Genomic DNA, 240,000 nt, shown 5'->3' with positions numbered 1-240,000 from the left:
GGAATTGACTATTTTTTCGCTTTGAAATAACTCCTTTGTTGCTTTAGCAGTAGGTTTGGGATCGTTGTCTTGCTGTAGAATGAACTGCCTACCAATGAATTTTGAGGCATTTGTTTGAACTTGAGCAGATAGGATGTGTCTATACATTTCAGATTTCATTATGCTACTACCATCAGCAATTGAATCATCAATGAAGATAAGTGAGCCAGTACCTTCAGCAGCCATACATACCCAGGCCATAACACCCCCACCACCATGTTTCACAGATGAGGCGGTATGCTTTGGATCTTGGGCAGCTCTTTCTCTCCTCCATACTTTGCTCTTGCCATCACTCTATATAAGTTAATCTTCATCTCATCTGTTCACAAGACCTTTTTCCAGAACTGTGGTTGCTCTTTTAAGTACTTTTTGGCAAACTGTAACCTGGTCATCCTATTTTTGCAGCTAGCCAGTGGTTTGCATCTTGCAGTGTAGCCTCTGTATTTCTGGTCATTAAGTCTTCTGCGGACAGTGGTCATTGACAAATCCACACCTGACTTCTGAAGAGTGTTACTGATCTGTCGGACAGGTATTTGTGGATTTTGCATTATTATAGAGAGGCGTGGAGGTCTTCCTTGGCCTGCCAGTCCCTTTGTGATTTGTAAGCTCACCAATGCTCTCTTTCTTCTTAATGATGTTCCAAACAGTTGATTTTGGCACGCCTAAGGTTTGGCTGATGTCTCTAACAGTGTTTTTCTTATTTCTCAGCCTCATAATGGCTTCTTTGACTTTCATTGGCACAACTTTGGTCCTCATGTTGATAAACAGCAATAAAAGTTTCCAAAGCTGATGGAAAGACTAGGTGCTGAGAGCTCTCTTATACCTGCATTAAGGAAGCAATTAAACACACCTGAGCAATTACAAACACCTGTGAAGCCATGTGTCCCAAACATTATGGTGCCCTGAAATGGGGGGGGGACTATGTATAAACACAGCTGTAATTTCTACATGGTGAAACCAAATTGTATAAAAATACCTTTTAATAAAATCTGACAATGTGCTCTTTAACCACTTATGATTTTTTTCTATTATAAATCTCAAATTGTGGAGTACAGAGGCAAATAAATAAATGATGGGGTTTTTTTGTCCCAAACATTATGGAGATCACTGTAGGTGTTGCAAGATTGAGAACGACAGCTAATTATTGCCCGGTTAGTTTGTATGAGGAGCAGTGAGTTCACGATCTAGTGGTCTGTTGGCCTGCAGTTAGCTGAGGCATTGGTTACAGGCAAGGCAGGCCTCTCTGTACCTTTGTGTTATGGAGTTTTTGCACTCTCGGGATGGGGAGGTGTGGCATTCGGTTTAATGTCTTATCTGATAATCAGCTCATCTGAGTGAGAGCAGCCTGGATTGTGTATTCAACCTCTGACACCGTGCCATATGTTTGGATAAGTGTTTGCACCACACAACACAAATAATATGTTAGCATTAAACCGAGCTGGAGAATTGCAGTTATAATTGGAGGCTGGCGAAGTTGGAGCTGCTTTTAGGAGGGGAAAAGACAATGAAGTGCCTAAAGATGAGAAGCCGGTAACTGAACAGGAAGAACCTTTCATTTGGAAAGCAGTGCAATTGAATTGGAAGGAGGTTCAGAGAGGAGTTGAGGACATATGTTTTCGCCTACAGAATAAGGATTGGAGCTCAAAGGTTGAAGTATGATAGATAAGAAAGAACAAATTACTTATAAGTAACTGGATAGAGGACCTGAAGAAGCATTACTTACGAGTCTTGATTTTGATTATTTTATTGTCATATACACCAGGTGGCAATGGAATTGTTTGCTTGCATGGAGCTGGGATGTAAACTTTAAACTTTAGAGATACAGCACGGAAACAGGCCCTTCGGCCCATTGAGTCCGTGCCGACCAGTGATCACCCCATGCACTAGCAACAGGTACAACCTCACAATCTTTTACCAAAGCCAATTAATCTACAAACCTGTAACCTGGGCCCTCTCTCAAGACCGCAACTGAATCTGGCCTCAAAGTTCAGCAGTAATGCAAGAATTTGATCACCTTTTTTCTTGGGGGCGAATGATCTGTTTGTTCTTCAGGGAGAGAAGCATCTGTAAGGGATTGTTGGAAATCACAAGCTGAGAGGAAACCGATACTGGACATGTCAGGTGAATGGTCCGGTGATGCCGGTGTAACCTTGGACAACGTTAGGCTGAGTGTTGCATTGGCTCTTTCTCTGCCACATATTTATGTTCCCATCAGCTTTTCGCTGTTTGTCCCAGGAACATTTTAGCTACGTTGTTTCCTCAGTTTTAATCACTGAAGTGAAATGTTGATGTATTCATAAAATCTCTTCTTGGGGTCCTAAAGCACAGTTGGACAGCACGGAAACAGGCCCTTCAGCCCAATGCATCCATGCCAACCAAGGTGCCCACCTCAGCTAGTCCCAGCTGCTTGCATTTGGCTCGTATTTCCCTAAATCGTTCCTATCCATGTACTTGGTCAAGTGGCTTTTAAATGTTGTTATCGTGCCTGCCTCAACTACCTCCTCCATACACCCACCACCCTCTGTGTGAGAACGTTCCCCCTCGGGTTTCTATTCTATACTTTACATCCATCAGTCTCACGCCGTCCAATGTCCTCATAAACCTTCCTACACATGTTCCAGATCCTACCTGGTCCACTGAGTTACTCCAGCACTTTGTGTCCTTTTGTGTAAACTAGCATCTGCAGTTTGTTTTTAACTTCTAAACTAAAAATCATTATGATAGCCGTATCCTTTGGTGAGATCTGTCCAGAGTAAAGGAATGGCAATTGGCATGGTACTCATTAGATACATGACTCAGTCATGACCGAGGGGGCCCTACTACATAGATACATGATAAACACAAGTTGAATTGATACAGTAAATTAAAAACTCCAATTTTGTTGCAAAAGCCTAAAGTCCTTGGTGAAGACATGACAGTTTGTGGTTCATTGTTTAGTTGGTGTTGTGCAGTGTTCACAAGCCTAATGGTGGCTGGAAGAAACTGTTCCTCAACTTGGATGTCACGGTTTTCAGACGCTTGTACCGTCTGAAGTTTGATAGATACAGCGCAGAAACAGGCCCACTGAGTCAGTCATCCCCGCACACTAACACTATCTTACACACACTAGGGACGATTTACAGTTGTACCATGCCAATTAACCGATACACCTGTACATATTTGGAGTGTGGGAGGAAACCGGAGATCCCGGAGAAAACTCATGCAGTCACGGGGACAACATACAAACTCTGTACAGACAGCACCCGTAGTCGGAATCAAACTCGGGTCTCTTGAGCTGTGAGGCAGCAACTCTACCGCTGCGCCACCGTGCTATCCCTGTGTAGTGTGCTGCTTTTACCTTTCTATTTATCATACTTGCACTCCGAGATCCCTCTTCTCTGTAACATGGTCCTGCCATTCACTATAAAGGTCCTATCAGCCCTGCTATAGGAAGGATATTGATAGGCTGGAAAGGTGTGCAGAGATGTTCAAGGATGTTGCCAGGACTTGAGGGCCTGAAGTAAAGGGAGAGGTTGAGCAGACTAGGACTATAGGACAGGCTGGGGTTGTGTTCATCGGAGCAGAGGAGGATTGAGGGGAGAACCTGATTGAGATGGTAAGAAACATGTCCTTTTGACAGAGGTGTCAAAAGCTAGAAGGGTGGTGCAGCGGTAGAGTTGCTGCCTTACACCGTATGCAGCGCCAGAGACCCAGGTTCCATCCTGACGGTGGATGCTGCCTGTACGGAGTTTGTACGTGCTCTCAGTGACATACGTGGGTTTTCTCCGAGATCTTCGGTTACCTCCCACACTTCAAAGTCGTGCAGGTTTGTAGGTTAATTGACTGTGGTGTAAATGTAAATTGTCCCTAGTGTGTGTAGGATAGTGTTAATCCACGATAGCTGGGATCGCTGGTCGGCGTGGGTCAAAGGGCCTGTTTCCGCACTGCATCTCTAAAAATAAAACTAAAAACGATAACTAGATGATGTGGGTTTAAGGCAGGAGGTTGGAGGAGTTCTGAAGGATTTTGTTCACCCAGGTTGGCTGGAATCTGGAAAACGTTGTCTGAGAACCAGCTGGTGGAACTCGGGTGCGGGAAGGAACTGCAGATGCTGGTTTATACCGAAGATAGACACAAAATGCTGGAGTAACTCAGCGGGACAGGCAGCATCTCCAGAGAGAAGGAATGGGTCTAGACCCTTCTTCAGACTGAAGTCTGCAGAAGGGTCTCAACCCAAACCGTTACCTGGTCCTTCTCTCCAGGGATGCTTCCTGAGTTACTCCAGCATTTTGTGTCATTCTTCAGAGGAACTAGGGGTCAGGCAACATGTGCAGAGGAATGAGTCTGAGAAGCGTTGTCTGCCCATTCTCTCCACAGGTGCTGCCTGACCCACTATATTCCTTGAGTGGTTTGTTTTATGCATATAATCTGGGATGACAAGTCAGGGCTGCAGGGTCAAAGAACAGTCTGCAGGATCAGATGTTAAACTGTCACCCATTTTACTACTTGGGAGGATGCCACTCATTGAAGGATTTGCTAGTCTCCCAATCTTTCTGTAGTATTTATTCCCTTGTCAATGGGTCCCTTATCTCTCATTGTTTGTAGGTCTCTGTTGCATGTTTTCACTGAGAGTAAGCAGAGAGATTCAGAAATATATTGTCAGTTGTGAACTAGTGTGGGGCATGCTACTTTGTTGGAAAGCTGAACCTCATAATGAAAGCAAACCCCTGCAATCCTTTAGAACCAGGTGGGTAACTGCAATTGGTTGAGGAATGTTAGAAGCAATCAGTAGAGAGAGCATAAATGTGAGATCTGCATGTTCGTTATATGTGATTAATCAACTGCAAAGAAGATTGGATTCACTCAACACTGCTATAATCTGAGAGGTAACATTTTCACACAAAGGGTGGTGGGTGATTGCCAGAGGAGGTAGTTGAGGCTGGGACTATCCCAACATTTAAGAAACAGTTAGACGGATCCATGGATAGGGCAGGTTTGGAGGGATTTGGAACAAACGTGGGCAGGTGGGACTAATGTAGCTGGGACATGTTGTCTGGTGTGGGCAAATTGGGCCGAAGGGCCTGTTTCCACCCTGTATCACTCTATAATCAATGAGGGAATTTTGGGGGAACATGGATTTCTGAAAGCAAAATTCAACTTCATGTTTATTTAGTATAGTTTGTAAAGTTGCTCGTCATTGCTTTGTTTCCACATGTAGACCTACGGAAACAGGCTCGACAGCTGGAAAATGAACTGGATTTGAAGTTGGTTTCGTTCAGCAAGCTGTGCACAAGTTACAGTGGAACGGCAATACGAGATGGCCGCCGCGACAGGTATAGGTACTACGCTGCAGTCTATATCACTTGACTCTCCTTCCCTCAACCTTCACACTATCTTTGTTCTCTGACTACTGAGATATTTGCAACTGTGAGCAATTGCAAATATTGTATTTTAAGCAATTCGTTGTAATATTGTGAGCAATTTTGGGCCCCATATCTGAGGAAGGATATGCTGGTTCTGGAGAGGGTCCAGAGGAGGTTTACGATCCCAGGAATATGTGGGTTAATGTAGGATGAGCTTTGACTGCACTGGGCCTGTACTCGCTGGAGTTTACCGAATAGTGAAAGGCCTGGATAGAGTAGATGTGGAGAGGATGTTTCCACTAGTGGGAGAGTCTAGGACTAGAGGTCACAGCCTCAGAATTAAAGAACGTTTCTTTAGGAAGGAGATAGGAATTACTTTAGTCAAATGGTGTGAATCTGTGGAATTCATTGCCACATAAGGCTGTGGAGGCCAATGGATATTTTTAAGGCAGCGATAGATTCTTGATTAGTACGGGGGTCAGCAGTTATGGGGAGAAGGCAGGAGAATGGGGTTGAGAGAGACAGATAGATCAGCCTTGATTGAATGGTGGAGTAGGCTTGAAGAGCTGAATGGCCAAATTCTGCTCTTATCACTGATGACCTTATGATGGATGTTCTGAAATGATACAACTGTTAAAGTTTAACATTGTTCTACCAGAGAACCAGAATATAAGTTTAAGGTTTGATACATTTCTATTGCTGTAAATCGAAAGTTGTTATAAGAAAACCAAGAGATAGTGGAAAAGTATTTTTTTCCCTACTGATGTTTATTTGTTTTTAATGATACAACTTCAGCTGAACTGAAGTGTTCTTGTATTACACATTATGTGTATAAATCAGTCAGACAAAGGAAGTAGGAGTTTTGAACATTGGACTTTAGGTACCAACAAGATTCACGACAAAGATGCCCAAGTTTTAATTTGCAGCCTCTCTGAACCATTGGAGCCACCATTGTGCTCCATAACTGCCACCAACTGCAACCATTTTGGGATTCTCAAAATCCTTGCGCGCCACCTGCCCAAATGGGGCAGACCCTTTAGTTTTCACAGTGCTAGAGTAACTCAGCGGGTCAGGCAGCATCTCTGGAGATCATTGATAGGTGAGTTTTCAGAGTGCTGGAGTAATTCAGCGGGTCAGGCAGCATCTCTGTAGATAAGGGATAGGAGACTTTTCGGGTCGAGACCCTCCTTCAGTGTGAGTTGAAACATCACCTATTCCTTTCCTGCAGATATGCTGCCTGACCCGATGAGTTACTCCTGCACTTTGTGTCTGTCTTAAGTGATAGGTGAGGAGCTACTAATTAATCCAACCTCATCCATATCCACCTATCACATGCCTGCTCTTGCCCCTCTCCATCTCGTTGCATCTTTTTGCTGGCTATGTCTCCTCTCTTTCTTCAGACCAGATGAAGAATCTCGACCTGAAACAAAGACTGCTTATTTCCCTCCACAGATGCTGCCTGATTTACTGAGTTCTTCCAGCAATTAGTTTTTTTGTTCCAGATCCCAGCATCTGCAGTTCCTCGTGTCCCCATTGTCCTGTTTCAAGCCCGGCTTACAAAACGTCTGACTATTTTGAAGCTGTTCCTTATTTTTAGCAGCATAAGTTGAAAATAATTATTAATTTCTTGGCAAGTATCCAATTGGCTACGGCTGGGCTGCCAAAGAATATGTATATGTTGTTTGATTATTTTGAAATGTTCAAGCGGGCCTCTTTACCAGAACCTCTAGCCTTACTCTTTATATTTCTGGACCAAATACATGACATTCATTTTTGCTTAATTCAGCCATTCATCACAATAAATATAAAGTTGATGATAGGATATTAATGTTAAAAACCAGAAAAATTATTTGATATAATTAACATTAAATGTTTCATTTAATATCCTTAAAATATGCATTCAATGCAAAACAGCTTTAAAATCGATAAAAGAAGCTTTGACCCAAGATGGACATTAAACAGGTGATTTTGGCTATTCATATATTTATGTTTTTTAGTCAAATTATGTACTTGCACAGAAAAACAATAATTATATGTAATTGTGGTGCAAATCAATCGTTATATGGTCAACATTATTCTGCTGGTTTATTGTCCTTTTCTTTCCAATTTTCTAGCTCTGATACAACGCCGCTTCTTAATGGATCGAGTCAAGATAGGATGTTTGATACGATGGCTGTGGAAATTGAACAACTATTAGCCAAGGTGAAATTGGAGCTACCACAGTTATTGCTATGATAGTGTTTGTTACAATAATGTTTCCCAATCAGCCACCAGCTAATACCCTGAGCTCCAGGCTGTGCCTGAATCATGCCACCTTGTGTTTGTCCTTCCACCTGTTCTGAAGCTTCTGCTGTCCTCTAGTTGCCGTTAACTTCACTCCCATTCTCGTTTACTGCTTTGATTTTTCATCTCTTGTTTCTATACCCTTTTTCTTACCAAGTCCACACATGGTTTCCTCTCAGGCCTCTTACTTTCTTCTTCCCGCCCCCCCCCCCCCCCCCCCCCCCCCCCCCCACATTAGACCCCCCTCCCCCCGAAACGTCACCCCCCCCCCCCTCCCCCCCCCTGCCTCACCCCCCTGAGTTTCTCCGGCATTTTTGTCCACCTTCAGATTTTTCCAACATCTGGGTCTCCTTCCGAAACGTCACCTATCCTTCGCTCCATAGAAGCTGCCTCACCCGCTGAGTTTCTCCGGCATTTTTGTCTACCTTTGATTTTTCCAACATCTGCAGTTCCTTCTTAAACATTGAGTCCACAAACAAGATTGGTGAACGCTCTTTCCTTGACCCCGTTTCTACACCTCAAACCACATGATCTGCTGCAACAGAAATGAAGATTTTTATGTAATATTCAACATTCTTGCAGCAGTCTTCATTTTGCAAGAAAAAAAGCTTTTCATTGTACCTCGGTACTCGTGACCAAAAAACCTAAACTAAACTAATCATTCCACTGCTGCTTCACATGTTTTCAACCTGCACATTAATGCCTGCCAACTTGCACCATTAAGATGCACCACATCAAACAATAAGCAACTTGCTACAGGAACTCAGTGAGCCGTGCAAGATCAGGGCTGGTGCAAGGTTTCGACCCGAAATGCCGCCCGTTCCTTCCCATCCACTGGTGCTGCTCAGCCCACTGACGTCCTCCAGGAGATCGTTCCTTGCTCCATATTTCAACATCTACAGTCTCTTTTGTCTCCCAAGTTACAGCATGTGACCATTGTCAATCCTAAATTCTGGGGTCTTATTTCAATTTCAAAAATCTGAAATGGCTCACAAATCTTTCAATAGTTAGACCAGGGATATCATGCCAACATTTGTTCAAATAATGAAAGTATTGACCAAGTGTAGTTCTTTATTGTTGCACAGTATCCATATAATCCCACAAATGATTGCAGCGAATTGTGGATGCAGTCCCGACCATCACACAAACCTAACTCCTCTTGACTCCATCTACACCTCACGTTGACTCCGCAAGGCCAGCAGCATCATCAAGGACCAGTCTCACCCCGGCCACTCCCTCTTCTCCCCTCTCCCATCGGGCAAGAGGTACAGAAGCGTGAAAACAAACGCACACCTACAGATTCAGGGACAGTTTCTTCCCGGCTGTTATCAGGCAACTGAATCATCCTACCACAAGCAGAGAGCGGTCCTGAACTACTATCTACCTCATTGGTGGCCATCAGACTATCTTTGATTTAACTTAACTGGCTTTTTCTTGCGTTTTCTTCTAAACGTTTTCCCTTAGCGTAACGCTCAATTGTAATCATGCATTGTCTTTCCGCTGACTGGTTACCACACAACAAATGCTTTTCACTGTACCCGTGACAATAAACTAAACTGATTGCCAGTAATTAAGATGACAAGCCATGTAACTGCACTGTGGACTGTGCAGCTGTGTTGCTCCACATCCTCTGGAGTGTCAAAGCATTGCAGAAATACAAATCTAATTGTATTCCTTGTGCACCATTGTATAAACAAGAAGCTCACACAGTTCCTGCCCCCACCCTAGCGCACGTATCTCCAACCTGCATCCTGCTCTTTTCCCTCCTGTGCACGCTCATCTCCCATCCCTGAGCCTCTCATAGCGGAGATTGTAGATGTGGCCCAGTCCATCACACAAACCACACTCCCCACCATTGTAGATGTGGCCCAGTCCATCACACAGACCACACTCCCCACCATTGTAGATGTAGCCCAGTCCATCACACAGACCACACTCCCCACCATTGTAGATGTAGCCCAGTCCATCACACAGACCACACTCCCCACCATTGTAGATGTAGCCCAGTCCATCACACAGACCACACTCCCCACCACTGTAGATGTGGCCCAGTCCATCACACAGACCACACTCCCCACCATTGTAGATGTAGCCCAGTCCCACCACACACACCACACTCCCCACCATTGTAGATGTAGCCCAGTCCATCACACAGACCACACTCCCCACCACTGACTCCATCTACACTTCACGCTGCCTTGGGGAAAGCAGCCAAACATAATCAAATGCTGGTCCCACCCCCCAGTCCTCCCGCCCCCCCCCCCCCCCCACCCCACTCCTGTCCGGCAGAAGGTGCAGAAGCTTGACAGCGTGCACCACCAAACTCAGGATCAGCTTTTTCCCCTCTGTTATCTGAACGGTCCTTCCATAAGCTAGGGTACGGTCCGATTCACCTCTACCCCATTGTGGACATTGGACTTTGTCTGTTGAACTGCTGTGCTGCGTTGCTGAGAACTATATTCTGCACTCTGTATCTTCCCCTTTACTCTACCCATTGTACTGGAGTTTGGGTTGATTGTATTTATGCATAGTATTATCTGATTGGATAGCATGCAATACAATGCTTTTCCCCTGTATCTCAGTACACCTGACAGTATTACACCTAAACCATTTCTTTTTAAGTTCATAAGTGATAGGAGTAGAATTAGGCCATTCAGCCCATCAAGCCCATCAAGTCTACTCCGCCATTCAATCATGGCTGATCTATCTCTCCCTCTTAACCCCATTCTCCTGCCTTCTCCCCATAACCTCTGACACATGTCTAATCATTTTATACCCTCTTTTCCCTCTCCCCATCCCCTTCCATCCAAATCACCTCTCTCCAGTTTTACATTTCACTCCTCTCCTTATTTGACAACCTTTTATCAACAGCCTTTGACACATTCCACCCATCTGCCAATTACCCCTCCCCCACCTGTACCCACCTTGCCAGGCCTTGTCCCGCCCCCACCTCTCATCCACCCCCCCCCCCCCCCCCCCCCCCCCTTCATGCCCCCTCAATCCCATCAGTCTGAAGAGGGAACCTGAACCATCTGTCCATTCCCTCCACAGATGCTGCCTGACCCGCTGAGTTCCTCCAGCACTTTGTGTTTTCCTCAAGATGCCACCATCTGCAGTTTGTTGTGTCTCCACACCCTCCTATTTGTTTTGTGTATGAAATGAAACCACTATCCCCAGTCTAACTAAGATGACGGGGAATTTTGCTGTGGATCATGCCTGGAGATAACACTGCTGTAAATGACTGGAATTGATTTCATCCAATGTAATTTGGCTGGTATATTGATTCTGTACATGCTGCTGTGAAAAGCAGGGCCAGAGGACGTGAGAGTAGTGCATTATCAGTCGTTTAAAATTACTTGGTGTGGTCTGGTAGCTCTCACAATATCTTGTTGGCCCTTCGACCCAACTTGCCCACACCGGCCAACATGTCCCAGCTACACTTGTCACACCTGCCCACGTTTGGTCCATATCCCTCCAAACCTGTCCTATCCATGTACCTGCCTAACCTTTGGGATAGTCCCAGCCTCAACTACCTCCTCTGGCAGCTTGTTCCATACACCCACCACCCCCTGTGTTAAAAGGTCACCCCTCAATCTTAATCTATTAGTTTGTTCAATAAAAAAGGTCAAAGCTTTCTTGTAGAGTTGTAATGATCCAAATAAATAATTACAAAAGATAAAGCATGGGGTCAGAAGGTTTCACAAACTTGTGAAAATGCTGGGCTGTAGAGATTGTATCATTTATGCTCCCTGGTGTTCCCCATCCATTGCCCCAAATACACCGGTCCTGGATTGCATCAGGACCCCCCATCTGAACGCACTTCAGTATTGCTGTAAGCACAGAGAAGATAACTTAATTATATATTTCATATCTGAAAATCAGCCCATTTAAATAATTTAACCTGTGAGAATTTGTATTTGTGTGGTGCCATCTTACCTCAAAAGATCTTGTGCACAGTCTGTGCATGGAGTTTTCTACATGCAGTAAGTAGACCAGTGAGCATGTGATCTGATTTAATTACTGAAATAAAAATGTTCTGCTGTGAATACTGTCATAAGATGCTCGACACGCTGATGGACATCATTTCTCTATCTCTTTGGTGTACTTTAATTTTTTTGTTTAGTTTATTGTCACATGTACCGAGGTACAGGGAAAATCTTTTTGTTGTGTGCTAAGCAGTCAGTGGAAAGACAACACATGATCGAGCCGTCTACAGTGTACAGATACAGGATAAGGGGAATAACGTTTAGTGCAAGGTAAAGTCCATCGAAGATAGTCCGAGGGTCTCCAATGAGGTAGACAGTAGTTCAGGACGGCTCTCTGGTTGTGGTAGGATGGTTCAGTTGCCTGATAACAACCGGGAAGAAACCGTCCCTTGAATCTGGAGGTGTGCGTTTTCACCAGACAACCTGTGATTTTGCAAATGCAGCCTGCTACGTTTTGAGAATCCAGCCTGGTTTTATGGCTAGTTTGGTCTTGAGGACGGTTCTGATTGCATGATATGAAGACCGCCATGTGAGGCAGACTGATGCTGTAGGGTAGTGTTCATTTGAATGTTCATTTAGTTGTGCTACAATCCATTGAGTTAGTGTAGAGTTGCTGAAGGTGAGAGGAATCATAGAGTCTGTATCATTGTGCCCTACATGTGGTTTCAGTGACCATGGACAACATTGATCTGGCCACAAGGAGCTGGCTCCGTCTCATTCATCATGTGATGCACTGATGGGTGTTTCACTGGCAGCTCGCCGCACTATCAAAACAGCCACAGTGAAAGGTCGCACTTGCATCTAGTTATGTAGAGTGCAGTAGCATCCAGATCTATTTACACGGTGACGCAGGAGTGGAGTTGGTGCCTTATAACGATCACAGCGCCAGAGACCCGGGTTCGATCCTGGCTACGGGTGCTGCCTGAACAAAGTTTGTACTTTCTCCCTGTGACCTGCATGAGTTTTCTCCGAGATCATCGGATTCCTACCAAGACATGCAGGCTTGTAGGTTAATTGGCTTGGGTTTGTATGCTTGGTATAAGTGTAAATTGTCCCTAGTGTGTGTGTAGGCATTGTGTTAATGTGCGGGGATCGCAGGTCATTGTGGACTCGGTGGGCCGAAGGGCCTGTTTCCGCGCTGTAACTCTAAACTAACCTGACATTGGCAGGGAGGTTGGAAGAATATTGCTCATTACGGTGCTTTTGTTATTACGATACGTGCCAGTATAACGCACTAACGCCTCGAATCATTTAAAAAACCACATCTTCACATTTTTTGAGTTTTTATTATTACAAAACGATTATTACGGTGACAGGGGCAAAGTTTAAGGAAGATGTACTGGGCAAGTTTTTTACACAGGGTGACTAGTGCCTGGCACACGATGCCAGGGGTGGTGGTGGCGTTTAAGATGCTTTTAGATAGACACTTGGCTATGGAGGGATATGGATCAGGTACAGGCCGATGAGATTAGTTTATCTTGGCCATATTCTCAGCACAAACATGGTGGGCTGAAGAGGCGTGATCTTGTGATTTAACTTTCTATGTTCTATTTTTAAAAATCATTCAATACATTAGGTGGCCAGACCCTTAACCAGTTTAATGGCTTTGAGGAGACGATCCTGCCATCGACACCAACAGCAATGAACATGTGTGTACCAGTACCCTTTGGTCTAAGAAACACAGCCTGTCCATATTCTCAGCTGCAGGGGGAGCGCTGTATTTTAAATGATTATAAAAAAGAGGAAGATGAAAGTAAATATTGAAAATGATATGTTGACAAAGTGCTGCACTATGAGCCTTGTTCATTTTGTGTACACGTTTCAACGTTTGTTTATTGTTTGTAGCTCACAGGAGTCAATGACAAAATGGCAGAATACACGTCAACACCAGGAGTGACGTCATTGAACGCAGCACTCATGCACACACTACAGCGGCACAGGGACATCCTACAGGTAAGGTGCTGTCTATCATGCCTACACCTCCTCCCCATAATACAGTCTTGTGTCTCTGACACCTCCTCCCCATAATACAGTCTTGTGTCTCTGAGCTAGCTAGGAGAACATGATGATACAACCCCCACCCCTCTGTCACCCAACCCCCACCCCTCTGTCACCCAACCCCCACCCCTCTGTCACCCAACCCCCACCCCTCTGTCACCCAACCCCCACCCCTCTGTCACCCAACCCCCACCCCTCTGTCACCCAACCCCCACCCTCTCTCACCCAACCCCCACCCCTCTGTCACCCAACCCCCACCCCTCTGTCACCCAACCCCCCAACCCCCACCCCCTCACCCACCCCCCACCCTCTCCCCAACCCCATCCCTCTGTCACCCAACCCCCACCCCTCTGTCACCCAACCCCCACCCCTCTGTCACCCAACCCCCCCCCCCCTCTGTCACCCCACCCCTCTGTCACCCAACCCCCACCCTCACCCAACCCCCACCCCTCTCACCCAACCCCCACCCCCAACCCCCCCTCTCTGTCACCCAACCCCCACCCCCTCTGTCACCCAACCCCCACCCCTCTCACCCAACCCAACCCCCCTCTGTCACCCAACCAAACCCCACCCCTCTGTCACCCAACCCCCACCCCTCTCACCCAAACCCCCACCCCTCTCACCCAACCCCACCCCTCTCACCCCAACCCCCACCCCTCTCTCACCCAACCCCCACCCCTCTGTCACCCAACCCCCACCCTCTGTCACCCAACCCCCACCCCTCTGTCACCCAACCCCCACCCCTCTGTCACCCAACCCCCACCCCTCTCTCACCCAACCCCCACCCCTCTGTCACCCAACCCCCACCCTCTCTCACCCAACCCCCGCCCCTGTCACCCAACCCCCACCCCTCTGTCACCCAACCCCCACCCCTCTGTCACCCAACCCCCACCCCTCTCACCCAACCCCCACCCCTCTGTCACCCAACCCCCACCCTCTCTCACCCAACCCCCCGCCCCTGTCACCCAACCCCCACCACTCTCACCCAACCCCCACCCCTCTGTCACCCAACCCCCACCCCTCTGTCACATGCTGGTTTACAATCACGTGTATGTGGCCTGCATCCATCTATTTCCTGCTTGTTCATGGCTATATCTACTTGCCATTAGAATGCCTCTATCATAGCATCTACCATCTTCCTAGCATTGTGTTCCAGGTCTCCACCGCTCTGTAAAATAAAACATGCCTCACACCTCATCTGCAGACTATCCCCTTCTCACCTTCAACCTGTGTTTGCCCAGCCAGTCTGAAGAAGCGTTCCCATTACCTCCACAGATGCTGCCTGACCTACAGAGTTCTTCCAGCACTTGGTGTTTTGTTCAAGATGCCATCATCTGCAGTTGTTTGTGTCCCTAGGCTCTGCAGTTCATTTAATGAAAGCTTATTTTAAAAAATATTGCATCACTTTCAATGAAATTGCATAAATGGTAACATTGATAAAAGCTTCTGAATGAAATTCAGAACAAAATGAAGGGAAAGTGGTGGCAGAAATCATCAATTTTCATTAAATATTTGCTAATTATCAAGACTGAAAGTGCGGTTATAATGCTGAAATATCAGATCATCGTGAAATGCAAATGAAGATAAATTGCCGGAGAGATTTATCACCCGATTGTAGATTGCATGTCGATTGTCAACCTCAGCATTAGGTGATTGAAAGCTGTTGAGTAAAAGCTTCCCTGGAAGTGATCGCTTTGTTTTTTAATTAGGGATTGTTGGTGAATATGGTGGCAACAATTAATATAAAGTTGAAAATAATCTGCCTTGTTCTTTTGTAAAACTTTGGGCTGTCTCTTCATTATAAATTCAATTTAATAGGATGACAACTCCAACTAAAATATCACAGATTTTGATGCCTCATTGGGAAAGATAGTCATATTTAGTTATGGTATCTGCAATTCAATTAATAATTATACAAAGATTTAGAAGATTTGGCAGTCAGAATGACTCCTGTGTTTGCAAAGTTAATCATTGAGTCAGAGAGACAGCATGGACAAAGCCTATTCGGCCCATCGAGGTCCCACTGGCCACCATCCGCCCATCTACACTAATCCTACTTAATCTGACTTTATTCTCTGCACATTACAATCAACTCTCCCCCTCACCCTCCCCCACCCCAATCCCATCCTCTGCCTCCCTTCTTGAATTTTATGATTCAAAAAGAATCATATAGTCCGGTTAAGAACTATATACTTTGGCCAAAATTATTGCTGTCTGTACAGAGTTTGTACATTCACCCATGACCTGCGTGGGTTTTCTCCAGGGCTCCTGTTTCCTCCCACATCAGGTTTTAGGTTAGTTGGCTTCGGTAAATAGCGAATTGTCCCCGGTATGTAGGACATTGCTAGTGTACAGGGCGATCGCTGGCCGGCGCAGGCTCGGTGGGCCGAAGGGCCTGTTTCCGTGCTGTATCTCTAAAGCCTAAAGATGAGTAGGCATCCATTTTGACTTATCACATCTCCTTTTTCTGGAAGTACATGTGAAATGATGTTGATAGTTATATGTCTGTGACGTGATATGTACATAGAGTATTTCATTACCTAATCATTACAGTCTCTATTTAATAATACTGCCCCTGTCTGTTGATCTTTTCTCCTGTCACATTGGAATATATGTTTGGTGCAAGTAGATCATTTATTATCTTAGTGCAGCAGTACAGTTTGGCAGAGCCAGCTCTTCCAAAGGGTTTCAGCCCAATACTGTCTACCATTTATTCACACCTGTAGCTATGTCAGAGGGTGGTGAATCTGGAATTTTTTGCCACAGACGGCTGTTGACGCCAAGTCAATGGATATATTTAAGGCAGAGATAGATAGAATCTTGATTAGTACGGGTGTCAGGCCTTATGGGGAGAAGGCAGGAGAATGGGGTTAGGAGGGAGAGATAGATAGATCAGCCACGATTGAATGGTGGAGTAGACTTGATGGGCCGAATGGCCTAATTCTGCTCCTTTCACTTATGACCTGATGACCATGTAGTTTATTAACGAGCACACAAAATAGTCAGCGTCCTAAATGGATAGCCACGGTGGTGCAGCGGGTTGACCTGGGGCTGAGACCCGGGTTTGATCCTGATTGCTGGTGTTGTCTGTACGGAGTTTGTACGTTCTCCCTGTGACCTGCGTGGGTTTTCTCCGGGTGCTCTGGTTTCCTCCCACACTCCAAAGACGTGCAGGTTTGTCCCTAGTGTGTCGGATAGTGTTAGTGTGCAGGGTGATTGCTGGTTGACATGGACTCGGTGGGCCTAGGGGCCTGTTTCCACGCCGTATCTCTAAACTAAACTAAACCAAATGTATATGGGATAGGCACCTCTCAGCTGCAGTGTTATTGAACCACTGACAGACAAGGAAGGGCTGGTGTCAGATATTCATCAAGCTCGGGTGAAAGAGCTGTAGTTCAGGGGCATCTGGTGTAATCGAGGCAGCTTCAAGCATGTGTTGACAATATCCAGGATGTGAGGGCAGGGACAGGCAATGCCAAAGATGAGTCACTTCATTGTTGTCGAAACCCAATACGGGGTATCAATGCTCACGTAACTAATAACTTACAAGCTGCCATATTCACTGTCAGAAGCTGCTGAGTGCAGCATATTGTATTGGAAGAAGGGCCTTGATGCAGGAGGTTTTCTAGGGCTTGCAAAATAACGTGGATCTTCCAATTCCTAAGGTTGACGTGCTCTCTTGTAGAAGTTATGCTGCAAAAGAACATACAGCTACTTAGATTGCTCTAACAGTTTCATACTTTTATTTTCTTTGCAGGATTATACACATGAATTTAATAAAACCAAAGCAAACTTTATTGCAATCCGAGAACGAGAAGACTTGTTGGGATCCGTTCGGAAAGATATTGAGTAAGTGACCAATTGTTGTTCACCGTGGCCATTTCTTGTAATAGTTTTCAAACTTTGTATTTGTTTCATACGCCGCCAAACCGTGGTATTAATAGAAGCTTGATGGATTCAAACTAATATTGTGATTGAATGCTATTTGAAAAATGTATTGATCAAAAGGATACTTTTTGTGTTTCACACTGGTTTAGTTTATTGTCACGTGTACCGAGGTACAGCTTAAAGCTTTTGTTGCGTGCTAACCAGTCAGCGGAAAGACAATATGCGCTTACAATCGAGCCATTTACAGCGTACAGTTACATGATAAGAGAATAACATTTAGTGCACAATAAAGTCCATTAAAGTCTGATTTGAAGATAGCCCGAGGGTCTCCACTGAGGTAGATGGTAGCTCAGGACTACTCTCTATTTGTTGGTAGGATGGTGCTAGTTGAGATCAAAATCATTTAGCAAGCATGGAAGTCGGCTGCTTCAATACATGTCTTTTGTTTTGATGATTTTGTTTTGTTTTAAATTGATCTTAAAATTAATTAGTGCAATGAATCTCACCAAAGTTGCTCACCTATGCTGAGGCCCAACCACTGTCAGGTGCTGTACTTTTCAGCATCAAGATATTTATTTAAAACCTCAATCGAAAGTAGGAATTTTACCTTTGCTTCTTTATATTTGTGCTAGCAGATTAAAAAATTCAAAGATGCGTAGTAATTTAACTAAATTGAGAAGTAGAATTGTTTGGCATGTAAATATTTACAAGATGTGACAATGCATATCTTTGGATGAAGTAATATTCTTGTTATTTAGGAAGGAACTGCAGATAGACACAAAATGCTGGAGTAACTCAGCGGGACGGGCAGCATCTCTGGATTGAAGTAATAGGTGACGTTTCAGGTCGAGTCCCTTCTTCAGACTGATATTTACACTGGTAGTTTTAGTTTAGTTTATTGTCATGTATCAAGGTACAGTGAAAACCTTTTGTTGCGTGTTAACAGTGGACTAAAGTGGACGATTACAATCGAGCCGTCCACAGTGTATAGATACATGATCAAGGGAATAACATCAATAACATTTAGCACAAGATAAAGTCCAGTAAAGTCCGATCAAAGATAGTCCGAGGGTCTCCAATGAGGAAGATAGTAGTTCAGGATAGTAGATCAGTCTAAAGCAGGGTCTCGACCCGAAACGTCCCCTGTTCCTTCTCTCCAGAGATGGTGCCTGACCCGCTGAGTTCTCCAGAGATGCTGCCTGACCCGCTGAGTTACTCCAGCACTCTGCGAAACGTCACCTATCCATGTTCTCCAAAGATACTGCCTGACCCGCTGAGTTGCTCCAGCATCTTCTAGGAGTTTAGGACTGCTCTCTAGTGGTTAAGAAGGAACTGCAGATGCTGGAAATTCGAAGGTAGACAAAAGTGCTGGAGAGGAAACTGAGCAGGTGCAGCAGCATCTGTGGAGCGAAGGAACCTGCTCTCTAGTGGTTGATTGATGTCCGGTGACCATAACAAAATACAATAAAGTCTTTCTATTTTCACCTCAGATCTTACAAAAGTGGATCGGGAGTTAACAACAGAAGAACAGAACTATTCCTAAAAGAACACGATCACCTCCGGAAGTAAGATTCATGTTGCTGTTGTTCCACTGGTTGCGGTGCGGCAGGGATCAAAGTGAGCGTTCAAGTCTAGAACGCCAGAGCAATGTGCTGTGTATCACCTCAATGCCTGTGAATCATTTAGATTGGGTTTTTAAAATGTGTCTGGAGCGTGTAAATGTTGGTCATTTTATTATTCGGATGCCATTTAAATAATGAACATTACTAGTATGTTCACTTTTCACCCACGCTGGCTTCTTGTGATTAATGCTGTTCTTCTTTGTGCAATGTCGTTGATTGTTTCTTGATGTATCGTTACGTGCAGAGGTTAATTTCCAATTGAGCTGGAGTTTGGGAGAAATGGGACCAGTTTCTATTGCAGCTTATGACAGCTGTGCAGTTAATGCTTCAGTAATGAGCACTTGGAAAACAGTGTGTATGCAGCAACTAAGCTATACGTCAGGGAGGAAACCAGAACATGTTTTTATGATTGGGCCAAAGTGATGCCACTTTCTAGCACGTAATTTTGAAACCACTGTTCAATACTTAGACCTTTTAAACAAAAAGCTTTGCAACTTCAGTTGAGTTTATGTCACATGTACCGAGGTACAATGAAAAGCTTTTTGTTGTGTGCTATCCACTCAGCGGATAGACTATACATTATTGATTACAATCAATCCATTTACAGTAAATAGATACATGATAAGTGAGTAACGTTTAGTGCAAAGTAAAGCCAGCAAAGTCTGGTCATGGATAGTTCGAGGGACATCAGAGGTAGATAGTAGTGCAGCACTGCTCTCTGGTTGTGGTAGGATGATTCAGTTGCCTGATAACAGCTTCTTGGAGGAGTAGAGGTATTCTGATTACATAGTGGAATGTTAAAGGAGATACATAGATTCTTGCCGTTTGTTGCATGTATTAGATTGGGTGAAACGTACATAGTAGCGGAGAAAGCCTGAACAATATCCACGTGACCAGTTGCTCAGTGTTTCCGAGCTTGCGGTGTTGTGAGTGACTGAGTGACTGTGATGATTGCCTTTATACTAAGGTGTGAGTGAGGAACACAATAGAAGGATGTGAAGGATCAAGATAGAAGCAAGAATCAGAGGATGAGAAGACTTGTGCGGTCATCAATGGGAAGCAAGAAGAGGTTAGATGTCCATGCCGTGTTAGACTAACCGTGTGGCATGCCTTCAGAGTTAAGGGCACGGGGCATAGAAGCTGGGAAGTCATGTTGGATAAGACTTTGGTGAGGGCTCATTCAGAGTATTTTGTGCAGTTCTGGTTGCAGATTAGAGGAACGATGTGCGGGCTATGGGGGGTTCAGGCTATGGGAGGGGTGCAAGCTATGGGGGGGGGATGCAGGCTATGGGGTGAGGGGGAGGGCTATGGGAGGGGTGCTATGGGAGGGGTGAGGCTATGGGGGGTTCAGGCTATGGGGGGGGGCAGGCTATGGGGGGGAGGGTGCAGGCTATGGGGAGGGTGCAGGCTATGGGGGGGGCAGGGGGGGGGGGGGGGGGCGGCAGGCGAGATTCACCAGGATGTTGCCTAGATTGCAATATATTAGCTACAAGGAGAGGCAATGTTATAAAGCGTATATAATATGAAAGTCATAAATAGGGTAGATGGAGTCGTTCTCCAAGAATGGAAATATTACACACTAGAGGGCACAGGTTTATGACGAGAGGAGGAACGTTTCAAAGAGATGTGTGAGGCAAGTTTGTTGATGCAGAGAGTGGTGGATCCTGGAACACACTGTCGGGGGTCGTGGCGGAAGTGGATAAGACAGTGGCATTTAAGGGGCATTTATACAGACACATGAACAGGTAGCCAATGGAGAGATATGGAGCATGTGCAGACTGATGGGTTTAATTAGTTTGGGATCATGGTCAGTACATACATTGTGGGCCGAAGGGCCTGTTCTGTGTTGTACTTTTCTACGCACCGTGTAAAATGGGCAGGTCAGTCTAGTTTGTGGTAAAATGCCATCTTCTCGTTGCTTTTGGTGCAATTGTCACACAATGGTAGTGTAAACAATAGCTGTGCCCTACCTTGACACAAGTGCCCCAGAGTATTTCTTGTTCTGTAGGTCACATTGAAAAGAGATGCTATAATTAATGAATGTGGATGGTGGAGAAAATGTTCTCCAGATATACTGCTGACCCGCTGAGGAGTGTCTGTCTACAGTAACAGGTCTGCTGTCTGTGATATAGAACATGTGTACCTGTGAATGAATGAAGGATGAAGGTACACAAAAATGCTGGAGAAACTCAGCCGGTGCAGCAGCATCTATGGAGCGAAGGAAATAGGCGACGTTTCGGGCCGAAGCCCTTCTTCAGTCTGAAAAGAAAATGGTGTGTGCGTGGCCGAGTTTCTGAGTGTTAATTTGCTCTTTAATTTACTTCACAGAATGCTTTCGAGTCATATCTACGGAGAGTGTTATTAACACTCACTCTGGACACTAACTTTACACGTTTCATATCAAGCTGTACCAAAACTCTTCCTGCTGTGATTTAGAAGTTTGTTATCGTAATGTAAACGGGGCTCATTTTAACTCAATATTTTTTTGGAATTGAATATTTCTTTGACATTCTGCTCCTGAATGTCAGGCAGAAAAGTTAATGAATAACATTTAGACAATAGACAATAGGTGCAGCAGTAGGCCATTCGGCCCTTCAAGCCTGCACAACGAACTAACATTTTAACAAATTTAAAACTGAAGAAGGGTCTTGGCCTGAATCGTCACCTATCCATGTTCTCCATAGATGCTGCCTGACCCGCTGAGTTACTCCAGCACTCTGTGTCTTTGTAAATCAGCATTTGCAGTTCCTTCTTTCTACAAATGATGCTATTTTCAAGCAATGTATGTGGAGGTTATGCCGACTCATTTATGTATTCACATCAAAATTGTGGATTTTCCATTTTTATTTCAGTTGATGTTCTGGTATGACGGTACAATCAGGGAATAATACAAAAGATTGGAGATAAAGACAAATTGGGATGCAATAACTGTGAACTGTCTCAAGATGGCAGATGTGTTCAACTGGATGAGTGAAAATTTACCACTGCCCCTTTCCTATGCCTGAGAGGAACTCGGGAACTGAACAGAGAACCAGCAGCCTTTACAGTCTCATTGAACCATAGAGTGATACAGTGTGGGAACAGGCCCTTCAGCTCAACTTGCCTACACCGTCCAACATGTCCCACCTGCCTGCGTTTGGCCCAAATCCCTTTAAACCTACCCTATCCATCTACTTGTCTAAATGTTTCTTAAACATTGTGATAGTCCCTGCCTCTACTATCTCATCTAGCAGCTCGTGCCATACACCCACCACAATTTGTGTAAAAAAGTTACCCCCTGGTTGCTTTTAAATCTTTCCCCCTCACCTTAAATCTATGCCCTCTGGTCCTCGATTCCCTACTCTAGACATGAGACTCTGTGTCTGCTCGATCTATTCCTCTCATAATTTTACCTCTATAAGATCACCTCTCATCTTCCTGTGTGCCAAGGAATAGATCCCTAGCCTGCTCAACCTCTTCCTGTAGCAGAGCTTGTTTCTGTGCTCTTGTGCTGCAATGAATTGCACTCAACTTGATCGAAAACTTATCATCTAAATATTACTACAACTATCATCTTGTTTCTATATTTGTTTGTAGGTTGTACCTATATTTGCGCAAAAACGGTACACAATAGTGCTACAGTTTTTTGCCCACCTTACTCACCATTGTCCTGTGATGTAAATGAAACAAGATTGATGGTATATTTTACAAGTTATTGCCATTTAAAACTTAAAACTACTTAAAACAGCACCCCCACTTGCCGCCTGCGCAGTTCGGGGACGGTTCCCGTGCACATCATAACCAGCTGCGCGTGCGCAGATGGGACCTTTCCAGATTTTCTGATTGCCATCTTTTTTCTCGCCTTTACTTGCCTGGCCTCCTACCAGCGACACAATGACTCCACGGGTAAGTTTCCTTCTATTTTACAAACGCCTTCACGGTTCCTTTTAACTTAATTTCTGCCACCCAGGCCCTGGGCTGTTGTTGGAGCCGGTGCGGGATCTGGGGAAATTCAGCGGGTGAGGCAGCATCTATGGAGCGAAGGAATGGGTGATGTTTCGGCACGAGACCCTTCTTCACATCATAGATGCTGCCTCACCAGCTTTATTAAACGTTATCAGTGATCCCAAAGGGCACAGGTTATGGTAATTTTGGACAATGGGGATCTGGCGTGGGGGGGCTGCTGGGGGGTGGGGGGGGGGGGGGGAGGGGGAGACTTTGTAACTTTGTCAGTGCCGTAGGTGGCCGCTATTCGTATACATTGGGAATGGAAGCAAAGAATTTCACTGTGGCTTGTCCAATCCATTCCTTATGTCTGTGTGGTCAACTCAATCATTAAGTTGTGTAGGAATGAACTGCAGATGCTGGTTTACACCGAGGATAGACATTAACTGCTGGAGTAAATCTTTGAGTTCATTGTTTTTGGCTGGGCCAACAACAACCCAGTGACGGGTAAAAGACTGAGAAACTTGTGTCATGATGTCAGGATGATAATTTAGTGTTAGCTTCAGCAAGACAAGAGAGTTGGTTGTTGACCAAGAACAAGCTAGGGATGAACATAACCCTGACCTCATCGACAGACGTGGTTGGTAGAATTAAGTTCCTTGGCATTAATATCACCACATATCTAAGCTGGTCCGGTCACACAGGTGTGGTGATCAGGAAGGTGCCTGCTATCCAAAGTGTATTTACCTTCCACAAGGATTCTCTCTGAAAGTATTCTGACGGGATGCATCTTGGCCTAAGAGGGCGCACCAACATCTGTAGTTCCTGAGGAGATTAAGGATATTCGGCATGTCTCCAGTGAATCTTACAAACTTCTATAGATGGACCATACTGTTGTGATGCAGCACAGGTTGGTTTGGGGACAACTCTGCCCAAGACAGCATGAAATTGCAGACATTCTGAACCCTCCCACTGCTGTGAGCTTTCAAAGTGTTTTGTACATTTTGTTCGGGCGGCAAGGTGATGCAGCGGTAGAGTTGCTGCCTCACAGCGCCAGAGACCCCGGTTCCATCCTGACTATGGGTGCAGTTTGTACATAGTTTGTACGCTCTCCATGAAACGGCGTGGGTTTTTTTCTGGGTGCTGTGGTTTCCTCCCACACTCCAAAGATGTGCGGGTTTGTAGGTTAATTGATTTCTGTAAATTGTCCCAGGTGTGGACAGAACTAGTGTCTGTGATTGTTGGTTGGTGCGGACTCAGTGGGGCATATGGCCCGTTTCCACGCGGTAACTCTGTACCACATGGGTGTGGTATTCCTGTGTATTATGTGTGTGATATTGTGCCAGAGCATGTCTCAGTACCATCACTCTGGAGGTGGTGAGGCCAGTCCAGCAATGTTAATGTCAGCAAATTACTTGCCCTCTTAACTGATTGGTTGTGGTGATAAACCTTCTCACATTTTGCAAAGCACCTGCCCAGACAACAAACCCAGACAAAGGGATGCTTAAACCACTCACACATCAAGTCAACAGCGACGTGGAGAAATACTGCTGAATGTTGTTCCACTCTTGTTGAAATGAACTGATCTGACGTGTGGATTTAAATTATTCATTTCTGCATTCTTGGTTAAAAGGTTTTTTTTTGTATTTGATGAATGAAGTGGCGTGACAGTGTTTGAGCCAAGGATATTACTGCAGTGCCTCTTGTTGGCTGAGCTGCAGCAATTAGTCCATCTCTGCATCGTCTAGATGCAGGAAAGGGGGTGAACTCTTCTGCTGATTAGCCGTGAAATGTAAACTTTTGTCTCTTTCATCAAAGTCCCAAAGGTACCAACTCTTACCTGAGTGTACAACGATTGTGACTCCTGTTTCTAACAGTTGCATTCTATGTGAGGAAAGGCAGTGAGTGTTGAGAATGTTGTTCCATCTGGGTGTTGTCCAGTTGTGGGTGTATGCAGCAGTGAGACTGGCTTCCAAACTGAGCTTGCTTGTCAGGCCAGCGATCAATCTTTCATGTAATAGAAAGGCAAATGGATAGGTGACGTTTCGGGTTGTGACACTCTGGGGTCCTGACCTGAAACGTCACCTACCCATTTTCTCCAGAGAGATACTGCCTGTCCTGCTGATTTACTCAGCATTTTGTGTCCTTCTCCAGAGAGATATTGCCTGACCCACTGAGTTACTCCAGCATTTTGTCTCTAATCAAATTTCCATCTTCCATTTAATTTGCTTTTTCAAAAAAGGCATGATATGTGCACTTTTCATTTGCAGTCTTGCCATATTCAATCCATCTGTTTAATTTATTAACATTTGTAACATTGGCATGCGTTATAAATTGAATGAAAATATCAGTCTTTTACTTTATATAAATAACAATGCATCCATTGAATTATATTTAACATAGTTTCAAAGTTGCATGTGGAGGTAGCTTTTCTACACTGCCTCATGACCAACCTGCCAGAGGGAGTTTCTGTAGTATGGTTCAGACTTTTCTAGTTCAGTGATGTTTGAAAGGTAAGTGTTAGCCACGAGTCCCCGTCACCACCTTGGATCTGCTTCCTTGACTTGAGAGGGCAAATGGGCCTTGATCTTTTAGACTTTAGAGATACAGCGCTGAGAGAAGGTGTCGCTGATAATATTTCCAGGTTTAGTTCCTGAAGAAACCGGCTGGGCCTTGACGGTTCCCATAGTGGACAATATATGTTGGTCGCTGCAGTTCATGGTTTCCTGTTAGTTCCCAACAGTATCTTTCTGGGCGTGCTGCCTCTGATCTCTATTGAAATCAACTGGCTGCCTCTTTGAAAGATCTTTGAAATGGGTAAAACAGCACAAAAATTAAAAGCAGAGCATGTTGAATAGGGCTCATCAACATTTAAAAGACAATTCATATTTTGTATGTCATATTTCACTTTTCTTAATGATTTTCTGACATCAATTCACCAGATTGTCTTAAATGCTAGTTTGTTAGGGGAAATATTTTTGAGATCTTTGAATGCATTGTGGAGCAGTTCTTTGATCCATTTAAAGGTTTGTTGGTCTGTGCTAAATGAAGATCAATAACATGTCGAATACCTGCCAAATAAAAATGGGGCGATAACACTTGTGACATTCCTCTAAAGCTTCAATCCTAGATGCTCCAGGTGCGGAGAGCAGGAGTTGGACAGGACTGATACATCTAAGCACCACGAAGAGTTGACCATGAGGCAGACACCGCCGCTATTCCCATTCCCTGTTGCCTACATTCTGTTCATCCTTCGGGCTGGATGGCTGAGTTTGGGGAGCTGGGGTTGAGCCATGTCTCTGTGAAACCGAGCACACAGCATTCCCTCATCTCCCTTTGAGAAAGCAGCCTTGCCCTTGTCCTCCACTTTATTCTCTTGGGACTGTGTACATGGATAGGATAATTGTAGAAGGATATGGGCCAAACGTTTGGGTCAAACAACTAAGATTGTTAAGGGCTTGGACACGCTAGAGGCTGGAAACATGTTCCCGATGTTGGGGGAGTCCAGAACCAGGGGCCACAGTTTAAGAATAAGGAGTAAGCCATTTAGAACGGAGACGAGGAAACGCTTTTTCTCACAGTGAGTGGTGAGTCTGCGAAATTCTCTTCCTCAGAGGGCGGTGGAGGCAGGTTCTCTGGATGCTTTATAGGTGATATGGGGAGAAGGCCGGAACGGGACCCTGACCGCCCGTGACCCTGCCCGCCCCCAACGCTGACCTCCCGTGACCCCTGCCCGCCCCCAACGCTGACCTCCCGTGACCCTGCCCGCCCCCAACGCTGACCTCCCGTGACCCTGCCCACCCGTGACCCTACCCGCCCCCAACGCTGACCTCCCGTGACCCTGCCCTGCCCCCAACGCTGACCTCCCGTGACCCTGCCCGCCCCAACGCTGACCTCCCGTGACCCTGCCCGCCCCAACGCTGACCCTCCCGCCCCCACGCTGACCCTGCCCGCCCCCAACGACCTCCCGTGACCCTGCCCGCCCCCAACGCTGACCTCCCGTGACCCTACCCGCCTGCCATGGTCCATTATGGCAGGGAAGCTTCACCCCCACAACACAATGCCACAAATGTACAACTGATGCTCTAGGGTTTGTGTCGTGAGATGTAAAATACATTTTCCACCCTTCATTAGTTTTAGTTCAGTTTAGAGATACAGCACGGAAACAGGTCCTTCGGCCCATCGAGTCCGTGCTATCTTACGATCCCCGCACACTATCCTACATACTAGGGACAATTGACAATTTACAATTTTACGAAGCCAATTAACCTACAAACCTGTACGTCTTTGGAGTGTGGGAGGACCCACGCAGGTCAAGGGGAGAACGCACAAACTCGGTACAGACAGCACTCAGTGTCAGGATCGATCCCAGGTCTGTGGCGCTGTGAGGCAGCAACTTTACCGCTGCACCACCGTGCATTGTAACCAACACCATGTACTTGTATTGCAGCCGCTAGTCTGTAGGTCTGTACACCATGGCAGAGACGGAATACTTTTAAAATCTGCCCTTTCATTTCCCCATAAGAGCTTCCATTGCCTTAAATCAAGCTGGGCTGGAGAACATTGTAAACTGAAGGGGTGTTGGGAAAGAAGTTAGGACGAGGAGCCTGATGGAGGTACATTCATCTATCACACTCCAGCTTTGCAAAGTGGCATGCTGCTTTAATGATGACATTTCTCTGGCATTTGGAAAGGTCAGGGACTGGAAAGCAGACCCTGGGGATAAATGCAGATATTGCTTGTTCTTGCTTTTAATCCCTCGAGTTATAATTCCCCATGATTTATTTGGAGGAAGAACAGATGACAGCAGATGCGATGTGTAGCTTGTGATGCGTTTCCCTGATGCCTCAATGAATTGGTAATCGGACAGGTTCACAGTTCACTTTCCATTCCGTGCTGTTAGCTGATGTTTCCCGTCAGGTCAGCAGTGGTGCTCGACTTGGTGTCAATAATTTTAGATTAACGAGTGTGGAATTGCTTAACACGTTTACTGCTGAATTTAAAACAGGAAATGCTAGAAATGCTAAACAGGTCGGGCAGCATCTGCGGAAAGAGAGACTGTCAATGTTTCAAGTCAGAGAGACTGGATCAATGAATTGGTTGAGAATGTGCAAGGTATTATTAGTAATTATTAGTAATTAGTAACTTCCCCAAATTCAGGAACAATCTTCCTGCATCTAGCCTGTCCAACCCCTTAAGAATTGTGTAAGTTTCTATAAGATCCCCCCTCAATCTTCTGAATTCTAGCGAGTACAAGCCAAGTCTATCCAGTCTTTCTTCATATGAAAGCCCTGACATCCCAGGAATCAGTCTGGTGAACCTTCTCTGTACTCCCTCTATGGCAAGAATGTCTTTCCTCAGATTTGGAGACCAAAACTGTACGCAATACTCCAGGTGTGGTCTCACCGAGACCCTGTACAACTGCAGTAGAACCTCCCTGCTCCTATACTCAAATCCTTTTGCTATGAATGCTAACATACCATTCGCTTTCTTCACTGCCTGCTGCACCTGCATGCCTACTTTCAATGACTGGTGTACCATGACACCCAGGTCTCGTTGCATCTCCCTTTTCCTTATCGGCCACCATTTAGATAATAGTCTACTTTCCTGTTTTTGCCACCAAAGTGGATAACCTCACATTTATCCACATTGTACTGCATCTGCCATGCATTTGCCCACTCACCCAGCCTATCCAAGTCACCTTGCAGCCTCCTAGCACCCTCCTCACAGCTAACACTGCCCCCCAGCTTCGTGTCATCCACAAACTTGGAGACTATGACTCATCATCCTTTCACCGATGCCGCCTGACTTGCTGAATGTTTCCAACGTCTTCTGTATATATTTAAGATCATCAACGTCTGCAGCGTTTTTCAATTCATTTGGCTGCTGTTGAAGGCAAGAGTTGATTCCAGGTGTAAATGTAGCAAGGCCCTTGGCTTCAAAGAAGTAGCACCATACAGTTGGCTCAAACCATGTTAACAACATAAAATGCTTATGTAAGTTGAGTATCCTATGAATTGTAGGGAGAAAATAGCTCTCAGTAGTCAGAAATTGATGGGTTGCTGTTGGTCTGTACTTCATATTTAAAATGTCATGAACCATATACTAGTTAATGCCCCACCCACCCCACCAAAATGCTGCTTGCAATGTGATGGTTGTGATCTCACTAGGTCCCCATTCCATGCACTCCCGTTAAACCCACTGCAGCATTGGTTCCCACACTCCACACACGTGGCTTTTCTCCCAGATCTTCGGTTTCCTCCCACACTCCAAAGACGTGCAGGTTTGTAGATTAATTGGCTTGAGTTTGTATGCTTGGTATAAGTGTAAATTGTCCTTAGTGCGTGTAGGCTTGTGTTTATGTGCAGGGATCGCTGGTCGGTGTGGACTTGATGGGCCGAAGGGCCTGTTTCCATGCTGTGTCTCTAAAACTAAAAGTAAATTTTACACAATCCAAGTTTTCAGCAACTTTTCCAATTTGTTTGAGCTGTTAACAATCCAGAGGCTGCATCAGTAAATGCCACTGCTCATCGTTTTATTGGGCTAATTCAGATTACTTGTGCTTGCAATGGTAGAACCTTTGCCATCTGTTGTGAGGAGTATTAAGACTTCCAGTGGGATTTTCATACCTGTTTTGATTAACGGATGATGAATCAGTGTGTTCATTATAAAGATGAAGCTGCTGCAGTTGGAGTTATCAGATATATTCCTGGATCCCTGAGGTGGAAGATGTCTTCCTATTCTAGACTGGCATCAACTTCCTGTATCTGACGTGGAATTGGTTGAGCAAATATTCCAAATTAAGATAGTTTATTAAAACTTGCATCAAAATCGTGTTTATTTACAGGCTTCTGGCATCCAATGGTACAGTTGGGAGTGATATTGGTTTTCCATCTGGGCTCTAAAGGTACCTGTGTGAGGGAGCGAGGAGAAGCTGCAGGGCATTTTCTTGCTACGATTAGGTGGGTAAGAGTTGAAGCAAGCAGGGATGTAAGCCTCGTCTAGAGAAGAGACATATGTGACAAATTGAGGTAGCTCTGAGGGCTAACGGAATCAAGGGACATGGGGAGAAAGCAGGAGCGGGGTTCTAATTCTGGATGATCAGCCATGATCATATTGAATGGCGGTGCAGGCTCGAAGGGCCGAATTGGGCTATTAATGTTCAGAATTTTGCTTGAGTTGAGTTTAATAGCCTGATGGCTGTGGGGAAGCAGCTATTCTTGAACCTGGATGTTGCAGATTTCAGGCTCCTGTACCTTCTAACTGAAGGTAGCGGGGAGATGAGTGTGTGGCCAGGATGGTGTGAGTCCTTCATGATACTGCCAGCCTTTTTGAGGCAGCGACTGTGATAGATCCCTTCGATGGTTAGGAGGTCAGAACCGATGATGGACTGGGCGTTGTTTACAACTTTTTGTAGTCTTTCCCACTCCAGGGCGCTCAAGTTGCCGAACCAAGCCACGATGCAACCAGTCAGCATGCTCTACCGTTCACCTGTAGAGGTTCGAGAGAGTCCTCCTCGACAAACCGACTCTCTGTCTACATCTCTACAAGATTGCCCCTTATCCTCTTACCCTCCACAGAATAAAGAACCAAGATAGACACAAAATGCTGGAGTAACTCAGCGGGACAGGCAGCATCTCTGGAGAGAAGGAATGGGCGAAGTTTCGGGTTGAGACCCTTCTTCAGAATAAAGAAGTAATCTGTCCAATCCCTCCCTTTCACTCAGGCCCTCAAATGCTGGCAACAACCTTGTAAAAATATGTTACTTGGTCTTGATCTCTGCTTGTTCATCCCTGTTACTTTTTACAATCTTATCTTGTGGATAATCTTCAGTGTTTTTCCACGTAGCACTCCCACTGTCAGGTTAATTTGTACCTAATAACACCATCAAGTGTAATAGCAACAGAGCTTTATAAACATTCCCTGTTTTGGTGCCTGACCTTGGTGAGATCAGCAGTGGTTAAAGCAAACTTGCCCAAATATGTTAACACCGTTGAAGAATTTTATGGCTGATCATCAGAGAGCCATCATGCGTCTTCATTAATATCTTGTATAACTACCTTGTTTTTCCTAATACGTCCTTCTGTGAACAAACTCGTTCATCTGCCTGGTCCCTTTTGACCCCTTTATAAATACATTGGTGGAGTTGCAGACATTTTTGAAGCGTCGCCAAGCAGCATTTATTTCTCGTATATCGTCAACAGGCTCACGTTAGAATAAAAAGGTGCACTGGAGAACATCTAGGAGAAAATTAAATAACCATTAGACAGATGAACCCGCCATTTATAGTCCTTTTATCCCTGCTGTTTTTACATTTCTTGGATTGTAAATGCCACAGGGCCTGTCCAGCGACACACACAGAGTGACGCCTGTTTGGTGGTGAATAGTCACCCAAAGAGTCGTACCTTTTTCTGGTCGCCGCTGAATTTTCAACATGTTGAACATTTTCGGCGACCTACTGCGACTATGATGGGGCCGGCAAGTGGCCGAAACAATTGGGTAGTGGGACAGGCCCTTAATGATAGTGTAGTCAATTTTCCAACGTCTGCCTTGTAGCTGATCAATAATCACTCCCACCGTAGCCTGTTACTTTCCAGCAATGCTCAGCAATGCAGTGAGAGAACCTCTCTCAACACATTGCAACTAACTTCTTTAATTTCCTGAACATCACATTTCCATTAGACAGATCAGTAATAGATTTATCCACAGAAAGCAAGTTCATTTCCGGGAGGAGATTCAGTTCCATTTATGTTCCTGTTATCATCTAATTAAATGATTTAATATATTACGCTGCCATATCGTCTTATTCCACTCTCCCCCACTGTGGACATTAAACTTTGTCTGTGGAACTGATGTGTGGCAATGCTGAGAACTATATTCTGCACTCTGTATCTTCCCCGCTGCTCTACCTATTGTACTGGAGTTTGCCTTGATTGTAGTATTACCTGATCTGATTGGGTAACATGCAAAACAAAACCTTTCACTGTACCTCAGTACACACACATGCTGGAGGCAGATACGAAAACTGGGTGGCACGGTGGTGCAGCGGTAGAGTTGCTGCCTCACAGCGCCAGAGACCCGGGTTCCATCCCGACTATGGGTGCTGTCGGCATGGAGTTGGTACGTTCTCCCCGTGACCTGTGGGGTTTCACCAGGTGCTCCGGTTTCCTCCCACACTCCAAAGGCAAACAGGTTTGAAGGTTCATTGGCTTTGGCAAAATTGTAAATTATTGTGCGTACGTGTACAGGGATCACTGGTCGGTACAGACTCGGTGGGCCGAAGGGCCTAATTCCATGCTGTATCTCTAAACTAAACTTAACTAAACGTGACAATAATAAACATAACATTGATGCACATCTAATGTTTACAAACTAAGTGAGAACTTTTGTTAAAACTTGAAATTCAAACAATTTGAAAGATAGTTCTTTCACTTGAACACTTTTTCTTCTTGCCCTACAATCCCATTTAAAAGCAGTGGGCCTGCATATCCCCCTCCCCCCCCCATTGTAAAATCTGATTTCAGTTCCATTTTCAGTGTTGCAAATTTTCAATGGACTGTGTTTGTTTGCATTATGGACGTTGGTTTAGCACGGTTATGGTTGGAGGAATCTCCGCTAGATACAGTGGTGCACTCCATGGGAAGTTAAACACTCACACCAACGCCACCTATTATTTTTTTCTCCAGAGATGTTGCCTGACTTGCTGAGTTACTCCAGCATTTGTGTCTATCTTCAGTATAAACCAGCATCTGCAGTTCCTTCCTACACATCTATTTATTGGCAAGTAGGAACAACAAAAAACATTGTAAATTGATACGGAAATAATTGTATTTGTAACCCAACCATCTACAGTGTGTTCACTGATAGATATACTGTTCCTTTGAATTCACATCCCATTCACTTTCATGTTCATTAACTAACGTAGAACTCCCATGACAAGTGACTGACAAAATCTCCTCTAGAATTAGCGTGATTTCTGTCATGTCCCGTGAAACCTTTTTGTCCCATTTTACTTCCAATGTTAATTGCATTCTCTTTAAATTCTATATAATGCATTTCCAGCATGTTTCCCTCTTTGCATTCTCATTCAAAGTTTTACACTTGGTATAGATCACATGAAATAAGCAATCAGATGTCGTACAAATAGATATCGATGTTATAAATGAGATGCCATTTATAATGACAACAGCATGCCTCCTTTTATTTACTGGGTTTACCAGTGATTAAAAGCAATCTAATGTGGGGAATTCTGTGAAATGTTTCCAATTAGTTATCTATCAATTGAAATAAAGATGTTTTAACATAGTTGCAACGTGTGAGATTTTATCAGAATCTATGAATAAATTTAGGATTGAATGTCACATTGTGTCAATCTAATCATATATTAAATCAAATGGAATTTCTAATATTTGTCACTATTGTAGTCCAGTTACAGAGTTTTACTAATTTACTTCATTGTATTATTGATTATTGAACCTTTATCTTTGTGTTATTGTGTTTACGGGCCTGTTTAACTGCAGCAAGTTAAATAATCATTGTTTGGTCGCTGGTACATATGACAATTAAACACACTTGACTTTTGACATTTTGTAAACAGTTGTAGCCGGCTAATACGATTTTAAATGCTTCTAGTGTTGGGATATGAGAGTTGCAACTCCATATTCTAGCCTGCACAACATTGGAACCAAGCAGGACAGGCAGCTTCAGACTGGAGAAGGGTCTCGACCCGAAACGTCACCCATTCCTTTTCTTCAGAGATGCTGCCTGTTCCGCTGAGTTACTCCAGCATTTTGTGTCTGTCTTCGGTTTAAACCAGCATCTGCAGTTCCTTCCTACTCAACATTGCAACCATATTGGTGTGGGATTCTAAATGCTACTTTGGAGCTCTAATTCCTGTGCTGAAGGAAAATAAAGTGTGGACAAATCAACAGCAGGAGGAGAATACATTTGGCATTTCAGGCCTTGGAACTAACCCCTCTCAAAATGTACCCTCATAGGCTCCCCCTTCCCCAACCAAATAATCATTTAAATTAAAAAGTTATCTTTAAGTACTTCTAAAAATAAAATCAGCCAACTTAATTTTAAGGATATTTTTGTTAACTGGGTTCAGAAGAGGTCTAGTTTGTAACTATCATTTGATGTATCATATTTATATATTTCCTGCTAATTTACATTTCCCAAGTGTCTTGCATTTAGATATGAGTGTGTGCATCAGACATGATGTGCCTTCTTTTCCATCTCTGTGTATAGATTTATACTCCGTAAACTCTAATTTTGTCCACATTTATCTCACCTTCCTGTGGATTTAATTTCCCTCATTTCTTTGTCACTCTGCCCATATCACCTTCTCCAATCAAATATAATATTTGCTGCAGAATTTGACAACGTTGTGTCTATTGGTTTCTATTTTCTGCTGTTCTTATTGATCCATTTTCCCCATCATCCACTGTAATGCTGTAGGGGTTGAGGGGCCAATGGATTAGTGGCCAGATCTTATAGATGCTGCAACTGATCATCTCGAGCAGCAGTTGTGGACACAGAAACAGTCAACATTTTGGGTCAAACAGAATTTATATCACAATTACTGTTACATTTATTGCTGTTTTTCTTCCAGGTACGTTTCTGATCCAATAAAATGTAGTGTTTGTAAAACGCTGTCTGTTTCTCCGTCCACATATGCTGCCTGGACTGCTCTGTGATTGTAATATTTTCCATAGAGTTTATATTAACTCTTCAACGCAGCACAACAACAGAGGGTTGATTCTATTGATGCAATGAATGAATATATTTTTAGGCTTTAGAGATACAGCATGGAAACAGACCATTCGGCCCACCGAGTCCAGGCCGACCAACAATCACCCCATACACCTCTGCCTATCCTTAGCCCCACGTCCCCCTCCCTTTTCATCTGTGCTTGAATTGCCTCATATTGTGTTTTGAATTGAATTCTGTCTTTAATTTGTGTACTAGTCACGTCTCTACTATTTATTTCATTCCGCTTAAATGGTTTTCCTCTACTTGCTAAATTTTTGTAAGGTGTCCTTGAGACTCTTGAAAGGCGCCCATAAATAAAATGTATTATTATTATTATTATTATACACCAACACTATACTACACACATTAGGGACAATTTACAATTTTACCAAAGCCATTTAACCTACAAACCTGTACGTTCTTTGGGTGTGGGAGAAAACTGGATCACTGGGAGAAAACCTATGCGATCATGGGGAAAACGTATACACTGTGTACAGGCGGCAGGCACCCCTAGTCAGGTTCAAAGCCGGGTCTCTGGCGCAACTCTACTGCCTCACCACCGTGTGCTGATGTTCCCAATAGTCTCTGCATTCTGGAACAGGACCTTGGCTAATTATAGTTGATGAATCTTTATCCTGTCTCTGCATTAGCATCCTCGCTATGAATTCATCCGTATAATAACTTGTACATGTCTTGCTACCATTGATTTAGATCAGTAATATTCCATGTCTGGCAGCTACCAACATGCTGCTGTTGCAATCTATTAAAGAGGTGTTTTCAATTTGTATGAAAAGGGGAAATCAGTAGAAAAAGAAACGGTGCAAATATAGAACTGCAGAATTTAGTATGCTAGTTATCTTTCCACACAACATCACAGGTGGAAGCTGTGCATTGGTGATCAGGTGCAGGGCTGTGTCTCTTCGGTAGACAAGAAGCATACATGCAGCTCCATCAAGCCATCGCAGTGTGAATAGTAAGCTCACAACAAAAGCTTTCCACTGTACATCGGTTCACGTGAATGGCCGCATACGCAATGCATGCTTGCAGTGAGGTTCCAGCGCTTTTTCTTGGCCAAAATGGTTTGTCAGCAATGCCAGCAGTACTCTGCAAAGGCCACATCAGAGATGTGCACGCCCAGGAATTTGAAGTTCTTGACCCTTTCAACCATCGACCCGTTGATATAAATGGGGCTGTGGGTCCCCCTCCTACTCCTTCCAAAGTCCACAATCAGTTCCTTGGTTTTGCTGGTGTTGAGGGCCAGGTTATTGCGCTGGCACCATATGGACAGTTGCTCGATCTCTCTTCTGTATTCTGACTCATCCCCATCAGTAATACGTCCCACAATAGTGGTGTCGTCAGCGAACTTGATGATGGAGTTCGCACTGTGGTTCGCTACGCAGTCATGGGTATAGAGTGAGTACAGCAGGGGGCTGAGCACGCAGCCTTGAGATGCTCCCGTGCTGATTGTTATCGAGGCTGACACATTTCCACCAATACGAACAGACTGTGGTCTGTGGATGAGGAAGTCGAGGATCCAGTTGCAGAGGGATGCGCAGAGACCCAGATTTGAAAGCTTGGTAACCAGTTTGGAGGGGATGATTGTGTTGAATGTCGAGCTGTAATCAATGAATAACAGCCTGACATATGAGTTTTTGTTGTCCAAGTGGTCCAATGCGGAGTGGAGGGCCAGCGAGATCGCATCCACCGTTGATCTGTTGTGGTGGTAAGCGAACTGCAGTGGGTCCAGGTTTTTGTCGAGGTAAGAGTTGATTTGCGCCATAATCAACTTCTCAAAGCACTTCATCACCACCAGCGTTAGTGCCACTGGTCGATAGTCATTGAGGCACGTCACCTTACTCTTCTTGGGCACTGGTATAATTGATGCCCTTTTAAAGCAGGTGGGGACCTCAGACCTCAGAAGTGAGAGGTTGAAAATGTCCGTAAAAACTCCCGCCAGTTGGTCCGCACAGGTTTTTAGAACACGACCGGGTACACCATCAGGTCCAGGCGCTTTTCGACGGTTCACCCCTCTGAAGGATTTCCTGACATCGGCCTCTGTGACTGAGACTGAAATGCCATCACAGCGAATGGGGGATCGGGAAGGCACATCAGTATTCTCCCTGTCAAAGCTTTCGTAAAACACATTGAGCTCGTCAGGGAGTGATGTTACACCGACATCCTAGTGAGGAGACGGCTAGAATCGCTGGCGTGAGCAGCAAGATGCACGCCTCATTACAAGAAGCATTCGGTGATCAACGAGCACTGTTGCTTTTTGCCGTGTTCAATAGTGCAAGAGGAATTTAATTTTTGATGTGGAAAATGGACTGCGTCCTTGTGGGTTTTACTTGCCTTATTTGAAAGGCTGGGCAGACAGAGATGCAAGCACGAGCATTTTGTTTCACCCATCTCTCCCTCGGGAAGTTCAACAGCGAACAAAATCTACCACCCCAGCCAGGGAGTTGGATATTCCTGTGAATCTAAACGGCACGTCAATAATTGTCTTGTAAATGTAGACATGAACAAATACCGTCCAAACAAAGTCAGTGATGTATAACTGATGACCATAAACTGGAAGGAAGTGCAATCTCTGCACATCTTTGACCACTTTTTCATCCATTCCAGGCATCCAACTCGTCTAAATTAAAATAATAGATATATGGCTGAAAGCACTCCTGGCTGGCAGTCATTTTATTACACAGAATGCTGGTGAGAAATGGAGTCTTGCCTTCCATCAGTAAATGTCACGCCAGTGTTCAGTCTGTCTGCTGGAAAGTCACCCATCTATGGTGTTATAGAGTCATAGAGTGATACAGCATGGAAACAGGCCCTTCAGCCCAACTTGCCCCAGCTACACTAGTCATAGAGTGATACAGCATGGAAACAGGCCCTTCAGCCCAACTTGCCCACACCGCCCAACTTGACCCAGCTAATACACCGCCCAACTTGACCCAGCTAATACAGCATGGAAACAGGCCCTACAGAAGCTATGTCCTTTGGTCCTCGATTCCCCTACTCTGGGCAAGTGACTCTGTGCATCTACCCTATCTATTCCTCTCACGATGTTATACACTAAACATCGATGCAGGTTTAGTGAGTTGGAGGTTTAGCAGTAATTAGGACAAAACTGCCTATCTTGCAGCAAACAAAATTTGCTGTTAACAGGAGAAGTCTATTTACAGAATTTTTATAAAATGCTTCTGCAGTCAATAGAAGTCATGACAAAACAGCAGCAACCTCCTCCAATAAAAGCAGCACGGTTTCTCTCACAAAAGGTAACGTACTTGTATGTAGGAGTGAGTGCCAGTGACTTACAGCAGTGCCGTGTCCAAATGTGATTTATCAGGGACATTATCCAATCAGCCCCATTCCAGTTGCAAGTCATGTTTGTTATTTAGATGACCAATTCAACCATTTTCTCTTTCATTTTTGGTCCACCATTGTGATTCTTGTATGTTAAGGTTGTCATATTAATGAACTAAAGGCGCTCGTAAGTAATAATCCTGATTGGTGAGTTTGCAGATGATGTCGATAGATACATACGTTATTGTCATATGAACCATGAAGGTACAGTACACAAAAGAATCACCACAAGGTGCAAAATTACAAAGTACCCTAAATATTGTTGCTCCCTTCCTCGTTCCCACCACCACTCACCCAGTTTTGATTGTGATGCTTAGTTTAATGAGGATAGGGATGTAATGACAGTGACACATTGTCTGGGGCTAGCCGGTACCCAGGAGTGGTTTAGGCTGCAGCACAGACACTCTATTTAAAGTCTTTTATCATCTGGGGAAAAGGTTGCAATTCCAATGTCCCCGTTTGTTCACTTTTGTTCGTTAACGTAAGGATGAAAGGTGGAATCGGTCAAAATTAATATTGCAAAGCTGGAGGCCGTTCAGCCGCTGTCTATGCCAGCTGCTGGCATTTTATTATTTATTATTGTCGAACCATGAAAAGCTTTTTTGTTCTGTACCGTCCATCCAGTGAAAAGACTATAGATGATTCCAATCATGCTGTCCACAATGTACAGAAACACGATAAAGGGAATAATGTCCAGTAAAGTCCAATTAAAGACACAAAAAGCTGGAGTAACTAAACGCATCAGACAGCATCTCTGGAGAAAAGGAATGGGTGACGTCACCTATTCCTTCTCTCCAGAGATGCTATCTTCGGCGCCTATGCTGGTTTAAACCAGCATCTGCTGTTCCTTCCCACACAAAGTCCATTTAAAGATAGTCCGAGGGTCTCCAATGCGGTAGATGGAAGGTTGGGACTGCTGTGATGTTGGTGATAGGATGGTTAGTAACAAGCTGTCAGTCCTTATTTTACCGGTAGCTCAGCACCTTATTCCCTCACATACCTTACCCGTAATTCTTTGACCCCCTGCCTACAAGGACGGTTCCCGGAATCCTATTGCCAACGTGTCTGTTGGAAGAAACCAGCATCCTTGAAGCATGCCGGAAACCTGGTGACCATTGTGGAACCTCCATTCTTGCACTTCATTATAATAGTGCTGATGTATGGGAGGATTTTTACTAAATTCTTTGTATGAAAGTAATTACACTATGCCTTGGTACAGGCAACAATAAAGTAGCATTGAACCATTCCTGGTGGAAGGAGATACAAGAGATGGCAGATGCTGGAATCTTGACCAAAACATACCAGCCTGAAGAATGGATGTGGACAGGATATTTCCACTAGTGGGAGAGTCTAGGACTAGAGGTCACAGCCACAGGTCTCTCTCGCATCCCTATCACCCACCCACCCTTCCTTCCTCCTCCCACTCCTCACTCCGCCCCACCCAAACCCCTCCCTCCCTCTTTCCCTCCCACCCTCTCTTTCTCCCACCCCCCCTCCCCCACCCACCCCTCTCTCCACCCACCACCCCCTCACCCCCCCACCCCCCACCCACCCTCCCCCCCACCCATCTCCCCCCCACCCCCACCCACCCCCCCCCCACCTCCCACCCACCCACCCCTCACCCCCCCACCCACCCCCACCCCCCTCTCCCCCCCCACCCTCTCCCCCCCCACCCTCCCCCACCCTCCCCACCCCTCTCCCCCCACCCTCCCACCCCCCCCCCACCTCCCCCCCCCCCACCCCTCCCCCCCCCCCCACCCTCCCCCCTCTTCCCCCCCCCCACCCTCTCCCCCCTCCCCCCTCTCTCCCACCCACCCACCCTCTCCCCCCACCCTCCCTCTCTCCCCCCACCCTCCCCCACCCCCCCCCCCCACCCACTCTCTCCCCCACCCCTCTCTCCCACCCACCCCTCTCCCACCCCCCCTCACCCCCCCCCCCCTCTCCCTCCACCCTACTCGCCCCACCCTCCCTCCCCCACCCACCCTCTCCCCCACCCCCCCCTCTCCTCTCCCACCCACCCTCTCCCCCACCACCCACCCCCACCCCCCACCCACCCTCTCTCCCCACCCATCCACCCTCTCCCCCCACCCACCCTCCCCCCACCCCCACCCCACCCACCCTCTCCCCCCACCCTCCCCCTCTCCCCCCCCCCCCCCCCCCCCCCCCCCCCCCCCCCCCCCCCCCCCCCCCCCCCCCCCCCCCCCCCCCCCCCCCCCCCCTCCCCCCCCCCCCCCACCCCCCCCCCCCCCCCCCCCCCCCCCCCCCCCCCCCCCCCCCCCCCCCTCCCACCCCCCCCACCCCACCCTCTCTCCCCCCACCCACCCTCTCCACCCACCCCCCCCCCCTCACCCCCCACCCCCCCCCCTCCTTCCACCCCCCTCACCCCCACCCCACCCCCCTCCCTCCCCCCCCCCCTCCACACCCCCCCCCCCACCCACCCTCCCCCCCCCCCACCCCCCCCCCCCCCCCCCCCCCCCCCCCCCCCCCCCCCCCCCCCCCCCCCCCCCCCCCTCCTCCCCCCCCCCCCCCCCCCCCCCCCCCCCCCCCCCCCCCCCCCCCCCCCCCTCCCCCCCCCCCCCCCCCCCCCCCCCTCCCCCCCCCCCCCCTCCCCCACCCCCCCCCCCCCCCCCCCCTCTCCTCCCACCCACCCCCCACTCTCCCCCCCACCCCCCTCTCTCCCACCCATCCACCCACCCACCCTCACCCACCCACCCACCCTCTCTCCACCCATCCACCCTCTCCCCCACCCACCCTCTCCCCCACCCACCCTCTCTCCGCCCCGCCCTTGCCTCCCTTTTCACTTTACAGATTTGTTTAATTCTTCAGTTCTCTTTCATTTCTGGCCCACAGTTGGTCCAGCACAGAGTCAGTGCCTGTCAGTTGCTGCTTTCATCTATTTCTGTGCATGCCTTTATTTGCTAGAATGGAATAAAAGACGCCCTGCTCTGTTTTCACTAACAGTGGCAAATCCCAACTATATTTCTTTTTTAATTGTCCTACAAATCCTGTTTTATTTCTCATGTGATTTATGACACACTGACCATTTCTTCCTTCACATTTGTTGCTCGATCTCTTGTGGGCTTACAAATTAAGTAGAATTATTGCTTAAATTAATAAGGTCATAAAGTATTGAATGCGATTAATTTGTAATAGATTGAGGTATGTTTCAAGTTTATGCAATTTTGGAGGTCAAGTCTGGGTGGCGCAGCGGTAGAGTTGCTGCCTCACAGCGCCAGAGACCCGGGTTCCATCCTGACTACGGGTGCTGTTTGTACGGAGTTTGCACGTTCTCCCCATGACCTGCGTGGGTTTCTCCTTCCACACTCCAAAGACATGCAGGTTGTGAGTTAATTGGCTTTGGTCAAAAATTGTAAATTGCCCCTAGTGTGTAGGAACGTGCAGGTGGTCTGTGGGTGGCGCGGATTCGCTTGGCTAAAGCACCTGTTTCCAAGCTGTATCTCTGGTCAACTTTTCAAGTGGGGGGAAAAGGAGAGACATTGATGCCCAGATATGTAAGAATTTGTCCGAGGTGAAACATGCCGCCCAGTGCTGCTATTTCCTAAGTTCCCGCGTTATCACAAGAAAGAACTCAGCACAGCACCGACAGACATCTGGTCCAAGCCTGTGACACTGCACCTGCGTCATTGATATTCTGGAGGGGGTGAGGGAAGGAATGTCGAGCCGTTTGAGAGTGGTGAATCTCTGGAACTCTCTGCTGCAGAGGGTAGTTGAGGCCAGTTCATTGGCTATATTTAAGAGGGAGTTAGATGTGGCCCTTGTGGCTAAGGGGATCAGAGGGTATGGAGAGAAGGCAGGTACGGGATACTGAGTTGGATGATCAGCCATGATCATATTGAATGGCGGTGCAGGCTCGAAGGGCCGAATGGCCTACTCCTGCACCTAATTTCTATATTTCTATGTTTGGTTTTAGCAAAGTAGTTCATCTTGGGTCTTGTGAGAATGGAACCTTCCCCAATCACCAACCACCTCGCTGGTAAATAAAAATAGGCTCTATCTGTATGATTAATATCTTTCCTTTCTCTTGCATTCCACTGGGACACGTCTGCTGTCGTGAATTATGCATGTTGAAAGTACTACGCTGAATATATTTCTCAGGTGTCTGTAACGGAACAACTGAATGATGAAATGGCCATATGAATTGCAGGGCGATATATTTTCATTATTCATTTTTTCTCTCTTTTGCAGCTCAGATCGGCTGATAGAAGACACAATAAGGTAAGACCACGTGAGCCAATTTAGGCTTTTAGACGTTGGAGATACAGCACAGAAACAGGCCCTTCGGCCCACCGAGTCTGCATCGACCAACAATCACCATGTAGAAATTACAGCTGTGTTTATACATAGTACCCCCATTTCAGGGCACCATAATGTTTGGGACACAGCAGTGTAATGTAAATGAAAGTAGTCATGTTTAGTATTTTGTTGCATATCCTTTGCATGCAATGACAGCTTGAAGTCTGCGATTCATGGACATCACCAGTTGCTGGGTGTCTTCTCTGGTGATGCTCTACCAGGCCTGTATTACAGCCATCTTTAGCTTGTGCTTGTTTTGGGGGCTAGTCCCCTTCAGTTTTCTCTTCAGCATATAAAAGGCATGCTCAATTGGGTTCAGATCGGGTGACTGACTTGGCCACTCAAGAAATGACCATTATTTAGCTTTGAAAAACTCCTTTGTTGCTTTAGCAGTGTGTTTGTGACCATTGTCTTGCTGTAGAATTTACCGTCAACCAATGAGTTTTGAAGCATTTGTTTGAACTTGAGCAGATAGGATGTGTCTATACACTTCAGAATTCATTATGTTACTATCATCAGCAGTTGTATCATCAATGAAGATATGTGAGCCAGCACCATCAGCAGCCATACATACCCAGGCCATAACACCCCCACCACTGTGTTTCACAGATGAGGCGGTATGCTTTGGATCTTGGCCAGCTCTTTCTCTCCTCCATACTTTGCTCTTGCCATCGCTCTATATAAGTTAATCTTTGTCTCATCCGTCCACAAGACCTTTTCCAGAACTGTGGTTGCCCTTTTAAGTACTTCTTGGCAAACTGTAACCTGGCCATCCTATTTTTGCAGCTAACTAGTGGTTTGCATCTTGCAGTGTAGCCTCTGTACTTCTGTTCATGAAGGCTACAGCGGACAGTGGTCATTGACAAATCCACACCTGACCTGAAGAGTGTTTCTGATCTGTCGGACAGGTGTTTGGGGATTTTTCTTTATTATAGAGAGAATTCTTCTGTCATCAGCTGTGGAGGTTTTCCTTGGCCTGCCAGTCCCTTTGTGATTAGTTAGCTCACCTGTGCTTTCTTTCTTCTTATGATAACCATATTCCATAAGAGTTGACTTTGGTAAGGCCATCTGGACCCTGAGTCCGTGCCCACATATAAGCCCTAGTCCCATATAGGCGGCTAGGACATAACCCTCCATTCCCTTCCATCCATATAAACATCCAATTTACCGGTAAAAACGAACCTGCTACGTCACCTGGTGACAACACTCTCTGAGTTGACCATGATGTTCCAAAGAGTTGACTTTGGTAAGCCTAATGGGCCTGACCCACTTAAGCGATGTTGTAGGCGGCTGCCAGCGGCTAGAACAATGAAATTCACCGGTCAGCACTGGTGACGACCTTCGTTAACCTGGTGACAACCTTCGTTAACCTGGTGACAACCTACCTGGTGACAACCTTCATTAACCTGGTGACAACCTATGAGAGCATCTACCACAACCTACGATAGCCCAAATTGCCACCATTGTTGCCGAAGATTTTTCAACATGTTGAATATATTTTGGCAGTCGCCTGTAGTCTAAAAAATCGCCGGTGGGATGGGCCCATTAGGTTTGGCTGATGTCTCTAACAGTTTTATTCCTGTTTCTCAGTCTCATGATGGCTTTGTGGACTTTCATTGGTACAACTTTGGTCCTCATGTTGATAAACAGCAATAAAAGTTTCCAAAGATGATGAAAAGACTGGAGGAAAGACTAGGTGCTGAGAGCTCTCTTATACCTGCATTTAAGGAGGCAATTAAACACACCTGAGCAATTACAAACACCTGTGAATTCATGTGTCCCAAACATCATGGTGCCCTGAAATGGGGGGGACTATGTACAAACACAGCTGTAATTTCTACATGGTGAAACTAAAATGTCTACCTTTAAACACCCTTTAATAAAATCTGGCAATATGCACTTTAACCACATGTGATTTTTTTCGGTTACAAATCTTAAATTGTGGAGTACAGAGGCAAATAAATAAATGATGGGTCTTTATCCCAAACATTATGGAGGGCACTGTAAATATTTCACCTAAATTACATATTTTCGAATTAATAGAAGTAGTTATGTTGTTTTAAATGGTTCTTGGTGTTCCTGAATTTTTAATTTGCTTTAAATTTTAAAATGCAAGTTTTAATATTTTAATAGTATGATTAATGTTTAATAGGCTTTGAACATTGTTCAACATTTATGAATGTCAGAGAGACCACTTTGACTTGTTCCTGAGCCTGGAGCTGCAGCCTAGTCGGTGATAAAAATGTTCCTTAGGGACAAACTTGCCTTTGCAGCAACTGGGTCATGTGTTCCAGAAGATGAGATGAGCTTTGTGGAAGACATGTCTGTTGGTCATCTTGGGCAGCATGATGGTCAATGAGGTGGCTCAGACCCATCCAGCCCATGGGCAGCATGATGGTCAATGAGGTGGCCATAGACCCACCCATCGATGGGCAGCACGATGGGTCAATGAGGTGGATCAGACCCATCCAGCCCATGGGCAGCATGATGGTCACTATAATGAACTGGTGCTGAAATTGATCAAAGAATCTGATTCTAAATTTGTAAAATTGAACAGGCGTCCAATTTCACAATGGTTTACAATCTTACAACCCACTGTGTGAACATTGAATTCTCCAATACGTGGTAAACAAGCCTCACCCACTTTCTTCCCTGTTCCCCACCGAGATGTATACCCGTTTCTCCCACCCCTCCCACCTATATTGTTTCCTCTGGCTTCACATTTCACGCCTTATATCTTTACCTCATACTTTCAACCTCCCACCTGTATCCACCTATCACATGCTAGACTTTGTCAGTCAGTCTGAAGAAGGGTCCTGTCCCAAAACGTCACCTATGAGATGCTGCATACCTGACCCGCTGAGTTACTCCAGCACTCTGTGAAACGTCACCTATCCATGTTCTCCACAGATGCTGCCTGACCCGCTGAGTTACTCCAGCACTCTGTGAAACGTCACCTATCCATGTTCTCCACAGGTGCTGCCTGACCCACTGAGTTACTCCAGCAATATGTGAAACGTCACCTATCCATGTTCTCCACAGATGCTGCCTGACCCACTGAGTTACTCCAGCACTCTGTGAAACGTCACCTATCCATGTTCTCCACAGATGCTGCCTGACCCGCTGAGTTACTCCAGCACTCTGTGAAACGTCACCTATCCATGTTCTCCATAGGTGCTGCCTGACCCACTGAGTTACTCCAGCACTTTGTGAAACGTCACCTATCCATGTTCTCCACAGATGCTGCCTGACCCGCTGAGTTACTCCAGCACTCTGTGAAACGTCACCTATCCATGTTCTCCACAGGTGCTGCCTGACCCGCTGAGTTACTCCAGCACTCTGTGAAACGTCACCCATCCATGTTCTCCACAGGTGCTGCCTGACCCGCTGAGTTACTCCAGCACTCTATGTCTTTTAAAAAATGTAAAATAATTTATTTTTCTTCATCTCAACGGTCATCTTTCTCAGTATAGTATGACTTGTCAAAATCTGAGTTGTAGCATAAAGGCTGCTATTCTCAGAGTTACACATGGAGCAGAAATCAAGGCTGGAAAATCTCTGCTGGTCAGACAGCATCTGTGGAAGGAGAAGCATCAACGTTGTAGGTTAGAGCAGAAGGGGATAGGTTTGTGTGCAGCACTGAGAACACCATGCAATGCTTGGTCTAATTTCATTTGCCAAAGGTCTCTGTTTAGTCCTTTTCTCCACCTCGTAATTGAAACCTCTGCAATTCAGTGACTGACGTTGGTGCCTTCCCACACAGTGGGAAACTTTGATTCTGCTGTGTGAGGATGTTTTATGTCAAATTCTATAGTGTGCGTTCTTTATTTTATTTATTGTATGGCTGTATGGGAATTTCATTTCACTGTGCCATCTGACACATGTGACAATTAAATGCATCTTGAATCTTGTCCTCCCACCTATCTCTGTACAGCGAAAACGTTTTACTGCTCTGCAATACAAGGTTTATTGACGTAACGAGGGGGAGCATTCCTTGCCAAGCTGGCGAAGGATCTTGTCCCCAGGCCGCTGAGACAACACTCTACATCATAGCAAACACATATCAAACCGTTAGCATTTACACATTAACTCTGCAAAGAAGTCAACAACAACTCGAGTGTCTTCATCAGTTTTTGGTTTTCTCATTCCAAATATGTCGGAAATCCTAAAGAATGATTGCTAATAAACCTTTAGCAAATTAGCGCTGAAGTAATTGCATTCTCTGGGAGAGAAGTTAGCTAATTATTCCCAGTAGCCATATCCTTGCTGAAACCACCCCTATTAAACCACATGTACTAAAATGGAACAGCAGAGGCTGGTTTATTACATGGATAGGTGACGTTTCACAGGGTGCTGGAGTTTCACAGGGTGCTGGAGTAACTCAGCGGGTCAGGCAGCATCTGTGGAGAACATGGATAGGTGACGTTTCACAGCCACAAAAGCCTACAGTGGCAAAGAATTCCACAAATTCACTGCCCTCTGACTAAAGACACTCTTCCTCATCTCCTTCCTAAAGGAATGTAAAAGTCATTTGATTTCAAAACTTCACCCCATAAATATGTTCCATTTCATCATGTGCAGTCCCACAGGCAAGAGTCAATATTGTACTCAGTGGGTTGGAGAAAGAAGGTATTTTTAAACCAATAATTTGCTCATTAATCATGTCTGATACAGCATTTTCCGTGCAGGAATCTCATTTGGAAAGAGAGACTGATAAACAAGGCTGCATTGAATCATGTCTACAGAGCAACGAGTGCACATTTCACCAGCTTATGGTGGCTATTTTAACACAGGCTATAGTCATTAAGATTAAGATCATTTAGTTAATTTCAAGACAAGATTAGGATTAGTTCCCATTTGTCTACATTTGACCCATTTCCTTCAGATTCTCTTCTGTGCAGATATCTGTCCACTGGCCTTTTAAAAGTTGTATTGTATCCACCTTCATCGCTTCTTTTGGCAGCTCGTTCCAGATACGGACTACCATCTGAGTGAAGAGTTGCCCTTGAGGTCCCTCTTAAATCTCTCCCCTCCCCTTAAACTACATCCTCTAATTTTAGAATCTCCTGGGGAAAAAAGACTGAGTGGTCACTTTATTTCTGCCCCTCATGGTCTTGTACACCAAAAAAGTTCATACTCTAAAGAAAAGATGCCCCAATCTATCCAACTAACTCTCCCTGTAATTCCCCAAACAAGCGATGTAATGCTGAGGCTCGATAAGGGGCTGGTTAGGCCGCATTTGGAATATTGTGAGCAATTTTAGACACCATATCCCAGAAAGGATGTGCTGGTTCTGGAGAGGGTCCAGAGGAGCTTTACAAAAATGATCCCAGGAATGAGTGGGTTAACCTATGATGAGCATTTGTCGGCACTGGGCCTGTACTTGCTGGAGTTTAGAAGAATGAGGGGGGACCTCATTGAAACATACAGATTGAAAGGCTTGGATACAGTGAATGTGGAGAGGATATTTCCACCAGTAGGAGAATCTAGGACTAGAGGTCATAGCCTCAGAATTCAAAGACGTTCTTTAGGAAGGAGATGAAGAGAAATTTCTTGCCACAGACGGCTGTGGAGGCCAAGTCAGTGGATATACTTAAGGCAGAGATAGATAGATTCTTGATTAGTACAGGTGTCAGAGGCTATGGGGAGAAGGCAGGAGAATGGGGTTAGGAGGGAGAGATAGATCAGCCATAATTGAATGGCGGAGTGGACTTGATGGGCCGAATGGCCCAATTCTACTCCAATTCCTTATGACCTGATGAATTCATGGCCACAAGTCCATGAGAGCCTCGCACTGGTCCGGTCCCATTTGACACATATTGCTCTAAACCCTTCATATCCAAATATCCGTCCTAATGTCTTTTAAAAGCCATAATTGTATCTGGATGAAAGGCATGAGGGTGGCATGGCAGTAGAGTTGCTGCCTTACAGCCCCTTTCCTGGGAAAAAAGACTGTGAGTGTCTCTACAGAGTTAATTGGCTTTGGTAAATTGTCCCTAGTGAGTGGGATATTGCTAGTGTGCCGGGGTTGCTGGTCGGCCCGGACTCGATGGTCCGATGTGTCTCTAAACTAAAGTAAACTACCAAGTGGCATGGAATGATTTCTGTTTTACGATGAGCCTTAAAACTCAACACTGAATAGAAATTTGATAAGAGAGGGCAGCTTGCGGCTGACTTTTACCTTCAGGCATTCACTGGGCAGGCCTGCAAATACCTGGAGATTTATGGAGGCTTTCATTTCATGCATCAATCATTGTAGCCTTAAAAGGAAGCAATGTAGAAAGAGTTGCTCATAAAGGCCGCTGTCAGACATGGAAGCTCCATGTAGTTTTAACAAGATAATTGTAGAGTCAGCAACATTGCTTATTGAAGATTTTGTGACTATTGTAATTTTTTGTTGAAGATTTGTCTCATACTAATTGGAATTACATGAGTTCTCCCTCGATATAACACAAAATAAAAATCTTTGGCTGTTATAAAGTCATAGAGTTGTACAGAACGGAAACAAGCCCTTCGGCCCAACTTGCCCAACTTGCCCATGCCAACCAAGATGCCCCATCTACACTGCGTTTGGCCATATCCCTCTAAACCTATCCATAATGCCAATATTGTTACAGGTGCACAACCTTTTATCCGAAAGCCTTGGGACCAGACACTTTTCGTAATTCAGAATTTTTCGGCTTTCGGAATGGAAGATTTTTAGCGTAGATTTTAACGGCTGGCTCAGTGGTAGACTGCTCGGCTCATATCCGCAAGGTCGCGAGTTTGCGCCTCGATCCCGGCAGTTACTCGATCGCGAGTTTGAGTCTTCAATGTAGTTTTTTCTTGCAGAATAGGAGAGAATAGGGAGGGTTAGGCTGGGATCATTCTCTGCGAGATGATCTTAGTGCGGGAGACAAGTGTAGGAGAGGTGTACTGACTGTGTGGGCAGAACTTTGGAAGTGATTGCCCACCATTCTCAAAAGCCGCTGTGTCTCCCTGTCCCTCCAATTCCAGAGGAATCCGCTCCCCGATGGGCCGCTACGGCGACAAGTGGCAGTTCGCCCACAGCCCGAGCTGCGCCCACCTCATCCGCAACCCGGGTTCCTCTGGAGTTGGAGCAGGGCTGGGCTAGAGTTGTTGCTGGCTGTGAGTCTCTGGGATCTCCGTGCTTGCAGTGGGCCTGGGGGTCGGTGTCCCGATGAGGGGGCGCAGCTCGGGCTGTGGGCGAACTGCCACTTGTCGCTGTAGCGGCGCATCGGGGAGCGGCTTCTGGTGGTCCTGATGTCTCTCGGCTCCTGTCCAGGGGGATGGCCGGAGACGTCAGGACCAACAGGAACCCGCTCCCCGATGCGCCGCTACAGCGACAAGTGGCAGTTCACCCACAGCCCGAGCTGCGCCCCCTCATCCGCAACCCGGGTTCCTCTGGAGTTGGAGCGGGGCTGGGCTAGAGTTGCTGCTGGCTGTGAGTCTCTGGGATCTCCGTGCTTGCAGTCGGTGTCCCGTTGGTCCTGACGTCTCCGGTCACCACCCTGGAATGGAGCTGAGACTGGGAACTGTACCGCCCTTGCCTCCTCCCTCTGCAACTGCAAACAACCCCACAGTTCCCAGTCTCAGCTCCTGTACAGGGGGGTGGCCGGAGACGTCACAGCCCGAGCTGCGCCCCCTCATCCGCAACCCCAAGACCAAGACGCACCTTGCACACCATCAGCTTCTGTCCCTACGGGGAGCGTGTTCCTCTGGAATTGGAACGGGGCTGGGCTGCTGCTGGCTGTGGGTTTCTGGGATCTCCGTGCTTGCAGTGGGCCTGGGGGCCGGTGTCCCGTTGGTCCTGACGTCTCCGGTGATTGGCACTAGCTCCGACGTGAAGACAGTGCAAAACCCCCGCGCCGGTGCAATGCGCGGGGAGCTGGAGAGGGGAGGGAAGGGGTCACACACATGGCCGGGAAGCAGAGGGGTGTAGGTGGGGTGAAACTTAAGGGAGCGACAATTTGCTGCTGCCTGCCCGCTGAGTTAAAAAGTTCTCATGCAAGACTCACGATACACTGTGTATCGTGTCTACCGTGGGAACTTTTTAACAGCGGGCAGGCAGCAGCAGATTGTAAATTATTAACCCTCCCGCGCAATATACTCTCACCTTCTCTTTTATGGATGGGGATTTAGTTCCCCTTTCTTCGAGGACCGACCGGAGGTTCCGCTGTCACCTCTGCGGGCCGCCCTCGGTGAACGTTTTCAAGGACCTTTCTTCAAGGACCGAAAAAATGTCGCTATTCGGAGGTTTTCGTTATTTGGATCTTCGGATAAAAGGTTGTGCACCTGTACTGTCCCTGCCTCAACTACCTCCTCTAGCAGCTCGTTCCGTATACCCACCACCCTCTGTATGAAAACGTTGCACCTCAGATTCCTATTCAATCTCTCACCTCTCACCTTAAACCTATATCCTCTGTTCTTGATGCCCCACTAGAAACATAGACAATAGGTGTAGGAGTAGGCCATTCGGCCCCTCGAGCCAGCACCGCCATTCAATATGATCATGGCTGATCATCCAGAATGAGTACCCTGTTCCTGCTTCCTCCCCATTTCCCTTGATTCCGTTAGCCCTAAGAGCGATATCCAACTCTTGAATACTCAGGGTAAATGTTCTGTACATTTGATTCCCTTACTCTGGGTAAGAGTCTGTGTATTTACTGTTGTTCTTCTTTGTGCTAAACACATCTGTCCTGGGATAATGGAGGTTATGCTTGTAATACCGAGCTGGCCATCAGCTCTGCTGTGGGATAATTGAAAACACATACTCACCCAGGGACTATTGACCATATCACAACTACACATTCATAAATTGCTACATCAGCTCATTTTGTTGTTAACAGATTGAGAAACATAAAGTGTCAAGTCTGCACATTTATTAAATTGATGATTATATTCTCAAATTACTGGAGTAACTCAGCACATCAGTCAGTATGTGTGGAGAACATGATAGGCAACGTTTCAGGTCTTCTTCTGAAGAAGCATCTCGACCTGAAACGTCACCCCTCCATGTTCTCCACAGATGCTGCCTGACCCACTGAGTTACTCCAGCACTCTGTGAAACGTCACCTATCCATGTTCTCCACAGATGCTGCCTGACCCGCTGAGTTACTCCAGCACTCTGTGAAATGTCACCTATCCATGTTCTCCACAGATGCTGCCTGACCTGCTGAGTTATGGTGCAGCAGCATCTATGGAGCTAAGGAAATAGGCAACTTTTCGGGCCGAAATCCTTCTGGAAATAGGCAACGTTTCGGGCCGAAACCCTTACGGGTTTCGGCCCGAAACGTTGCCTATTTCCTTAGCTCCATAGATGCTGCCTGACCCACTGAGTTACTCTAGCACTCTGTGAAACGTCACCTATCCATGTTCTCCACAGATGCTGCCTGACCCGCTGGGTTACTCCAGCACTCTGTGCCTTTTTATTGTAAACCAACATCTTTGGTTCCTTGCGTCAGTCTTAATTATTTCCTGTACTTCTGAAGAGGCTGATGAGAAGGACAACAGACAAACACATGCATGGATAAATGAGAAGCAGCCAGCATGTTTAGACACAGAGCAAGTAGACCATGGAGCACTGCAGGCTGTTTAATAGCTATGGCGTTCCAGCTTTGCCGAGCGGAGCCTAACTCAGTACAAGCTCATGGTGTGTGGAGTTTGCTGGTTATTAGTCTCCATGGATATTGTCAGGGTTATATTGAGAAGGAGGAAAAGTGTCCAATCTGCACATTTATTCAATTGATGCGGGACCAAGAGGTAAGTAATGAACAAGATGGATGGAGATTAATTTTGGGAAATGTAACGGTTCTGCTGCCGTGGGAATTCCCGGAGTGCAGGAGCAAGTTGCATTTGTCAGGAGCAGGCTGCTTGAGGGTTTAATTTTCTGCCAATTCAGCTGGGAGATTGTGGCAGAATAAGCAAACTATTCTTAGCAATGATGTGTCTCCTTTCTTATAGCATCGCCATGGCAACGAAAGAAAATGTGACATCACAACGAGGAGTGCTGAAGACAATACAAAGCAAAGTCAACTCCTTGGCCAGTATCCTTTTTACAAGCACTCTCATACAAACAGAAAGTAGGTGCAGGAATAGGCCATTCAGCCCTTCCAGCCAGCACAGCTGATCATCCAAAATCAATACCCCATTCCTGTTTTCTCACCACATCCCTTGATTCCGTTAGCCCCAAGTGCTAAATCTAACTCTTGAAAACATCCAGTGAACTGGCCTTCACTGCCTTCTGTGGCAGAGAATTCCACAGTTTCACAACTTTGGAAAGTGAACAAGGAAGGTATTCCTTGTAGTGTTGAGGCAGGTTAGTGGATGTAAGTCACAGCCGAGTGAAGTAACTCCACTCACTGGCTTAGTGCGGTGTGTCTGGGGTTAGTGTGTGTGTCTGGGGTTAGTGTGTGTGTCTGGGGTTAGTGTGTGTGTCTGGGGTTAGTGTGTGTGTCTGGGGTTAGTGTGTGTGTCTGGGGTTAGTGTGTGTGTGTGGGGTTAGTGTGTGTGTCTGGGGTTAGTGTGTGTGTCTGTGGGGTTAGTGTGTGTGTCTGGGGTTAGTGTGTGTGTCTGGGGTTAGTGTGTGTGTGTGGGGTTAGTGTGTGTCTGGGGGTAGAGTGTGTGTCTGGGGTGGGGGTAGAGTGTGTGTGTGGGGGGAGTGTGTGTGTGTGGGGGTAGTGTGTGTGTCTGGGGTTAGTGTGTGTGTGGGGTAGTGTGTGGGGTTAGTGTGTGTGTCTGGGGTTAGTGTGTGTGTCTGGGGTTAGTGTGTGTGTCTGGGGTTAGGGTGTGTGTGTGTGTGTGGGTTCTGGGTTAGTGTGTGTGTCTGGGGTTAGTGTGTGGGTCTGGGGTTAGTGTGTGTGTCTGGGGTTAGTGTGTGTATCTGGGGTTAGTGTGTGTGTCTGGGGTTAGTGTGTGTGTCTGGGGTTAGTGTGTGTGTCTGGGGTTAGTGTGTGTGTCTGGGGTTAGTGTGTGTGTCTGGGGTTAGTGTGTGTGTCTGGGGTTAGTGTGTGTGTCTGGGGTTAGTGTGTGTGTCTGGGGTTAGTGTGTGTGTCTGGGGTTAGTGGATCCTTGGCTTGAAACCAGAGCAGATGTTTTAACCTTCAGGAGATTGCTTTGCTAGACACTAGCGATGCATCATGTTTAAAACACCTGCTTTGGTTTCAAGCCAACTCTCCAGTGGCTTTTATTACGCTGTGTTTGTGTTAGTTTAGATAAGTGAGGCCTTACTTTCATACATTTCTTTTCCTTAAGTAAGTACTTGGGTATTATCTGTAGGGAACGAATAATTGACACACACACACACCCACGCGCACACACGCTCACGCGCGCGCACACACACACACACACACTTATATGCATTATCTCTGTAAAATGGAGATTCAGTATACACCTGTTGTGTATAATGTGCTGGAGTAATTCAGCGGGACAGGCAGCATCTGTGGAGAGAAGGAATAGGTGATGTTTCAGGTTGAGACCCTTCTTCCGACAGTCAGGGGAGAGGGAATCTAGAGATATGAAAAGGTACAAAAACAATCAGAGCCGGCACCGATGACCAAGCAAAGGTGTTGTGAGTCTGGATTAAAACATGGTCGTAGAGTTTGGGAACAGTGAGAGAGGATGATGCAGAACTCTGGTCAGAGAGAGGAGGAGAACTTCCTCAAAGTACCTCGAGGGTGGGGGGGGGGGGGGGGGGGGGAGAGTTGTGTGTGGGAGGCAGATTGTGCACAAATTGTTTAACAAACCTGCAATAGATACAAGCTCACCTCAGCATGACTAGTTGAATGTGTCTCCCCCACTGAGTGCTGACAGCAGTGTATTGCTTTCTCCAAAGCCCCTGCTGTGATGAGGCATCTTCATCAGCAGAACACTGCAAATCCCATTCCTCGTGCTGAGAAAGTATTTCAAAAACAAACAAATGTAGACAAACCCCTGAAAAAATATTTCCAGGAGCTGTTGACAATTTAATAATGACATCTTACACCTGGTGCATCTTAAAATAAAAACGCACTCACGTATTGAACTAACTTCCAGTTTTACTCTGTTCAATTTGAGGCAAGGTGGTCTGGTCTGTCTTTGAGAAAATTGAAAAGGCTCTCCTTAGAGGGTAATCCAATTTCTGAAATGTTCTTAACTTTTCACTCTGCCTCACTAGCAAACTCAGGCAAGACCAATCCCCTTGTTGGAATCACTATAGTTAAGTTTAGAGATACAGCACAAAAACAGGCCCTATGGCCCACTGTGTCCGCCCCGACCAGCGACCCCCACACATTCGCACCACCCGACACACACCAGGGACAATGTTTACATTTATACCAAGCCAATTAACCTACAGACCTGCACATCTATGGAGTGTTGGAGGAAACCGGAGATCTCTGAGAAAACCCACGCAGGTCACAGGGAGAACGTGCAAACTCCGTACAGACAGCACCCGTAGTCAGGATGGAAACCGGGTCATTGGCGCTGTGAGGCAGCAACTCTACTGCTGTGCCACCGTGCCACCCCTGATAGGATCAAGGGAGGAGCTATGAGATGGTGAGGCCAGGATTACTGTGCGGGGAGCTGATGGCAGGCAGTTTCCCCGATCGTAATGCCACTGCTCTTGTCGGCAGGTTGTTGCTGATACTGCCATTGGCTCATGGTTAGAGGGTTCGACTGTGAGATTGAAATAGAAAGGTCACAATGGTCTCGTGGTTGCCAAACACTTTAATTCTCCCCATTCCCACACTGACCTTGCTGTCCTGGGCCTCCTCCACTGTCAGAGTGAGGCCCAGCGCAAATTGGAGGAACAGCGCATGATATTTCACGAGCAGCTTACAGCCCAGTGGTCTGAATATTGATTTCTCCAACTTCAAGTAACCCTTGCATCCCTTCTCTCTCTGTCTCTCCCCCACTCTCGTCATTGTACTAGTCATCATGTTGAGTCTCATTGTCTGTAACTGGTTTGCACCTAGATCACAGCTAACAATGGCCTGTTTCCTTTATCATCATTACTTTTATGGCATATCTTTCATTCACATGTTCTATATATCTCTACATCATCTCTCATTTCCCTTTCCCCTGACTCTGTCTGAAGAAGGGTCTCGACCCTAAATGTCACCTACGCCTTTTCCCCTGAGATGCTGCTTGTCCCGCTGAGTTACTACAGCTTTTTGTGTCTATCTTTGGTTCAAACCAACGTCCGCAGTTCACACCTTCACAATGGTCAATGTTGCCCTGGCAATTAGCAATGATTCGATCTAGAGGGCAGGGTGCAGGTGTATTAGGTATCTGGAAGTGGAAGACAGCATCCACAGTGCAGAACCAATGGATTCAGACTGACATTAGAAATGTCTTCACTCAGTAAGAGATGAATGTATGGAATTCTTTAACATTGAAGACCAAGTCCCCGAAGGAAATGGTAAATAAATTTCTGAACGCAAAAGTCTTCAAGGGATATGGAGACAGAGTAAGAATATGAGAATGGGATAGACATGTTTGATGGGCTGAATGTCCTGCACCAGCTTCTACGACTTCGCGATCTCTATAAGATTTAAAAAAAATAAGGTTCTTATTTGTGGTCTGTTCTAAAACGATCCACATGAAATGATCCTGTCTGGACCCGAGTGTGATTCATCTTGCAGTCAACTAAAGCTTTTCACTGCACCTCGCTGCACCTGACTGAACGATCGAATAGTTCTGAACACTTAAAATATTCAGCTCCCACTGAAGCAGTGGTACATGTGGGAATGTGTGGGGCCCACAGACCTGTGGTACATGAGAGAATGTGTGATGCCCAGACCTGTGGTACATGTGAGAATGTGTGGGGCCCACAGACTTGTGGTACATGAGAATGTGTGGGGCCCCCAGACCTGTGGTACATGAGAATGTGTGGGGCCCACACACCTGTGGTACATGAGAATGTGTGGGGCCCACACACCTGTGGTACATGAGAATGTGTGGGGCCCACAGACCTGTGGTACATGTGAGAATGTGTGGGCCCACAGACCTGTGGTACATGAGAGAATGTGTGGGGCCACAGACCTGTGGTACATGAGAATGTGTGGGGCCCACAGACCTGTGGTACATGAGAATGTGTGGGGCCCACAGACTTGTGGTACATGAGAATGTGTGGGGCCACAGACCTGTGGTCCAAGGAAGTCACACCTTCAGAAAAGGATGAGAGGACACGAGGCATTTCTTTAAAACTTACTCTTCAATGTAGCAGCATTATTTTAATACATTGGAAATTACTTTTGTTTCTTTAACAACTGTTCCAGATCGATTTCCTGCCATCAACAGTTTGGTTCAAAGGTTAAATTTGCGGAAACGCAGGGATACATTAATTTTGGGCAGTGTTATTGGGGTTTGCACTATTTTATTGCTACTGTATGCTTTTCACTGATGTAATATTCCACCAAGATGCTTCTGCAGCTATAAGGCAGTGGGGCAGGGACATATCAACCCAACCTGTATACAGTGGTGAGGATAAATGGACCGTGATTATCATTGAATGGTTTAGAGCAACATTCCCCTGGGCCACAGTCGTGTGATTAGTTTATGATCAAATCCTCTGATTTTTGTTTAATTGACTCATCTGTTGGAAAGTATAATTGTGATTGACAGCACGCCAGTGTCTGAAGAGTGGTTGAAGGGGGGTCTGTTTCTGCCACCTCTGTCCCCAACTCCAGGCTCCAGCTAGTACATAACTGCTCCATTTAAACTACCCGCAATGTGTCTTTGTCCAATATATGTATTTTCAAGAGCGTGTACTCAAAAACTGGTTCCATGACGAAGGGTGGTGCAATATGTTGTGTGCCTGTGTCACCCAGTAGCAGAGCACCGGTCAACTCCCTGACAGTCTCCTCTCGTCCACTCTCTGCCCTCTTCCCGGAGAACGAGCGAGATTGTCTGTCCAAAGTTTGATCTGAATCGAGCATTATTGCTCAAGGCCCAGGTTCCAGAAACTGACCCAGTGTTTGTTCCAGAAACTGACCCAGTGAAACTGACCCAGGTTTGTTGCCCAGGGGCCCAGGGTCCAGTAACTGACCCAGTGTTTGTTGCCCAGGGACCCAGGCCAGAAACTGACCCAGTGTTTGTTGCCCAGGGGCCCAGGGTCCAGTAACTGACCCAGTGTTTGTTGCCCAGGGACCCAGGCTACAGAAACTGACCCAGTGTTTGTTGCTCGAGGCCCAGGGTCCAGAAACTGACCCAGTGTTTGTTGCCCAGGGGCCCAGGTTCCAGTAACTGACCCAGTGTTTGTTGCCCAGGGGCCCAAGCTACAGAAACTGACTCATCCTCATGCACAGGTGACCAAAGTCTGGAGAGAAGAGAAAGGGAGTTATTTTCCAACATAAATATATATTCAAATGTAACCAGTGAGTTTTGCAGCACCTGTTAAACCCCAAGTGATTGCCACACTCAGCAATGTGTGGTGTGTGTTGGCCCATCACCTTCTATTGAAGGTTTCAGCATGGTTCCTGACACACAGCATCATGGAATAACCGGCTGTGGTCACCAGAGCACCCAGATCAACCCAGTGCTCTCACTTCAAACCTTTTTAGACTTGCGGGGGAAAAACCAACTGGCAAAGCTTCATTTTATTGATGGGAGAAACCCGAAACACCAAGGTCTAACATCATGTTGAATAGATGCAATCTGATTTTAATTTTTACTCCATCAGTAATTTCCCACGGATTTGTGATTTGTCCTTGGCCCAGGTTTTGAGATCGCGGTGCATTCATTCACAAACCCTGACACTGCGGCCCTCGGGCTTGCAGAGTGTGTAACCAATAGTTGTCGGGCCTTGAGAGAGAGAGAGAATCTGTCCCTCAGATGGAGGAAACCAATAGAAATATGGTGGTGATTTCACGCAGACACACGTCTCAATATTCAGAAACATGAATCATTCCAATAGTGTTCAGTAAGAAATTCACTTTTTGTATGTAACACTGTCTTTTGAACTTAGGCTATTATCTATTTCCCTCGGCAGCTTTTATGGATTAACTCGACTACCAGATGTCAAATTGGCTATGTTCAAATTCAAATTCTTTATTTGTATAACTTGATTTTGTTTTTGTTTTCCACTTTGTTGAGTTAATCCATATAAAGTGTCCACTTCTGCCCTTCAATAGTTAATAAAGCTGCTATGTTTTTTTTAAATCTTTTCAAAACTGCCTGCCTGCCCGCCCGCACTCTGCTTCATTAATGCTTCTGGAAATTTTGTTCATGTAGATTTTAATCTTGTAAAATAATTTCTGTTCTCAGCGACTGACTGCATTTTCTGCCTTGTACAGAGGAGCTTTAACTGTATGTAATTTGTTAATAAATTAGAATTCTAAGTGACCATTCTTGGTGTTTTATCCTCTATCGGTGTGGTCTTTGTGCAGCTACTGATTGCAATAACATAATGTTCACAGAATTCATTTTGTTTTTGTTCTACAGCTGTATCAGATTTCACCACACTATCTCTCCAGCATCTATTTTCATGTTCATAAACGATAGGAGTGATTAATGATAGGCCCATCAAGTCTACTCCGCCATTCAATCATGACTGAGCTATCTCTCTCCCCTCACCCCACTCTCCTGCCTCCGTAGCCTTCTGTGGCAAGTCTTGATGTTAGACTAGAAATCATATTTCATCAACTGTGTACCAGACATTGGAGCTGAACGCCAGAATGTGGCAGCTTTTAAGGCCTTTCTGATCACCTAATATTACGTGGGCCCACCTCACCCATGCTGACCAAGGTGCTCTATCTACACCAGTCCCACCTGCCCACGTTTGGCCCGTATCCCCTAAAACCTACCAATATCCATCCTGTCTGGTTGCCTCCATTACAGGAAGGGTGTGGAGGCTTGGAGATGGTGCAGAGAGGTTCACCAGAATGATGCTGGATGTTTCAGTTACAGGGAGAGGGTGCAGAGGGGTTCACCAGAATGATGGGAGGGAGGTTGGATAGATTTGGATTATTTTCTCTTGAACATTGGAGGTTGAGGGGAGACCTGATAGAAGTTTATATAATTAGGAGAGGCACATAGATAGGGTAGACAGTCAGAATCTTTCTGTCAGGGTGCATCTGCATTTCCTTCCTACACATATTGTCTGCTCCACTGCGATCTCTCCTCGAGGTATGTCTACTTTAAGGAAGTTCTCCTCTCTCTGCACCATCCTCTCTCACTGCTTCCCCTCCGTGATGCTTCCTGCTCACCAGCTTCACGCCCCTTTGATCTCTCATTTTCACACCTTGCCCTTGTACATCTCTATGTCTCCCTCTCCCCTGACTCTCAGTGTGAAGAAGGGTCTCCCGTTACTGCTCTCCAGAGATGCTGCCTGTCCCACTGAGTTACTCTGGCATTTTGTGCCTGTGTTGATGACAAGGAAGCAGGGATTTCCAGTGACTTACTTCAGGCAAGTCTAGTAATTATTTAATAATGGGTGTGAACAAAAGCACCATTGCCTACACCCGTGGTTAATGAAGGAAACTAAAATTATTCATAGGATGCAGATCCTTTAACCTCTGAGGCTGGAGCGATTTAAGAAGCAATTATTTTTGCATATTTATGAAGCAACCAAAAGGAGAATGATGCTGAATATCTAAGTCAGCACATTTGGTGCAGCAATAGAAGGGATTACTGATCCCAAGCTAACGCCTGGTGCATTGATTTTCAGAGGTCTGAAGATGTATGCTTAAACACCCTCAATCAGACCAAGATCACAGACATGTCGCCAAATGTAACTAGTGGTGTGTGATATCTGTTCAGTTCAGTTTTGTGATACAGCATGAAAACAGGCCCTTCGGCCCACTGAGTCCGTGCCGACCAATGACCCGTACACTTGTACTATCCTACACACTAGGGACAATTCACAGAAGCCAATTAACCTACAAACCCGCACGTCTTTGCAGTGTGGGAGCACCCGGAGAAAACCCACGCAGGTCACGGGGAGAACGTGCAAACTCCGTACAGACAGCACCTGTAGTCAGGATGGAACCCGGGTCTCTGGCGCTGTGAGGCAGCAGCTCTACCCGCTGCGCCACCGTGCCGCCCTGTCAGTGCAAGTGAGGACGGGGACACGGCCAGGGGGACTCTGGGTGGTGGGTGAATGTGGCGGATTGCCAGGGAGTTGGGTGGCGGTGCTGGGGTGCATCACATTGTTTCTAAAGAACTCACAAGAGTTGGCTTCCCATTCCCTTAGCTTGCCTTCTTTTGCAAGTCTTGTCGTTTGTGGATGTTGGACGTTCACTGACAAACGTCACTCTCTAGGGCCGAACAGCCCCTCATATTCCCCTTACTGTTAGAACGCAACAGTAGGGACATTCCATTTCCCAATTCCAACGTGTCTCTGCTTTCCCCAGCTCACCCACACCAGTGTGCACACATTCCTACCACCATGTCCCACCCATCCAGCCACCCTGCTCCTTTTACACTTCTCCTTACAGTTATTTCCCACCCACCCCAATTCCCTAATTGTAGATTGGTTACTTTACTTACTAACCAAGTAGTGCTTTATTATATAAACTCCACCTACTACCACACCATTCATATTATCGAGACCCAACATGTGCTGTCGGTCAATACTGCTGCATTGTAGAATTAACATGCTGTAGTGTTGTATACGTTACTCAATAAATACTGTTATACCAGATCTGTGAGTATGTGTCGTTTACACAACATGGTGTCAGAAGTGGGATCTGCCAGCACAAGCTTTTGGCATCCAGAACAGAAAACTCAGCGGCAATGCCTAGCTGGGCAGCAACTTCTTCCACCATGCGCATCGGGTAGTGCGGCTGTTTGATCGCTGTGTTCAAGTTTCTGAGATTGACTCAAATTCGGATTTTTTTTCTTTGTTGCGATCACAAGTCGGATGGGTCAGTAACCATGGTAATGACACCCAGGGCCACCATCCGCTGGATGTCATTGTGTACTCGGTAGCTACATCAACACGGTATGAGGATGCGGTCCGGGCCCCACTGATTTAGTCGATGAGTGAGAGTCAGTGAACTGGGCAATGCGACAAGCATGTTACTCCTACCATGCAGCTGGACTAACTAACAGCGCATGTCGGCTTGCGATAATATGAATGGTGTGGTAGTAAGCAGAGCTTATATAATAAAGCACCACATTGGTTAATAAAGTAACCGATCAACACTAATTTCCCTCTTATCTCCCCCCCCCCCCCCCCCCCCTCCCACCCAGATCATTCCCTCTCACATTGCATTTATACATTTCACTCCTCTTTATCTGACTCCTTTTCACCACCAGCCTTTGTCATCACCTCAGCTGTATCCAGCTATCACTTGCCGTTTCTCATTGAAACCTACAAAATAATGAAAGTCTTGGATAGAGTGGATGTGGAGAGGATGTTTCCACCAGTGGGAGAGTCTAGGACCAGAGGGCGCAGCCTCAGAATTAAAGGGCGCTCTTTTAGAAAGGAGGTGGAGGAGGAATTTCTTTAATCAGAGGGTGGTGAATCAGTGGAACTCATTGCCACAGAGGGCTGTGGAGGCCAAGTCTGTGGATATCTTTAATGCAGAGATAGACAAATTCTTGATTAGAGCGGGTGTCAAAGGTTATGGGGAGAAGGCAGAGATCCACCATTATTGAATGACAGAGCGGACTCGATGGGCTGAATGGCCTAATTCTCGTCCTATAACTTGTGCACTTGTTTTGCCCAATCTCTCCCCCCCCCCCCCCCCCCCCCCCAAACTCCATCAGTCCGAAGAAGGGTCCCGACCTGAAATGTCATTTGTCCGTTCCCTCCACAGATGCTGCCTGACCCGCTGAGTTCCTCCAGCACTTTTCCTTTTTCTCAGGATTCCAGCGTCTGCAGTTCGTTGTGTCTGCAGTCTCCAACAACGGGTTTTCTAGATTTCCATCTCCTGGTTTAGGCAACGACACCAACTGAAGCAAAACATCGTCCAGACCAAATGTAGACTCGGCAAACATGTCAGTGAACACTTACATACTTAACCTGAGAGGACACTTGGTCTCACACGGGATGGCAAGTATAGGGATCAAACTAACACAGGAGGTCGGTGAGGCAGGGACTATCACAACATTATAAGAAACATTTGGACAGGTAGATGGATAGGATAGGTTTAGAGGGATATGGGCCAAATGCGAGCAGGTAGGACTAGTGTAGATGGGGCATGTATGTTGGTTGGGCAAGTGGGACCGAAGGGCCTGTTTCCACGCTGTGGAATTCCTTGATCCTTTTTAAAATAGGGTGAGTACGGACTTTCTTGCAACTTGATATTCTCTATAATCTCGTTAGGTTTTCCTTGAATCTCGAAAGCTCTTTATGTCCGATGAATCATAGTTTAAGTGTATCATTCCACAGACAAACGGGACTGTCCATCTTCACATCATGTCCTCCAAAACTCACGGTTGTAATGGTGGGTGAGAGGAGAGTGGTGGTGAGGGCCAGGTGATGTACCAGCCCGTATTAATGTAGTCCCCACTGTCCCATCCACGTGGCAGAGAGACCAGAGTGTGCTTTGGCACTTTTTCCGAAAGGGAGCAAGAAGTGATTCAGCAACACTGTGTACTCAGCCGAGATTACGTGCTCAGGTCTGTCAGATACCCCTGTATCAGCACAATATCTGTTATCCAGTGAGACAAGGTGATACATTAACTGGTGGTAATGAGGCGGCTTTGTGTGGGAATGGTCTCTGGATAGACCAGGCTTGTCAAGTCCCTCGTCTCTCACCCTCACCTTGTTCACAACATGGAGCAAATAAGCCTCTCAGTCTGAAGACCGGTCCCGACCCGAAATGTAACCTATCCATGTTCCCCACAGATGCTGCCTGACCCGCTGAGTTACTCCAGCACTCTGTGAAACGTCACCTATCCATGTTCTCCACAGATGCTGCCTAACCCGCTGAGTTACTCCAGCACTCTGTGAAACTAAGCACCTATCCATGTTCTCCACAATGCTGCCTGACCCGCTGAGTTATGGTGCCGCAGCATCTATGGAGCGAAGGAAATAGGCAACGTTTCAGGGCCGAAATCCTTATGGAAATAGGCAACGTTTCAGGCCGAAACCCTTCCGGGTTTCGGCCCGAAACGTTGCCTATTTCCTTAGCTCCACAGATGCTGCCTGACCCGCTGAGTTACTCCAGCACTCTGTATCTTTCTTTGTAAACCAGCATCGGCCGTTCCTAGTTTCTACCAGGGTGGCACGGTGGCGCAGCGGTAGAGTTGCTGCCTCACAGCGCCAGAGACCCGGGTTCGATCCTGGCCACGGGTGCTGTCTGTACGGAGTTTGCACGTTGTCCCCGTGACCCGAGTGGGTTTTGTCCGAGATCTCCGGTTTCCTCCCACACTCCAAAGACGTGCAGGTTTGTAGATTAATTGGCTTTGGTGTAAATGTACAAATGTCCCCTGGTGTGTGTAGGATAGTGTTAGTGTGCGGGGATCGCTGGTCGGTGCAGACTAGATGGGCCGAAGGGCCTGTTTCTGCGCTGTATCTCTAAAACGAAATCTAAAAAGTACAAAAGAGACAAGATGCTGGAGTAACTCAGCGGGACAGGCAGCATCTCTGGAGAGAAGGAATGGGTGACGTTTCGGGTCGAGACCCTTCTACAGACTGATGTCAGGGGAGAGGGAGACAAATTACAAGCCTCTTCTACATTTTTCTATTGGAAAAACCTTTCGATAAAAATAAAAATCAGTTCAAGTTGGGCCTGCCCCCCGTTAGCTGAGTTTGTGCATTGAGTCAGGCCCAGCCAAGTGTCACATTCACCAGCACGTTACCAGAATACTAAGGCTTGTATTACTGGGAGAGGCTGGGCCTTTATCCATCTGTTTGTGTCTGAGGGGTGACTTAATACAGATTTATTAAATTATAAGTCACAGAGAAGATAATTTGTCACAGTCATATTTGCAGTGTAGAGGAGTGCAGAACATAAAGAAGAGGGGAAAGATTTAAAAGAGAACTGAAGGGCATTTTTTCAGACAGTGGGTGGTTAGTGTATGGAACGAGCTGCCGGTGGAGGCTATAGAGGCAGGTACAAGGATTACAGTGGAAGCCTGCTCAACCTCTCCCTATACCACAGGCCCTCAACTCCTGGCAACATCTAGAATCTTGATGTGGTCGTATCTTAGATGGGTTTGTACGTTCTCCCTGAGACCGCGTTGGTTTTCTCCGGGTGCTCCAGTTTGTAGGTTAATGAGTGCACTGTAAATTGCCCCCTCGTGTGTAGGGAGTGGGTGAGAAAGTGGGATAGCATAGTAGTGATCGATGGTCGGCATGAACTCGATAGGCCGAAGGGCCTGTTTCCATGCTATATCTTTCAACCAATTGATCGATTCAATAGAGTAATTCACCGGCATCTATGGAGAGGTGACCCCAGCAATTGCAAATGAGTGGCACGGTGGCGCAGCGGTAGAGCGCTAGAGACCCGGGTTCGATCCTGACCACGGGCGCTGTCTGTACAGAGTTTGCATGTTCTCCCCGTGACCTGCGTGGGTTTTCTCCGGGTGCTCCAGTTTCCTCCCACATTCCAAAGATGTGCAGGTTTGCAGGCTAATTGGCTTGAATAAAAATTGTAACTTGCCCCCAGTGTGTGTAGGATAGTGTTAGTCAGGCAAAGGGTACAGGGGGGTGGGGGGGGGGGGGGGGGTCGAGGCGCCCTGACACTGTGGACCAGATTGGTCCAGTTTTGTTTCCGAGCTGTATCTCTAAACTAAACTGAACTAAACGGTTCAACCTAAGACATCCAGTATTTGTAGACAGTTAAATGACAAACTGATAAAGTGTCTAATGCGGACTTTAATGAGGAAACCTTTGGTGATAAATTGTCACCGTAGTCCCTGCGTTTTATCCACTAACTCCTACATTTATAAGTAATGCTTGCAGTGAAGTCATGCATTCTATATCGTTCATCACTCTGCAAGCTGGATAAATGTCACGTGTGTTCTTGCAAGTGATAGGTAGATACAGGTGAGGGAGATTGTCATTGGCAGATGGTTTTACAAAGGCAAGTGACAAGGATAGTAGAGGTGCGAATAGTGAAGCCAGAGGAAAGGATGTGGGTGTCAGTGGACGGGACCGCATGGGTTTCCTCTGGGTGCTCCGGTTTCCTCCCACATCCCAAAGATGTACAGGCTTATACGTTAATTGGCTTCTGTAAGTTGCACCTTAGTGTGTAAGGAGTGGATGAGGAAGTGGTATAACGTCGAGCATGTCAAGAGTAATTGCTGGCCGGCATGGACTCGATGGGCCGAAAGGCTGTATCTTTCAATCAATTTTATCAATTAATCCACAAATCACTGAGCACTCGGACAATGCATGATTACAATGGTGACAGATGACATCAGACAGGGAGGTCCAGACTGCATACTAATTCCCGCTCAATAACCTGAATAATGTATAGCTTAGTTTACTGTCACATGTACTGAGATACAAACATAGACAATAGGTGTAGGAGTAGGCTATTCGGCCCTTCGAGCCAGCACCGCCATTCAATATGATCATGGCTGATCATCTAATATCAATACCCCGTTCCTGCCTTCTCCCCATATCCCTTGATTCCGTTAGCCCTAATAGCTAAATCTAACTCTCTCGGGTACAGTGAAAAGCTTTTGTTGTGTGCTATAGAGTCAGCGGAAAGACAATACATGATTACAGTCGAGCCGCCCACAGCACACACTCCTTAATGAGCGTGCAAGTGTCTGAGGTGGAAATATGACCAGGTTCATGGGAAAGGCCTGCCCTGGTTTCAGCTCACACTTACCTACATGGCTCGAAGGACGAATGGCCTACTCCTGAACCTATTGTCTATGTATCTATGTAATGTCCATTAGCTGTTCCTCAGCCTACTTGCCCAGTTAATCTCTCTCCTCTTACCTTAAGCCTATAAAGGGATAGGAAATATTTGGGATACGGACCAAATGCAGGCAAATGGGACACAGAAACATAGAAATATAGGTGCAGGAGGAGGCCATTCGGCCCTTCGAGCTAGCACCGCCATTCAATATGATCATGACTGATCATCCAGAATCAGTACCCCGTTCCTGCTTTCTCCCCATATCCCTCGATTCCGTTAGCCCTAAGAGCTAAATCTAAATCTCTCTTGAAAACATCCAGTGAATTGGCCTCCACTGCCTTCTGTGGCAGAGAATTCCACAGATTCACAACTCTCTGGGTGAAAAGGTTTTTCCTCATCTCAGTCCTAAATGGCCGACCCCTTATTCTTGAACTGTGACCCCTGGTTCTGGACTCCCCCAACATCGGGAACATTTTTCCTGCATCAAGCCTGTCCAATCCTTTAAGAATTTTATATGTTTCTATATGAACCCCTCTCATCCTTCTAAATTCCAGTGAATACAAGCCCAGTTGACCCATTCGTTCAGCATATGTCAGTCCCGCCATCCCAGGAATTAACCTGGTGAACCTACGCTGGGCTCCCTCAATAGCAAGAATGTCCTTCCTCAAATTAGGGGACCAAAACTGCACACAATACTCCAGGTGCGGTCTCACCAGGGCCCTGTACAATTGCAGTAGGACCTCCTTGCTCCTAAACTCAAACCCCCAAGCTAGCCCAGTGTGCAAACTTTAGTTTAGAGATACAGCACGGAAAGAGGCCCTTCGGCCCAGACAGTCCATGCCAACCAGCGATCCTCACACAGTGTCGTCCACTATCCTACACACACTAGGGACAATTTACATTTACTGAAGCCAATTAACCTACAAACTTATACGTCTTTGGAGAGTGGGAACCCAAACAGTCACGGGAAGAACGTGCAAACTCCGTACAAACAGCACCTGTAGTCAGGATGGAACATGGGTCATTGGAGCCGTGAGGCAGCAACTCTACCGCTGCACCACTGTGCCGCTCCTTGTCGGCATTTACTGGGTGGGTTGAAGGGGCTGTTTCCGTGCCCAATGGCTCTCTATTAAATAAGGTTTCGCTCTGTAGGAAATATTTGTCAGTGTCGTTCTTCAATGTTCATCGGCAGCTCGTGGTTAATAAGCTGCCAGGATCTGTTAGCGCTCCTTTGTAGAGACGAGAGGTAATGAAGTGTGCATTCATGCAATGCTCATGCATCAATGGGTCAGAGTGAACGTTACATTCCTGCTGCTCCTTGGTTCATTATTGATGGCCACGGCACAAGTATCATTCAATAATGGACCACTCACCGGCCCCATTCTATCACTATCTGTCCACAGCAATATCATCATAGCTGCCCCAACACCATTAGCCCAAGTGGGGTGTGGAGCACAGCAACCCTCACAGTGGCAAACTCCATCCTACACACCACACTCGGCCCAAAGCTGTCAATGGCTGGTTGAATAGTGAAAGGGCGGGATAGAGTGGATGTGGAGAGGATGTTTACACTAGTGGGAGAGTCTAGGACCAGAGGGCACAGCCTCAGAATTAAAGGATGTTCCTTTAGGAAAGAGATGAGGAGGAATTTCTTTAGTCAGAGGGTGGTGAATCTGTGGGATTCTTTGCCACAGACAGACACAAAATGCCGGAGAAAGCTCCAGTAAACTGTTGTTGTTGTTGTTCTGATCTCAGTACAAGTTGCAGCAATAATGTTTGATCAGTACTTTAGAAGGTTGACATTTTATTAGCATATTGGTGGGATATATCAGCAAAGGTTTTACATTTATTTCTGTTAATGAAAGTCCATTTTATTTCACAAAGAGCATCCATGCACATTGCACTTTATTTCATCCCATGCTCATTTATACAAAATAATCCAATATACAACAGTTCTTTCTTAGCTATCAACAAAGTGGTCAACGGGTGGAATGTAAGATAAAGGGGTTCATGCTTAGAGGGGAGTTCCTGTGTGTCCAGCCTTGCAGAACAGAACTCTCTCAATGGTTCATAGACAAAAATGCTGGAGAAACTCAGCGGGCGAGGCAGCATCTATGGAGCAAAGGAAATGGGTGATGTTTCGGGTCCAGACCCTTCTTCCAAAGGGACGTCACCTATTCCTTCACTCCATAGATGCTGCCTCATCCGCTGAGTTTCTCCAGCATTTTTGTCTACCTTCGATTTTCCCGCATCTGCAGTTCCTTCTTAAACATCTCAACGGTTCAATGATTTGCTCCTGCCCATGTTCTGGAATAAAGCAATACAAAGATGGCGTGGTGGACCCAACACAGAAGGTCAAACCTTCCCCCCACGGCAGCCGACTGCAGGCCATGACCTGACTTGTAGATTGTAGATGGTGTCGCAGCTGGTGACAGCAGCCAGGTTATGTAATGTGGACAAATAACCCAATCTATACAAGAAGCCAGAACAAGTGGCGTTTGTTCCATCAACAAGATCTATTGATTGTGTAGCTGCTGTCAGGTAGGTTTGATGCACGATCTGTGTGTTGCAGATAAACAGGGTGTTGGGAGCAAAGATCTTATAGATCTTTGGTTGGGAGGGCCAGGGAATGATTGTTTATCGTTTATCTTCAACAGCTAAGGTTCAGAAAGCTTCAAAATGAATCCCTGTCGAGGGGCCTGTGAATTATCACCTTGTTTCTGAGCTTTCAGCAAATAGCAACGCTCGGGTAGAGCAGCTCGCTCCAGCCTTGTGGTGTTACAGCGTGGCAGAATAACGGGGTTCTTCACCGATCAACTAATACAGCTGTTCATCTTTCTCCCACACCTCCTCAACCTTGGTTAGCTGAAACAACATGCGGTGATAGGGACAATCACTGACTGGTGATGAGTTGGCTCATGTCTGGCCTTTGATTACAGCCACGACCAGGGAGAGAACCAGAGACTGAGAGATGATGACTGCAGGAGGCAGCACAACAGCCCACATCTTCCCACAGGCATGGACAGATTCTTGATTAGTCCGGGTGTCAGGGGTTACATGGAGAAGGCAGGAGAATGGGGTTGAAAGGGAATGATAGATCAGTCATGAATGAATGGTAAAGTAGACTTGATGGGCCGAATGGCCTTATTCTGCTCCTAGAACTTATGAAGAGAGACAGCAGTGGAGAGTCGCTGAGGATTCTCATATCAGGAGAATCACTCTCTGTCCGAATGTGGATGAATTCAACATGGTTATGAATGTCTGTGGATCTGTGAGCTCCTGTTTGGCCGAAGTACAGTGAAAAGCTTTTGTTGCACGCTAACCAGTCAGCGGAAAGACATGATTGCAATTGAACCGTCCACCGTGTACAGATACAGGATAAAGGAATAATGTTTAGTGCAAGGTAGAGCCAGTAAAGTCCAATCAAGGATAGTCCGAGGGTCACCAATAAGGCAGATAATAGCACAGGACTGCTCGCTAGTTGTGGTAGGATGGTTCAGTTGCCTGATAACAGCCGGGAAGTAAACAGGAGAGAACTCAATCAAGGGCAGGAGGTTTAGGACGGAGATGAGGGGTCATTTGTGAGGGTGGTCAGCATGTGGGACCCGCGGAGGAGGGCAAGGCCTGGTATATAGTTCACATGAGGGGGACATCACCTTAACATCAGGGAGCTAGAGAGACAAAGATACAGAGAGAGACTGAGACAGGGGGAGGCAGCGAGAGGCAGAGATGGGGGGAGATAGCGAAACAGAGACAGACCCGAAACGTCACCCATTCCTTTTCTCCAGAGTTGCTGTCTGACCCACTGAGTTACTCCAGCATTTTGTGTCTCTCTTCAGACAGGGGAAGGTGAGAGAGAGAGAGAGAGAGAGAGAGATAGAGAGATAGAGACAAAAGATAGAGAGAAAGGCACTGAGAGAGATGGTGAGCTATGATTATATTGGATGGCACGGGGCTCTAAAGAGGACCATGCTGTAGGCAGGAATAAGGAAGGTTTCAGTGAAGGCCAACAGTCTGGACTATCTGTTCCACACGTGGAGCGATCTCATAAGAAATAGGAGTAGAATTAGGCCATTCGGCCCAACAAGACTACTCCGCCTTTCAATCATGGCTGATCTATTTGTCCCCATTCTCCTGCCTTCTCCCCATAACCCCTGACACCCGTACTGATCAATAATAAGAAGAAGTCTCCCTAGATGTGGTTCAGATCCAGGTGGACTCAAACCTATGAGACCCTGCAAGCGACCAGCTCACTAACACGTGGTCTCTGAGCCAGATTAGACGGTGACTATTTGTTAGGAATTATTTACAAATGCAGGACCTGGTTCTCCAGCACCTGGGGATCAACTCTGACAATTCATGTGGACTTTATAAACTAATTTGAGGAAATGGGTGGGGCTGTTAGTGGATCATAGTAGAATAAATAAACATTACACTGAGGGAAACAATAACTTTCAAATGTAATAAATAGCTAAGGACACAGAGTGCTGGAGTAACTCAGTGGGTCAGGCAGCATCTGTGGAGACCATGAATAGGTGACGTTTCACAGAGTGCTGGAGTAACTCAGCGGGTCAGGCAGCATCTATGGAGCTAAGGAAATAGGCAACGTTTCGGGCCGAAACCCCATATGGGTTTCGGCCCGAAACGTTGCCTATTTCCATAAGGATTTCGGCCCCGAAACGTTGCCTATTTCCTTCGCTCCATAGATGCTGCTGCACCATAACTCAGCGGGTCAGGCAGCATCTGTGGAGAACATGGATAGGTGACGTTTCACGTCAGGAGAAGGCAGGAGAATGGTGTTGTTAGGAAAATATAGATCAGCGATGATTGAATGGTGAAGTAGACTTGATGGGCCGAATGGCCTAATCCAGCTCCGATCACCTCTGAACCCTTCTTCAGACAGTGTATTGAGCAGCATCAGCAGTTCTTGGTTTCTACACAATAAATAGCTAGTTTGGCTATTACGATTTTAAATTAATTCAAACATATACCTGGGAATTACAGCAGGGTGTTGGGTGGGTGAATGTGAAGCCAAGGTTTACAGGAAGGGCCACACTGACACTGAGCACTGACAGCATTGTGACATTCTGCCCTCAACAAGCAAGCAATACCCGGCCCACCAAACTGGCCTGGATAGAGTGGATGTGGACAGGATGTTTCCACTAGTGGGAGAGTCTAGGACCAGAGGGCACGGCCTCAGAATTAAAGGACGTTCCTTTAGAAAGGAGATGAGGAGGAATTTCTTTAGTCAGAGGGTGGTGAATCTGTGGGATTCATTGCCACAGACGGCTGTCTATGGATATTTATAAGGCGGAGATTGATAGATTCTTGATTAGTGCGGGTGTCGGGGTTTATGGGGCGAATGGGGTTAGGAGGGAGAGATAGATCAGCCATGATTGAATGGCGGAGTAGACTTGATGGGCCGAATGGCCTAATTCTGCTCCTAGAAACTATGAACCGTGCAACGGCCAATACCTACAGCACCAATACAGCGTTATGTCAGTCTCACCGTAGGGCAAACAAGCCTTGTACACGGGGGGGTCTGTGTGGGGATGTAGAAAGGAGCGGGCAGGGTTGTAGCCGAGGCTCTTGAGAGCCCAGAGTAAGTCAGGCAATCTCACTTCTAGCTGCTGACCATCCGGTAGAATGGGTGAGGACATCAGCTCACAATTGGCATCAGTTGCTAGTGAGTGGTCACCCCTCGTCCAGCAGTGGTCATCTGGGTTTGGTGACCCACACTGCAGCGAGAGGCAGCACCACCCTCAACTTCTTCACTCCCTCCCCCACACCCTCCACCACCCCCTCCCCCCTCACCCCCCTCACTCCCTCCCCCTCACTCCCCTCCCCCACACCCTCCACCACTCCCTAACTCCCTCACTCCCTCACTCCCCCCCCACCCCCTCACTCCCTCACTCCCTCTCACTCCCCCCTCCCTCCCTCCCTCCCTCCTCCCTCACTCCCCTCACTCCCTCCTCCCTCCATCCCCCACTCTCTCCTCCACTATCCCCCACCCTATCCCTCCCCCTCCTCCACTACCCCACTACCCTCTCCCCCCCCCCCCCCCCACCCACTGCTCCACACAAGGGGATGGGGACATCACGAATTAATGGACAGGGCAATTTTGCACCGACTTGGAGACCAGTTGTAATACATTACAATAACTAAGGTCCTTCCAAACGTTGCTGCATTTAATATGTCGTCAATGATGGAAAGACACAGATTGTAAACTCCGCGCTCAACTCAACGTATTTGCCTGACGATGGGTTTATGGGAATTTAGTTGGGATTTTACAATTAATGAGGATATATTTAACTTTTTCCTCTCCCGGCTCCTCAACTCTTGCACCAGCCTCTAAGTATCGTGGACTGGGCAGAAACACAGACTCCACTGACAGTCGTTTCTCAGCTTCCAAAAAAAATGCTTCCTTTTAAAATGAGGAAGAATTATTTTTTGATCAATAAGATCCTTGAATTGCAATTATGAATTTAATCAAAATATGAGTTGCCAGGCCAGTTTTGGTGCTGCAATCAGGGATTACTTCCCCAGAACAAGCCGTCATTTTGCAATAATGGAAGGAAAAGGTATGAAATATTTGGACAACATTTGTGTAAGAAGGAACTGCAGATGCTGGTAGAAATCGAAGAAAGACGAAAAATGCTGGAGTAACTCAGCGGGTCAGGCAGCCTCTCCTGACAGAAGGAATGGTAACGTTTCAGGTCGAGATTCTTCTTCATGCTGAGAGTCAGGGGAAAGGGAAACAAGAGATATAGACAATGATGTAGGGAGATATAGAACAGATGAATGAAAGATATGCAGAAATGTAACAATGATAAAGGAGCCAGGCCACTGTTAGCTGTTTGTTGGGTGAGAACGAGAAGCTGGTGTGACTTGGGTGGGGGAGGGATGGAGAGAGGAGGAATGCCGGGGTGTAAGCTGCCCAAGCAATTTGCATTTAGCCTCACTGACAGTGGAGGAGGCCCAGAACAGAAGGGTTAGTGTGGGAATGGGATGGGGACAACATTTGTTAATTTGGTGAACACAGACACATAAACAAGGATAATACAACATCAAATATCACCAACACTACATCCACACGCACAGATATCTCTATAATATTTTCACTCTCCACATGCTTATAGTCACGTTTGTTCATCAAAAGTACAAAATGCTGCAATTTGCCCAACCTCTGGTGCCGTCCTGAGTTGCGTTCTCTGTTTCCTTTCCTTCCCTTGTATCATCGACACGTTACTGCTGGCAGGTCTCAGCTGGACGGACAGTCGCTGTTTGTACAAAGATGACAGGTTTGTGCAGTAACGGTCGGTGCCAGAGGTCTGTGCGTTGAGGAGCATGCAAGTGTACGTCCCAGCACAGGGTCTTGTCACTGGCCTTCTCGCCCAGCCATCTACCTGCAATTGGCCGCTTAGCTTTGACAACGGAAAGTCTCCAGTCCTGGTTACACGGAACTGGATGATGTACATTGTCCTGGTCACACCCGCCATCTTGTCTTGGACTTGGTTAAAAAGGTGACTTCCCTTCATTCAGTCAGTCTAGGAATTCAGCCCATGATCCCCTGTGGTCTGCAGGTCATCTACATGCCCACTGCAAGAAATAAAAGGGCAGGTTAATCAAATATATTCCAACTACACTGTGGACAATCCTTCATTCCAGTGACATTAGCTGTAGTATAATGCCTGCTCTGGGGCATCCTTAATGACACACAGGAAAACCTCGACTAGCCGTAGAGACCAAGGACATTCGGCACATCTCCAATCACCCTTACACCCCTTTACAGATGCATTGTAGAAAGCAGACTGGCGGGATGCATGGTGAAAAAACTGGAGAGAGTTGTAGATGTAGCCCAAACTCCACCATTGTAGATGTAGCCCAGTCCCACACACACCACACTCCCCACCATTGTAGATGTAGCCCAGTCCACCATTGTAGATGTAGCCCAGTCCCACACACACACCACACTCCCCACCATTGTAGATGTGGCCCAGTCCCATCACACACCACACTCCCCACCATTGTAGATGTAGCCCAGTCCCCACACACACAACACTCCCCACCATTGTAGATGTAGCCCAGTCCCACACACACACCACACTCCCCACCATTGTAGATGTAGCCCAGTATGTGGGAGGTCAAGGACACCGCTGGTGCCTCTGGCTGCTACAAATGCGAAAAGTGCATCCAGGTAGAGCTCCTGAAGGGCCGTGTTGGGGAACTGGAGAAGCAAGTGGATGACCTCCGGTTCGTACGAGAAACAGAGTCGTTCCTCGACAAGTCCTACAGTACGATTGTTACACCTGAGGTACTGGAAGAGAGAAGGTGGGAGACAGTGAGTAAGGGAGGGAAGCATGGAATGCCAACGTCCCCGGGTGATGTACCTCTTGTAAACAGGTTCATCCGCTTAGAAGCTGTCGGGACAGAAGACGTGAGCGGCGGACTGGCCTGTGATGCGAATAGGGCTGTTGAGCCAAAACCAAAAAGGCCTAAGGCAGGCAAGGCCATTGTAGTGGGAGACTCCATCGTGAGAGGTACGGACAGGGGTTTCTGCGGCAACAGACGAGATGCGAGGATGGTGTGCTGCCTTCCCGATGCCAGGATCCAGGATGTCACGGACAGAGTGCAGAAAATCCTCAAGGGGGAAGGTGAACATCCGGAAGTGGTAGTGCATGTCGGCACAAACGATGTCGGAAAGAAGGGGATGAATATTCTGCAGCGTGACTTTAGAGAGCTCGGAAAAATGCTGAAAAGCAGGACCTCCAGGGTTGTTATCTCTGGTTTGCTTCCAGTTCCTCGTGCTGGCAAGAGCAGGAACAGGGAGATATGGGACCTGAACGTGTGGCTGAGGAACTGGTGCACGGGGCAGGGATTTAGATTCTTAGATCACTGGGATCTGTTTTGGGGTAAGGGGGAACTGTACAAAAGGGACGGATTGCATCTTAACAGGTGTGGGACCAGCATTCTGGCAGGCAGGTTTGCCACTGCTACACGGGTGGCTTTAAGCTGAATAAGGGGGGTGGGGTGTTGAATGGGACAGTGGAGGATGGAGTTAAAGGGAAAGGGTTTCTTAAATGTGTGAGCGTAGAGACCGAAGGGTGTAAAATGAAGGTAGAAGAAATAGGTAGCAAGGTGAAAAGTAAAAGCGGCAGGCAGACAAAACCAGGGAAAAAATCAAAAAGGGCCACTTTTCAACATAATTGTATAAGGGGTAAGAGTGTTGTAAAAACAAGCCTGAAGGCTTTGTGTCTCAATGCAAGGAGCATTCGTAATAAGGTGGATGAGTTGAATGTGCAGATAGCTATTAATGACTATGATATAGTTGGGATCACGGAGACATGGCTCCAGGGTGACCAAGGCTGGGAGCTGAACATCCAGGGATATTCAATATTCAGGAGGGATAGACAGAAAGGAAAAGGAGGTGGGGTAGCGTTACTGATTAGAGAGGGGATTAATGCAATGGAAAGGAAGGACATTAGTTTGGAGGATGTGGAATCGGTATGGGTAGAGCTGCAAAACACTAAGGGGCAGAAAACGCTGGTGGGTGTTGTGTACAGGCCACCTAACAGTAGTAGTGAAGTTGGAGATGGTATCAAACAGGAAATTAGAAATGCGTGCGACAAAGGCAAAACGGTTATAATGGGTGACTTCAATCTACATATAGATTGGGTGAATCAAATTGGCAGGGGTGCTGAGGAAGAGGATTTCTTGGAATGTATGCGGGATAGTTATCTAAATCAACATGTAGAGGAACCAACGAGAGAGCAGGCTATTTTAGACTGGGTATTGAGTAATGAGGAAGGGTTAGTTAGCAATCTTGTTGTATGTGCCCCCTTGGGCAAGAGTGACCATAATATGGTTGAGTTCTTCATTAGGATGGAGAGTGACATTGTTAATTCAGAAACAATGGTTCTGAACTTAAAGAAAGGTAACTTTGAGGGTATGAGACGTGAATTGGCCAAGATTGACTGGCAATTAATTCTAAAAGGGTTGACGGTGGATATGCAATGGAAGACATTTAAAGACTGCATGGATGAACTACAAAAATTGTTCATCCCAGTTTGGCAAAAGAATAAATCAGGGAAGGTAGTGCATCCTTGGATAACAAGGGAAATCAGGGATAGTATCAAAGCAAAGGATGATGCGTACAAATTAGCCAGAAAAAAGCAGCATACCGGAGGACTGGGAGAAATTCAAAGACCAGCAGAGGAGGACAAAGGGCTTAATTAGGAAAGGAAAAATAGATTATGAAAGAAAACTGGCAGGGAACATAAAAACTGACTGCAAAAGTTTTTATAGATATGTGAAAAGAAAGAGATTAGTTAAAACAAATGTAGGTCCCTTGCAGTCAGAAACAGGGGAGTTGATCATGGGGAACAAGGATATGGCAGACAAATTGAATAACTACTTTGGTTCCGTCTTCACTAAGGAAGACATAAATAATTTGCCGGAAATAGCAGGGGACCGCGGGTCAAAGGAGTTGGAGGAATTGAGTGAAATCCAGGTTAGCCGGGAAGTGGTGTTGCGTAAATTGAATGGATTAAAGACCGATAAATCCCCAGGGCCAGATAGGCTGCATCCCAGAGTACTTAAGGAAGTAGCTCCAGAAATAGTGGATGCATTAGTAATAATCTTTCAAAACTCTTTAGATTCTGGAGTAGTTCCTGAAGATTGGCGGGTAGCAAACGTAACCCCACTTTTTAAGAAGGGAGGGAGAGAGAAAATGGGGAATTACAGACCAGTTAGTCTAACATCGGTAGTGGGGAAACTGCTAGAATCAGTTATTAAAGATGGGATAGCAGCACATTTGGAAAGTGGTGAAATCATTGGACAAAGTCAGCATGGATTTACGAAAGGTAAATCATGTCTGACGAATCTTATAGAATTTTTCGAGGATGTAACTAGTAGCGTGGATAGGGGAGAACCAGTGGATGTGGTGTATCTGGACTTCCAGAAGGCTTTCGACAAGGTCCCACATAAGAAATTAGTATACAAACTTAAAGCACAAGGCATTGGGGGTTCAGTATTGATGTGGATAGAGAACTGGCTGGCAAACAGGAAGCAAAGAGTAGGAGTAAACGGGTCCTTTTCACAATGGCAGGCAGTGACTAGTGGGGTACCCCAAGGCTCAGTACTGGGACCCCAGCTATTTACAATATATATTAATGATCTGGATGAGGGAATTGAAGGCAATATCTCCAAGTTTGCGGATGACACTAAGCTGGGGGGCAGTGTTAGCTGTGAGGAGGATGCTAGGAGACTGCAAGGTGACTTGGATAGGCTGGGTGAGTGGGCAAATGTTTGGCAGATGCAGTATAATGTGGATAAATGTGAGGTTATCCATTTTGGTGGCAAAAACAGGAAAGCAGCCTATTATCTAAATGGTGGCCGATTGGGAAAGGGGGAGATGCAGCGAGACCTGGGTGTCATGGTACACCAGTCATTGAAGGTAGGCATGCAGGTGCAGCAGGCAGTAAAGACAGCGAATGGTATGTTAGCTTTCATTGCAAAAGGATTTGAGTATAGGAGCAGAGAGGTTCTACTGCAGTTGTACAGGGTCTTGGTGAGACCACACCTGGAGTATTGCATACAGTTTTTGGTCTCCAAATCTGAGGAAGGACATTATTGCCATAGAGGGAGTGCAGAGACGGTTCACCAGACTGATTCCTGGGATGTCAGGACTGTCTTATGAAGAAAGACTGGATAGACTTGGTTTATACTCTCTAGAATTTAGAAGATTGAGAGGGGATCTTATAGAAACTTACAAAATTCTTAAGGGGTTGGACAGGCTAGATGCAGGAAGATTGTTCCCGATGTTAGGGAAGTCCAGGACAAGGGGTCACAGCTTAAGGATAAGGGAAATCCTTTAAAACCGAGATGAGAAGAACTTTTTTTTTCACGCAGAGAGTGGTGAATCTCTGGAACTCTCTGCCACAGAGGGTAGTTGAGGCCAGTTCATTGGCTATATTTAAGAGGGAGTTAGATGTGGCCCTTGTGGCTAAGGGGATCAGGGGGTATGGAGAGAAGGCAGGTACGGGATACTGAGTTGGATGATCAGCCATGATCATATTGAATGGCGGTGCAGGCTCGAAGGGCCGAATGGCCTACTCCTGCACCTAATTTCTATGTTTCTATGTTTCTATGTCCCACACACACCACACTCCCCACCATTGTAGATATAGCCCAGTCCATCACACACACCACACTCCCCACCATCCACTCCATCTACACTGCACGCTGCCTTGGGTAAGCGGCCAACATCATCAATGACTTGTCCCTGTCCCACCCCGGTCATTCCCTCTTCTCCCCGCTCCCATCTGGCAGAAGGTGCGGAAGCTTGAAATCGTGCACCACCAGACTCAGGAACAGCTTCTTCCCCTCTGTGATCAGGTTTCTGAACGGCCCTTCCATAAGCTAGGGTACTGTCCGATTCACCTCGACCCCATTGCGGACATTGGACTTTGTCTGTGGAACTGATGCTCTACGTTGGTGAGAACTATATTCTGTAATCTGTGACACAGACTTATTCCCACCCAAGATGTTGTGGAATTTACATTCAGATAACTGAACAAAGAGCTGACTCAGAAAGCCAGCATCAGTCGTGTGTATAACACGATCTCCTTCACTAATAGGGCGGCCACGGTGGCGCAGCGGGTTCGATCCCGACTACGGGCGCTGTCTGTACAGAGTTTGTACATTCTCCCCGTGACCGCGTGGGTTTTCTCCGAGATCTTTGGTTGCAGGTTTGTAGGTTGATTGCCTTCGGTAAACTTGTAAATTGTCCCTAGTGTGTAGGACAGGGCTAGTGTGCGGAGATCGCTGGTTAGTGCGGACCTGGTGGGCCGAAGGGCCTGTTTCAGCGCTGTATCTCTAAAGTATCTGTAGACCCTTCACTGGAGGGGAGGTCAGTTTGGAACCAGCAAAACAATGAAGGCGACAGCATTACTAATTACACACAGGGAACTCGGTGTGATCACAAATAAGATTCATTCTACATCATGGTATCAGACGAGAATAAGAATCTGAAATAGGATCTCGATCCGAAACATCGCCTGACCATTCCCTCCACAGATGCTGTCGGACCCACTGAGTTCCTCCAGCACTTTGTGCTTTGCTCAAGGTCTGCATTCCTTAGTTGATGTTCGAGGGAGTCAGTGAGGGGAGAGACAGAGGGAGGGGAGACACAGGGGGAGGGGAGATAGAGAGAGAGAAAGGGCATGCACTGCTTTCTGTGAAATGCCAGACAAGGTTATTAAAATCTCACTTTGGCCAATTAGCAAAACAGGAAACATTTTGTGCATCTATAGGTAGGTGTTGAATTAGTTCTGGTGCCAAACCAGGTCTCTGGGGTTGGATGTGCCGTCTCCAACATTAGATGCCATTAGTTGAAATATAATTAAAAAATCATCTTAAGTGGAATATGTATGAGGTTATAAAAACGCTAATGGGAGAAACTGCTTTAACGGTTGGCAGCATTCCCTCCTGCAGATGAGATGGGAAGTGGTGGCTCTGAGTCCCTGGGTGGAGGGTTTGACAACGGCTGTCTCTTGTGTGACTGAGCGGTGAAGAGAATCCCAGTCAAGTGTCGGGCGCTTCGGCAGCCGGGCCAGGGCTTGTTGGTCAACACTCCAGTGGGGGTGGGGGGGGAGGAGGGGGGAGGGAGTGAGGGGGGGGGGGGGTGAGTGTAGGGGGGTGGGGGGGGGAGGGAGGGGGGGGGTGAGGGTAGGGGGGTGGGGGGGAGGGGCGACGCGGGGGAAACAACTCTGAGATGTTGACAAAGGACTTGGCAACATTGTGAAAAGCGAGAGGAATGTTGGGCTGACAGGGAAAGTCCGCAGTGTGGGATTAATTGTAATGCTGCTTGGAGCAGCACCAGCTGAGTCAGGGACAGACTGATGCTCTGTTCCATGGCACTGCCTGACGCTATAATTCTCCAGAAAATGGGCAAAATATAAAATGCATTTTATAACTCACCGGCCATAATTAAAAACAAAAGGCATAAAAATCCATCCAAGTAAATTGGTTTCAGGGCCAGGGATGAAGATTTGTCTCCCGGTTGAAGGGGAGACAGTGAAATGGCAGCGATCCAGGTTCCTGCAACGCAGGGCGGAAAGTGCTGGAAGCTCCGCAATGTGGAGCAGGGAGAGGCTGAAGAAGGGTCCTAACCTGACCCGCCGGTCTGTCCACTCTCCACAGGCGCCCCCACATACATCACTGGGCCTTCATTTATCTCATTCTAAGTGACCCCTGCATTCCCCCCCCCCCCCCCCCCCCCCCCCACACCCCCTCCCCCCCCCCCCCCCCTCCCCCCCCCCCCCCCCCCCTCCCCCCCCCACCCTCTCCCCCCCCCCCCCCTCCCCCCCTCCCCCCACCCTGGTTCAACTGTTTGCATCCCTGTATCCCATCGTTATCATCTCTTCCCCAGCCAACAATGGACCATTGTGGGCTCCACCCTTCCTTGGTCATCTGTTGCCGGCCCTGCCGTTTCCCACCGTCCAGTCCCCTCCCTCAAGGGTCCCGACCCGAAACGTCACCCATCCATGTTCTCCACAGATGCTGCCTGACCCGCTGATTTACTCCAGCACTCTGTGAAACGTCACCTATCCATGTTCTCCACAGATGCTGCCTGACCCGCTGAGTTATGGTGCAGCAGCATCTATGGAGCTAAGGAAATAGGCAACTTTTCGGGACGAAATTCTTCTGGAAATAGGCAACTTTTCGGGACGAAATTCTTCTGGAAATAGGCAACGTTTCGGGCCGAAACCCTTACGGGTTTTCGGCCCGAAACGTTGCCTATTTCCTTAGCTCCATAGATGCTGCCTGACCCGCTGAGTTACTCCAGCACTCTGTGAAACGTCACCTATCCATGTTCTCCACAGATGCTGCCTGACCCGCTGAGTTACTCCAGCACTCTGTGAAACATCACCTATCCATGTTCTCCACAGATGCTGCCTGACCTGCTGAGTTACTCCAGCACTCTGTGTCTGTAAAGCCCATAAAACCCTTGGACTATCTTTGACCAGACTTTACTGAACTTTATCCGACACAAAATGCTATTCACTTTATTCCCTTTATCCTGTATCTGTACACTGTGGACGCCCCGATTGTAATCATGTATTGTCTTTCCGCTGACTGGTTAGCACACAACAAAAGCTTTTCCCTGTACCTCGGCACACGTGACAATAAACTAAACTCATCTTTGGTGTGAAGCAGCATCTGCAGTTCCTCCTTCCACAGATGCTGCTTAATGTGCTGAGTTCCTCTACAGTTCTGGTGCTGCTAGATCTGCTGAAAGCTTCTAGTCTTCTCTATTTGCTTTTATATTCCCAGCATTAACAGTTTATTGATTTTCACTTCCTGGCTTCCTATGCTAAGTTTATTTTGCATGCACTATGCAGAACAGGTGAATTGCACTACACTGAGCAGATGGTCCGACCCAAAACCCATTGTCGTGTATTCAAGAGAGTTAGATTTAGTTCTTCAGGCTAAAGGAACCAAGGGATATGGGGGGGGGGGGGGGGGAAGCAGGAACGGGTTACTAATTTTGGACCATCGGCCATGATCATATTGAATGGCGGTGCAGGCTCGAAAGGCCGAATGGCAACTCCTGAACCTATTGTCTATGTTTCTATGTTTCTATTCCTTGTCTCCAGAGATGCTGCCTGACCCGCTGAGTTTAGTTCAGTTTAGTTTAGAAATACAGCGCGGAAACAGGCCCTTCGGCCCATCGACCAGACCAGAGATCCCTGTACACGAACACCCCAGGGACAATTAACCAACAAACCTGCACTTCTTTGGAGAGTGGGAGGTAACCGAAAATCTCGGAGAAAATCCACGCAGGTCACGGGGAGAAAGTACAGACTCCACATAGACAGCAGCCGTAGTCAGGATCGAACCCGACTCTCTGGCGCTGTGAGACAGCAGCTCTACCCGCTGCGCCACTGTGCTGCCCAGGTATATCCCAGACCAAGCTCCCACTGCTTTGTCCTTGCCTCATGCTCCATCACCTGTACTTACAGGTGTCACTGGCCTCCTGGCCTGAACATGGACACAGAATGCTGGGACAGGCAACATCTCTCAAGTCACAGAGTCATAGAGTGATACAGCATGGAAACTGGCCTTTTGGCCCAACTTGCCCACACCGTCCCAGCTACATTCACCTCACCCGCCTGCACTTGGTCCATATCCCTCCAACCCTGTCCAATCCATGTACCTGTCTAACTGTTTCTTAAACATTGGGATAGTCCCAGCCTCAACTACCTCCTCTGGCAGCTTGTTCCATACACCCATCACCCTTTGTGTGAAAAAGTTACCCCTCGGATTCCTATTAAATCGTTTCCCCTTCACCTTGATCCCGTGTCCTCTGGTCCTCGATTCCCCCACTCTGGGCAAGAGACTCTGTGCATCTACCTGATCTATTCCTCTCATGATTTTGTACACCTCTATAAGATCACCCCTCATCCTCCTGTACTCCATGGAATAGAGACCCAGCCTGCTCAACCTCTCCCTATAGCTCACACCCTCTAGTCCTGGCAACATCCTCGTAAATCTTCTCTGAACCCTTTCAAGCTTGACAATATCTTTCCTATAACATGGTGCCCAGAACTGAACACAATATTCTAAATGCAGTCTCACCAACGTCTTATACAACTGCAACATGACCTCCCAGAGAAGGAATGGGTGACATTTCGGGTCGAGACCCTTCTTCAGACAGGCAGGGGAGGGGGAGACACTGAGATATGGAAGGGTCAGGTGTGAAAACGAGACATCAACGAGGATGCAGATCATTGTTATCTAGGGGAAGGTGACAACGAGGCAGACAATGTATAATGTAATGAGGAGGACGGAGGTTGGTGGGAGGACAAGGCGGGAGGGGGGGGGGGGGTGGGGAGAGGGGGTAAGGGGGGGTTACTTGAACTCAGAGAAGTAAATATTCATACCGCAGGGGTGTAAGTTGCCCAAGCGAAATAAGAGGAGATGTTCGTGTTTGTGTTGGGGCCTCACTCTGACAATGGAGGACAGGTCAGTGTGGGAATGGGAGGGGGAGTTAAAGTGTTTAGCGACCGGGAGATCAGGTAGGTCTAGGCGGACTGAGTGGAGGATAGGGAGTTGATAGCTGCAGTATTTCCCACACGGATGTCTTCACGCCATTAACTGTGAAAGCCGTCGGGGGGACGAATGTTACATGTTTTATTTGCTTGTGTGTAGCCAACCACGTTAATGAAGCCACTGTCTCCACAGATCACATCGGTCGTGGATACAACTATAGACACAATGTGCTGGAGTAACTCATTGGTTCAGGCACCATCTCCATAGAAAAAGGACGGGTGACATTTGGGGTCGGGTGCTGTTCTGTTTCTCCACTGACCAAGGCTGACAAAGCAACCTTTAGCTAGCTGTAAAATGCAGCAAGTGGGAAGAATGAACGAGCCAAGATGTCTCTGTGTAATGAGATGCCCATTGCAGTTTGGAAATCATCCAAGCTGACACACTCCAGCAAATGGAAACTCTATTCACTGAATCTTGCCTTAGTATCAACTGCTGACGAGCCCCGTCAACCAATGTTTGCAGCCGCTTCTATCAGAAGCCGCCATCCATCCGCCACAATCACCAGCAGAGAACTATTTATTCATTAACTTGATAAATGCACAAACTGCAGATGTAACGACAGATATGTGTGGGGAAGAACTGTAGATGCTGGTTTAAAACGAAGGTAGACACAAAACGCTGGAGTAACTCAGCGGGACGGGCAGCATCTCTGGAGAGAAAGAATGGGTGACGTTTTTTCAGTCTGAAGAAGGGTCTCGACCCGAATCGTCACCTATTCCTTCTCTCCAGAGATGCTGCCTGTCCCGCTGAGTTACTCCAGCGTTTTGAGTCTGTAACGAGAGATATTTGCTTGCAGGTGTGGAATTCAGAATGAAGTTGCCGCGCTGTTGTTAACCAACACAACCCAGTGTTTGACTTGTTTTTCTTTTGCTTTGGGGTCTAAGATTTAGAATGATCATCTTTGACTCCACAAAGTGACACAGCGGTAGAGTTGCTGCCTCACGGCGCCAGAGACCCGGGTTCAATCCTGACCACGGATGCTGTATGTGCAGAGTTTGTATGTTCTCCCCGTGACCGCGTGGGTTTTCTCCGGGATCTCCGGTTTCCTCCCACGTGCAGATTTGTAGGTAAATTGGGTTGGTAGAAATGTAAATGTTCTTAGTGTGTGTAGGACAGTGCTAGTGTGCGGGGATCGCTGGTCGGCACAGACTCGGTGGGCCGAAGGGCCTGTTTCCGCGCTATATCTCTAAACGAAAGTAAAGAGATATAAAGAGTACATTGTGGCCACCCTTACCTGCATAGTTCACCACACAGTAGGTGATGATAATGAGAGCTCCAAGCACTATTGCGATGATACTCAGTAACCGGGCCAAATGTCCAAGCCTCCTGGCTCCATCAGTGTCACCTTGTTGTAAACTGTTTCTGGACTGTTGGCGAATAAATAAAAACACACATTAGGCTTTTCAAAAAAAATGCTGACATTTAGTTCAGCCTAGAAACAGGCCCTTCGGCCCATCAGGTCCGCGCCAACCAGCGATCACCCAGGACACTAACACTATCCTACACACACTGGGAACAACTTACAATATTTACCGGTCAATTAACCTACAAACATGCACGTTTTGGAGTGTGGGGGGAAACCGGAGCACCCGGAGCAAACCCACGCGGTCCCGTGGAGAACGTGCAAACTCCGCACAGACAGCACCCGTAGTCATGATGGAACCCGTGTCTCTGGCGCTGTGAGGCAGTAGCTCTACCCGCTGCGCCACCGTGACAGCCTTTAGTTTAGTTTCGTTCAGTTTATGATTGTCACGTGTATTGAGGGACAATGAACAGCTTTTTTTTGTTGCCTGGCATCTAGTCAGCGGAAAGATTATAGATGATTATAATCGAGTAGTCTACAGTGTACAGACACATAATAAAGGGAATAACGTTTACTTTAACAGCTGAGTGTGGATTCAAACAACCACTTAGACATTAAATCGCTGCAGGATTAAACTAAAGGAATCAATTGAAATCAACTTGCAGATGGATATCTTCATGTTATTTTCACAGACATTGTATTGTTGTACAAACTTGTAAAGAATTGGAAACAGGAATAATTGGTTATAAAACACATCTGTAGAAGGGTCTCGACCTGAAACGTCACCCATTCCTTCTCTCCGGCGATGCTGCCTGTCCCGCTGAGTTACTCCAGCACTTTGTGTCTGTTTTCGGTGTAAACCAGCATCTGCAGTTCCTTCCCACACACTGCACATTATTATAACAGTTTTCCAAACCAGCGACAAGACTAGTAGGTGATTTATTTCTGAGAATCTCTGCTACTTAGTGGCAGGAATAACAAGGACACCTCACAGGTGTTGTGATGTCCTCTTCAAGGTACTGCCTGTTCACCAGACTATTATAATGTGGGATAGAACTGCAGGTGCTGGCTTACACCGAATATACTGTAGACGCAAAATGCTGGAGTAACTCAGCGGGACAGGCAGCGGCTGTGGAGGCGATCTGTGGACAGGTGGCATTTCGGGTCGGGCCTCGAAGATCCCCATTGAAGAAGGGTCCCAACCCAAAACATTGTTTGTCCATTCCTCCATAGAAGCTGCCTGATCCGCTGAGTTCCTCCAGCACTCTGTACTTTGCTCAAGATTCCAGCATCTGCAGTTTATTGTGGCTCCACAATAAACTCACTGTATGTCATGTTGTCACTTGCGGGCGGAGCACCGAGGCAAATTCCTTGTATGTGAATACTTGGCCAATAAACCTATTCATTCATTCATTCAATTTGGAGAGTGTTATCTGGCTATTGGGAACTCCCCCACCCTAGTTCTCCAACTAGTTTCACTGTCGCCCTGATCAAATGTTACTGATTGTCGCCCCATTGTCACTTGTCCTCAGCCAACAATTAACCCCTTTGTCCCCTTACCCCTCCATATCTCAATGTCCCCCCCCCCCCCCCCCCCCCCCCCCCCCATCAGCCTGAAGTAAGGTCTGGACCTGAATCGTCACCCATTCCTTCTCTCCAAAGATGCCGCCCGTCCCGCTGAGTTACTCCAGCACTCTGTCAACCAAATGCCTTCTGTCCAATCACCACTTAATGGGTGATCTCGTTAGTTTCCATTACTCTAGACACCGTGCCAAAGGAGCAGTTAGTATTACAAGTAGACAACAAAATGCTGGAGAAACTCAGCGGGTCAGGCAGCATCTCTGGAGAGAAGGAACAGGCGACGTTTCGGGTCGAGACCCTTCTTCAGCGTGTGTGTGTGTGTGTGTGTGTGTGTGTGTGTGTGTGTGTGTGTGTGTGGGGGGGGGGGGGGGGGGTTTGTAGAAGGCGGACACAGAGGGGAACAGCCACTGGTCCCAGCATAGATAGGGTGGGGCGAGTTTGGCGAAGGCTTACTGTGTTCCGTTAGAGATTAATTAGATTCTGAATGATGCAACCGGTTATTGCTGTGGATCAATAAACATTCATCACGGTAATTTCACTTCAACCAAGTGCTCTGCTTTCAGTTTTGCGCTTCCTTGCAAATTATTATGGCTCAGACGAGATCCGTGTCAACGGTTCTGTTGGATGAAGCAGCAACTTAAGTGGTGGCCACTCTGTTAGTTGGCAGAAGGGTTTAATTGCAGTTTGCTGCCCGCCTAAAGAAGGGTTGGAGACACAGAAAAACCGCAGATGCTAATATTCTTCAAAACACAAGAGCAGCAGAGTGTCGCAGCGGGTAGAGTTGCTGTCCCACGGTGCCAGAGACCCAGGTTCGATCCTGGCCTCGGGTGCTGTCTGTACGCAGTTTGTACATTCACCCGTGACCGCGTGGGTTTCCTCCGGGTGCTCCGGATTCGCATCCCAGAGACGTGCGGGTTTGTAGGTTAATCGGCCCTCTGTAAATTGTCCCCTAGATTAAGTTGTAGCTAATACCCATACCGGCCTCATTATATCCACTCAAGGAGCTCAGATTAAACACAAACTCTGGGCCACCCGGAGAAAACCATTCAAGGCGAACAAGGTGCCGTACAGAACGCCACATGACATCCTGCTTTCCTGGGGCTATCAAAGTCGTGGGGTAGACTGGCTCCCCTCACCCCCAACACCCAGCCCCCCAACACCCAGCCCCCAACACCCACCCCAATGTGTACACTTACCAAGCCAATGAACCTGTAAACCTGCACGTCTTTGGAGGTTGGGAAGAAAACCGGAGCACCCGGAGAAAACCCACGCAGGTCTCGGGGAGAACGTGCAAACTCCGTACAGACAGAACCCGTAGTCAGGATGGAACCCGGGTCTCGGGCGCTGTGAGGCAACGACTCTACCGCCGTGCTGCTCTACAAGTTCTATCGCAGCGTGAAGTGTCGGCAGCACTCTGTGTTTGCCTCTGGATTCCAGCATCTGCATCTTTTGTGCCTCAGTGATGGGGGGGTCGGGTCGCTGGTTGTCCGGGTTGGGACTGACCAATGGGAAGCCCTGCATCGGATCCGTCCCAAAGAGGGAGCCCGAGGTCATAAGGGAAAGTAGAATTAGGCCATTCGGCCCATCAAGTCTACTCCGCCATTCCATCATGGAGATCTATCTCTTCCTCCTAACCCCATTCTCCTGCCTTCTCCCAGTAACCTCTGACACCCGCATGACTAATCAAGAATGGATGTGTAGGAAGGAACTGCAGATGCTGATTTAAATCGAAGGTGGACAAAAATGCTGGAGTAACTCCGCGGGACAGGCGGCGTCTCTGGAGAGAAGGAATGGGTGAAGTTTCAGGTCGAGACCCTTCATCAGACAATGTAGAATGGTTTGTTTGGCCCCAGTGTGTGTAGGACATTGTGTGTAGAACATGTACAGCATGTTGTGTCTGTCCGGCTTAAACCAGCATCTGCAGTTCCTTCCCACAGCCACTGGAAACCCGCGGCTGATCGAAATTACCACCGTGTATTGAACAGCGAGTGACAACGCTGCCTTTGTAAGCAACTGGCCGACATTGACAAAAAATTCAATGAGATGCTCTTCCAAACATTTCCAAATATTTACCCAGTGATAGATATCCGGTAAACAGCAGCGGCGAGGCAGCCAGATTGGACACAGGAGGCGAGGCGGCTGCATTGTGTGTGACAGCGGATAGGCTGTGTCTTGTGTTGGAAGGAACTGCAGATACTGGTTTAAACCGAAGATAGACACAAAATGCTGGAGTAACTCAGCGGGACAGGCAGCGTCTCTGGAGAGAAGGAACGGGTGACGTTTCAGGTCGAGACCCTTCTACAGTCCGTGTCTTACTTTGCATGTATTTCCGTTGTTCTATCTCTCTATATCACTGGCGGAGTCGGGGGATGAGGGGAGATCAGCCATGATCACAGTGAATGGCAGTGCTGGTCCAATGGGCCGAATGGCCTCCTCCTGCACCTATTGTCTTTGTATCCACTGTATGCATCTATGTACACCACATTCTATCTCTCTTGTTTCCCTTTCCCCTGACTCTGTCTGAAGAAAGGTCTCGACCCGAAACGTCACCTATCCATGTTCTCCACAGATGCTGCCTGACCCGCTGAGTTACTCCAGTACTTTGTGTCTAGCTTCGGTGTAAACTAGCATCTGCAGTTCCTTCCTACACGGGTTGGAAGGACAGGCGGTGGAGAATGAGACTGGAGCCGCCTCGTGTTGTGTGTGTGTGTGTGTGTGTGTGTGTGTGTGTGTGTGTGTGTGTGTGTGTGTGTGTGTGTGTGTGTGTATGTGTGTGTGTGTGTGTGTGTGTGTGTGTGTGTGTGTGGTGTGTGTGTGTGTATGTGTGTGTATGTGTGTGTGTGTGTGTGTGTGTGTGTGTGTGTGTGTGTGTGTGTGTGTGTGTGTGTGTGTGTGTGTGTGTGTGTGTGTGTGTGTGTGTGTGTGTGTGTGTGTGTGTGTTGTGTGTGTGTGTGTGTGTGTAGAGGCACGTTGCCCATCGTTGAACCTGCTTGAAGTTATTTTCAAATGAACCACCGCGATTTCGATTCTGACCGAGCATCGGGCCGGGCTGTTACTCCGGGTTTGGTTCAAACGCTGTTTCAATAGATGAAGAGTCTGAAGAAGGGTCTCGACCCGAAACATCACCTATTCCTTCTCTCCACAGATGCTGCCTGTCCCGCTGAGTTACTCCAGCGTTTTGAGTCTCTCTCCAATAAATGAAGGTGAACAGTCCATAATATTGCAGAATCCGCAATCTCTCAAATACAGCAAATATTTGTCACGACATTAATCTTCAAAGGAAATGAATGGGCTGTTTGTTGGGGAAGGTTTGTACAAATCTTGCAGACATGTAGAAGTCCTTTAAACTTTTCTTAATATTATTCAATATTAGTAGTTAAAAATTGTAACATAAATCATCCATTAAACTTGTCCAGAAGGGGATGTTAAAATAGTCATGCAGCCCCGCTAATATATGTAGGAGGGAACATAGAAACATAGAAATTAGGTGCAGGAGTAGGCCATTCGGCCCTTCGAGCCAGCACCGCCATTCAATATGATCATGGCTGATCATCCAACTCAGTATCCCGTACCTGCCTTCTCTCCATACCCCCTGATCCCCTTAGCCACAAGGGCCACATCTAACTCCCTCTTAAATATAGCTGCAGATGCTGGTTGAAATCGAAGCTAGACACAGAGTGCTGGAGTAACTCAGCGGGTCAGGCAGCATCTGTGGAGAACATGGATAGGTGACGTTTCACAGAGTGCTGGAGTAACTCAGCGGGTCAGGCAGCATCTGTGGAGAACATGGATAGGTGACGTTTCACGGAGTGCTGGAGTAACTCAGCGGGTCAGGCAGCATCTGTGGAGAACATGGATAGGTGACGTTTCACAGAGTGCTGGAGTAACTCAGCGGGTCAGGCAGCATCTGTGGAGAACGTGGATAGGTGACGTTTCGGGTCGAGACCATCTTCCTCTGGTTTGACTGTTTAATCACGTCTCTGGGAGGTCTGGTTTACTCCAACCTCCAGAAGCCGCGGCCACCCATAACCGGCCTGTCAATGTTACATCGCCTTGTGTACAACCGCCGTGAGTGTTGGCTGATCTACGGTTCCCCCGGCTGAGAAACAGCGCCTGTTATTTGATTCACACCCTTGCTTGATTCATCTCTCCCCGACTGCAGCCCCGCGACCCTCCCAGAATATTACAGTTCCTTAGCGTCTCGCCCATTCATGCATCCGACCTGCTGGTCATTCTCCAGCTGACAGTTGTTGGTTACCCCCCTCCCCGGGCCACGCCTTTAAAATGCTCCTCAAAATACTGTCTGGGGAAGAGTCCCGACCCGTAACATCACCTCTCCATGTCCCCCAGTTAGGTTGCCTGACCCGCTGAGTTACTCCTGCACCTTGTCCTGCATCTGCCGTTCCTTGAATCATCGGAATACTCTCTGCGGGCCAACTGTCCTAGCCCCAATATCATCATCTCTGGCAAATCTCGGTTTTACCAAATGTCTGGTGACAGCTCACGGCGACCCCGGGCTCACGCTGACAGGGAACTGCAATGCACCAGGACACCGAACACTGCTTTGTGTGGCTGTTCCCAGCGCCGCCGCCTCCAACGTGACAGCTCTGTTTATTAAAAGCAACACAGAGTGCTGGAGTAACTCTGCGGGTCAGGCAGCATCTGTGGAGAACATGGATAGGTGACGTTTCACAGAGTGCTGGAGTAACTCAGCGGGTCAGGCAGCATCTGTGGAGAACATGGATAGGTAACGTTTCGGTTCGAGAACCTTCTTCAGACATATGTTGGACTGGGAGTTTTACGTCAGAATGTTCCCAACTTTGGGAATATTAATGGAAAAATTATCGATCGTTGCATTTAATTTTTAATTGATCTGCTTTCCCTGAGTGGGAAGGAACTGCAGATGCGTGTTTACACCGGTGACAGACACAAAGTGCTGGAGTAACTCAGCGGGACAGGCGGAATCTCTGGAGAGAAGGAATTGGTGACGTTTTAGGTTGGTGGCCATTCTTGAGGTCTCCTTGTGAAGAAGGGTCTCGACCGCAGTCTCTCCACAGATGCTGCCGGAGGCGCGGAGTTGCTTTGTTATCGCCTTGTCCACAGCCAGCAATGGACCAGAATAACAATGGGCTATCTTGAGAATAGGAACAGGCCCTTCGGCCCACAATGTCCGTGCCGTACATGATGCCAATAAACTAATCTTCCCTGCCCGCGCGTGATCCACTCCCTGCACATCCATGTGTCTGTCCAAAAGCCTCTTAAACACCACCCCCACCCCCGGCAGCGAGTTCCAGGCATCCACTTTGTAAAAAGAACCTGCCCCGCACATAGAAACATAGGAAAAATAGGTGCAGGAGGAGGCCATTCGGCCCTTCGAGCCAGCACCGCCATTCAATATGATCATAGCTGATCATCCAGAATCAGTATCCCGATTTAAACATCTCCTTTAAACTTTGCCCCATTCATGCCCCCCCCCCCCCTCTATTATTTGACACTTCGTTCCTGGGGGGGGGGGGGGGGGGAAGGTTCTGGCTGTCTACCCTGTCTACACCTCTCAGAATTTTACATACTGTTTTAGTTCGTTTAGTTCACTTTAGAGATACAGCGCGGAAACAGACCCTTCGGCCCAGCGAACCCCGCACACGAATACTATCCCACACACACTAGGGGACAATTTACATTTACACCGAGCCAATTAACCCACAAACCTGCACGTCTTTGTAGTGTGGGATGAAACCGGAGCACCCGGAGAAAACCCACGCAGGTCACGGGGAGAACGTGCAAACTCCGTACAGACAGCACCCGTGGTCGGGATGGAACCCGGGTCTCTGGCGCCGTGAGGCAGCAGCTCTACCCGCTGCACCACCGTGCCGCCTCGGAACTTTGGATGGCACCATTCCACCTTTATCCTTCCCTCTCCCCCCCCCCCCCCCCCCCCCCCCCCCCCACCCCCCCACCCCCCCCTCACCATGATGGAGTACACAAGGGCCACAATGTTGATGGGCCACATGGGGCAGAAGCAGCTGATAATGGCCAGAATGAGATAGTCCCGGGGGCGACTCTGTTCGCGGCCGCTGGCGGTGCAGGTGGAGGAGAGACGACCCACACTGACCCGGGATGGCGACGGGGGGACTCCCAGCTGGGTGACAGACTCAGTGGAGAGACAGCGCAGGCTGTGGCCATTGGGCGCCGCCGCCTCTTGACCCTTGTCGCCGGGCAAGGCGGCAGAGAAGGAGCGGGACTTGACCAGCCCGTTCTCCAAACTGCCGTCCGATGCGCTCACCAACAGTTTCTCCATCTCCTGCCCGTCTGTGGGCGGCCCGACCCCCGCCGCCGGTCCCAGCTTCAGCCCCGCATCCACGTCCACGCCTTTCTCCATCAGTAGCTCCTGCCGCTACTCGCTCATCCCCGGGCCACAAGGGAGGCAATGTCAGCTCAATGCGGGACAGACTGCAGCCTCTGGCAGCTGAACACACTCACGGTGGCCGCTCCCTGCCTCTGACCCTCCTCTCTCCCCAACTCTCCCCAACACTCTCTGTCTCTGTGACACTCCCCTCTCGCCCAGTAATACTCCCCCCCCCGTGATATTCTCATCTGTAACCCGCCCCCCGCCACTCCCCTGCCACTCCCTCCCTGGAACGCTGCACTCTCTGCACCACTCTCCCCCTCGCCCCCTGGAACCCCTCGCCCCTCTCTCTCCCACTCCCCTCTCTCTCCCCCTCCCCTCCCCCCTCTCCCCCCCCCCCTCTCCCCCTCCCCCTCTCCCTCGCCCCTCTCTCCCCCTCTCCCCCCCCCTCTCTCTCCTTCTCTCCCCCTCTCTCTCTCTCTCCCCCCTCTCTCCCCCTCTCCCCTCCCTCGCCCCTCTCTCTCTCTCCCCCTCTCTACGCCCCCTCTCCTCCGGAGGCAAGCCCCTACCCCCCCCTCTCCTCTCCCCCTCTACCCGCCTCTCTAGCACCGCTCCCTCTCCCCCCTCGCCCTCTCTCTCCCCCCCTCTCCCTCCTCGCCCCTCTCTGCGCCCCCTCTCTGGGGCCCCTCTGCCCCTCCCCCCTCGCCCCCCTCTCTCTCCCCCTCTTTAACCGCCCCTAACCCCCCTCTCCCCCCTCTCTCCCTCGCCGCCCCCCCCCCCCCCCCCCCCCCCACCCTCGCCCCTCTCCCCCTCCCCCCTCTCTCCCCCCTCCCCTCACCCCCCCCCCTGTCTCCCCGCGGAGGCAGCGCCTTTACCCCCGGCAGCCGCGCTCTGATTGCTCGCTACATTATTCCATAGCACCGCTGACCATTAGAGCCACGATCGATATTACGACCCGCCTGGTGTATTCAGGAGAGCGGCCTCGTTAAAACCGGTCTCTGTTCACACTAACCGCCAGTGTATTTGTGCGCCTCAAACCACCCGTGGGGCAGCCCTTCGGCCCAACTCCCCCCCTGATGCCCCCCTCCCCCCCCCACCCCCCGTTTGGCCCCTGTCCCCACCCCCCCCCCCATCCCCCCCCTCCCCTCCCCCCCCCCACCCCCCCCCCCCCACCGCCGCCCCCCCCCTTTCCCCCCACCCCCCCCCCCCCCCACCCCCCCCTCCCCTCCCCCCCCCCCTCCCCCCCCCCCCCCCCCCCCCCCCCCCCCCCTCCCCCCCCCCCCCTCCCCCCCCCCCCCCCCCCCCCCCCCCTCCCCCCCCCCCCCCCCCCCCCCCCCCCCCCCCCCCCCCCCCCCCCCCCCCTCCCCCCACCCCCCCCCCCCCCCCCCCCCCCCCCCCTCACCCCCCCCCCCCCCCCCACCCTCCCCCCCCCCCTCACCCCCCCCCCCCCGAGTCCCCCCCCCCCCCCCCCCCCCCCCTCACTCGTGGTCGGCAGGAACTGCAGGTGCAGCTTTTACACCGAAGATAGACACAAAAGCGAGAGAGGAGTGGGTGACGTTTCAGCTCGAGGAAGGGTCCCCAGTTCCCTCTCCCCTGTCTCGCTGAGTTACTCCAGGATTTGGTGTCTATCCGACCCGTCTCTGTTCAAGGTTAATGCGCAGGGTTGTAGTTTTAGAACCATCAAGTCTGCATCGGGGAAACAGGCCCTTCGGCCCAACTCGACCATGATGCCCCCCTCTAGCCCCACCTGTCCGCGTTTGGCCCGTGTCCCTCTAAACCTTTCCCATCCCCAGGGAATGTCGGGGTTACTTGAAGTTAGAGGTGTCAATGTTCATTCCACTGCCCATGCGAAATATGAGGCGCTGTTCCTCCAAATTTGGGTTTGGCCTCACTCTGAAAATGGAGGAGACCTCAGACAGAAAGGTCAGTGTGTGAATGGGGAGGGTTCAGCAACTGGGAGATCAGGTCGGTTCAGGCGTCCAGCAGCGACCAGCGTTCCCCGCACACTAACACTATCCTACACACACTAGCGACGAGGTACATCTACAGCCAACCAACCTACAAACCTGCACGTCCTTGGAGTGTGGGGCGAAACCAAAGATCTCAGGGAAAACCCACGCAGGTCACGGGGAGAACGTGCAAACTCCGTTCAGACAGCACCCGTGGTTGGGATAGGATCTGGGTCTCTGGCGCTGTGAGCCCGCAACTCGACCACCAAACTAGTCTGATAACAACGGGGGGATCATGTTGTATCCATATTGTGCAGCTCTCTGGCTCAGGATAGACAGTAGGATTGTTCTCTACGTTTCCAGTCGAGTGCCCCATGGATTCTTGCACTTGCTCACCACACAAGGCCACGAAGATTCTATTATCGTGAAATGGCTTCACGAGCTTCTTAATTTTAATGAAGTTTCCAGTAATAAAAGCAATTCCAGATACTGATGAATTAGCTTTGATGTTGGTGACGGTAAGTCTGTGGGTACCTTGTATATAAGCATTATTCATTCAAAGATCTCCCCCCATCTCTCTGGCTCACTGCCTGGAGAGGAGAAAATCAGTCTGTGCCTAACCAGGTGAATTGTCTTCACAGATGGAACGATGATCTCCTCTACATTTTCCTTGATCTCCATTCCATTTGTCATGTTTTCACACCTTACACTTCCTTATCTATGCACCTCACTCTCTCCTAACATCAATCTGAGGAAGGGTCTTGACCCGAAATGTCACCCATTCCTTGTCCTCCAGTGATACTGCCTGTCCCTCTGAGATACTCCAGCATTTTGTGTCTATCTTCAATAGAATCTTAGAGTAATGCAGCATCGACAGGTTCTGTGGACCATGTCGCACACCAACCACCCAGTACCCATTTACATCAATCCCCTTATATTCCACATTCCACATTCGCAACATCCCCCCCCCACCCCCCTCCCCCACCCCCCCACACACTCCCCCACACACTCCCCCACACACTCCCCCACACACACTCCCACACACCCCCCCCCCCCACACACTCCCACACCCCCCCCCCACACACACCCACACACTCCCCCACACACTCCCCCACACACTCCCCCACACACCCCCCCTCCCCCGACCCCCTCCCCCCCACTCATGGCTGATCTATCTCTCCCTCCGAACCCCATTCTCCTGCCTTCTCCCCATAACCCCTGACACCTGCACTAATCACGAATCTATCAATCGCCACCTTAAAAAATATCCATTGACTTGGCCTCCAGTATTGCATTCTGCACTATGTGAAACGTCACCTATCCATGTTCTCCACAGATGCTGCCTGACCCGCTGAGTTACTCCAGCACTCTGTGAAACGTCACCTATCCATGTTCTCCACAGATGCTGCCTGACCCGCTGAGTTACTCCAGCACTTTGCGTCTTTTTCTATACTCAGTTCCCTGACTGAGGGAAGGCTAATGTACCCAAAGCCTCCTGTGTGGCTGGTGTCAGTAGGCTGGGAGTGTGTGAGTAAGTCTGTCCTTCCTGCACCAGGCTTGTGCCGGCCATGAAATTGGCACCTTCTCGTGTTCTGCAAAAAGCAAATTACTCCAAGCCATTAGGAAGTAAATGAACCTTGTTAAAGGCTGCACTGCCTCCACCCACTCTCCCAGCGGCAAATTGGATCGATGTTTAGAAGGCTTCAATGTTTAATTATGAGTTTAAGTTTTTCTTTTTAAATTGATGAGTTCGGGTACATACATAAATCGCCTGTACTGACCTTTGTCATTTTCCTGTATTCTATTTAGAATAAAAGCATTTAGTGAGATTAATTTAATGAGATACAAAAATCAGAGCAAGGTTTGGACAAATGCGCAGTGCCTAGAATTAAAGAGACACTCCCATCCTAGCTTAGAGGCGCAGCGGTAGAGTTGCTGCTTTGCAGCGCCAGAGACCCGGGTTCAATCCCACTATGGGTGCTGTCCATGTGGAGTTTGCATGTTCTCCCTGTAATCCTGCTGGTTTACTCCGGGTAGAAACATAGAAAATTAGGTGCAGATGTAGGCCATTCGGCCCTTCGAGCCAGCACCGCCATTGTATTTTATTATATTGTATTGTAATTAATTTATTAGCCAAGTATGTAAAAACCCACAAGGAATTTGATTGGCCATACAGTTACATAAACATTTACTGCGATGGAAGGGAATAACGAATTATCACCCGCAGTCGGGGCAAGCAAAGTTCCCGCAACCGGCCATCGAAATTCCCGCGATCGAGGTGGTTGATGCTCCTGGGGTTGGAGCTCCCGAAGTCGATCCCAGACAAAGGGACCGCCAGCTCCTCGATGTTAGGCCGCAGTGTAGATGGAGATACGATACGGAAAAGTCACATATCCGTCAAGGAACCTTATAGAAACTTACAAAATTCTTAAGGGGTTGGACAGGCTAGATGCAGGAAGATTGTTCCCGATGTTGGGGAAGTCCAGAACAAGGGGTCATAGTTTAAGGATAAAGGGGGAAATCTTTTAGGACCGAGATGAGGAAAACTTTTTTCACACAGAGAGTGGTGAATCGCTGGAATTCTCTGCCGCAGAAGGTAGTTGAGGCCAGTTAATTGGCTATATTTAAGAGGGAGTTAGATGTGGCCCTTGTGGCTAAAGGGATCAAGGGGGTATGGAGAGAAGGCAGGTACAGGATACTGAGTTGGATAATCAGCCGTGATCATATTGAATGGCGGTGCAGGCTTGAAGGGCCGAATGGCCTCTACTCCTGCACATATTTTCTATGTTTCTTTGTTTCTATGTTAAGGAAAGAGATTTAAAAGGATTCCCTCTCATCCTTCTAAATTCCAGTGAATACAAGCCCAGTCGACCCATTGGATCATCATATGTCAGACCCGCCATCCCGGGAATTAACCTGGTGAATCTGGTTTGTATGGTGATTGGTTTCTGTTTGCTTGCCCCTAGTGTGTAGGATGTGAAAGTGGGATTAAATGGAACTAGTGTGCAGGTGACTGATGGTTGGCATGGACTCGATGGGCTGAAGGGCTATTTCCACACCCACTCTAAACTAAACTAAAGTGATGGGTTGGAAGGGCCAGCTAATACTAATGGATGGGATAAAAATTGCATAAAGCGATTGAGATATTCATTAATGGGATGCGGTAACATGAGCAGGAAAAGCCCACATTACTCTAATGACTTATCCGGGAAATCTAAATATCGCAGTATTGCACGGTTTAATGCATTTGCAAATCAGAGAATCAAATTTATATGATAAGCCCTTCCATAGCTGTTTCTCAAGGGAAGTCTGATCAGTTCTCTAGTGATTCCTCCTAGTCTGAGTACATTTCCTGAGATGATTGAGTCATGATGTGGTGGAATCAGAGATTGCTTTCCAAAGTTGATAGTTTCCAGCGAGGATATCCTTCCTTGGATCCCGTCCAAACCACCAGACATCTTCCTTCACTCCAACCCGTGACCAACTTTGGATAAATTCCCTGATCAATCTTCACCTTTGTCACAATATGTCAGCGCGGGGGTGGAATTTCACACGGATCTCATGATGAAGCAGAATTATTGTGCTACAATTACAGTACAGTAGAAACCAATCTCCCTCCCATTGACCCATCTACACCTCACGCTGCCTCGGCAAGGCCAGCAGCATCATCAAGGACCAGTCTCACCCCGGTCACTCTCTCTTCTCCCCTCTCTCATCGGGCATGAGGTACAGAAGTGTGAAAACGCACACCTCCAGATTCAGGGATAGTGTCTTCCCAACTGTTATCAGGCAACTGAATCATCCAACCACAGAGAATGGCCCTGAACTACTATCTACCTCATTGGAGACCTTTGGACTATCTTTGATTAGACTTTCTCGTACCACCCCCTCCCCGGGCACTTTCCCTTGCAACCGCAAGAGATGCAACACTTGTCCCTTTACCTCCCCCCTCGACTCCGTTCAAGGACCCAAGCAATCGTTCCAGGTGCGACAGAGGTTTACCTGCATCTCTTCCAACCTCATCTATTGCGTCCGCTGCTCTAGATGTCAGCAGATCTATATCGGTGAGACCAAGCAGAGGTTGGGCGATCGTTTCGCCGAACACCCCCGCTCGGTCCGCAATAACCAAATAACCAAGCTGACCTCCCGGTGGCTCAGCACTTCAACTCCCCCTCCCACTCTGTCTCCGACCTCTCTGTCCTGGGTCTCCTCCATGGCCACAGCGAGCAGCACCGGAAATTGGAGGAACAGCACCTCATATTCCGTTTGGGGAGTCTGCATCCCGGGGGCATGAACATCGAATTCTCCCAATTTTGTTAGTCCTTGCTGTCTCCTCCCCTTCCTCAGCCCCCCTGCTGTCTCCTCCCATCCCCCAGCCTTCTGGCTACTCCTCCTTTTCCCGTTCTTGTCCCCGCCCACCCCCGCCCCCGATCAGTCTGAAGAAGGGTTTCGGCCCGAAACGTTGCCTATTTCCTTCGCTCCATAGATGCTGCTGCACCCGCTGAGTTTCTCCAGCTTTTTTGTGTACCTTCGATTCTCCAGCATCTGCATTTCCTTCTTAAACACTTTGATTAGCCTTTGCTGGCTTTATCTTGCACTAAATGAATGAATGAATGCTTATTGGCCAAGCATGCACACATACAAGGAATTTGCCTAATGCTCCCCTCTAATGTTATTCACCTTATTCCCTTTATCATGTATCTGTACACTGTGGACGGCTCGATTGTAATCATATATTGTCTTTCTGCTGACTGGTTAGCACGCAACAAAAGCTATTTACTGTACCTCTGTACACGTGACAATAAACTACACTAAAGGTATGTTATTTTTATTTTCCAAGTGTCCAGTGCAGAGTGTAGAGCCAGTGAGATCCTCCATTGACCTGTTGTGGCAGTAGGCAAACTGTAGCGGGTCCAGGTTCTTGCTGAGGTAGGAGTTGACATGTGCTATAACCAACCTCTCTCGCGCAGAATAATTGTCCCTCATGTCTCCGTTAAACATTGTCCCTCTCACCTCCAAGCTGTGCCCTCTAATGTTGGACATTTCCATCCTGGGGTAAAGGTTCTGACTGTCTACCCTATCTACACCTCTCATAATTTTATAAACTTCTATTGTCTCCTCTCAATCTCCAAAGACCCAGAGAAAACAATCCAATATGTCCAACCTCTTCTTCTGGCGAAGACCCTCTAATCCAGGCACCTCTTCAGCACCAAAGCCTCCACGTCCTTCCTGTAATGGGGCGACCAGAGCTGCACGCAATACTCCAAATGTGGCTTGACCAAAGTCCTCTAGAGTTGCATCATGGCTACGTGTCTCTTATGCTCAATGATAGACACAAAAAGCTGGAGTAACTCAGCGAGACAATCATGGCTGATCTATCTCTCCCTCCTAACCCCATTCTCCTGCCTTCTCCCCATAACCCCTGACACCCGCACTGATCAAGAATCTATCTATCTCTGCCTTTAAAATATCCATTGATGTGCCCATGTGCAAGCATTGGAATAATTAGGAATGAATTTAAAGAAACAGGCCAGCTGCGATCTCTCTGAATTACTCTAGCCTCCGACGGGCTTGGACAGAAATCGACATCATGACAATATCTAAACGCAGCAAATACCCAGAAACACTCAGCAGGTGGGACAGCATCCATGTGGTGAGAAACGCGCTCAACTTTAGACACAATGTGCTGGAGTAACTCAGTGGGGCAGGCAGCATCTCTGGAGAGAAGGAATGGGTGATGTTTCAAATCAAGACCCTTCTTCATTCCTCCTTACACATGACACCTTAACCTTGCTGGATAGTTGAAGTAATAATGCTCTGCTGTAGTAATGGGAACGTTTCCATTTTGATCACAGCAGTTAATTTAAGTTTAAAGAGTGAATATCTATATTACTGCACTTCACCAGCTCCCTCTGGCGGTTCACATACTGACATTCGCTTCAGATAAGTTCCTCGTTTCACCGACAAACAGCTACCAATGGCATGTTTCCTTCATCATCCCTTTATCCCTCCACATCATCGTCTATATCTCTTGTTTCCCTTTTCCCTACCAAGTCTGAAGAAGGGTCTCGACCCGAAACATCACCCATTCCTTCTCTCCAGAGATGCTGCCTGTCCCGCTGAGTTACTCCAGCGTTTTTGTCTATCTTCGGTGTAAACCAGCATCTGCAGTTCCTTCCTACACTTGTATTCCAAAGCCAGCATTAAATATTTATCGCCATGATCATTGTAACTCACACAGACAAAGCTGCCTTAAGACAGTGAGGACATTAAGTCGCAAAACGATCTTACTTTCAGCAGTAAACACATCATTTACTAATATTGACTTCTGAGATGATCACAAATTATGACATAGTCATAGAATTATGCAGCACGGAAACTGGCCCTTCGGCCCAACTTGCCCACACCGACCAACATGTCCCACCTGCCTGCATTTGGCCCAAATCCCTCTAAACCTGTCCTGTCCATGTACCTGTACAAATGTATTTTAAATGTTGTGATAGTCCCTCCTCCGGCAGCTATTTCCATTCACCCACCTCTGTGTGGGAAAAGTCATCATTTCAGTGATTTAATTCCTTGACATTTAGAAAGTCCATCATTCATTCTTATTTTTTATTCTCAAACGGGGCTTGTGGGTTGGAGTTACAGGGAGAGGTTGGACAGGCTGGGACTTTTCTCTTTGGAGTGTAGGAGGCTGAGGAGTGATCTTATTGAGGTGTACAAGATCATGAGGGGCTCACAGTTTTCCCCAAGGTAGAGGATTCTAAAACTAGAGGGCACAGGCTTAAGGTGAGAGGGGAGAGGTATTGGGGAGACCAACATCTAGTCGTTGGTGAGACCACACAGGGAGTGCTGTGTGTCTGTTTCATCGCCCTTAAGGACGTCGGAAAGGGTGCAGACGAGAATGACACGGATGTTACCTGGGGTTGCAGGTTAAGGTGAGAGGACAGAGATTGAAGAGAAACCGCATGGACAATGTTTTCACTCAGAGGGTGGTCGGCATCTGGAGCTGCCAGAGCAAGCCATGGCAATGGATACATTTACAACTTTTAAAATACACTTGGACAGATACATGGACAGGAAGGTTTTAGAGGGAGAGGAGCCAAATGCAGGCAAATGGGACTAGCCCTGAAAGGCAACTTGTTTGCCATGGACTAAGTGGGCCGAGGGGCTGTTTCCATGCTGTACAACTCAATGACATCACTGTAACTGCCTGGCCACTCGCTACTACATCATCATGTGTAATCTGCTTTTGATTGAATGAAAGACACAGCGTGGAAACAGGCCCTTTGTCCACCGACTCCATGCCGACCATAGATCATCCAGTTCACTTCAGTTTAGTTTATTGTCACGTGTACAGAGGTACAGTGAAAAGCTTTTGCTGTGCGCTAACGAGTCAGCAGAAAGACAATACATGATTACAGTCGAGCCATTTACAGTGTACAGATACATGATATGGGAATAACGTTCCGTGCAAAGTAAAGCCCGATCAAATATATAGTCCGGGGGCCTCCAATGAGGTAGATAGTAGTTCAGGACTTCTCTCTAATTGTGGTAGGATGATTCCGCTGCCTTATAACAGCTGGGAAGAAACTGTCCCTGAATCTGGAAAGTCCGTACACACTAGTTCCGAGTTTCTCCTCCACTCCCTGCACACTGGGGCCAATTAACCCACAAACCCACACTGGGATGTTCATTCATTCATAAGTGATAGGAGAAGAATTAGACCATTCGGCCCATCAAGTCTAGTCTGTCATTCAATCATGGCTGATCTATCTCACCCTCCTAACCCCATTCTCCTGCCTTCTCCCCATAACCCCTGACACCCGCACTAATCAAGAATCTATCTATCTCTGCCTTAAAAATATTCATTGATGTGCCCATATGCAAGCATTGGAATAATTAGGAATGAATTTAAAGAAACAGGCCAGGTGCGATCTCTCTGAATTACTCTAGCCTCCGACGGGCTTGGACAGAAATCGACATCATGACAATATCTAAACGCAGCAAATACCCAGAAACACTCAGCAGGTGGGACAGTATCCATGGGGTGAGAAACGCGCTCAACTTTAGACACAAAATGCTGGAGTAACTCAGCGGGACAGGCAGCATCTCTGGAGAGAAGGAATGGGTGATGTTTTGGGTCGAGATCCTTCTTCAGACCGAAGAAACGTCACCCATTTCTTCTTTCCATAGATGTTGCCAGTCCCGCTGAGTTACTCCAGCATCTTGTGGTTTAAACCAGCACCTGCAGTTCTTTCCTACACGGTCAACGTTTAGTCAGAACTAGGAGAGATCTTCCACACACACTGCTGATGCCAGGGGTTATGGGGCAGGGCCGGCACGGTGGTGCAGCGGTAGAGTTGCTGTCTCACAGCGCCAGAGACCCGGGTTCGATCCTGACTACAGGTGCTGGCTGTACGGAGTTTGCACGTTCTCCCCGTGACCAACGTGCGTTTACTCCGAGATCTTCGATTTCCTCCCAAAGACGTGCAGGGTTGTAAGGGGCCGAAGAGCCTGTTTCTCTAAACTGAACTAAATCACATGGATTTATGAACATGTGAATTTATGACTTTCTGCTAAAGAGTTTTAATTCCAGACTGCAGTGACTTTTTGTCCATGTTATTCCGGCCGCTGTATCAGAAGCTGCCTCCCCCCCCCCCCCCCCCCCCCCCCCCCCCCCCCACACCCCACCCCCGTCCCCAACCCCAACCCCCCCCCCCCCCCCCCCCCCCCCCCCCCCCCCCCCCCCCTAACGGAATCAAGGGATATGAGGAGAAAGCAGGAATGGGGTATTGATTGTGGATGATCAGCCATGATCATATTGAAAGGCGGTGCTGGCTCGAATGGCCGAATGGCCTACCCCTGCACCCATTTTTCTATGTTTCTATGTTGTAACTCATTGGGTCAGACAGCATCTGTGGAGAACATGGATAGCTGACGGTTTTATGACCCTTGTCCAGTCTGTCCATTCCCCCACGGACACTGCCTGACCCGCTGAGTTCCTCCAGCACTTTGTATTTTACGCAAGTTTCCAGCAGCTACACTTCCTCAGGTCATAGGTTCATGTGATGGGAGCAGAATGCCATTCGGCCCTTCAAGTCTACAGCGCCATTCGATCATGGCTGGTCTATCTCTCTCTCCTAGCCCATTCTCCTGCCTTCTCCCCATGACCCCTGACACCCGCACTAATAACAAGTGTGGTTTCCCGACTGTGTCTATCTGTGCGTCTCTGTGCGGAATCTCCCATCTTGCAGCCCTTGTCTGACCTTCATCTATTGACCCAAACCCGGAGTAACAGCCCGGCCCCGACGCGCGGTCAGAATCGGAATCGCGGCGGTTCATTTGAAACTAACTTCAAACAGGTTCAACATTGGTGAAGGCCCCTCCACAGTGAATGCGCTTGGAATTTACAGAGAATTCAGATCGCAACCACAGGGATAAAGGTGGTTTATTGTTGCCGCTTGCCACACACACACACACACACACACACACGAGGCGGGTCTGGTCTCATTCTCCACCGCCTGTCCCGTGTAGGAAGGAACTGCAGATGCTGGTTTACACCGAAGATAGACACAAAGTGCTGGAGTAACTCCGCGGGACAGGCAGCATCTGTGGAGAACATGGGCGTGTGATGTTTCGGGACGGGACCTTTCTTCAGCAGTTTGTGTGTCTGTCTGTTCAAGCTGCCGACTGGAATCATCGTTGTGTCAGTCTAGAGTCTTTGCGCCAAACATCCGCCCCATGTTGGTCCTCAAACGACCCGCTGTTCCCGTTCAATCGTTGCCCGTTTCACGGTCCGGGCGGCGGCGGTGATCTGTGAGCGGCAGTAACGTTGTCCAGCGCTTTGTCCGGTGAGTGTAGCCGGCGGGAGGGAGAGTGTCGGGCCGAGCCGGGTCGGGCAGCAAGTATCTCCACACCCTGTGTTGGCGGCGCTCAGTGCATGGGCAGCGTGTGTTGGTAGCCGGCGCCGGGGAAGTAGTTGAAATGCCAGGCGAGGGGTAGCGAGGATTCGGCCAACGTGTCGAGGTGTCTCTGGTGACAACCGGCCCTGGAGCCAGGACAGAGCGGGGCCGCGGGCAACGGCGGCTCGGGCTCCGGGAAACTGAGCGGCGGCGGCGGCGGCGGTGGGAGGTAGAAGGGGGGTTCGGGGAAGCGCGGTGCCGGGGGGCCGGAGTGGGTGTAGTCCGGGGGTCCAGGGTGCCCGAGAGGCGGCGGGAGGCCGGGGCAGCAGCGGTCTGAGCGCAACAGTGAGGACAGGCTGGAGATCTTGCTGATGGCTCTGCGCAGAGTGGCGATCTTGGACAAGCGCTTGCCGTTCAGGTCATGTCTCAGGCTGAGCCGCAGCGCGTTAAACGCTTCATTGTAATCCACGATGCGCTTCCTCTCCCGAACATTGGCCGCGACTCGCCGAGCCTTCGAGCGCACGGGCCGGCAGCGCTTCTTGCCCCGACTGTCCGGCCCCTGGTCCGGCCCGGCCTCTGCCGCTGACCCCCGGCCTCTGCCCCTCCGCTCCCCCGGCCGCCGCTCCGGCCCCTCGCCCTCGTCACAGGCTCCGTCCGCATCCACGGCCGGGCCGGGCATGGTGACCCGGCTCCAAGCGCCGTCACTCTCCTTCTCTCCCGGACCCGCGGGAGGTCAGCACTGGCCACAACTCCGGCCAGTGGGAGGTCAGTTCTGGCCAAACTCTCCGGACCAACGCGACTCCAATACTGGCCAAACTCTCCTGCCAGCCCCGACCCCAACTCTATCCCGTCTTAAAGGCGTTGCCGGGGTGGGACCCCGCGAGGCGGGCCCTCTTTCTACACTAGAGGGTTACATTCCACCCCCTGCCCGTCCCGTCCCGTCTCTCTCTCTCCCCGCCACTTCCATCGTTAACTCTTTGCTTCCTGTCGCCGCTTCCTCCAGGGCGAGGAGGCAGGGTCAGGCCACGCATGTCCCAGAGATACTCAGGTCAACTGGACATGAAGTACCGCAGATAGACACAAAATGCTGGAGTAACTCAGCGGGACAGGCAGCGTCTGTGGAGGCCACAAGTCAGTGGATATATTTAAGGCAGAGGTAGATAGATTTTTGATTAGTGCGGGTGTCAGAGGTTATGGGGAGAAGGCAGGAGAATGGGGTTCGGAGGGAGAGATAGATCAGCCACGATTGAATGGCGGAGTAGACTTGATGGGCCGAATGGTCTAAGTCTGCTCCTATTACATATGATCTTATGATCTCAGGGATCTCAGGGATCAGGGATCAATCTCGTGAACCTACGCTGCACTGCCTCAATCACAAGGATGTCCTTCCTCAAATTAGGAGACCAAAACTGTACACAATATTCCAGATGTGGTCTCACCAGAGCCCTATACAACTGCAGAAGAACCTCTTTACTCCTATACTGAAATCCTCTTGTTACGAAGGCCAACATTCCATTAGCTTTCTTCACTGCCTACTGTACCTGCACGCCAACTTTCAGTGACCGGTGTACAAGGACACCCAGGTCTCTCTGTACCTCCCCCTTACCTAACCTAACCCCATTGAGGTAATAATCTGCCCCCTTGTTTTTGCCGCCAAAGTGGACAACCTCACATTTATCTATATTATACTGCATCTGCCACGCATCTGCCCACTCACTCAACCTGTCCAGGTCACCCTGCAACCTCCTAACATCCTCTTCACAGTTCACACTGCCACCAGCTTTGTGCCATCCACAAACTTGCTAGTGTTGCTCCTAATTCCCTCTTTCAAATCATTAATATATATGGTAAACAGTTGCGGCCCCAACACCGAGCCTTGCGGCACTCCACTCGCCACTGCCTGCCATTCTGAAAAGGAACCGTTCACTCCTACTCTTTGTTTCCTGTCTGCCAACCAATTTGCTATCCATGTTAACACCCTACCCCCAATACCATGTGCTCTAATTTTAGTCACCAGTCTCCCGTGCGGGACCTTATCAAAGGCTTTCTGAAAGTCTAGATACACTACATCCACTGGCTCCCCTTCATCCGTTTTACTTGTCACATCCTCATAAAATTCCAGAAGATTAGTCAAGCATGATTTCCCTTTCATAAATCCATGCTGAATTGGACTAATCCTTTTACTGCTATTCAAATACCCCATTATTACCTCTTTAATAATTGACTCCAGCATCTTTCCCACCACTGAAGTCAGGCTAACTGGTCTGTAATTCCCCATTTTCTCTCTCGTTCCGTTCTTGGAAAGTGGGATAACATTAGCTATCCTCCAATCCACAGGAACTGATCCTGAATCTATTGAACATTGGAAAATGATCACCAAGGCGTCCACTATTTCTAGAGCCACCTCCCCGGGGACCCTGGGATGCAGACCATCAGGTCCAGGGGATTTATCATCCTTCAGTCCCATTAGCCTACCCAATACTATTTCTCGCCTAATGAAAATTTATTTCAGTTCCTTTACCCCCTTAGATCCTCTGTCCTCCAGTACATCTGGGAGATTGTTTGTGTCTTCCTTAGTGAAGACAGATCCGAAGTACCTGTTCAACTCTTCGGCCATTTCCTTGTTGCCCATAATAATTTCACCCGTGTCTGCCTTCAAGGGACCCACATTTGACTTTGCTACTCTTTTTCCCTTAACATATCTAAATAAGCTTTTACTGTCCTTCTTTACATTCCTGGCCAGCTTCCCCTCGTACTTCATCTTTTCAGCTGGTATTGCCCGTTTTGTTTCCTTCTGTTGTCCTATGAAAGTTTCCCAATCCTCTGGATTCCGGCTACTCTTTGCTGTGTGTGTTGACCCATGTTCCCGATTCACCTACCCTGAGCAAGAGACTGGGCCAAGCTTGCTCCAGTTGGAGCTGTAAATTGCAAGCAGCTGTTCGTGGTTACATCCACATCAGACATGTGGGACTTGTTTAAAGGCCAGCTGATCAGAGTTGAGGACCAGCATGTTCCAGTGAGGAGGAGGGTTAAGGACAAGGACCAGGGAGGTAAATGAAGTGTATGTAAGATTTTGGAAGATGAAATCAGACCAAACTTTGGAGGAATATAAAACAAGTTGTCATAGACTCAACCAAGTGACTGCAAGGGCCATAAGGGGTCGTGAAATGTCATTGTGTGTCGAATTTACGTTGAACTTTTGATATCTGCCAGAAGCACTCGGTTCCTTCACACCGATGAAGGCAATGAGGTGACACTTTGTGTACTGCCTCAGTGAAGTCCATCACGACACTGCAATCGTTGTACGTTAATATTATTTATCAATGTGCTTGTGCATAGTGTGACTTTACTGAATTGTATCAAAAACAAGGGGTTTTCTCTGTACCCAGGTACATCTGCCAATAAAACACAAAGCGCTGGAGGAACTCGGCAGCTCACCTGCCTGGCCAGCAGACTTGTTCCACAACTTAGGGCTGCACAGTGGCATAGAGGTAGAGCGACTGCCTTACAGCGCCAGAGACCCGGGTTCGATCCTGACTATAGGTGCTTGCCTGTATGGATTTCAGATGCATTTATTTAATTTGCAAGAGCTAAATAGAGCTGTTAAAGATGGTGGAGTCAGGGGATATGGGTAGAGGGTTGGAACATGGTACTGATTGTGGATGATCAGCCATGATCACAGTGAATGGCGGTGCTGGCTCGAAGGGCCGAATGGCCTACTCCTGCACCTATTGTCTATTAATATTAGATCCAATTGCTTTGAGTTGCTCAACAGAATATACACCACAGAAATATATATTGAACATGTGTAACAGAAAAATGTATCAACATGATTAGAATATAACATCATATAATAATATAACATAATATAACAACAGGTGTATATAGTCAACAGAACTACATTTTGAACGTACAAATTATTGAACAAATGCATTGAAACTGAATCTAGAATGATGGCTGAAGGTTTTGTTTGACAAATTGCTACCTTGTCTACTCATCTTTAATCTGGTAGAGGTTTAAATCTTTAAAAACAATCTAAAATATAAATGTGGACTTGGGTGTAATTAGCATCAGCCTATTTGTCTATTTCCCCACACTTTGTAGCTGCTTTGAACTCTGCTTGTTGGCCGGCGGGATGTATAACTGGCCAATAAATAACTGGTGCTTAGCCCCGGGCAGTGGCGGGCTGTGGATAGAACTTCAAAGGTTGGAATGATTCCGCAGAGAAAAAATATGTAACAATTATCACCTGGGCTGCCTGCTGCCTCAACCCATCACCCTGAATTACTCTGCAGCCTCTCGCTTGTCTTTTTAACGGAACCCTTTGCCTAAATTAATAGATTACCAATGCGGGCAAATAAAAGAGAAGTTATGTGTGATTTACTGTAAGGTGGATTCCTGGTGAAGACTGCCACTTATCTCTTTATAGGCTATCATTTTGTTCTTCACTCGGCAATTTTTCTCCCCCTTCCACCGCGTTGTGTAATTTACAGTGTGATTATCGACGACTGTGGAACAATGAGGCATGTCATAGAGTCGTCCATCCATGTCCACCAAGATGCCTCGCCTACTCTTCTTCCCCCGTTTGCTCCCTTAGATGGGGCATCTTCTGTCTGCTCATCTATGGCCTTTGTCCAGCCATCTGCTCATCAAATAACCCTCCTCACCTGTTACAGGCTCTGTCCTGTTCGACCCTCCGCACCTTCCTCTGCCTTCCTTCCTAGGACTGGGGTTAAAAAATCTCCCTCCCCCCCCCTCCCCCCCCCCCCCCACCCCCCCCCCGGAGTAAATAACTCAGCGGGAGGAGGCAGCATCTGTGGAGAACATGGATAGGTGACGTTTCACAGAGTGCTGGAGTAACTCAGCACGTCAGGGAGCATCTATGGAGCTAAGGAAAAAGGCAACGTTTCGGGCCGAAACCCGTAAGGGTTTCGGCCCGAAACGTTGCCTATTTCCAGAAGGATTTTGGCCCGAAAAGTTGCCTATTTCCTTAGCTTCATAGATGCTGCTGCACCATAACTCAGCGGGTGCAGCAGCATCTGTGGAGAACATGGATAGATGACGTTTCACAGAGTGCTGGAGTAACTCAGTGGGTCAGGCAGCATCTGTGGAGAAAATAACTAGTGACGTTTTGGGTCAGAATCCTTCATAGAACCAGGGGTAAACAAACTCTGCACAATTCAGTCATTCCAACTTTCTCCCGACTTGCCGCCACAACATGATTGTGTAATGTCGGGAAGTGAGCCAGAGATAACATCCCCAGGCCTGGCCAACCCCCATCTGCCTCTTTGTGGGTTCTTTTATTGATCAGAGTCGGTGACTAATTGAACTTGGAAAGGAAATAGCAAAGATGTTTTTCTGAAAGCAAACTTGTTCACAAAACAACACATCCTGCGTTGCGCTGACTCGTCTAGTGGCCGATAGATGACAGGCGGGACACTGAGACTGCTCCTGACTGGCGATAGAAACATTGTCCAAATGCCCTACTCACCCACCGTGTTTCACCTTCACCGTCCCTGCAGACCGCCGATGGTCTCCCCGCTTGGGGTGACACGTGAATCTGGGCGTCTGGTCACACGTACTAATTGCTCTGGAATTCATATGTTCTACGAGCAGATTTAGGCCATTCGGCCCATCAAGTCTACTCCACCATTCAATCATGGCTGATTTATCTTTCTCTCTCAACCCCATTCTCCTGCCTTCTCCCCATAACCTCTGACACCCGCACTAATCAAGAATCTATCTATCTCTGCCTTAAATATATCCAAAGAATTCCACAGATTCACCACCCTCTGACTAAAGAAATTCCTCCTCATCTTTCTAAAGGGACATCCTTTTATTCTGAGGCGGTGGCGTCTGGTCCTAGACTCTCCCACTAGTGGAAACATCATCTCCACATCCACTCTATCCAGGTCTTTCACTATTCGTTAAGTTTCAATGAGGTCCCCCACCCATTATTTTAAACTCCAGCGAGTACAACCTCACACTGTACACACAAAGTGGTCCTGAAGGACTTTACACCTGGGGATGGGTGACGAAACTGCCAATGCTATCTCTGGGATCAGACTCTAAATCACGGCCCTTCCTCCCTTTAAACAACCTCACCGACTCTTCAAAGATAACCAGTAGAATTCTCCTGATGAACTGGCCATCAATTATCCCTCAACCAACACTATTAAAAACAGATTATCAGGTCATTTCTCTGGTGGCAGAATGCAAATTGTTGCTGTGTTTCCTTCATTGCTCCAGTTAGCTACACTTCCCTACAGCCATTAGGCTGTTAAACATAACAATCTCCTGTAAGCTCCAAACTACAGAGAACATCTAGTGTTACACAAAAAAGCTCTAGAAACTCAGCGTGTGCAGCAGCATCTATGGAGCGAAGGAAATAGGCCATAGGCCTATTTCCTTCGCTCCATAGATGCTGCTGCACCCGCTGAGTTTCTCCAGCTTTTTTGTGTAACCCTAGATTCTCCAGCATCTGCAGTTCCCTCTTAAACACAGAGAACATCTATGTGTATCATTGCACTGTTAGTGTGTGTTTGATTTTGCGCGTGTGTGTGCGTGCATGTGTGTGCATGTGTGTGTATGTGTGTGCGTATGTGTGTATGTATGTGTATATATACACACACTGAGCTTTTGTTTCTCATTTATTATATAGTTTAACCTGTACGATGTTTCCATATTGTGTTGAGCTGCTGTAAGTAAGAATGTCGTCGTTCTATCTGGGACACGTGTCAATGAAACGCACTGGACTCGCTTCCTTCTTGACTGCAGATGTTGCTTCATTGGCGATTAATTGGCTTTGGGACATTCTGATGTTGGGTCAGGTGCAGTAATAACCAATGTGCAAACCCAGAAACAATGAACGTTGCAGTATAGTCTTGTGTTCGAGGATGATAGTTGCAGTTTGGAAAGTCTGGGAGAGTCTAGGACTAGAGGTCACGGCTTCAGAATTAAAGGACGTTCTTTTAGGAAGGAGATGGGGAGGAATTTCTTTTAGTCAGCGGGTGGTGAATCTGTGGAATTATTTGCCACAGACGGCTGTGGAGGCCAAATCAGTGGATATTTTTAAGGCAGAGATAGATAGATTCTTGATTAGTACGGGTGTCAGGGGTTATGGGGAGAAGGCAGGAGAATGGGGTTAGGAGGGAGAGAGAGATCAGCCATGGTTGAATGGCGGAGTAGACTTGTTGAACCAAATGGCAAAATTCTACTCCTAATCCTAGTGGAAACATCCTCTCCACATCCACTCTATTCAGGCCTTTCAGTATTCGGTAAGTTTCAATGAGGTGTCCCCTCATCCTTCTAAACTCCAGCGAGTACAGGCCCCGTGATGTCAAACGCTCATCATATGTTAATCCACTCATCCCTGGGAACCTCCTCTGGACCCTCTCCAGAGTCAGCACATCCTTCCTCAGATATGGGGCCCAGGATTGCTCACAACGCTCCAAATGTGTCCTGACCAGCTCCTTATAGAGCCTCAACATGACATCCCTACAACATTACATGGTCATTACATCACAGTCCACAGAAGGTCACAGTTGCTGAGGTTAATGTTGTGTAGTGTTCTAGAGCCTGATGGTTGTTGGGAAGAAGCTGTTCTTGAACCTGGAGGTCACGGTTTTCCGGATTCCTGTACCTTCCTCCCGATGGCAGCAGTGAGGTGCGATTATGTGACATCGTGGCTTCATTTTAAGAGTAGTAGACGCTGCTTCCATGTTGAGATTTTGCCCCCGTTTTCCTCGGGGTTTGGGGGGAAAAAAAGTTAATTTTCAAAAACTTTCCAAAGTCCCCAAATTTGATAAAGCGGGTGGCACGGTGGCGCAGCGCCAGAGACCCGGGTTCAATCCTGACTACGGATGCTGTCTGTATGGAGTTTGTACGCTCTCCCCGTGGCCTGCGTGGGTTTTCTCCGGGATTTCTGGTTTCCTGCCACACTACAAAGGCGTACAGGTCTGTGGGTTAATTGGTTTGGTGTGATTATAAATGGTCCCGTGTGTGTGTAGGATGGTGTAAATGTTCAGGGGTCGCTGGTCGGCGCGGACTCGGTGGGATAGAGGGCTTGTTTCCAGCTGTATCTTTAAACTAAACTGTAATATTGGGGTGAGATGAGATTTGATAGATGGCTGTTCCTGGTTTTTTAATGTTTGATATTAACTTGAGGAGATGGGGCCACACTTTAAGAAGTCGGTTCCTCCAATGTGAGCCTTCTCTTGTGGATTTTATTTTCTTCAATTATTTGCAATAACGTAGTTAATACAGCAATACTACAATTCTGCGGGTTAACTAATCATACCTATCCTTGGGTTAATGGCAAGACAGTTTCTCCTTTTGTTTCCCACCTAACACTCAAAGATCAATTGTATGGTAAGGTGAGCTAGTTTCTTTATTCGAATCTCAAGAAAACATTTATAGATTTTTATTTTCCCTTCCCAATAACCCTTTCTGGCTTAAGTCCTCCTTCCACCACCTCCAGTGTAAGTTCCATTTGGAATATCTTGGAGGACCGAGAAACCAAGAACAAGACGGGTGAACTAATTATTGCTATTGCCTGTTTAATCTGAAATGCCTGGGTCACAAATGACAGGACAATAGAAGGGGAAGTGTGGTGGAGCTATCAGCTGGCCAGATCTCCCTCACCCTGCCACTGACAAACAACACACCAATAACCAGAGTAGTGGCAACTCTTGAAAGATCCCTGGCCTGGAGCTACAGCACTGATCGCCTTTCCTGAGTCGACTTGTTTTATGTAATTGTACGGCACATCTTGCACTATTATTAGGCAGTGAAGGCAGCCGAGAGTAATGGGATGGTAGAGGTTGTGTTGGGTAGGGGTCGGGTCGGAGTGTGGAGGTGCAAGATTCAACTTGTACAGTCGGGGGACATGTTTGGACGTTTATCTACATATCCGTGGATATATGGGTGAATTGTTGTCTGTTCCCAGTGTTTGAATGGGGAGAGGGTGATGTTTATCCACAGAGGGGGCGGCAATGGACATTTCTCATCAGTTACAGTACAACAGAAGGGGGAGAAATGAGCGGCTTGTGGCTATGTGCTTCCTGTCATTACATGAGGTGGGAATTATAAGCCCATGGTAATAAGGTACCAGTAACATCAGTTGGAGTTATTAAAGTGAAACACAAATATTCACTCCCAGCTAAAGAATGTTCAATCAGAGATTGTTGATCTCCAATGTTTTCGGCACATATTAGATGCCAGTCAATCGTTTAGTTTAGAGATACAGCGTGGAAACAGGCCCTTCGGCCCACCGAGTCTGTGCTGACCAGCGACCCCCACACACTAACACTATCCTACACACACTAGGGATAATTTACATTTACATTTACACCAAGCCAATTAACCTACAAACCTGCACGTCTTTGGGATGTGGGGGGAAACCAGAGCACCCGGAGAAAACCCACACAGGTCACGGGGAGAACGTACAAACTCTGTACAGACAGCGCCCGTAGTCAGGATTGAACCCGGTTCTCTGGCGCTGTGAGGCCGTGCTGCTGGCAATGTATAAAATGTCTACATCCCGAGAATGAGTTATAAATCTTTCGCTGTGGAGATGAGTAAAAGATTGATCAACACTTTATTGTCATGTGGTGCAGTGGAATTCTATGCTTTGTGCACAGATTGTACAGAGTTGCCAACAAAGTTACTAAAAGCTCATTTGTAAATTCTGCCAATGGTCAAAGGAGAATCGGATTGGGAATTGGATCATTTCATTGGATCATTTCATTGGATCATTTCATTGGATCATTCCATTGCCACAGACATCAGGATGCAATTAAATCCCTTGTTGGCATGAGGTTTGCAGTGGGCGGCACGGTGGCGCAGCGGGTAGAGCTGCTGCCTCACAGCGCCAGAGACCCGGGTTCCATCCTGACTACGGGTGCTGTCTGTACGGAGTTTGCACGTTCTCCCCGTGACCTGCGTGGGTTTTCTCCGGATGCTCCGGTTTCCTCTCACACTCCAAAGACGTGCAGGTTTGTAGGTTAATTGGCTTCGGTAAAATTGTAAATTGTCCCTTCCTCTTCTTCTTGCGTATGTCATGCACAGCCTCAAGTTGTGTCAAGTTGTTCTATTTGATCTATTTGTTTGTGCACGTCGGGTTGATTGCTTTAGTAACAGGGTGGACCACGTGAAGGTTGCAATCCCCCACCCCAATTGTCCCTCGTGTGTGTTGGACAGTGTTAGTGAGCGGGCATCGCTAGTTGGCATGGACCCGGTGGGCTGAAGGGCCTGTTTCTGCGCTGTATCTCTAAACTAAACTATAAAGTCACAGATAGAACACTGGCCAATTCTCTGCCACACAAGGCAGTGGAGGCCGATTCACTGGATGCATTCGAGAGAGAGTTAGATTTAGCTCTTGGGGCTAATGGAATCAAGGGATATGGGGTGAAGGCAGGAACGGGGTACTGATTCTGGATGATCAGCCACGATCATATTGAATGGCTGTTGCAGGCTCGAAGGGCTGAATGGCCTACTCCTGCACCTATTTTCTATGTTTCTAAAGCTAAAGAGTTAATTTGTAAATTCTGCCAATGGGTCAAGGATAATCAGATTGGGAATGGGATGCGTTTATTGCCATAGACGCAAGGATGGCAAACAGTACACGGTGCATGATAACTGGGTTATTATTGTTAGATATATCAAGGCGCATGAGGAGAATAAATGGGGTGAATGTACAGAGTCCTCTTCCCAAGGCTGGGCATCAACAACCAGAGGACACATGCTTACGGTGAAAGGGAAAATATTTAATAAGAATCTGAGGGGCAACGTTTCCACTGAGGGTGGTAGGTATATAGAATGAGGTCGTTTCACAAGCACTATAACATGTCAAAGACACAGGCAGGTACATGGATAGGAAAAGGTTTCGAAGGATGCAGGACAAACACGGTCAAATGGGAAGGAAGGAACTGCAGGTGCTGGTTTAAACCAAAGATGGACACAAACAACTGGAGTAACTCAGCGGGACAGACAGTATCTTTGGAGAAAAGTAATAGGTGATGTTTTGGGTCGAGGCCCTTCTTCAGGTGTGCGTTTTCACACTTCTATACCTTTTTCCAGAGGGGAGAAGAGGTAGTGGCCAGGATGAACTAAAGTTGTTGACTATTATCGTGCATGTTTTCATCAGACACGTTCAAAACACTTCTCTGTATTAATTAAACCCTTGCTGAAGGCAGACTGTAGTGTTGGGTCATGCTAGCATGCGCTGTCTAATGCGCTGTCTGATGCGCTGTCTGATGCATGTGTGGCTGCATCCCTGGCCAATGATTCATATCTGCATCAGACTCTTGCCCTCAAGTAATTTATTAAGGAAAAGGTGAATCACTTAAAACTGATAATAAATCATCGTCAAAACATGGAGTGATGACAGGTTGCACTCGTCCCAATGTGATTGGTGCGGCAATGAATGTTGTGCCCATACTCGCCCTGGCCTGGCTGGTGAATCTCAGTAGATCCTCGATGAGCTGCTGATGTCCACTCTTGGCCAGGTCCACAGTAGATCCACAGTGAGCTGCTGATGTCCACTCTTGGCCAGGTCCACAGTAGATCCACAGTGGAGACCAATTGTAAATTGCCCCTTGATGTGTGCAGGATAGTGTTAGTGTGTGGGGCCAACAAACTTCCACCCTCCTGCATTTTGGTCGTAGGAATAGAGGCGTGGATTATTTCCTAAATGGGGAGAGAATCCAGAAACTGGAGGTGCAAAGGGACTTGGGAGTGATGGTGCAGGATTCCCACAAAGTTAATCTGTAAGTCAAATCGGTAGTAAAGAAAGCTAACTCAATGCTAGCATTTATTTCCAGAGAGCTTGTATACAAAAACAGGGATGTAATGCTGAGGCTCCACAAGGCGCTGGTCAGGCCACATTTGCAAAATTGTGAGCAATTCTGGGCCCCATATCTGAGGAAGGATGTGCCGGCTCTGGAGAGGGTCCAGAGGAGGTTTACAAGAATGATCCCAGGAATGAGTGGGTTAACATATGATTCATGTTTATCGGCACTGGGCTTGTACTCGCTGGAGTTTAGAAACATGAGGGGGGACATCATTGAAATATACAGCACAGAAACAGGCCCTTCAGCCCACCGAGTCCGTGCTGACCATCATTGCTAGTGTATGTGGTGATTGATGGTCGACACGGACTCAGTGGGCTGAAGGGCCTGTTAAACGATGATCTATTCTACACTTTCCTTCATCTCCATCCCTCTTTGACTTGTTTTCACACCTTACACTTCCTTATCTCATTATCTCCCTCTCCCCTGATTCAGTCTGAAGAAGGGCCTCCACCTGAAACGTCACCCATTCCTTCCCTCCACAGATGCTGCCTGTCCCGCTGAGTTACTCCAGCGTTTTGTGTCTATTAGGGACTGAAGGGCCTGTTTCCATGCTGTACAGTCATAGAGTGATACAGTGTGGAAACATGCCCTTCGACCCAACTCCCAGCTAGTCCCACTTGCCTGCGCTTGGTCCATAACCTTCCAAACCTGTCCTATCTAACTGTTGCTTAAACAATGGGATAGTCCCAGCCTCAACTACCTCCTCTGGCAGCTTGTTCCATACACCCACCACCCTCTGTGTGAAAACGTTACCCCTCGGATTCCTATTAAATCTTTTCCCCTTCACCTTGAACCTGTGTCCTCTGGTCCTAGATTCCCCTACTCTGGGCAAGAGACTCTGTGCATCTACCCGATCTATTTCTCTCATGGTTTTATACACCTCTATAAGATCACACCTTATCCTCCTGCGCTCCATGGAATAGAGACCCAGCCGACTCAACCTCTCCCTGTAGCTCACACCCTCTAGTCCTGGCAACATCCTCGTAAATCACCCCGTACAAATGTATTTCTAAAACTTTTGTTAAACTTGCGAAGGTGAGGGAGGTGTGACACAGTCTTGTTTTATCTCCACAGTCGGCTCTTTGCTTCAGTTCTAATTGTAGCCTTGCTGCACAAGTTACAAACGTGGGAATATCAATACAATCATTATCATTTTAAAAATGGTTTCTAGCGGAGTCTTAATAGAGGACCTTCTTCTTGAAGCAGGAGAGCGGTGGGGCCCTGCGGCAGAGGCTTGTTTTATGATGCTGTCTGTTAGTCGACCAGAGTGGAATCTTCAACATCCATAATCAGATATGAAGCCTGACTGTCAAGGCCCTGGAGGAAGAGAATTGTAAGTGTGGATTGTAACAAACTATTAGCTCAGGAGACTTGAATTTTAATACTTGTAATCATTCATCTTTATTCCCTGCTGTGGTTTCTCCACGCCAGTGTAAAAAGCAATGTCTAGTGTGGACAGAGTCAGCCATGGACTCATGGAGCTGTACAGCACGGAAACTTGAGGCCCTTCAGCCCACCTTCCCCATGCTGACCAAGTTGGCATACTATGCTAGTCCCATTGGCCTGCATTTGGTCTATATTCTTCTAAAACATTTCTATCCATGTATCTGTCCAAAGGCTTAGTCTAGAGATACAGTGTTGAAACAGGCCCTTCAGCCCATCAAATCCATGCCGGCCAGCGATCACCCCATACATTAGCACTACGTACACACACACACACACACACACACACACACACACACACACACACACTGGCACACACACACAGCAACACACACACACACACACACACACACACACACACACACACACACACACACACACACACACACTACACACACACACACACACACACACACACTGGGAAGAATTTTACATTTACACCAAGACAATTAACCTACAAACCTGCATATCTTTGGAGTTTGGGAGGAAACCGGAGCGCCCAGAGAAAACCCACGCAGGTCACGGGGAGAACGTACAAACTCTGTACAGACAGCACCCGTGGTCAGGATCAAACCCAGGTCTCTGGCGCTGTGAGGCAGCAACTCTACCCGCTGCGCCACTCGGTAGAATGTCTTCTTAAATGCCTTTTAAAAGTAGTAAGCTTCTATAGTTTCCACCAGCAGCATATTCCAGATACGGACTACCCTGTGAGTGAAAATGTTGCCCCTGAGGGTCGTCTTTAACATTTCCCCTCTCACCTCTAGTTTTACCCACATCATCCCCCAGTATCATTCCTGTAAACCTCTTCTGGACCCTGCAAATTTGCTAATGTTACTCTGAATCCCTTCATCTAAATCATTGATGTATATTGTAAATAGCTACAGTCCCAGCACCGAGCCTTGCGGTACTCCACTAGTCACTGCTGGTCCCAGCACCGAGCCTTGCGGTACCCCACTAGTCACTGCTGGTCCCCGCACCGAGCCTTGCGGTACCCCACTAGTCACTGCTGGTCCCCGCACCGAGCCTTGCGGTACCCCACTAGTCACTGCTGGTCCCCGCACCGAGCCTTGCGGTACCCCACTAGTCACTGCTGGTCCCCGCACCGGGCCTTGCGCTGCCCCACTAGTCACTGCCTGCCATTCTGAAAGGGACTCGTTAATCCTTACTCTTTGTTTCCTGTCTGCCAGCCAATTTTCTACCCATGTCAGCACTCTACCCCCAATACCATGTGACCTAATCTCTTATGTGGGACCTTATCAAATGCTTTCTGAAAGTCCAGGTGCACTACATCCAATGGCTCTCCCTTGTCCATTTTCCTAGTTTTCTGGAATCCTCAAAAAATTCCATGAGATTAGTCAGGCTTGATTTCCCCTTTGTAAATCCATGCTGACCTGGACCGATCCTGTTACTGCTATCCAAATGTGCGGCTATTTCATCTTTTATAATTGACTCCAGCATCTTCCCCACCACCGATGTCGGGCTAACTGGTCTATAATTCCCTGTTTTCTCTCTCCCACCTTTCTTAAAAAGTGGGATAACATTAGCTATCCTCCAATGGCTCATCAAGTCTACTCGGCCATTCAATCATGGCTGATCTATCTCTCTCTCTCTCTCTCTCTCCTAACCCATTCTCCTGCCATCTCCCCGTAACCCCTGACACCTGCACTAATCATGTATTACTCCTGCAGCAACATTTATTACTTTATCTATGATCTTCTTAAACTCCTCTCAGAGTGGTGAATCTCTGGAACTCTCTGCCACAGAGGGTAGTTGAGGCCAGTTCATTAGCTATATTTAAGAGGGAGTTAGATGTGGCCCTTGTGGCTAAGGGGATCAGAGGGTATGGAGAGAAGGCAGGTACGGGATACTGAGTTTGGATGATCAGCCATGATCATATTGAATGGCGGTGCTGGCTCGAAGGGCCGAATGGCCTACTCCTGCACCTAATTTCTATGTTTCCATGTTTCTATCTGAGCTTACTTTGCGGACTTTACTGGCTTTTCATTGCACTAAACGTTATTCCCTTATCATTTAACTGTACACTGTATATGGGCCGATTGTAATCATGTATTGTCTTTCTGCTGACTGAATAGCAATGCAACAAAGCCTTTCACTGTACCTCGGTACACGTGACAATAAACAACAAAGGCATAGTGCGTAGGTTGCTGGTTTAAATCGAAGATAGAAACAAAAAGCTGGAGTAACTCAGCGGGACAGGCAGCAGCTCTGGAGAGCAGGAATGGGTGACGTTTCGGGTCGAGACCCTTCCTCAGACTGATGATAAACAATATCAATAACAAAACTGCCAGACAATTAAGACGGAAACAACAGTGGTGCTTTGGATAGGTACATGGATTAGTAGAAAAACGGAGGGATATGGATCACATGCAAGCAGGGGTTGGCACGGACATTGTGGGCCGAAGGGCCTCTTCGTGGACTGTTCTGTGTTGAGGGCAGATTATATGGTGGGTGCTGGATATCACCAGCTGTCTTCCATTCATCACTCAGCCCCAGTCTAATGAATGTGTTCAGTTGGAAAAATATGTGCGTTGGTATCAATTACGTTGAAAGTGTCCGTTCATTTCCTTCCTTTTTGGTAAATGCAATAATTATCATATTTATGGACATTTGAAGAAAGATTGTAGATAGAGGGAACTGGCCAGAATGTGTGGAGACGAGATGGGGATTGAGACAGGTGAATTGTCACCTTGGCTGCTTTCAAGTTTGAATGGAGGAATCTTGCAACGTTAAGCTCAAAGTGTTTCATTCAGTTTAGAGATACAATATGGAAATATGTCCTTCTGCCCTCCGAGCCCACGCCGACCATCGATCACCCGTCACACTAGTTCTATGTTCTCCCACTTTCTCCTCCACTCCCTACACACTAGGGACAATTTACAGAGGGGCCGATTACACTACAAACCTGCACGTCTTTGGGATGTGGGAGGAAACCGGAGCACCCGGAGAAAACCCACGTGGTCACAGGGAGAATATACAGACCACACACACACACACACACATATTGTGGGATGTCCAACATGGGCAGGACCTACACAGTAAATGGTAGGTCTCTGGGGAGTGTTGTAGAGCAGAGGGATCTAGGAGTACAGGTGCATGGTTCCTTGAAGGTCGAGTCGCAGGTAGACAAGGTGGTCAAAAACGCTTTTGGCACTTTGACCTTCATCAGTCAGAGTATTGAGTATAGATGTTGGGAGGTCATTTGGCAGTTGAGTAAGATGTTGGTGAGGCCACATTTGGAATATTGTGTTCCGTTCTGGGCACCATGTTATAGGAAAGATGGTTTAAAGCTGGAGAGGGTTCAGAGAAGATTTACAAGGATGTTGCCAGGACTAGAGGGTGTGAGCTATAGGGAGAGGTTGAATAGGCTGGGTCTCTATTCCTTGGAGCGCAGGAGGATGAGGTGTGATCTTATAGAGGTGTACAAAATCATGAGAGGAATAGATCAGGTAGATGCACAGAATCTCTTGCCCAGAGTGGGGGAATCTAGGAACAGAGGACATTGGTTCAATGTGAAGGGGAAAGATTTAATATGAATCTAAGGGGTAACCTTTTCACACAGATTGTGGTGGGTGTATAGAACGAGCTGCCAGAGGAGGTAGTTGAGGCTGGGATTATCCCAACATTTAAGAAACAGTTAGACAGGTACATGGATAGGACAGGTTTGGAGGGATATGGACCAAATGCAGGCGGGTGGGACTAGTGTAGCTGGGACATGTTGGCCGATGTGGGCAAGTTGGGCCGAAGGGCCTGTTTCCATACTGTATCACTATGACTCTAAATACTGGCTTGCTCAGTGGGAGAGTGAGCAGTACACAATATAAATATCTATCTGTGTGCAGGAAGGAACTGCAGATGCTGGTTTACACCGAAGACAGACACAAAATGCTGGAGTAACTCAGCGGGACAGGCAGCATCTGTGGAGAGAAGGAATGGGTGACGTTTTGGGTCGAGACCCTTCTTCAAACTTTCTTACACATTACACCTTAACCTTCTTTTTCTTCAACTTTTTTAAAAATTTAAAAACCCCAAATAATGTATTCAGCTATTTACAAGAATATGTACAAGGCTGGATTATTCATCCACCACAATAACAAGTAAAACAACATTTCCTTAAATAACTATCTTCCCCCTGGTGCTGTGACTGGTGGATAGCCAGCTTGGCCAGGCCCAGGAGCAACCCAACCAGGACCTCCTCGACCCCGGCCCCAAACCCTCTCCCCTACGCACAGGGTGTCCAAAGATGAGGGTGGTGGGTGTGAAGTGCAGCAGCCCCTTTAGACATTGGGGCAGTGGCTGCAGCCTCACACACTACATATACACGAGCTACACTGACTCTTGCAGCCCGCAACAGTGGCAGGCAGCTGGCTAGTCTGTGGACTGGAGGATTCTGCCAAACCCTGTGTATCCGACAGGTGGTTCGGACTGAGCAGAGAACAGCCCCGTGTTCAGACCAAGATCACCTTTGTTTCTGATCGGAAGTATAAATAAATCATCAGGCAGGAAGCACCTATAATTATCACATTGATTCCTGGCATGGCCACTTCCATTATTAATTTTGCAAATAGGTTTGCAGCTTAGAGCCATCCTTAGATCAGAGCAGCGGCCTCCTCATGTTGAGACTGTCTGTACTCAACCTGTAGATTTATGTCCGTTTATGACAGATTTACGGACTTGGATGGAAAGCTAAAAGTGTGTGTTTGAAAGCTGCCCTGCTCTTGTGTGACAGATTAGCAGAAGTAGTAATTATCAGTCGTCATGAATAAATCACGCGCGTTATTGTACAACCCATGGCACTCTTTCTGAAATCATCTTAGCAAAACAAAGCTTTGCGGCCACAATATTTCTGAGCTTGAAGCACGCCCCTTTTAATGACTGTGTTTCCTCTCGTTATTGAAGATCTGTGAAGTATTTTATACGCAGACTCTTGCCTGAATGCAGTTAGAGTTGGCAGTTGTTTCTGTAAACCATGGTGGGACATTGCTCTGGTAAAGACCAGTCTGTTTGCAACTTGTTCCCAGCCTGGTATTTGGGGGGATTTCTCCATTCTCTCCCCTCTCCCCAATCACCTCTTAGTGCAGTTTATTGTCACGTGTACCGAGGTACAGTGAAAAGCTTTTAGCCGCATGCTATCCAGTCAGTCTAAAGACAATACATGATTACAATCGATCCATTTACAGTAAATGGATACATGATAAGGGAATAATGTTTAGTGCAAGGTAAAGCCAGCAAAGTCCGGTCAAGGATAGTGCGAGGTGATTTAGAATGGGGGCCTTCTTCAGACTGAGCCAGGAGACTAATGTGGGGCAGATGCTTGTAGTGATGAACACAGCAGTAAAACAGAGAACGAGAGGGACTGTGGAAGCTGCAGAGACCGGAGACGTTGCACTCACTGGACGTCCTCACGTAGAAACGTTTTGATTCTTTTTATTAGTTTAATCACAAATAATGTATTGAATTATTTACAATAATATGTAATTTACAGCATGAAACAAAACCCACCGCCACAATAATCTTCAATACTAAATAAAGTATTATACATCTGTTACACTCCTGATTAAGGATATATTCCACCCCCCGCGGTGCCCAGCGGTCCCGGGAACCCTCTATGGGGCCCGTGTAGTCCCTCTCTAACCCCACCCGGGCACGGACGTAACCCTGGATAAGAGGGCGGGCAGCCGGCACGGGCAGAGCCCTGTTCCCCCTGGAGCCGTGACTGGCGGATGGCCGGTTGGCCGGTTGGCCAGGCCCAGGAACAACCCAACCAGGACATCTTCGACCCTACCCTCTCCCCTACGCACAGGGTGTCCAAAGATGAGGGCGGTGGGTGTGACTGCAACAAGGAGCACCCCCTTTAGATATTGGAACAGGGGCTGCAACCTTCGTTTTGATCCTTCGGTGGTGGAAGGAAGGAGTGAAGATACAAGTGCCAAACATCAGAGTGCGATGGTTGTGATTGATTACCAGAGCCAGGGGTTTAATGTGGGGCCGGATCACGGCAGGAAGTTCAAGGTGATAACATCTGCTGCCGTCACTCACAGACTCATCCCCAACATGACATTAACCAACGGCCTTGATCCCTGCTGGCCAACACTCTCCCTGCACCCCCCCCCCCCCCCCCCCACAAAAACACCAAGCAGGGGGTCCCGGGGGGGGGGGCCAGGGCAACATGTTATAAACGATTTAAAAAGCAGTCTCACGCATCAGCAAAACAATGACAAATATCACACAGGGATTTATTCTCAGATAGAGAGTGTGGCGTGTGTGGCGATCCAATGCAATGTTTACATGTCTACACTGTACACTCTGGAGCAGGAGCCGCAGCGGGGAAACTCCAGGTGAACAGGGAGACGGAACAGATCGAGACATTTCATTTGGAAAAGAGAAGTTAAGAGAGTTTAATTATACGGTAGAGTTGCTGCCTCACGGCGCCAGAGACCCGGGTTCCATCCTGACTACGGGCGCTGTCTGTACGGAGTTTGCACGTTCTCCCCGTGACCTGCGTGGGTTTTCTCCGGGTGCTCCGGTTTCCTCCCACACTCCAAATACATGCAGGTTTGTAGGTTAATTGGCTTCGGACACAATTGTAAATTGTCCCTCGTGTGTGTGTAGGATAGTGTTAGTGTGCGGGTGATCGCTGGTCGGCGCGGACTCGATCAGCTGAGTCATATGTACTGAAAGCAGAACTATGAGACTCTTGCTTGCAACAGCTCAACATGCCTGTAAAAAGCCAGCAGCTTCACTGGCTCGAAGGGCCGAATGGCCTTCTCCTGCACATATTGTCTATTGTCTAAAAACTGTGCTCATGGGTAACATCATAAACAAAATAAGCAAATAATATATTTTAAAAAGCAACATTAGTGCAAAAAAGCCCAAAGTCCAAAGTTCAGCTGGCATTAGTAGACTGATGGTTCTTGAGCCTGGAGGTTACGGTTTTCAGGTTCCTGTAACTTCTTCCCGATGGTAGCAGTGAGATGAGAGCGTGGCCAGGGTGGTGTGGATGATAGAAGATGAGGTGAGACATCGCATCTGAAGAAGAGTCTCGACCCGAAAATTTAAACCAATTCCTTGGCCCCATAGATGCTGCCTCACCTGCTGAGTTTCTCCAGCATTTTTGTCAACCGAAGATGAGATGTGAAGTAACTTTACTGGCCGTGATGTTTAGGAGTGGTCAGGCAGGTTAAGGTAGAGTGAGTGTGTCCACAATTTGTGGACCATCAGTGAATCTTGTTCAGTGCCTGCAGACTGTCTGACAATCTCTCCAAACCGATGCAAAGTTCACATTGGGTTTTATATTGGGCAGGGGGGAGGAGGAGAGGCAGGGAATACCTCGTTCTCCCCGGATTACTCTGTAGACAAGCTCCAATCTCTCTGGTGTCTCCTTGGAGCAGCAGCTGGGAGCAGCACGGAGCCAATGCAAGTGACATTTCCGTGCCCTCTGGCATTGTAAAGGGGAAGTATAGTTTTAATTTGCAGCGTGGAAACAGGCCCTTCACTGAGTCCGCACTGACCAGTGATCCGTGGCAACTTTCTGTTGTGGGACGTTGGCCTTTGGGACGAACCCATTCATCGGAAGGACCTTGGCCCTTCCCTGACCTCCAGGAGACACCAGAGGTCGTAGGGCAGATGTCCAACCATTGCTGGTTTCAGTTTAGTTTATTGTCACGTGTACCGAGGTACAGTGAAAAGCTTTTGTTGCGTGCTAACCAGTCAGCGGAAAGACAACACATGATTACAATCGAGCCGTCCACAGTGTACAGATACATGATAAGGGAATAACGTTCAGTGCAAGGAAAAGCCAGTAAAGTCCGATCGAGGATAGTCTGAGGGTCACCAATGAGGTAGATAGTAGTTCAGGACCGCTCTCTGGTTGTGGTAGGATGGTTCAGTTGCCTGATAACAGCCGGGAAGAAACTGTCCCTGAATCTGGAGGTGTGTGTTTTCAAACTTCTGTACCTCTTGCCCGATGGGAGAGGGGAGAAGAGGGAGTGACCGGGGTGAGACTGGTCCTTGATGATGCTGCTGGCCTTGCCGAGGCAGCGTGAGGTGTAGATGGAGTCAGTGGAAGGGAGGTTGGTTTGTGCGATGGTCTGGGCTGCGTCCACAATTCTCTGCAATTACTTGCGGGTCTTGGATAGAGCAGTTCCCAAACCGAGCTGTGATGCATCTGATGAAATGCTTTCTTCCATATCTCTAGACTCCCTCTCCACTGACTCTGAGGGTTATGGGGAGAAGGGGAGAAGGAAGGAGAATGGGGTTAGGAGGGAGAGATAGATCAGCCATGATTGAATGGTGGAGTAGACTTGATGATTGAGTAGACTTGGGGTGATTGAACGCACAGACCACGTCTGTATCCCAGCTCCTTGTCAATGCTGACACACACACCGTGAATAAATGAATGAATGTTTAGAGATACAGCACGGAAACAGGCCCTTCGGCCCACTGAGTCCCTGCACAATTTCAATGTGTCTCCTTGGAAGCAAGATGGATCTAGACCAGTCATTTAACAAATGGCTATTGAGTCTGAGGAAGGGTCCCGGCCTGAAACATCCGCTGTGACCCGCTCCAACAAACATAGACAATAGGAGCCAACACTCCCATTCAATGTGATCATGGCTGATCATCTAAAATCAGTACCATGTTCCTGCTTTCTTCCCATATTCCCTGATTCCTTTAGCCCTAAGAGCTGCATCTAACTCTCCCTTGAAAGCAAGTGCTTGAGTTCCTCCAGCACTTTGTGTTTTGCCCAGGATCACAGCTTCTGTTCCTCCATTTAACAAAAAAAAACACATTTCTATTAACTGGTGGAGTTGCTGCATCACCTCGCCAGGGATGCCGGTTCAATCCTGACCTCTGGTGACTGTGTGGAGTTTGCACGTTCTCCCTGTGACCGCGTGGGTTTCCTCCCTCATGCCATAGACGTGTGCGTTTGTCGATCATTTGGCCCGAGTATGTAGGGAGTGGATGAGAATGTGAGATAATATAGAACTAATATGAACAGGTGATCACAGGTCAGCATGGACTCGACGGGCCAAAGGGCCTGTTTCTGTGCTGTATCTCTAAACTAAACACCTTCCCTTGGTGCTACAGGCCACATATTGCAATGTTTAAACATTTTGAATGAATAGCCGGCAGTATAATCAAAGACCAGTCTCACCCCAGTCACTCCCTCTTCTCCCCTCTCCCATCACGAGAGGTACAGAAGTGTGAAAACGCACACCTCCACATTCAGGGACAGTTTCTTCCCAGCTGTTATTGGGCAACTGAACAATCTTCTAAGCAACTCGAGAGCGGTCCTGAACTACTATCTACCTTCATCATCTTCTTGTGTATGCCGTGCACAGCCTAAAGTTGTAGGACAACTTGTTCTATTTGATCGTATTTGATTGTGCACACCAGGTTGATTGCATTCGTCAAAACAGAGCGTGAAAGTTGCAATCTTTCACCCCAACTATCTACTTCACTGGAGACCTTCAAACTATCTTCAATTGGACTTTACCTTGCACTAAATGTTATTCCCTTTATCCTGTATCTGTACCCTGTGGACAGCTGAATTGTCATCATGTTCCACTGGCTGGATAGCTCGCAACACAAGCTTTTCCCTGTACCTCGGTACACGTTACAATTATAAATTAAACAAACTAATAAACTAAAGCAACAATTAAACAGGCAAGTTATTGGTGCGTGCAAGTAGTGTTGCAGAGATAGGTTAGTGTTCATCCCCCAAACATCACACACACCTCCAGGCAATCATTCTCTTGCTACTGAAGGCCATCTGAGCAAATAGTGAGGACCTTGTTCGGAGACAAAGAGGGAAACTGTAACCACTCATTAAAAGGTGTAAGTGGTGTTAGTTTGAGGGTGAGGGTGGGGCTTCATTCATCGGTCTCTCGTGTCCGACAACCCACTCACCAGGAATGTCATTTTTATTTTTTGCTTTCTTCCCATTCGGCTCCAGGGCATCGGTTCCGGCCTCTGTCAGTTTTGTAACGAGAGGCAGTGGAGGTAGGGACAAGGTTTACGACTGTCTGCAAAAGCTGCCATTTATCCTTATAATGGAGGTCTCTCTCTCCACATTCCTGCCCTCGGTTATTTTCAGTTTTCTCCTTTTATTGTGTGAGGCAGTTCACAAATTGGCAATAACTTGTCAAAGGGAAGATCCGGCCAAATTCCTCTCATTTTATAATAATCGATGTTTGAACCATGCGCTGATGGTCACTAAACAATGGGCCCTCACCCCCACACGATACCTCTAGTGTACAATCACTGGGCCACATGTTACACATTCTATCTGCTTGTTTTAATTATGAGCAGGTTGTTATTTAGTGTAATTAGTACAAGGACGGACAATGGAAACTATTTCAGCAGATTTTTAATTTGCTTTCGAATCTTGGAGCAGATTTAATCCCAAAACCATATCTCAGCGTTGTATAAGTGACGGCAGAATGATGCACAGGCAGGAACTGCAGATGCTAGTTTAAACTGAAGACAGACACAAAATGCTGGAGTAACTCAGCGGGACAGGCAGCATCTCTGGAGAGATGGATTGGGTGACGTTTCGGGCCGAGACCCTTCATCAGGCAGGTAGTGCTATTGAAATCATTGTTCTGTTATTCTATAATTTGTGTGTGGTTCCTTAAAAATTCTATCCATTTGCAAACGCTCAAAATTACTGATGCCGACTATGTTCTGTTGTGCTGAAGCAAAGTAAGAATTTCATTGTCCTATCAGGGACACATGACAATAAACTCACTTGAATCTTGAACATTTTTACTTAAACGTTTCATGAGTTTAATTAAAATTCCTTCACTTGCTATTTCATCTTCAGTCAACAGAAAAATATTTTAGATCATTTCACTGGTGATCCGTGCAAATAGTTTATTGTGTGTTGAATGCAGAGTGCTGGAGTGCCTCAGCGGGTCAGGCAGCATCTGTGGGGAACAGGGATAGGTGACGTTTCACAGAGTGCTGGAGTAACTCAGCGGGTCAGGCAGCATCTGTGGAGAACAGGGATAGGTGACGTTTCACAGAGTGCTGGAGAAACTCAGCGGGTCAGGCAGCATCTGTGGAGAACAGGGATAGATGACGTTTCACAGTGCTGGAGTAACTCAGTGGGTCAGGCAGCATCTTGGAGAAAAGGAATTTTCAGCACAATTCACCACATTTTTCACACAGAGAGTGGTGAATCTCTGGAACTCTCGGCCACAGAAGGTAGTTGAGGCCAGTTCATTGGCTATATTTAAGAGAGAGTTAGATGTGGCCCTTGTGGCTAAAGGGATCAGGGGGTATGATGAGAAGGCAGGTACAGGATACTGAGTTGGATGATCAGCCATGATCATATTGAATGGCGGTGCAGGCTCGAAGGGCCGAATGGCCTACTACTGCACCTATATTCTATGTTTCTATGAATTGATGACTTTTCGGGGTGAGACCCTTCTTCAGATGGGTTCCGACCTGAAACGTCACCTATTCCTTTTTCACCAGAGATGCTGCCTGATCCGCTGAGTTACTCCAACAGTTTGATGTCCTTTTGTGTACAACAGCAGCGGTCAGATTTTTGTTTCTACATTGTTATACAAATCAGTTGGTCTGGCTGAATATTTTGTTTTAGTTTAGAGACACAGCACAGAAACAGGCCCTTCAGCCCACCGAGTCCGCGCCGACCAGCGATCCCCGCACACTAACACTATCCCACACACACTAGAGACAATTTGCACTTATTCCAAGCCAATTAACCTACAGACCTGTACGTCTTTGGAGTGTGGGAGGAAACTGGAGAACCCAGAGAAAACCCACACAGGTCACGGGGAGAACGTGCAAACTCCGTACAGACAGCACTCGCGGTCAGGATGGAATCCGGGTCTCTGGCGCTGTGAATGGCAGAGTGTTGAGGAAAATAGTGGCTTAATTCTGCTCCAATGTTTCTGTTTGGAGACCATGTCTGATGGAGTTGGTGAATCCACAGCTACTGTGTGAGCTCAGAGCTCAATACTCCTCCCGGTGGATTGATTCCAAATTACATGCTCACAACACTGGCCTGAAACCTAAAAGTGCTGAGAGAAATATTATCACAAATGAATCTTGTTTGGTCAAACCCTAAGTCAGGAGCGTTAAACTGTTATGGATGGAACTGCAGATGCTGGTTTACACCGAAGATAGACACAAAGTGGTGGAGTAACTCAGCGGGTCAGGCAGCATCTGTGGAGAACATGGATAGGTGACGTTTCACAGAGTGGTGGAGTAACTCAGCGGGTCAGGCAGCATCTGTGGAGAACATGGATAGGTGACGTTTCACAGAGTGGTGGAGTAACTCAGCGGGTCAGGCAGCATCTCTGGAGAGAAGGAATGGTGATGTTTCAGGTCAAGACCCTTTTTCAGACCTTTCGACCTGAAACGCCACCTATTCCTTCTCTCCCGAGATGCTGCCTGTCCCGCTGAGTTACTCCAGCATTCTTGACAATGAAATATCATTGACTTCATTGACCTCTGTAAAAGGGGAAAGTGAGAGCACGGAGAGTGTTTCTAAAACCTGCAAATACTGTGATTCGGGAATTCTGGAAACACTCAGCAGGTCCGGCAACGAGGAAAATGAGGTGAGTTTCACATCAAAGAACGAAGCCCTGGTGGAAAGTTCTTAAAAATCTGAAACATTAGCTCTGTTTCTCTCTCCACAGGTGTTGCCTGACCTGCTGAGTAAGTATAGCATCTTCTTAGTTTAGATTAGAGATACAGCGCGGAAACAGGCCCTTCGGCCCACCGAGTCTGCGCCGACCAGCGACCCCTGCACACTTACACTATCCTACACACATGGGCCGAGCGTACAGACTCCGTACAGACAGCACCCGTGGTCAGGATGGAACCCGGGTATCTGGCGCTGTGAGGCAGCAACTCTACTGCTGCGCCACCGTGTTCTGTTGGAAGATCAGCAACCTGAACTGTCAATGTGGATACAGACGCACAGAGTCACACACAGTAATGTAGACACACAGAGTCTCTTGCCCAGAGTGGGGGAATCGAGACCAGAGGACATGGGTTTTAGGTGAAGAGGGAAATATTGAATAGGAATTTGAGGGGTAACTTTTTCACACAAAGGATGGTGGGTGTATGGAACAAGCTGCCAGAGGAGGTAGTTGAGGCTGGGACTGTCCCAATGTTTAAAAAACAATCAGACATGTACATGGATAGGACAGACTTAGAGGGATATGGGCCAAACGCAGGCAGGTGGGACTATTGTAGATGGGGCATGTTGGTCGGTGTGGGCAAGTTGGGCTGAAGGGCCTGTGTGACTCTGTGACAAGTGCAGATGATGGTTTACAAGATGCCTGAAATGTTAACTGTGTTTCTCTGTTCCAATGCTGCCTGACCCCCTGAGCAACACATGCTGTAGGTGAGTGGCCGGGGATCTGACTGTGGAGGAGCCAAGAGCCACTGGAGAGAGAACAGTTTGCAAGGAATCACAAAGTTGATGGCAGTGGTCTGAGAGCCAGCATAGACATGATGGGCCAAATGGCCTCCTCCTGTGCTGGGATTTCCAAGAGCAGCAGTATTCTGCTTTAGAAAAAATCACAGAACCCCGTGATTCAATTCTGTTCTCAGGATAGATTAATTGTGAGGAACTTTAATCATTATTTTACACATTCTGCACATTCTTCACGATGGTAGCAGCAAGATGAGAGCGTGGCCAGGGTGGTGTGGGTCTCTGACGATGCTGGCTGCCTTTTTGAGGCAGCGCCTCCTGTAGATCCCTTCGATGGTGGGGGGGTCAGTACTGTGATGGACCTTCGATGGTGGGGGGGTCAGTACTGTGATGGACCTTCGATGGTGGGGGGAGGTCACAGCCTCAGAATTAAAGGACGTTCTTTTAGGAAGGAGATGAGGAGAAATGTCTTTAGTCATGGGTTGGTGAATCTGTGGAATTATTTTTTGGCTTCCACCTCTTGGCTTCAGCCTCTCGTCCTTCGACACCCCGTTCGTGTATCGTGGAGGCCAAGTCAGTGGGTATTTTTAAGGCAGAGAGAGATTGCATTTTGATTAGTGCGGGTGTCAGAGGTTATGGGGAGAAGGCAGGAGAATGGGGTTAGGAGGGAGAAATAGATCAGCCATGATTGAATGGCGGAGTAGACTTGATGGGCCAAATGGACTAATTCTACTCCTATCACTTATGACCTTATGACAGTGTCTCAAAATAAGGGGTTGGTCCCAGCAGGGCTAGTTAAGGCGATTTCTTCACACAGGGGGCAGTGAATCTTTGGAATTCACTGGCTAGCAGTAAAGCCATTCAGTGTATTGGTGAAGGAGGAGCAAGGGGATACAGACTTTGTGGAGAATACTGGCACTGTTTAGTTTAGTTTAGTTTATTGTCACGTGTACTGAGGTACAGTGAAAAGCTTTTGGTGCATGCTAACCAGTCAGCAGAAAGACAACACATGATTACATGGATAGGTGACTGATCAGTCTGAAAAGGAGTCCCAACCCGAAGCATCGCCTATCCATGTTCTCCAGAGATGCTGCCTGACCCGCACTTACTCCAGCACTTGTGTCTTTTAATTTTTTGGCATTTCTTTCAATGATGGGTAAAGCTAATCCTTGTTTGTTTAAAGGGGTGCATCTGCTCTCAGAATGTCCCACCTCCCTCACTGCTCACCCAGCCGAGAGCTTCATTAGTTCATCAGTTCTAGGGGAATAATTAGGCCATTCGGCCCATCATGTCCACTGTGCCATTCAATCATGGCTGATCTATCTTTCCCTCTCAATCCCATTCTCCTGCCTTCTCCCCATAACCCCTGACACCCGTACTAATCAAGAATCTATCTATCTCTATCTTAAATATATCCAATGACTTGGCCTCCACAGCCGTCTGTGGCAATGAGTTCCACTGATTCACCACCCTCTAACTAAAGAAATTCTTCCTCATCTTGTTTTTAAAAGTATTCTGAGACTATGACGACTGGTTCTAGGCTCTCCCTCTAGTGGAAACATCCTCTCCACATCCACTCTATCCGGTTGCAGGGACTTGTTGCCACGTTAGACAGGTTTGTTTTTCGATAAAGGGGCGGGTTTGCAAATTTAAAGTGATTCGCACTGACGAAGAAAATATTCTATCACCAAGATACAACCGTAAGAATGACGAGAGTGTTTCACTGTCATTTGTACCAATAACAGAACAATGAAGTTCTTGCTTGCTTGCAGCTTAACAGGTCAGTTAACATAGAAACATAGAAAACATAGAAATTAGGTGCAGGAGTAGGCCATTCGGCCCTTCGAGCCTGCACCGCCATTCAATTTGATCATGGCTGATCATCCAACTCAGTATCCCGTACCTGCCTTCTCTCCATACCCTCTGATCCCTTTAGCCACAAGGGCCACATCTAACTCCCTCTTAAATATAGCCAATGAACTGGCCTCGACTACCTTCTGTGGCAGAGAGTTCCAGAGATTCACCACTCTCTGTGTGAAAAAAGTTCTTCTCATCTCGGTTTTAAAGGATTTCCCCCTTATCCTTAAACTGTGGCCCCTTGTCCTGGACTTCCCCAACATAGGGAACAATCTTCCTGCATCTAGCCTGTCCAACCCCTTAAGAATTTTGTAAGTTTCTATAAGATCCCCTCTCAATCTCCTAAATTCTAGAGAGTTAACACAATAACACTAATGTGATACACAATAATTAACAGTACAATACATTAATAACCCTAAAAGTCGATAGTTTAGTTTATTGTCACATGTACCGAGGTACAGTGAAAAGCTTTTCGTAGCGTGCTAACCAGTCAGTGAAAAGATTGAAGCCGTCCACAGTGTACAGTAACCATCATCGTGATGTAACCAGAGACACAGTCCATAGATCACAGTTGCTGAGGTTAGTGTTGTGCAGTGTTCTAGAGCCTGGTGGTTGGTGGGAAGAAGCTGTTCTTGAACCTGGAGGTCACAGTTTTCAGGCTCCTGTACCTTCTTCCCGATGGTAGCAGTGAGATGAGAGCGTGGCCAGGGTGGTGGGTGTCTCTGATGATGCTGGCTGCCTTTTTGAGGCAGCGCCTCCTGTAGATCCCTTCGATGGTGGGGGGGTCAGTACCTGTGATGGACCTTCGATGGTGGGGGGGTCAGTACCTGTGATGGACTGGGCAGTGTCCATCACTCTCTGGAGTCTCCTTTTGTTTTTCACAAACCTCCCTACTTATTATGGACCAAAAATGAGCAAGCAGTTCATGCAATATGTGTAGCTGCCAGAAGAGGTCGTCTAGCAAAACTCGTGCACGGATATTTAGCAACCCATATTGACAGCAGTGAGCAGGATTGTTTCATTTAAGGGTATATCCCCACTTGACTGACAAGCTTTTTACTGTACCTCGGTACCTGTGACAATATATTAAACAAACTACCTAACTATGTACGTGTCGGAAGGAACAGCCGATACTGGTTTACACTGAAGATCGATACAAAATGCTGGAGTAACTCAGTGGGAGAGGCAGCATCTTTGGATTGAAGGAATGGCTGATGTTCTCAGTCTAAAGAAGGGTCCACATCCTTCTATCCAGAGATGTTGCCTGCCCCGCTGAGTTACTCCAGCATTTTGTAAATAACTAACTACATTTAAAAAAAATGGAAATTAATTCCTTAGAGGCTGAGATGAGGGAAAAATGAAATGTAACAACACAAATTATTGTACAAGACGTTGGTGAGACTGCACTTGGAGAACTGTGTTCAGTTTTGCCCTTGTGTAGGAAGGATGTCTTGAAGCTGAAAGCGTGCAGGGTAAATTTATGAGGGCGTTGCCAGAACCTCAATGAGAGATTCAGTTCACTGGCATTCTGCTCTGACAACTTACTGACTGAGGTGTACAAGACCATGAGTGAACGCTCACAGTCTTTCTCAGGTGAGTTGTATCCATTCGACTGGCATCAGGGGAGGCTACCTGAACACAGGTGGGCATGTTTAGCTGGCACAGATAGTTGTAGTTTAGTTTAGACAATAGACAATAGGTGCAGGAGGAGGCCATTCGGCCCTTCGAGCCAGTGCTGCCATTCAATGTGATCATGGCTGATCATCCACAATCAGTACCCCGTTCCTGCCTTCTCCCCATATCCCCTGACTCTGCTATCTTTAAGAGCCCTATCTAACTTGAAAGCATCCAGAGAATCGGCCTCCACTGCCTTCTGAGGCGGAGAATTCCACAGATTCACAACCCTCTGGGTGAAAATGTTTTTCCTCATCTCTGTTCTAAATGGCCGACTCCTTAAGGGCCTGTCTCACTTTCACAACCTAATTCACGGCTTCTGCCGAGTTTGCCCTCGACTCATACTCACAGCATGGTCGTCACGAGGTCGTAGGTAGGTAGGTCGTAGGTAGGTTGTAGCAGGTCGTGATGCTAGTCGTAGGTACTCCTGGCATCAAGTAGGATCGAGGCGTTTTTCTAGCCTGATGAAAAATGTCCACGAGTATAAAAGGTGGTGAGTTAGGTCGTGAATGTGGGACAGGCTCTTTATTCTTAAACTGTGGCCTCTGGTCTCCCCCAACATCGGGAGCATGCTTCCTGCCTCCAGCGTGTGCAAACCCTTAATAATCTTATATGTTACAATAACATTCCCTCTCATCCTTCTAAATTCCAGTGAATACAAGCCCAGTCACCCATTCTTTCAACATGTAACAGTCCCGCCATCCCGGGAATTAACCTTTGGAGTGTGGGAGGAGACCAGAGCACCCGGAGGAAACCCACACGGTCACGGGGAGAACATACAAACTCCGTACAGACAGCACCTGTAGTCAGGATGGAATCGGGGTATCTGGAGCTGTGAGGCAGCAGCTCTACCCGCTGCACCACCGTGATGCCTCACGTACAGAATACAGAGACACCAGATTTGATGCCATTTTCAAGTCCCAGTTGTTATATGTGCAGGGCTCTTGAGCTGACCATGAAGGCCTGGGAGATGGGGCAGGGGTGGGAAAGATGTCAGCCTGTTTGGTGGAATGTTTCACAGTGGAAGGAACAAGGGGTTTTACTGGGGTTGTGGAGAGGATATTTATTATAGTTTCAGAAATGTTGAAATACTGTGCGGGGAATTTCCAACTATTTTCCAGTTCAGTTGCAGTATTTGGAGTGAATGCTACTTTGGGATTCCGTGAACCTTGCTGCCTGACTCGTAAATAAGATCTGGCCCCAGCATGAAGTGAACCTGAATCTTTCCCCTCTCTGTCTGGAGCCCAAGTTGCTGCAAATTCCAAGTTTAAGCTGCAACTTAACCATCGACAAACAAGGGCGGCACGGTGGCGCAGCGGGTAGAGCTGCTGACTTACCGTGCCAGAGACCCGGGTTCGATCCTGACCTCGGGAGCTGTCCATGTGGAGTTTGCACGTTGTCCCAGTGACCGCATGGGTTTTCTCCAGGTACTCTGGTTTTCTCTCACGTCCCATGTGCAGGTTTGTAGTTTAATTGGCTGTGTGTGTGTGTGTGTGTGTGTGTGTGTGTGTGTGTCCACACTGTGTGTGTGTGTGTGTGTGTGACCACCGGTGTCACACCTACACTGGTGCTGTCCGACACACTGTGGGACAATTTACAGGGTCCAATTGACCTGCATCACACACTAGCTCTGGTGCTATGTAACACTAGTGACCAGATGATTGACAGATGGTCCAATTAACCCAGCCCTGCAAAAGGCCTTGGACGCTAGTGTCGATCGAACTAAAGCTAAGTTAAACATAGGATCATACAGCACAGAAGTGTGCCCTTTGGCCCATCATGTCCATGCTGTCCTTTTCATCCATTGCCACTAATCCGCCTGCATTGGGACCTTATCCTCCTATGTCTTGTACAATGAACTGCAGATGCTGGAATCTTGAGCAAAACACAAAGTGAACAAGAAATGCAGCGGGTCAAGCAGCATCTGTGGAGCGAATGGACAGACAATGATTTAGGTCCTGACCTGAAACATCATCTATCCATTGCCTCCACAGATGCTGCCTGACCTGCTGAGTTCTTCCAGTGCACTGTGTTTTGCTCTTTCTATTTATTGTCTATGTAAAAACCGATTGAAATACCTCTTATCAATCGCCCCTGGATTTGACCATTCACCATCACATGTTGTGGGATGAAACTGGGTCACCCAGAAGAAACTCACGTGGTCACAGGGACAAAACTCCACACAGACAGTAGCCGGGTATTCTGAACGTTTCCGTATCTCTAGTTTCCCTCTCAGTCCGAAGGAGGGTTCAAATTCCTTCTCTCCAAAGATGCTGCCTGACCCGCTGAGTTACTCCAGCACTTTGTGTCTTCTTCAGTATAAACCGGCATCTGCAGTTCCTTCCTGCGCATAATCGGAAACGTTTAGAGGGATATGGGCCATACGTGGGTCGATGGGACTATTTTAGATGGGGACATATTGGTTGGAGGAAACAAAGCCCGTTTGTGTGTGGTGTGATGGCATGACTCCAAGACAGAACGGAAACCGTTGCTGGTTCTTTGTTATTTATTCAGCTGCAGCAACCAAGTTGCCCATGACAAGATTCCACAAAGTGAAGACTCATGAATGACCAACTATCCTGGGTCAATGTGGAATGCTGGCCAATGCACTGGGCGAGGGGACAGGCCGATGTGGGCTTGTTGAATGTCACTTTGGGAAGCTGACACAAAGGGAGGTGGGTGTATGGAATGGGCTACCGGAGAACGTAGTTGAGGCAGAGACTATCACAACGTTTAAGCAGCAACATGGATGGGACAGGTTTAGAGGGATATGGTCCAAATGCAGGTAGGTGGGACTAGTGTAGATGGGAAATGTTGGCTAGTATGTGCAGGTTTGGCTGAAGGGCCTGTTTCCGTGCTGTATCACTCTATGACTATGACTAGTGTAGATGGGACATGTTGGCTAGTATGGACAGGTTTGGCTGAAGGGCCTGTTTCTGTGCTGTATCACTCTGTGACTAGTGTAGATGGGACATGTTGGCTAGTATGGGCAGGTTGGGCTGAAGGGCCTGTTTCCGTGCTGTATCACTCTGTGACTAGTGTAGATGGGACATGTTGGCTAGTATGGGCAGGTTTGGCTGAAGGGCCTGTTTCCATGCTATATCACTCTGTGACTCTACGTGTGGGAAGACTGGTGGTGCTTCCGGAATATTCCAAACCCCGATACTGTGCTTGTGTTGGCGCATCAGAAAACCCTTTCCTATCTGCACATCATTTCAGGAAGACTTGACATCACTTTGGCACATTGGCCTGCACGGAGTTCCTGTGCTAAAGTACTTTACACAGCACTCTTGGCATCAGGTTAGAACAATTAACTCAGTGAGTCACACATCTAGAGAGACAAATAACTATTTTTACCCCATTTTCAGAGAGATTGTGTTTGAGGTCACAATATCCATTGACACAATTTCTGAAGCATGTTTTTGTGCAGATCGATGAGCTCTGAAATCCAACCGTGAAGAATGTGGAATAAATCCCAAGGCTTTGCCAGTAGGATTTGCGGAATATTTCATTTTGTGGGTTTGGGAATAACTCGGGGAGTCAGGATGTTTGGGGATGACTCAAATTTCACGCATTATTCCAAAAATTCAGAACATTAGACCATTGAGTCTTTCCTTAACTGTATTTCTGTAGTCCCTCTGGTGGGAGTATATTTATTTATAAAAACAGAGTGGACTACTGCAGTCATCCATTTTTCACAAGATGGTTCTTCATTCTTGCGTGTCCACTGCACGCTGAGATTATTGTTTTGCAGAGCACACACATGCACACTTGCCATACTTTGGTGCCATTTACAACAAGAAAATACAGGCAAAGAGTAGTAGGATAGATGGGGCATCTTGATCAGCATGGCTGACTTGGGCCGAAGGGCCTGTTCCCATGTTGTATGACTTTATCAATCAATAACTTTGTAAATCTGCTCTGTCCCCTCTACGGCTATAACCTTGTACTTTATTCATGGAAAAGGAAGGATGATACTGTTATATAATAGTGAATTAAAAGGTAAGATGGATATCTGTTTATTATTAAACACTTTACTTCACACCTGTCCTCACCTGAACTCCATTGAGATGAAGTAAAATAATTGAATCTAGTCTACACCAAGAATTCACATAAGATTCAACTTGATGTTCATCACACAAATGTTGGTCAGGTGGTGAAAATAAATGATATAGGATTTATAGGGAGTAGAATGAGGCCATTCGGCCCATCAAGTCCACTCCGCCATTCAATCGTGGCTGATCTATCTTTCCCTCTCAACCCCATTCTCCTGCCTTCTCCCCATAACCCCTGACACCCGTACTAATCAAGAATCTATCAAGAACCTACCCAATGACAGCCTCCTCAGCCGTCTGTGGCAAAGGATTCCACAGATTCACCACCCGCTGGCCAAAGGGCCTGTCCCACTTACGCAACTTTCTCGTCGATTGCCGGCGCCCGTCATAGGTCGCCGAAAAATGTCAACGTTGAAAATCCAGCGGGGACCAGAAAGATGCTACGACCCTTTGGGTGACTAGGAGACGACTCACGACCATACAGGCGACATGTGGCGGGGTGAAGCCTGGATGGTCGTGAGTAGTCGCCCAAAGAGTCGTACCTTGTTCTGGTCGCTGCTGGATATCCAACATGTTGAATATTTTCGGCGACCTGTAACAACCTACGACGGGTGTCGGCAGTCACCGGAAAAGTTGTGTAAGTGGGACAGGCCCTTTAAGGAAAACCTCCGAAATATCTCAGAAATCAAATGCTGTGCAGTTTACCAAAGGTTTAAAGCACGTCTTTCATTCCATAGCAATGGTTACGTGGGTTAAAACCGAGTGCAACGATCACCTGTTTACACTAGTTCTACCCTGCACATTAGGGACCATTTACAGAAGCCAATTAACCTACAAACCCTGTACATCTTTGGAGTGTGGGAGGAAACTGGAGCACCTGGAGAAAACCCACGCAGGTCCCGTGGAGAACATGCACTCTCAGTACAGACAGCGCCCGTAGTTAGGATTGAACCAGGAACTCTGGCGCTGTGAGGCAGCAACTCTACCGCTGCGCCACCGTGCCGCTTATTGTTGTGTGTTTATTTTGGGTGCAGGGGAAGGATGTATACAGAAGCACGACTCCAACACCAGCCAGTAGCTCAGCTGAAGTTGGCCTTCAGTTGCTGATGGAGCAGAATGTGACACGGAATATTGCTCTGCACCGTTTAACAAAGTCCTGCTGCAGAAACACAGGGAGGTCCCAGCGAGACCAAACGCAGGCTCAGCAATCACTTTGCTGAACACCTCCGCTCAGTCCGCCTAGACCTACCTGATCTCCCAGTTGCTAAACACTTTAATTCTCCTTCCCATTCCCACACTGACTTTTCTGTCCTGGGCCTCCTCCATTGTCAGGGTGAGGCCCAGCGTAAATTGGAGGAACAGCACCTCATATTTCACCCCACCTTACACCCCAGCGGTATGAACATTGACCTCTAACTTCAAGTAAACCTTGCTTTCCCTCTCTCTCCATCCTAGTTCTCCAATTAGTTTCACTGTCCTCCTGATTAAACATTACTGCCTTGTTATCAACTTCCCCTCAGCCAACGATGATCCATTTTACATCGACCATTGTCCCCTTTGATTTCTCGTTTTCACACCTTACCCATCCATATCTCCACATCTCCCTCTCCCCTGACTCTCAGTCTGAAGAAGGGTCTCGACCCAAAACATCACCTATTCCTTCTCTCCAGAGATGCTGCCTGTCCCACTGAGTTACTCCAGCACCTTGTGTATCATCGAGTTTCCTTGCAATACTGAGCTCATTAAACGCTGACGGTGTGGGATTACTGGCACCAGTGAGATGCTCTCATCTGCTGCTTAATGTTCCTCATTTACTGGTAGATTCTGATCTGGTTCTGGGAAGAGGTGCTAATTCAAAACTAATGAACCAAGTGGGATTAAGTGAGTGGATATATAGGGGGGGGGGGGGGGGAGTTTGAAATCAACTCACATCAGAATCCAATTGATAAATGCAATGGTAGACACTAAATGCTGGAGTGACTCAGCGGGACAGGCAACATCTCTGGAGAGAAGGAATGGGTGACATTTCGGGTCAAGATTTTTCTTCAGACTGAGAGTCAGGGGAGAGGGAGATACAGAGATATGGAAGGGTAAGATGTGAAAACGAGAAATCAAATGGGATGAACTTCAATGTAGAAGGGTCTCGACCCGAAATGTCACCCATTCCTTCTCTCCAGAGATGCTGCCTGTCCCGCTGAGTTACGCCAGCATCTTGTGTCTGTCTATTTAAATCAGCATCTGCAGTTCTTTCCTACTTATAAATGCAGTGCGTGGCTTTACTCTGGGTTTTGTATCTGTCTGCACGTGACTGTCTCTTGCCCAGAGTAGGGGAATCGGGGACCAGAGGACACGGGTTTAAGGTGAAGGGGAAAAGATTTAATATGAACATGAGGAGTAACTTTTTTACACAGAGTTGTATGGAACTTGCTGCTGGACATCAATGTCACGGTGGTGCAGCGGGTAGAGCTGCTGCCTCACAGCGCCAGAGTCCCGGGTTCCATCCTGACTACGGGTGCTGGCTGTCTGGAGTTTGCATGTCCTCCCTGTGACTGCGTGGGTTTTCTCCAGGAGTTCCGGTTTCCTCCCACATCCCAAAGACGTGCGGGTGTGTAGATTAAGTGGCCCCTCTGTAACTTGCCCCCTAGTGTGTAGGGAGTGTTTGGGAAAGTGGGATAAGATAGAACTGGTGTGAACGGGTGATCGATGGCCGGCACGGACTCGATGGGCCAAAGGACCTGTTTCCAGGCTTTGCTTTACAATCAAAAGACTATGGAAGCCCTGGCCATGGACAGTCTAATTCTGTTTACAGGCCAGAGGCGTTGAGATAGTGGGAATCGAGCCTGATTATTTTTACACTCAATAATCTGTGATTTTTACAACCATGAGCTGTTATCTTTAAGCCGCTAATAATGTGAAATAGATTATCCAGATATAATTGCAGTCGCGGTCAGCTTCAATCCCTCCATCGGTTCACTCCACTATCATTGCCCCCGAGGGACATCTGATGGGGAGGGGGGGGGGGGTTTGTTGGAGTAACAGCTGAGAGTTTTTAGCAAACTCATTCAAAACATGCCACAAGTATCCTGGAGAGGAACAAAACATAGAGTCACAAGTCTTCAGCGTCATAGAGTGCCACAGCATGGGAGCAGGCCCTTCAGCCCAACCTGTCCATGCTGACCAAGATGCCCCATCTACACTAGTCCAACCTGCCTGTGCTGGCCAATATCCCTCTCAATCTGTCCTGGCCATTTACCTGTCAAAATGTTTCTTCTCAGTATGTGCCTCAACTACCTACTACGGCAGCTCGTTCCACACACCCTTTGTGTAACAAAGGTAGCTTCCTATTAAATCTTCCCCCCTTTACCTTAAACCTATGTCCTCTGGTTCTCAATCCCCTTACTCTGGCCAAAAGAAAGGTGCATTTACCCCCATCTAATCCTTTCTTTAAGAAAGAACTGCAGATGCTGGAAAAATCGAAGGTGGACAAAAATACTGGAGAAACACGGCGGGTGAGGCAGTATCTATGGAGCGAAGGAATAGGTGACGTTTCGGGTCGAGACCCTTCCTCAGACAGAAGTGGGGAATAAGATCTATTCCTCTCATGACTTTGTACCCCTCTACAAGATCACCCCTCATCCTCATGCGTTCCAAGGAATAGTGTCCAAGCCTGCTCAACCTCGCCCTATAGCTCAGGCCCTTGAGTCCTGCTCCCTTCCCAGCTTGACAACATCTTTCCTATAACCCTAACCCTAACCTAAACTGAAGAAGGTGCTCTGTACTAATACTAAATTTACCCTCATCCAGCGCCTTGTACAACAGCAACATGACCTCCACACTTTGATACTCAATACTCTGACAATGTGCCCAAAGACCCTTTCTACCTGTGACTCCACCTTCAAGGAACCATACACCAGCACTCCTAGATCCCTCTGCTCTACAACACTCCCCAGAGCCCTACCATTCACTGTGTAGGTTCTGCCCATGTTAGACTTCCCAAAATGCAGCAATTCACATTTCTCTATATTAAATTCCATCAACTAATCCTCAGCCCACCTGGCCAATCGATCAAGATCCTGCTGCGATACTTCGACAATCATCTTCATTATCTGCAATACCACCCACTTTAGTGGCATTATTAAAATATCAGCAGAAAGTTTTGCCCACAGAACTGTCAGGTCCGTTTAATGTTCCAATGCCACGTTTCCCCATGACATCACTATTGGCAGTCTGATTGTGTGATCAGTGTGTGATTCATATCCATACCATTCAATGAGTCATTGTGATTTGAATGCGTGGGTGTGTGTTTTAGGATATAGTTAGTTAAACAAAGTAAATAAGATTCGCCACTTGTTTTTGAATCAGGCTCCAGATTTTTCATCTTTCCATACCCAGTTTAAAACTACACAAACTGCTGAGACCAGGCCTCTGTTTTTGTAGAATAGTAGAGTCTACATCTGATCTCAGTCACAGCCCATGTGTGAACACCCTTCACCCTCCCTTCACTGGGCATCTCCGCCATGTGTAGATTTGTAGACGATGTATTTTAGTTCTATACGTAACCATGTTATACATGACCATGGTATGGTGGTGCAGCGGGTAGAGCTGCTGCCTCATAGCGCCAGAGACCCGGGTTCCATCCTGGCTACGGGCGCTGTCTGTACGGAGTTTGCACGTTCTCCCCGTGACCTGTGTGGGTTTTCTCCAAGATCTACGGTTTCCCCCCACACTCCAAAGACATGCAGGTTTGTAGGTTAATTGGCTTTGGGAAAATTCAGCAGGACAGGCAGCATCTCTGAAGCTACATTCATAGACAATAGGTGCAGGAGTAGAGGCCATTCGGCCCTTTGAGCAGTTTGGGTGACGTTTCGAGTCGAGACACTTCTTCAGACTGTCTGAAGAAAGGTCTCGACCTGAAACATTACCTAGTCCTTCTCTGCAGAGATGCTGCCTGCCCCACTAAGTTACTCCAACTTTTTGTGTCTGTCTACAAATGTTATTTGTTCCTCATCCCCAGACATGATACTGGTTCACTCTGAGTTACGAGCTTCACTCATTTAAATTCTCTGACATTGTGGGGGGCTTTGTTTATCTGGGATGAGCCTGATCTTATAGAGGTGTACATAATCATGAGTGGAATAGATCGGGTAAACGCACAGAGTCTCTTGCCCAGAGTAGGGGAATCAAGAAGCAGATGACATAAGTTTAAGGTGAGAGGGGTGGGAGAAGGTTTAATAGGAACCTGAGGGGTAACATTTGCACACAAAGGGTTGGTGGAACGTGCTGCTGGAGGAGGTAGTTGAGGCAGGGACTATCGCAACATTTAAGAAACAGTTAGACAGGTACATGGATTGGACAGGTTTGGAGTGATATGGACCAAATGAGGACAGATGGGACAAGTGTAGATGGGACATGTTGGCCAGTGTGGGCAAGTGGGCAGAAGGGCCTGTTTCCACACTGTATCACTCTATGACTATAATGGAGTAGGGGAGAGAGAGTACGGGGTTTCCAGCCTCTATACCATGAGACTGAAGAAGGGTCCCTTTATAACTATGACTCTATGTTGGAATTTTTCAAAGACAGATACACAGTGCCAGAGTACAGAGCATCAGGTAACATCTTTCCTTCGCTCCATAGATGTTGCTGCACCCGCTGAGTTTCTCCAGCACTTTTGTCTACCTTCGATTTTCCAGCATCTGCCGTTCCCTCTTAAACATCTCTGGAGTCATTTCAGGTTAGGACTTTTCTTCTAAAGAAGGGTCATCTATCCATCCATGCTGCCTGACACGCTGAGTTACTCCAGTACTTTGAGTCCATCTTTGGTATAAACCTGCATCTGCAGTTCTTTATTTCTACATTTGAGATATTTATCCGTTTGACTTGAAAGCGAGCATCATTGTAAGGATAATGACTGCCGTTCGTCCTCTAATGTAAATGCAGGTTTGTTGCACTGGTTTAGTTTAGTTTAATGTCACGTGTACCGAGGGACAGTGAAAAGCGTTTTTGTTTTCACTGCAACAGCCTTACAGTGATTTGTGAAGAAGACTGAACTCATTCATTTTCGATGAATGCAAATGTAGGAAGGCAAGGCTCCCTGCCACGGTCTCAGTGTGTAAATAATCAGCCAGCTCCTCCTGAACAGCTCGTAAACTATCCATAGTATCTCTGCTCCCAAACCGGCTGCTCAGCTTAGAGTGGGATTCCTATTTCTATGTCGTTTGTGCTCAGTTCTAAGTAATAGTTCCAGTCATGGTCTGGTGATCTGGTCTACATACCTGTCGTTCAATCAGGTCCCAAATACACAAGCTCAGCTTTCAGGAGGAGTTAAAGGCCTGTCCCACTTACGCAATTGTTTCGGCGACTGCCGGCACCCGTCATAGTCGCAGCAGGTCACCGAACATTATCAACATGTTGAAAATCCAGCGGCGACCAGAAAAAGGTACGACTTTTTGGGCGACTACCCCACGACCAACCCTGAATATTACAGAAGTGTTTGTCTTTACAAGTTTACTCTCCTGAAGTTAGAACAGATTAACTTGAATGTTAATAACACTTTTAAATGATTCATAACTTTGGAATAGCACCTTTAGCCTGGTAAACTGACAGTGATATTTGAGAGTTCTCGCTGTGTACACCATGCCTCACTGGAACTAACCAGACTGTGTCTAACCATTGACACTTGTGTCAGGATGAACTGTAACTCCAATTCCAGGCTACTGTAAGGCTGAAATGTAAAAAGATTTCACTGAGAATGGAGAATGTAGGGAAAATGTAGAGGCTGGTTTACACTGAAGACGCACAAAGCTGGAGTAACTCACCGGAACAGGCAGCATCTCTGGAGAGAAGGAATAGGTGACTTTTCGGGTCTGGACCCGTCATCAGATTATTGTTGCTTTCTGCATATCTTCCATTTATTTCTCCTAAATCTATATCTCTCATTCCCCTTTCCCCTGACTCTCAATCTGAAGATGGGTCTCGACCCGAAACGTCACCCATTCCTTCTCTCCAGGGATGCTGCCTGTCCCGCTGAGTTACTCCAGCTTTGTGTGTCTGTCTTCGCTGAGAACACTAACATCTTTCAGTGGTGGATGCGTAACTCTTCACAAACCTTCACAGGAACAAAACAAAACAAAACACTGAAATAATTCTAAGCTTATTTAAGATGTAGACACGAGGAACTGCAGATGGTGGTTTCCAAAAAAAGGTACCAAGTGTTGGAGTAACTCAGCGAGATGCGCAGCATCTCTGGAGAATATGAATAGGTGAAGTTTCGGGTTGGGACCCTTCAGACTGAATGTAGCTGGTGGGGGAAAAGCTGAGAAAACAGGTGGGATGGGACAAAGCCTGGCAAATGATAGTTTAGTTTAGTTTAGTTTAGTTTAGAGATACAGCGTGGAGCCAGGCCCTTCAGCCCACTGAGTCCATGCTGACCAGCGATCCCCATAACACTGGCATTATCCTACATACTAGGGAAAATTTACAATTTTTACCAAAGCCAATTAACCTACAAACCTGCACGACTTTGGAGTTTGGGAGGAAACCAGAGCATCCAGAGAAAACCCACGCAGGTCACAGGAAGAACGTACAAACTCCGTACAGACGGCACCCGTAGTCAGGATCGAACCAGGGTCTCTGGCGCTGTGAGGCAGCAGCTCTACCTGCTGTAAGATACGACGAGAAGAAGCATAAATTGTGAATTCATCACAGTAATTATCATTATAACAATCATAATTAAAGCTCATTAACTTCCAATTAATCAATTATCAATTTCAGAAAAGGAGCTGTAATTATTAGTTATGTAGATGAGTATTAGTATTTAATTTAGATGTCACGGTAATATTTTAAATCTACCAGAACACTGTGCAGCAGAATAATGTTCTTGTTTCATCTGTGGGGTGGATTTACAAGGGCCATGCCTACAGATTGGTTATAAATAACATATGAAGAAAGCACCAGCATGTGGCGATGTTGTTGTGAGGATATGCTTCCACGGAGAATACACACAACTCGCCCACACTCGAAGATCCCGAACTAACCCCTCACTCACCTCATCACAGAGCAGATGCTGATGAAAGCGGCTGAGAATATCTTTCATCTGCTATTTTTAAATGAGGCAGAGTTACTCATTACAAATATGACTGACTATTCTTGTTAGACGTCCAGGTTCAGGAACAGCTTCTTCCCTCCAGCCATCAGGCTATTAAACACTACAACCTCAAATAAGCTCTGAACTACATAGACTATTATTGTTATTATTACACTTTTTTTGTTGTTTGTTTTTTATGTGTACGTATGAGTGCCGGTCTGGGTATATATAAGGCCATTAGTGATAGGGGTAGAATTAGGCCATCCTGCCCATCAAGTCTAGTCTGCCATTCAATCATGGCTGATCTATCTCTCCCTCCTAACACCATTCTCCTGCCTTCTCCCTATCACCTCTGACACCTGTACTGATCAAGAATCTATCTATCTCTGCTTTAAAAATATCCATTGACTTGGCCTCGACAGCCGTCTGTGGCAAAGAATTCCGCAGATTCATCTACCTCTGATTTCACCTCTGTGGGGTGGGGGGGAGCTTGAGTTTACGTTTGTAAAATGGTGACAAACTAAACTAAACTAAACTAAACTAAACTAAACTGAAGGAGAAGACATTTCATCTACTTTTCCTTCAGTCCACAGAGGCAAACAATGAAGGGCTTCAGCTTGGACAGGAAGCAGAAACACATGGAGCTCCCTGCAGTCTGTCTAGACAGAGATGGATGCCATCAGCAAAGTCAAAGTAGCCTTTATTGTCATTCAGACCTTGTGGTCTGAACGAAATTTTGTTGCCATGCAGTCCTACATATAGTAAAAATGACAAAAACACACAATAAACACAAATGAACATCCACCACAGTGAGTGAGTTCACCAGGCACCTCCTCACTGTGATGGAAGGCAAAAGTCTTAAGTCTTTGTCTCATCCCTCCTTATTCTCCCTCTGCGCCGAGGCGATCCAGGCTTCAGATGTTGTGACCCCGCCGGGCGATGGTAAGTAATGTCAGTCCCACGGCCCCCTGGCCATGGCATTTGAAGGTCCTCTTGCCCCCCTTGTATAGAAGATGCCACCTTTGAGCACCCTTCATGATTAGGTGCCTCAGATCCCCAGGGAATATTGGGCACTGTCTCCTTCAGTTGCAGCACTGCAGCACTCTCCAGTTGCAGCACTCTCCAGTTGCAGCACTCTCCAGTTGCTGGAAGAGTGTTGCTTGTACTAAACAAGGTATTTTGTTGACAAAATGCTGCTGCTACACATAGCAAGCTGCTGGAGGATGTAATTGAGTAATGTATAATAACAACATTTAAAATACATTTGGACAGGGCCATTTATAGGAAAGGTTTAGAAGGATATGGGTCAAACGTGGCCAAATGGGACTGGTTGAGATGGGGAATCTTGTTTGGCGTGGAGGGCCGGTCTCCATTCTGGATGACTCTTTGTGAAGTAATTAACATCAACAATGATAGTGGCCATGAGGAACCTTATCTTGTGTACACTCAAACAATCATATTTTCTATTTTTAAACGGCACAATGGCTCAAATCTTCCATTAAGTACATTTCTTGTTGCCAGAATATTCATATCCAATAAATTCCACAGCCCCAGTCGTTGCTAATCCTTTCGGCTGAGTGGACTGATGTCAATGTTTTGTATTGTTGGCATGTGTAGCACAGTGGAGCAATCCAACACCAGTGAGCCAGATTGAAGGCTTTGGCTCCCTCTCCTTTCCACATCTGTGGTAATAATAAAAAAGAGGCAATAATTTGGAGCTGTCTCCACATAATGGATTAGTAGTCAGAGCCATGCTTCATGTGGAGTACATTCCTCCGCCTCCTTCTCCCCTCAGGAAGGGATAGGGAGATGATAAAATGTTCTGATGCAACCACCAGACTCTACACACTAAGGAGTACTGACGGTATGTTTAAATAAGGCATGAATCAAAGTGTTTCAGAAAGTGACCGATCCACATCCTTGACAGGCAATAGAGGGATTATTTATAATAGGGAATAGCTGCACTGTTTGGACATCTTCTCTGATGCTATGTAGACAAGTCCAGCATGATAGATAGAACATAGAGTCATACAGCATAGAAACAGGCCCTTAGGCCCAACTTGCCCATGCCAACCTACATGTCCCATCTACACTAGTCCCACTTTTGCCCCATATCCTTCTAAACCTATTCTATCCATGTGCTTGTCCAACTGTTACTTAAACGTTACAATAGTCCCTGCCTCAACTACCTCCTCCGGCAGCTTGTTCTATATACCGACCACCCTCTGTGTAAAAAAGTTGCCCCTCAGGTTCCTATTAAATCTCTCCCCCATCGTCTTAAACTTATGTCGTTCTTTATTCCCCTACCCTGGGTAAAGGTTCACCCCATCTATACAACAGCACAGCATGGGAACAGACTCTTTACCCCATAATGTCTGTGCTGGACATGATGCCAAGTTAGTCTGCTCTTCCGGCACGTGATCCATATCTCCATTCCCTGCATATCCATCTGCATATCAAAAAGCTTCTTGAATGCCACTATGATATATGCCCCAACCACCACACCTGGCAGCGTGTTCCAGGCACCCACCACCCTCTGTGTTTAAATGTTTCCCCACTCATCTCCTTTAAACTTTTGCCCTTTCACCTTAAAACTGTGCCCTCTAGTCGTTGATATTGTTATCCTGGGAAATAAGTTCTGATTGACTACCTCTCATGATCTTATACACTTCGCAACCTCTGACATTCTGGGTGGCACGGTGCTGTAGTGGTAGAGCTACTGCGTACAGCGCCAGAAGCTCAGGTTCGATCCTGACTACGGTTGCTGTACGGAGTTTGTACGTTCTCCCCATGACCTGCGTGAGTTTTCTTCAAGATCTTAAGTTTCCTCCCACACTCCAAACACGTACAAGTTTGTAGTATAAATGTCAATAGTCAATAGTCAATAGTCAATTTAATTGTCATTTGGACCCCTTGAGGTCCAAACGAAATGCCGTTTCTGCAGCCATACATTACAAACAAATAGACCCAAGACACAACATAATTTACATTTTACATAAACATCCATCACATTGCTGTGATTGATGGCCAAAAAAAACTTATCTCTCCACTGCACTCCCCCCCCCCCCCCCCCCCCCCCCCCCCCCCCCGATCACAGTCAAAGTCAAAGCCCCCGGCTGGCGATGGCGATTGTCCCGCGGCCATTTAAGCCACGCCGGGTGGTGCAAGGTCGCACACTGGGTCTTGGTGTTGGAGCCCCCGGCGTGCGCTCGCAGAGTCCCGCGGCCATTCCAAGCCGCGCGGGGCAGTGGTGTTAGGCCCCGCTCCAGGAGCTCTTCGACCCCGCAACTCGGGCGGGAGAAGTCGCCGTTGCAGGAGCCCTGAAAAGCGGTCTCCCTCCAGGGACCCGCGGGCTCCCGGTGCCGCCGTCCGCAGACCCGCAGTTGCAGCCTCCGAGTCAGCAGCAGCAGCAGCGCTCCACCACCGCTCCACCCGCTCTGGACTCGGCCAGCTCCGCGACGGTGAGGTGAGTCGGCACCAGAGTCCCCGGCTTCTTCTGTTGGAGGCCGCTCCTCATTGCAGCCCCAACGACAACGGAGACCCGACAAGAAAAGGTCGGGTCTCCAGTGCAGGGAGAGATTTAAAAGTTACCCCCTCCCTCCCACCCCACCCCCACCCCCCCACACACACACCCCAACAAAAAATAACAAAAACTACATATAAACATAGACAAAAAATAATAAAAACGCGGACGGGCTGCAGAGGCCGCTGCTGACCAGAGTCGCGCCGCCTATGTAAAATTGTCCCTAGAGTGTGTAGTGTCGCTGGTTGGCGCAGACTCGGTAGGCCAAAGGGTCTGTTTCCGCGCTGTATCTCTAAACTAAACTAAATTAATTTCAGAGAATACAATTTCTCCAACCTATGCTTATAGCTGAAAGGTTCTGATGTTCCTGCTTTTCTGTTTTGTATGGTTATAAATCTACTAAAAGCAAGTCTTTGTCCTGAGAAGTTGGTGGCATGAAGTTGCTGCAACCATGGCCAGGATTTACTGATTTACTGGGACGGAAGACAAATGGATGCATCTGGCATCAGAAGTCTTTTAGCCTCAACCACTTGCTTCTTCATTCCAAATATGTTGCAGATTTTGTGCATAAGATGTGAATGTTGATTCTTGTACATTGTGTTTTTAGTTAATACCAAATCTAACCAATTCCGTGGCAAATAAGGAGAAAAATCAAAATGCAAAAACGGATGCAAAAATTCATGAGTTAATTAGTGATAGAAGAAGAATTAGGCCATTCGGCACAACAAGTCTACTCCGCCATTCAATCATGGCTAATCTATCTCTCCCACCTAACCCCATTCTCCTGCCTTCTGCCCATAACCCCTGACACCTGTACAAATCAATAATCTATCTATTCCTACCTTAAAATTATCCATTGATGGCCTCCACAGCCTTCTGCACCAATGAATTCCACAGATTCACCATGCAAAAGGGATTGATAGGGATGATACCAGGCTTTGGAAAGCTCTGACAAGCAGGAGGAAGTGTGACCTCATGAAGATTGGGAAGATTCGGAGAAGATGGTTTCACTAATGTGAGGCCGTCATGAATATAGGCATTATTATTCCCATGGAGAAAGTCAGGAGAAACATATTCATGCAGACAGTGGCAAAGACTATCAGACTATGGAACTGGTAGTTGAGATGCATTTCGAGGAAGCCAAATAAACATTTGGGGAAGAGAAGAATGAGCTGGATGGAGTGGGAGAGGGTTTATGTGATGCATGAATCACGATGTGAGCTGCCTGGAACAATTTGAGTGTTGTCATGCAATTAATTCAATGTAAATAGTGTCAGAGGCAGAGCACGGAAACAGGCTCTTCAGCTCACCGTGCCCATGCTGACCAAGTTGACATACTGGCCATTATTTGACATTTGGCCCAGAGCCCTCTAAACCTCTTCCTATTCATAAATTTGTCCAAATGTCTTTGTGAATAATTGTATCTGATTCCATAGCTTTCTCTGGTAGCTCATTCCAGATATGGACTACCCTCTGAGTGAAAAGGTTGCCCCTGAGGTCACTCTTAAGTACCTTCCTCTCACCTTAAGCGTGTGTCCTCTGGTTTTATAATCTATCTTTAATGGAAAAAACAAATCTTGGTGGAAGACTGTGTTAAATAATGTGAACTGAGGCTAATTTCTCTTTATTTTGTCACAATCTGGCTGAGCAAACAAAGACAGATGTTTGGCTCGGGCTGATGTGGAAAGTCGTTGGCTTCTTATATACAATAATGCATCACCCTAATGAACAGTGACATTAATAACTCTTCAGTGATTACATGTTTCTAGAAATAACTACATGTAAAAGTATTTCTCTGGACTTTATCTGTGTCTCTGCTAGGGAACCACAGAGCAGCTGATATGAAAGCAGAATATGGAAACTACTATTCAGCACAACTTCACGAGAGATTCATTTTCAGCAATCTCAGAGACAAGCCGTGAATGTGGATCGAGTCCAATCTCAGAGCTGTGGTGTAAACATCATAGAGTTGGCCTGTAACAGAATATTAGACGCTCACATTATGTCTAAGGCATCTTCCTTCCAGTCTATCATCCACACCAAACACAATTACTCTTGTTGCTTTTGGTGGTGGTGGTCAGGACTAAAGTCGAGTGGTTTGTACAAAAGGTAAAGTGAAATAGACACTTTTGTACAATTGCATCATGGCTTGGTTCAGCAACTCAAACGCCAAGAAACTAAGGAGACTCCAGAGAGTGGTGGACACTGCCCGGTCCATCACAGTACTGACCCCCCCACCATCGAAGGTCCATCACAGTACTGACCCCCCCACCATCGAAGGGATCTACAGGAGGTGCTGCCTCAAAAAGGCAGCCAGCATCATCAGAGACCCACACCACCCTGGCCACGCTCTCATCTCACTGCTACCATCGGAAAGAAGGTACAGGAGCCTGAAAACTGTGACCTCCAGGTTCAAGAACAGCTTCTTCCCACCAACCATCAGGCTCTAGAACACTGCACAACACTAACCTCAGCAACTGTGATCTATGGACTGTGTCTCTGGTTGCATCACGATGATGGTTACTGTACACTGTGGACGGCTTCAATCTTTTCACTGACTGGTTAGCACGCTACGAAAAGCTTTTCACTGTACCTCGGTACATGTGACAATAAACTAAACTATCAACTTTTAGGGTTATTAATGTATTGTACTGTTGATTATTGTGTATCACATTAGTGTTATTGTGTTAACTGACCTGTTAAGCTGCAAGCAAGCAAGAACTTCATTGTTCTGTTATTGGTACAAATGACAGTGAAACACTCTCGACATTCTTACGGTTGTATCTTGGTGATAGAATATTTTCTTCCTCAGTGCGAATCACTTTAAATTTGCAAACCCGCCCCTTTATCGAAAAACAAACCTGTCTAACGTGGCAACAAGTCCCTGCAACCGGATAGTGTGGATGTGGAGAGGATGTTTCCACTAGAGGGAGAGCCTAGAACCAGAGGTCATAGTCTCAGAATACTTTTAAAAACAAGATGAGGAGGAATTTCTTTAGTTAGAGGGTGGTGAATCAGTGGAACTCATTGCCACAGAAGGCTGTGGAGGCCAAGTCATTGGATATATTTAAGATAGAGATAGATAGATTCTTGATTAGTACGGGTGTCAGGGGTTATGGGGAGAAGGCAGGAGAATGGGGTTGAGAGGGAAAGATAGATCAGCCATGATTGAATGGCAGAGTGGACATGATGGGCCGAATGGCCTAATTATTCCCCTAGAACCTATGACCTTATGAAGCTCTCTGCTGGGTGAGCAGTGAGGGAGGCACAAGTGCTGGAGTAAGTGCGGGTCAGGCAGCATCTCTGGAGAACATGGATAGGTGATGCTTCGGGTTGGGACTCCTTTTCAGACTGATCAGTCACCTATCCATGTAATCATGTGTTGTCTTTCTGCTGACTGGTTAGCATGCACCAAAAGCTTTTCACTGTACCTCAGTACACGTGACAATAAACTAAACTAAACTAAACAGTGCCAGTATTCTCCACAAAGTCTGTATCCCCTTGCTCCTCCTTCACCAATACACTGAATGGCTTTACTGCTAGCCAGTGAATTCCAAAGATTCACTGCCCCCTGTGTGAAGAAATCACCTTAACTAGCCCTGCTGGGACCAACCTCTTATTTTGAGACACTGTCATAAGATCATGTGATAGGAGTAGAATTAGTCCATTTGGCCCATCCAGTCTACTCCGCCATTCAATCATGGCTGATCCTGTGGGTGCTCCAGTTTCCTCCCACATCCCAAATCCATGTGGGTTTGTAGGTTAATTGGCTCTCTGTAAATTGCCCCGAGTGTGTAGGGAGTGGATGTGAAAGTGGGATGGAGTAGAACTAGTGTGAACGGGTGATCGATGGTCGGCGTGGACTCGGTGGCCTGAAGGACCTATTTCCACACTGTATCTCTAAAACTAAACCTTCTGTGTAATGTCCTTCAAAGATGTATTCCTCATCATCAGGTCATTGGGCTGAATAGGTTTGTTTATACATCAGAATGATGGAATATGGTCACTTAGGGTTAGGATGGAGAGAGATCAGCCATGATTGAATGGTAGAGTAGACTTGATGGGCTGAATGGCCTAATTCTGCTCCTGTCGCTTATGATCTATGACTAACGGTTTGACTCCACCTTTCCAGAATGCTAACGTTACAATTATCGCAACAATGAGTGCTATTGTTTCTCTTCATGTTTACTGCCCGGGTAATTTCAAAGTGTCCTTTGACCAAAGAATAAATAAATTGACTGTCTACCAAAGTTAAACACTGAATTCATTGAAGGCATTCCAAAGTTTACATCCTGGGAAACTATCGGTGGATGTAGTTATGTATGCAGTTAATATGTCGTATAATGCCATCTGCAAATTTATAGATTATATTGAGACATAGCGTAATGTTTTCATTGGTGGGAGAGTCTAGGACTAGAGGTCACAGCCTCAGAATTAAAGGACGTTCTTTTAGGAAGGAGATGAGGAGAAGTTTATTTAGTCGGAGGGTGGTGAATCTGTGGAATTCTTTGCCATTGACGGCTGTGTCAGTAGATATTTTCAAGGTAGAGATAGATAGATTCTTGATTAGTATGGGTGTCAGAGGTTATGGGGAGAAGGCAGGAGAATGGGGTTAGGAGTGAGAGATGGATCAGCCATGATTGAATGGCGGAGTAGACTTGATGGGTCGAATGGCCTATTCCTTATGACATGACCTAATACAGCAGGGAAACAGACCTTTGGCCCAACACATCCATGATAACCATAGTGCCTATCTATTTGCCTGATTTTGCCTATATCCCTTTCTTATCCATTTACCTGTCCAAATGTCTGCTAAATGTTGTTATTGTACTTGCCTCAACTACCATATCTGGCAGCTTGTTCCACATAGCCACCACACTCTGTGTAATGAAGTTCCCCCTCAGGTTCTTGTTAAATCTTTCCCCTCTCACATTGAACCTATGCTCTCTGCTTCTTTATTCCCCTTCCTTGGCAAGAAGACCCTATCTATGTCCCTTATGATTTTATACACCTCTATACGATCACCCCTCAGCCTCCTGCACTCCTAGCCTGCCCAACCTCTCCCTATAATTCAATTTCTCGAGTCTTATCAACATCCTCATAAATCTTCTTTGCACTCTTTCCAGTTTAATGATGTCTTTCACACAGTTGACCTATGCACATTCTTGTTTAATGATTCCAAAATTGGCCTTGCCCATGTTAGAACATCAACAGTCATGTCTTTCTGTTTTAAAACCAATAGTATTGTGGTCACTGGTCCCAAAGTGCCCACTTATTCAACCTCATTCCCCAACAGGAGGTCCAGAGTTGCGTTCTCTCTAGTAGGATTCTCTATAGATTAAGATCATACGATCATAAGACATAGGAGCCGAATTAGGCCATTTCAGCCCAGCGAGCTGCTCCAAGATTCGATCATGGCTGATCTATTTTCCCTTCTCAACCCCATTCCCCGTAACCTTTGACACCCATACCGATGAAGAACCAATCTATCTCCAGTTATATAAATTCCCAGTGACTTGGCCTCCACAGCCATCTGTGGTAATGAATTCCAGAGATTCACAAGTCTACTTTGTTGGTGGCACAAGTATAGACGCACGGGTTTGGTTGACTTGTTTAAGAAAAGGTTAAAAAATAAGTCACAAATTGCTGGAGTAACTCAGCAGGTCAGGCAGCATCTGTGGAGAACATGGATAGGTGACGTTTTACAGAGTGCTGGAGTAACTCAGTTAGTCAGGCAGCATCTGTGGAGAACATGGATAGGTGACGTTTCACAGAGTGCTGGAGTAACTCAGCGGGTCAGGCAGTATCTGTGGAGAACATGGATAGATTCAGATTCAGATTCAGATTCAATTTTAATTGTCATTGTCAGTGTACAATGGATAGGTGATGTTTCACAGAGTGCTGGAGTAACTCAGCGGGTCAGGCAGCATCTATGTAGCTAAGGAAATAGGCAACGTTTCGGCCCGAAACGTTGCCTATTTCCAGAAGGATTTCGGCCCGAAAAGTTGCCTATTTCCTTAGCTCCATAGATGCTGCTGCACCATAACTCAGCGGGTCAGGCAGCATCTGTGGAGAACATGGATAGGTGACGTTTCACAGAGTGCTGGAATAACTCAGTGGGTCAGGCAGCATCTGTGGAGAACATGGATAGGTGACGTTTCACAGAGTGCTGGAGTAACTCAGTGGGTCAGGCAGCATCTGTGGAGAACATGGATAGGTGACGTTTTACAGAGTGCTGGAGTAACTCAGCGGGTCAGGCAGCATCTGTGGAGAACATGGATAGGTGACGTTTCACAGAGTGCTGGAGTAACTCAGTGGGTCAGGCAGCATCTGTGGAGAACATGGATAGGTGACGTTTTACAGAGTGCTGGAGTAACTCAGCGGGTCAGGCAGCATCTGTGGAGAACATGGATAGATGGCGTTTCGAGTCGAGACCCTTCTTCGCTGTCATTGGACACAGTTCAGAAGAAACTCCTTGAGCTGCTTCCTGTAATGAGAGGGTTGTCCCAGCACTTGCAACAAAATAAATCAGATCTATATTCAGCTATCCATTTCTCTCCACAGATGCTGCCTGACCCGCTGAGTTAGTCCAGCACTTTTATTTAGCTCAAGATTCCAGCATCTGCAGTTCCTTGTGTCTACGCTTTTCAGAATTGCTTCTTACTGAACAAATAATTACTTTGTGAACAGGCGTGCCTTTTCAGCTTTTGATATTGCCAGTGTGTTATTATCATGTGCGCTGTGCGCCTTTAGAAATATACATAAATATTAATGCATGCTTGTTATTGTTTTCCATTTTAATTCATGAAAAATTGATAAAGCATGGACAACTGCAGTATCGTCAGCAGTCCTGTGCTTGTTTCATTGAAACTTTTAATTGAAAGTTCCCCCACTTCAGATGCATCATCTGTAAACATCCTCGCTGAAGGTCTGACTTGAATGCCTCAATTTATACTGAAAGTTCCCAGCAAGCACAACATGCCGACAACACATTGAACGTCATGGGTTGATTGGCATCAAGTGTATTCCCAGTCAGGCATTTTGTTTTGATGATTCCAGCATTTATTCATGCAATTAGTTGTGGATTTTCTATCTTTCTTCAGATGCCAAGTATCCACATGATGATGATACTGCAACCCCTATTACATCACTGTGTTTACAATAGTTTGGTTTAGTTTAGAGATACGCCATGGAAACAGGCCCTTTGATTCAGCAGGTCCACACCGACCAACGATCCCCGCACATTAACATTATCCCCACACTAGGACAGTTTCACATTTATACCAAGCCAATTAACATACAAACTTGTACTTCTTTGGAGTGTGGGAAGAAACCGAAGATCTTGGTGAAAACCTACGTGGTCATGGAGGTGGATGTACAAACTCCGTACAGACAGCACCTGTAGTCATGATCGAACCTGGGTCTGGCACTGTGAGGCAGTAACTCATCCGCTATGCCACGGTGCCACCTTAGTTTAGAGATACAGCATGGAAACAGGCCCTTCGACCCACCGATTCCATGCTGACCATCAATCACCCGTTTACACGAGCTCAATGTTGTCCCACTCGCTATCCACTAGGGGGCGATGTACAGAGGGAAGATTAACCTACAAACCCACATGTCTGTGGGATGTGCAAGGAATCGCGGTCACAGGGAGAGCATGCAAACTCCACACAGAGAGCATGAGAGAGCATGCAAACTCCACACAGAGAACATGCAAACTCCACACAGAGAACATGCAAACTCCACACAGAGAACATGCAAACTCCACACAGAGAACATGCAAACTCCACACAGAGAACATGCAAACTCCACACAGAGAACATGCAAACTCCACACAGAGAACATGCAAACTCCACACAGAGAACATGCAAACTCCACACAGAGAACATGCAAACTCCACACAGAGAACATGCAAACTCCACACAGAGAGCATGCAAACTCCACACCCTGCATTTATTGACCGGATACTTTGCATTTATTCACCAACTGGCTGTTTTATGATCTTTCCCTTTTTTTCCTTTAATATTTTATTTCAAGAGACTTTAAGATGTTATCTTTTCCTCTGTGAGTGAAGAAAATACACAATGATTGTATAAGAAGTGTGTAAGAAGGAACTGCAGATGCTGGTTTACACCGAAGATAGACACAAACATGCTGGAGCAACTCAGCAGGTCAGGCAGCATCACTGGAGAAAAGAAATAGGTGACGTTTCGGCTCAGGACCCTTCTTCAGACTTCCCTGGAATGCATCTTTTTCATTACCCTTCATCAGACACAATTATTGTAGTTAGCTTTTACAACCGCAAGGCCTAGAATTCCTCTCTTACACACACACACAGGCCCATAATACCACAGCAGGGCTGACTGCTCTTTAAAAGGAAACACAACTCTATCTGTTCAAATGTATCAGCAATGAGTCACAGTTGTTTTTGAGTTAACATCAACCATGAGTGCTTCAACTTCTAATGCAGGTTTGAATAGTTAACCAAATAAAATCATCCTTTGGTCATTTGGTGATCATCAGCTTCAACTAATTAGACCAGAGCTGGGGATCATTTCAACTAATTGGACCAATTACTGTGGGGGTGGAGAGCTTGAGAGAAACACCCAATCAGAGATCTTATATATCTGCCTTGTGCTACACCCTGACTCCTGGTGAAGCACCCTGACTCCTAGTGCTACAATGTGCAGGTCAGTTACACCCTGACTCCTGGTGCTACAGTGTGCAGGTGAGTTACACACTGACTCCTGGTGTGTGTGCAGGTGAGTTACACACTGACTCCTGGTGCTGCAGTGTACAGGTGAGTTACACCCTGACTCCTGGTGCTGCAGTGTGCAGGTGAGTTACACAGGCACCGGTTGCCGCTTTATTATGTTGCATTTATCTTGAGAGAGCAAAATATCTTGACTGGAAAATGTAATTGATGATACCTTATTGTCACTTGTACCTAGCTAGGTGCAGTGAAATTATGTTTTATACACACAAGAGTCGTCATAAAGACACTGACAAAGTTACAAAATGTACTCGTCCCTTTGCTCAAAGTAGAAAACTCTAAAGCATACTACATTAACAAATTCTACCCTTAGCCTACCTAGCTTATTATATGTTTCTGGGGTAAAAGCTAGCTTTTACTGATTTTAGTACTATTAATAATTAATCATTGCTTAGTGTGACTCACTTTCTTTTAGTTCCGTTGAGATTAATCGCAGGATTGTCAGTTCCTGGTGGGGGTTAAATGAGGACATTGTTCTCTGAAATTGGAACGTTCTCAGTGGATATATTTAAGGCAGAGATAGATAATTCTTGATTAGTGCGGGTGTTGGAGGTTATGGGGAGAAGGCAGGAGAATGGGGTTAGGAGGGAGAGATAGATCGGCCATGATTGAATGGCCTAATTCTGCTCCTATCCCTTATGACCTAAAAGCTGTTAACCAAACTATGGTTGAGAAGAACATTGTTTGGTCTGGGTGGCCATACATTCTGAAGAAGGTAAATGTGAATGTGTAGGAAAGAAAGGCGGATGGATGCTGGTTTCTACTGAATATAGACCACAAAATGCTGGAGAAACTAAGTGGATCAGGCAGCATCTCTGGAGGAAAGGAATAGGCAACGTTATAGATCTGAAGGGTTCCAACATATTCCTTTTCTCCAGAGATTCTGCCTGACCCGCTAGATTACTCTAGCATATGTAGGAAGGAACTGCAGAAAGCTCTTCTTCAGAAGGGTCTCTACCCGAAACGTCACCCGTTGCTTCTCTCCAGAGACGCTGCCTGTCCCGCTGAGTTACTCCAGCTTTTTGTCTGTCTTGGATTACTCTTGAATTTTGTGTCTATTTCCTGACCTGAAATATTGTATATGCATGTTCCCTCCAGATGCTGTGTCTCTGTATTTTGTATTGCCTCATTGCCTCCGCTACCACAAGCCTTCCCCTCATCCATTTTTTAAATGTACTTAAACAGTGATTTTCCTGTTCTGAGCCTTATTAGTCGTATTGGACCAATCCAAAGATAATAGTGATTTTACCTAAAATACAATTGTTTTGAAATATGGATGTCTTTATAAACATGAATACTTGGATACTCACTTTTTAGTTGGGTATTAATTTCAATTTCAAGTCCATTTATATCATTTATCATTACTATTCACTCTTTTGTCTAGAACAGTCCATGGGCTCTTTTTTATTATCTCCCCACTGGATTTAACTTTTTTTTTCCTCTTGAATCTGAGTCTATTTATCCAGCTTGCTTTGTATCGTCTGTTTAAACATCTTCAATGCTTTCACTAACGTTCCAATAAAATTTCCATTTCAGTTTATTTTGCTTTATTCCCATAATTCAACAAATTAACTTTTTCTTAAAGTTGTCTCTCCACCTTTTGAACACTTTCTATTGGCAGGTTAGTGATATTGTGCTTTTGTGAGAGTGCCCTGGCCATCAGGATTATTAACATATTTCAGATTACGAGGAGTGCTGACTTTTAGTAATAAGCACTACTTTTCTTTTTAATTTTAACTTCTTCCCATACTGACCTTTCTGTCATAGGCCTCTTCCATTGGCAGAGTGAGGCTACATGCAGACTGGAGGAACAGCACCTCGTATTCCACTTGGGTAGTTAACAACCCAATGGCATGAACTGGGAAAGACACAAAGTGCTGGAGTAACACAACTGAGTTGCTCCAGCACTTTGTCTATTTTTTTTATAAACTAGCTTCTGCAGTTCCTTGTATTCAGAGTATGAATGAGGAATTGTCCCATTTGGGTAACTAACCCACAACCCCCCCCCCCCCCCCCCCTTCCAGCTTTCTCACCCCCACTACAATCGGTCTGAAGAAGGGCCCTGACCCAAAACCTCACCTAACCATCTCTAGAGTAGCTGCCTGACCCACTGAGTTATTAAACTTGTGATCCTTATTCTACTGAGGGTTTTAATCAATGGGTCAAGAATACAGCTTGTTACTTTATTTACCAGCTCTCAATCTAAGCAGTTTTAGTTGTCAGTGGTCTCCCATTAAAATAGCTTCCCATCTCCTAATCTATTTGTGGTGTTAACGCTCATCTAATGTAACCTACAGTGTACATTTTATTTTTTAAGGCTTGGCAGTGTAATTAGGTTTAGTTAGCTTTGTGAAGATAGACACAAAGTTTTGGGTCGGGACCTTTCTTCAGACTTCATAACTGTCAATCAGCTCTTATATGCTTCATATTCTGTCACATATCTGGTGCAGTTTTTATTAAATATCTTTTGAATCCCGTGGTAGATCCCTTTGTAATTTTTCATCAAGCAAAAAAAAAATTAAATTTTATCAGTTAAGATCAATTGAGCTATGCAAAAATATTCAGACTATCACAACAATTAGAGGTACCACAATTACGGTAATAGAATTTCTCCCACAGCTGCAGTTAGCATCTCGTGCGTTTCTGTAAATCATTTTGCTCTTCAATTGGAATATGTCTGAATTTTCTTCTGTTTGTAATATTGGAATTCAATCGTTTGACTGGGTGAAAGAACAACACTGGTTGTAAATTACTTCTGTGATAATGGCAAATGGCTTTACGTAATGTTCCCTATTTTATTATTTGGGTGTTAAAATGAATGTTTGAAAGAGCTTGTCTTTTTTTAGTGTCCTTCATAATCTCCAGATGTTCCTAAGTGCTTTATATTGAAACAATTTTGAATTGCATTCTCTTGGGTCCTGAACATTGAAAGGTACTGAGCAAGATCAAAATCCTTTACTGTATTTTGCATATTGCATTTTTGTAACTTATCCTGCAATAAAACATAACGTGGATCTGTCTTCAGTTAAAATGGAGACTTTATCCAGTTGTCAACATTATTATTAGTCTCTCACATGTTCCAGTCTATGACGTGGCCGTCAGACTCTGCTTTTAAAATCTTGATTCATGATATGTATCTTGATGTGGTGGTATGAATGTTGATCTCACAGATCAGTCTCTGTCTGATCTCTTGACTTGCTGCAGTAACAACTACAATGCTATTTGTTATCCAAAGACATAAAAGATGGCCCCATCTTAGTCCACTGAGGATTGTTTATATATTGTAGGCCGTTCTAACCACGTGGTGATTGGAAGGTTGGTGATAAGTTCTTTGTTTAGAATATTGTTGTTCCATTGTATTTCTTTCTAACACTTCATAATGCCTCGTTTTTAGTTTGATTTATTGTCGCGTGCACTGAGATACAGTGAGAAGCTTTTGCGTGCTAGCCAGTCTGGGAAGACTATACATGATTACAATCAAGGTCAATGGAGGTCGCTCAAAAACCACTCGAATATAAGCACATTTCCAAATATTTTTCATTTAAATTCATGTCATTTCAGTTTTCAATCAAATTAATTTATAACAATACATACTGTATACAGTGTTTATTGTTGTTGAGAGTCCTGAGGTACACTGAAAAGCTTTTATTTGTATGCTATCAAATCTGGCAATACTACACAATCGAGCAAAACAAGTACAAAAGCTAGAGTGAAGAGAAAGGTACCAGCGTGCAAAATAGTCCTTGGCATTATCGTGTAACAGTTCCACAGAGGCCAATATCTGTGGTGAGGTAGGGGATAAAAGCCCTAAATGGGGAGAGGGTTCAGAAACTGGAATTGCAAAGGGGTTTGGAAGTGCTGATGCAGGATTCCCAAAAGGTTAATTTGCAAGTTGAATTAGTAGTAAGGAAGGCAAATGCAATGTTAGCATTTATTTCAAGAGGACTATAATATAAAAACAGGATGTAAGGCACAGGTCAGACTACATTTGGAGTATTGTAAGCAGTTTTGGGTCCCATATCTGCGGAAGGATGTGCTGGCATTGGAGAGGGTCCAGAGGAGGTTTGTGAGAATGATCCCAGAGATGATTGGGTTAACATATGATGAGTCTTTGACTGCTCTGAGCCTGTACTCGCTGGAGTTTGGAGGGATGAGGGGGGGACCTCATTGAAACTTGCCGAATAGTGAAAGGCCTGGATGGTGTGGATGTGGAGAAGATGTTTCCACTAGTGGGAGAGTCCAGGACCAGCGGTCATAGTCTCAGAATTGAAGGTCGTTCCTTTAATCGGAGGGTGGTGAATATGTGGAATTCAATGCCACAGACAGCTATTAGGGTGGAGAGTGACAGTTTCTTGATTAGTATGGTTGTCAAAGGTTATGGGGAGAAAGCAGGAGAATGGGATTGAGGGATAAAGATATCAGCAATGATTAAACAGTGGAGTTCTGCTCCTATGACGCGAACACTGTTCAGAAGTCTGATAACAGTAGGGAAGCTGTTCCTGAGTTTGGTGCCTGCTTGGACAGCAATCACAGATGAAAAAATCGAGTTTAGTTTATTATTTTGGCATGTGTAAGGTGAAAAGCTTTGTTTACGTGCTATCCAGTCAAAGAGAACACTGTACATGAATACAATCAAGCTGTCCACAGTAAAGATAGACACAAAGCTGGAGTAACTCAGTGGGTCGGGCAGCTTCTCTGGAGAAAAGGAATAGGTGACGTTTTGGGTCGTGACCCTTCTTCAGACACATTAACGTGTGTTACCTGACACATTAGGATCCAATATCAAGTCCTGAAGTCTGCAACGTGCCTGATGCAATGAAACCACTGCTGGCGCAGGTCAGAGCCGTGTGGAATGACTGGCATTGTGTTCTCGTGGCCCTTGTGGTTGAGCAGACACGACTGGGACGTTCCAATCCAAATGTTCACAGCTTAGCCAGTGTGTGCCTCCACACCCCATCACAAACTCTGTCCTCCATCCATCCCCACCCCATCATAGGCTCACAGCCCCCCCCCCCCCACTTCCTATCACACACCCCCCCCATCCCTCCCCCCATCTCCACCCCCCCTCCCTCCCCTCACAGACCTCATGGCTCACAGCCCCCCACCCACCACCACACTTCACAGGCTCCTGTCCTCCCTCCCCATCACAGACCCCAGGCCCAAGTTTCAATTTAGTTTATTGTAGCACTGGCTCCCAGCCTACCCACCCACCACCACACTTCACAGCCCCCCCGATCCTCGTCCCCCCCCCCCCCACCCCAGGCACACAGACACACAGCCCCCCCCCCCCTTTCATTTCAATTTAGTTTATTGTAGCGAGGTACAGTGAAAAGCCCCCCCCCCCCCCCCCCCCCCCCCCCCACACACACACACACACACAGCCCCCCCCCCCCCCCACACACACACACACCCCCCCCCCCCCACACACACACACCCCCCCCCCACACCCCCCCCCACCCCCCCCCCCCCACACACGCACACGCACCCCCTCCCCCACCCACACACACACACCCCCCCCCCCCCCCCCACACACACACACACACACACACACTCCCACACACACACTCAGCCACACACACACACCCAGCCCCACACACACACACACACACACACACACACACACACAGCCCCCCCGGCCCCCGCAGTCCTTGTCTGACACTGGCCGCCTCCAGCTCCTCACATTCCGGCCATGCCCCTGCCCACAGACCTGGCCCAGCTCATCCTCATCCTCTCCCTCTGCCTCCCGCTACCTTGACAGAAGCAGACGGAGTTCTGTGCTCGGCCTCGGCTGCCGCAGCCATTGATCGTCCTGGTAGTCCCGGCGCCGCGGGGGACGGGGGCCTGGGCCGCCCGTGGGATCGGCCCGGGCTCGGGGCCTGGTCACTGGACACGCGGCGCATGGGCGGCGCCGGCAGCCCGACTGCCTGGCCTCGAACAGACACAGTCCGCATGGGCCATGCCGGCGGACATGCGGGGATCCACGTGATGCGCACGCGCCGCGCCGGCAGCCCGCCAGCCCGCGCCATGAGAACGCGACGCGCATGTGCAACGCCGGCAGGCCGCCGGTCATCAACGCACAGCGCATGTGCGGTGCCGGCAGCCAGCCCGGCGTGCCGGTGAGTGCGCAGGCGTGGTGCCGGTCCCCCCCCCCCCCGCTTCCCCGGCGCGTGCGCAGTGCCTCCCCCCTCCCCCCCCCAGGCCCCGCCATCTCTCCGCCGCCTTCAATGGACGAGAAGTGCAGCCGCTCGCCGCCCGCGCCTCCCGCCCCGCTCGCCAATGGAGACGCCCAGCAGCAGCGGCAGCAGCCCGGCGGCGGCAGCAGCGGCAGCGGACACCTAGCCACCAAAGCCAGCGATGTCTCAGACGGCCAGAAAGCGAAGAAAAAGAAGAAAGCAGGTTGGGCCGTCCTCCTCCCCTCTTTCTTGTTGTCGGTGTGAAGTGGTTTTATTTTACTGTTTTTTTTTTCTCCCCCCCCCCCGCCCCCGTGTGAGAGGTGAAGCCCCTGCCCGTGAGGGAATGATGGAGGGAAGGCTGAGTGACCTTGGGCCCGGCGTGTCTCCCTCAGTCCCCGGTCTCCCGTCCCTCGGTGGCCGGGCCCAGGCCGCGATGATGCCGGCTGACTGGAATGTTCTCTGGGCTATTTCCTGTCCGCCATGTTGCGGGAGCCCCGCTCACTGGGCCCGGCCCCGGCCCCGTCCGCCCTCTTCTCTCCTCCCTTCCCCCTCCCTTCCCCTCGCCCTCTCCCTCTCCCTCCATGCTGGACCCCGGGGTGGATTCGGTGTTAAACTCTCTCCCCTCTCCCCCTCTCTCCCCTCCACCAACGTGGCTACTCTTCCCCCCCCCCCCCCCCCCCCCCCCCCCCCTTCCCCCTCCACACCCACGGCCCTCCTTTTGCCAGCTTCACTTCACTTTCTCTTTTATTTTTAATTCCCTCGCCACCCTCCTTCCAAACCACCGGGAGGGAGCTTGCATAACGCCCACTCCCGGGCGGGTTGGGTTTTTTTTCAGTAAGTTTTCGGTGTGTGAGGGTTTTTTTTTTTTTGTCGGCAGGTGCGGGGAGTGTATGGCACACACCTCGCTCTGCAACGTGGGCCCCTGCCCGTGTACCAGGGCGGCGACCAGCCTCCCCTCCAAAATCATCCCTCTTTATTTTTTCACCTTAAAAATGCGCTGGAAGGAAACATTCATGGAGCTGAACCCGCCGTTTTAAAGGTCATACTAAGGCCTACTTAAGCGTAGACGAAGGCGGCTGGCAAAATGCGTCGAGCTCTCAAAATAGCCATGACTTGTTTGATTTCTGAAGCTCAAATCGGCATGCATTGAGCAAATTTCTTTTTAGAAAAACTTCCTATTACTGACCATTTTTACTTTTTTTTTCTCTTTCATTTTGTTAATCAAATGGTTGTTCAATTTTGGTCGCTTTCAAAATTTAATTGGAGCACTTGGCTTCCAACAATAGAAAATCATTAAAGAAAATGCCTTTCTGTTACAAATATCTGCACATCAGTTAATCGGAACTTTAATGCAGTTCAAAAGTGGGTATTTAACATAGCATGCTCATCCAATAACCTTTTGTTGTGCTTCAGGCTATTAATCTTAATTCCTTGAGCAGGCCTGTGTTAAAGTTCGTCAGTAGCATTGCAGTTAACGTTGCTTGGTGAGACAGATTGGTCCAGTATTCCACTTCATACAGCCTGTGGGGAAGAAAAATCCAAACTTGCACTTTTATATAATACCTTCCTGTGAACTCTGGTGACCCCCAAAGCGCTAAGTATATTTCAAAGTACTTAATTGAATGTAATCAGAATCTAGGAAATGCAGCACCCAAATTGCGCATAACAAGCTCCATCTGGTAGCCATGCAATAATGACAGGCTGTTTTTGGAGACATTAATGGATTGATATTAGATGAGGCACTTCAAAAGTAATAGAATGACATTTACTTTGTTCCAATTCTCTCTATTCAACATCTTTCTTGAAAGGTACAGCTCCAATGGTGTAGCTGCTGCTGCTTGGTACTACAGTGAAACACCCATCATTTTTAATTTTTATTTTGAGCTCCAGGCAGAAATTTTCCCTCTAGTTTGGGGTTTGTAGTTGGCAAACTTTTTTCTAAATGAAGCACACATTTGACTGCTGGTTTATTCAGTTCGCCTGACATGGGCCACTACAATTTTGGGAGATTCTTGGCATAATTAAAAATCATTGGTGTGCATTAATACAGATTTAGCTTGTTTTCTCCAAAGATACTGTACCCAATGCCATTTACTTTAATGTTTTTATTTTAACTAGGAAATTTGTACACATTTCTATAAAGTTCTGGAAACTTGGGAGGACAGAAGTCAATTTGTCAGAAGTCAACCCAATTTCCTCCCTCTTCAGTTCTGATGTCATCACAAAAATCCTAAAGCTGTCCCAGCAAACGACTGTCCCGACTTCATTATTGCTACATGTTAAATTGTTGAACTTGTCTTAGCCCTTAAATAGTTTTTAAAAAAATATTTAGTTCTCAAACTTCTGCCTTTGCTGTACCATAATAGCTTTTAACGATGACTATTTGTGGAGAAGGTAGTCTTCCCCTAACTGTACATAGTCAACACCATCTTCTGTGCCTCCACACATTTTCCAACTGATTGGGGGCACACAAGTGATTGTATTCTTCGCAGTCGTTGTTAGTGAATCCTGTGCTTTCCGTAAACTCATCCCTCACGAATACATCAAACTCGCCGGGGTCTGTTCTTGATCCACCTCCTGTTTTGCATCTACATTTTGCTGGTTAGCTGCAGCATCACTGCAACTTCTGTCTGGATTTATTAATCCATAGAACAGAACAGCAATAGACTCTTTGGCCCACGATGTCTGCACTGAACACGATGCCAAGACCGACTTTTATCTGAAGATAAAAAAGCTGGAGGAACTCAGCGGGTCAGGCAGCATCTCTGGAGAGGAGGAATGGGTGACGTTTTGGGTCGAGACCCTTCTTCCAGACTCCAACCTTTACCTGCCTATACATAATCTGTATCCTTCCATTCCCTACCCAAGGGTCTTTAACATCACTATTGTGTCTGCCTCAACCAATATCCCTGCTGCTACTCCAGACAACTAAATATTGGAAAGGTCAGAGCCAGTATCTTGCTGCAAGCTTTGGTCTTTATCGACTCATTCTATTCCTTTCCTTGAAGCAAAACCAGTCCTCACAGCCTCCATGTCACCATTGACCATTAAACTTTGGATTATTTTTGAGACATTGTATTTCTACCTTCGTAGCATCGCCTGATTCTGTTTGAGTCTGTCTTTCAGCTGAAACCATCCATTCCCGTGTTCCTTGAAATGTAATTCCTAGACTCTAATCCATAGATTTACGGTCTTTCTAAACTATGTTGTAACTTGCTCCAGTGTGACCATCACCCTGTGCTTGCACTGACTGTCGGGACAGGACCTTGGTTTTTCCTTTAAACATTTTTTTTCAAATCTTTTCTTGGTCTTGTCTCTGTACAACTACAAGTGGGCATTCCTGTAAAACCTGACCAATTCTGACTTGGTTCTTCAACCATGGGCAGCTGTGCTCTCAAACAGCAGTCCTGGGGATCTAAAATTCCATTAAACTATTTTTATGCTATTTCACCTTTTAAAAGGAACCAGAAATGGTAGTCATTTTATACTCATTTATGCTAATAGCTCAAGAGCTTGTCTTGTTTGCAAATTCCTATAAATTTTGCCCCATGGATCCTTAACATGACAATATATCCTATCTAAATTCATTTATTATGTGGTAAATTAAGCAATACAAGTCATATGACTAGCAGATTTTCAAAAACAAAATATAAGAAGCTTTCAACAATGCAGGGAGCATCTATGAAAAGAAACAATCAACATTTCAGGTAAACGTCCCTTGGTGAGAATGTCAGCTTTCACGATGTGCACAAATCTCTGTACAGTTGGTTGTCCTTCCTTTTGGAGATTTGTTTTTCCGGTCCTATGTTAGTATTCTGTCCTCTGCTTAAACAGAGGACAGAATAGTTAGCATCTATAACTTGAACGAGAGCCCCGAGTACCTACGAGCGGCTATTACTGTAATTCTCTGAGTTCGAATCAGGGGAAACTCGGGAGAACTCTTGAATTACCTCGTACAGTGGGACAGGCCCTTAACCCCAAATTGTCCATGCCAAGCAATGCGCCCATCAAAGCTAGTCTAAACGCTTAAACCCATCAAATGTGATGATTGGCTTATTGCTGAGACTGGGGCTGGCAGTGAATGCCTGAGTTTTTTAATCTATGAATGGTGACTGGGAGAAAATAACAAGACTGGTATTGAAGCGCTCATATCATTTGGTGGTTCGTAGCCTTTTTTTTTTAAGGGATTGGATGCTGTGGAAAATGTTATAACAACAAAATAAATTCCTGTTTGATTCCTTTAATCAAAAATTCAATCCAAACTAAAACATTCAACTATGTGTGTACTTTAGCATTTAACCAATGCTTCTGGTAACTCCTCTTCAGATATTGGTGAATATAATTGAGTTTCATTTAAGAACTCTGAGTTTGAGCATGTCGCTTCCCCCTCAAGCCTGTTCTGCCATTTGAGATCATGGAAGTTCTTTATGTCAGTTCTGGATTTTCTGCCCAAACTTCATATCCATGCGATTCACAAAATACCTGATAGCATTTTAAATATATTTAACAACTGAGCATTCGTGGTCTCTTGTGTGGGAAAGAACTGCAGATGCTAGTTTAAATCTAAGGTAGACACAAAATGCTGGAGTAACTCAGTGGGTCAGGCAGCATCTCTGGAGAGAAGGAATGGGTGACATTTCGGGTCGAGACCCTTCAGACTGATGTCAGGGGAGGGAGCAGGACAAAGATCGAATGTAGTCTGAGACAATAAGTGGGAGAACTAGGAAGGCGGAGGGGATGGAGAGAGAAAGCAAGGGCTATCTGAAGTTAGAGAAGTCAATGTTCATTCCACTGGGGTGTAAGCTACACAAGTGAAATGTGAGGTGCTGTTCCTCCAATTCCAAAGGTCAGCTTGGGAATGGGAGAGGAGTTGAAGTGCTGAGCCACCGGGAGATCAGGTAGGTTAAGGTGGACTGAGCGGAGGTGTTCAGCAAAACTATCGCAGATCCTGCGCTTGGTCTTGCAGATGTAGAGAAGTTAACATCTGGAGCAGCGGATACAATAGATGAGGTTGGAGGAGGTGCAAGTCTGCCTCATCTGGAAAGAGGGTTTGGGTCCTTGGATGGAGTCGAGGGGGGGGGAGGTAAAGGCACAGGTTGCAGGGGAAAGTACCTGGGAAGGGGGTGGTTTGCGTGGGAAGAGACAAGTTGACCAGGGAGTTTCGGAGGGAAAGGTCTCTGCGGAAAGCAGAAAGGGGTGGAGATGGGAAGATGTGGCCAGTTGTGGGATCCCGTTGGAGGTGGCAAAAATATTGGAGGATTATATGCTGTATGCGACGGCTGTTGGGGTGGCAGGTAAGGACAAGGGGACTCTGTCCTTATTACGAATGGGGGGGTAGGGGGAGCAATAGCGGAGCTGCGGGATATCGAGGAGACCCTAGTGAGATCCTCCTATATAATGGAAGAGGGGAACCCCTAAAGAATGAGAACATCTCCGATGCCCTGGTATGGAACACCTCATCCTGGGTGCAGATGCGGTGTAGGCGGAGGAATTGGGAGTAGGGGATAGTCTTTACAGGAAGCAGGGTGGGAAGAAATGTAGTCAAGATAGCTATGGGAGTCAGTAGGTTTGTAGTAGATGTCGGTCAATAGTCTGTTTCCTGTAATGGAGACAGTGAGATCTAGAAATGGTAGGGAGATGTCGGAGATGGCCCAAGTCAATTTGCTTGCAGGATGGAAATTAGTGGTGAAGTTGATGAAGTCAGTGAGTTCTGCATGGGTGCAGGAGGTAGCACCAATCCAATTAAATAAACTAAATAGTGGGGGGAGGGATTGACAAATTGAGTGTGTAAAGATGGAGTTGAAGGGGAAATGACTACAGGAAAAATTACAAAAGATTCTCGAATTAATGGGAAGGAAAGTTCGCGAAGGGATAAAGGAGGAAGGTCGGGACCAATTGCGAGGGGGAACGTGAATACGGAGGTCAAAGTGCTGTATATGAATGCGCGAAGTATAAGAAATAAAGTGGGCGAGCTTGAGGCTCAGTTAGAAATTGGCAAGTATGCTGTTGTGGGAATTACAGAGACATGGCTGCAAGAGGGTCAGGGCTGGGAACTGAATATTCAAGGGTATACTTCCTATCGAAAAGACACAGGTGGGCAGAGGGGGTGGGGTAGCTCTGTTAGTCCGGAATGAAATTCAGTCCCTTGCAAGGGGTGACATTGAAATGGGAGATGTGGAGTCAGTATGGGTAGAACTAAGGAATTGTAAGGGTAAAAAGACCCTTATTGGACTTATCTACAGGCCCCCAAACAGTAGCCTGGACATAGGGTGCAAGTTGAATCGGGAGTTAAAATTGGCATGTAGCAAAGGTAATGCTGTGGTTGTAATGGGAGATTTCAACATGCAGGTACACTGGAAGACTCAGGTTGGTACTGGACCCCAAGAAAGGGACTTTGTATAGTGCCTTTGTGATGGAATCTTAGAGCAGCTTGTATTGGAGCCTTCCAGGGAGAAGGCAATTCTGGATTTAGTGTTATGTAATGAACCGGATTTGATAAAGGAACTTGAGGTTAATGAGCCATTAGGAGGTAGTGAACATAATATGGTCAGGTTTAATCTACAATTGGAGAGGGAGGAGGAGGTGACAGTGTTGCAGTTGAATATAGGGGACTAAGGGGCCATGAGGGAGGAGCTGGACAAAGTTGAATGGAAATATACTCTAGCAGGGATGACAGTGGAACAACAATGGCAGGTATTTCTAGGAATAATACAGAAGGTGCAGGATCAGTTCATTCCTAGGAGGAAGAAAGATTCTAAGGGGAGTAAGGGGTGACCGTGGCTGATGAGGGACGTCAGGGACAGTATAAAAATAAAAGAGAAGAAGTACAACATAGCAAAGATGAGCGGGAAGCAAGGGGATTGGGTAATGTTTAAAGAACAACAGAAGATAACTAAAAAGACAATATGGGGAGAAAAGATGAGGTGCGAAGGTAAGCTAGCCAAAAATATGATGGAGGATAGTAAAAGCTTCTTTAGGTATGTGACGAGGAAAAAATTAGTTAAGACCAAAGTTGGACCCTTGAAGACCGAGAAAAGGTGAATTTATTAGGGGGAGCAAGGAAATGGCTGATGAGTTGAACAGGCACTTTGGATCTGTCTTCACTAAGGAGGACACGAGCAATCTTCCTGACATAGTGGCCAGAGGATCTGGGGTGATGGAGGAACTGCAGGAAATCCACACTAGGCAGGAAATGGTGTTGGTTAGACTGATGGGACTGAAGGCTGATAAATCCCCAGGGCCTGATGGTCTGCATCCCAGGGTACTTAAGGAAGTGGCTCTAGAAATCGTGAAAGCATTGGTGATAATTTTCAAATATTCTATAGACTCGGGATCAGTTCCTGTGGATTGGAGGATAGCTAATATTAGCCTACTTTTTAAGAAAGGCAGGAGAGAGAGAGAAAGCAGGGAATTATAGCCCAGTTAGCCTGACATCAGTGGTGGGGAAGATGCTGGTCAATTATAAAATAGCCGCACATTTGGATAGCAGTAACAGGATCGGTCCGAGTCAGCGTGGATTTACGAAGGGGAAGTCATGCTTGACTAACCTTCTGGAATTTTTTGAGGATGTAACTAGGAAAATGGACAAGGGAGAGTCAGTGGATGTAGTGTACCTGGACTTTCAGAAAGCATTTGATAAGGTCCCACATAGGAGATTAGTGGGCAAAATTAGGGCACATGGTATTGGGGGTAGAGTACTGACATGAATAGAAAATTGGTTGGTAGACAGGAAACAAAGAGTGGGGATTAACGGGTCCCTTTCAGAATGGCAGGCAGTGACTAGTGGGGTACCGCAAGGCTCGGTGCTGGGAATGCAGCTATTTACAATATACAGCAATGATTTGGATGAAGGGATTCAGAGTAACATTAGCAAATTTGCAGATGGTACAAAGCTGGGCGGCAGTGTGAACTGTGAGGAGGATGCCATGAGAATGCAGGGTGACTTAGATAGGTTGGGGGAGTGGGCAGATGCACAGCAGATGAAGTTTAATGTGGATAAATGTGAGGTTATCCACTATGGTATCAAAAACAGGAAGGCAGATTACTATCTAAATGGCGTCAAGTTGGGAAAAGGGGAAGTACAACGGGATCTGGGGGTCCTTGTTCATCAGTCTATGAAAGTAAGCATGCAGGTACAGCAGGCACTGAAGAAAGCGAATGGCATGTTGGCCTTTATAACGAGGAGTCGAGTATAGGAGCAAAGTGGTCCTTCTGCAGTTGTACAGAGCCCTAGTGAGACCACACCTGGAGTATTGTGTGCAGTTTTGATCCCCTAATTTGAGGAAGGATATTCTTGCTATTGAGGGAGTACAGCGTAGGTTTACAAGGTTAATTCCCGGGATAGCGGGACTGTCATATGCTGAGAGAATGGAGCGGCTGGGCTTGTACACTCTGGAGTTTAGAAGGATGAGAGGTGATCTTATTGAAACGTATAAGATTGTTAAGGGTTTGGACATGCTAGAGGCAGGAAACATGTTCCCGATGTTGGGGGAGTCCAGAACCAGGGGCCATAGTTTAAGAATCAGGGGTAAGCCATTTGGAACGGAGACGAGGAAACACTTTTTCTCACAATTGTGTGAGTATGGAATTCTCTGCCTCGGTGGAGGCCGGTTCTCTGGATACTTTCAAGAGAGCTAGACAGGGCTCTTAAAGATAGCGGAGGCGGGAGATATGGGGAGAAGGCAGGAACGGGGTACTGATTGGGGATGATCAGCCATGATCACATTGAATGGCGGTGCTGGCTCGTAGGGCCGAATGGCCTACTCCTGCACCTATTGTCTAATTGTCAATGTAGAGGAGGGCCAGTGTATGCCTGGATCAGGATTGTTCGGTGTACCCTACAAAGAGGCAGGCATAGCTGGGGCCCCATGCGAGTGCCTATAGCTACGCCTTGGATTTGGAGGATGTGGGATGAGCCGACGGACAAGTTGTTGAGGGTAAGGACCAGCTCTGCTGGCCAGAGGAGAGTATTGGTAGATGGAAATTGGCTGGTTCTGCGGTAGACACTTTGTGAAATTATCCTTACCCATGAAGAAATCCTTTGGCCTCAGTTCTAAATGCTCTCTTCTTTCCATCCACATCAAATCTTGGGACTTTGATGTGAGTTCTTGACTCTTTAGTCAAGGAAACAACCACTTGGCATCCATTTGGTTATGTCCCGTCAAAATGATGCATTCTATGAAACTTTTTTAATTACACTAGTGTTTTTGCTGTAGAGTTCTCCTTCTGTATGAATCATACTCGTTCATCCGTTAGACATGTTCAGCATCTGCAAGCCATGTCCTTCGATAAGAGCAGCGTTATATGCAGTATAAGAAGGTCTGAAGAATCAGAGTTGGTTTGCAGGTACATCATGCAATTAAAAGACTAAGCTGCAAAAAACATTGGGAGTCTGAAGAAGGGTCTCGACCTGAAACTTTACCCATTCCTTCTCTCCCGAGATGCTGCCTGAGTTACTCCAGTACTTTGTGCCTACCTTTAGGTTAAATCAGCATCTGCAGTTCCTTCCTTCACACCAGAAGTACTGCATATAATGTTTAAGAAGGAGTGTCAAACTAATTTCCTGATACTAGATGATGTACATTGGAACAGTTTGATAGACAGATCTAAGCTTGGGGAAAGTGGCTTTGTGTCTGAATAGCAAATCTACCAAGGCATTTATTTTTGATGCATTTTTAATCATTGCGATTAAATTTAGTGCTAAAGGTTAGTTGTTGCTTTGAGAATTATTTAGAACCATTCTAACTTTAACTGATACACTTGCTTTTTTACCGAAAATCATTCTAAGCAAATTTTAGAAATAGTTGAATAAAACACATATCATGATAGTCATGATTTCTGGCAAATTTGCAGTGGTTGAACTGTTGAGTCAAGCCAAGCATAAACTACATTAAACTTGCCACTTAACTTTAGAGGTTAGATGTTGTCTGTATTGATATTAATTTCCTGCCTTTGTTACTCATTTGTGGAGAACCAGTTTTGCCTAGAGGTTCTGGTGCAATTGCTGACTTGAAAAAGTGAGCCACCGTTAATCCTGTATGTTGGTCAGTCTATTCCGGGTTTTCATTCATTGTACTCTAGAGGCTGGGATGTGATAGGTGGTGATAACCAGGGTCTGCAGATGATGCAATCTGGAGAAAGAAAGTGATGGAACTAAATGAGATGGTGTGGGCAAATTGGAACAGTAGGGGGGAGGAACCCAATGGGAGGAGTGTGTGGGTGATGGGGTACTGTAGGTAGGGAAGAAGCAGGATGAGAGTGCATGAGGTATTTCCGCTAATACCTTCATCCTCTCACCCTGCTGCTTCCCCCGCCTACTCCGTGTGGTCTCGACCCGAAACGTTGAATGTCTATTTCCCTTAACAGATGTTGCCTGATTCATTCAGTTCCTCCAGCCATCTTTGTTCCAGATTCCAGCATCTGTAGACTTTTCTCTCCATAGATAGAACTTTTTTTGTCTCTGCTTTCATCTAGTGCAAAACCTTAATGGAACTTTCCATGAGTGTAAGCAACAATGCTAGTCCAAGTCTTTTCAGATTTTGCAATTAAAGCATATTTAAACCATCATACATTCATCTAGTAGGTAAACAGATATGGTAATACCCTGCACCATCCTGTGCAAATTTGTAGTTTACATTTTTATAGCTTGCTAATAAAAGCTGGACTTGTCAGTACTTGATCACATTTTCTTTCTTTAAGATGTCCAATAACGTACAATTTTGAGTGCTTAAAGGATGAATAATGTTTTTGACAGCTAAACAATTTATATTAATACAAACAATTAGAACAGTTGTTTTATGTATTAGTTTTGTCAAATGCCCTTTGGCTTCGTAGCCAGTTATTTCTTTCCAAACAGCTTTTGTGCATAATGTCGCAAAGGAGATCTATGCCTAATTAATACAGCACATCACTGCTGTACTAAATTATTAACTCAGAAAATTAGCTCTGTTTAAATCCAAATCTTCTGATTGGCAATCTTAATCTTATTGAGTCAATGGGTCTAGGTGTTAATTAAAAATCTACGGTAAAACCAAAATAACCTGGTCTGTAATGTTCTTGATTTGCAGCTAAAATAAAATGTTGCAGTTTCCATACAAATGTGAAGGTTTAATGAACTTAAAAGATGAGCCAATGTTGCAAATCTCTATCATGGTTCTAACTTGGGTTTCCTCTAACTTTGAATTGGCTGCTTAGACTTGAGCCAGGAGTTGTTGTACCTCTGAAATTCTGGTCGCGATAACTCCAACAAGAGGCCAATCTTGAAAAAAAATGTCCTGAACATCTCCATAGTTATGAAATGCGTAGCTTTAAGCTGCTGTATCTATTCAAAACTAATTTAAGTTCATGCCGTAAAACAAGCTTTGAGCAAGATAGATGTTGGAAGAAGTTGACAGTAGGAAGATTGGAATGATCTTGTGTAACGAGCACCATGATTTTGTTTCTGAAGGAGGAACTTTAAAAATATATATATTTTAAACTGCAGATGCAGGAAATCTGAAATAAAAGTATTGGAAATGTTCAATATGCTGGGTAACATTTGTGCAAATAAACTATTAATAATTCTGCTCTGTGCCTCTTCAATGTTTTAATTTTTCAGAACAGAACTAACATGAATGGTTATTGATTTCCTGTCACTAAATTGTGTTGGGGAGATACAGCACATGAAGTGGACCCTATGGCATGCCAAGTCCACATTACCATCAGCTACCTATTTATACTAATCCTACCTTATGCCAGTACTTTTTATTCACCCCACATTCTCAACCAATTCCCAGGTTCTTTCACTCGCCTACACAGGTATTTCACAGTGGCAAATCGTTCAGTGTGGGAGGGGAACCCATGCAGAAGGCAGAAACGGGGTACTGATTGGGGATGCTCAGCCATAATCACATTGAATAATGGTGCTGGCTCAAATGGCCTACTCGTATTGTCTATTGTCAGTTGCAGAGAGGATTTGCAGACTTCACAAATGGCACCTGATGTCGGGTCACTTTGATTACTTGATTGGGGATCTTTTGTTGGGAAGCATTCATCTTGTGGCATAGTTCATGTTTTTTCTCTGGTTCTTCTCATTGTACATGATCCCTGTGTTGCCATGCATTAAATCTTTTCAGTATTTAGCCCAATTTATGTTTTTCACACTCTGCTGTTGTTCCCGGATTACCTCCCTGTGAAACTCTTAACACCTACTTCTGCACACAAAGTTTTATAATGAAAGAGCATTTAGTTTAGAGATACAGCATAGAACCAGTGATCCCCGCACAATAACACTGTCCTACACACACTAGGGACAATTTACACTTATACCAAGCCAATTAACCTAAAAGCCTGTACGTCTTTGGAGTGTGGGAACTTCTGGAGGAAACCCACGCAGTCACGTGGAGAACGTAAAACTCCGTACAGACAGCACCCGTAGTCAGGATCGAACCCGGGCCTCTGTAACTGCAAGGCAGCAACTCTACCGCTGTGCCGCTCAATTTATACAACTTGGTATTCAAATATTGACGGAGAATTTGATTTTTGGTGTTACTTAGTGGAATGCTACTGTAATTTAAATCTTTGAAAATAGTGTTACTTATATTTACCGAGTGAATTATTTGGTTTAGAAACATGTTTTGATAGAAACATGTAGAATCCATTTACTGGAATCGAGATAGCCTTTATAGTGCCAACAATTAAATTGTTTAAGAAAGAACTGCAGATGATGGAAAAATTTAAGGTAGACACAATGTTGGAGGAACTCAGCGGGTGAGGCAGCATGAACATTATTGTTGATTTAAAAAAAACTTACAAATAATGTAACTGAAACAAAGCATAAAATCAAAAATGCACATTGTTAATGAGTGGAATAGTTAAAATCAGAATAGCTCTGTCTTTTTTATGTTGGGGAAAGTTGAGCAATGATTTTCTTGGGTGTAGGCCAGAAATTATAATGTCAGAGGTTAGCTACTTTGCCAGTAGTTCTGAATGCATAACACATGGCAGATAATCTTGTCATCGCTGCAATATATGTTTAGTATATTTGCTTGAAAAGTATTTAAGTCTAATTTTTGTTTTTTCTTCTTAGGTTTTGAAGAATTAAATGGTGATGCTGGATCAGAGGACGAATTTGAATCTACAGCAAGCCAGGAAATTGAAGAGTTAAACTTGATTTCTTCCAGCACGGTTAACGGCAGGAAGCAATTTCTAGACACTAATTTCAACCCCAGGCACACAACAAAAACTATTGTACACAACAGAGTGGTTAATAAAACAAAGAATTATAATCAAAAAAACAGTATGGACAAAAAAAATGACAAAGTCTTTGAGAATAAATCCAGGGATAGCAGATTGATTGAGAAAAAGGAGGCATTGTCACTTCTCAATGGTGTTATATCTGGCAGCTCTGGGTATATTACAAATGGATTTTCTGTCAAGAATTCAGCTGACAATGATGGTAGTGGATCTGAGAGTGGTTACACTACCCCGAAGAAACGCAAAGGTCGGAGGAATAGTGACAAAGGTGTTGAGAACTTGAATTTGTTTCAAGACAAAATCATGCAACGCGAGGGGAATTCACCAACCCCAAAACTAGATCTTGACAACACCAAGCTCGAGTTACCCGAGCAGAAAGCAAGTCGTGTCGAAAATGCAAAACCTAGTGGCAGGTATGAGCCTGCACCCGTTAATGCTGCTGGAACCCGTGGAAAGGTGGGAGCCAGTGAAACTCAGCGAAAAAATTCCGATGGAAAGCCTAGTGGTGGTAAGAAGTATGAAGAGAAACCGAAATCTAAGGCAGCATCTGTGACTTCAAAGGAAGATTCCTGGACTCTCTTTAAACCACCTCCAGTCTTCCCAGTGGACAACAGTAGTGCAAAAATTGTTCCCAAGATTAGTTATGCAAGTAAAGTTAAAGAGAACCTCAACAAATCATCCTCTAATCAGTCTCTGGCTGTGGACACTCAGACACAAGCTTCAGGTCGTTTGTCACATGTTCCTATGTCTGCTGTGAAAACTGTCACCTCAACTAGTTTTTCCAATGGTTTGGCTTCAGTAGTTACTGATGGGCATATTGGTGTTTCAGGAGTTCAGACAGTTATTGCTGCCAATACTGTAGTGCCTGCCTCATCTGGGAGTGAAACATCTGTGTCTCCTGACGGCATAGACCCAGAGGCCATGGAACAAAGAAAGCAGGGTCTCTTTGTCTACCCTTCAAATATGCAATCGGTGCTTCCTGGCACAACACAGGTGGATCTGCCATCACAGACAACTCAACAAAACCTGGGGGATATTTTCCAGAACCAATGGGGGTTATCTTTTATTAATGAGCCAAGTGCAGGACCTGAGCTAGCATCTGTAAAATCTGTGGACAACCCACCTCTGGATTTGACATTTCAAGCTGAATGTGCAGCCACTTTGGTTTCACAGGGTGCTGAACTGCTGTCTTCAGGATCTGAAATTCCTGTGTTTCCAAAGGCTTATGAACTAGACAAACGGACTAGCCCTCAGGTTCTCGGCAATGTCATGAAGACTGCCACAGTGGCTGCTAGTGTTTCTGCTGAGAGCATGACTCGGTCTGTGGAACCACATATTAGTGAACTGCAAAAGATGGCTGCTACAAGCCAAAGTGCAATAGGTTTTGCCCCAAAAGACTTTGGGAAAGAAACACCACAACAGGCCTCTTCTACCAATGCTTTGGTGCCATCAGCCAAAGAACACCCAAGGTACCACAGAGGCTTTGACAGAAAAGACAGCTTTGGGTCATTTGACCTGAAATCTGCTGTTATGTATCACACTAAAGGTAATATTTTTAAATAGTGTTTTCACACAAATGGAAATTATATGCTATAATACACTTAATCTCAAGACTTTGTTCACCTTGGTGTCCATTTATATTGGGAATCAAAACATCTATGCAAGTAATAGGTTCAAGCCACTGCCATTTGGAGTATGGCTATTAGAGGGAATGTTGTCCCAGTAAGCATATCAAATGTTACCTTGGCAGTGTGAAACCTATCAAGAAATCGTTCTTGTGTTGTTCCTGTTTTATTCTTAAATGCCAGATGCGTGTTCGTTCCACTTTGTGTGCGGCTTGATGGAATCTGACTATGTACCTGGCATGGCTGCATGTTTCTAGCAGGGCAATTTGTTAGAAACCTCGATTGAATATTTCTTCTCTTTACCGTGCAGCCATGATGTTGTCGAGTTGAATTTATTGTCATATGTTCAAGTATGGTGAGCAATGAGTGCACTGAAAATATTGCGTACAATAGCATTAGACACTTCTAGCTGAGATTGTTAAAATTACAATTAGGTGGTATTAAACCTGGATACATTTTGATCTGTATACCTTGCACCACATCCCATTGTGCCTTTGAAATTCTGTACTCAAAAGGAATGCGGAGACTAATTGTTCATTCAAAATTGGTTATTGTGGGTTTATGGGATTGAGGCGTAAGTTGTGGGGTGGCATAGAAGAAACAAGTTCCCCCCCCCCCCCCCACGACACTTGTGCTGAGGGCAGGCAGTGCATTTGGCACCTACGCACTGAAATGCATCTCATTTCCTGACAGGAAGTTTCAGTTGGAGCTTGGTTGAAACAAAGGAGCTTTTATATTTACATATTGGATCAGAGTATCTACTGCAAGATCCCAGTTAGGGTTCCTAATTTTAGTTTAAAATCTTTAATGAATTGTGCAGTCAGCAAGGATTTTTGGTGCTGCCAGTTGTAGAATGAGGCTTCATCCTGCAGTATAAAGAGCACAGCTGGTATAGGTGCAACCTCATGGTGCCAATGACTGATTTGATCCTGACCTCAGATGCTGGGTAGCATTTGCATGTTCCTTCTGTGACCATGTGGATTTGCTTCAGGTGCTCTGATTTATTCCCATATGCCAAAGACATGTATGTTTGGAGGTTAATTGGCCTCTGTAAAATTGCCCCAATGTGTAGGGAGTGGATAAGAAAGTAGAGTAACATGGATCTAATTTGAACAGGTGATCATGGACTTGGTGGGTCAAAGTAACGGTCTATTGTATCATAATTCTGTTATTCAAGAGTACGCAGGTAAGGGCATTCTTTAATGACAACCATCAAAGCAACTTGATAGGCAACTGGAGTTTACATTTGTGATTATTAATATATTCCAATTTAAACTGTTAGCTTTTGCATAGCTTTGATTTGCTATAATGGTGATGTATTAAAGAGTGGCTGCCACAAGTGTTAAGGTTTGCTTCTGTTCATTAGCTGCCTTTACCCATAAGATTATTGTCCTGGACTTTCCCCGAGTAGAAAGAGGCAATGGTCTGTAAGGAGCAGGAATCAAAATGGCCCCTGGATGTTAATGACATTCAATTTGCATGTTTTTATTGGTCATGCTTATTGACAAAAATAAAGTTGGCCTCTTACAACCTCATGGCACCAAATTGTCAGAGTGGTGCAGGAAAGCTGCGATATAGGTTGTATCTGTGTAAGAAGGAACTGCAGATGCTGGTTTAAATCGAAGATAGACCCAAAGCTGGAGTAACTCAGCAGGACAGGCAGCATCTCTGGAGAGAAGGATTGGGTGACGCTTCGGGTCGAGACTCCTCTTCAGACACATGAACAGATTCCAATTAAACTCTGAACTAGTGAGGAATATAAGTTTGAATAGCTGTAAATTGCTGAGACAAATGACGGTCTATTTCAGTTCACCTTTCTTCTGTGTATGGGTTAAAATACAATAATTAAACTTGTGTGTGATATTGAAGTCCTGCTAGTTTACTTTTTCCTTCTTGCTGGTGGCATCCTTTCCTATCTGTTGTCAGCTGGGAGTTCAGAGCTGGAAAATGTCAATATTTCCCATTTGTGCAAATGTTTTTACCTACATACAATAAAATGTTGCAAGTTTCACTGATGCTAAGTGGGAAAACGAGCTGAGAAATGGATGCAAAGTGCCTGAGACAAATTTGCAGGTGTCACATAATGTGTTGTTTGCTTTGGTAGGAAAAATAAATGCTGAGAACCTGATGTTGGTGTATGGGTATAATGAGTTGATGTTCAGGGTGCCGTTTCACAGGCACAGCAAACATTTGAAAGAAAATAGAAATTTCGTCAGGAAAAAATAATTTCAATCTGGCCTCTATTGCTAGGAAAAGTGTAGGAACAAGAAATGCAGTCTGAAGAAGGGTTTCGGCCCGAAACGTCGCCTATTTCCTTCGCTCCATAGATGCTGCTGCACCCGCTGAGTTTCTCCAGCATTTTTGTGTACCTTTGATCTTCCAGCATCTGCAGTTCCTTCTTGAACAAGAAATGCTGTGTACTTGTTCAGGGCACTGGGGGAGATAACATCTTTGTATACAACTACAAGCTTCAGTCTCTGTCGAAGGCAAAATTTGCTTGCCTGTTAGGGAAACAATATGGATTTGTGTGGTTGATGCAAGGGTAACAAAATGTCTGCAGGATCAGTTAATATCAAATGAAGTCTGAAAAATATTAGGGGAGAGGAGTTTCAGAAGACTAATTAGGATTGTTACAGAGGCTATTTATCTTGCTACAGTCTAGGACCCAGGGGTAACCTTGAGATTCAGCAGGCTCATTCCTGCTACTAGAGTTGTCCCATCAAAGGCTAAAAAGTTTGGGTCCGTATTCCTTGAATTTAGACAAATGAAAGGTGACCCGACTCAAAATAAGATCCTAAGGGGATCCTAGCCAGGAAGGATGTTGAGATATGGTGGTGGAGTCTTGAACAAGGGGATGCAGTTACAATGCAAGGGCAGTTCATGTAAAACTGATACACGTGAACATTTCTTGTGTGGAGGCTAGATCTTTTGATGTTGAACATCTCAAAGATTTCACAAGTAGTAGGAGCAGAATTAGGCCATTTGGCCCCATCAAGTCCACGCCACCATTAAATCATGGTTGATCTACATTTCCCTCTAAACCAAATTCTCCTGCCTTCTCCCCAAAACCTTTGACATGCTTACTAATCAAGAACCTATCAATTTCCACCGTAGAAATAGCCACTGACTTAGCCTCCACGCCCCTCTTTGACAATAGACAATAGGTCCTGAAGTAGGCCATTTGGCCCTTTTAGCCAGCACTGCTATCCAATGTGATCATGGCTGATCATCCCCAATCAGTACCCCGTTCCTGCCTTCTCCCCATAGCTTTAAGAGCCCTTGTGGCAATGAATTTCACAGATTCGCTGCCTTCTGTGGTCCCCTGTCATTTTTTTAAACTCCAGCGAGTACAGGCCCAGTGCTGACAAACTCTTACGATAGGTTAACCTACTCATTCCTGGGATCGTTGTTGTAAACCACCTCTGGGCCCTCTCCAGAGCCAGCACATCCTTCCTCTGATATGATGCCCAAAATTGCTCACAATATTCCAAATGTGGCCTTACCAGCACCTTAGCCTCGACATTTCAAGTAGACAAAATGTTGGAGTAACTCAGTTGTTGGCAGCAACTATGGAGAGAAAGAATGGGTGACGTTCTGGGTCGAGACCCTTCATACAATCTCAACATTACAACCCTTTTTTAGTATACAAGCCCTCTTGAAGTAATTGCTAGCATTGAGTTTGCTTTCCATCATGGGTGTCTGCCTTTACCAAAAGGTGGGATGTGGGAATTGCTCAGTTTTCCATGGTCACACATGGACATTTGTAGTCAGGAGTTGTTGCGCAGTGGTTAGTTGAGGATCGTTTCTTGTATGTTAGTTGTAAGGTGCTTTGTCATATGTCTCATTGAACAGGTCGATGTTGACTTGGGACTTGGAAATGCAAATCAAGGAGTGCGTACAGAAATCAAACATGGAGATAGTGAAAATTAGATATTTTCCCATTGGTGCTGTAGATTAGTTTCACTCCATTGGGCACATGGAAGTGAAGTGTTATGTGATAAATTAGGAAGAATATTGGTCTGATGCAGATATGGGAAGAAAAGGGACCCCCCCCCCCCCCCCCCCCCCTTTGTTACATTCCAAGGTAGAATGTGCAGACTCCACAGAGCTCCGGGTGTTACCTGGAGCTGAAGTAGCAAGTCTACTAGCATTTTGCTTTGGTTAACACAGGAATAGTTAGTTTGATACGTGTCCTAAGTTTCCACGTGAATTGACTGTGGGTTTATTATTGTGTCGATCTGCTTGGGTGTGTGACTGCAATGATTCTTATGGGAAAATCTGATACCAGAATACAATTGATCATTGATTTTGTTTGTATGGTGGTATTGCTCTCATCCTGTTTTGGAGGTGCTGGTTGCCTTTTATGAACAGAACTGGGAGTTGAGCATCACTGTTGAATATTGCCTTGTATTAATCCAGATAACTGAGAGAAACTTCCCAAATTAGTATTTGTTGCTCCCACTTTGTTTCTATGCATGGTGGTGAGCAAAAAAGAGTGAAGGTTAGTTTAATTTTGCAAACCTATGGCCAATGTACTGCTCCATAGTCTTGAACTGAATTAAAACATACAGTAGCTGTAAAGGGGGACATAGGGTCACTTAGATTTAAGGCTGAAAATGGATAGTTTTTTTTTAGTAACCAAAGTTATCAATGTATAATTTTTTGTGTGTTGGAAAATAAAATATAGTGGCCCAGCTGATGGACTTGCTGCCTCACACGCCAGAGCTGTGTTCGCTCCTGTTCTCTGGCACTGTTGAATTTGCATGTGGGTTTCCTCCCACATTCCAAAGACGCATTGGCTTTGTAGGTTAACTTGTCTCTGTAAAATTGCCCCTAATGTGTAGGGAGTGGGTGAGGAAAGTGGGATAACAGAACGTGTGAATGGGTAGACAAAAATGCTGGAGAAACTCATCGGGTGAGGCAGCATCTATGGAGCGAAGGAAATGGGCGACGTTTTGGGTAGACTTCAGACTGATGTGAGGGTGCAGGAAGAGGCAGAGACGGTGGGCTGAGGGAGACCTGGGAAGCGGAGGAGAAAGCAGGGACCACCTGAAATTGGAGGTCAATGTTCATACCGCTGGGGTGTAAACTGCCCAAGCAAAATATGAGATGCTGCTCCTCCAATTTATGGTGGGCCTCACTCTGGCCATGGAGGAGGCCCAGGACAGAAAGGTTGGATTCGGAATGGGAGGGGGAGTTGAAGTACTGAGCCACCGGGAGATCAGGTTGGTTATTGCGAACCGAGCGGAGGTGGTGGGCGAAGCGATCGCCAAGCCTAAGCTTGGTCTCACTGATGTAGGGCAGCTGACACCTAGAGCAGCGGGTGCATTAGATTAGGTTGGAGGAGGTGCAGGTGAACATCTGGCGTACCTGGAAAGACTGCTTGGGTCCTTGAATGGAGTCCAGGGGGGGAGGTAAAGCGACAAGTGTAACATTTCCTGCAGTTGCATGGGAAAGTGCCAGGAGAGGGGGTGGGAAGGGTCGAATTGACCAAGGAGGTATGGAGGGAGCAGTCTCTGCAGAAAGCCGACAGGGGAGGAGATGGGAAGATGTGGCCAGTGGTGGGATCCCGTTGGTAGACAAAGCTGGAGAAAATCAGCGGGTGAGGCTGCATCTATGGAGCGAAAGAATAGGCGACGTTTCGGGCGAGACCCTTCTTCAGACTGATGTCGGGAGGGGGTAGGCGGGAAAAAGAAAGGTTGATGCGGAGACAGTAGGCTGTGGGAGAGCTGGGAATGGGAGGGGAAGGAGGGAGAAAGCAAGGACTACCTGAAATTGGAGAAGCCTATGTTCATAGCTCTGGGGTGTAAACTACCCAAACAATATATGAGGTGCTGCTCCAATATGCGGTGGGCCTCACTCTGGCCATGGAGGAGGCCCAGGACAGAAAGGTCGGATTCGGAATGGGAGGGGGAAGTTGAAGTGCTGAGCCACCGGGAGATCAGGTTGGTTATTGCGAACTGAGTGGAGGTGTTGTGCGAAGCGATCGCCAAGCCTGCGCTTGGTCTCACCGAGGTTGATCATATGCTGAATAATCCAACCAGATTTTTGTTTGGAAGTGGAAAGATAATAGAAATTGCATTCTTTGCAACGTGTAAAAAGAGTTGAGATACTGTATTGTAATTTTGCTACATGTCATTGTGGTATATATCATGTCTTGGTTGGTGAATATGTTTAGTTTGTGACTTTATTTGAAGCAGAAATAATATGCGAATGCTTTATTGACCATAATTCCGACTAGTAACTACGCACTTCGTCCAACCACATTATCGCACGCATCATGCAAGCCGTCTTAAATGACCACCTAAACTGTCATTTGGCAACCTAAAAAGCTGCCGAGGTTGCCCAGCTGGCAACAGGGGAAAAAAAGTTAAGTGAGAGCCCTGACTTTCGTAGAGTTTATGTACACAAAAGTAATTAACACTCTTTTTCCTAATGGTTCTTGATGTATGAGCAGTTGACATGGCCTTGCATTCTGGAAGATTGCAATTTTTCCCCCCCCCCCCCCCCCCCATAATTTGTGGATCATCTCTGCATGGCGACGCATTGAGATTTATTTTTATTCAGTTACTAATTAGTTTTAGGTCTAGAATGTTAATGTACAGTATTTCACATTAATGCCAGATACACCTTGGTTTAATTAAAGCTGGACATTTGCTTCTGCCCAGGCCAAAGGAATAAACATTTCTCGTATTTTTAGTTCCTTCAGGGCAAATAGGAGGCAGTGCTTTAGTGTACCAGTGGCTTTGCTAGGGTTCAGAGGAAGAAATTGCATCTCCATTTGTGTGGTGTTAGAAATCAAAGTTTTGTATATGAAATGAGGATTTGTTTCTCTCTGAGGATAGACACAAAAACCTGGAGTAACACAGCGGGACAGGCAGCATCTCTGAAGAGAAGGAATGGGTGTTGAGACCCTTCTTCAGACTGTTTCTCTCTTCCTGGTTAAAAATGTTCCCCTCAAATTGTTCCGGCAAAGGAATAAGAACAGCAAATGTGCATAGATTTCAGAGGGTTTTTTTATACAGGTTTGAGTGAATGTTAACAATTGTAGACCCATTAAAGACTAACCCTGACAAGGATTATGGATAATTGTTGTGGGTGCTTTGATCCTATTTTCAATGGCAAAAGGCAACTGAATATTAGTGGATTAGTTAGTGAGAATCTGAATTTGCTCAGTTGTATAACATTATTCCTTGTAGTCTGCCTATCTTTAAATGCACACATATGCCAAAAGATGGACTTTATTTTGGTCAAGGATCACTTGGCAATCTTGGTGCTTATCTTTCTAATGAGGAAATGCATCTGTGGAAATGTACTCAATGATCCTTTCCCTGGAAGTGCTAACTAGTTCAGAGTTGGTTACCCATTCAGTGCCCCGGCAGATCGGCATTGTTCATTTCTGGCCATGTACAAATGATTTTGGCGATGAATATTTGATTCATGTGTTTACTAATAATCCATGATGTGTCAGCAAGCATCATATTCTTTTTCTCTTAACCTCTGACACTTGCCAATTACAACACTCCATGCAGTCGTTCAGACTGAAGATATACACAAGCTGGTGTAACTCAGCGGGACAGTCAGCATCTCTCAATAGAAGGAAAAGGCGACGTTTTGGGTTGCGACCCTTCAGACTCATTAGCTTGTTTGATATCATCAAACCTTGGTTTTCTTGCAATTATTGGATAAAATCGTTTAGCTGTGAAAGTTTGTGCAAATAGTTTAAAGTATTAAATTGTTAAAGCTGTTATCATATTTGTATTTCATACTCAAACAGATTTCTACATTTAAGACCAAAAAACATTTTGCTCCTTGGCAGGACTACTTCAAAGCAAACATTGGGAAAGTGGAGCTTTAGAAATAAACAACTAACACAAGTGCAGGTTATTGGAATCTGTTTTCACTGAGCTAAACTGAGAAGGAATGGGTGACGGGTTGGGTCTGAAACATCACCCATTTCTTCTCTCCAGAGATGCTGCCTGTCCCGCTTGTTTGGTATTTCCAGCATTTAATTTCAGATTTTTAATATTAATTTCCTTTCTCATTCAGTCAATGCAAAAACACTTGTCTAACCAATCTCTCCTCGAATCCTTTAACTCTAATGTGTTTTTTCCATTTTAAGTTGTCATCATGGATACACCATTTTCTTATCCTCATTTTACTCTAACTCGTTGTCTGGGGAGTATTCTTTTTGTTCTTGTATAGATATCCTTTAACTGAACCTAAGAAACATTCTCAGCCCCTTAAATCACCGTTCAATGAGTTCATTGCTGGTCTCGAGTCTGCTTCAACCACACTCGCATCATATCACTTGACTTGTAAATCAAACATCTCGAGTCAGGTGTTTAATTGTCATGTATACTGGGATTGGAACAATGCATTTCTTTGCTCCAGATCTGTGGGCTCATTAATGCAACGCCACAACAATGGATTGTATTATTTGAAGTTGTCTTATTGACCTAAATGTATTGGATGGAAATTAGATTAAAATTTGGGGTGCATGGCCCCTGGAGCATACTCAGCCACTTGATGTTGTGGCTGAACTTCCATGTCGCTGTCTTCCTATTCCATTTCCACAACTCTAGATTCCCATCGGGAGCAAAGCCATCAACCAGTGTTGGACTTGAATTTAATTGATGGCTGAGAATTCACAGCTGCTGGGGTAGGAGCATCAAATACTCAGCCTCAAAGTTTTATTCTCATGTGGCCATTAATGGCTGGTCCTCTAGTCTGAGATGTATTTCAGTAGATTTTTGCATTGAGGCTATAAATTCACTTATTTCAATGAGACTGGCTCTTTTTAAAACAAAGGCATGTTTTAATCATTGGAGTTCCAATTTCGTTCCAAGAATCTTTAAACAACTGAATGTCTAATCATCAGATATAGTATTGAATGTTGCAGAACATTAAATGTTTTGATCAAGGTTGTGTTTGAGACTAATTGAATCCCTCAATGTGTACGATGAAGGCAGATATCATCTCCAATTTTAGATGTGAGTTACACATCATATTGTGGGAGCATTTGAGTCTTTTGTCATATATAACAAAAGGGAATATTTAAATTCTTACTTATAGCAGCACAATGGGTTTGTAAATGTGGTATCCAGTAGATAATGTAAACAGAAAAGATAATTTAAAAATCAACTATAGTGCAAAACAAATCAAAGTCCGTGGTGCAAATTTATAGATGAGTTGGAGTTTGCAGTGTTCATTAGCCTGACGGAAGAAGCTGTTCCTGAACCTGGACATCGTATCTCAATTCTGAAGAGAGTGCCTGGTGAAGTTGACTAATTCATGTTTGAGAATTTGTTATTTTTAACCTTTTCTAAACCGTGAGGATTATAGAGCTTCGGGTCAGTGTAACTTGTTTCCAATCTAGTAAATTGCAAGAATTTGTCTTAATTGAAATTTGCATGCATTAAATCCAATGCCCATCATTGCATAATGTGTACAAATTGGAAAGTTTCATGGGATTCTGTGGAATTATGGTAATAGTTTATACATTTTTAATTTGGCATCAGCTGGAATATTGCTTTTTGCATCGATTTAAGGCCTTGGAGAGAGTGTAGAGGAAACTGGACTTGCCATAAGAGTGTTCAGTAGAAGAGAGGATTCTTAACTTAGAGCAGAATAAATGAACAGAAGATTTTGTAAGTGGGCATATGAATGTTGAGGCAAAGTTCTCCATGTTAGTAAGCAGAAGCTAATTGGCAAAATAATCTGATGGAAGATTCATAATTTTCTCTGGAAATTATATATTATCTCAGTGTGACAGAAGAGAGTTAACTTGTTTACATTTTGCTTCGAGCATTGTACTGTAAAATTTCACCTGTGCATTCAGATTGGGTATGATGGCCAAATTATCTCCTGTACATGTTTTACTTGATATTAATTGCACAACAAATTGATGTCTTTCAATATTAAAAGCTCCAACAAAATCATTCAGTTTTACTTATCTTGTATATTTTTTGTGTTTTAGATATGTAACGGGTCAAACATTTCCATGATTAGTAAAAGCGATTTGTAATTTTTGCCTGTGCATCACTTTTCAAGTATGTCTTTCTATAATAAGTTGTGCAGACGGGTGCTGTACTATACTGCTATTTGGAAATGAGTAAAATGAATCCCACAGCCAATTACATTGCCTTTTGCTGTGCATCTTTCAGAAAATTTGAAAAGATAAATTATGGCTCGTTTTTGATTGCACCTCTTTTGTTTTACAGAAATGGACTCTATATGGAACCTGCATAAACAAGGTAATTGCAATTAAAAATTTCGAGCATTCAATTTTCAATTAAGGTGCAATATAGTGTCAGCATGAAATGCATGTTACTTAGTCGGCCTAAAGAACACAGTGTCAGAGTAACTCAACGGTCTGAAGAAGGGTCGCGGCGTGGTATCAATCTATCTACCTATCCATGTTCTCCATGGATGCTGTCTGACCTGTGAATTATTCCAGCATTGTCATTTTACAAGTTACTTAGTTTTAAGTTATAAATTGTTTATATGATGTGAACGTGGATAGATTGATACCACAACGGAGAGTGGAGAACCAAGCTTGGTTCCTCTTTCATAAACTGGCTGAAACTGCCATCTACTCTGATTTTTCCTCTTTCATTAGACCATAAAACTTAGTAACAGAATTAGGCCATTCAGCCCATCGAGTCTGCGTCGATTATGACCAGTCTTTTTTTCCCTCTTAACCCCATTTTCTCCCTGTAACCATTGACACTCCTGCTAATCAAGAACTATCAATCTCTGCTGTAAACAATACCCAATGACTTGGCATCTACAGCCACCTGTGGCAATTCCACGGATTCACCACCATCTGGCTAAAGATATCCCTCCTGGTTTGCAACAAGATTTGTTTGATACTGTATTTGGATTGGAATATTCTGTGGAATTGTGGTTCCTTGTGAATTGGATCTAGTCCAACATTCAACATTAGAATTAATTCTTACTAAATCATCAATGAAGATGTATAATTGTAATGAATGATTTGATTTTATAATTGCACATTGAAGTACGTGTATCTACATGATAAACATTTCTGTTTTTATTTCAGATCCTTCGAGAGTAGTTACTTATGATGAATCTATGGACCGTCCTGGTCAATGAAGTCAGCTTGGTGAACTGCCTATTTTCATTGTTGCTGCAAGCCACTGTCTGGAAGCGGTTATGCTCCTTTTAAAACAAAATCATCTCTTCAGCAGTGGGCCAGTTCAGGAGAGACATTCAAAATAAATAAAAACAAAAAAAAATATTTTTAAAAAAACAAACTGAATTTGAGTGAGTGCAAAGAGTGTGTCCAACAGTTATTTAGATGGACTTTAATTGGATATTTAATGACCTCTGGTACTGAACGTATTACAAAGCAAAACCTGAACGCAATGAATAGTGGACATTTTACTTAAATCTGGTTCTTAAGATCCTGCTGGTGTAATGTCAGGCTCTGGCGAACCACTGAAGGGGCTGTCCCACTTCACAAAGGCTGCATTTGGCTGTGAGTGCACAGATTCCACAGGGGGAAAATACGAGGATTTGCAGAACTTTTTAAACAAAACCCCAAAAAAAGTTATGCTGGAATAATGCCTTGAAGTACGGTGTGTGTTTTTTCTTTTTCCTTGCTGCAACATTCTCAGATTTTGCTGGGATTAAGATGGCCTGTTAGGCCTTGGGGGAAAAATTGTCTTAACTCATCACTGGGAAGATATCAAAATCAGACAACTGCAATATTAAATGATGCAGGTCTAATGGTTCACTGATCAGAAAGACCATGCTCCACATGCGGAGGGTGTATTATGTGAAATGTGGAGTGATTCAACTTAGGTATTTAATGTTGTACAATGCTTTCCCTTTTAGTTTTGTTACGAATTTGCCATCGTACGTGTTAGTGACATAAACTGCACTGCTTTTGCTCCGGGGCTTCACATTTGCTGCCCTTCTAGGCCATTAAAATATCCCATTCAGTAGATTTCCTCGTTGCATATCTGGCCTTAACTATTACTAAATGACATGTATTTGCTTACTATGCCCTCCTTTCCCTTTTTAATATCATCTTGCTTTTTAAATTGCATTTTCATGCACTATATACCAGAATCGTGCAACAAAAACATACATTTTTTTTAAAAAGAGAAAAAAAAAGTAGATTTTAAAAAGTCAAATTAAAATTGGATCACTCTCCTACATTCTTTAGCCCTCTTATGGGACAGTTTCTGTCAAAATTGATGATTTGGTTATTGAATTCTAATGCATTCTGTGTAGTCCACAGCTTTATTGCTGCTTCTAAACTCTATTAAAGATATATTTTTAATATGAAAAATGTGCTTGGATTTTACAAATCAGCAAAGTGCTTTATGGCAATATTAGAAGTGAGTGAAGAGTGTGCAGGCATGGACTTGTGAATGTGCAACGGTAGTTATTGAACACTACAGCTTGTGCAGCATGTAAGACTAGACACCAGAGTGGAGAGATTTGTTTTTATCGTCCCTGTGGCTTTACGCTCTGTCTTGCAAAATAAATGTCCTCTATCTAATTTCTGCAGTGTGGTTGTGGATAATGTAATGTGCTCAACACTGCTCCTCCCCAGATGCTTGTGCTTCCCTTTTATCAGTTTGGTTATCTTTCAAGGACTAGACAGGAGTTAACCCTCTAATTTGTTTAATAAACTAAAATCTTACAATGCCAAATATTTCTGCTGATTTTATTTTGAGTAAAAGCCCATTTCTGGGGAGAGCATTTTCAAGCTAGCATACTTTTTTGGGACAAAAGTGTGCTTGCATGATGGTGGCCAGGATTAAATTTGTAACCTGTGGCATCTGGACACAGGATCTGTCCACTTACTGTATTTTTTTAGAAAACCTTACGTATGCCTTTGCACACCGAAATGAAAAAGCAGAAAACCACTGTCCTTTCCATTTTCTTTTTCCCCCTCCCAATGGAATAGAAAGGTTTGCATTTAGTTTTTTGTTGAGTTTGTGCTACCTTAAACACAAGCCTGATATTTTGGGGGCTTTAACTGATTCCCAGTAATAAGCAAAGTATACTAATGAACAATCCAAGATGGGCAGTTTTGTTTCAGAATTTCAACAGTTTCTTATTTTGTACTACATATTGTTAGCAGAATCTTTCTTGGTCATATTTGGAGATGTTCGCTGGCAGATGTCAAATGGGGAAAAGTCTTGCCATGGGTCGTTTACTCAAAGCAATTAATAACTAATTTGGCTACTCCCAACAAATTTGTAACAACTTAATTTGATTACTAATCCCTAGAATGAATGGTAGGGCAGCCCAGTACATGTTTGGTACTGTACATATCTGGTACACTAGGGCCATACAACTACTGGGTCAACCCACCCAGACTTTGTTATGCGTAATTACACCTTGTTCTATCTTGTGATCTGTCACTCTTCTTTGATTATTCAATAAGCACTTAAAATTTCTTAACTTTTTAATCTGTTTATATTTTTTTGGATAGGCATGTAAGTTTTAAGCGTAGTTCAAATCATTTGTGACTAATTAGTACAGTGAATGCTGATGTGTTACTGTCGTGGATGTAACATTTTCCGCCTCAATTGTTAGTACTGTGTAGCATAAACCAAATACAGTGTAGACTGCAGTGCCCTTTCTATGAAGAGACTTAAAATTGGGAAGAGGGACTGAGTGTGTATGAGAGCATGTGTGTGTGAGATCTATACAGTATCTGGTGCATACGTTTATTAGTATTGAGAATAAGAACTTAATTTATTTTGTGCCATGTGTTGATTTCATTTCATCGAGTAATAATCATCAGAGGTCTAATTATTGCAGAATGGCACTAAGCAAGTCAGATAGCATAGGTTCTTTTAAATTCTTGTTGCTACGATACAAACTAATCATGTTTGAAGTCTTTGATACCTGTGTTTATTTTTAAAAAGAATTATTTTTTTGTAATGCAATGTCAGTCCAGCTGTAGGCCTTGCAGGTTAGCCTTTTTCATTCCAGGTCCCATATTGTGTCCCCTTTCCCCAAGGCAAAGGCTGCCGGAACCTCAGGGAGTTAAAGCTGCCGACATGCATGTGTGCTCCATGTTCCACCCACATTTGTTTAAAGAACTGTTAGTTTGTGTCACTCCCCCCCCGCCCCCCCCATAGTATTTTCTCAATTGTACCATCAAATTTGATGGCCTGTATGGTTAGTTTTGGTTCATTAATGCAAGTCTTGTCTGTATGTCACCATAAAATTAATGTATTTTTAAATGCTTGCTATTGTTACTAATTATGTTAATTTAAAAATCAAAAAAAAATTAAAGTGTATAAATGTGGGATTGAACATTTGATCTATAGAAACTTTGTCAAATCACAGCTTGGAAAAGCTTTAGGCTGTTCAATCCTTGAACCAGTATTCAAGGATTATTCTTTCCCTTTGTTCAAGTATCTGTTTACAGTAAAGGGTGATTGGGTTGTATGTAATAGACTGAAGCTGCTACATGGGGTTTCTGACCAGGCATCCTAATAGTAGGGACAGCATGGAAATGTATCGTGAAATACATTAGCATAGAACATAAAGCTGGAGTGCTGAGGAGCATAATACCTTTGAATAAGTAGTGCTTCAGAATTATATGCTCGGTGTATTTATGCCACCAGAGTGGAGTTGGTGACTGAAACATGTTGCTGTGTTCAGATACAGTATTTCTTAACCATAACCAGTATTTGGCAATGGCTCTCTGCTGGTTACGTATTTCCAAATGAAAAGACATGACTCGGTCAACAAGTTTGAGTTCAGGAAATTCCTGTTTACATCATGTGCGAGAGTAAAACACTTTTTTTTTTTTTTTTTTTTTTTGCAATCTTTGAAAAATATCCACGTGAAATGGCAATTGCAGCTAACATTCTACTTGGCACTTGTGGTGGGCAATGAGGTGTTGGTTCCCTGTGTATTACGACTGACCTAGTAAGTATTAATACAGTTCCCATCTGCAAACATTTAGGCATCTGAAATGTGAGGGATGTGGGAGAGTTGGTAGCCTTTAGTAGAAATTGAGAAGTAAACTCATGTTTATTACATAGTTGTAATAGGGAATTGGTATTAGTAATGACACGTTTATATTATTCATCTAGTAACTAATACATAGCTGGAAGATCTTTCGCTTAACAACTTCAGGAGACTGACCTTTTTGCAGATTTTATTCCCAAGTGTTCTTAAGCTTGTGGTTTGCCCGTGTGTGTGTTGGTGAAAAGATGCATGGAGTACATTGTTTCCCGTTTTATTTTTGAATTTGCTATCCAACCAGGACACTTTGAATCACTTTAAGGAATTTAGTCACTTCTTTCTTGCAGATGAAAATTTGGGAAAATTCTGCTTTAACTATGTAGAATGGCTGTAAGTTAAATACGAGTGAAGAAAAATATTTCATTAATGCCATTAAAGCTGAAAAAGAACAGCATCAATGTCAAATACATAGGACTGTGTTATTACAGCAGTGTTGGTGTAGTTATATTTTAACCTGATTAGATGAATGGCCTGAAGGGTCTTAAGTGGAACAAACTATTTATTGTGCAATTATATGTTCTCATTATCCAGTGGGTATATTCAACAAACAGTTTTTAGTTGCTCGTTTCTTTACCACCCAATGATATACCACAGGAATAATGGCAGGCTTTGCAAAATACACCTGTCAACCAAGCTTTTGTCTTGCTGCTGTATTGGTGACATGGTCTAATTTTTCTAGCCAAAAGTTGGGCAGCATATGATACAAACAGTTAACGTTTTCCATGATATTGATTTATGAAGATATAGAATTGCCCTCACTCTGGTAAGAACGTGTGTGGCTACAGTATCATTTTTTTAAATTGTCTGTGAATCCTGAATGTGTTAATAAGCACCTTGCTTTTAAAAAAAAATAGTTGTCTGCAACTTATTGCTGAGTAGAAAACTGTAATTTCTTCCTCCTGCTCAAAAAACATCTCTGCTAATTCTGCCTTATACAGGATCCCTCTGTGTATCATTGTGTGAGATTTACTTCCTGGGCTGCTTGCATTACATTAGAAATGCATTTTGCACACTCAGGTTTTGCTGAAGCTCCAGTAATGTTTGCTTGAGCTGATGGTATTGAGCTATGCACGTGTTTTTGAGTTAGTAGATTTCTTCCCATTCAGTATGTTTATGTTGGAGTGTGTGTGCGTTGTTCTTTGCAGTTTAAGTTCTATAGTCAGGGTCGGGTGAACATATCTTGATGGGCCAATTACCCATTAGTAATGTAGAATTCTCCCAACCCCCTTAACCCTTTGAGATATTCAAGCATCAAGATGTTTGTGGTTTGCATTACAAGTTCAGACTCTGTTCAGATAGAGCAGGTTCAATAAAGAATGACCCAATTCTTTCATTTTCATGTATTTGTCACCTATTTGTATGTCTCACGATTGTTAAAAGCTATAACCTATATCTCACACGTTTTAAAAGTTCTTATTTCTAACATTTGTAAAGAACTGCATAATTCCTGATTAAACTGTTGCTATTTTCAATTAGTGTCAATTTTTGAATTTTGTTTCAAAAGCCATAGGAGAATTTATATAGAAAGTTATCTTGTAAATGGGTGTTAATATAAATAGGTGTACAGAGATGTATGGCTGATGGTTTGGCCAAAATGTATGTTTTTGATTTACTCCAACTGTTCTCCCCTCCCCTCACTGCCACCAAACCTAAAATACTCTTTTATAAATCATTTGGGCACCTCCTAAACATACAGAGGATTATAAAATATCCAGTGCCTATTTGATCTAAACAATTCAACAGAACAGGTTTTCTATAAATAAAGTGTGCTTGTGAATATCTTTTTTTTTAAATAACATCGGGAATTGTACAATAACCGTCATGACTGATTCTTGATTTCTGACCTGTTACAGGTTAGTTAGTGCTTGTAATCAAAAACATACATTTTAATATTAATTGCCAGACTTAATGTACAGTACCTTTCGTGAGCTCCAGGAGTTAAATTTTATCTTATCAGTTAAATCATTCCCAGCAAAATGCCCTTTATAATGTCTTGTATGCCTCCGATAATCCCCCATCACAATGTGGTCTCTCTTGTATTGAGAATCTGAAACACACGAAACAACACTTTGGCAGAAAATGTTTCTGTTCTCCAATAGGTCTATTCAACACTAAATGACATCATCTGAGGAGAAATAAAAACTTGAGAATCTATTCCTACAAAGTGACTTGATGCATTTCAGTAGGAACTATTTCCTTAGTTTGGATTAGTACAATTTAAATGCTTCAAAGAAACTTCTCAATTCGAAAGGAACTTGTGTTTCCATGCTTTATGCCAGTTACTACGTGTGTGTGTGTGTGTGTTTGAGTGTAAATTTAAAGCGTATCCAAATTGTAAACTACCATGATTTAGCTGGTATGAGAAGTACAGAAACTAATCCTGGATGAATGTGCATGAATTCCTCTGTAAATTTGTAACCAGAACCCACAGAAGACTTGATTCTTGGGAGTTGCCATGTTTTAGATAATTATGGTTTGCCCAATCTCCCCTTTTATTTTTCCTACCCCATCCCAAAATAAGCTTGTACGCCTCACTGCTTCTTCAAATGGTTTGAATTATTTGCAAACATGTTATGGCTACAAATTGCTTTAATTTTGCCACCGATATAAATACTGAAATGGAAAGCACTAGACATGCAAATAATACACACGGTCCCTTCTTCCCAGAGGAGGAGGTTTGTCTGGTGTTGTATTTGAAAATGCATATACACATACATATATACATAGATATATCTATATATATCTATATATATATATATATTATCACTGTTGTAAATCTGTCATGCTTTTTCATCTTGTGTCCAAGTGGTCGAACAACCAAGGAAAAATAGAGATTATATGATCTTGTCTCCTAAACGCCTGTCAGAAGGAAGAATGGAGATCTGGTTATTAGCATTGTATTTTTTTTAATTTTAATCACAACTTGAAATCAGCATTGTGAATCTTGAGAGGAAAGATACTTTTATGAAACCATAGTTTCTTAAATATTGTTGGAATTGAGCATGTGGATAATGAACTGTTCTTGTGCAACTGTATGTTATGAACTGATTGTACAAACTTGACCTGGGCATGGGACTGTGGCCTTAATACATGGCAACTCCAAAGTAAATGATATCTGAAAAAATATTTTGTGATCCAGTTTTATTGTATATGAAATTTCTTTTGTCTAAAGTTTTTGTCACTCTTAACCTTAATTCCTTTCTGTATACCCATCCACTTTGTAATAGATTGTAGCTGTAAAAGTCGATTCCTGGCAGCATTAGCCATGCTCTCGAGCTCCAGGAAGTGAATTAAATTTCGCTGCAGGCTTTTCAATTTTGTTTCCTTTCAAGACTTAAGTCATGACTGTCTACTAAGTTCACTGACAATCATGGTACAAAAAAATGTTCAAATAAAACTCTTCTGCTGCTTTATTTTCTGCAATAAAACTTTTTTTGTTCCTTTTTTCTATTAATCACCATCACTTGTTTATCGTGGGTATTCTTGGTATCAATTCTCAGAGGCTAGGAGTGTGATTTTAGACATACATACTTTTGTGTTTAAATCAAACATCTGCATTTCTAAAGTTTCAGCTGTGGCTCGATGGGTTACAATAACTAAAATGTCAATGAAGCAGGAGTGATGTTGAATATGCAAGCTTGCAGCATTGCATTGAGGGGAAGGGAATAACTAGATGCACACCTGAATTAACCTGATGGATAGATTGAAGGGAAAAAATAGTCGCGTTGACTTTTTGCCACGTTAAAGTTAAAATAATTTAATGAAAGAAATGAGACGTTTGAGAAAATTAACATTTTCATGTAAATGAGGAGTAATGAAGGAAACTGGATGCTGAAGAAGGGTCACGACCTGAAACGTCACCCATTCTTTCTCTCCAGAGATGCTGCCTGTCCTGCAGTTTGTGTCTATCTGCTGGAGGGACTTAGCAGGTCAGGCAGTGTTTGTAGTGGGAATAGATGGGTGATAGAAGGAATGAGACCCTGCACAAGGGTTCTGTGTTTATCAAATTTGTTGATAAAAGAATTGCCACTACTGGTTTAATTAAGAAGCTAAAAACTATGGGTGGCACAGCAGTAGAGTTGCTGCCTCACAGCGCCAGAGACCCGGGTTCGATCCTGGCTATGGGTGCTGTCTGTATGGAGTTTGTACGTTCTCCCTGTGACCTGCGTCTGATTTTCTCCCACATTCAAAACGTACAGGTTTGTAGGTCAATTGGCTTCTAAATTGTCCTTGGTGTAGGATAGAACTAGTGTACGGGGATCACTAGTCGGCATGGCCTCTGGCAGAAGGGCCTGTCACCGAACCGTATCTCTAAACTTGGCAATCCATTTTTGAAATGATTAACAGTTAATTCCACAACAAGTGTCAAAGAGTGTTTCAATCATATGTATGATTATGAAAACAAAACACTGAAATTCTAACTTGCAGCAACATTGGTCTGTAAGTACAGTATTCATCGATAACATAATAAGCAACATTTTAACTACAGTAATATTAGTAGGGAAAATAAACCCCAAAGTGATTAGTGCACCCGTGATAGTTTGTGATTCGTAGTTTAGTTTGAGTTTGTAGTGTTCAGTAACCTGATGGTTGCTGGGAAGACACTGTTCTTGGACCTGGGGGACAGTTTTTCGGATGCCTACACACCTTCCCGATGGCAGAGAGAGCTGAACATGGCCACAAAACAGAGTGCCAGAGGTGAGTCAAGCAGCATCTGTGGAAGGTAGGAGGGAACTGCAGATGCAGTTTTACACCGAAGTTAGACACAAAAAGCTGGAAGGTAGACAATGCTGGAGAAACTCAGCGGGTGAGGCAGCATTTATGGAGGAAAGGAATAGGCGACATATTGGGTCGAGACCCTTCAGACTCAAATGTACCACCATAAAAAGCTGGAGTAACTCAGCGGGTCAGGCAGCATCTCGAGAAAAAGAATAGGTGAAGTTTTTGGTTGAGAATCTCCTTCAGACATTTTGTGTCTAGCATCTGGAGGGAATGGCGCTACATTTTCAGAAGGCCCGATGTTGCAGGAAACATTGTCTGTCCATTTCCCTCTACAGTGCTTCCTGACCCACTAAGTTCCTCCAGCATTTGGTGTTTTTAAGATTCCAGGGGCTACAATTTATTTTCTTCAAAACTTGCATGCGATTTCCTTTTCGTATGTAAAGTTTGCAAGAAGTGTTTTACTTGAATTTAAATGATTGGGCTGTGAAAATGAAGTGTAAAATCAACAGATACTGTAGGTACACAAAATGCTGGAGAAACTCAGCGGGTGCAGCAGAGAAACTCAGCGGGTGCAGCAGAGAAACTCAGTGGGTGCAGCAGAGAAACTCAGCGGATGCAGCAGCATCTAGGGAGCAAAGGAAATGGGCAACGTTTCAGCCCAAAACGTCGCCTATTTCCTTTGCTCCATAGATGCTGTGGCACCCGCTGAGTTTCCCCAGCATTTTTGTGTACCTTCAATTTTCCAGCATCTGCAGTTCCTTCTTAAACAGATACTGTATATGGGTTGGTTGACATCTGTGGAGAGGGCATCAATAACATGGACCTGTAGTGCAGAAATGGAAGTTGCTCATTAGAAGCATAGTTTACTTAACGCATGCCTGTGCAAAATGTATGCATTCAGGCTGATCTTGATACAGAGCAAAGCATTTAAAGCTGTGGTTTTGACATATTTGAAGTGATGATGAGGGTGCCAATGGTGAGGTTATGCTACATGCAACCAGCTAGGCAGTACCTTGTGACAAGTTTCTTGTAAATTAACATGGGGGTCTGAAGAAGGGTCTCGATCTGAAACGTCACCCATTCCTTCTTTCCAGAGATGCTGCCGGTCCCGCTGAGTTACTCCAGCGTTTTGTGTCTATGGAGTCGTGCACTGTGGAAACGGGTCCAATTTTCCCACGCCCGCCAAGATGTCCCATCTACACTAGTCCAACCTGCCTGCTTTTGGACCAGAATCCCTCTAAACCTGTCCTATCCATGTACCTGTATAAATGTGTCTTAAAGGTTGCAATAGTAACAATTGTGAAATGGCAAAATTAGGGATATTTTTAGTCTTGAAAGTGGAAGTATTTGATTGGGCACAATAGATACTCCTGCTGAGTTCCTCCCGTTTTTATGTGTCTATCTTCGGTTTAAACCAGCATCTGCAGTTCCTTCCACAACATTTAATGGGTATTGGTTTCCCCCTAGCTCAGCTAGTAATAATTGCAGATGCATAAAATGAAGTTGCAGATGCTTGAATCTACAGCAAAACAGTCATGGGATCATACAGCACGGAAACAGGCCCTTCAGCCTAAGATGACCCAACCACACTAGACCCAACCTGTATGCATACGGCCCATGTCTGAAGAAGGGTCTCTACCCAAAACGTCGCCCATTCCTTCTCTCCAGAGTTGCTGCCTGTCCCGCTGAGTTACTCCAGCATTTTGTGTATCTTCCCTCCAAACTTTTCCTATCCATGTACTTGTCCAAATGTCGTTTACATGTAATAGTGCCTGGCTCAACTACCTTGCACACACCCACCACCCTCTGTGGAAATAGTTGCACCTCTGGTTCGTATTAAACCTTTCCCCCCTCGTCTTCAACCCATGTCCTCCAGTTCTTGATTCCTGTACTCTATAAGATCACCTTCCTCCTGTTCTCCAGGGAATGAAGTACTACCCCGCCCAACCTTTCTGTAGCTTGTGCCCTCGAGTCTTGACAGCATCCTCAAATCTTCTCCGTACTCTTGGCACCGTCCTTCCTGTGGCATGGTAACCAAAGCTGAACGCAATACTCCAAGTGCTGCCTTGCCAACGTCTTATACATAATGTAACATAATATCCTAACATACTCTGTCACAGTGAGGTGGAGAGAAATAGACAGATGATGTTTCGGATCAGATCCTTCCTCAGAAAAAGGGTCCTGACCTGAAATATGACCTCCAGGGATGCTGCCTGACCCGTTGAGTTATTCCAACACTTTATGATATGCATAAAATTAACTTACTCAGCTGAGAATGCTGAGAATTTACAATTTAGCCTTTTGCATATAAAGTCGTTCATCTCTGGAATTATTCTTGTGAAATTGTACCAAACCTTGGTAAACTAGTTCTCAGAAGTGTGGATTACAGTTAATGCTCGAGATTGCTCTGAGATCATTTCTCAGCATTATTTGGGCGTCACAGTGGCGCAGCGGTAGAGTTGCTGCCTCACAGCGCCAGAGATCCAGGTTCGATCCTGACTACGGGTGCTGTTTGTACGGAGTTTGTACATTCTCCCTGTGACCTGTGTGGGTTTTCTCCGGGTGCTCCGGTTTCCTCCCACACGCCAAAGACGTACTGGTTTGTAGATTAATTGGCTTCGATAAAATTGTCCCTAGTGTGTAGGATAGTGTTAGTGTGCGGGGTGATTGCTGGTAGGCACGGACCTGGTGGGCCGAAGGGCCTGTTTCCTTCCACGCTGTATCTCTAAACTAAACAGTAGGTTGGAATATGATTTTCAGCATGGACAATTTATAATACTCAGCATGGAGAATGCAAACCTTGTGACCAAAGAACTGACCACAAGATTGCTGTTAATGGAAAAATATTTATATAAAAATATCTGGACAAATAGTTGACAGAATAGTAATGGGAATAATTTGTAAAGGAATGTAACATTGACTGGGGGCGAGTTTCTTTTAATTCATGACAAAAGTGATATTGGGTCCAAATTGTGAGCAATTTTGAGCCCCATACCTGAGGAAGGGTGTGTTGGCATTGGAGAGGGTCCAGAGGAGGTTTACACAAATTATCCCAGGAATGTGTGGGTTAACATACGATGAGCGTTTGACAGCACTGGGCCTGTACTCGCTGGAGTTTAGAAGGATTAGGGGGGGGCCATCATTGAGTTATGTTGCTGCGAGTAAGAATGTCACAGTTCTATCTGGGGCACGTGACAATAAAACACTCTGGGCTACAGTGAATGAAACTGGCCTGGGTAGAGTGGATGTGGAGAGGATGTTTCCACTAGAGGGAGTGTCTCGGACTAGAGGTCGCAGCCTCACAATAAAAGGACATTCCTTCAGGAAGGAGATGAGGAATTTATTTGGTCAGAGGGGATGATGAATCTGTAATTCTTTGCCACAGACGGCTGTGGAGGCCAAGTCAATGGATATTTTTAAGGCAGAGATAGATAGATTCTTGATTAGTGCGGGTGTCAGAGGTCATGGGGAGAAGGCAGGAGAATGGGGTTAGGAGGGAGAGATAGATCAGCCATGATTGAATGGTGGAGTAGACATGATGGGCTGAATGGCCTAATTCTGCTCCTATCACATGAATTTATGAACCAAGTAATGAGTCATATGCAGTAAGTTCCAACCGGAAACGTCACCTGCCCGTTCCCTCAGTGGCTGCCTGACCCTAACTGGGAATTGAGACCAATGTTGGGAGTGTTACGTTACAATTGTACAAGACATTGATGGGGCTGTCCTTGGAGCAGTGTCACTGCCGCGATGCAGTCTTTTTCCCCAGAGTAGGGGAATCAGAACACAGATTTAAGGTGATGGTGAAAAGATTTAATAGCAACCTGAGAGATAGCTTTTCCACACAGATTGTGTTGGGCGCATGGAATGAGCTGCAAAGGAGGCATTTGCATAAAGAACTGCAGATGCTGGAAAAATCAAAGGTAGACAAAAATGCTGGAGAAACTCAGCGGGTGAGGCAGCATTTATGGAGCGAAGGAATAGGTGACGTTTCGGGTCAAGACCCTTCAGACTGATGTGGGGGTCGGGTGGGATGAAGAAAGGAAGAGGCGGAGACAGTGGGCTGAGGGGGAGCTGGGAAGGGAAGGGGAGGGGAAGGAGGGAGAAAGCAGGGACTACCTGAAATTGGAGAAGTCAATGTTCATACCACTGGGGTGTAAACTACCCAAGCGAAATACGAGGTGCTGCTCCTCCAATTTGCGGTGGGCTTCACTCTGGCCATGGAGGAGGCCCAGGACAGAAAGGTTGGATTCGGAATGGGAGGGGGAGTTGAAGTGCTGAGCCACTGGGAGATCAGGTTGGTTATTGGGAACTGTGCAGAAGTGTTGGGTGAAGCGATCACCGAGCCAAATTTCTCTAGCATTTTGTCTACCTTCCATGGAGGTCGTTCAAGCAGGTACATGGATGGGAAGGTTTTAGAGATATGGGCCAGGTGTGGGCAAATGGATCTAGCTTAGACAGGTTTGGAATGGATAAGTTGGGCTGAAGGGCCTGTTTGCATGCTGTATGACTCTGACAATCACTATATGCACTGTTCCAACAAGGTCCAATGCAAAAAAAAAGACAAAGTGCTGGAGTAACTCAACGGGTCAGGCAGCATCACCACAATACGATAGAACTTTACTTATCCCAGGAGGGAAATTGATGTGCCAAGTCAAAGCACAAGATACATCCTTCTCAGCCCCTCGGACTCATCAAAATGATAGCAGGCAGCCTTGGAAGCCTTACCCCACTACTCAAACCTCACGTCAAAAACCTTGGCGTGATATTTGACTCAGCACTGAAATTTGACAAACAAGTCAATGCCGTGGTAAAAGCTAGCTTCTTCCAGCTACGGACGATAGCTAAAATAAAACAATTCCTCCAGTTTGATGACCTCGAAAAGATCATCCACACATTTATCTCCTCCCGCCTAGATTACTGCAACTGTCTTTACACTGGCATCAGCTAATCTTCCCTGTCCCGCCTGCAACTGGTCCAAAACGCCGCAGCGAGACTCCTGACGGGCACCCGAAAAAGGGACCACATCATCCCGATCCTGGCCTCTCTCCACTGGCTCCCTGTGCGGTTCCGTATACATTTCAAGACCCTCCTCTATGTCTACAAAGCCCTCAATGGGCTTGCCCCCTCCTACATTAAAAGTATTCTCACCCACCAATCCACCTCCAGGCCCCTCAGATCGGTCGACTTGGGGCTGCTGAATATCCCGCGGTCTAGGCATATGGTCAGGGGTGACCGCGCCTTTGCGGTTGCAGCTCCTAGACTGTGGAACAGCATCCCTCCCATCAGAACTGCCCCCTCCATCGACTCCTTTAAGTCAAGACTAAAATCTTATCTATACTCCCAAGCCTTTCCTGACGTCCACTGAACGAGGGTTATATGTATATATGTATGTAGTTTGTTTGTTTATACTATTCTTAGAACAAATGCAAAGCACTTTGGCCAACGAGAGTTGTTTTTTTAAATGTGCTATATAAATAACTGTGACTTGACATGAGACATGAAATTAAAATGAGTGGAAAGGATTGAGGGATGTACAAAGACTGGGGTGGTGCGAGTCATAGAAACATAGACAATAGGTGCAGGAGTAGAGGCCATTCGGCCCTTCGAGCCTGCACCATTCACCATTCAATATGATCATGGCTGATCATCCAACTCAGTATCCTGTACCTGCCTTCTCTCCATACCCTCTGATCCCCTTAGCCACAAGGGCCACATCTAACTCCCTCTTAAATATAGCCAATGAACTGGCCTCGACTACCCTCTGTGGCAGAGAGTTCCAGAGATTCCAGAGATTGCCCCCTTATCCTTAAACTGTGACCCCTTGTCCTGGAGTCAGTCTCAGTCTACCCCATGACATGAAGGGGGAGGAGTTGTACAGTTTGTATAGCCACAGGGAAGAAAGATCTTCTGTGCTGCATCTTGGTGGAACCAGTCTGTTGCTGAAGGTGCTCCTCAGGTTGACCAGTGTGTCATGTCTGGATACGTACGTCATGGTCCGAACTCGAGTTAATTATTCGTACTGAGCGTTTCTGAATTATTATTGCAGCATTAGCCTTTTTTAAGCTTTGATTGACTGCTGAACTGAACAGATTATTTTGTTTCCAGGGAATCTGTCAGCTGTTTGTGAAACTCTCATTGTCTGCTGTAAAATATTGTAAATTGGAAAACCATTGATTTGAGTTCCGTTCAAATGCACAACCTATCATCTTCTGTGCTGAAAGTTACTTATTTAATTAGATTACTATGAAAGGAAAACCTTATTAGATCTTTATTTCGCTTCTGAATGCAAGGAATATCCAATTTAGTTTAAGAAGGAACTGCAGATGCTGATTTAAACCGAACATAGACACAAAATGCTGGAGTAACTCAGTAGGACAGGCAGCATCTCTGGAGAGAAGGAATTGGTGATGTTTCAGGTCGAGACCCTTCAGTTTACTTTAGAGATACAGCATGGAAACAGGCCCTTCAGCCCACCGAGTCCATACTGACCATCGATCACCCCTTCACACCAGTTCTATGTTAGCCCACTTTCATATCCACTCCCTACACAGGAGTGCGGGAGAAAACCGGAGCACCCAGAGGAAACCCACGAGGTCACAGGGAGAACGTGCAAACCCCACACAAACAGCACCCAGAGTCGGGTTCAAATCCGGGTCTCTGGCGCTGTGAGGCAGCAGCTCTACCCGCTGCGACACTGTGCCATCCCATAATTTAGGGCAGAAGCAGAGGAAATCGCACCCAGCTAAAGCAGATACTCACAGCACGGAAACAGGCCCTTCAGCCCAACTCATGCAAGCCCACCAAGGTGCCCCATCTAAGCTAGTCCCACGTTTTGCCTCCAAATCTTCCTTCTCCATGCAGCTGACCAAATAACTTTACATTTTGTTATAGTAACTGCCTCAACTACTTCCTCTGGCAGCTCGTTCCATATACACATCATTCTGGAATGGGAATTAATTGCCACAGACGGCAGTGCATTCCAAGTCAGTGGATATATTTAAGGTGGAGATAGATACATTATTGATTAGTACGGGTGTCAGGGATTATGGGGAGAAGACAGGAGAATGGGGTTAGGATGGAGAGATAGATCAGCCATGACTAAATGGCGGAGTAGACTTGATGGGCCGAATGGCCCGATTCTGTTCCCATTGCTTGATCTTAGGATTCTGTGTGAAAAAAGCTGCCTCTGAGATTCCTATTGCATATTTCCCCTTAAACCTAGAACCCTTACATTCTTTTCCACCAATATACACCCCTCTTAATATTGATATAGTGGAATAGTGATAAGGGAATAATATTTAGTGCAAGGTAAAGCCACAAAGTCCGATCAAGAATAGTGCAAGGGTCACCAAAGAGATCCTGAGCTACTATCTACCTCATTGGTGACCCTCAGACTATCTTTGATCTGACTTTGTTGACTTTACTTTGCACTAAATGTTATTCCCTTATCATGTATCTGTACACTGTGGATGGCTCGATTGTAATCATGTATTGTCTTTCCACTGACTGGTTAGCGCACAACAAAAGCTTTTCACTGTACCTCGGTACACGTGACAATAAACTAAATGAATAGGATAGTGCTAGTGTATGGGGGGGATCGCTGATCGGCATGGACTCGATGGGCCGAAGGGCCTATTTCCACACCGTATCTCTGAAAACTAAAAAAACATTTGTAGGCTGAAGAGATAAAGGTCAGAGTTCACAAACGAGCCACTGGTGAATGCCGATCACAGACAGGCCGCTGGAAAGGGCAGCTCCCTCTTATCCACACCTCTCATCTGCCCGCTGATAAGGGGATGCGTCAGAGCTGTGCGTTTACCCAGGCCTCTCCAGAGTTCACGACCTTGCCCCGACACTCTGATCTGGATGCAGGCCGGTTTCGACAAGTTAGCGTTTCATCAGTTTGAAAAATTCGCCACGTTGATGTGTGCAGCAGAACGAGGCAAATAGAGGCTGTGTGTAGAAAGGGGCCTGTTCCCCACGGAATCACCAACATAAACACTAATCTTTACACTGTAGAAATGTAGCGCAAAACAGCCTTTCCTTCCCCCTAGAGATGCTGCCTGTCCCGCTGAGTTACTCCAGCATTTTGTGTCTTATCATCGGTTTAAACCAGCGTCTGCAGTTCCTTCTTCCACCGAGTCCGCGCCGACCAGCGATCACCCCGCACACTAAAGGGCCTGTCCAACTATCACGACCTAATTCACCACCTCTGCCGAGTTTGCCCTCGACTCGTATTCGCAGCATGGTCGTCATGGGGTCGTAGGCAGGTCGTCACGGGGTCGTTGGTACTCGTGCCATCGTAGGTCGGGGCGTTTTTCTAGCCTGATGAAAAATGTCCACGAGTAAAAAAGGTGGTGAATTAGGTTGTGAAAGTGGGACAGGCCCTTAACACTATCCTACACACTAGGGACAAATTGCAAATTTTACCAAAGCCCATTAGCCTACGTACCTGTACGTCTTTGGAGTGTGGGAGGAAACCGGAGCACCCGGAGAAAACCCATGCAGATCATGGGGAGAACGTGCAAACTCCGTACAGACAGCACCCGTAGTCAGGATTGAACCCGGGTCTCTGGCGCTGTGAGGCAGCAACTCTACTGCTGCGCCACCGTGCCGCTCCTCTGTACACTCATCTCCCATCACCAAGTCCCATGTGTCCTATCTCCCCCCCCCCCGGTTTACCCGTCCCCATCCCTCCCTCCTCCAGCTTCACATTACACTTCTCTCCTTATCTGACCTCCTTATCTGACCTCCTTTTCACCTCGAGCCTTTGTCACCTACTCCACTCACCTGCCAATCAACCCCTCACCTGTATCCACCTATCACTGGCCAGTTTTTGCCCCACCTCTTTCCCAGCTTTCTCCCCCCCGACTCCATCAACCTGAAGAAGGGTCCCGACCCGAAACGTCACCTGTCCATTCTCTCTGCAGATGCTGCCTGACCCGCTGAGTTCCAGCAATTTGTGTCTTTTGTAAATCATCATCTGTCGTTCCTCGTGCCTACATCTTATAGACAATAGGTGCAGGAGTAGGCCATTCGGCCCGTCGAGCCAGAATCGCCATTCAATGTGATCATGGCTGATCATCCACAATCAGTTCCCCGTTCCTTAAGGGCCTGTCCCACTTGGCGATTATTTTCGTCGACTGACGACGTCATTGACTGACGTATCAGGCGGCGCGGCGTGACGTCGTATTGGCGCACGCTGTCTCCTCAAATGTCGCAACGTTTTTTTGTCACCTCTGGATTTTGAGATATACAAAATCTTTCGGCGACCCTGGTCCGTCAGTCAATGACGCCGGCAATAACCGGACAAGATGGTCAAGTGGGACAGGCCCTTTATCCATTGTCTTGTGCTGCTGCGAGTAACAAGTTCATTGTTCTGTCGGACGTGTAACAACACAATACTCTTGACTTTAGCCTCCTGACATCTGTGGTGCGATTCATCGTTACGCCAGCAGGTGGTAGCATTGCAGAACGTTTGGTTCAACGCTGGGCAACTATTTCAGTGTCGGTCACCCTCGACAAATGTTCTTCTGTTTTTGGTCATTTCCGTCTAATTCTCCCTTGTGTAGAATTTTATATATCATTTTATTTTGTCACTTGAGCAAAAAAAACATAAATGAACTAAAAGTTTATTATTCAACTTTTTTGAACATCCTAAAAATGGAATGAACTAGGAGTGAAAAACAAATTAGTTTAATTACCTCTGGAGTTGGAAAATCATTCTATTAGAATGATAAAACCCATTGCAATGTGTAACCACTGGGCTTCAGCCCCATCCTACACTTTCCGGCTTTGATTACTGCAGGTTTTTTCTCGGATAAATATATGAATAAATTAAGTAATTCACCCTTCATTCACCCACAAATAATTTCATTGGCCCCAGGATGAACCATTCACCAGTTTAAGAAGTGCTGGTTTAACATAGAAACAGAGATGCTGCCTGTCCCGCTGAGTTACTCCAGCATTTAGTGTCTACCTTGGCTTTAAACCAACATCTGCAGTTCCTTCCTACACATAGAAACATGGAAAATAGGTGCAGGAGTAGGCCATTCGGCCCTTCGAGGTACAAAGAACAAATGAATGAATGGTATGAAAAGGACAAATCGAAGCCAGGAACGATGATCAAGGAAAAGTGGAGCTCACAATGGTCCGTTGTTGGTTGTGGAGAAGGTGATAACTAGTAGAACGACTAGGGTTGGGAAGGGATGGAGGGAGAGGGGATGCAGTTGGGTTGTAAGCTACCCAAGCGGGATATGTGGTGCTGTTCCTTCAGTTTGCATGTGGTATAAATGTGGAGGCCTCTTGTCAAATCTTAGATCAGAGCCGCTAATATTTTGAGTTCACAAGTTAAAGGAGTAGAATTCGGACATTCAGCCCATTGAGTCCATCCCGCCCTTCAATCAGGGCTGACTAACCCCATTTTCCTGCTTTCACCCCAAAACCCTTGACACCCGTACTGATCAAGAATCTATCTATCTCTGCCTGGCCTCGGCTGACTTGGCCTCCACAGCCTTCTGTGGCAATGAGTTCCAAAGATTAACTCCCTCTGACTAAAGAAGTTCCACCTTGCCTCCGTTCTAAAAGAACGTCCTTTAATTTTGAAGGTACACAAAAATGCTGGAGAAACTGAGCGGGTGCAGCAGAATCTATGGAGCGAAGGAAATAGGCGACGTTTCGGGCCAAAACCCTTCTTCAGACGGTAGAAACCCTTATCTACTCCTTTAATTTTGAGTTGGCTACCTCTGGTCCTAGACTCTCCCACCAGTGGAAACATCCTCGCCATATCCAATCTATACAGGCCTTTCATTATTCTGTATGTTTCAATGTGGTCCCTCATTCTTCTAAACTCCAACAAGTCCAGGCCCAGTGCCGACACACGCCTGCGTGTACAAGATCACAGAGTGAACGCTCAGTAATTTTCTCAGGGTAGAGGATTCTAAAGCTAGAGAACACGGGCTTAAGGTAAGAGGGGAAAAGATTTAAGTGGAGCCTCATGAGCAACTTTTTCACACAAAGGGTGGTGGGTGTATGGAACGAGCTGCCAGAGGAGGGAATTGAGGCAGCGTTTAAGAAACACTTGAACAGATACAATGCATTGGGCAGGTTTAGAGCGAAAGGGGCCAAACGCGAGCAGGTGGGACTAGTGTAGATGGGGCATGTTGGCCGGTGTGGGCAAGTTGGCTAGTATGGGCTGAAGGGCCTGTTTCCACATTGTATCACTCTACGACTAGTGTAGATGGGGCATGTTGGCCGGTGTGGGCATGTTGGCTAGTATGGGAAGGTTGGACTGAAGGGCCTGTTTCCACACTGTATCACTCTATGACTAGTGTAGATGGGGCATGTTGGCTAGTACGAGCAGGTTGGGCTGAAGGGCCTGTTTCCACACTGTATCACTCTATGACTAGTGTAGATGGGGCATGTTGGCCGGTGTGGGCATGTTGGCTAGTTGGCCACGAGCAGGTTGGGCTGAAGGGCCTGTTTCCACACTGTATCACTCTATGACTAGTGTAGATGGGGCATGTTGGCCGGTGTGGGCATGTTTGCTAGTATGAGCAGGTTGGGCTGAAGGGCCTGTTTCCACACTGTATCACTCTATGATTTTGGTATTGATGTAAACAAATGGATGGTACAGCCTGACCGTGAATCTAACAGTGGGCAGAGAGAGAGAGCTGCTGGTTTGTCACTGTTTGCTGAGCCCGCTGTACACGCCCTGTTCAGGAAGTTACTCAAGCTGCAATCAAAGCGCCCGTTCACAAATAACGTCCAAACCCCAAAGGAAAACAGAACTTTGGAATGAAAACATACAGCCTGGTGCTATTTCAGTCCGTTATAGCTCCATTTCTGTGAGTAATTCTTGCTCTCTCCCCGCCCCCGCGCTTTTCCACAATGTTTCTCTACACACCCGACAAGCAGACAGACATCCTCTCCATATCCCTTTCTACAGCGAGGAATGTAATCTTTCGGCTTTAGAGATACGGTGTGGAAACAGGCCCTTCGGCCCATTGAGGTCGGTGTTGACCAGCGATCGCCCCGTACACGAGTACTATCCCACAACGTTGTAGGTACATTAGTTTGGTATCAATATAAACATAGTCCCTAGAGAGTGTGTAGGATAGTGTTAATGTGAGGGGATCGTTGGTCAGCCTGGATCCGATGGGTCGAAGGGCCTGTTTACACGCAGTATCTCTTAACTAAACTAAACTAAATTTTCCATTCTTCTCGATCCCCACATTTCCCTCTCTGTGCAACGTAAAACCTTTCTTAAAGTTCCCAATCCTTGCAGAGAAGAAGCGCGGATGTGAAACTCTAAAGGGCTGTCCCACTTGGCGACTGCCGGTGTCATTCTCTCCGGGAGCTCCGGTTTCCTCCCACACTCCAAAGACGTACGGATTTGTAGGTTAATAGTCTTGGTGTAAATGTAAATAGTATCTAGTGTGTGTGTGTAGGATAGTTAATGTGTGAGTATCGCTGGTTGGTGCGGACACGGTGAGCCGATGAGCTTGTTTCCGCGCTGTATCTCGAAAATAAACTACACTGAGCCCTCTGTGTAAGAAGGAACTGCAGATGCCGGTATAAACTGAAGATAGACGCAAAAAGCTGGAGTTACTCAGCGGGACAGGCAGCCTCTGGAGAGAAGGAATGGGTGACGTTTTGGGTCGAGACCCTTCTGCAGACGGGTTCTGAAGATGGACCTGAAACGTCACCCACTCCTTCTCTACAGAGTGGCTGCCTGTCCCGCTGAGTAACTCCAGCTTTTTGTATCTACAAACTCAACCCTCTCTCACTCTGTGATGATAAATGATACAGACAGGAGGGACATTAATATACCCGGCATTCACTGCTGGATACTTGCTGATCTCCTCTGGGACATTGCATTGGATAATGGGAGGAGCGGGGAGATTTAAGTGGGACCACAGGGGCAACATCTTCACTCGGAGGGTAGTCTGTATCTGGAACCAGCTGCCAGAGCAAGCTGCAGAAGCCCATACAATTATGACTTTAATTTGGGCAGGTATATGGACAGGAAGGTTAGAGGGATCTGGACCAATTGCAGGGGCTAGTCCAGTATATGGGCCCAGTCTATAGCCCAGCCTGAAGAAGGGTCTTGAACCGAAATATCAACTATTTATTTTCTCCAGAGATACTGCTTGACCCATTGAGTTACTCCAGCATTCTGTGTCCAGCCCTGTAAGCCAACTTGGTGGGCATAGACAGGGTGGGCCAAAGGGCCAGTGTCTGTGATGTACAACTCAGTGACTCTAAGTAAACTATGCTGAATGACGTTGACAGGATGTCTGGGCGTCTCATCTCCCTGGTGCTCACTGCCACACCGAGTTCACTCATTCGCTGTTCCGTCAGTGCCAATTGTAGGGCAAGTGGGACAAGGTGGCAATTAACTCACGGTGAACGGGCAACAAATAGATCACTAATTGTGCCTTGTGAACCAGGGCTAGATTGTCAGTCTCTGCTCTGTGTGTGTGTGTGTGTGTGTGTGTGTGTGTCCGTGTGTGTGTCCGTGTGTGTGTGTGCGTGTGTGTGTGTGCGTGTGTGTGTGTCCGTGTGTGTGTGTGTGTGTGTGTGTGTGTGTGTGTGTGTGTGTGCCCGTGTGTGTGTGTGTGTGTGTGTGTATGTGTGTGTGTGTGTGTGTGTGTGTGTGTGTGTTTGTGTGTGTGTGTCCGTGTGTGTGTGCGTGCCCGTGTGTGTGTCCGTGTGTGTGTCCGTGTGTGTGCGCGTGCCCGTGTGTGTGTGCGTGTGTGTGTCCGTGTGTGTGCCCGTGTGTGTGTGTGTGTGTGCGTGCCCGTGTGTGTGTGCGTGTGTGTGTGCCCGTGTGTGTGTGCGTGCGTCCATGCCTGCCCGTGTGTGTGCGTGCCCGTGTGTGTGGGTGGTTGAGAAACATATAAACATTGAAGATAGGTGCAGGAGTAAGCCACTCAGTCCTTGGAGCCAGCACCACCATTCAATATGATCATGGCTGATCATCTAAAATCAGTATCCCCCCCCAATCCTGCTTTCTCCCCATATCCCTTGATTTGTGCATCATCTGGAAGGCAGATGATCGACAAAGCTGCCGTCATGTGTAGGAATGAACAGCAGACGCTGGTTTAAACTGAAAATAGACACAAAAAGCTGGAGTAACTCAGCTGGACAGGACAGGCAGCATCTCTGGAGAGAAGGAATGGGTGACGTTTCAGGTCGAGACTCTTCATCAAACTGGTTAGGGATAAGGGAGACGAGAGATGAATAATGACGGGACGATGGTGGAGAGAGTCAACGACTTCCTGCTCCTGGCGAGCGTCTCTCTGAAGATCTGTCGCGGTCCGCACGGGACTGACGCAAGCGTGAAGAATACACAACAATGCCTCTGCTCTTAGAGGTTTTCCTTGGAATACCTGATTGTGTTGTATTTCCATGGACTGGATAGCAGGCAACAAAAGCAGTTCACGATACACATGACAATAAACTGAACAAACTAACAAACTTAAACTATAAAAAGCCCCATGTGTGCTCCACTATCCATGGACATGTCACATTAGCAGGCAGTTGCCCCGGGCGGGAGGCCTCACTGACTTGCCATACAACACATGAACTGTTTCTCCCACTCAGTCCAGTTCCGTTGTATTTGTCATGTGTAGGTTAACACAGGGTGAACGGTTCAATGAAATGTTTTTGACAAGACAACGGGTCACCTCAGCAATGATATTACAAGAATAAATTAAAATAAAGCACTCACAGTTGCCAATGTAATTGGTTGGTAACCCTTATGTATAATGACAGTAGCTAGCTTGTTACCGAGAGTTATTAACCGCGGGATCTCCACACGTATCTCTCCACCTGCACGGGTTCCATCCCGGCTACGGGTGCTGTCTGTACGGAGTTTGCACGTTCTCCCCGTGACATGCGTGGGTTTTCTCCAAGATCTTCGGTTTCCTCCCACACTCCAAAGACGTGCAGATTTGTGGGTTAATTGGCTTTGGTGTAAATGTAGATTGCCCTTAGTGTGTGTAGGATAGTGTTAGTGTGCGGGGGTCGCTGGTCGTGTCAACGGGCATGTTTCCATGCTGTATCTCTAAACTAAACTAATTCCCACACTGACCTTTCTGTCCATGGTCTCCCGAATTGTCAGAGTGAGGCTAAACGCAAATTGGAGGAACAGCACCTCATATTTCGCTTGGGCAGCTTGCACCCCAGTGGCATGAACATTGATACCTCTAACTTCAAATTACCCCGGCATTCACTCTCTCTCCATCCATCTCCTACCAGCTTCAAAGTCGTCTTATTGTGTCTCATTGTCTGTAACTAGTTCTCACCTCGACCACAGCTAACAGTGGCCCGTTTCCCTTATCATTGTTACTGTTTTTCATATCTTTCATTCATTTGTTCCAAATCTCTCCACATCACCGTCTATATCTCTCGTTTCCCTTCCCCCGACTCTCAATCTAAAGATGGGTGTCGACCCGAAACGTAAATCCATGTTCCCCACAGATGCTGCCTGACCCGCTGAGTTACTCCAGCACTCTGTGAAACGTCACCTATCCATGTTCTCCACAGATGCTGCCTGACCCACTGAGTTACTCCAGCATATTGTGTCTATTGTCGGTGTAAACCAGCATCTACAGTTCCTTCCTCCACATTCCAGAAACAGTCTTGCCCGCAGCCCAGTATTCTCAGAACAAGATGTCTTCAAACATGGGCTCTTTGAAGCCAAATCATTCAACTCAGTATTTTTAACCAAAGCTTTTAGCCAAAGGCATTAACACCTCCTTGTAAATATTTGTTTTATTAGTTCACACTTCTGTGAAGAGCTACGATATATCCTGCGATGTTAAAGGCACAATATAAATGTAAAGTGCATTAGTACTTAGCTTCAGGTAAGTGTTGGCATTAGATTCCCCGCTTGCAGGTATGCATCTTAGTCATGTTGTTCTCGTGTCCCAGCGTTGTCCTTCCACACAACGCCAGTGAACTCTGCGTCAATTCAGCAGCGCTGCACGCCACATACCTTTCTCCACTGAATGATGGCGCTGATTATTTAACTGCCTGTGAATTCCATGTTGAAGTGCTGGGTGTGAGTGGGCAGTAAACAGATTACAGGGATTCTTTCACATGCAAATATGTCGCCAATAGTCCGCACCTTTTATACATCAGTTTTGCCACCTGTTTGTTTCTTTAACATTTGTAGAATCCCATTCCCCATTAGATAAAGATGCTCTCGTGTGTTTAGTTGGCTCAGGTATAATGAGACTAGAGTACTTGAGACAGTCATAATCTGCCATGGAGTCAGGAAACAGGCCCTTCGGCCCAACTTGCCCACACTGTCTCATCTAAAATAGACACAGAAAGCTGGAGTAACTCAACCGGTCATAAGGTCCAGGAGCAGAATTAGGCCATTCGGCCCATCAAGTGTACTCCGCCATTCAATCATGGCTGATCTATCTCTCCCTCCTAACCCCATTCTCCTGCCTTCTCCCCATAACCCCTGACACCCACACTATCTATCTCTGCCTTAAAAATATCCACTGACTTGGCCTGCACAGCCGTCTGTGACAATGATTCCACAGATTCACCGCCCTTTTAGGCAGCATCTCTGGAGAAAATGAATCCGTGACATTTCTGGTTGAGACCATTCAGACTGAGCGTGAGGGGAAAGGGAATGGAGAGATATGGAAGGTACAAAGGCTGTAGGGTGAGTGATAACGAGTTATACAGACAATGGAACTCAGCAGGACAATGAAACTCATGCTATGACTTGGTTGGGAGAGTGATGCCCCATGTACACCAGTCCCACCTGCCTGCCTGTTTTTGGCCCATATCCCTCTAAACCTGTCCGATCCATGTACCTGCCTCAATGGCCTTGAGTCCTGGCAACATCCTCGTAAATCTTGTCTGCGCCCGTTCAAGCTTGTCAACATCTTTCCTTCAATATTGTGCCCAGAACTGAACGCAATACTCGAAAAGAGACATCGCCAACATATTGTCTAACGGCAACATTGATATTTTTAAACAATTATCTTCCTTAAAAATGCCGGCATATTCAGATTAAAATATTTTCTAGAGGCAAAGGAACAAAGACGCTGGAATCTTGAGGGAAACACAAAGTGTTGGAGGAACTCAGCGGGTCAGGCAGCATCTACAGAAGGATCGGACAGATGACATTTCAAATCGGGATCCTTCTTCAGACTGATAATTTATTTGGAAAGATCATTTCTATGGGGCCAGTTATCCCCAGCAGCATCTATGGGGCCAGTTATCCCCAGCAGCATGGGGCTATGGGGCCAGTTATCCCCAGCAGCATGGGGCTATGGGGCCAGTTATCCCCAGCAGCATGGGGCTATGGGGCCAGTTATCCCCAGCAGCATGGGGCTATGGGGCCAGTTATCCCCAGCAGCATGGGGCTATGGGGCCAGTTATCCCCAGCAGCATGGGGCTATGGGGCCAGTTATCCCCAGCAGCATGGGGCTATGGGGCTAGTTATCCCCAGCAGCATGGGGCTATGGGGCTAGTTATCCCCAGCAGCATGGGGCTATGGGGCTAGTTATCCCCAGCAGCATGGGGCTATGGGGCCAGTTATCCCCAGCAGCATGGGGCTATGGGGCCAGTTATCCCCAGCAGCATGGGGCTATGGGGCTAGTTATCCCCAGCAGCATGGGGCTATGGGGCTAGTTATCCCCAGCAGCATGGGGCTATGGGGCCAGTTATCCCCAGCAGCATGGGGCTATGGGGCCAGTTATCCCCAGCAGGGGCTATGGGGCCAGTTATCCCCAGCAGCATGGGGCTATGGGGCTAGTTATCCCCAGCAGCATGGGGCTATGGGGCTAGTTATCCCCAGCAGCATGGGGCTATGGGGCTAGTTATCCCCAGCAGCATGGGGCTATGGGGCTAGTTATCCCCAGCAGCATGGGGCTATGGGGCTAGTTATCCCCAGCAGCATGGGGCTATGGGGCTAGTTATCCCCAGCAGCATGGGGCTATGGGGCTAGTTATCCCCAGCAGCATGGGGCTATGGGGCTAGTTATCCCCAGCAGCATGGGGCTATGGGGCTAGTTATCCCCAGCAGCAGCATGGGGCTATGGGGCTAGTTATCCCCAGCAACATGGGGCTATGGGGCTAGTTATCCCCAGCAGCATGGGGCTATGGGGCTAGTTATCCCCAGCAGCATGGGGCTATGGGGCTAGTTATCCCCAGCAGCATGGGGCTATGGGGCCAGTTATCCCCAGCAGCATGGGGCTATGGGGCTAGTTATCCCCAGCAGCATGGGGCTATGGGGCCAGTTATCCCCAGCAGCATGGGGCTATGGGGCTAGTTATCCTACAGCAGCAGCATGGGGCTATGGGGCTAGTTATCCCCAGCAACATGGGGCTATGGGGCCAGTTATCCCCAGCAACATGGGGCTATGGGGCCAGTTATCCCCAGCAGCATGGGGCTATGGGGCTAGTTATCCCCAGCAGCATGGGGCTATGGGGCCAGTTATCCCCAGCAGCATGGGGCTATGGGGCCAGTTATCCCCAGCAGCATGGGGCTATGGGGCCAGTTATCCCCAGCAGCATGGGGCTATGGGGCTAGTTATCCCCAGCAGCATGGGGCTATGGGGCTAGTTATCCCCAGCAGCATGGGGCTATGGGGCCAGTTATCCCCTGCACCATGGGGCTATGGGGCTATGGGGCTAGTTATCCCCAGCAGCATGGGGCTATGGGGCCAGTTATCCCCCAGCAGCATGGGGGGTTATCCCAGCACATGGGGCTATGGGGCTAGTTATCCCCAGCAGCATGGGGCTATGGGGCAGTTATCCCCAGCAACATGGGGGCTATGGGGCTAGTTATCCCCAGCAACATGGGGCTATGGGGCTAGTTATCCCCAGCAGCATGGGGCTATGGGGCGAGTTATCCCCAGCAACATGGGGCTATGGGGCGAGTTATCCCCAGCAGCATGGGGCTATGGGGCCAGTTATCCCCAGCAGCATGGGGCTATGGGGCTAGTTATCCCCAGCAGCATGGGGCTATGGGGCTAGTTATCCCCAGCAGCATGGGGCTATGGGGCTAGTTATCCCCAGCAGCATGGGGCTATGGGGCTAGTTATCCCCAGCAGCATGGGGCTATGGGGCTAGTTATCCCCAGCAACATGGGGCTATGGGGCTAGTTATCCCCAGCAGCATGGGGCTATGGGGCCAGTTATCCCCAGCAACATGGGGCTATGGGGCTAGTTATCCCCAGCAGCATAGCATGGGGCTATGGGCCTAGTTATCCCCAGCAGAATGGGGCTATGGGGCTAGTTATCCCCAGCAACATGGGGCTATGGGGCTAGTTATCCCCAGCAACATGGGGCTATGGGGCCAGTTATCCCCAGCAGCATGGGGCATGGGGCTATGGGGCTATGGGGCTAGTTATCCCCAGCAGCATGGGGCTATGGGGCTAGTTATCCCCAGCAGCATGGGGCTATGGGGCCAGTTATCCCCAGCAGCATGGGGCTATGGGGCCAGTTATCCCCAGCACATGGGGCTATGGGGCCAGTTATCCCCAGCAGCATGGGGCCAGTTATCCCCAGCAGCATGGGGCTAGTTATCCCCAGCAGCATGGGGCTATGGGGCTAGTTATCCCCAGCAGCATGGGGCTATGGGGCCAGTTATCCCCAGCAGCATGGGGCTATGGGGCCAGTTATCCCCAGCAGCATGGGGCTATGGGGCCAGTTATCCCCAGCATGGGGCTATGGGGCCAGTTATCCCCAGCAGCATGGGGCTATGGGGCTAGTTATCCCCAGCAGCATGGGGCTATGGGGCTAGTTATCCCCAGCAGCATGGGGCTATGGGGCTAGTTATCCCCAGCAGCATGGGGCTATGGGGCTAGTTATCCCCAGCAGCATGGGGCTATGGGGCTAGTTATCCCCAGCAGCATGGGGCTATGGGGCCAGTTATCCCCAGCAGCATGGGGCTATGGGGCTAGTTATCCCCAGCAGCATGGGGCTATGGGGCTAGTTATCCCCAGCAGCATGGGGCTATGGGGCTAGTTATCCCCAGCAGCATGGGGCTATGGGGCTAGTTATCCCCAGCAGCATGGGGCTATGGGGCCAGTTATCCCCAGCAGCATGGGGCTATGGGGCTAGTTATCCCCAGCAGCATGGGGCTATGGGGCCAGTTATCCCCAGCAGCATGGGGCTATGGGGCCAGTTATCCCCAGCAGCATGGGGCTATGGGGCTAGTTATCCCCAGCAGCATGGGGCTATGGGGCCAGTTATCCCCAGCAGCATGGGGCTATGGGGCTAGTTATCCCCAGCAGCATGGGGCTATGGGGCCAGTTATCCCCAGCAGCATGGGGCTATGGGGCTAGTTATCCCCAGCAGCATGGGGCTATGGGGCCAGTTATCCCCAGCAGCATGGGGCTATGGGGCCAGGGCTATGGGGCTATGGGCCAGTTATCCCCAGCAGCATGGGGCTATGGGGCCAGTTATCCCCAGCAGCATGGGGCTATGGGGGCCAGTTATCCCCAGCAGCATGGGGCTATGGGGCCAGTTATCCCCAGCCGCATGGGGCTCTGGGGCCAGTTATCCCCAGCAGCATGGGGCTATGGGGCCAGTTATCCCCAGCAGCATGGGGCTATGGGGCCAGTTATCCCCAGCAGCATGGGGCTATGGGCCAGTATCCCCAGCAGCATGGGGCTATGGGGCCAGTTATCCCCAGCCCATGCAGCATGGGGCTATGCATGGGGCTATGGGGCCAGTTATCCCCAGCAGCATGGGCTATGGGGCCAGTTATCCCCAGCAGCATGGGGCTATGGGGCCAGTTATCCCCAGCAGCATGGGGCTATGGGGCCAGTTATCCCCAGCAGCATGGGGCTATGGGGCCAGTTATCCCCAGCAGCATGGGGCTATGGGGCTAGTTATCCCCAGCAGCATAGGGCTATGGGGCCAGTTATCCCCAGCAGCATGGGGCTATGGGGCTAGTTAGCCCCAGCAGCATGGGGCTATGGGGCTAGTTATCCCCAGCAGCATGGGGCTATGGGGCCAGTTATCCCCAGCAGCATGGGGCTATGGGGCCAGTTATCCCCAGCAGCATGGGGCTATGGGGCCAGTTATCCCCAGCAGCATGGGGCTATGGGGCCAGTTATCCCCAGCAGCATGGGGCTATGGGGCCAGTTATCCCCAGCAGCATGGGGCATGGGGCTATGGGGCCAGTTATCCCCAGCAGCATGGGGCTATGGGGCTAGTTATCCCCAGCAGCATGGGGCTATGGGGCTAGTTATCCCCCAGCATGGGGCTATGGGGCCAGTTATCCCCAGCAGCATGGGGCTATGGGGCTAGTTATCCCCAGCAGCATGGGGCTATGGGGCCAGTTATCCCCAGCAGCATGGGGCTATGGGGCCAGTTATCCCCAGCAGCATGGGGCTATGGGGCCAGTTATCCCCAGCAGCATGGGGCTATGGGGCCAGTTATCCCCAGCAGCATGGGGCTATGGGGCCAGTTATCCCCAGCAGCATGGGGCTATGGGGCTAGTTATCCCCAGCAGCATGGGGCTATGGGGCTAGTTATCCCCAGCAGCATGGGGCTATGGGGCTAGTTATCCCCAGCAGCATGGGGCTATGGGGCCAGTTATCCCCAGCAGCATGGGGCTATGGGGCCAGTTATCCCCAGCAGCATGGGGCTATGGGGCCAGTTATCCCCAGCAGCATGGGGCTATGGGGCTAGTTATCCCCAGCAGCATGGGGCTATGGGGCCAGTTATCCCCAGCAGCATGGGGCTATGGGGCCAGTTATCCCCAGCAGCATGGGGCCAGTTATCCCCAGCAGCATGGGGCTATGGGGCCAGTTATCCCCAGCAGCATGGGGCTATGGGGCTAGTTATCCCCAGCAGCATGGGGCTATGGGGCTAGTTATCCCCAGCAGCATGGGGCTATGGGGCTAGTTATCCCCAGCAGCATGGGGCTATGGGGCTAGTTATCCCCAGCAACATGGGGCTATGGGGCTAGTTATCCCCAGCAGCATGGGGCTATGGGGCCAGTTATCCCCAGCAGCATGGGGCTATGGGGCCAGTTATCCCCAGCAGCATGGGGCTATGGGGTTATCCCCAGCAGCATGGGGCTATGGGGCTAGTTATCCCCAGCAGCATGGGGCTATGGGGCTAGTTATCCCCAGCAGCATGGGGCTATGGGGCTAGTTATCCCCCAGCAGCATGGGGCTATGGGGCTAGTTATCCCCAGCAGCATGGGGCTATGGTTATCCCCAGCAGCATGGGGCTATGGGGCCAGTTATCCCCAGCAGCATGGGGCTATGGGGCTAGTTATCCCCAGCAGCATGGGGCTATGGGGGCTAGCATGGGGCTATCCTAGTTATCCCCAGCAGCATGGGGCTATGGGGCCAGTTATCCCCAGCAGCATGGGGCTATGGGGCTAGTTATCCCAGCAGCATGGGGCTATGGGGCTAGTTATCCCCAGCAGCATGGGGCTATGGGGCCAGTTATCCCCAGCAGCATGGGGCTATGGGGCTAGTTATCCCCAGCAGCATGGGGGCTATGGGGGCTATGGGGCTATGGGGCTAGTTATCCCCAGCAGCATGGGGCTATGGGGCTAGTTATCCCCAGCAGCATGGGGCTATGGGGGGCAGTTATCCCCAGCAGCATGGGGCTATGGGGCCAGTTATCCCCAGCAGCATGGGGCTATGGGGCTAGTTATCCCCAGCAGCATGGGGCTATGGGGCTAGTTATCCCCAGCAGCATGGGGCTATGGGGCCAGTTATCCCCAGCAGCATGGGGCTATGGGGCTAGTTATCCCCAGCAGCATGGGGCTATGGGGCCAGTTATCCCCAGCAACATGGGGCTATGGGGCCAGTTATCCCCAGCAGCATGGGGCTATGGGGCTAGTTATCCCCAGCAACATGGGGCTATGGGGCCAGTTATCCCCAGCAGCATGGGGCTATGGGGCCAGTTATCCCCAGCAGCATGGGGCTATGGGGCCAGTTATCCCCAGCAGCATGGGGCTATGGGGCCAGTTATCCCCAGCAGCATGGGGCTATGGGGCCAGTTATCCCCAGCAGCATGGGGCTATGGGGCCAGTTATCCCCAGCAGCATGGGGCTATGGGGCTAGGTTACATCAGGACAACGGGCCTTCATGGCCAAGGTTCAATTCTACCGCTTTACTTGAATTGTACAAAATGGAGGAAGGGTCTCAAGCCAAAACGTCACCTATTCTTTGCCTCCACAGATGCTGCCTGACCCGCTGAGTTACTCCAGCACTCTGTGAAACGTCACCTATCCATGTTCTCCACAGATGCTGCCTGACCCACTGAGTTACTCCAGCACTCTGTGACACGACACCTATCCATGTTCTCCACAGATGCTGCCTGACCCGCTGAGTTACTCCAGCACTCTGTGTCAATCTCTGGAGAACATGGGCAGGTGATGTTTCATGTTGGGACACTTCTTCAGACTGACCAAATAGGCTGATGAGGGCAGAGCAAGCCTTTGGCACATTGAATATAGAAGAAGTCTGAAGAAGGGTCTCGACCTGAAATACCAGCCATTCCTTCTCTCCAGAGATGCTGCCTGACCCGCTGAGCAACTCTGGCATTTTGTGTCTACATTGAGTATAGAAGTTCCCTCTCTCCTGACTCTCAGTCTGTCGAAGGGTCTCGACCCGAAACGTCACCTATCCATGTTCTCCACAGATGCTGCCTGACCCGTTGAGTTACTCCAGCTCATTCTTTCGCTCCCAGTGACTGGCCCAATTTCCTCCGTCCTACTGTCTTTCTCCTCGGTAAATACAGAGGAGAAATACTCATTGAGGACCTTGCCCATTTCCACACAGAGGTGGCCGCTTTGATTCCTGAGAGGTCCCACTCTCTCTCTAGTTACCCATTTCCCCTTATGTATTTATAATATCTTTTGGTGTAATATCTTTTGGTCCGTAATTCTGCCCGCCAGAGCTATCTCCTGGCCCCGTTTTGCCCATCTGATCTCCTTTTTTAGTATAGTCCTTAGTTCCTGAAACTCCTCCAGGGATACACTTGATCCCAGCTGCCTACACCTGTCCCATGCATCCTTCTTGTTTTTGACTAACTTTGTCTCAGTTTCCCTCGTCAGCCAAGCTTCCCTACGCTTGCCTGCTTTGCCCTTCACTCTAACGGGGATATACACATCCTGAGCTTTCTTCAGTACACTTTTAAAAACATCCCATTTGGCTGATGTTCCTTTCCCCTCTGATACCCTGCTCCAATCAACTTGAGCGAGACCTTCTCTCATACCCTCAAAGTTGGCCTTACCCCAGTTGAGCATTTTAACACATGGACCTTCTCCATCCCGATCCATAACTATCTTAAACCTAATGGAACTGTGGTCACTGGTCCCAAAATACTCATCCACACACACATTATTAACTTGCCTTCCCAATTTCCCAATACTAGATCCAGTGTTGCCCTCTCACGTGTGGGGGCCTCCACATACTGTTTTAGAAAACTCTCCTGAACACTTTTGAGGAATTGCACCCCATCTAAACCCTTCACGCTATGATTTTCCCCGTCTATATTGGGAAAGTTGAAATCCCCTACTACAACAAACGTATTTGACAATAGACAATAGGTGCAGGAGTAGGCCATTCGGTCCTTCGAGCCAGCACCACCATTCAATGTGATCATGGCTGATCATCCCCAATCAGTACCCCGTTCCTGCCTTCTCCCCATATCCCCTGACTCCGCTATTTTTAAGCCCTATCTAGCTCTCTCTTGAAAGTATCCAGAGAACCGGCCTCCACCGCCCTCTGAGGCAGAGAATTCCACAGACTCACCACTCTCTGTGAGAAAAAGTGTTTCCTCGTCTCCGTTCTAAATGGCTTACCCCTCTATTGTCTCCAGAGAATGTACTTAGTTACATGTGACAATAAAATATAATTGAATTAATTAAATCGAATTATTATTGCGGTGTGAATTGGAGGAACAGCAGCTCAGATTTCGCTTGGGCAGTTTACACCCCAGCGGTATGAACATTGACTTCTCTAACTTCAAATAACCGCTGCATCCCCTCTCTCTCCGCCCCTCCCCATCCTAGTTCTCCAACCTCCTGATTAAATGATACTGAGTGTAGCCTCGTCCTCACCTTCCTTTCAGGTAACAAGGATCTATTCTGCAGTTCCCTTAATCTTCGCCCGCTTTGATCTCTTGTTTTCACACCTTGCATATCCCTGTATCTCCCTCTCCCCTCACTCTCAGTCTGAAAAAGGGTCTCGACCCGAAACGTCACCCATTCCTTCTCTCCAGAGATGCTGCCTGTCCCGCTGAGTTACTCCAGCATTTTGTGTCTGTCTTGAATTATCAACAAATTGTTATCCACTTTACTGAATATCAATTTACTTAGTTTGGAGATACAGATACAGGCACTGTGGCCCGCTGAGTCCAGCGATCCAGGCACACCAGCACTATCCTACACACATTCTGCCCGACACACTGTGTTACTCCAGCAGCTTGTATAAACAAATGATGTATTATGTATCTGCAGTCTCTGTTTCTACCTCGAGATTTTTTACTGAACTATGGGCAAAAACTGAATGTCACTGACCCTGGGGATAGAGTATGATTGCAGCATGAATGAGTGAGTCGACATGGCTAGTGTTGTGGTGCTCTCTCTGCAGTGAGAAGGTCCGTCGCTGTTCAATAGCTGCCGATCTTCACAGTTCCCACTTGGATACAGGAGCTGTTCTGTTATCCCATTGGTAGCAGACAGGGAACCAATAAAAGCTGCCTCCAGTGCCGGCTTGTGGTCGGTCCACAGATGAAAGGCAGGCGATGTTTACCCAGCACTGTCTCATCGAGCTGCTAAAGCTGATGAAGGAATCTGTGACTGGAGATATGCTGCAGGAAGGAACTGCAGATGCTGCTTTAAATCGAAGATAGACACACAATACTGGAGTAGGAGCCAAAGAAACATAGACAATAGGTGCAGGAGTAGGCCATTCGGCCCTTCGAGCTAGCACCGCCATTCAATATGATCATAGCTGATCATCCCCAATCAGTACCCCGTTCCTGCCTTCTCCCCATATCCCCTGACTCCGCTATCTTTAAGAGCTCTATCTAGCTCTCTCTTGAAAGTATCCAGAGAACCTGCCTCCACTGAGGCAGAGAATTCCACAGACTCACACAACTGTGAGAAAAAGCAGGGAGAACACTCCAGAGTCGAGAGTCCAGAGTGTTTAATTGGGGATAGACACAGTGGTGGAGTAACTCAGCGGGTCAGGCAGTATTACTGGAGATCATGTAGGTTTAGTCGGACTGAGCGGATGAGGAATGCCATGTGTTCTAGATCGAGATCCTTCATCAGACAGAGTCGGGGAGGGGGAACGAGAGATATAGATGGTGATGTAGAGAGATGTAGAACAAATAGAACAGCCTGACAAATATTGGCGCGGCACGGTGGCGCAGCAGTACAGTTGCCACTTCACGATGGCAGAGACCCGGGTTCAATCCTGACTACGGGTGCTGTCTGTACGGAGTTTGCACGTTCTCCCCGTGACCTGCGTGGGTTTTCTCCGGGCGCTCCGGTTTCCTCCCACAAAGACGTGCAGGTTTGTAGGTTAATTGGCTTCGGTAAAGTGTGTAGGACGGTGCTAGCGTGCGTGGTGGTCGCCCGTCGTGGTCGCTGGTCGGCACGCATGCACGCAATGGGTGTGTTTCCTCGCCCTATCTCTGTACCTCTAAACAAAGCAAATTAATAATCAGTAATAGTGGGTATCCGGCCCATAATAGTGGCGGCTTTGGAGAGGGTGCAGAGGAGGTTTACCAGAATGCTGCCTGGATTAGAGACTTTCAGCTTCAGGCACAGACAGGTTGGACAGATCTGGAACGTCTGCGGTTGAAGGAGAACAGGTAGGATGTATAACATTGTGAGAGGCGTAGATAGAGCAGGTAGACAGAACCTTTAGCCTCAGGAGTGGAAATTCCTCAGTAGTCCAAGACTAGAGGGCATAGCTATAAGGTGAGAGGGGAAGGTTTAAAGGACATTTGGTTCTGGTTCTGGTTGATTACTGCACACACACCTCATCAGTGGTTATCTGGTGCAGGTGGGAGTGAGCACAATACACTGTACCATCGACCAAAACCATCCAAAGCACATCATCTGTAGACGTTGGAGAGGATCCTTGTGGACTTGCCGAATGTTGTCAGATGTCTAAGAACATAAACATGCCGGCACGTCGGAGTGAGAGGGTGGTGAATCTGTGGAGCTCATCGCCACAGACGGCTGTGGGGGCAATGTCATTGGACCCATCTCACAGAAACATCACCCATTCCATCTATCCCGTGATGCTGCCTGTCCCGCTGAGTTACGCCAGCGTTTTGTGCTATCTTCCAAGTCAATGGGCAATATTAATGCAGAGATGGATAGATTCTTGATTAGTATGGGGGTCAGGGGTTATGGGGAGAAGGCAGGAGAATGGGGTTAGGAGGGAGAGATAGATCAGCCATGATTGAATGGCAGAGCAGACTTGATGAGCCGAATGGCCTAATTTACTCCTATCACTTCTGACCTTATCAGTCATAAGCCTTCTCAGTAGCGAGGACAAACAATTCAAGCTCTGGTTCCAGACAATACTCTTTGTTAACCCACTGTCCATTCTCTAAAGCACTGCTCATACATGCGAGATGTTGCAGATTATTCTGGATAGCTTCGTGCTTTACTCTTCCAATCGCTCCAGACTCAGAGATGATCTGGCAGAAATATCCTTTTGTTTAGAAAAAAATTAACGTGGTTTAATATATCATAACACAAGAATCAAATTGTATAAAATGATGTGAGCTGTGCTTGCTAAGACGTCATCATTTGAATACAGTATTGACATGATGGGTATTGTATTATGAGGTGGCCTTGTAATAACAAGAGTGGAGTGTGTGCTGTGTGTGTGTGTGTGTGTGTGTGTGTGTGTGTGTGTGTGTGTGTCTGTGTGTGTGTGTGTGTAGCTAGCGCTTCATGCATGTGTGTGTGTGTGTGTGCGTGTGTGTGTGTGTGTGTGCGTGTGTGTGTGTGTGTGTGTGTGTGTGTGTGTGTGTGCGTGTGTGTGCGGCTGTGTGTGTATGTGTAGCTAGCGCTTCATGCATGGTGTGGTGTGTGTGTGCGTGTGTAGCTAGCGCTTTGTGTGTGTGTGTGTGTGCGTGTGCGTGTGCGTGTGTGCGTGCGTGTGTGTGTGTCTGTGTGTGTGTATGTGTAGCTAGCACTTCATGCATGGTGTGGTGTGTTGGTAGACGTGCCGCTCAACATCATTGTGACACCTCAGTCCATATTGATTGACGAAAGCAAGGCCCCCTGGTGTCCGTGGCCTGTGGACAGCAAGGCCACCAGAGGTCACCGCGCCTGCAATGTCACCATTAGATCCCAGATACCTCCTTCCATCTCTCAAACCTGCCGTCACAGTCCAATCATCACCTGTCTCTGTGACTGATTGAAAGATACAGCAGAGAAACAGGCCCTTCTGCCCAGCAAGTCCATGCTAGCCATTGATCACCTGTTCACACCAGTGCCATGAGGATGCAGGAGAAACACTGCAAGAGTGGGGGGAGGGGGAGGGGGAAGAACAATGGAGGACCCAGTGTGAGGAGACCACCAGGAGGAGGGGGAGGGGTGAAGGGGGGGAGGGGAGGGGAGAACAAACCAGGACCCAGCGGGGGCACTTTGTAAATTTGACAGTGCCCTTTATGTAGTGACGATTTGCATACCATCGCTATCATCGGCAAGTTAAGGATTTCACCGTGACTTGTGAAAGAGGAACAAGGTCACAAAGCCAGCGGCCAAGGTCATGTGATAGGAGCAGAATGAGGCCATCCAGCCCATCAAGTCTACGCCATTCAATCATGGCTGATATGTCTCTCCCTCCTAACCCCATTCTCTTGCCTTCTCAATATGACCTCTGACACTTGTCAGGGTGGAACCTGGATCTCTGGCGCTGTGAGGCAGCAGATCTACTAGTTGTGCTACTGTGCCACGAACAGGGTCATTGAGTTATACAGCATGGAATCAGGCCATTCGGCCCATCTTGGCCACGTCGACCAAATCTATATTGTTTAGTTTAACTTAACCACCTTGAATAACGGAACTTTGCATACGAGTAACAATTCAGAGTGCGTCTCATTTCATAACTTTAAAATGTTTAAGAAAGAACTGCAGATGCTGGAAAAATCGAAGGTAGACAAAAATGCTGGAGAAACTCAGCGGGTGAGGCAGTGTCTATGGAGCGAAGGAATGGGTGACGTTATCGGGTCGAGGCCCTTTGCTCCATAGATGCTGCCTCACCCGCTGAGTTTCTCCAGCATTTTTGTCTACCTATAACTTTAAAAACAAAAGGTTTGCTTTCATTGTGCAGTGCCAAAATGCATTGCTGTAGAGTCTCGCATCTCGTATCACAAAGGTACAGCACTGGAAACACACAAGATCTGAACATACGTGACTTTGTAACGGAATGAGTGACTGGAATTGTCATTCAACATTTGGAAACGATGCACTGAGAGTTATCAGTTCAGTTTAGTTTATTGTCACCTGTACCGAGGTACAGTGAAAAGCTTTTGTTGTGTGCTAACCAGTCAACGGAAAGGCAATACATGATTACAGTCGAGCCGTCCACAGTGTATAGATACATGATAAGGGAATAACGTTTAGTGCAAAGTAAAGTCAGTAAAGTCCCATCAAGGATAGTCCGAGGGTCACCAATGAGGTAGATCGTAGTTCAGGACCGCTCTCTGGTTGTGGTAGGATGATTCAGTTGCCTGATAACAGCCGAGAAGAAACTGTCCCTGAATCTGTAGGTGTGCGTTTTCACATTTCTGTACCTTTTACCCGATGGGAGAGGGGAGAAGAGGGAGTGACTCATCCTTGATGATGCTGCTGGCCTTGCAGGTGTAGATGAAGTCAATAGAAGAGTTTATCTTGCATAAAGTAGATAATATTCATTGTAAATGTAACGTCACCTTATCCTGGGAGAGGATTTTGTAAATGTTACCTGTTGTACTCTGTTCATTGTCGTAGAATCCACCATCTGCAGTTTCTTTAGTCTCTACATTTTCTTGACTGTTTTCATTTTTAGTTTTAGTTTAGAGATACAGCGCAGAAACAGGCCCTTCGGCCCATCGAGTCCGTACCATCCAGCGATCCCCGCACACTAGCACTATCCTACACACACTAGGGACAATTTACAATTTATACTGAGCCAATTTACCTACAAATACCGTTGGAGTGTGGAAGGAAACTGTAACACACTGAGCAGCCATTGCTCTCTCCCCCACTGTAGAGTAATGTCCCACTTAGGAAGGGAAACCTCTGGAGACTTTGTGCCCCGCCCAAGGTTTCCGTGCGGTTCCCGGAGGTTTTTGTCAGTCTCCCTACCTGCTTCCACTACCTGCAACCTCCGGCAACCACCTGCAACCTCCGGGAACCGCACGGAAACCTTGGGTGGGGCGCAAAGTCTCCAGTGGTTTCCGTTCAGGTTTCCCAAGTGGGACAGGGGCATTAGGGAGAACACCGTTTCCTGTCAGAGACGGCACGTCAATGTGTAGAATCCCTCTCTCCTCTCCTCTCACCAAAACTGTCAGATAATCCAGCACCACCAGCAGAGTTACATTTTGAAAGTAAAAACAAAGAATTGCAGATGCCGGTTTTCAAAAAGGAACAGAGTGCTGGAGTAACACAGCGGGTCAGGCAGCATCTGTGGAGAACATGGATAGGTGACGTTTCACAGAGTGCTGGAGTAACTCAGCGGGTCAGGCAGCATCTGTGGAGAAAATGGATAGGTGACGTTTCACAGAGTGCTGGAGTAACACAGCGGGTCAGGCAGCATCTGTGGAGAACATGGATAGGTGACGTTTCACAGAGTGCTGGAGTAACTCAGCGGGTCAGGCAGCATCTATGGAGCTAAGGAAATAGGCAAAGTTTCGGGCCGAAACCCTTCCGGGTTTCGGCCCGAAACTTTGCCTATTTCCATAAGGATTTCGGCCCCGAAAAGTTGCCTATTTCCTTAGCTCCACAGATGCTGCTGCACCATAACTCAGCGGGTCAGGCAGCATCTGTGGAGAACATGGATAGGTGAGGTTCCCTACGATCTACACATATTCCAATTGGAATCAAATGTTTTCTATAAACAGAAGTATCTTGACGTGAAACGTCACCTGTCCATCTATTCCAGGGATGGTGCCTGACCTGCTGAGTTACTCCAGCACTTTGTGTGCTTTAAGGTAAATGTTGACACTTGCACTTGGTTTGATGTTGTTGTTCGATCGATGTATCTCCATGTTTCAGGCAGCACATATTTAATCGCAACATAAAATCCTCATAACTGATATAAATCCACACATATTCCAATTGGAATCACATTGTTTTCTGTAAACAGTGGTCTGTGTTCAGGGGGATTAGCTTCTAAAATCACCAAAGAACAATATCAAAATTGAGGAGGACACAAGCTATTGGTGAGAGGTGATGTGGGCCAGACATGGAGAGGAGCAGGGATGGAGTTAGCATCAATACCTGCAATGCCATGCAAGGTCGATATAACCCATCTATAACCAAATTAAAACGATGCATCTTCATCAGTTCCATTTACAGGAGACATCAGCAAGTTTAAAGCTGTCCCACACCACTCTCACAATAGGCCTCACTGCAATGGTTAGTTTAGCTTAGAGATACAGCGTGGAAACAGGCCCTTCAGACTGAGGTGGGGGTGGGGGAGGGGGAGATCAGTCTGAAGAAGGGCCTCGACCCGAAACGTCACCTATTCCTTGGCTCCATAGATGCTGCCTCACCCGCTGAGTTTCTCCAGCATTTTTGTCTACCTTCACTCTGTAAGTTATTACTTCACTGCACGTCACACAGTCCCACCCGCCTTTGACTCATCGGTAGATTTAGCTACGTGGCTCCCTGTCCCATTACATAAGTGTAGAAATATTGTGCATAGTGGCAGCGGCAACACAGCTTCACGCAGCACGCTGCTGTAACTACAATCTCAACCCTGAATCCCACACTCCATCACCCAGTTCAATCATTTCATTGATGGGCCGAATGGCCTCATTCTGCCTCCTATCACTTCTGGACTTGCTTAGTGATTTGGCCCCTGCACTTTCAACCACAGCCAATGGCTACCTTTTTTGTCCCTTTATCAACAGTCAAAGGTGTTTTATTGTTTACCGTAAACAGAATAATGAAATTCTTGCTTTCAGCAGCTTAACACGTCTGTAAACACAGTGCTCAAAGATAAACAAAAAACTAAAAAATTAAATTAAAAAAAAACTATATTATTGCAAAAAACCCAAAGTGCTTGGTGCAAGCAAGACAATTTGGAGAAGGGTTCAGACCCGAAACGTCACCTATCCATGTTCTCCACAGATGCTGCCTGACCCGCTGAGTTACTCCAGCACTCTGTGAAACGTCACCTATCCATGTTCTCCACAGACGCTGCCTGACCCGCTGAGTTACTCCAGCACTCTGTGAAACGTCACCTATCCATGTTCTCCACAGATGCTGCCTGACCCGCTGAGTTACTCCAGCACTCTGTGAAACGTCACCTATCCATGTTCTCCACAGATGCTGCCTGACCTGCTGAGTTACTCCAGCACTCTGTGAAACGTCATCTATCCATGTTCTCCACAGCTGCTGCCTGACCTGCTGACTTACTCCTGCACTCTGTGAAGCGTCACCTATCCATGTGCTCCACAGACGCTGCCTGACCCGCGGAGTTCCTCCCTCACTCTGTGAAACGTCACCTATCCATGTTCTCCACAGATGCTGCCTGACCCGCTGAGTTACTCCAGCACTCTGTGAAACGTCACCTATCCACGTTCTCCACAGATGCTGCCTGACCTGCTGAGTTACTCCAGCACTCTGTGTCTATCTTCATGACAGTTCACAGTTTAGTTGGTGTTGTGCAGTGTCCAGGAGACTGATGGTTGTTGGGAAGACGCGGCTCCTGAACCTGGAGGTCACAGATTTCAGACTCTGAAGAAGGGCCTTGACCCAAAACGTCACCCATTCCTTCTCTCCAGAGATGCTGCCTGACCCGCTGAGTTACTCCAGCACCTTGTGTCTTTGCAGAAAGTATGCTGACTGGTTGCATCGTGGCCTGGTATGACAATTCCAACATACAGGAACGTGCAGGACTATATGAAGTGTATGGGCACATGTACCAGTAGCCCACCGTTCCTGCGTCTTTCACACCTCAGACTTCTGATATAATTCCGTCTCCTTCCACCTGCAGAAGTTTCCGGATGACTCTGCAATAGTGGGCTGATCAGTGAGGGGAGGGCAGCTGAAACAGAGGTGTGGTCAATGACTTTGTTGATGGTGTGGGCTGAATCACCTGCAGCTAAACGCCTACAAGACTAAGGAGTTAGTGGTGGACTTTAGGAGGAGAGGAACACCCCTGTCTCCATCACTGTCTCCATGTGCAGTTTACCAGGGAGTACAAACACTTTGGAGTGTACCTGGACAGTAAACTGGACTGGTCCAGGAACGCTGAGGCCATGTACAGAAGGGACAGAGCCGGCTGGACATTCTGAGACGGCTCCACTCCTTCAACATCTGCAGTAAGATGCTGCAGATGTTCTACCAATCGGTGGTGGTCAGTGCCATCTTCTACGCTGCCGTGTGCTGGGGCAACAGGGCGAAGGCTGCGGACACCAATAGGATCAACAAACTCCTCAGGAAGGCCGGCTCCGTCCTGGGGGTGGAGTTGGAGTTGGATTCACTGGAGGTTGGTCTTGGAGGGGAGGATGCTCCTCAAACTGTGGAGCATCCTGGACAATACAGCTCACCCCCTCCATGACACACTGGTCAACCTGAGGAGCACCTTCAGCAACAGACTGGTTCCACCACGATGCAGCACAGACCACAGGAGATCCTTCTTCCCTGTGGCTATCAAACTGTACAACTCCCCCCCTTTCTGTTGTGGGGTAGACTGAGACTGAGACTGAGACTGACCCCACCTCATCCCTCAAGCCTTTCCACTGGTCACTTTAATTTCATGTTTCATGTATTTTGTATTTTATGATCAATTTCCCTCCTGGGATAAATTAAGTTTTATCATATCGTATGGAGAATAAACGCAAGCGGGCACTCATGAGTTACACATGCAGTCTCTTTCCAGCGGGGGGCAGTGGACAGTGACCAGCAACAAAACTCTTGCTTGTGATCCAAGAGCACTGACATCTATAGTATTTTTAGTATTTTTTTGCCCAAACACCTCAGCTGAGATTAGTGCAAAACCTGGCCCTGCTCGTGAGACATTGTGGTTGCTTGAGTTCTTCGGGCAATGCAGAACAAATCAGGGCATTGTTCGCACGTCAGATTATTGGACAGAGACGAGCAAAGAAAGAGAATGGTGTTTGTTTCATCGGATTATGTTTCTGCAAGTAAATGAATGCAATTTGAGATGGAAATAAATGAAAATGCAATCTAGTAGATGGAACACTCAGCAGCAATCCATTTAAGATAGACACAAAATGCTGGAGTAACTCAGCGGTTCAGGCAGCATCTCTGGAGAACATGGATAGGTGACGTTTTGCGATGGGATCTTTCTTCAGACTGAGAGTCGTGGGTAAAGGGAAACGATAGATATAAATGGTGATGTAGAACAAATGAATGAACGGTCTGAAGAAGGGTCTCGACTCAAAACGTCACCCACTGCTCTCCACAGATGCTGCCTGTCCCGCTGAGTTACTCCAGCATTTTGTGTCTATCTTCAGTATAAACCAGCATCTGCAGTTCCATCCCACAGAGAAATTCGTGTAAAATATTTCATTATTTCTTAAACTCTAGGAGCAGGATAAGGCCATTCGGCCCTTCAAGTCTACCCCACCATTCAATCATGGTTGACCTATCTCTATTCTCCTGCCTTCTCCCCATAACCCCCGACACCCATGCAGTTGTAGCAGCGAATAATTCATCTTGTGCTTCACGTAATGCCAAAGGCAGGAGATGGAAACTGCAGACCAGGCTTGACCACCAATGTGTCTGCTCTATAGCTGGGTGATGGGTGGATATCCTAGCTGGCTGGCAGTGCTGAGGAAGCCCTGAGCTGCAGTGTCCACTTCTCAGCACAGACCTGCTGACCATTTGCAGTTCACAAGTGATAGGAGTAGAATTAGGCCATTCGGCCCATCGAGTCCACTCCGCCATTCAATCATGGCTGATCTCTGCCTCCTAATCCCATTTTCCTGCCTTCTCCCCATAACCCTTGACACCCGTTCTAATCGAGAATTTGTCTATCTCTGCCTTAATAATATCCACTGACTTGGCCTCCACAGCCCTCTGTGGCAATGAGTTCCACTGATTCACCACCCACCTCCTTTCTCAAAGAGCCCCCTTTAATTCTGAGGCTGTGATCTCTGGTCCCAGTGGAAACATCCTCTCCACATCCACTCTATCCAAGCCTTTCATTATTCTGTACGTTTCAATGAGGTCCCCCCTCAACCTTCTAAACTCCAGCGAGTACAGGCCCAGTGCTCATCATATGCTAACCCACTCATTCCTGGGATCATTCTTGTAAACCTCCTCTGGACCCTCTCCAGACCCAGCACATCCTTCCTCGGATATGGGGCCCGAAATTGCTCACAGTACTCCAAATGTGGCCTGACCAGCGCCTTATAGAGTCTCAGCATTACATCCCTGCTTTTGTATTCCAGTCCTCTGGATATAAATGCCAGCATTGAATTTGCATTCTGTCAGGCAGATTCAGGGCTTGGAGGTAATTTGATAATTCACCACCTTGCTTTTGTGACAATGCTTGCATTGCCATCGAATCAAAGTCATAGAGTCATCCAGCCCGGAAACAGGCCCTTTGGCCCAACTCATCCCTGCCAACCAAGATGCCCCATCTAAACTACTCTACCTGCCTCAGTTACCACCCCTGGCATCCCAATGGACCATTGTGGGCTCTACCTTTCCTTGATCATCGTTACTTTTTGCATATCTTTCATTCATTTCACTCCCCTCTCTCTACACCAACGACTGCACCTCCACAGACTCCTCTGTCAAGCTTCTCAAGTTTGCGGACGACACAACCCTGATTGGACTGATCCAGGATGGGGAGGAATCTGCCTACAGACAGGAAGTGTCACAACTGGCATCCTGGTGCCATCGCAACAACCTGGAGCTCAATGCTCTTAAGGCATTGGAATTGATTGTAGACTTTAGGAGAGCTCCCCCTCCCCTCCCCCCACTCACCATCAACAACACCACAGTCACATTGTGGAGTCTTTTAAGTTCCTGGGAACCATCATCTCCAAGGACCTTAAATGGGGGGCCACCATCGACTCCACAGTCAAAAAGGCACAACAGAGGATGTACTTCCTACGGCAGCTGAGGAAGCACAATCTGCCACAGGCAATGATGGTCCAATTCTACACAACCATCATAGAGTCTGTTCTCACCTTCTCCATCATGGTCTGGTTTGGCTCAGCCACCAAGCACGACACCTGGAGGCTGCATCGAATCGTCCGAAAAGCAGAGAAGGTTATTGGCTGCAACCTTCCCTCCATTGATGAACTGCAAGGGCCAGGAAGCGAGCGGGCAAGATCATCTCTGATCCCTTTCACCCTGGCCACAAACTCTTTGAATCACTTCCCTCTGGAAGGCGACTCCGGACTGTCAAAGCTGCCACAGCCAGACATCAAAACAGTTTTTATCCACGAGTAGTTGCTCTACTCAACAGCCAAATATCTGCAGCCTCCCTTTGATCTGGTATTTTGTTGGTTCACATGTTTGATCAATGGTGTTTTATCATTATTAATGTTTTGTGTTTGAGTCATTCGTAACTGTCACTTTGTTGTTACTTGTGGGCAGAGCACCGAGGCAAATTCCTTGTATGTGAATACTTGGCCAATAAACCTACTTACTTACATTTGTTCTATATCTCTCTATATCACCATCTATATCTCTCGTTTCCCTTTCCCCTGACTCTGTCACCCAAAACTCCAGCTTTTCGTGTTTATCCTCCCTGGCAGCTATTTCCAAAGGGGGTCGGGGCGCGGGTACTTTGTAACTGTGTCAGCGGCCTTTATGTGGCGACTCTTTGCATACCTTGCGTACCCAAGCAAAGAATTACACTGTGACTTGTGACAATAAAGTATTCATTCATTCATTCATTCATTCATTGAACTGTAGCGAAGGCTCCAGTTTTTACAGCCAACTTTACAATCCGAGTGACAAGAGAAAAAGCAAAGGAAACATGAACAAAATGGGGAAAAACACAAAGTGCTGGAGGAACTCAGCGGGTCAGGCAGTATCTGTGGAAGGAACGGACCGATGAATACTTGAGAAGGTACCCAACCCAAAACATTGTCTGCCAACGCCCTCTATAGGTGCTGCCTGACCCGCTGAGTTCCTCCAGCACTCTGTGTTTGGTTCAAGATTCCAGCATCAGCAGTCCCTCATGTCTCCGTGAGTAAATAGGCGTGGTGTGTGTTTTGGAATACCCATGAAAGTTTCCATCAGTAACACAGCAATGTTGCAGAGATATATTGTTGTCAGTGCAGTTATGAGGATGCAGCAGAGGAAAGATGCATTATGGATGCAGCAATGCAGTTAAAGAGTGGCAGAAGTAAGATGAAGCCGCATTGTTATCACAGCTATGTTTAGTTGTTTAGTTTAGTTTAGAGATACCGCGTGGAAACAGGCCCTTCGGCCCACCGAGCCCGCGCCGACCAGCGATCCCCGCACATTAACACTATCCTACACACACTAGGGACAATTTACAGATACACCAAGCCAATTAACCTACAAACCTGCACGTCTTTGGCGTGTGGGAGAAAACCGAAGCACCCTGAGAAAACCCACGCACGTCACAGGGAGAACATACAAACTCTGTACAGACAGCGCCCGTAGCCGGGATCGAACCCGGGTCTCCGGCGCTGCAAACGCTGTAAGGCAGCAACTCTACCATTGTGCCACCGTGCTGCCTAATGCATTTACTAATTGACAAAAGGTTAAGTTGCATAGACACAAAAATCTGGAGTAACTCAGCGGGTCAGGCAACATCTCTGGAGAAAAGAGATGACCCTTCTTCAGTTGCATGGTGGATATAACAACGCAGTTACGAGGCGACTGGGGTGAAGAGAAATTACAGTGTGGTCACAACAATGCAGTTAGCAATTAACATTGTGAAGGTGAAGTTGCATGATTTTAAAGAGCAATGCAGTTAATGTCCTGCAGGCGAGGTTTTGTAGTGAGGGTATAGCCATGCAGTGGAGCACAGGTGAAATTCCATTATGAATGCAACAGTGCAGTTAGAGTGGCAGATGGAAGGTGGAGTTTCATTATTATGGTCATTCAGTTACAATTAAGGGCAGGACATTTCAGTTAAAATGGCAGAGAAGCTCGAGGTTATGGAATGGAATTAAATACTTTATTGTTACTTGTGACAAGGCACAGTGAAATTCTTTGCTTGCAATCCCAATGTATGCACTTGCAGCAATGCAGTTCACACATTTGCAAACAAAAAGTTGAGAATATGTTGTGGATGCAGCAATGCAGTTAAAAAATCGCAGAAAAAGACGGGATGATACTGCAGATGCAGCAATGCAGTAGCAAGCTGAAGTTATATTGCAGATGTAGCAATGCAGTTAAAAGCTGCAGCAAAAAGACAAGATGATACAATGGATGCAGCAATTCAATTAACGGTGAGATTATATTGCCAATGCAATGATGCAGTTGAGAGCTGCAGAAAAAAGATGGTGTATTCTGGATGCAGCATAGAATGTGATGTTCATTTGTAAATGCAGCAATGCAGTTAAAAAGCTGCAGAAAAAAGTGAGGTTATATTGTGGAGAGAAACAATGCAGTTGAACAGTGACATATTATGGATGGAGCAATGCAGTTATAAAGGAGATTATTGTGAATGCAGTTAAAACGTGAGTTTATTGTGGATGCAGGAATACTGTTGCAAAGGCGAGATTATATTGTGGATGCAGTAATAAAGGTGAGTATATTGTGAATGCAGTTAGTGATTTATATCATGGAGGTAGTAATAAATGTGAGATTATAATGTTAATGCAGTGAAAGTAATTTTACAGTATATTATAAATTATGGTTATGGGGAGAAGGCTGGAGAATGGGTTTGAGAGGGAGAGATAGATCAGCCACTATTGAATGTAGACTTGATGGGCCGAATGGCCTAATTCTGCTCCTATCACTTATGGCCTATTGACCTTATGCAGCAATGCATTTATAAAGGAATTGCAGATGACAAAATGTGTAGGAAGGAACTGAAGAAGGGTCTTCACCCGAAACGCCACCCATTCCTTCTCTTCAGTAGTGCTGAGGTACACTCACATTTTGTGCCTGCAGTGAGATTTATAGTGAGATGATATTGTGAATGGATTTAAAAAGTGATTTTACATTATAGATGCAGCAGCGCAGTTATAAAGGTGAGATTATATTGTGAATGCACAACTGAGATTATATTGTAAATGCAGTGAAAAAAGAGATTATACTGTGAATGCAGTTAAAGTGAGTTTATATTATGGATGCAGTAATGAAATTATAAAGGTGAAATTATATCGCAAATGCAGTTAAAAGTGAGTATTTTATAAATGGATTTAAAACGTGATTTTATACTATTGCAGTTATAAAGGCGAGTTTATATTGAAAATGTAATTGTGAAAGTGAGTTTATATCATGGATGCAGTAATGCAGTTAAGAGTGAGATTATATTGTGAATGCAGTTTAAAAAGTGAATTATAGTATGGATGCACCATTGCAGTAAAAAAGAGAGATTATATTGTGGCTGCAGGTAAAAATGAAATTATATTGTTAATGGCGTTAGTGACTTTATAATATGGATGCAACAATGCATTTATAAAGAAGATTATATAGTGAATGCAGTTGAAATGATTTTATATTATGGATGCGATAAGGGTGAGATTATATTGGGAATGCATATTATGAATGCAGTAATAAAGGTGAGATTATATTGGGAATCCATGTTTAAACCAGAGGGAGGATGGCAGGCAGAGAGGGGTCGCAAATTAAACTGCGGTGAGGTGGGGGGGGGGTGTGAAGAGTGAGGGTTAGGTTGCTGTGGGGGGGGGGGGGGGGGGGGGGGGGGTGAAGCTGCACTGTGGGGCGG

The 240,000-nt window shown here is 46.6% G+C and overlaps 5 protein-coding genes across 11 annotated transcripts; 2 read left to right on the top strand and 3 right to left on the bottom strand.

Moving 5' to 3' along the window:
* Positions 1-5,218: 5,218 nt before the first annotated feature.
* gosr1 (golgi SNAP receptor complex member 1) lies at positions 5,219-58,831 on the top strand. 6 transcript variants are annotated; one of them, XM_055658187.1, is made up of 10 exons: positions 5,219-5,357; positions 7,496-7,583; positions 13,496-13,603; positions 17,406-17,497; positions 19,027-19,101; positions 42,403-42,432; positions 52,474-52,556; positions 56,769-57,445; positions 57,645-57,685; positions 57,768-58,831. In XM_055658187.1, exons 2-8 carry the CDS (start codon positions 7,539-7,541, stop codon positions 56,891-56,893), a joined length of 558 nt encoding a protein of 185 aa, XP_055514162.1. In that variant the 5' UTR covers positions 5,219-5,357; positions 7,496-7,538; the 3' UTR covers positions 56,894-57,445; positions 57,645-57,685; positions 57,768-58,831. The 6 variants fall into 6 exon arrangements, with proteins under 6 accessions (XP_055514162.1, XP_055514159.1, XP_055514161.1 ...); XM_055658184.1 differs by having other exon boundaries at positions 56,769-57,465; positions 57,503-57,685; XM_055658186.1 differs by having other exon boundaries at positions 57,685-58,831.
* Positions 58,832-73,370: 14,539 nt separating this feature from the next.
* LOC129710882 (trafficking regulator of GLUT4 1-like) lies at positions 73,371-92,777 on the bottom strand. The gene is made up of 3 exons (XM_055658181.1): positions 92,225-92,777; positions 84,607-84,739; positions 73,371-73,856 (listed from the first exon to the last, which is right to left on the bottom strand). The coding sequence occupies exons 1-3, from the start codon at positions 92,633-92,635 to the stop codon at positions 73,846-73,848; spliced, it is 555 nt and encodes a 184-aa protein (XP_055514156.1). The 5' UTR covers positions 92,636-92,777; the 3' UTR covers positions 73,371-73,845.
* An 11,663-nt stretch (positions 92,778-104,440) lies between these two features.
* Positions 104,441-105,329, bottom strand: LOC129710482 (class A basic helix-loop-helix protein 9). The gene has a single exon (XM_055657436.1). It carries the CDS (start codon positions 105,133-105,135, stop codon positions 104,488-104,490), a length of 648 nt encoding a protein of 215 aa, XP_055513411.1. The 5' UTR covers positions 105,136-105,329; the 3' UTR covers positions 104,441-104,487.
* Positions 105,330-148,070: 42,741 nt separating this feature from the next.
* Positions 148,071-165,227, bottom strand: LOC129710881 (serine/threonine-protein kinase LATS2-like). Of its 2 annotated transcripts, XM_055658180.1 has the most exons (3): positions 164,905-165,227; positions 163,916-164,053; positions 148,071-148,537 (listed from the first exon to the last, which is right to left on the bottom strand). In XM_055658180.1, exons 1-2 carry the CDS (start codon positions 165,178-165,180, stop codon positions 163,937-163,939), a joined length of 393 nt encoding a protein of 130 aa, XP_055514155.1. In that variant the 5' UTR covers positions 165,181-165,227; the 3' UTR covers positions 148,071-148,537; positions 163,916-163,936. The 2 variants fall into 2 exon arrangements, with proteins under 2 accessions (XP_055514155.1, XP_055514154.1); XM_055658179.1 differs by lacking the exon at positions 163,916-164,053 and having other exon boundaries at positions 164,905-165,195.
* A 122-nt stretch (positions 165,228-165,349) lies between these two features.
* nufip2 (nuclear FMR1 interacting protein 2) lies at positions 165,350-198,674 on the top strand. Its single transcript, XM_055658177.1, has 4 exons — positions 165,350-165,550; positions 178,394-180,106; positions 190,409-190,441; positions 191,251-198,674. Exons 1-4 carry the CDS (start codon positions 165,379-165,381, stop codon positions 191,301-191,303), a joined length of 1,971 nt encoding a protein of 656 aa, XP_055514152.1. The 5' UTR covers positions 165,350-165,378; the 3' UTR covers positions 191,304-198,674.
* Positions 198,675-240,000: the final 41,326 nt, after the last annotated feature.

This window comes from Leucoraja erinacea, chromosome 28, assembly GCF_028641065.1.
Source record: "Leucoraja erinacea ecotype New England chromosome 28, Leri_hhj_1, whole genome shotgun sequence".
Taxonomy (NCBI): domain Eukaryota; kingdom Metazoa; phylum Chordata; class Chondrichthyes; order Rajiformes; family Rajidae; genus Leucoraja; species Leucoraja erinaceus.
This window is presented reverse-complemented; position numbering and strand designations above follow the sequence as displayed.

What these genes read in the sequence shown, in the direction of transcription:
- gosr1 (XM_055658186.1), top strand. Translation starts at nt 7,539, where the DNA reads ATGTTTGATACGATGGCTGTGGAAATTGAACAACTATTAGCCAAG. An exon ending in GGCACAGGGACATCCTACAG is followed by an intron (nt 13,604 to 17,405) that starts GTAAGGTGCTGT and finishes TTTTCTTTGCAG; the next exon opens with GATTATACACATGAATTTAA. An exon ending in CAAAGTCAACTCCTTGGCCA is followed by an intron (nt 52,557 to 56,768) that starts GTATCCTTTTTA and finishes CAACTGTTCCAG; the next exon opens with ATCGATTTCCTGCCATCAAC.
- LOC129710882 (XM_055658181.1), bottom strand. Translation starts at nt 92,635, where the DNA reads ATGGAGAAAGGCGTGGACGTGGATGCGGGGCTGAAGCTGGGACCGGCG. An exon ending in CCCTTGTGTACTCCATCATG is followed by an intron (nt 84,740 to 92,224) that starts GTGAGGGGGGGG and finishes ATTCGCCAACAG; the next exon opens with TCCAGAAACAGTTTACAACA.
- LOC129710482 (XM_055657436.1), bottom strand. Translation starts at nt 105,135, where the DNA reads ATGCCCGGCCCGGCCGTGGATGCGGACGGAGCCTGTGACGAGGGCGAG.
- LOC129710881 (XM_055658179.1), bottom strand. Translation starts at nt 165,180, where the DNA reads ATGGCGCGGGCTGGCGGGCTGCCGGCGCGGCGCGTGCGCATCACGTGG. An exon ending in CTCCGTCTGCTTCTGTCAAG is followed by an intron (nt 148,538 to 164,904) that starts GTAGCGGGAGGC and finishes TTATTACCACAG; the next exon opens with ATGTGGAAAGGAGAGGGAGC.
- nufip2 (XM_055658177.1), top strand. Translation starts at nt 165,379, where the DNA reads ATGGACGAGAAGTGCAGCCGCTCGCCGCCCGCGCCTCCCGCCCCGCTC. An exon ending in GAAGAAAAAGAAGAAAGCAG is followed by an intron (nt 165,551 to 178,393) that starts GTTGGGCCGTCC and finishes TTTTCTTCTTAG; the next exon opens with GTTTTGAAGAATTAAATGGT. An exon ending in TGTTATGTATCACACTAAAG is followed by an intron (nt 180,107 to 190,408) that starts GTAATATTTTTA and finishes TTTGTTTTACAG; the next exon opens with AAATGGACTCTATATGGAAC.